Source organism: Boleophthalmus pectinirostris, unplaced genomic scaffold (genome assembly GCF_026225935.1).
Source record: "Boleophthalmus pectinirostris isolate CB_2022bp ecotype Guang Dong unplaced genomic scaffold, ASM2622593v1 HiC_scaffold_17, whole genome shotgun sequence".
In the NCBI taxonomy this organism is placed as follows: Eukaryota; Metazoa; Chordata; class Actinopteri; order Gobiiformes; family Gobiidae; genus Boleophthalmus; species Boleophthalmus pectinirostris.
Genome location: NW_026571115.1, coordinates 21,551,932 through 21,840,289, shown reverse-complemented (window position 1 = coordinate 21,840,289; position 288,358 = coordinate 21,551,932). Strand labels below are relative to the sequence as shown.

The 288,358-nt window shown below is 39.6% G+C and overlaps 8 protein-coding genes across 21 annotated transcripts in view; 3 read left to right on the top strand and 5 right to left on the bottom strand.

Moving 5' to 3' along the window:
- nfixb (nuclear factor I/Xb) overlaps positions 1-103,866 on the top strand; it is a 126,609-nt gene extending 22,743 nt beyond the window's left edge. For 3 of the 9 annotated variants that reach the window (XM_055152583.1, XM_055152585.1, XM_055152580.1), the window contains 11 exons: positions 14,462-14,993; positions 78,240-78,305; positions 80,202-80,282; positions 80,406-80,526; positions 80,873-80,908; positions 81,624-81,754; positions 83,594-83,668; positions 89,458-89,586; positions 92,363-92,538; positions 95,522-95,613; positions 98,146-103,866. In XM_055152583.1, coding sequence (XP_055008558.1) covers positions 14,462-14,993; positions 78,240-78,305; positions 80,202-80,282; positions 80,406-80,526; positions 80,873-80,908; positions 81,624-81,754; positions 83,594-83,668; positions 89,458-89,586; positions 92,363-92,538; positions 95,522-95,593 — 1,419 coding nt within the window. In that variant the 3' untranslated portion in view covers positions 95,594-95,613; positions 98,146-103,866. Of the gene's footprint in view, positions 1-13,764; positions 13,944-14,461; positions 14,994-78,239; positions 78,306-80,201; positions 80,283-80,405; positions 80,527-80,872; positions 80,909-81,623; positions 81,755-83,593; positions 83,669-89,457; positions 89,587-92,362; positions 92,539-93,533; positions 93,682-95,521; positions 95,614-98,145 lie in introns of those variants that run through there. The other 6 variants (XM_055152588.1, XM_055152582.1, XM_055152581.1 and 3 more) reach the window with 6 other exon arrangements.
- A 1,034-nt stretch (positions 103,867-104,900) lies between these two features.
- Positions 104,901-111,154, bottom strand: rad23aa (RAD23 homolog A, nucleotide excision repair protein a). The gene is made up of 9 exons (XM_055152892.1): positions 110,902-111,154; positions 109,916-110,077; positions 109,635-109,846; positions 109,345-109,388; positions 108,469-108,596; positions 108,181-108,250; positions 107,802-107,932; positions 107,022-107,183; positions 104,901-106,420 (listed from the first exon to the last, which is right to left on the bottom strand). The coding sequence occupies exons 1-9, from the start codon at positions 110,965-110,967 to the stop codon at positions 106,307-106,309; spliced, it is 1,089 nt and encodes a 362-aa protein (XP_055008867.1). The 5' UTR covers positions 110,968-111,154; the 3' UTR covers positions 104,901-106,306.
- A 17,106-nt stretch (positions 111,155-128,260) lies between these two features.
- Positions 128,261-146,628, bottom strand: gng13b (guanine nucleotide binding protein (G protein), gamma 13b). 2 transcript variants are annotated; one of them, XM_055152602.1, is made up of 4 exons: positions 146,094-146,628; positions 144,767-144,891; positions 130,621-130,747; positions 128,261-129,348 (listed from the first exon to the last, which is right to left on the bottom strand). In XM_055152602.1, exons 3-4 carry the CDS (start codon positions 130,716-130,718, stop codon positions 129,243-129,245), a joined length of 204 nt encoding a protein of 67 aa, XP_055008577.1. In that variant the 5' UTR covers positions 130,719-130,747; positions 144,767-144,891; positions 146,094-146,628; the 3' UTR covers positions 128,261-129,242. The 2 variants fall into 2 exon arrangements, with proteins under 2 accessions (XP_055008577.1, XP_020794497.1); XM_020938838.2 differs by lacking the exons at positions 144,767-144,891; positions 146,094-146,628 and adding an exon at positions 140,449-140,922.
- A 276-nt stretch (positions 146,629-146,904) lies between these two features.
- traf7 (TNF receptor-associated factor 7) lies at positions 146,905-162,296 on the top strand. 2 transcript variants are annotated; one of them, XM_020937641.2, is made up of 22 exons: positions 146,905-147,040; positions 149,697-149,816; positions 149,933-149,990; positions 150,339-150,430; positions 150,510-150,626; positions 150,866-150,958; positions 151,277-151,310; positions 151,392-151,596; positions 152,171-152,305; positions 152,396-152,491; positions 152,595-152,716; positions 153,539-153,612; positions 153,684-153,732; positions 153,813-153,940; positions 154,679-154,761; positions 154,846-154,885; positions 154,994-155,110; positions 156,635-156,757; positions 158,830-158,949; positions 159,073-159,204; positions 160,279-160,398; positions 160,862-162,296. In XM_020937641.2, the coding sequence occupies exons 3-22, from the start codon at positions 149,939-149,941 to the stop codon at positions 160,874-160,876; spliced, it is 1,947 nt and encodes a 648-aa protein (XP_020793300.1). In that variant the 5' UTR covers positions 146,905-147,040; positions 149,697-149,816; positions 149,933-149,938; the 3' UTR covers positions 160,877-162,296. The 2 variants fall into 2 exon arrangements, with proteins under 2 accessions (XP_020793300.1, XP_020793293.1); XM_020937634.2 differs by lacking the exon at positions 146,905-147,040 and adding an exon at positions 147,450-147,624.
- A 3,057-nt stretch (positions 162,297-165,353) lies between these two features.
- On the bottom strand, positions 165,354-246,046 carry caskin1 (CASK interacting protein 1). Its single transcript, XM_055152649.1, has 24 exons — positions 245,953-246,046; positions 196,236-196,287; positions 188,329-188,426; positions 187,866-188,011; positions 187,192-187,287; positions 186,637-186,767; positions 185,867-185,975; positions 185,298-185,406; positions 185,043-185,137; positions 184,730-184,847; positions 183,636-183,881; positions 180,529-180,633; positions 179,859-179,977; positions 178,449-178,523; positions 176,488-176,604; positions 174,504-174,614; positions 173,133-173,234; positions 172,919-173,057; positions 172,253-172,396; positions 170,722-171,773; positions 170,185-170,598; positions 167,477-168,041; positions 166,840-167,365; positions 165,354-166,181 (listed from the first exon to the last, which is right to left on the bottom strand). The coding sequence occupies exons 1-24, from the start codon at positions 246,044-246,046 to the stop codon at positions 166,085-166,087; spliced, it is 4,860 nt and encodes a 1,619-aa protein (XP_055008624.1). The 3' UTR covers positions 165,354-166,084.
- Positions 246,047-248,023: 1,977 nt separating this feature from the next.
- prpsap2 (phosphoribosyl pyrophosphate synthetase-associated protein 2) lies at positions 248,024-254,891 on the top strand. 2 transcript variants are annotated; one of them, XM_020938020.2, is made up of 11 exons: positions 248,024-248,165; positions 249,120-249,283; positions 250,240-250,292; positions 250,651-250,717; positions 251,040-251,212; positions 251,683-251,798; positions 251,913-251,968; positions 252,620-252,768; positions 253,133-253,203; positions 253,296-253,442; positions 253,591-254,891. In XM_020938020.2, the coding sequence occupies exons 2-11, from the start codon at positions 249,201-249,203 to the stop codon at positions 253,747-253,749; spliced, it is 1,074 nt and encodes a 357-aa protein (XP_020793679.1). In that variant the 5' UTR covers positions 248,024-248,165; positions 249,120-249,200; the 3' UTR covers positions 253,750-254,891. The 2 variants fall into 2 exon arrangements, with proteins under 2 accessions (XP_020793679.1, XP_055009121.1); XM_055153146.1 differs by lacking the exons at positions 248,024-248,165; positions 250,240-250,292 and having other exon boundaries at positions 249,130-249,283.
- A 39-nt stretch (positions 254,892-254,930) lies between these two features.
- Positions 254,931-281,070, bottom strand: LOC110171305 (neurabin-2-like). Of its 3 annotated transcripts, none has more exons than XM_020937006.2 (15): positions 280,646-281,070; positions 275,117-275,518; positions 274,604-274,794; positions 273,667-273,999; positions 272,547-273,188; positions 265,891-266,023; positions 264,794-264,914; positions 264,113-264,217; positions 263,037-263,172; positions 260,097-260,240; positions 259,572-259,625; positions 259,337-259,468; positions 258,617-258,714; positions 258,444-258,540; positions 254,931-257,896 (listed from the first exon to the last, which is right to left on the bottom strand). In XM_020937006.2, the coding sequence occupies exons 2-15, from the start codon at positions 275,427-275,429 to the stop codon at positions 257,846-257,848; spliced, it is 2,550 nt and encodes an 849-aa protein (XP_020792665.2). In that variant the 5' UTR covers positions 275,430-275,518; positions 280,646-281,070; the 3' UTR covers positions 254,931-257,845. The 3 variants fall into 3 exon arrangements, with proteins under 3 accessions (XP_020792665.2, XP_055009120.1, XP_055009119.1); XM_055153145.1 differs by lacking the exon at positions 280,646-281,070 and adding an exon at positions 280,198-280,352; XM_055153144.1 differs by lacking the exon at positions 280,646-281,070 and adding an exon at positions 279,443-279,624.
- A 558-nt stretch (positions 281,071-281,628) lies between these two features.
- Positions 281,629-284,926, bottom strand: carhsp1 (calcium regulated heat stable protein 1). The gene is made up of 4 exons (XM_055152941.1): positions 284,771-284,926; positions 284,250-284,355; positions 283,827-283,949; positions 281,629-282,176 (listed from the first exon to the last, which is right to left on the bottom strand). Exons 1-4 carry the CDS (start codon positions 284,862-284,864, stop codon positions 282,014-282,016), a joined length of 486 nt encoding a protein of 161 aa, XP_055008916.1. The 5' UTR covers positions 284,865-284,926; the 3' UTR covers positions 281,629-282,013.
- Positions 284,927-288,358: the final 3,432 nt, after the last annotated feature.

Here is a 288,358-nt window from a genome sequence, read left to right as displayed (position 1 = left end):
TGCTTGTCTCCATGGAGATATCATTGTTTTGCCTTGATTATTCCACGGAAATAAACTTGGTAATCGCAATGAAGATAGGTTAATGGCCACTCTACTGAGAGGCAAACCTGCACATGGTAAGAATTAATATTTTGTAAGGTATTTTCGAGTTATAAAACAGCTGTAATTGAACAAGTACAAGGGGAAAATGTTTAATGCCATACTGTGGAACATTCTAGGCCAAGAAGTAACATCTCGGTGGAGACAAGCAAATAGGAGAAGTTACAAAGGGCAGTTTAAACCAGAGGGTCAGACTTCTGAATAGCAGGAGTTTGCATTAATGAGGATATACAGGCCGAACTAATGTATACAATATTAAATGTGTCAATTTTTGCAGTACTTATTTATAAAGTCAGTTTTATTGTATTCAACCATCTTCACTTGCTGAACACTGTTAATTAATACAAAAATTCTACTTGTCTCATTGGGTTATAGTGTACATTTGCACATATGTCCTCACAAAAGTCTGGGAACACTGCTGTAATCTTGTCTTTGCAGTTCTGTGACCCTAAAGGTAGCAGCCAGCGCTCAATATGCTCCTAAAGATGTTCTAATGAAAGGCAAAGCAGTGACAAACTGCACACAGCCCCCTTTTGTTCTTTTGTGCTCTTCTCTTATTAGTCTTTAATTGTGTCTATTGCACTGGTATTGCCAGGAGATGTCCTTCTTTATCAGGGCTGGTACAGACACATACTACCACACCTCTGTCAAATATTCGCCTCTGGCCGCTACTTTTCAGCCCCTAACAGTCTGCTGACTTCCATACGTCCCATGGTAGAGGAGGGAAGAATTGCATGAAATGTAATGTGCTATAGCTTAAAGCTTTTTATTTAATTAAAATGTACACTGCAAATGAATTTGTTGGTTTAAGTATACAGTTCTTTTGGCCTGCTCTGAGCCTAGTTTTAAACCAGTTACCTGGAGAGCTGCCAACGCCCAAACATATAGAGTCTGAACTTTATAAAGTTGTATTGTTTAACATGTAACATATTGTGTAAAAATGTATTGTTATATGTTTATATGTATATGTGTATATATATATATATGTATTCTATGCCCTTTTCTATATTTGGTGGGGGATAGATACCCACTTGCCCGCTCCCCTTTCAAACTCAGATACACCCTCAAAGACAATGCACACAATACACAATACAGTTATTTAACCTGCCTCAAATGAAGAGTAAACCTTATTTAATGATGCACCCCTGTGGACCCAAACCTGCAAACAGATCTCAGTTATCGGGATAAAAGGGTTTCTTTGCTGCAACGCAAAAGAATATTAAGATACAAGACAATTCATGAACATTTAAACATCTAAAGGCTGTTATCAAAGAATGTGTAATATTACAGTTCCAAATGAATCCATAAAACTCAAGCATCAAACACCCTTTCTGCACACATACAAACACCTTCTATCTCTGAATGTACATAGCTAAATAGCAGAAGAAACAGACACTACGCAGAGAAAAAATCAAATTATTCCCACGGCGTAAAATCACATATAGAATTCTATGTAATCCAAAAACGGAGAGTGTCCCTTTAAGCTCCGTATCTCAATCGATCACAAAGAATGTATACAAGAGGCCGTGAGGGGGGCAGACGGAGCGCGAGGGGAGGTGGGGGTTGTGAGTTAGCGGCGTCGACGGGGCATTTGCATAAAGGGCAAGGCAGCGTGCCCACTGGTGGAAAAGGTTGGCATGGGGCCTGGCAGACTGGCACAGGGAAGAGTAGGGAGAGACAGGGAGGGGCAGAGGCAATAGTGCATCCCTTGTTCCGAAAGAGGAGGTCCCGGGCTGTTGGCAGTGGAGCGGGCTAAATCTCTAGTTTGATTGTGTGCTAGATTGCCCCCTTTATTTGTCTGATTGCAAAGCGTTCAACACAGCATTAGTAGCGGGCTTTACTTTTCCCCAAGCCCACATTCACCAGGCACTTTTTCCTCTCTCTTGGCCGGCTCTGTGATTGTGGCCATGCATACGGTTGGAGTTTGGAGTCGGTAATCAGATCATGGGGCTGTTTCGGCGACGCTTCGGGATGATCTCTTATTTTTGTTAAAGTTTTACGTGAGGTGGGGTTCAGATATGTGCTTAAAATGTTGCGAACTGAGAACGTGGACTGTCTGCAAGCGATTTTGGTGTAGAAAAAGTGAGTTAGGATGAGTCCATGAACAGTGGTTGGTTGTGAGATGTTTTAAAGATATAGTTTTTTTTTATTATGACACTGTTTTTAGATTTAGTATCTAATTTAGAATGGTATCTTTTAGCGAAATTAGGTCCAGAAACACAATACACACAATTCAATTCAACAAAAATTAAACCTGATTTAACATGTTTTCCCTCTTAATTAATTACACTAATTAAATACTCTAATTATTACAGCAATCATTTATTACAGCAGTTTGTAGTAGGAGCTGTGACTTGTGCATGCTTATTTTGGGATGACCTGAACTGCCCTAAAACAACAAAGGAACTGTACTGATCAAATTTTGATTAAGGATTTGGCAATGCAATAACTACGTAGCTCAAAGGACACCTGAAAACATCCAAAAAGGACTGCTCAAACGTTGTTATTTGCTCATTAAACGCAATTTTGAATCATCTATTTTGAAAGGTCAATCAAAAAAAAAAAAAAAAAACTCCACAAAGCTTTCACCTACTCCCTCAGAAGTACGGATCACATTCATAAAAATCTAATCTAATCTCACAAACCACTTAGTATTTGTTTTTACATGTACTTCATTCAAGAGTAGACATTTAATGACACATTTCATGCATAAATGAAGCTTGTGTGTCTCAATGAACGTGATTAAAACAAGGACGAAGCCAAAGCATGCAGACATCTGTCAATCAAAATTACAGACACAGTCACACTTCAATACATTAACGAAATGTCTCAAAGCATGCCTCTGCAGCACTCCCAACCTTTTTGTGACCCCGCCTTCTACCAGCGGATACTATAACACCCAAATCTTTATATTATTATTTTCAGTGACATATATTTTTTACATTTATACCATTATGAAGCTAAGATTAATCTGATTAAGACCATTATACTATGTTGTATCGTCACTTTTTTAATCAAATTTGCTCTTTATATGACCCGGAGCATGGAACAACAATTTTGATTCGCCCGTTTGGTCCAGCTGAGTATTTCTTTTGTTTATTATCATTCGTGGTGAAATCTTTAGGTTAGGATTAATGTGAGAGCAAAATCAATGCAGTACGAGTACAGTATACGACCAGCGGGTTGTAATGCTACTACTGCTCTGTGTATTGAGCCGTGTCCACTGCCCTGGCCTCCCATGGACAGTGTGACCGCCAACAGTGTAGAGCTGGCAAACTCGCTACTACTTAGCCACAAAAACAGGCCAAATTGTCACTGAAAAATAATAATACTGTATATATGTTATGCTTAATTGTTATATGTGTTTCAGTTTTCCATAGAAACATAATGCACACATATTCTTAATTAAATTCAGAGTGGTTTAACAATTCTCGTTTGAGTTTTCCTTTTTTTTATTTATATATTGTAAAAAATTTTTTTTTAGTAAGTAGTTGTCTGATGCTGATATTTGGGGTTTTCAGCGCAACGGCTACCGGCCTTAAATCTCCAGCACAATCAACATCACAAGTCTCTTAAAGGTTTGTGGTAAAAAATTGGTTGTGAGGGAGTTTTTAGTCAATTTTAATTACATAATTTGGGGAAAGTAATCTAAACCGACTCTATGGCTTCTAAACAGTGTCGATCATGAAAAAAAACATGTCTTTAGTCTGAAACAATCGCAAGTGCCTAATGCTTTACTCTAGCTTCTGACAGAGAACGCAAATCAACGCAACCCACCAAAAACTACAGTTGCATTACTTCAATTTGTTCCTTTTTTGCATAAACTGTCCTTATTTGTTCCCAGCGCCCTCGGATCGCTCTCCTCAGTGTTAACATGTGCACCTGGAGTTGCTCATTAACCACACAAAAGCCGAACAGGAGCGAGTTTACATTCTCCCGACACTTCAGAGGGGAGGGATTCTCTTAAATGTCACTTTGGTTCAAGAGCCTTGTTTACCAACGCGCCCGCTTTCAAACAGCCCTGCGCTCTGCCGGCTCCTCTCTTCTCTGCACTTTCTTCCTGTGCCGTTTGAACCACTGTGGCGTTTTGTCTCTTTGAAAAGTATGACTATGAGCCCTAAAGCTTTGTTAAGCGGCAAGTTAACACACGAACCTGGAGAGCCCTTTCGTTTGAGGCAGTGTTGAAATTCTAAATCCGAATTCGCAACAATGATTTCACTGCATATGTCGCAACATTGCACCGCTGCTGTTAGCTCATTGCTAAATCACTGAGCTTAGAATACTGTGTGCTGTGTTAAGCTCACATCAAACTGTCACGATAACAAATAACTAACATAACAAATAACTAAGATAAACAATAATATTGAAACCAAACTGTAAAGCAAAATTATTTCCCAAAAACAGTTCTAAATGTTCTTTTTTTTTTACCTTTTAAACAGTTTCTACCACAAAAACATTTGAGTACAAACAATAACAAAAAGCAAAAGTACAAAGCGAATATGCATTTCACATCATGTCACATCTGAATCATCATCACAGTTACAGTACAGTCCCAGTGCCTTTGTCCTAATTCCCCTGGAGTTTCAAGGTGCAGGTCATACGCTCCATGAGTTTATTGCTTAAATGTACAATATTATAAAAAATAAAAAATAAATGAACTGCAATAAATAAAGAACAGAATGAAACACTTAAGTAATTAGATTGTATAGTTTTAGATCAGATTTCAGCTGTTTACAGCTAAAATCAAATCATATTACAGATAAAATAACCACAAACTCTCACTCATACAAAGAAAAGTACTTAAGATAAATACTGACCTCCAAAAATGATTGTTCCATCTGTCATGTACTGAATAATAAGTCAATATAGTAATTAACAGACTACTACAACATCAAACTACTACTAGATGGCTGCTTAGAGTTGTTAAAATGACATGATATCCAGTGTACTTAAGTAAAAAAAAAAAAGTTTGGTGTCTGTACTGAAGTTGATTTTAAATGGATACGTTTTATGTTTACTTCACTATATCCGAGAGCAGGTCTGTACTTTCTGCTCCACTACATTTTTGCACAGGACTGAAAAGTAAAAGTAGTTTGTTATTGTCTGAGATTGAGTAAAAAGCCTAAGGTGTATGACATTACCACATGAGTAGTTTGAACAAACAAAAATATACAAATAGAAACAGATAGAAAAAAAAAAGATTGTTTCTGATGAACAAATTGCAAATACAAATCTTTAACAGCATCTCTACATTTGCAGTTTTAGTAGATCTCAGAATCTACTTGGAATACTTTTACTTTTTATACTCACTTTAATGCTTTTAAGTACATTTTTTCATTTGATACTGTTACTTTTAGTATTTTTTTGCATCCTTGATCTGTGTTTTTACTTAAGTGACAAAATTCTGTACTTCTTCTACTGCAACTTGTGCGGCATTCAAATTCAGCTGACACTTACTTACATTAAAATCACATCATTGCGTTGAATCAAAATGGCCGCCCGGGATGAAACGGATGAATTTGTCACAGGCCGTGCGTTCTGTGTTTACCGATTACAGAGCTGCTTTTTAGCCGGGTAGAAAATGAACACCCGCAGTGGGCCAAATGCTCTGAAAAGCTGGCTGTGGTTTGTAAGTTTGCCTTCTCTAGCAGCCACTTTAGCGGCACACTGCTTATTATTTGGAGCTGTTCACAGGAAAGTGACGGATGGTGAGACTGTGCGAAGGAGATGTGTATTTTTTCTTGGCTGCTTTTCTATCAATAGATGGAATGAAGAGAAATCTGAAAAGTATTGTTACTTCAAAAGGAAAAAAACTGTGTACATATGTTTTCTTTTTATGCAGACATCAGAATAGAACAGATCGTCTTAGTACTGAAAATGTTCTGCACTGAAAATTGACCTTGACCATGACCTAGTACAGCTATGATGTTTATTAGTACTTCTGTTACTTAATAGAACTAGACATAGGCCTGTCACGGTAATTACTATATTAGCTTCAATGTGTAATAGTTGAAACAATCATTTTTGGAGGTCAGTGTTTATCGTGAGTAGTTTTTCTATGTACTAGACACGGAGTTTTTGTCAATTTTATGTACTACAATATGATTTGAAGTATAGAGTTGAATAAATAACTTCTGTGTCAATGCAAATAACTACTATTTCCTCATTTTAAGTCATGCTTTTTAACAGTATTGTACATTTAGAATAGCTTTTGTCGTAGAAATCTGCTTCAGTGCCATAAATTTGTTACAGTATTATCATTTATTGTCTTTATATTTTCTTCATCAATATATCATATTTAAAAATGTGTTATTGTGACAGGCCTATTAGACATTTTTTTTCTTTTTTCAAGCAAAATGATCAACTACGTGACAATTATACTGAAAAACTCAAAGGTTACACTATATTATATAGTATATGTATTCCCTAATGAAGTTATATTTTTCAGTAATTCCCAAAACCTAATGAAACCCAGGACCGCTTTGGTGTAAGTTGAGTATTAAGCACTTCCTTAGATCAAATCAGATGTGATATTTGTATAAATTATCTATGTGAAAATTCTACTTAAAACCCCAGAAGATTATAGTGTATTATAGTATACGTATTCCCTAATGAAAGTATGTCCTGCAGTAATTCATATCCTCCAATTTTGATGTGTCCAGCGACTTCTACTACACAGCAACAAAACCAAAATGAACCGCAGGACCTCCTTGGTGTGAGTTGGGTCTTAAGCACTTCATCATTAGATCAATTCAGATGTAATATTTGCTAAATGTCAGAGTAGTTGTTGTCGTCCTTTCGGTGGTAGTCTGGGAGCGTGGCAGCCGTGTGAGCAGCTCCACTCAGTTGGCTGGCTCAGTGAGAAAACACTCGGTCATGGCGTCCGTGCTGCTGAGTGGGCCTGCCCTGGCACGGCCGGCGTCTCACGTGCACGCTCCTTGTATCACGTGCACACTCCTCCTATCAGCAACATACAGGCCATGTCCTTCCTCCAACAGTCACTGCTCCCATACGCGGTCCATCTTCACAGCCCGCAGATTTGTGGATAAAAACGGAATATTTTGACGTATTCTTAGAGATGAGGATACTTAGGTAGCATCCACAAACTGTAGCTATTGGAAGATAATGAAGTATTATGTAAGCTTCAAGGTGATATTAAGGACAGCATGGAGAGATTAGATTCAAACCATGGTAATATTTTAAAATCTCAACCAAGGAGGTTAGTTTGACGTGATGTGTTTACAATTTCAGTTTGGCGGTGAGATATTCATAGAGTAGTAGTCGTGTGGTGAGTTAAGTGTTTACCCGTCAATCAGAAGTTCAGAGGTTCCAATGTCATTCCAGTTGCATTATTGTATTTCTGCTTCATCAACAGTGTTACAACATTATGAGGTAGTGAATATTTTATTTGTGGTCTATGCTATACAAGTGCTACTTACATATGCATTTTAAAATGACTAGCTATCTTATTTTGTCTCATGTTGGCTTAGTACTTTTGTTTGTTGGCGCACAATACGCCGCATAAAGCAGTTGCCAAAGTAAAAAGCGTGCATAGGCACCATGTTACTGTATAAAGAATGTATCGCTAGATGGATATGTGTGAAATGTTTCTGCATATGGCTTTAGTGATTCACTTTTACAGTATTGTAATGTGATAATTTTTGCACAACACAGATTGAATGTGGCACACGTTTTATTAGTGCTATGAAACACTTGGTGGTATTTCCAAGTATGTGTGTGAGTGTACTTGTGTGGCTGTTCACAGGTGAGTTTTGCATCCACCATTGGAATCACAACCATGTGAGTTATCTGCTCCATCGGGACTCGTGAGCTGGTGAACTTGAGGCATATAAACGTCACTGTGCCCCTCCCCCTCTCCTCCCAGCCCCAGTCGAGAACATCTGCATGTCTTGACAAGCTCAGCCTCCCCACTCACAAGCACATATTGTTTTATCCAATCTTTTAAGACGATCAGAGCAGAATAGCCCAGAGGAATAAATTAACCATTCTGAAATGAATCATGTTACAAATATGTTTGGGATTTTCGTGTCAACATCAATTGATGTATATCAATAGTTTGTAACATAAAGTATTGGATAGTTTCATGTATTCAGTGGACATAATAATACAGGCTCAAAGGATGCAAGAATAGGGGTTAAATTCAACATTTTGCTACACTTTGGTATTTGTCTCCTTATAACATTTCATGTTCCATATTTAGTAATAATCATCCCAACAAGACCGTGGACAAACAGTAGTCCATTGGAAAACAGTTAAATTGTCCTAATTGAATTCAAGTTAAAGTTAAACTATGTAATGAAATAAAAATTTCAGTGGACCAAAACTAACTTCTACTCAAGAACATTTATCTTGCAATATTTGTGTTGTCGTCTTGCAGGGGGCAAGCTAACCCATGAGCGGAGCCCTTTTGTGGGCTTGGAATGCCAGTGCGTGCCTCATCCTCCTCTGGTCTCCCCCATAGCCCACTCTGGGCACGTTAGCACGTAGCCACAAATTGCTAACAGATTTTTCACACATAGTAATGTGCTGGTTTGTAAACTGGGATAAGTGCAACCAACAAGTTGGAGCATCGGAAATCTGCAGCCACTGCTTTACTACATGTGTGCCCTTTGCTCTTTTCCTTAAAATGCAGACCTGTGCTTCTGAAATACTCAACTGGGGGTGTGTTTGATAGTAATGAGGAGGTGTGTAATGGACACAGGGCTCTTATCGTGTAAAGTCAATAATGTATGATGGAAATCATACATATATTCATATTTTCATTTCTGATTGATAATTATTTTATCAAATAGCATGCACACTATAGTGCTGTTATTTTACATGAAAGTAATTCTGATATCATAACAGTCACAGCAAACAGTGGACTGGAATTCACATGTCATAATGTGTGATTGGTGTGTACTGTGTATGTTTATGACTGGATCTGCTTAAAAGATAAATTGTTGTTTTCTCTCTTAAATGAATGATTAAAGTTGGTCTGGTGTGAGTGCACCTTGCCTGGTTGGTCAGGGCTGTTTCTCCTCTGCTCTGGCTCATGGTCGGAGGTGGATGGTGCCACACTCCCGGGTCAGGGACACTGTGGCCGGGCAGGAGAGGACAGAGTCGGGGCCACAGAGGAGCAGAGCACAGCACTAATGAAGGGCCAGGCGGCTACACTGAACCACACTTTTAATTGGTCTAATGAGATGCACAGTGACCCCAGCGAGGTCACACACCCCGGGACAGAGCAGGACAAAGGAGGACGCACAACTGTGTCACTATCACACATTTTGTAAGAAGCTATACATTGCCTGTTCTATACAATTTGACTAGTTGACTATATTTGACTAGAAACAGACACGTATAGCACTTATGCACAAACCACAATCAGATGCAATTGAATTCTCTATAGCCTAGTTAAAAAGTATTCTGAAATATTTTAGTGGTCTTTTGTAACTTATTTGTTCCTTTTCATAAGCAAACAAAGGCTAAACACATTTTTTAATTGAAAATTGATACATTAGTTACTGGGATGATCTTTTTGAGCATGGCCTGGCATCAGCGTGATCATAGTCACTCAAACCAAGCTCCTTGTGGGTAAACCCAACAACAGAAAGGTGCAGGTGTGTTTTTGAGAAATGAAAAGATGTGACATTTAAGTGATTTGATTGTTGAGTTTGTTTTTGAGGTAAAACGTTCATTTGTGCCAAACAAGGTTGCTCCCTAAAAACACTCATTGATAAAACTTTAATTAACACATCTTTTATTTGATGCATTTAGTTTGGATGTAGTGCTTTGACCTCCTTCAGATATGTTTTCATCCTTTTAACATATTTAAACAACCCAATCGCAAAAAACAAACAGCCTAAATTATGTAGTCTAATAAATACATGTTAGCTGGTTTACAGGAACAAATAAATCCTCTTTTTAGGAAGAGATGGGGAAATGATAATTTTTCAATTATTATATAAAGCACAAAGCCTACAAATATAAATGTAGTAATATAAATGTAATTTGTTTTATTTTTACGTGTACAGTATTCATTAGTCATGTCATTGAATAATATCAGGCGTTTGGATGGCGTAGAGCGCGCGTGTTGAAACGGAGATGCAAACGCCTGTGATTTTCAGGGTCTTTTCTCCCCGACTGAAAGAGTTAAGCTGAAGTTGGCAGCCAACTCCACAGTCTCGGTCAGACGTGCAGAGAATGGAAATATAAAGGACTTGAAAATCATTTCTTTTGTCTCGTTATAGACGGCTTATAATTAGCTTAACAGCAGTGCGGCGGATATAATGAACGTAAACGAATTTGAAAAATGAGATCACGCTACGGGCGGGCGTTCATTTCAGGAATATTAAGAATTATTTGGGCCCACAGTTGAATTTATGCCACACATAAATACACAGTTTAAGTATGCCAACAAAAAGGGGAAGTAGGCTATTATTTATTTTCATTTTATTTACATTTTATTTGTCTGCGTCATTCCTGTGTCTAATGTCGCGTTATTAATTGGTAGCGAGTGTTTAACTTTCTCCTGCAAAGCCAGCTCCCTTTCTTTCTTTTTCCACTCTTTTTTTTTTACGTGTTTTATCGTATTCACTTACTTTTGGCAGCCCTTTACGTATTTTTGTTCTCTTTTCAACTATTCATTTGAAGCGCCTTGTGGAAGAAGAGGTCCTGGTGCGTTTTAATTGTTTTACTTGAGTTTTTCGTCATAATAACGGATTTGAATGAATGACTGAGGAAAAGAGCCGTTTGTGGGAAATAATATTTGATGATATTTTCGGCCTAAAAGCGTGACGCCTTGAGGGAACACGGGTTTCACTTTTGAAGGCCTTGTACGCAGAAAGTGCGCCTTTGCACATGGCGCTCACGCAGCTTGTGCAAAGGCGCATTTCCTTGGACCTTTAGCTTCACGTGTGAGGAAAAAACTGTAAAAACAAACTGCATTTGTTAGTGAACCCAATTAAAAGGCACAGGTAAGCAGCTGAAGTTTAAGATATGTTTGATTATGACCTTGTATCGCTTTGATAATAGAAAATACTGCTTTAACTAGCAAACAGATAATACAGACATGCTAATGTTGTGTTCCCGCGCAGGGGATTTAAACGCTGCATTTGTTTCATATTTGGCAAGAAATTATGTGCATAGCAGTTATTGCAACAAAATATCATATGGTTTTCTCCCTGATGCGACCATAGCTAAGGAGAATGACTTAAACCCCCTTGTAGTCAAATTCGGGCGACATGTGAATAGTGGCGCATTTGCATTTTGGCATGGCGACCTCAGTGACGCTTGATTTTTATTGAAAAGCAGCGCAGTGAATCACATTGAAGTGCCAGTTATCGCCTCCTAAGATTTCTGTACTGCAGGTGGTGATTGAAGCCGAAATATTTGACTCAGAGGCTACCTTTCAGTCTCTTACGCATCACAATGAACACTGCCTCCTCTTTTAGTTTATTGGCTACCTCCATTATCTAATCATATATCAGAGTTTGGCAGCGCTCAATGACTCTCACAGTGACTGGGGCTGAATGTAGAGGTGTGCTCTCCTCAGTGCAGTGGAACACATGATGGGGCACAGTCAGTGTTTCATTAGGCTGCGCTGCCTCCATGGCTCCAGGATGAAGTGAAGTGGATTGATGATTTGAACTTGAGCATGAACGAGCACTATGGAGAGAGAGAGAGACACACACACAGAGAGAGAGAGAGAGTGATGTCTTTCTGTTTAAGTGCCTTATGCTTGAGTCTGCAGAATTATGTCCCAAATTAATAATTAACTGATACATTTTGGGCATTTGCATTTTGAGAAATATTTCTTATAGGCGTAGTTGTGGGTTTGATCTAATTTTGTCTTCTGTTTGTTGACAGAGTTCTCTCTAAGAATGTTTTTTCCCATGCGTTGTAATTTTTTGGCATTGTTTTTCATTATTGTCTGTTGCAGTTTGATCATTGTGAGTGAATGTGCGGTGCAGGGCTTTCAGACTAGCCATGGAGACTGTCTGCAGAGCAGGTGCATCCATGAATGACAGACTTCTTCGATGAAGCAACATGGCAGCCAGTGACAGAGCTAACGCCAAATCCCGACGGGAGTTGTGGAGTAAATGTAGGTTGGTTTGGAGAGGGAGACTGCATTGCTGTGTAGAGTAGAGCTGAGGCGACTGGGTGACCATTCTGCCTTGAGCAGTCCCTATCATGTGGCTCTAATGGTCTCATCACTGGTGTGTGCGGGCACAGTGTGGCTGGTTTGTTTCTGCCTCTTTGTTTGCTGTGGTAAACCCATGAGCAGCTGCCGCTGGTGGGGTCTGGAGGGATTCTGAAGCTGTGTGTCCTCTCTTTGCCATCCTCTGCCAAGGTGGCATTATGCAAGTAGAGCGAGGGGTAGAGAGAGAGAGAGCGCAGAGCGGGCGGGGGACAGTGGGGGTTAGAAATGAGGCAACGGCGGCCATAGTAAAGATGGAGGAAGGCTGAGGCTGCTGGGATTGGTGCAGGAGAAGACTTGCTCCCCTGAACTTTGCCTTGGTGTCAGAGTGGAACTTGTCGATTTGGCAAATAGTGCGGTGTCGGACAAGACCGTGCCTCTCCTCCACTCCCACCTGCTCCCTCCTTCTCTCTCTCTCTCTCCTCATGCTGCTCTCACTCTCTCCCTCTCTCTGCCACTAGCACCCCCCTCGTCACCCACCCTCTTTCTCTTTTCCCTCCCTTTCAGCTCTTGAAGCTAACGCATTGGCTGGGCTACAGGCATCTTGTTGCCAAATAGGTGGGCCCTACGCGTGTTGGCAAAGACTCAAGCAATGGTTAGGGAAAGAACGCGGAGAGGACGAGAGACGTCGAGCGAGAAACAGAAAGAGGAAGAGAGAGAGTTGGAGAGAAAAGGGGAAAAAAGAAGCGGCACTCGGCTTTGCCAGCGGTCGTATGCGCTCGTCCAACATTGATTCGGCTCTGTATTTTTTTCCCCTGTTCTGTGCTCTGCTCTCCCTGGCCCCCCCATCTGTGTGTGTGTGCTGCTGTGTGAGTGTGTGTGAGCCTTGTGCCGGCCCAGGGATCAGAACAGACACCACAAATTACGCTTTGCCAAGGATTTTTTTTTTACTTTTAATTTTTTTTATTTTTTATTTTTGGAAAGCGCAAAGGACTGTTTACTTTATCTCTTCCCGTTGTTGAAGTTTTTTGCCTCTTCACAATATTGTCAACATTTGGAATTTTTTGGGAATTTTATTTTGCTTTTTTTTCCTCTCCTCTTTTTGTTATTTTGTGCTTTTGTCTAATGAGTTTTTGGCCGGGTTCCTGCTGCAGCAAAACGTGAATTTGCCCATTCCGGGAAATCTTTTTTTCTCTCTCTTTACTTTGGCCCACTCTTTCTAGTGAGCAGCATATTCAGCTAATTATTTTTTTTTTTACAATCCCCAACTTTTTTTTCATCTGGTATTTCTTCACACTCTGCCAAACCAACACTTGCTTTACATTGGGGAGCGCGGGAGGAAACGAAAAAAAAAAAAACTGGTGCAGGAGATTTTTTTTTTTCACTTTAAACGCTGTGCCAAATTTATGATGAGAGTGCAAAATGGTAACTACCAGGCCGTCTGTCTTCCTCTTGCTGTGTGGTTTTCTGTGGTGATTTGTGTCTACATTCAGTTTGTTGCGGATATGTGAGTCGGGTTGGAGCTCCCCTTGCATGGTAGCGCAGATAGGGAAATGGTATGGCTGATCTTTTAGCAGCACATTTCAACAGTGGTCTTGTGGCGGCAAAGCTTGGCGGTGGTGAGCGACCGGTGTGTGGCAACCCTGGCACAGGAACGCTGTGGCGAGATCTGGGCTTTGTTGCCCAGAGATATGTAGTGAAGGTATTATAGCGCTGATGAATAACTTGCTTTTTGGACAGAAAAGTGGGAGCGCACCTCGGCTCAGCACTTTCTTTTTGCATGTACATTTTCTGTGTGTTGTGTGTGTTTTATGAAGTTTATTTCAGTTTGGATTAAACAAATTGTTTTTTTTTATTTTTTAACAACTTTTAAGAAACACTGTCTGTATATAATATAATGTTAACTATATACTATTTTACTCTACGCTTAAAGGCTGTAATGCTATACTGGAATTTTATACAATGTTGTCATTTTGAATGAATGAATGAATGAGACAAGAGCTCCAAACTTTTAATTGTGCATTCTGTTTTTGATATTTTATTGGTTCTGCATGAAAAATAATCTAACTTTACAGTTATTAGAATATATGTTTAGAAATATGTTTTTACTGTTTTATTATTTTATTTATTTATTATTATTTATTCTAAATTTATAATTAGAATTTGATTTCAAAAGACCTAACTGAATGTTACACTAATGTTATTGTCATCTTTCTCCAGGATGAATTTCATCCCTTCATTGAGGCCCTCCTCCCACATGTCCGTGCCTTCTCCTACACCTGGTTCAACCTACAGGCTCGCAAGCGCAAATACTTCAAGAAGCACGAGAAGAGGATGACCAAGGACGAAGAGCGCGCAGTGAAGGACGAGCTGTTAGGGGAGAAGCCAGAGATCAAGCAGAAGTGGGCCTCGCGCCTCTTGGCCAAGCTGCGCAAGGACATCCGGCCAGAGTTCCGCGAGGACTTTGTGCTCACCATCACGGGGAAGAAGCCCCCCTGCTGCGTGCTGTCCAACCCCGACCAGAAGGGCAAGATCCGCCGCATCGACTGCCTACGCCAGGCCGACAAGGTGTGGCGGCTGGACCTGGTGATGGTGATTCTGTTCAAGGGCAGCCCTCTGGAGAGCACGGACGGAGAGCGCCTGGTCAAGTCGCCCCAGTGCTCCAACCACGGCCTGTGTGTCCAGCCACACCACATCGGAGTCACGGTCAAAGAGCTGGACCTCTACCTGGCCTACTTCGTCCACACACCAGGTACGCACTAGCTAGTCTGCATTAGGCTTCTATATTATGCTATTTATTCACAGTTTTCATAGGTGTTGTGAATAGAGAGAAAATAAAGGCAGGTGAGGTGAGGGAGGAAGAGTGTGAGGGGAAAGATGTCATAAATGCTTTTCACAAGCCACATTCCTTTATGGCTTTTTGCATGGTACATATATTCTACAAATTATTGCGAAACAATTGAATCAAAATAGTCAGTAGTGGCTAAAAAACTTTTAAATGTTATGTTATAATGTTTTTTTTTATGTAAATAATGGTTTAGTTGTGACTTGTTTTGTCTCTAATGTCTAACATCTCTACTTTTTTCTGATTCACATATTGTGTACTTTAGAAATAGTCAAAATACAACTGTACAAATTCTTCCACAGATATGGCACTTTTCACGATACCCTTTTTGCATCTTTTATCTGCTAATATCATGCAGCCATAGTTTATTTACTTTCCATACACTTCCGCGATCCCCGTGCCAAGCCTGGCCTTGATAAAGCTCAAAGCAGATCTTGTGCCAAACGGCGATAAACACAACAAACAGTGCTCAGGGCTCCGATAAGCGCTGCATCTTTGCGTTTAACACCACGCTGTCATCTCGAGCCTTCGTCGCCATTTCTATCTGCTCAAAAAAGATCCAGCAGACTTTGACAGCACGTCTCGCAAACCTGTGTTTACTTAGAGATATGTTTGCCTCGCCACATTTGTTAAAGCATTTGTGTGCAAATTTGTCTAAATCCGAGCTCCGATGTTCCCCTGTGCCATGTGTCAACAAAAGCATCTGCAAACCTGTTTGTTTGTATGTGGAAAAAGCACATCTCCATTAGCAGTGTAATGATTGGGACGTCAGTGAGCAGTGGAGCTTCTTTTGAGGTACCCTGAGAGTCAGCCCAAAGCTGGCCCTGTCCCAGGGAGTGTGAAGGCGCCCATGGCTCTGTGTGTGGAGCTCTGCCTCTGCCTCCACATCGAGCCGCTCGGAAAAACTCTCCAGAACGAACACACACTACAGCAGCGAAAAGGCAGGCGCGCTGAATATATGAAAGTAAAGCCAGTAAATGTATTTGCCTAAAACGCAAAACACACCATAAACTGCTCAGTACAGTTTACTTTTTTTACATTTTTAATGCTTAATAGTCAAAATTGTTCCACTTTAACACTATATTGTATTGATGTTTTAGAATTTTAAATAATTAACAATTGTTTTCAAAGCTTTTAAATTTGTGTTAGCATTTTTATTAAAATGATGCATTATTATCCACTGTAACTTGCAAATTTCCATCTCTCACAGTACAATATTATAGGCCTTTTTATATACATTTTACCATCAAATATGTGTACAACGTATGCATAAATGTGCACGGGGTTTTGCCATATTGTTTTTCAGCAGGAGCTGTGTTTTGTGGCTCTGTGGTTCGTAGCAGGTGTAAGCACTGTTCCCCTCACACAAACGCTCACAGACAGTTAGCGAGCGCGGCTATTATCCTGCTCCTCTTACCACTGGCATACAGTTACAGCCCTTAATGCTGCTCCTTGGCAGAGAGGTGCAGGGCTCCTCTGCGACAGAGCGCCCCATGCCAGGCTCCTTTCAGCCCTGTGTGTAACTCGGTGAGCGCCTCTTCCTGTCCCACAATGCTCTGGGGCCAAACCGCCGCTCAGATTAGCTCCCAGCGCAGCCTGGTGCCCCTCCGAGTAAAGCCCTTTTTGCTCTTTGCCAGGATTTCAGCTCCACTCACGACCGCAGCTAGTCCTTCTGCAGTGAATCTTGAAATTCTGTTGTAGTTACGTTGACTACTTTTTGGATTTCAGTTGAGACATTTGTTAAATCTTTTACTTCAATACAGCGGCAAGTCCAGTGTTTGAGAAATGGTTTAAAAACTTGAGGCGACTGAGCTTTGTTTGTGCATTTAAATTAATATTTTTATTACTGTGTCTTTTTGCCACGCATGACTCAGGCTATTTAACTTTTAAACACATTTTTTATTTATCTGCACAGTTTCTAAACCTTTTAAATCTATTCAATATTCAATCAGACCTTATCCTTATCATAGCTTATTTTATGATAGAGTGTAACATATTTCTTTAGCCATAAGGTAAATCATGTAAACAGTGGCTACCTTTACACTATTTTCAGAGAGTTAACCAGGGTGAGGCAGAGTTTACAGTGGACAGACACGTAGCGGCTCTGCTCTGACCCTTGCAGTGGCAGCGTTACAGTTTTATTCTTAGCTCATCATCGTGCGGTGTCTCGCGGAAGCTATCAGTTGTCAGGTTGCACGCGATTGGACCTCAGCCTCCTCACTCACCCCTCCAGTCCCATCCCACCTCCTCTGTGCCCCCCGTCCCACTGATGTCACCACGGGCCTAACCCAGCTGCAGAGGCCTGGGGTGAGCCAAGCTTTCATGTGATGTGTGATTGACAGGGCAGGACATCCAACCCGCTTCTTCTCTGTTTCCCTGCAGTACAGTGTGTGTGTGTGTGTGTGTGTGTGTGTGTGTGTGGCTCTACATTTGTCCAATTATAGCCTGGACTCACAGGCAGGGCAGCTAGAGCAGGGACACATCAAAGCGGTTTGAGGCTGGACTGAGCTGGACTTGCTCCCTGTGTTTCTGCTTCTGCTCCACGGCGGCGGAAAATAAAAACAAAACATTGCAGTGTTTTTCCTTTTGACAAATACCTTGCAGCAGATGTATTTATTTCATGCCTCCACACGCACCTATCACTTTACCCCAGTCAGTCAAACCCATTTGTAGCATGGCTCTAAAACTTTCCCAGTTCACTCCCGCCAAACTGTAACTGATGTCACAAATTCAGGTTTTAATTTTCACTTTTGTATCTTGATGTTAGCATCATAACCTGAAAAAAAAATGTCTTCTTAACATAATTGCGCTTGGTCTAACCCTTTGGTATAGACATTTAATATTATATTTATTTAGATGAAAGTAGGGCTGGGTCATATGGTAATAAAAATCTAATTGTGATCTCATCATTATTGTAACGGTCTGATATCGTCATAATGTGATTCAGTGTTTCTCTATTTAATGCAGCTCTATGCTCAAACACACACACTTCCTCACCCTCTTCTCCTATTGGTCACCTCTATAATGCTTTCTGTAAGGAGTGTGTGACAGCTGGACTTAACCTATTACAGTGAAGTTCGAAGGCAATAGAAAAAAACTAAATGTAGCTTATAGGAATCGAGATAAAATCAAAATCGTGTTATAGTTCCAAGAAAATCATCCTATTATTTTTTGCCATATCACTCACGCCTCGCATCATGTATGAAATTAGACTGAATATGAAATTAAGCGCTGTAAAAACAACTACTCTACTTAACTAGGCTGTGGCTGTTGATAATAATAGTTGGGTTGTGGTCCAAAGTGATGTCTGGCTCGTCATTGTGCATTGACCACATTGACTTGTGTGGTCTCTGCAATAGTCATATTTCGAGATTTCTTTTACTACTTACTCATTACAATTTCCCGTAGCTCTTGTTTTCTTATTAGTTGTCTTTAAGTCACAGCGAACAGGCTCCAACTCTGGGCTTGTGAGACATTCATTTACCCATCAGCATGTCGTAGCCATCGCTCTTAACGTTACAAATAGTCTGCAGAGTGTGTTTTAATAGAGCCGAACAAAGCAGGGAATCAACAGGGAGCCAGGCAAGACGGACAGCCAGGGACTTAACGCCTCCTCACGTCAAAATAATCCCTCAAACACATCTTATCTGCTTTGTCCAATATCCTGAGCTGCACAAGGGATGCAAACTTATCAGATGTGGTTATGTAATGAACAAAGACAGGTAGAGCTATAGTCAAACCCTGATCTGTTCTCTATACTGTAAACATTGTGCTGTTACATGTATAGAGTTACAGACCTTACCTGTTCATCTATTGACCCAGAGACCCAGTTCACACAATACTCTTGATTCACCCTGTATTTCTTCAAATCACATACATTTTTCATTTGGTTTGTAAAGGGCTAAATTACTACATGGACAAATATTTTCCTAAAAAGACACATGATTTAGGTTGTGATTTTAAGGCACAACCCCATTCAGCATTGCACAAATTAAACTAAATAACAAACAAAAGCAATTATCTGACCCTTCCTGTGACCATAGCTCATCTCACAAAATGAATAGTGTTGACCATTCTTTCAGATTATAAGATTAGATGATGCTCTTATAAAAACGAATAAATAAATCTACAGGGGCTTGGAGATTTGAAAGGAAACAGACCAGGCCTATTGCATTTAGGGAAGACGCCCTAAGTGAAAAAGCAGTACAGTCCGAATGCTTACAACGGAAACTCGTCTATTGAAATAGCCCTGCCAATAAAGCTTTCGTGGGACAGTGTAGGATGCTGTTGTTTTGAAAATATATTGCAGCGCTGGGGCCTCGTACAACCCGAACTGGCCGATTTTCAGATGCTGCAGCTTTCCTTTTTTTTGCAGTGGCGGAGGGAGAGAAAGAAAAGATGGAAAAGAAAGAGGTCTGGGAAAAACATCTGAATACGGCTTTTGCTTTTCGCTGGTTCAGATTTGGCCCAAAGCTTTGACCTCCGCAACCGCCTCTCTCACAACTTTGCCCCACGGTTTTAGGTCTGACAGCTGAACGGCTCTAGGGACTGGGGCTGGGCCAACGCTGCCTCTTATTCTCTGTAATTATCCAGTTTAGTGAGTAACATTGAAAAGACATAACACAAAAGAGTGAGTATATGATTGAATTAGGTTTCATTTAGGAAACGGAGGTCAGGTCCTAACTCCGCAAATAGAAAAATTCTCTCTAGCAGAAAGTGGCAACATGGATTAGCATTATTTCCTAATTTCACTGTACACTGGTTTTTAATTATTTGTGTAATTAAGGTTAATAAATAAATGTTGTGGTGTTTGTTTTATCAGCCTAGCTTTTGTTTTTTCTGGTGCGGTTTTGTTTAATAGTACAAGATATCTGACATTTAAAATTATGGGTGTTTAAAAAAATTGATTGCTCAAATTTTTTTTTAATAATTCATATTAATGTTGCCTAAACTTATTAGTAAGCGTGCAAAACTGAAGGAAATTTTCTGGATATCTATACAAAGGAAGAAAATGTGTTTGGAATTGTAGTTTATTTACAGTATTTTATCATGTTATTTTAATAATATTCTAATTTTTGAAATATCATACATTTAAAACTACATTCAGATTCACATTAGTTGATCTTTTTGCATTTATTTTAATAGCAACAAAAAACCCAAACCCATACATAGGGCTGTCTCATTTGAGCGTGTGAATTTGCATGACCAGTCCCCTCGTTTTTCTTTTTTTTTTTTTTTTTTTTTGGTCTCTCTCTCTCCCTCTCTCCCCCTCTCTCTGTCCCGTCGCCAGGCCTGAAATCTGCCCGTTCCCTTAAAAAGCATACGTGCAGCACACAGGAGGGGCTAGCAGCTTGGCCGGACCCTCTGCTCTGGCCGGGGGCAGAGGAGAGAGGTGAGGAAGGAGACTTAAAGCAGGAGCCCGAGCTGTGAGATACCAAAGGAAACGTCTTGTTTTCCGGGCTCGCTCCCAGACGCTACATTCCGGACAGTCTGTGGCGTTCCTTGTTCCCTCGGACCAGTGGAGCAGAGCGCGCGGAGACCTGCCCTGTAATCGGGACAGGCTCTTACTATCCATGGGGTTCAGATGATGAGAAATTAGGAACGTTGCCATAGTGATTAACAATTTAAACCAAAATTTTACATATTTTGAAGGCGAAAAAAGTCCTCAAAATGTAACTGGAAGCTGAATTGCGCACTTCCCTGTCAAATTTATACTCCCTTTCACCTTTAGGCGTTTATTATTCAAATTTAAAATAAATTACTGCTAAAAAATTTTAATTCTTCACTGGTAATAAATGCCATTCACCATTGTTGCGATGATATTGATATAAAGTAATAAGAAAAGCATAGAATAAAGATGATGCAAAATGCCATGCTGAAACAAAGAGAAAGGGAGGGCACACATTCAGGCTAGTGGGGCTGGTTGGCAGCGCTTGGCAGGCAGCGCTGCAGCTCTGTTTAGAAGGTGCCAGCTTTTCAAACCGACACACAGCCTCTGCCAACTCCTCTCCTTCTGATCCTTTCTTTCTCCCCTCATTTTAACATTTTTCCCCCCATATCCTTGTTTTCGCTTAACACTTCTTCCCCTGTGCGTCCCCTTGCACCCCTAAAAGCTCTCCTATAGGCGCTCTGTCACAGCGGGGTGCCGGCATACCCAGCGATTTTAAACTTATTTTGCGTCTCTGTCTGGAATAAAAGAGCTATCGTGTTACCAGACGTTTTTTTCTTCTTCTTCTCGCTCTAAAATATGTTCCGCCGGCTTTTGCAGGGCGAATATTCAGTGTGATGGTGCTGCTGCTGTGAATTCAGGTCCAAAACAAAATGGCGGATTAAGCCAAGCTGGTCGCCACCGAGACAGTAGGACTAGCAATGCGTGCGTGAATCCGTGTGGCAAATGTGATTTCTATTCTAGTAAACATTTATGATATTCACAAATGCTGACGCCATAGAAATGAAGTATCAATGTATACGAGATTTAAAGGAATGAGAAGGGAGGACATTTTCCACTGCTCTCCCTCCCCGCTGCTCTGGCTCTTTTGGCAGATGACACACTTTCTGGATGAAACAAAAAATAAACGGCGGACAAAAACACACAATTTTACCATGGTAACGGCACTGTTTACAAACAACGTAACACCATTATTATTTTTGTTACAGAATGCAATTTTTAGAGCTGAGAAAACTTCAACTGTACCATCAAAACAATTAAAAAAATGAAACTTCTCTGGTGGATACTCTGCTTATCTCTGTTGCTTTTCCTGCAATCTTCCATACATTTATTCAAATATATGTTTTTATTGTAAAGAAAATACTTACTAAAGAAAAACCTAATACTTGTAAAGAAAAACCTACTGTGAATGGACTCGCCTCTCCATAGACTTGACCTGTTGCTTGGCCAGGTGGTGTCACTTCCTTTTCTCTATGGATTTACAACTTAAATTCCATAATAATCGACTAGAAAAGTTTCATAGTGTACCTTTAAAACAATCTGATGAAAAAGAAAAATGACAGTATTGACAACTGACTAATGTCCACTACTAATAACATTTTTCAAACAGTCTTATGAGCTTAACTGTGTGTCATAATGTGCTTTCCTGGGATCTTCCATTACACAGCTAAATGCTCACATACCGTAACAACATCAGACTGTCTTCCTATAGCACACCCCAAACCACAACTGGGCCATCCTTCAGATTCCATGCGAACATTGGGCCTTTCAGCAGCCGCCGCGCTCTGAGTGACGGGGCGAGCGTTAAACGGTGGGTGTGGGGGTGGATGGAATTACTCAATAATGATCAGAAAATTAGAGCCATTATTGAGGGAGAGTAAACAGGCCTCTCTAAGTGTGAAAGAGCCTATTCAGATGGGACCAGGAGCAGGAGTCCTTTCTTCCATTCAGAGATGCACCCATGGCCTTGAGAGCCCCCCTTTTGTTGGCTGGAATAACAGAGTGAATGTATGGGGTCGCCGGGGCAGGGGTCCTGTTCATGCGAGTATAAGCTCAGTATGGAAGACCTATTGACCAGAGACGCTTCCCATAAATCAATACTTCCAACTTCTTTTATTGTCCAGTTAAGCCTGTGGTGTCCAGACAGCTTTCTCCCACTAGCTCAAACGATTATGTGCAGGATGGCCTTGCAATAGAGAAGCACATTTTGCGATGGAAACTTAAAGGGGCACTGTGTAACTTTTCTGGTGGAAGGTTTGGAGAATTTATTGCCTTGCCTGAAATGCTCCACAGTATGGCATTGCACTTAACCCATCTTCACGGTGACAAGCAGATGATGCTGCAGTTCAGATCCGTGGAGAGACGACCCCAATCAGAGTATGAATTTATGTGTGTCAAGGCATTTTTGAACAATAAAACAGCTGTAAATTAATAAAGGTAGATAAAGTGTAGTGGAAAACATTGGTTAGTGGAAAAAACAATAACATCTCAAAGTTACATAGTGCACCTTTAGAAATAAACTTGTCTAAATTACTCATACTTTGGGATAATAAGAAAATAATATTAATTTGTGTTTTTATTAATATTGTAACGATTTCTCGGTACGATATTATCACGATATACATCTCACGATATGATATTTATTGAGATATTTTGGAGAGGCTGATATAATTGTAGATAGGATGCTTTTTTGCTTTTAAAATACCTTGACAAGATTTTGGTGTGAATTATTACTGTCATAATCCCAAGAATTCAATTCAAAAACATATTTCTTCATGTTGTGTGCGCTGAAATGAATCATGGGATATGTAGTTCCCGATGTGTATTAGATATTGTTACTATAAAACAATGCATTTAAGTAAAGGATTTTGTAATTTGATATATTGTGATGCCCCACGATATTATTGTGAGACTTTTAACGATATGATATGACAATATTTCAGTTACTGTTACATCCCTTGTCACTACTCTGCTTTTTTAGAGATATTTCATTGTTGTCATATGTCTATTTTATATACTATGTTGTCACTGTACTAAAAGGTGAGGAAAGGGTTCGATACTTGATACCACAATGGTAATGAAAATGCACACCTTTTTATACACATTATATATAATAAAAAAAAAACAACAACAACATAATATTAACATAAATTAGTATTTAGCTTTGATACTAGTTTCAGTATTGATCAGTATCTTGTATGGATTTTTTGACCCTCATACTGTCTACCATACAAATAACCAAAACTATCATATAAAATAAGTCTTTTTCTTGCATCTCTTTACTTTATCTCAACGCCAAGCATTCCACTCGCATACTTTCTACTTTTTATTTTGTGCAAATTAGCCAAACTTTGCTAATTAACTCGTCTGCCAGAAGCACTAAGTTCAGAAATCTTGGCAGGCATGCGTGTTAGTGTTTCTAAGTGTCTACAAGTGCACCTGGGTGTGTTTTTTTTCTTCCTCTTTCCCTCTGCTCTCTCTTCGCTCAAACACCACACACTTGTTTTCGGTCTGCAGCATCCGGGGAGGCGACAGTCAGGGGAAGATGGGTGTAAAGTGGGCGCTAATGCAAAGACTTCCGCGTTAGAAAGTGAAATATTGTAATTAATGTAAAACTAAGTAAATGAACTCGGCGCGTCCCTTTGCTGCCACTTCAGAATACAGAGAGGAGAATTTGCGGCATTAGGTGGGGTTGCCAGATCTGTAATTATAAGCGATGCAGACATTCACTTATAGTTTATTAGCGCAATTATTGGTGTGCGTGCAGGGTTTTATGGGTTTAGAATCTTTTAAAAATGGAAGAAATTTGCAGATGAAATTTGAGAGACATAATCGATACAGGAAGTAAGTTTGGAAGGTTGGGTTTCGGAATTTATTGAAAAATTAAGATATAGAAAGCAATTTAAAACAAATAATGTGTCATTTGAATGGTGGAAAATGGCTCAAAAATTCATAACATAAAGCTGAACTCTGTGAATTGATGTGTACTACTTGAGTAAATGTAATTATTTTATTGAAAATCTAATCCATACAAATTCAACTTTACTATTTTCATAATTAATAAAAATCATTTCTTTTAAAGGGCTGCATATTTTAATAACTATAACTTTTGAACTTTACATTGATGTGCATTTAATCAGTAAATAAAAGGTAATTCTGAGGACAAAGCTGACTGAACTCTGATGCTTCAAGTGTAAGTGACCCGCTTGGATCCGTATTAGAACGACCATTGAATAGCGTTGCCATGGTCACGTTTTTTTTTTTTTTCTCTCTCTCGCTGCCTACCTTTCCTGGGCCATTTCCAGGCGGTGTGGGTGACTGGCCTGGTTGGCACGCTGAACTGTCATGGCTTGTGGGGCGGTTCGTGCGGCAGCCTGGTCCTCGCCGTGGCAACCAGAGTGTAAAGCCCTGCCAGTGGAATCCAGTCAGATCACTTTCACTGTATAGAGGGCATCCCCCGCTCGCCCTCTGCACATACATTTACACTCGGACGTTCCCGCATATAAAAAAACTGGCAGATTTTGGAATTGGCTTAGTATTTGCTTGGTCACAGTAGCTTTACCTTCTGAAATTACGATTTTTGAGTTTGATATATCAGTATCATAGTCTGTTAGGCCATGAAAAAGACTGAATTCATAATGTATAAATAGTTTATTATGAATGATTCAGGCTTTGAAACTACTTAATTAATACACTAATACTAATAGCTAATCCTGACTTGTTGCGAAACTTGAAGCACTCTTGTTTTTATTTTTTAATTTAGTTTATTTATTTAATGAGACAGGGACAGTGCCCAATCTACATTAATCTTAACAGGAGAGTTGCATTGTACCAGGTTGTAGCACCAGGCCCTAGGCAGATTAATTGATTGATTGTATTTAATCAACCTTAGCTATCAGGCATCAGCTATTCATCCTGGAGATCTACGTAGCATGTTTTGGGTTTGGGTCCTAATAAACAAGTTCTTTGTATGACTTAAAACTACCATCTGTAATTATACACACCACCATCTACCATCTACTGGTGAAAAAAAAATCAAATAGAGTAACAGATGGTCGCTTTAAGTCTTTGTTCATACTTTATTAAAGCTAATTAAAGTTAAAAGTTATCTTAAAGCTATACGTTTCTAGTCGTAAGGTGTAATTTTTTTTATCTCTCTAAAGTAGCTCATTTGAATAGTGCTTTACTTCCAGGAAATCACCTTTTTTCCTTTATATTTCGTTTCATAATCCGTGAGCTGGATGTTTCTTGGCATTGCTGTCTGCTGTTTTTTCAATATTTGAAACTCTTGCCAAATCCGACATATGAAACTGTCGGACTGTAGGGTTAAAGCAGATTTTTGCGTTCACACATTTTGTTTAGTCTAAGGAGCTTAAAGGGACATCTCTTCTATGAGTACATTTTGTAACCAGATAGAAACTGTGATTGAAAACAAGTGAACCTGTCATGGATCTCCTCTGCAGGGAGACAGTTTAAACCACGTGTACATTTTTCATGTAAACTAAAATGATCTATTTGGAACATTAAGTCAGAATGAGGCTGTATTTTATATATTTCTGGATACAACTGTGCTCAGTGTAGTGAATCCATTATACTATTACATAAACATTTCTTTGTCCTTACCATAGCGTCTTAGAGCTGTTCAGAGGCATTGGGTGAAAATAGGATTGCACAAATTCTACATCTGTTTTTGATCTCCTCGGTTTCGGTCGGGACAAACTGGCTCATAGATTAGCCTGTCCCCAGTGGCTGTGTCATTTAGAAGTGTTCAAAGCGCTGTTGAGGTCAGATATGATTTGTTTTGCGGCACACATGAGCGATCACTGTGGACCCTCCCTCTGTCCTCTCGCCTTGTTCAACCCCACACCTGAACCCATCCACACCTGATGCCTGTGGGCCCTATTCAAATGAAGGAAAACTCCCACATTCATGAATCATAATTCACACTCAACTTAGGTTTGGGTAACATAAATTAACATGAAGTCACACTGCCGCCGGAAAGAAGCCATTATTAATCAAACGTACATTTTCTAGTCTCTGTTTCCTTGGAGATGTTATTGTTTTGCCCTTAATGTTCCACGGTAAAACTTAACCTTATCTATCTTGCATTCTTTTCAATTACTGGTGTTTTATTGCTTAAACATGCCTTTCAACACGTTCCTACCATTAATGGTCTCACCTTTCCTCAAATCTGAGCTGTAAATTGGCCTGGTGGCGCCACTTGTTTCTCTCCCTGAATATAGATGAGTTTAACGTGCGTTCGATTATCGTTCTGAATCGGTTTTCCGAGGAAGTTGCTTAGTGACACGTCCCTTTTCCTGAGATGGCGCAACTCGGACCTCGGTGGAGGAAAAAGTAGACCGAGCAAGGATTCCGAGTCAGCGCCCACTGTGACGTGTAAATATGAACTGTTTTCATTGTATTTGGACACTTAAATGACTATTTCAGTTCCTCGTATTACTGCAATACCTTACCGCGTCCGTATCACTGCCTGTGGGTTTGGTTGTTGGTGTTGTGGTGAGGCCAATATTAAACAAATACTTCATATATAGGGCGTTAACATCCCTAAGGTTGTAACAGAAGAGAAATCATAACATAAAATTAAGCGCAAATTTCAAAAATTTAATTAAAGTGGCAGCGTTTTCATCAAATGAGGGAATAGTCATAATCATAATCCACGTAGTCTGAAACATAATAATAGGCTTCAAGATCGGACGTAACGCCAAATCCGAGGTCCAAGTGGGAGTCGGAAGATAATCGAACGCAGGGTAATACCATACTGTGGAACATTCCAGGCAACATGTGGAACATTTCCACGGAGACGATGCTATAGTTATGAAACCAGGTAGTTGCCTCCCATATATGTTTTATTGGCTTTACTAAACAATATTAGCTAAACTAAATTGTTTGAAGATTATACTGAATGTTGAGTTATTTGTATTTTTTCTACTGTCTTTGAGAACATGGCAGTTGTCATAAGTTTATTGAGCAGACGTGTGGCTTTGATATTGCGTACAAAAGTGCTGTAGTCGTATTTGGAACACTTAAGCACAATCTGTTTTCTCTAATCTTCCATTGTTGTGAAATCAGGGGTTCGTAAAGAACCAATAGCACACCCTTTTGTTGGTTTCCCTTTAGCCGTAACGTTGGAGCAGATATACTGTCATTTGGCCTTTTGTGCGGTAACATCTGATCAGTGTATTATTAGCCACGGACCACCCTGCTTCTGAGCCCCACTTGAGTTTCCATTCTTGTAGCCTCAAAGCGTGTCTCTCCTCCAGCCACCCAAACACGTAGGCGAGCGAGGAGAGCGAATTAATGCCATGACAGATAGGAACGGAACAGCCAGAGAGCCCCTGCAGTGGTGATAGAGAAGGTAATCGGACCCCTAGTGTTTATTTTAAGAGCTGATGATCTAGAGGTGTCCATTAAAAGCAGAGGGCAAACAATTTAGGGGCTGTAAATCTGGACAGGGCTCCTGCTGCGGGTGTGGGCGTACCAGCCAACCAACTCTCGTTTTCTACCCCACCATAGGAAAGAAAAAAAAAAAAAAAAGAAGCACGAGATGACAGTGAATTAAAGCAATCTGGCCTTGATTTTGTGGTTAGATTTCTATCTGTGGTTTTGGCCGGGAGAGCGTCACAGATCCCGCTTTGTGCGCCCCACTCTGCGCTGGCTCTTTTTTATTGTCGTTCTGGTCTTTTCATCTGAGGTTACTTTTCCTTCTGGCCTGGCTGTAAAACACACCCTAACAAGATACTAGTTGCACTCAAAGGCTAGAAGGGTACTGTTTTTTCATGTTACCTCAAGCGACCCAACTCACAGATTAAACATAAAAACTTCAATCTACCTTTGATAAATAAATGATTATTATAATTTATACAGGAAGATTCAGCTATCTCGGGACCACATGAGAGGGCAAACTGGTAATTTCTTATAATGAAGGTGGAATTATACAATAGCCAGTGATAAATATGATGAAGAAATATGATCAATACATTTTTCAGTACCCAATTTTGAATCATGAGTGAAGAACATTTTTCAGAATTAAATTAAACCCCAGACTGATTCTTTGCGATAGTAACTGGATATTGTTTCCACATGATTCTCAACTCACAACGTCTCTGATTGGATCAAATTCTCTGCCGTTGTTTGTTTACTCCTTTACTCATTTACCAAAATATATTAAAAAATGTATAATATAATAATATCATTCAGTCTTTTTCGCAAATAGGTGGTATTACAAGTCAAACTAGAAGAAATAAAAGTCAGGTACTGGCCCTTTAAATTATGACATTTTTTTTACGTTATGATTGAGAGCAGAATAATTTTAAAATCTGTTGAGATTCCTCAGTAAATGTAGACTCAGTATTCACAGTAAGAAATGGAAAATAATTGATGCATACAAGACTGTGAATCATTATCGCGTTGCCAAATATGTGCTTTGGATGTTGATGGCTGCTGAGTGAAGCCTTTATTTTTGGTACAAAGCTAACTTTAGGCACACATTTGTTCCCAGCGCAATACCGAAAAACACCAGACACTTCACATGTAAAATCGCAAAAAAAATAAGTTGTGGTTTCCCTCCACTTCTCCATTCTCACTCATCTCCTTTCACTTAGGCTTTAAATGTGCGATGAAGTAATCCTGACATATTTTATACAGTAATGCAAAACAAACACTGGCCAATTACGCACATTCATCCCCCCAGTACCAATTCGTGGAAGTTGTTAGCCAAATAAAGCTCTTTTTTTCTAAGTTTCCATTTTACTCACTCTCTCTACGGATCTGTCCTGGCTAGACCTCTTAGCTGGAATCGTTTGGAGCACAGAGCCTCTTTTGTGGTGAGGCTACAAGGTGTTGGTGAGAAAGAACAGGATTTTCTCTCCTGGACTCAGGTCCCTTCCATCAATCCACTCCTCCTCCTCCTCCTGCTGCTGCTCGCTGTTTCATTTGACTTTCTTCAGGTCAGCACCGGTAAACAGACATTTACAGCACACACTGTTTATCACCCACACACCAGGGAAACTTTGCTGATTTAGTTTTGGAAAAGTCCCATGTTTTACTTGGAGAAGCTGTCAGCAATTTTGTGGTTTTCTAAAACATTGCATTTGTTGTTGGTTTTGTCTTTACGGCATGTAGGCATGATGCTAGCTTGCAACACATGTGTATGATGAGTGAGGTGAAATTTGTACCATACAAATTTTGTACCACAGCTGGTGTCTCTGAGTTTGTTGAGGGTTAGACTGGCAGTGTATTGAATATCTATTGTCTTCTTTCACTTGTTTATACTTTATTGGTCATCAGATAATCTACTTTATTTTGGTATTTGGCATAAAAATACTGGGTACATTAAAATGTTTGCATTAGCTCAAAATTGTGTACAGTATTTTAGCAGAGGTTGTTTGCATTAGATTTCTAGCCCCCTCTGCTGGCAATTGGGGGAAACAAATGATGTTTAAACAGCTTATTAGCAGCACACCTATTAAAGCTATTAGAGCTAAAAACAACTTGAAAATAGCCTTTTCTGCAATCGATTATGTAATTTTATACCAAATTTTATACCAAAAAATTTTAACCAGGGCATTAACCAAAGTATTAACCTTAGCCAAAATGAGATGGCTACTGTACTAGACCCTAAAAAGAATTTACGCGTTTACGTCCGAGTAGCAGTAGTATAGAGTTGACATTTCAGACGCCTGGATATTCCCCGGTGTGGAGTCTAGTTTTATTTCTCTGTAAAACACTACACCATACCTTCTATTAAGGTGGTCATAAACGCGATGAAATATAGATATACGTTGTTGCCAGACTGAGTGGAGAGCCTATAGTCCAAATTAGTAGCTTCATGTGTTATCTAAGTGTTGCTTTGTGGTGTGGATAATATACGGGGCAGGCCTCCATGCTGAGAATAATGTTACTCGGTTAACTAAGCTGTATTTTAGCCTTGACAGAACGGTTGCACGCGCCTCATTCACTCACACATACAGCACACAAAGTACACTTAATCAGGCCGACATGTGTTCACTGCAGCCTGTCATTACGCGTGCCTTGATGTGGTCACCGGGTGCTGCTTGGGCCTCTTATTATTGCAGTTTTATGACAACTCTCACTCGGAGCGCTCCATCCCTCAGTCCCTCCTCTTTCCCTCCTCTCGCTCCCATTATCCAAAGCCACATCCATTTGTCTCTCTGTGTTGCAATAAGACGCCTGTTTGTTTTGAGTGCGTAAACCATCTTGACACGTCTCCCAGGGGCACCGGGTGGATGTATAAGTTTACATGACGAGAGAGATGCGAACTTAAACTGCTATTATTCTGTTTTTGGGAAGTAGTTGGTGATGAGGTGATCAGTAAATTTGTATATTAAGACGTCACATTCGAGAGCTTAATATAGCTTGACTGATCTCATAGTTTTGCTTATGTGGGATGAATTGGTTACTCTAGAGTTTTAATGTATTGACTGTTGATTTTTTTGGACTAAAACTTTCAGCACCTGCATTATGATGTCATGTCCCACTGGTGACAAAGCTTTGTGTATGTTTATGTGTTTCGGTCTGTTTTATGGAGTTTTAAATGGCTGGTATACCTCCGGGCAGCTCTGGCATTTGTGCAAAAAAATTCCCCTGGTTTACCCTCTTCTTTACCTGTCAGCTCTTTATTTTGGTATATAGATTTATGACCCCATGCACTATTTACTGTAAGCTCTCATTTATTACTGCACTGACACAAGTTTAATAAACACTTTGAATAAGCATCTTCGAATCTCAGGCAAAACTTCTATAAAGAGCTTATTTAAAGCTGCACTGTCAGCTACCCAAACTGAAGTAGGTGCATTTGCGCACATGAGGACTGGTGTATGTTACGTGCACACAGTCGCACATTCGTAGCACTTTTCTGGCCTGCTCCTTAATTAACGAGGTCTTTGGGAGTTTAAGCCCGGCGGCAGAGGTTAAATGAGTGAAGCGAGTCACCTCAGGACAACAACAGGTAAATCCTGTTTAGATCAGCCCCGAGGCTCTACTTGTTCCTTAATTTGGTTTACGAACTGGCTCGTCTCTCGCCCTAATCACCCCCACACGTCTTTTTGCTAATCTGCCTCATGCACCTTTTCCAAATTTCTCTTCCTGTGCATCAGATGCAGCCCAGTGTCTGAGCTGCCGGCTAGTTCAGTCAAGGTGATGGACATTTAGCAGCGGGGCGAGGTGACACTAACACTCATATGTCAACACAGGAGGTTAAGCTCTCCTTGTATAGTCAATAGAGTGTGCTCTGACGCTCCACAATGTGTGACAGTGTTTGCTCTGAAGTGCTCTCAAATAACAGCAATAGGTCCTTTCCCTTTCCTCATTTCAGCAGTTAGTGTGAGGCTGTAATTAGCACCTCTAACTTAGTTAGCTCCAAATTTCATTTTGCTTGGAAACCCCATGACTTGCTTTGCTAACAATGCACTTGAGCAAATCACAAAAGACCGCATGGCTCAGTGCAAACTCAATGACACACAGTAGCCTCTGTCTCTGGGGCACTCTGTCACTTTGAATGCCGGTGCGCAGCCTCAGTACCAGCCTGCACCAGCCAGGTTTGCTGTCTCCCTGCACATAGTCACACATGTGCATACGCACACATTATTTATGTCACTAAATGGCCTTTGTCCAAAATGTATCTTCACATACACATGCAAATGTGTGTTTTTTTCCCTGTGAATTGTTATATTGTTTTGTAAAACTGCACGACATGCCATGTCCAGTTATTACCACTTCTGTGAGACTTGCTTGAATAGAAACCGATCATAATAAAAAGCTAAAGAGAAACACTATACTTTCTTTGCATGGGACAGCTGCTCCTGCAAACAGACTGGAGCTGATATTGATTTGCTGAGAAAGCGGTAATGTCGGCAGTATTTTTCTTTATACGAGCATTTGGAACAGTCTGGACCAATAGGATGTGAGCGCTTCGTCCTGTTCCATCTGCGCTCCTGGTGTGAGTATAACTTACAGTAGCGTGGAGGGTCTCTTGAGGTCAGAGAGCTGAAAATCACAAAGACATGTGGAATGCCGAGAGGTGGCCAATACAAACAGCAGAACCGGGCTCTCCATGCACACACCAGCTACTCTGTGGTCTGGACCCAGGGACTGCCGAGCCGTGCTGGGCCCAGTCTGGTCACTAGGCAGCAGGAAGTGTAGGAAACAAACATGGAAGAAAACACTGGGAGAGAGATGAGAGCAAGATATTATTTAGGAAGCCTTACATAAATGCAGCCAAGAATAGGTTTCAGAAGTAGTATGGGTACAGTTCATTTACTGTTGTTACGGACTTGTTTGATGTTTGCATAGTAACATTCAAATAAGGCTGGGTGATATGATCCAAATATCAAAATAAGTCATCTGTGTACTATCAGCATGTAATTATAAAGCATTTTATTGTGCGATAACTAGTGCACTGTTATCATGCTAGTTGTTATTAGCAATAACCTGATGGCAAATCTTCGTTCTGGCCTCTGAATGCTTATATAATGAGTCATAAGTGAGAAGCAACTTTGGGCCACTGCAAACAATTTAAAATTAACTAGTTCTCTTTTTCACTTTTGTAACAGAGCACAAAGCAAAAAATAGTCAAATTTCTTCCTCCGAACCCCTGCCTGTTACCACATGATTTCACTTACAAAAAATGCTGACCCCTCACTTTAAAACATCTCTAATCATTCAAACAAAGTAACATATCTGACCAATTCCAGTCTGGCCCTCTGTGATCTGTCAGTCCCCACATGTACAGCAACAGCAGGCGTTTGGTCCAGCCGCACTGAGTTGGCTGCATCAAAATGAAGAGAGCAGTTAGGGTTTCACTTTCACTCAGAAAGAGAGAGGGGCAGAAAGAGGGGGAGCAGAGGAGAGAGAGAGAGGCTGCTAAAAGAAAAAAACAAACACACCAGACCTGCTGAATTATGGGTAAAGACAGCTGAGGCTAACCAGGTTCGGTTTCCACGGCGCAGCAGGGGGCTTATTGGAAAACAAAAACTCTCAGGCGTGCTCTGAAGGAGACCGTCGCAGTTTTTCACCGAAATCTGAACAAAAACACTTAAACGTAAAGTCAAATACCTCCGAAAACAATAAGCCCTGCGGTTCAATATGGTTTAAAAAATGTTCCACGTATCCTCACGGCTAATGCCAAAAAAGAGGAGGAGGGATGAGAGCAGGAGAGGAGGAATCTGTCCTCACATTTGCTATCAATTTAGAGTACTGAAAATAAGCACCAGGTTCAGTGGAGCCGAGTAGAACACCAGGAATGTTTTTCTATATAAAACTAAGCGAGCGGGGAGGGAGGGGGCTGCCATGAGCAGACTGAGAGTCAGTGGAGAGGTAAAACAAAAGGTTTGGGATGAGAGCTAGAAGCACCTTGGCTCCAGATGTGACCGTGGCGCTGTCATGGCAACGACACATGACCCTGAGGTGAGGGAGGGAGAGGCTTCTGCAATCAGAGCTGTAAACAAAAGAACTGAAGCAGAGTTTGGACGAAAGCCGCAGACATTTCAGTTTTACAGATTTAAAACTTGTGTCTTGGAACTAGTGAGAAAATCCACCTGAGAATAAAACCTCCCTGAGAGGTCTGAGCAAACACGTCATTTGGCAGCACACCTTTTATTACACTGACTGTTTCTTTAGGCATTATTGGGTAACAATGTCTGAATTCTCAGGTCTGCTAAAGTTCAAGAGTCGGTCATGGTCTGATTCAAACTCTAGATAAGGTCATACATTTAGTGTTTATTATTTTATTTTACTCCAAATTATGTTCCTTGATTATGTACAATCAGGAACATTTCAGATTGCATACTAGATTTTGATGCATCAGGTGAAAGTTAAAAATAAAAATGTCCAACTCCATTTTCAAAAAGTTAAAATTTCAAAGTCAATTTCAATACTAAAAAAATTGACTCTGTACAGATTTTGTTACCCAGATGGTGAAAAAATTGTCTATTTTTTTTTTGGATAATATTGTAATTTTCAACACAATATAATTGTATTTCTGTTATTATACCATTTAGTCTTACACTAGTTCGAAACTCAAGATGAAACTGTTCAGGAACGGTCCAGATTTGTCCAGCCATGTGATTTAGTTTTTCTAGTTTATCTAGTTTAATATCTGATTTGTGATACTTTTGACAACCCCAGTTTAGACTACAACTAACCTCTGTAACTGTATTTGTTTATCCTAAATTGAATCTCTTGCATGTTTAGCTGACCACATTTTTTAAATACCTACAAGAGGTTTATCCAGTCCTGTAGTGGCTCCGTTCGGGACACATTAAAAGCTTTGAGATGGCAGCTTAATACACAGCGGCTTAGCTAGTTTGTACACATGAGGTTGTGGCGTACAGTGGTGGTCTTTCAGTACCGGCAAGCCCCAGTCTTCTATCGAGTGTCTGACCCTTGAACAAAACCCCTTCACCCAGCTCTTCCCACCAACAAAGTGCTGTTCTCAGGCCGATAGAAACAGTTGAAAAAGACTAAGAGGGAGTTAAATCGAAAGAAAGCGCGAGGAGGAAGAGGGGGGCTAAGAGACAGACCAGATGTGTCTTTTGTTTAGATTTGAACAGAGCGGAAAGGAAGGGTGTAGGAGTTAGGAGGCGAGGAAGAGAAAGACAGAGCGAGAGCAAGCAAAGGGGGAGTGAGTGTTTCTTCTTTAAGGAGAGGACTGTAATGAAACCAAAGCATTCACAGCCCCAGCGCCTGTACACTGGGTGGAGGGAATGCCGCCCCATACAGTATGTGATTACCTACCAGCAAAACCACATTCATTATACTAATTGCTACAATGGTCCCGGCGGTTTGGGGGGCTGAAAAGGGGACGATTGGCGAGAGGGCCTGCATTGTTAACATTTGTTAGGCTCATTGACTCCAGAATTCATGGTGTCTGCTATTATAATCCTCAGGGCTCTTCGATGTTCAAAAAGAAATTCTGAACAGTAAAATAGGCCAGTACTTCAAAGACACTGAAACCACCTGGATTTGTCTTCTCAGATAAGTAGTATCACACATCTGTACCTGTGCCATCCTAAAACAGCACCTAAATCATGTTTTTTAAAATACATATTATTACTGTGCCAAGCTCACTTTGTAATGCAGTAGGTTAGTGGTCCTTCGTCTCATCAAACATTATCATGCATTGTGTTGGGCAGCCTGGAAATAGCATACAGGCTTAATACATTCATAACAGCACACTCCACTGCCATCCAGGGAAAATTACCATGGGCGCACACGTTTAGCATGTGTTATGGATTCAGGCCTTGAATGGTAGCAAGACATTTACCCAAAACAGAAGCACAGAGGGCCAGGATTTGGATGACTGCAATGCGAGGCCTCTCCCTGCGTTTAGCTGCACAAAATAGTTCTGCCTTCAACAGCTTGTGTCAATATTTCCCTGTGTGTGGATGTGTGCGCGCCCAGTGTATGCAGAGAGCTTGCAGCAGACGAATGCTCTGACAGTTCGAACATGAAACTCACACAGCCCAATCTGCTGCCTGTGAGTGTGGAGCCCGTACCAGCCCATCACACCAACGCTGCCAGTGGTTATCACCAATATGGCCAACAGTTGTTTATGAAACGTTTACAGCACTGGGCAGAATTCTTCAGTGGCTTCATGGAAAATAACAGACTGACTGAAATCTTTTCTTCTGACAAAAGTTCATCCTCACTTGAAAATTTACCAGAAACTACAAGAGCGGAGTGTGTTGAATAGATTGGAGGCTTGATGAACCATGTTCATATTTTTGTTCTGTTTAGCTTTAGCTGTGCTATTAGCTCTAGGCCAGGACCGACCCAGGAAGTGTGCCTCTGGCCAACTGGGGTAGCTGCTGCCATGGCCAAAATCAGCGCTCCTCACACAGTCTGTTATGGAGCTCAGGATAGATGGGAACTCCCTGGAGCCTGCTGGACTGAGACTGCACACATTTGCTGTGTGCTGATGTATGTCTTTCCACTGGCTGGAGCAAGACGCTAGCTGACAGATACCTTACAACTGTCAAATGGATTTCACATGGGGCAAATATAGAACTGGAAGCATCAAATGGCACAATTTTACAATTTTATATTATAAATATTGTGCAAAAACATTATTTGTGTGGAAAACATTTTCATTACCTTCATTTATATAAACTAGAATAGAACAGAAATTTTTTAATATATGTGAACATGATGAATATGATTCTACACTAATTCACTAATTTATACTTAAGTGAAGTCAAGTTATAACGCATTTACAAACTGCCCCAAAGTGCCTTGAACCTGGGCACGAGCCTCATAAATGATTGAATAAAGTCTTAGATATGATTATTTTTAATGATTCCGTCCTATATAACTACAAAGTATTATGATGATTAGAGCTGACAGGCCATGAGAAGTACTGCATTCCCTCCTCTGGCACCTCTTATTGGCTGCACACTCCCACCCATGCGCCCCGGCCTGCGCTGCATCCTCCGCGGGTCAGGGCTGAACCACAGGGCCCTGACTAATCAGACCACACAGGCACAAAGGGCTGGAGGTGGGAGGGCATCTGATGTCTACAGCGCTGTGGGAGACGGCACAGCGGACAGGAGAAAAACTCAACAGGTTTTCTCTTGTACTGTTTCAAATGTGGCCTTCTCCTCCTCACAGCGCTCACAGTGGGGAGTGTCCAAACCAAAAGTCAGCTGCTCAGGAGTGTGCTAATGAAAAGCAGGCGGAAAACATGGATTAGCAGAGTGGCAAGTGCGCTTTTTAAGATACAAAAACTTAAACATAAAGGTGCAGTGTGCAACTTTTCTAATGGAGATATGATTTCATTGTTTGTAATGTTCCACAATATGATATTTAACTTGTCTGTCTTAAGTTTTTTGTTTTGTATGTGTTTTTCATGCTCGAACATGCCTTGAAAAACCTGCATTTTTCTTACTATGAACAGGGTCGCCTCCTCACAGCTCTCACCTCACCCTCACTTGGCCAGCGGGTATCACTGTTTAATGCCATACTGTACAACATTTTAGACAAAGCAGTAACATCTCCATGGACACAAGCTGGTGGTAGGCCCTTCACTGGAAAAGTTACATAGTGCATCTTTAAATGCACAATAAATAGTCTACTTATTTTTTTTATTTTTAAAAGTATAGTCTTACCACTTCAGCTTCTTAAACAAAAGCTTTATTCGTTCAGTGACATATTCAGTAATAGTAATAATTTTAATAAAGATAATATCATAATGACATTTATTTGTTGTTTAACCTGTCAAAAGTACAATTTTACTCTAATGATGAGGTTGTGTAGATGTTGGTGGAAGTCCTGTCACTTTGGGGTCAGTGAAAACAAGTGGAGAAGTTGTCAGTGGGTTTGTAGTGAACACTTGACTCTGTGACAGCGATGACAGCTGAATCATGCTCTCTCCTCCCACCCTCCTCTCTCCCTGTGGCACGGGGGGCTCCCTTGCTGGGTGCTTTTGAAGTGGCTTCTGGGAGGCCCCGGAGCGTGCCGAAAGGTCAGAGGTTACAACAACTGGGCCTCCCTGGACCTCCCTTACCCGCTCACCCCCTTAAATCCCACTAACCCTTAGACACACATAACTAAGTCAGCCTGACCCGCTGTACACAAGTCACAGGCCAGAGAGCATTTAAAGATCCACGGGCATGTTAGGCTGCTGGTGCACTTTGCACAGCTAGTGACAGCTTAAAGCCTCACAGTGTAACTATTTGACAAAAACAATGTGTAAAATCAAAGCACGTTCTTTTCATGTTGGATGTTTTCATTTCACTGAACAATGAAGATAAAGATCCATCCTTATCATGAGTGGGCTTGCATCTCCAGAAACCTGACTCTTACTTGACCTGGAGGAGGGCTGCCACCTGCTCCTCTCCATGGAAATGTGCTTTAGGCTATAATATTCCACAGTATGGCATGCAACATATCTATCCCAGAGGAGGAAATCCAGAAGTAGGGTTTTGACTTTAGATTTCCATAGAATCTTACAGACGACGTGACACCTCCAGAAAGTTACAAGGTGTTGCTTTACCAAGTGAGTGCACCTGCTACATCCCCATCTGTGTTCAAATGGCTTTATAAAGCAATTTAGATTTGATATAGTGTTGTACTGTTGATAAAATACACGTGAGCCAACACAGCAACAGCAAAAACAAACACATGAAGACTGATAGAAGCTATTGTAGGTTATTGCATTTAGTCATTTAATCTATTTATTTACACCTTTTGAAAGTCATGTGTGTCCATCAAAGACTCATCTGACTGTTAGCCTCTTTAATTAAGTGAATTATGGCGTTACTACAAATGTGCTTAAATTTGAACATTTTCCTACAGAGCCACCATTGTATTTGCAGCGCTCCGTGTAGATCCGTGTGTGGCTAATAAAAAGGATGTTTTGTTCTGCATTGCGCTAACACCGAAGAAGTCTGTCGTCCGCTCGGCGAGGTGTGAAATTGCTCTGTCATCTGCTTCACCTGTCAGAGATAGACAGAGCATTCTCACAGCCATCCTCCTCTTCTTCTCTTCATACAAATATGACTAGTTCTTTTTCCCAGCCCGTATCACCTACCACCTACCTCCTCTGCCTCCTCCTCCCCCTCCTCCCCTCCTGGTTTAACATCTGTTTCTAGTGAGGGCTGGAGAGGGGAATGTTGCGCTCTTAAAATTAATTAGCGAGTTACCAAATACGCAGAAGAGAGGCCTTCCTGCTGCCGCATTCTGAACTGCTCTCACCCTTCTCGCCGCGTCTCCTTGTACCCCCATCTACACCCTCTGCTTGCCCCGGGGGGAACCTTTATCACCACGGACCAATTATAGAAGGAAGTGGGGTCAGTGACCTGGTGTCAGGCCTGATCAGCTCCTGTGTCACCTGACAGGGGCCATGCCACAGCCGCCTGAACAGGGAAAGTGCAGAGGGCTTTTCATGATGTGGTTGTATGCAGTTTGCAGTGAGGAAAAATGAGCTGTGAGGACAGAGTGTTGACACTTTGGACTCAATTTGAACCAGTCTCAAAACCTAGAAGTTTTGATATTGAAATTTTCCACATGCATTAAATAGGACAAAGCTGTAGCTTTAGTTTTATAATGGTTTTAAAGGGCTTATATTACGCAATTTTCTGATCTATGTTGTAACGTTGTTTGCTCATGAAAAACATTCCTGGAGTTGTGTTTTGTTTTATTCACACATGTTTAACATGCACAGCCTGCATACATAGGCTGAGTTCTCAAACAGAAAACACTCTGTTCCAACTTGTGCTCCACTGTGTTTTTAAACTCAAATGTTGTCACATTAGTTTGTCATTTATCATATAAATATCAGTGTGGTAGCAAAATGATTGAAAAGTACTGAGTTGAGTGAAATGTTACTATTGTGACAATGCACAGTTTTGAATGCAATATTGAACATACTCTATTTGAAGTTCACTTGAGTTTGTACTTCTCACAGCACGGGTGTCCTTATTTAACCCCATTGTCACACACTAGAATATCATTTCACCCCATGGTTCTGAAAGTGCTAATTAAAATTGTTTCTTTCTTCTTTTCATGCCTTTCCTGCTGTCCTGCCAACACTACACCTACAGGTAAGAAACATAGCTTTACTTATATTTTTTAGGGCACCAGTGGGTGGATGGGTCGATTAAAAAATACTACTTTAGATTGTCCGATGAGGTTCAATTATTTATTCTAATACATCCTTTTTTCAGCCCAAAGTTTTGTTTGTTTGATTTCATACCTGTGTTCACAATACTAGAATTATGTTGTTCCACATGGGTAGTGATAAACTGAACTTTTGTCTGAAAAAAGAATCTGTTAGAATGAATTGTCAGATTGTTGATTATGTATTGGTTATTAATCTTTAATATTTACAGTAGTGCTTGAACATCATTGGTCATAAAATGTACTTTTGTCAATACATTTGTTTTCAAGAAAAGGTGAGTGCATACTTTTGTGCATGTGTAATTTATAATGTGTACCGGGTTTTGTTCACTGAGCTTATTTGCGTAAAGGTGGACACAAAGTAGAAATTAATTTAGAATTTGCACGATTGTATTCCAGACAACTTTTACACATCTTACAATACTTAGTCTGAATCTGAATAGCCCGACCCTGTTTTCCTGCATTACTTTTCTTACACTGTCCAAACTTAGAGTGCGCTCAATTTTAGAACAATTACCATCAGTGTGTCTAACTTCACATTGCTTTTGGACGGTCGCCCTGGTATTGTTCTGCATTGGGTTTAATATCTCCAAGTGTTCGAGGCTCCCACTCCTCCTCTCCTTCTGTCTCGTCTCCACTGCAACACCTTCGTTTCTTCCCAGTTTTTGTCATCCTCTCCTCCCCCCTCCTGCTGACTATCCGTCTCTCCGCCTCCCACTCCTCCACCTTTCCCCCTGGTCCTATCCCTCTTTCTCTGTCCCATTACTACGACTCCTCCTTCTCCTTCTCTCTCCTGGTTTTTCTTCTTCTGGTGCTGCTCCCCCTCTCTCCCGCCTCGCTCCTGTTTACCTCCACGGCTCCACCAGATGGTTCATGTTATAACTGTACGTTTGACAGCTCACAACCCCACCCCCCTTTAGTTCTTGATATTATTTTAACATCAGGGAATAGCTCAGACCTAGAAGAAGGACGAGCAGGGGTTAGACGGAAATTAAATCTGAAAAACTCTAATGCATTAAGAGCAATTACTTCGTCAGGCGAAGGGCAGCAGTCATCACAGGACAACTTTCCCCATGTGACTTTGTACTTTTTATATGCATACACTATATTGTAATATTGATTTCAATCACATCTGTTAGGGTGATTTCATCCACCCCCACTCCCTCTGCTCTCTGTCTTTTGGAAAGGAAAAGAGGCCCAGGCTGCCAGAAATCATTGCTTGTTTGTGGGTCTTTTCTTAAAATCTGTCAGGGAAAATGAGTAAGAGAAGTCCGCAGTCCCCATACAGCGTGGTCATTATCGGTTTGTAGTACTCTGTCTGTTGGATCCAAACATTGTGGGAATGTTTGAAGATGTTCTGACCGTAGCTTACATTTACTTGTGGCCGCAAAATAGTTCGCAATCAATTTGAAATTCAAAAATCTCATTAAGGTGCATTGTGTAACTTTTTGGTTGGTGGTCACCTGATCACCAGGTCATACAGACATTAATCAGCTCTACCTTACTTTTAATAAATTACAGGTGGTTTTACAATTCAAAAATACCTAGAAAAACAGGCATTCAGACTGTGAGCAGGGTTGTCCACAGATCTGACCTGTAGCTTGGCCTGGTTTATTCTCCATGAAGATAGAAAGGTTTAATGCCATACTGTGAAACAGTCTAGACAAAACAATAACATAACCGTGGAAAAAAGCATTTGATGGACACCAGAAAAGTTACACAAGAAGTAAGAAAAATCTCTCCACCAAGAACAAAATATGTCTAATCGTGTCAAAACCTGCTAACCCTGTAGTTTAGACCTCTACAAACATGTTCTGAAATACATGAGATTCTACTATTTGTTTAGCAGTTCAGATTCCTGTTTTCTCTCAAATGTTAATGCTCCTGGATGGGGTTTAAAATGTGCACTTTGAATTGTAGTATAAAGCCATAAATCACAAATCAGTTTCAGTTCTTTTCAGAAAATTGCAATGAAGTACTTTTCTAAAATCGTTCAGCCGTATTAGCCGTTGAAATGTAAATAAATTCAGGTGTGTAGGATTGTCACAATAGTTACAACTAGGGCTGGGTATCAGTTAAGAAGTTGCTGATACGATACAGATACCTCGATACATAGGCCACGGTACGATACATATCTCGATACAGTGAGCTTTTGATTTGATATAATATATTTCAAATAGATTCGATGCAGTTCAATAAAAAACAATGGCTAAATCATGGCTGTGATACTAAAAGTCTTTGTTAAACCACTTTTTGTGCAAAGTTCATATGAAACACAAAAACTGAAAATTTCACAACAGTGAAAATGTCAAATGTGTCACATAAACAAGTTTCCTTCCTCTGAACAAGCAACAAAACTGTAGCTCTGTAAAATATACCAAAAAATACTCACTATATCACTATATTGATACAGCAATCTACGATATCAATACTGTATTATCACATTAACCGATATATCAATATTTTGATATTTTTGCACAGCCTTCTTGTGACACGATTGGGTCTGAAAGTAGAAATTAACCATGTGAACATAGAAGTGTGAAATTATAATTACTAACTCACTTTCACATTGTTTAAGGACAAATTTTGGACATTTGGATCACGCCTAAAAATACTTAAAGGGCCCATATTACACATACACCATTATAATGTTGTTTCCTCATCACAAACGTACCTCTCTCAAACTAAAAACACTCTGTTCCACCTTGTGATAACGTGCTGATACAGTGCTCCATTGTGTTTTTAAACTCTGTACTCCTTCACTAGAATCATTTGGATGATTTCTCTTGTGAACTAAAGGTAAAAGGTAATTTGATAACTATCACTTCATGATCTCACAAGGTAGATGTAGACCGAGACAGACATCTGTGAATGAAACAAAACACAACTCCAGGTATGTTTTTGATGAGGTAACAAGATTCCAGCATGACTAAAAGACTAAAAGAGTCAGTTCTGTGTAATATACCTTCAAATGAACCGACCGTTGTGTTTTCCAAAGAGAAGGTAATGTGGTTTGGATATAAGTTACTTTCCTTATTTAACAGTAATTCTAGTGTAATTGCATTAAGTCATTTTGCAAGAGATAACCCTGTCTACGGACTCACTACGCATTTCTTCTTCTCCTCTTCTCTCCCCCCACCCCCAAATCAACTCTAAACAATGCATCCTCTGTTCCGCCTCCCCTCCTCTCTCGCTTCCTCCCTCTCTCCCTCCCTCCTCCCTCCCTCCCTCGTCCTGTCTCCTACCCACTTGTTGCTCTTCCCTCTTACAACATTAGGTTTGTTTGGGTTCCAGCCTGTTACTCATCTCCCTTGGGTGCTCCCGGGTCTTGTTTTGTGGCTTTGGACCATTCGATGCGGCTATGACACAACACTGCTTACACTCCTCCACTTCAAGCCAATGACGGCCACGATTAGCGTCTCGTAAAAAAAAAAAAGTTTAGGCTCGCCCGTTAGCTGGCTACAGTCGGCGTTTGCGTTTGCGTTTTCACTCTCGGTAGCCACAGTAGTAGTAGTAGTGGAGGCGTCGGGACAGCAAACAGATGTTGTCCTAATCTTACCCTAATGAGATTGCTCCCTCATTCCTGCGTCTTTATGGGAGAAGCTAGCTGGCAGGCAGGCGGCTCCACACTCGTAGCCCTTTATGTGAGAACAGCAACTAAGATGAAGTGTCGCTGGCAGCCCCACAGTGAGACAAGTGCAAAAATTGTATTACAGCAATAAGCAAGGCTGTGAATTAGCACGTAGGCAAAAAGCATCGTGAATAACCTTAAATTAACTGTTCTGAAGGTATTTTAAGACTTTCAGGTTAGAAATTACACACTTTAGAGCAGGAAAAGGCAGTTATGACCTCTTGTCTATAGCTGAGAGATACTTTTTTTTTTTTACTTCTATGTATACATTTATATAATCATGTCATTGACCAGTCTCTTGTTATTTTTGCTACTTATTTTATTACCATTCATATATTTTTTTACTTTTTGTTATTATAAAATATTCCAAATGCAGATCAATAAATACATTTGTCTAAGTAAGGGTGACCAGACGTCCCTATTTACCCGGGATAGTCCCAGTTTTGAGCTCTGTGTCCCCTGTCCCAGCAGATTTGTCCCAATTTTTATACAAGAAATGTCCCAAGTGTCCTATTTTGGACCAATTTGATCCCTGCCAACAATAATGCGAGGCATAAATTGTCACGTGTTTAAGGAAAATACAGAAAAGATGCTTAAAAATGACCAAAACACAAAGAAAATGTGACTATGCAGAACAATTTTCCTTAATTACTCACTCGTTTCACAATTTTATTATTACCAATCACCCCAAACTGGTGTGTCCCAGTTTTTTTATTTGAAATTCTGTTTGTCCAAGTCTAAGTCTAAGGTAGGACTTCAGACAAGGACTAATGTAAAAAGGATGTAGAAAGTACACAGGGTGGCTTATCAGATAGCCTTGGCTGCTCAGTTAGATTAAAGAGCAGTACAGTCTACTCCCCAGATTAGCATATTGTACTTTGATGGTTTCTCAGACTACACTGTTTTGTTTTCTATTTACTTCATTTTTGCATGGTATGAAACCAGTTATAATCAAAAATCATAATCAATTACCGTCAATTACAAGTACTGTTGCCAAATTTGTACTATAGTAAAAGTATAAAGTATGCATGAGAAATACGCTACTACTCAAACTATAGTTAATAGTAACTTTTATGCCATTTTTGTAGTAGTACAGTAACTCATTTTAAAAGCTACTTTCAATTACATCTCTTGAATGATCAAAAAGAACAGCTGTTACCCAAATTATCGACTCAGTTCAGAATTTCCACCCCTGTGCTTATAGTTTTTATGTGTGTGTGTGTGTTTTTGTGTGACACAATCCGCATTTACCAGACTGAGAACACTGGACATGGTTGCCTTGTTTAAATCTAGATGTTAGAAGGCACAAAACTGTAGAGATTCTAAAACGGGTGTTGTTTCAAAGAACTTTCAAAATAACATTTCACTCAGCTGGCAACAAGATCACTGATGACCCCAGAAGTTGGGTTTCAGTTTCCAACAAAAAACTTCTGATTTGTTCATTTTGCTATTGCTGGTTGAATGATAAGTGTGTGATTACACTGGAGATGAGAATCAGCTAAACTATTTTATTTTGCTTTGGCTGGTTGATCTCTGTGAGCCTTATAGTTACGCTGTCATATACATGAGCTGCTTCTAATAATGCACTTGATTTCTCATATCACATGTATTGTGTAACTTTTTTCCATTTTTCTCCTGCCAGACAGTTGTAATTATGATCCACGACCTCCCCCAATAAGACGAAACCAAAACATGGACTCAGACAACCTCTGGTATCACTGCTCGTCTTGTCTGGCCCTTTGTTTTCACATCTCTCATTACATTCGCTCCTCTAACATTTAAAGAAGAATGTTTCCCATTTTTAGATTTGATAGTGCTATTCCTCCAGGAGTTTTGGTCTGACTTTATTTACCCAAGCTACCATGTATAGCTCTTTTTTCTTCACATGCATCTTAACTTTCTCTGTCACAGGAACAGTTGGCTTACACTGAGAAGTCATAATAGCAGGTTTGAAGCGCTGGGGCCAACCGCTGGACAATATTTGCACAGAACGCTTGCATATGTCAGACGTGGCCTATTGAACTCTCACACACAACCCAAAAGCACACTTCCATTAATACATTCAAGGCCATATACAGTATATTTTTTTACGTGTTTGCCGACATACCGGTTCTGACAGGGGTTACCGAGTACATTCTCCAAAAGGCATTACCTCACTGGAGCTTTTAGCAGGCTCGGGGGCAGAATGGAAAGCAGACCAGCGTGTGGTGGGCGGAGCTTGAGAGAAAAGAGTCAAAATGTCATGAGAAGTTTCACGTGGTGCGTTTTCACTTTCAGGTCGCTGATAGGCTACGTGCTCGTTTTTCACCTAGCGTGGGTTTCCTGACACGATGGCGTTTGGTTGGACTCACTTGGCTTTAAATCACAGGAGATCTTGGACGTGCGCCGGATACCATATGGATTTGTGTAATGTGTACGTCAAGATGATCTGTGAAAGTAATGATACGTACTGAATTATGGCTGTTGATGTGTGGGCATTTTCTGGTGCGAGACTAAACTATCGTGTGTAGAAAAATGCAAAAAGGATGTGTCTAGTAGGTTAATGATTTTTGTTAAACTGTGTAGAGTTGACTAATTGAGTTTTGCCAGAAGTGAGCATAACACGTAATATGTAACAGTCTGCCAAAAACTGATAACAAAAGTTGGTAATGTGGTAAACTCATATTCTACATTTAGTTCATTAAAAATAATTAATATGTCTATTTCATTTGTTTAATTAATTATTTTATTTTATTTATTTATTCATTTTCATTCTATACAGTTTTAAAGGTGCACTATGTAACTTTTCGGGGGACTGTCACCTACTTTTTTTCTATGGAGATTTCATTGCTCTGCCTGGAATGTTCCACAGTGTGATATTAAACGGCTCTACTTTACATTTATTCAGTTACAGGTGATTTTATAGCTCAAAAATACCAAGAAACACAGGCATTCTGACTGTGAGCAGGGTCACCTCTCCACAGATCTGACCTGTAACTTGGTCTGGTTTGGTCTCCATGAAGATAGAAATATAATAACATTTCCATGGAGAAAAGCATGTGCCAGACCCTCCAGCAACAAACAAAAAAGTTACACAATGCATCTTTAAGAGGTGACAGTGGAGCAGTCTATACGGAATGGACTGAAAATTGTCTGTAGACGTCTTGGTTTCACACAAGAAGTGAAAAGACGATAAAAACAACCATAAAAATGCAAATATGTCACTTCATAGTCAATTTTAACATTTTGAATCATCTTATTTTTAATATCTACAAAATGATGATAATTGTTAGTATATTTCCACCTCTACTAACATGTAATCCAATCCAATATATGTCAAATTTGGTGGCTCCTTCATGGTATCTCCAGCTGAACCTCTTCACAGACACCTCACCCTGTGGTGTTTGAAGTGCCCGCATACACTACTTAAGAGATACTTAAGACCCCACTGTGGGTGAAATTAGCCCAAGATAATCATCTCCTTCTGGGCTATTGCCACTTCCAGCACCAGCCCTGTTTTACACTCCATTTACCAGGAAGACAGGGAATGACCTGCCTCAGTGACCCCTTTGCTCTGATCCCTTTAGCTGTTGGGATGGCAGTAACAAAATGCCCCTCACAGCTTTTGATGTTAGAGCTAACCTTTACTGACCCGAGTAATAATAATACAAAGTCTACTTTATTCATTTCTTAACCATTTTTGAATCAACAACCAAATCGGATTTCTCCAAATATCTAGCTTACTACTTTCTTTGCCTTCTCTCCAGCAGGTCTTTCACGCCCACCTCCTATCCAACCATTGTGTGCCGGAAATCTCTCTCTTTCCGCACGATTTTGTCTCAAAGGTGGTCGAATAGAATCTTGCTGAGGTTGAATCTATTAAGTCATGTTTTGATCGAGCTGTACGTTTTGGTTCAGTTGGTGTGGCTCAGGGTAAGCCTTCTCTTAAATTTAGTTTTAATATACAATAAACTACGATGTGACTATGCGCAGTTACCAAATCACAGACATTGCAATGTTTTTGGTAATATATGTACACTACAAACAACAAAATGTCCTGAACTATACAGGTTTTTAAGAATTATGAAATGTATGGGATTGAAGAAATGCGTGCAAATATTCACAAATCGGGGACTTGTTACTTAAGACTGGATGTCAGAAAGAAATTTCAGGTCACGTGGTTGTTGGAAGAATGTAAAAGTGACCATGATTAAAATCATGATGCAATATATGTGTAGCTTAAAAAAAGAAGAAAGATGACTATGCATTAAAAGAACGGTCTGAGGGAGGAGAGATAACAAGTAAGAAGATGAACGGTTTAAGGTCTGTTCAGCGCATATGTTAGAATAAGACTGAATGAGCCATGGTTTACTCCCTCTGAGCATGGACTGAAATACATCCTCTTTTTTGGAGAGGCCAGATATGTATTTGAGAATGGTATGTGTGCATGCATTTTTCTCATGGAAGCTAGGGACCCTATGATAACATGCATTCAGTCTATGTCAAACACAGAAGCAGTGAACACGCATATACAGATGTCCACTTCTATTAGAACTGCTAAAATGTGCACAACTTTGTTCTGAAATCATAGAGAATATACTTAAGATAAATATAAAAATTATCACTTCTTTATTCTTTGTCTTAATTTATTTATTTAAAATGAACAAAAACAGCTTTCATTGTTCATTTCCTGAATATAAACAAGATAGACTTTAGAGCTGCCATATAAAACAAAAAAAAAAGTAAAAATTTCTTCCTCCAAAGTTTGAACTCTGCTCCAAACCACATTTGTTTACTGACAGGCGGTTGGCCATAGTGGACCTGTTGATTAAAAAGACCCAAGCACATCATTGACAATTAGCAATGACTGAATCTCAATCTTGATAAAAAATGATTAATTGCACAGCCAACTTAAAATAAATAGCTTTTTTCAGAATTGTAAAGAGCACGATATTCCCCATTATGTTAAAAGGCCCATTTATGCTTTTTTCTGATCTCTGTTATAATGTTGTTTCCTCTTACAAACATACCTGGAGTTGTGTTTTGTTTCATTCACACATGTTTAACAAACAATCCCTGCACATTTTGGCTGAGAAGACACTCTGTACCAACTTGATGTCATGTGGTAATACAGGCAGCACTCCACTTTGTTTTTAAAGTCCATACACCTTCACAACCTACCTGCACACCTTCACTACCTGGTATTGCACATTTCCCCTGAACTAGTGGTAAAAGACATCAACTTGAAAACTGCTACTACATGACATCACAAGGTGAAGCAGAGCATTTTGAGCTCTAGAGATGCAGACAGTAGGGCTGGGTATCATTAAGAAGTTGCCGATACGATACATATCTCGATACAATGCACTTTCAGTTCGGTATGATATATTTTAAATCTATTTAATATGGTTCAATAAAAAATAAAGGCTAAATCATGACTGTGATACTAAAAGTCTTTGTTAAACCACTTCTTGTGTAAAGTTAATATGAAACACACACATTTTAATCATCAAAACTGTGAAATGTGTTGCATAAATGAATTTCCTTCCTCTGAACAAATAAAAAAACCAAAATTATTAAATAAAATACACAACAAAATACTATATCGATACAGCAGCCCACAATATCGGTACTGTATCATCACATTAAACGGTTTGATATATTGATATTTTGATACTTTTGCACATCCCTAGCAGACAGACTAATAATAAAGAATTACTCAAACGTGTGAATGAAACAAAACAACTCCACAACTCTAGGTATGTTTTTGAGGAGGCAACAGCATTATAACATGGCTTAAAGCTCATAAGAGTACATTTTGTGTAATTTAAGACCTTTATGCTAAGTTATATTGTTGGGAAAGGCTGGGCTACGTGCATGTTTCTCACAGATGTTCAAGCCTGGCCGTGATAACATGCATTCAGACTGCGTGTCCACCACAGAGCAGTGAGCGTGCATATAGCATGGATGTACACATGCAAAGGCAAAGAGTACAGTGGGCGCGCTGTGGTGTCCGGAGTGAGTCTGTGTGGCCCAGCGCGGGGATGTGGAGCGAGGCAGGAAATGTGCGAGCCATGAAGCCATGTGTTTATGCTGGCTGCAACCGCCCATCACCAGCCAGAGGGAAAACAGACACCATGGCCGCTCAGCTTGCTCCCACTCTGCTCTGCTCCTGCTCCTCTGAACCTCCTCAACTTTATCTGCTCCTCACCTCCGGACTCTTCGGGATGTTTTGCAGTGTGCAGTCACTAAATTAGATAAGGCCCAGGACAGTGATTGTACTTAAATACGTCAAACGGCTCACGTGGATTTTAGATTCTTTCCAAAACACCAACTGACCAAATAAACCAAATTAACATTCAGGGCTTTAGTCTATAAGTTTGTGTTCCTCTTGTTTACAATTTTTTCTAATTAAAGCTTAATATAATAAAAAGCACAACTAGAAGTGTTTTTATCACTACAAATACATTGAAAAATCTGCATTGTCATTGTGAGTAGGTTTGCTTCTCAGCTACAGACCTGACCTTCAATTTCACTTCTTTGTTTCCATGCAGATACATAAGTTCAAAGCTATACTGTTGAACATTCAAGGCAAAGCAATAACATCCACTAGAAAAGTTGCTTAGCCCTCTAAAAAAATGTTTTAACTTATTTCATGTTTTTAAGTTGTAATGAGATTGAATGTGATCTGAAAAAGCTGCAATAATTCAATTATTCTAAAAACAACCCCCAGAGAATGACTGAATGTCTGAAGTTGCTATGAGCATCAAAAACAAACACAGTGAAGAAAAAAGTATTGGTTGACAACTCCCGTGACTGTCTGGACAAATATCTCTACGGCAGTGAGTTATTCCACTGGGGACTCCCTGTTAAGCCCCACAGATAAAGTACAGAGATAAGCACAGTTATAAATAAGTGTCCTGATACACATTTAAGACAAATAGAGAAATAGTGTTAATAAAATATAATGACCTTACTATAATACAAAAATAAATAAATCCAGACTTGAATTTGGCTGCCCCACTCCCTGCCGCTGGCCTCAGCCCTGAATCAACAGTTAGCTCTCATCTGGGCAGTTTCCCTTCAAGGTTTACATAATAAACGTTTTGGACAATAAAAACGTCCCGTCACACACTGGAATGGCCTTGGGTCTCTCTGTTTGTTTGACAGCTACATTAGCATAATCACTGCCTTATGTTACACTCAAGTCTGAGAGGATGTGCTCTGACTTTGTGCACTGACCCTTCATGTGGAAATCTGACCAAATCAGATCTGCATTTTAATTTAAAAGATGATCACATTTACAACATAAATTGCCTTTTCCTGTCCTCCGCCCACTTTAGTGTATTAAATGAATCAGTTATTATCCTTTATTGACTATCCAAACTATTTAAATGATAACTCACAACCAATAAGTTAATTTCAGGGTGGGCAATATGCAAAAAATGTATATAAAATGTGCATTCACTCCACCTGTCACTCACTATCACTTAATGAAGTTTGACCAAAAGGAGAATAGGAGAAGTGGGTGACAAAAATTGCTCATGTTTGAGAATAGAGTTGCCTTGAAAAAGCACTGAATTCTAGCTTGTCACAGGAATCAGATCACAATGCAGTATTTATCATCATATCTCCCAGCCCAAAGTGAAATAGTTTCCAAAGTTTGACTGTGGTTTCGTGTACGGTAAAGTACAAATCTGTAGATCTGTATCCTTAGTTCATATCATTATCCGTGGAAATCCGCAAATACTTAAGTTATTGGATCATACGTGGATCGACCTGGGAGCGCATAGTTATCCCCGGTCAATGTCAGTATAGGATCTGCTGGGCTAAGTCCCTCTGAGCATGTGGATCTCGGTGATTGAGTGATTGAGCGCTTAGCATTTTAGGCTGCGGACAGCCCAAACAAGTTAATCCCCTCCCCCATCATTACAAACACCAATGCGCCCTATGTCCCCAGCCCTAACTCCAGCACAGAGGCAGGGTTTTAGCCCATACGGTCGGAAAAAAAATCGCCTTAATGATTTAATCAGTGGAGATATATTCATTTGCGGTAATGCGAGGGTGCTTGCTCAGATTTGCGTCACTATGTACAGTCAGTACAGAGCTCCTAAGGCAACGGAATTTGTGATTATGGGCCGGGATTAAATTGGGTTATACTTTTTGATTGAGGACAGAATCTGAACCAGAGGTCAGGAAATCTTAAACCGGATTGGATGTAGAAAAATCGGGCCGATATTTGTACTTTTTTGCTTATCGGGTATCAACCTTAGAACTCCAGCAGAGGCCGATGTTTTGTTTGGGATAAATTATATATATATAATAGGAGATATATGATGCTTTTTAAAGTGCTTTGTTTAAAGTGCAGTATTAACTCAACACATAAGAAGAGAGCACTGCACAAAATGTAACTACTGCTCTGGTACAGGTTTGGAGTGAGTCAGGGCTGTGGATGTTTAAAATCTTCACTGTTGAATTTTCTTTTTATTATACTACTATTATGCAGGAATAGTAGGAAATTATCAAAATTGACCCTATTTATCGGTAGAGCTTGTAAGCCTTTGGCTGATCTAGATTCAAAAACATCGGTATCTACATCGGGACAATCCTTTATGGAAACAAACCGGTCAATGTAATTTTTTAGTTTGTGTACTAAAACAATGGTAATGTTGTTTCACTGTCTGTTCATTTTATTTTCACCTTGGATTTAGAAAATGAATCACTTTTTGATTTTACATGATTTATATCTACATTTCTACTCATATGACACAATATATGTGGGAAAATTGAACATAGTTTTGTTGGAATTCCCTTAATATAATAACAGTGTGCAGAAATATGTCTTGCCAATAAAAAAAGCATACTGGCCCTTGTTTTTAGAGAACTGTCAGTTTTGCGCAACAATAGAACAGAATGAGAAACAAGTAAAATCTACTTTGAGACAAATTGCAGACTGGAGATGAAATCCAAGCTCCAAAAATATTGTATGTTCTGTTCTAAATGCATTGTTGTTGTTTTTTACACTAACGGCCTTTGTTGTTTATATAATTGCACAGTTTTGCGGTGTTCTCGATGCTATGCTAATGTTGACGTTGATGCGTTTACAAACCGACCAACACATTCCACTGCTCCACAAGCTAGAATAAATTTTGTGGCGTTTAGCTGTTACAAAATGTGAAGTTCACTACTTCACAGAATTAAAGTTATTTGGAACTACAGCTAGAGAATCCTTTTCACTGCGAGTTTAGTAGTTTTTGCTTATCGTGCTATTTCTCATAAACATATCAGGGTTTCTGTTTTGTTTCATTCACACATGTTTGAGTAATCCTGTTTTCTGAGTCTGTCTACATCTCCAAAGTTCAAAAATGTTCTGTTCCACCTTGTGACATCATGTAGTAGCAGTTTTCATGTTAACCGCTACTTTTTACATTTAGTTTAATAGAGGTGGGCAATTCTAGGGCTGTCACCATTCACATGATTCTAGTGAAGGTATGTGGAGATAAAAACACAGTGGAGATGGCATCACAAGGTGGAACAGAGTGTTTTCTGCTTAAGAGAAGAAGTCAGCCTAATTAAGCTGCATTTGTGTTTCAAATATGTGTTAATGAAACAAAACACAACTCCAGATATAGAGTAATATGGGCCCATGTTACTTGTGGCAGCATGCGATGGCAGATGACAGCATTCCTCTTCCAGTCCAGAGTTTAAAATAAATAAGTTATGATGGTAGAAATGTGATATTCCTCCTTTGCAGTTCAGCGCAACTTCCATGCTTCATTTTGGAATTGTGTTGACTAAACAAAACTTGAGCCCCAGTTGGTTTGTCGCATGGTTACTGTGGTTCTTCTGTGACTTTTAGCTAATTTGAGGAGACAGAGAATTTGGGCTTGAACACAAAACATTGTCAACATGCTTCCTGTTGGGGTGAAAGCTTCTTTCCTGAGGTGAAAGAAGAGAACACAGAGATATGGAGGAGAAGCACTGTGATCACATACAGCTTCTCTGCTTTCTACATGTACATGAGCTCAAGTTCACGTCTGCAGGAAGCCTTGGCGTAGGGCGCAGTCCTCTATTTCTTCTTCTCGTCTACATTTGGATTTAGATCAAGGTCATTCTACAACTAAAGCTCAAAAATTTTACCCCAGTATCCATACTTGTTTCAATATCGAATATCTAATTTAGATTCAACAACCATGTTCTTTATATTATTCATATGTGGTGCGGCTTCATTCACTTTTTGCGGTAAGTGCGCTGACTGATAGTAGTGATCTCATTTGAATGGTTTAAAGTTGCACCAAATATTTGGCTTTTTCTGCTTTAAAAATATATATGATGTAAATAAGCTGGAGTTCAGATGTGATGTCCGTCACAGATGTGGGATCAGCTCTCCACAGCTCATAAACGCTCCAGTTAGAACCAGAGCGTGGCCAGTTCTTCAGTCTTTTGTTTTGAAGACATCTGCAGATTTTCTCATGGCCTTCTGCCAGCGATGTGTGACGCCTCAAGACCAAGTTACAGTAAGAATGTATATAATGTATAGAATGTATGTGTTTCAAGGTATACAGCAAGGGCGTCAACAAAATAGCCAATTTTGTCATTATGTATTTATTTATGTTTTCATGACATTTCATGAGTCGCATCTGTGTTTCTCTGTGATGCTTTGCACTACTTTGGAGCATCTCTGTTGCTGTTTACAGTAGGAGAGAGACCCGGTTCATGTGAATCAACACTACTATCTTATTGTCCTGTTTTGGGTGTCATGCATCTAATCACACAAGAGGAAATTTTGGGTCAGTTGTCTGGCTCAACAACCTCTAAACACCAAAATCTTATTTTTGAACTGTGGAATTTGAAAGTAAAGCAAAACCATGCCTTCATCAAGATTTTGAAAATTAACATAAAGAGATTGAGAGATTACCATTTGTTTCTCACCACTGTAATTTTGCATGTTGGTGGAAACATTCGGAAAGACTGAGATGGAGAGAAGGCACCATCCAATAGAAGCAACAGACACATTACATAGACTACTGCTGCTGCTGATGATAATCATAATTATGAATGGAGTTGGTAAGGTCAGATATCAGTTACATTACAGACCTCCAGTCAAAGTTTATAAACATTTATTGTTAATTGGTGTAAAAAGTAGTTGTATAACTAACTAACTGGCAAATCTGTGTGTCTTTAACAGCCCAATTGAATCAGTTATAGTCATAGCCAGTGTAGATTGCACACCTTTTCTATTTAACTGCAGAGTGCCTGTTGAATGGGTCTTGATAGGGTTAAACATACAGTTGGTGATGGTCCAGCTGTGAGCCTCAGACTTACATTGATCTCTGAGTGGAGCAGAGCGGTTCGCCTTACCTGGCCTCAGCCCCAACAGTGCAGTGCACATTACAGGGATAGCCTTTGTTGACTGCATGCCTTTTCTTGGACAGCAGCCAGTGACACATATGACTGATGTATGTGATCCACATTTAGCCTGCCCTCCTCCAACCTCTCTCACGTCTGCCTCTCTCACTCCTGCCTCTCTCACTCCTGCCTCTCTCCCTCCAGCCTCTCTCACTGTCTGCCTCTCTCATGTCTGCCTCTCTCACTCCTGCCTCTCTTACTCCTGCCTTTCTCACTATCTGCCTCTCTCACTGTCTGTCTGCTTCTCTCACTCCTGCCTCTCTCACTCCTGCCTCTCTCATGTCTGCCTCCCTCATTCCTGCCTTTCTCCCTCCTGCCTCTCTCACTCCTACCTCTCTCACTCCTGCCTCTCTCTTTCTACCTCCTGCCTCTCTCACTCCTGCCTCTCTTCCTCCTGCCTCTCTCACAGTCTGCTTCTCTCTCACTCCTGCCTCTCTCACTCCTGCCTCTCTTACTGTCTGCCTCTCTCACTCCTGCCTCTCTCACTGTCTGCTTCTCTCATGTCTGCCTCGCTCACTGTCTGCTTCTCTCACTCCTGCCTCTCTCACTGTCTGCTTCTCTCACTCCTGCCTCTCTCATGTCTGCCTCCCTCATTCCTGCCTTTCTCCCTCCTGCCTCTCTCACTGTCTGCTTCTCTCACTCCTGCCTCTCTCACTGTCTGCTTCTCTCACTCCTGCCTCTCTCACTCCTGCCTCTCTCTCCTCCTGCCTCTCTCATGTCTGCCTCCCTCATTCCTGCCTTTCTCCCCTCCTGCCTCTCTCACTCCTGCCTCTCTCTTTCTCCCTCCTGCCTCTCTCACTCCTGCCTCTCTTACTCCTGCCTCTCTCACAGTCTGCTTCTCTCATGTCTGCCTCTCTCACTCCTGCCTCTCTTACTGTCTGCCTCTCTCACTCCTGCCTCTCTCACTGTCTGCCTCTCTCACTCCTGCCTCTCTCACTGTCTGCCTCTCTCACTCCTGCCTCTCTTACTGTCTGCCTCTCTCACTCCTGCCTCTCTCAGTGTCTGCCTCTCTCACTCCTGCCTCTCTTACTGTCTGCCTCTCTCACTCCTGCCTCTCTTACTGTCTGCCTCTCTCACTCCTGCCTCTCTCACTGTCTGCCTCTCTCACTCCTGCCTCTCTTACTGTCTGCCTCTCTCACTCCTGCCTCTCTCAGTGTCTGCCTTTCTCCCTCCTGCCTCTCTCACTCCTGCTTCTCTCACTCCTGCCTCTCTCACTCCTGCCTCTCTCAGTGTCTGCCTCTCTCACTCCTGCCTCTCTCACTGTCTGCTTCTCTCACTCCTGCCTCTCTCACTCCTGCTTCTCTCACTCCTGCCTCTCTCACTGTCTGCTTCTCTCACTCCTGCCTCTCTCAGTGTCTGCCTCTCTCACTCCTGCCTCTCTCAGTGTCTGCCTCTCTCTCCTGCTCTCACTCTGCCTCTCTCACTCCTGCCTCTCTCACTCCTGCTTCTCTCACTCCTGCCTCTCTCACTGTCTGCTTCTCTCAAGTCTGCCTCTCACTCCAACCTCTCTCACTTCTCCTGGGCTCTATCCTTCCTTTAGGCTGCTCTGATCCTCACTGAGGTCTAATCCAGTCTCTGGTGCCTATGATTCTTAATGGTCTTAGCGACAGACTGGGTTATAAGTGGAGAACGTGTGAGTACTGAGAACTCCCACAGACATTTATAAATATCAGATAGTTTGGTTCAGTTTTTAAAGTTTTGGTTTACTTAAACTAAATCTATCCAATAAAATATATTTTTATTATATACCTTGTTTTTGATTTATAAAAGTCCTTAAAAGTGTATATGGAGCCCCACAGATCACCCAAGGACAATGAAAATATCAAAGCAGAAAAGCACTGATCATTTAGTTCAGTTAAATTTCCATTCCATCAGCATAATGGCTGCTTTTTAAAGGTGATTGTTAACCAATAAACGCCTTTGTAATATATCCTCATTTATGAAACAAATAGTATTTGTATTAGACAGGCAAATCAAGAGGGTCCCTGAGGACTCCCATTAAACACGATTAATTTTAATCAGCCATTTACTTCTTTCCTATCGCACTCTAAAGGTTAATTATATCAGCTCTTAATATCTTTCCACAGATAAAATGAATGGTGATAGCCCACAGAATGTTTTAGACATGAGCAGCCTGAAAACAGCTCCACTTGGAGAGTATTTACAAGTGTAAAAGGATGTTTGACCTTGCCTTTCAAGCTTGAATTTTTTGCACTTAATTATGCCTGTCATTTTTCATGTGTGCAGCTGTTGTGCAAATGACTTTAGTAGAAAAAAGTGGAATTTTTGGAAGGGTTCTCAAGGCTGTCTGTCTTCTTTCACTGTTGCTAACAAAATAAATTAAGCTTTTATTGTATAAACATAAAATAATAAAATGTATACATTAGTGCTGTCATGCGATTAAAAAAATTGAGAGATTAATTAATTATGATCTGTAATTAATTAATCTAATTAATCTCATTTTAATCTCACCTAAAAATTGCTGAGAAAAGCCTTCAATTTGAGGTATTTTCATTTAAATTCATTATTACATTATTGTGGCAGATCAAAAGACTAATATAGATTTAAAAAAGTGACTTTATAAAAAGTCATTTATTGTTTAACAAATCTGTCCAAATTGGCTGTTGAGCCCAAGTCTCCATGAATAAGAAACTGTTTGTTGTAAAGTAGCAAAGACGAGGAAATCTGAACATAATAACTTTTGTCTACTTAAAGACAATAAAAAGTCCAGTCTTTCCTTAACCATATTAAAAAATATTATTGATAGAGAAATGCTTTATATATGAGATCACTGGTTTTAGTCCTGGTTTAGACCTGGTTTAGACCTGCTTTAGTCCTAGTTTAGTCCTGGAATGGATTAATCCTGGTTTTAGTCCTGGTGTTAGTTCTGGTTTAGTCCTGGTTTAGACCTGGTTTAGTCCTGGTGTTAGTCCTGGTTTAGTCCTGGTTTAGACCTGGTTTAGACCTGGTTTTTTTTAGTTCTGGTTTAAGTCCTGGTTTAGTCCTGGTTTAGACCTGGTTTAGTCCTGGTTTTAGTCTTGGTGTTAGTTCTGGTTTAGAGGCGCACAGGAGGAAGCACGGTTTACGCCGCGTACGCGAGAAAACACGATCCACACGCGGCTCACGGGAGGACAGCGATGTCCGCGCAGTGTCTACGGAAGGAAACGTGGTCCGCGCGTTCTCAGGGTAATGACGATGATGAAGGTGTGTGTTTGTTTGTGTGTGTGTTTGTGTGTGTTTGTGTGTGTTTGTGTGTGTCCCAACAACACATAAAAACAGGTTTTTATAATAGAAACTCAACATAACAGAAACACTAAAATTAGAGATTAAAAATGAGATTAACGCGATTAAAAAACATAACGCGCTAAATATGACTGTAATTAATTAATCGCAATTAACGCGATAATTTGACACCCCTAGTATACATACAGTCTTTCATAAATTCACATTAAGATAGCCTTTAATGTTTTAAATATGTACTTTATTTGATGTATATTTGTTTTAAACCGGTCTTTAGATTTTGACACTGACATATTGTCATAGTGTCTGTTTGCATCTACAGCGGGTACATTGCATCATATGCCGTGCTCATATTAACTTCCATATCCACCCTCTTAAATGACACATGCATGCAAGAACTATGTTTAAAGATGGGAAATATTGGCCTCAAAGTGGCATGGTGCGTTTAGTGACTGTTAAAGTCATTTTAGACTGCTCTCTTCACATGCAGGCTCATTCTCTTGGGGATGACAGGCGCAGTGAGGTGCACAGATGATAAACGCAGCCTGTGTTTTATGGGATTTCCTTTGACTTCTCCATTTTGGCTCCAAAAGTTCCAGTTTCACAAACGCAGTCTGAGTATTCCAGCGGGTTTGTTCTGTCAGAGAGGTGCTCCACATCACTCCTGCATCCATCCCTTTACACCTCCTTCATTTCCTGTACTTCCATTTTCTCTGGTCCAAGCCCCTAAAAGCCCCACTCTCTCTGCTTTTCTTCACCCCCACCCTGCCCTGGACTTCTTTTTTTTTTTCTACTCGCAATTACAGTAATATGTAACATCAGGCGATGTGAGATTTAGGGCTTTACCTTACATAACCCCAGGATTTAGCTGCAGGCTTTAAGGCTGCTCTGAGCCGCTGAGCTGGGGGCAATCGGGCCTCTTTAAAATATTTTCAAATGGATGAAATCCCCTAAGGGCCAATGAGCGTGCAGGGATAGGAAAGCTTTGAGGTTCTTGATATAAAACAAACTTCATTATTTTGTTCTGCCATGGAGCCAGATAGATTTCACTTGGAGCCCTGTGTTCTGTTCAGTAACTAGTGTTAATGGATGGGTCACTGCTCACACACACTACACACGGTCTCTGACATATTCATGTGCGTACATTATGTTTTAGTTCATAGGTTTACAGCCTGACTGAGCCTTACGTGCCCAGATGCTTGTATGCTTTTCTTCCAGATTGATGGACTCTGTTTAGTTTTAGCCAAAAACAGTCAGAGCATCATGTGTTTTCTACTAGAATTACCTTTAACCATCTGGGTAATGTCTGTAGGTGGACTTCATGTACATATGACAGATTGCAAAGTCAGTGCAAGATTTATTTTTCTCTACTTAACCTGTGTATTCATTATTGGCATTGTGTGTTTAGCAATCTGTAATATGTCAAGACTTAATTCTTGTCCAGCAGGTCCACGGGATTTGCTTCTTGGGTATAGTCTTGTATTTCAATCATCAAAACACCTTGTTGACTTTGATGAAGTGTCAGACAATGAGGGCATAGTATACACATAAGTGCCAATGGTCCAAATACCCCTAAAGAGGCCATAGGGCACAGTGAGTTGTCTGTTCTCATGTTTAATTTGTAACATGTAATAGTCCTTTAGAGCCTATTCACACTGTGCTGCATCTAGCGCTTAACGTCAAACTACTGGCACGCACTGCATCTTTTTATATTCCTTAAATTTAATTTGATATGACTTTATATTAAACTGTAAAGGGGTATGAGGGAGGGCTTGGGGTTTGGCACCAGATCACCACGGCATCCAAATCCTGATTTTATTCCTCCTTGAGGCGCTCCAAATGGACTGACCGTAAATTTGAAATAATGAACTGCCGGCTTTAGCTTGGTGGTTCGTGCATGAAGTGAATTGTGGAGACGGACTGGGCCTGACCTGACAGAGAAGAGGCCCTAATCAGAGAAAGTACTGCGCTTTTAGCGAAGAGCGGAAAACCAGACAAAGGTAGTCCGTCAGGGGGTGTGATTTAAGGACAGGGCTTTGCTGAGATTTAACCGATAGATCCGATGGCGACTCCACACTTAACCTTATCAGTTGTGTTCTTTTTGCCTTTTGCAGCCTCTGAGGGCAAACTTTTAATTTCTGTGTGAATCCAGCCTGAGACAGTTTAAAGTTGTAATGCTGGAGGGATTAGGTGTGTCTGACAGAACAGCGCAGACAAGGAGTGGATGAGCCCCCGCTGGGACACACTGTTAGAAGGTCAGCACTGGGTTTTGCACTGGCTCCAAAATGTCTAAAGTTCTTAGCACACACGCAATGGATGGATAAGGAGATGACGAGGAGACGAGAGGAGATTAGAGTCGGCAATGACCCTGGACTAGCTGCAGATTTTCAAGACGGTAGGAATATCTGATAAATGCATTTTAGTCTTCAAAAATCAAGATTTTTCTATTAAATTTTAAAATTACTTTCAATTTCTATTTATGAACATAAACAAGAAACTCAATTTTACACGGCTTCTGTGGAAGTCTCTTTAAAAGTGTGCATTATCAGCACTTAAAACACATTCTTAGTCATTTTCCTGTCGCTGTTGTTTGACAGAATTTAACTTCCTCTTCTAACTGTATCAACATTTTAATAAAGCACGGTGGTGACCTATAAAGACCTCTTGTGAAACCTCAGGGATCAGATTTCACTCATGAGCTGCGCATATGTGTAACACTTAACAACAATAGTCATCACTTTGGATTTATTTTCTACTTCTCTTCATACGTTTTTTATTCTCTGGTTCAGGCCAAGACCTCCCTCCTGCTATTTTTCAATCCATTTTACTGGTCGCCCTGTATTTTAACAGGCTTTTATAACCAGGCTGCAGCTGCAGAAGAGAGTCAGTGAGTTTGGTGGAAAAAGGGGTAGTTGGGGCAGGCGGGGGAAAGGGAGGGAGCAGGAATTGAATCATGAAATGAGGACCATATTTCCATTCTGTGCTAAAATGTGGACTTTCCATTCTTGTAACTATAGCTTCTTATGCCTTTGTGTCCAGTCTACAGGTGCCCCCTGTACTTAGATTGGCCTTTTTTTCCTTTTTTGTCCTTATATTCTTATCTACCCGCTTTGCTCCCTTTATTCACCATTAATTTTAGACTTCACACACATGAGCTCTTCCTTCATCTCACTCACTCCTAAATTTTGCACCCTTCTCGTCTTCTTTTGTTTGTTTAGGCCACGCTTCTTTGTGCAAACTTCGCCGCCAGTGATTGTTGAGCTTTCTGCCAAGAGCATCTTGAACTGATATGGCTTCCCTCTGTGTTATGACCATTGCAAAACAAGCACTTCTCCTAGCGTGCTAAAGCCACAAGAACAGACCCAAAGCTGTGTGTGCATCAGAGCGACAGCTGCACAGCCAACAGTTGGTCATTTTGTGACAGAAATGTCCAACAGAGCTAACCTTTAGCACAGCCTGTCTCCCTGTTGTTCAGCCCAGCCTCAGTCACTGCTGCAGAGAAGAGGCCACAAGCATCTGTTTACAGGCTCCTTCTGCAGGGCCAGATAATGATGGCCAGATACAGCCCACAGTCAAATAAACACACCACCACCTCCCGCACACAGTCTCTGTGAGGAGGCCCAGCTCCTATTACTTACACATACATCCGTTTGATTGTTTTATTGGATGAAGGCGGCCTGTTAAACATCAGATGCAAATCTGTAGAATCAGATTTCATAGAAAAATGTGCAATTAGCTTTTAGTTTCAAGTATTTAAAAACCTTTGCATTCTTGGGTTGTTTCTTCTTAAGTATAACTTTATGCTGCTCATTGAATATACTGGTGTGATCCAGTCTTGTTTTACTTCAGATAATTAACTTAGTGGAGAGTTAAACTAAAAGTGTTTAGTTTATAACAACTTAAATACAACGCCACTGGAGGGTATCCTGATCATCCCAGTGCCGGACTTTATTATATGTTTTCCTACATCTGTGATCCTGTTGCATTTCAGCTATTTCAGCAAACTGTAGTCGTGGTGACACAGACCAAACCAGAGGCGGGGCTTCAGGGAGGGCGTTGTGGAGGACTGGGTTTGACTGAAGCCAGAGCGGCCTGTCACAAGTTAATCCAAAGAATACACACACAGGCTCGCTCTACATAAAAAGCGCTGTTGACATGCTACATTGTCCACACAACATGTAATCGCATCCACAGACACGAGGTTGCACCTGCTCACTACCTGAATGCACAGGCACACATCAGGGGCCCACTGGCTCCTCTGGGGCCTTGGGTGAACCCAGCTCTCTCACACAGCAGGCGGAATGGAAAACATCACATCATCATACTCCAAACTGGTTCACTTTCTCATTTGAGCTTTTCTAGTCCATCTTTCTCTCTGTCTCCTCATGTCAGTGAGCCCATTGCTCTGCTCCATCACACTCACCCGCTCTGTCCCTGCGCTCTTCCCTCTTCTTCCTGGTTGGCTCTGTTTTTCATAAACTTCTGGCTCAGTGAGGCCAGCGGTCCCGGAGGCACACTGTGTAACGCTAGACATTTGTGAGCTGGTGCCAAACAGATGCGGGCGGCGCGGCGGCGGCCCTCCACTTGGATTGTGCGTCCTCTGCCTTTAGCACCACAGGGCCACGAGCTGCAGCCAGCTAATTGCACTGACAGTTCATCTCCTCACTGAGCCACAACAACTGACACCACTTCCCCTTTAAATAAATATCCTTAATGGACATTTCCCCTTTTGGCAGGGCACAAAATAAGGTGTAGAAATCCTTTACCCAAATGGAACATTTGACTCTTTGGAGCTGTTGGAAAAATATAAAGGAAACCAGAGGCAGCACCTCCACCAGTGAATGGGGCAAGGATACAGCATTGTTTTGCTTGTATGTAGGTTTTGCAAATAACTTGCAATTTGAATTTGAATCCACTAACTAACTACAGTAGTCATTAGATTTGATTTTGTTTGACATATTATGTAATAATATTTATACTGGAGCAGAATCATATTGAGCACCTTGTTATTGTCTCTACTTCCCCAATTTGTTGTAGTTGTGATGTGAAGTTGTTGTGATAATATAGAAATGTTGTGATAAATATGATTTATAATATTATTATTTGAAGAGATGACACAGCAGCATTAACCTTGCTTATTGATGTTGCTGAGCATTAGGCAGAAGTTGCTAAGTGGATTGGCAGAGGCCTAATCTCTTGCTCTGATGAGAGAGGTTTTACAGCTTTTATCTGGGTTAATAAGTTAATAGATGGATTGATAGATGTGAGAATAAATCTCCAATTATCAGCTTGCCGGAGGCTGAGTGGAGCCGTAAGCTGACCGATCGAGGCTAATCCTAGTATGCATTGGACATGTACAGACATGCAGCTTTTTGATTCATCTAAATGTGTCTCACATATCCAGCTGTGAACATGACAAATGGAGATGGAGAAAGAGCCATTTCAGCCATACATTTTTATGTAGAGTAATTGTTCATCTGTGACAAAGCAGGAAAACTAAGTAGTTACAGGTGGCTGCCTGTTAAAGATGAGAAAAGTATTGTAGAGTATTTTACTTGCTTTACTTGTAAGATGTGCATAGAAATATTTTGTCCAACTATCTGACCTCTGTCAGCTGACCAAACTATATATATGGGCAAAGTTGTGTTAGCAAGAACCCAAAATTACAATTGCATTGTTTACTCATAACCTCTCAGTGTTTGAGACATGAGGTGAGGGCCTTATCAATCTCTGAGATACAGCTCTGATACACACACTCACACAAACACACACACATTACTCTGACACACACACATTTCATGAGTAGAGTTCGTCCCTGCGCCATGACTGGCCTTTCTGTCACTGACCTCAGGGCCAAGTTCAGCTGAGGACACAGACTGACAAATGTGACTGTGAGACAGCTGCTGGTCAGCGCTCAGCTTTATATCAGTGCCCTCGTTTGGCAGATTGTCTTTTCTCAGGCCTCATCTGCGCTCTCTCTCTCTCTCGCTCTCTCTCTCTCTCTCTCTCTCTCTCTCTCTCTCTCTCTCTCTCTCTCTCTCTCTCTCTCTCTCTCTCTCTCTCTCTCTCTCTCTCTCTCTCTCTCTCTCTCTCTCTCTCTCTCTCTCTCTCTCTCTCTTTCTTTCTTTCTTTCTCTCTCTTTCTCTCACTCTCTGTCTCTCTCTTGATCTAATCAAGCTGATTTGAAGGTACCATGTTGCCACCACAGAAAGTAGTCATTTTGTAACAGTTTGTATTATTGTATAATAAAGTATAATAATATTCGAGGGATGTGGCAGCGTCTACATGCTTCAGTTTTACACGTCATGCATTATTATTGGGAACTCCTGCAATCTGTGAAAACTTAATCTGCTGGGATTTCTCCCACATATGCACTCTTTTATTCAATACCAAGTTAATTAGATTTTAGTGGCTGTGATGGGCTGGGTTTCTGTGTATGTACAGAACAATGTTATTTGCAATATCTCAAAAAATGTATAAACCAGAAGTGAACCCTGAAGCTGTGGCCTCACTCGGGAGGATGTCGGGTTTAACTGAGGCGTTCATCGCTCCCCTAATTCATTAGTCCAAATGAGCATTTATGCCCAGCACACATTATTTTTACAGGCCAGCTTTATGTGTTTGTGTGGAGTTTTATGGCCCTCGTAAAACACGTCCTCCAAGCCCCACATAGATTTGGGAGTCGTTATTTGCATAGTTCACTAACCCAAAATAAATGCCTCTAGCCCAGGCTGGAGCGGGCTAAGGGCTGATGCGGGTAAAAGAGGACCGTGAATACTTTTGTCTTTTAAAGTGACTCATGTTTTGTTGAAAAGATGAAAAAGAATATTTGTCATGTGAGCTGGACCTAGCTGGAACAAAACCCGGAACTAACCAGGACTGGACCATGACTAAACCAGAGCTGGAACAGGACCAAACCAAGTCTGCATTAAGATTAAACCATGATCAAACCTGGAGCTTGGCCTAAGAGACACCAGACCACCGCCAAGGTTTTAGTCCATATGGAAGCAACAAAAGCGTGCAAAACATGCGCTATTTTATAACCTTTCAGAACAGGAAATTTTGATGTCATTAATTTGAATAAACAATTGTAGTTGAGTAAACAATGAGCTAATTTGGAGAACACAAGAGATTAGCCAAGCATTATACTGTGTTAGTCTATTATAAACATTTGTAGGTATATGCTTTTACACGGATTACACTGTAGGCCCAGCATTGTTAAGATGTTTATTAAATTTGTTGTAATGTTCTGAGGTGCTTGATTTGATGAATACATTTAGCAGCTGGCTGTAGCTTGTAAAGAGAAGTGGGTTGCTGGAAAGAATGAACTGAAACCGCAGTGTTGTAAAAGGATTTAAAATGTTGGAAAGTGCTGCAAAGAAATGATCTGTGGATTTAAATGCGGACTAATTAAACGCATTTAACTTTTTTAATAGCACAGTTGCCATAGAGATGAAAATGGCAAAGTTACAAGAAATTACATACTTTCCTCTTTGCTATAATAAAATGCCAGAAACAGAGTTGAGTTTAAATTGTAAAATCATTAAGTTAAAGCTGTTTGTTTTGGGTGTCTTGTCTCCCCTGTAGTGCCCGATTGTGGTTCTACTTCCTGCCTGTGCCCACTGTACTCCACTTTTACCCCCTCCCTCCTCTCTCCTCCTCAGCCTCTGCCAACAAGTCTCTCTTTCTTTCCCCGTTCCTTCCTTTATTCTCTCCGCTCACGTCTTTTTGGCCCGGCAAAACGTTCCCACAGCCCCCCCAGTCCCTCCACCCACCCCCTTTTTCTCCTTTTTTTTTTTTTTTATCCCATCTTCTTCTATCACTCAAACCTACCCACCCCCATCCTCCCTCTCTCTCCCCTTGGCATAGACTGGCATCACATGACCCCCCCCCCCCCCGTATCCCTCCTCCTCAGTATCACAACATGGGAAAGCTGGCTCATGTCTTTCAGTGGACCCGTGGACCCCGCTGCTATACGTTTTAGCCCGAGCTCTGTTTACATGAAACTTAATATACACAAATCATCAGCGGTGTTTAAACAAGCTGCCAGGAAGGCGCTTTTTTCACCGTCCACGTTGTCAGTTCCAAGCAATCATAAACCAGTGATTTACCATTCTGAATATTTCAAGGGGTGAACAAGTCCAACTCCGACACCTAATATGTCCGCTGCAAACGTGAAGATTTTAAAAAGCCACAGAAATGTTGGTTGTAAGATATATTTTTTACTAGTAATTTGCCCTAGCTTTCTCCTTATCCTCCATTTCTTACTCAAGTCATGATAGCCCTATTTGAATGGTTCCCAGTGCTCCGCTTTCCCCACAGCGAGAGACAGATTTCTTTTGCATGTGCTTCTCATTGTGCACGCTGCCACCACGTGACATCTGCTGGTCAAGTGGAGTAATAACACCGCACCGTGCATGTATTACAGGTCCAATGTAAACACATGAATGAATTCTTGCAAAAAGAACAAGAATACTAAGGGGAACTGTAGCGTTGTAGATTTAAGACACAGTGAAAGTTTCTGGGATGCCTTTCAAACAGAATGTATCACAAGACGTTCTGTTCAAATGTAAATTAAATATAGTTATAGTCTATTCAAAAATACCTATCCAAAATTATGGTTGTATAATGCTAGTAAACTATGATAGTAGATAGGTTACTGACGCACAAGTTCCTATTTTTGTTCATTTGAAGTCCTATTTCAAAGCTCTGATACCAAAAGAGTGCTGAAAATATTTGCAGCCATCTAGCAAAAAAAAAATTGAGTGTGCGTGTCCCATTCGGTGTATAAATCACAGCTCATCAGCATAGCCGCGGATAAGAGATAAAAGAAACAGGGCACAGGCGGGGGAGGTGAAGGGGGTACACATGGGCATATCGCCAGCCTGCCCCCCACTCCTTCACCCCCGCCCCTCCACTCGTCCGCTCACTCTTCCACCCCCTGCCCCAGTCCCACTCCCATGGTCGGCCCTGGTTCACCCCCCGGCTCCGCGCTGGCACGGCCCGGGCGCAGGCGGCACACAGACGGCCACGCAGATGGGCACGGGGCTGCACGCGGGGCTGCCTCCCCACACCTGCTCCTCACTGGCACAGGGGCGGACACGTGCACGCTCTCACACGCACACACAAACACAGATGTGCACGCAACACGGAATTATCTCTCTCAATTTATGGGAGCTTTTCACACAGGCAGACGCACCGGCCCGCAGTCCCACGGATGGTAGACAGGCTTCTGCTAAAAGTAATTCATTACTATGGTGGAAATATTACTAAAACTCACTTAACATGCAGAGTTTTATCTTCAGCAGGTGGACAAAATAAACAAGAGCATCTAAATAAACACACAATTTGAGTTTAGTGTTGTAGTCCAAGCAGTCTGTTGAGTCACCAGCCCTTACAATAGACGTCATTAAACCAAAGCTTGTCAAGTCCGGTCATTGGGCCTCATTCATTCATCTTTTCCTTAAAAATATTTGTAATTTCCACTTTAAGAAGATGCTGAGAGAACTCTGCACTAGATTCACAAAGTATTCTTAGGCAGGTGCGCTCTGGTCATGGGGGGTCAGGTGGGTGATGGGGGTGTTGAGTCCAGCGCGGTGACCAGACCCAGGGCTGTGACAGAAGCTCATATAGAGAGCACTGGGGTTGGGACAGAGTCAAAGTCTGTTTTTTTTTTTGTTTTTTTTTTAAATGTTTATTAAGGACATCACAATCACATTAGACAAGCCAGATGCATTGCTTTTAGTAGCACCTCTTGTGTTAGCTCTGTGTGTACATTTTATGGTCCTGGCAAATTCTGAATACAGCGGTGTATTGCAGTTAAGACACTTCAAAAATAATTTAAGATTATTAAAATTGGTAAAATTTTCAGTTAAAAAGTTTATGTTTCTTTAAAATTTCACAGTGGTGCCAGTGTTTGGGCTTTTTGTCAGGAACTATAAGGGTCAGTTTGTAGTTTGTAGTCAGTTTGTATAGTAAAATGTTTATAGAAAATAATTTAAGAAAATATATAACTTACAATCATGGTGGAATTAAAAAATTTTTGTTGCATTATCAGAGTAATAATATTTTAATACAGCAGAATTGTTGTTCTTACGAGTGCTCCTGACTGTTTGGTAGGATTTGTTTTTCCAGAAGAACATTTTCAGTGAAGAAAAAGTTTTGTGAATATGAATGAGGCCCATTATCATTCACAATGATCACCAAGCACATCTCCATTTTGAATTTAGTTCATTTAAAAATCCCAAATTGATCCAAACAGTTTAACAATCAAAATTGGGAACATTAAATTCCTGTTAAAAACTCCAGAACTGAGAAGCCCAGCCTCTCCATAGTGGTATTTCACTACAACAAGTAAACTTTTATAAACTTTTTTGTGCACTCAAGTCTCAAATCCAGGACAAAACAGGATTACTCAAACATGTCCGAGTCAATCAAAATGATAACTATGAGTAAACTAATGATAAGGGAATATCATTATAACATTTGCACACATTATATACACAATTTTACATAATATTGCCCCTTTTAAATTCTAAATAAATTAAAAATTATCTTGTGTATTTAGTAAACCATTGACAACAAGAGTTAAACAGTTAAAATGACATCTAAAGCACTGATTACTGCCTTTAAAAGATTTGTGATTTTGCATTGATCAGTTTAGGATTCTGGCGGGTACTATACTTACACATTTCTCACATTTTAGTGTCAGGGGTTCAAAATGTAACATGCCATATTATTTGTTATACCCTATTAAAAAAAGAGCAATTTAAAAGATGAAATAAAAATACCAACAAGTGCTAGCCCTGATATGCAACACTCTTCAAACACGTCTTAATTAAAAAAAAAAACGGTCACCCTCCCACACGCCTGTACTCATCTGTCACTCACAGATGTTTACGCGCTTATCTCCGAGCAGGCCATAACATGTGCTAAGGAGACAATTTTACACATACACACTATCATAAACATATAGAAGACACAATCTCACACTCAAAGCCAGCAAATGATGTATTTATAGTCCACACACCCCCACACACTCACACTTAGACACCAGCACAGCAACGCATTTCACAATTCATCACATGGCCCCGTGCTGTGCTGTCAAGACAACCATTCAATCAACAGCATACATATTCACTATTGTCATGAGTATTTTCATTTTATTTATTGATGTATTTGCTGTTATTTTGAGGGAGGGTGTTGAAATGAAAAGTCTTCAACAGGTGTGAAGTGGAGAGACAAGTGTAGGGTTTTTGAAGTGATGGTTTGATGGGTTCTGTGTGCTTGTGGTTACCAGAAAAGTCCCCACGTACCAGGAAAGACAAATGGGAATAATGCAGTAACGTGTTCTGGACGTGTGTACAGACTAATAATGCAGCATTGCTCAAATGTGTGATTAATCCTCCAACTCTAGGAATGTTTTTGATGAGGCAACAGCATTCTCACATGACTTAAAGCTCACAAGAGTCCATTTTGATTAATATATGACCTTTAAACACTTCTGTCCACGGAGACAAGCAGTCAGTGCAATCAGGCCAAGTTATAGGTCAGATCTGTGGAGAGGTGACAGAAGATTGCTGTTTTTAGCTATAAAAGCCACTGTAGTTGAAATAAAGCAAGATAATTTAGTGTGCTGTGGACCATTTCAGGCAAACAACAAAACTAACAACAAAAAACATTGCCGTAATAGCTGGCCCCTGACTGAAAAGTTATTGCACCTTTAAAAAAAAAAAATCATATACAGATGAGGTTGTTCCTAATCAAAAATATGCACTTTTTAAATTAATATGCAGTTGACTGTGACTGGACAATGGTTATAGTTCCAACTACCTCTATCCTACTTCCTAGTTCCCACTATGCCTTTCTAAACTTTAGGAGCTGCTATAAATCAAAGATATTATTTATCTATGAAAAAACTTAAGATTTTTTAAAACTTTTTATTGTGTTGTGCTGAAATAAAAGTTTTAAGGAGCTCCCCCAAAATTCCCCCTTTTAAAGAGGAAATGTCTTGTACCCTAAATAAAAAACACACACAAAACATACTCAGTCCAGATGTTTATAATGCATCAGTCTTGTTCATTTGTCTATCCCATTTACCACTGCAACCACTTTAGTGTAGTCCTATAAAACAAGATAACGTACTAAAACAACATGCCATAAAAGCAAATGAGTAAATGACAGGGAAAGTGGATGACTAAGCCGTGTAGCCGAGCTGAACACAATCCCAGTGGCTCAGCAGGAGCACTGTGTAAATATAGCAATGGGCCCCACTTCTTTTATTATCCTGGTGCATTCAGCTGCTGTCGGGCTAATAACATCTCCTCATCTGCTCCAGGACACCTCTGACAGACAAGATCAGGTTCACAGGCAGGACAGATATTTGCCATGGAAGCACGGGCTTAAGAGCTCCGAGTCAGACTGGGTGAAGAGGGGAATTGGACAAAAAAAAAAAAAAAACGGAAACAAGTCAACAGTCCTAATGTGAGTGGCTGAAGACGTGGAGAGATGAGAGTGAAAAAGAGATTGAAATGAAGTCCAATAAAAGAGCCGGGTGAACATCTGTGTGGGATAGCCGTGGGGATTAGGAGGGTTTGGAACATTTTAAGCGCATTAAAGATTAAAAAAAAGGTCAGAATGTTTAGCAACACACCGATAAACCTCTTAAGCGAAACCCAATTGGGGGCTGTCTTTATCCAGAGGCGGCTGGATGGGTAGGTGGGGGTGGGAAGACGGAGACGGAGGTTGAACTGTGCAGCAAGATACAGTTAAATATACTGTTTGCTAACTTGTGATGTGTTTAAGATATTTCAGAAAGTAGTAGGATGTCCAAATCTTAAAATCTACCCATTTTAAGTCTTTGTCCTATTGCAACAGACGTATTGTTATAGATAATCCTTTCACAGTATTCATACAGGATTAGACCATTTTCTCACCGCTATTTATCAGGGTGTGATGTAACAGAGGACAACATAATCTCAGATGTAACTCAATATAGTACAATATAGTTATGATACCGAGAATACTTTTACAAATACTTTAGATTTGCAACTTCTTGGAAGAATGGTTGTCCTTCACTCTGGTTCACAGAATATCTATATTCAAAAATAATTCATTCTGACTCCAAAAGCTGGGTGGAACATGTTTGTGTTTGTTTGTTTGCTGGCGATTGCCAGGGAAACCTCCAGAGCATCACATCATGTGAAGTCTTGGTCATGACCTTTTGTTTTCAAAAGTTTTCAAAACACAATTCTACCCACTGATCAGTTTGGATGGGTTGATGCTGTATGTATTTTGCATTCACTGAAGTAAATATTGTATTGTTTTAGGGATATGTCATTGCTGTGAATTGATTCAATTGTTTTTTTTTACTTTCTTAGAAAGTAAAAAAAAAAAATTAAGTATTTTTCCAGTAATCAAAAGATCAAAGATTCTATCAAAAGTTCAGAGACCTTATACGTTTACCACAAGGACTTAGTGCACAAATGAGCCTTTGAGCCAAGGCTGTGCCTGTCTTCTACAGGCGCTACAGGCCCATTATGGCTGCCCATGTCACATGTGGGAGAAGTATAGTTACAAGTGCACAGCTGCATTCCCACAGCAGCCCAGTGTCAGCGGCCACACTCTCCACAGAGAATGACAGGGTTCTACCACTGGGACAGATACAAGCAAGCCGGGTGGAGGAGGAGTGTGGAGGAGGGCATAGGCTATAGAGGAAGAGGCCAGCACACACATTGGTTGTGTGACTTTTAGACTTTCAGGTCTATTACTTGTCTGTAAGTGAACCAATCCTGAAGAGCTGTCCTTAAATGACTTGGGGGAGGGAGGCCCTGACCATTATAAACACACACACTTTGGCTGCTGGAGCTAATATGATGTAAGGATTCTGTATTCCATCATATACTGTATTTGTGCCTTCTGCAGTTAGATGATGCGTTCAAGTGTAATCCAAAATTGAGAAAAACAACCCTAGAATTGCAACCAGTCCCTTCTCAAGTGTCGTCTGCCGATGCAGAATCACACACATTTGTGCCATGTCTCAGCAGCTGTTGTTTGTCTTCACCAATCTCACTGAGAGAGATTCTTTGATGGAGCATTTGTTTCCATAAAGGTAACACTATTGTGGGAATAATCATCAACACTTGTCAAGTTTAACATACCGAGCTGCTACATTTTTCCTCCACTGATGTAGCGTTAGCGTCTGCCGTCAGTCTGAAATCTTCTCTTACTTAGATTAGATTACATTGAGCTTTGTTTGCTCATGTGTGCTTTCAGAGACACAAACAAACATTTTGAAGCTGTTTGTTAAATTAGCGCTCCCTGCCGCCTTGCAAAAAGCAAACTCTTAGGCCTATATGAATATGTGCACGCTAAATGAGTCCATTAGCTCGGATGACGGCTGCCAGTTCTCCCAGCGAGCCAGCATGTGTATGTCATTTACATTCAAGTGTCTCCTAACGATTTGCCAATGAACGCACATGTTGTTTTTATGTCATAATAAATAGAGTGGCTGAGTAAGCACCAGTCTGCCTTTTGTGTACATTAGCCTAGGTGAGAGTTATTAGCCCCAGTCTGTATTAGCAGTGTGATAAATGTACAGCTAGTGCTAACTTTTGTATACAAGCCAGGAGGATATGAGGACCAGCGGACTGCTACCATCCGCCGCCTAACCTGAGCACTATTAGCATGATAGCATAGCGTATTCTCTTGTTCTGGAGTGTGCAGGAGGCTTTGGAGAGCTGTGAGCAGAAGATAAGCATGATTCATCTTAAGCTTTATGGAGGAACATCTTTGCGCTACGGAGGCAGCCATGTTGAGTGCAAGCTTTCACCACTTTAGTAAATATGCTTTAGCAAATGCTCTGAGTGTTCTATAGATGCCAGCTATAGTGTGAGTGGACATGTTTTATAGTGTCATGTGGGCGTGCACGTGTACAGGCTGGTGAACACGACTTGAAAGCATTTTGTCATGTTTCCTTCTGGTGCCGCCTTCATAACAAACAAAATTTAAAGAGCCCATATTGCACTATTTTCTAATCTCTGTTATAATGTTGCTTCTCATCTTAATCATACCCTTACAAATACTGGACATTAGTTCTTTGTGATGTCATGTGGTAATACAGGAAGTTCTCCACTATGTTTTTAAATTCCATACACTTTCATTAGAATCATTTGGATAATTTCAGATCTGGAAATGCCGATCTCTTTGTCAATTTCAGGGGTGTAGTGGGCATAGTACATGGGGGTAAAAAAATAACAAATATAGAGTAGCCTATATATTATCAATGTCAAACCGGAGCTACTTGCAGTGGTGAAAGCAACCTGCACAGGCTCATGATATCTCCAGTACTGTCCTATTGTGACCCCCTCCCCATGAGGGGACTAGGACTGATCCCCAGACTGGACCAGGAGGACTAAACCAGGACTGAAACAGGACTGAACCAGAACTGATTGTTGGATCGGGCCCAGAGGTGCACCCACATAGACCATCAGGTGACCGCAGGCGAAAGGACCAGAGTAGAGTTCCGCCCCCACAGGGCAAATACCCTTCTCAGGATTCTCGCTCTCAAGTCTAAGATTAGTCCTGGTTTAGACCTGGTTTAGAACTGGTTTAGTCCTGGTTTAGTCCTGGCTTAGACCTGGTTTAATCCTGGTATAGTCCTGGTGTGGTCCTGGCTTAGTCCTGGCTTAGACCTGGTTTAGTCCTGGTTTAGACCTGGTTTAGTCCTGGTTTGGACCTGGTTTAGTCCTGTTTTAGTCCTCAGGGTTCAGTCCTGGCCACATGTGTTGTAGCCTATGATTTATGTTCTGTAGGTGATTATGAATGACATTAATGTTAATAATGTTAATAGGTGGGCAGTATTAAAAAAAAGTCCCCACTTCACAACTGTAGCTGTTAACTTGAAAACTACGGCTTCTTGACATCATGAGGTGGAATAGAGCATTTTGAGCTTTCTAGATGTAGACAGACTAATATTAAATTGTTACTCAAACAAATGTGAATGAAACAAAACACAACTCCAGGTCTGTTTGTGTTAACACCGTTCTATCAAGGCTTATAGGTCACAAGAAATATTTTGTGAATATAGGACCTGAAGTAGTACACAAATAATAATAAAGTAGGTTATAGTAGTGTTGTAGTCAAGACCACACTAATCGAGACCAAGACCTGTCCAAGACCACAGGGTCCCAAGACCAAGACAAGACCAAGACAAGACCAAGACCTCTGAGGGTCAAGACTGAGACAAGATCAAGACTTTAAAGGTCAAGACCGAGACAAGACCGTGATCATGGGCCATCGAGACCAAATCAAGACCTTCAATCATTTTCTACATTTATTTGCATTTTACTGTTATTTTGGCATATATATATCAATGTTTTTATAGATTTATGTCCATTTTATCTGGTAAATGTTAATTTAACCTTAAAATAAGCCCAGCAAACTTTACTGCACTGAAACACTCTGTGTCCCTTTTTTGGACCCACACCCACAGATTGAAAACCCCTTCTTTAAGCCAATTTCCACTGGCACTTTACAGAGAACTGCTTCAAAGTGAATGAAGTGAGTAGGATTTTGGGTAGTTTGAGCGCACAGGCTGCAGTAAGAAGTCCTGCGTGCTGCCGCACACAGTTACAAGTTTATTGTCGACAACAGCAGCCGTAATGAAATATAATTGCACTCAGTGCATGTCAGACCTCGAGTCTGAGAGAAGACCAAGTCCAAGCAACTTCAAGACTGAGAAAGGACTGAGTCCATATGCGCTCGAGTCCGAGACGAGACCAAGACGGTAAGAAAAACAGTCTCAAGTACTACAATGCTAGGTTGTAGTCCACCACAAAGCGCAGCAAGTATTAGGCCTACAGCACCTAAACACTTTTTAATGAATATAAGATGCAATGATGTTCTAGTCCTGTGCAGTGAACTCATGTAGGCTGATCATACATCATCATGTCATACGTCTGAAAAAGATTAAGACCCTTTATATTAATGCCATTCCTGCTCAAATGTGTAGCCTATAGCCGTGGGCCCTGGCCTGTTTTGATTCAAGTACCCTCTTATTGATGTCTCACACTCTTAAGTACCATCTATATCATCTTAAATGTCCATTTAGAACTACTATACTTTCTTGCTCCAATGATATGATGTCCACAATTATACAGAAACAAAATAAAGGATGTACCAAGAACTTTTTTTTTTGTATTATTTTCTGAGATTTACCATTTTAATTAAACCATCAGAAAAGTACCCTTATCAGAACTAGATAAATAAATATAAGTAATTCAACATCTGTAGGGAGTCTCATATTTGACTTTGGATATTAAAATACTTCACAAGAGTAAACGTCTAGCCCTGATTCTGGTAAGAAGCAGCATTAACACGTTAGCAATGTTGAATGTGTACCTCCACCATGCCAATAGATGGCCTCACTCAGACACCACGACAGATGGGGCATTCTTGCATTGATTGCAGAGATTAAAACTCATGATGGCACTTCTCTTGTACGAGAGCTGTATCGTGGCCCTCCAATTATAGTTCTTCATCCCTTCATTCTCAAACCAAGCTCAAAGCAAGCCAAAAGTTACACCTCTTGGGTTTCAGCTTCCCTTTTGCACATACAAGTGGATTTAACACCTAGTAATACGGACAGACTGATAGAGTTTAAAAAAATAGCCTTGTTACAGAGTAGCGCGGAGGCTGCCAAACCACTCACTGCCAACAAATACTTAAACAAAACAACTTATTGAGCTCATGCCAGTAGGCTATATTATTATCTTCATTCCAACTAATTGCCAGGCCAAACTGCGACACATATGCACCTCCTGCTCCAACTGTGGTTTGTGGTCCCCGTTACCATGACAACTGGCCAATTTCATTTTTGGCTGTAAAGCTGTCACGCAGATAATGAAACCTAATGCAGACGTACAGATGTATACAGGTGTGAGGCGGCTTGAAATCTATTAACCCTTCCAACAGGATGTGAAATAGCCCAAAGACAAAACATATCTTATCAGCAAAGCCATGGCGAAGGTTGAGTTGTCAATTGAGAAGAAAAATGATGTGAGCCGCTGCCAGTTCTTATGAAACTTCACACATTTTAGATGTTTTTAACAGAATTCCATTTTCCACAGCCCAAAGCCCAAAGGTTTGATTTGTTGTAGGGTTGGGGAAAAAATTTAAATACATCATGTTCTATAGTGAAGTTTGCAAGTACAGTCCTGTTCTAGTTTGTGCTAACGCTTTCCCAAAGGCTAAAAAGGACTCAGAAATGGTTCAACCCATATTTAATAGCATATTACAATGACAGTTTCATGGTGCTGATGTAATATGTCTGTTCCATTTCTCAGCAGTGCACAGATTGACCTGTTGACAACCACCAATTTCTTAATGAGGCAAAGAAAGAACCTTATTGATATTGACTGTTCTGTTTAAAACATATTTATCACTCAAAACAGTAAAAATGAATGAATCATCAGTACCTCTCTACCCCAATTTTACCACAGACTAGTACTGCACAGTTTTCAACACAGGTAGTAGCTTTTTATAGGATGTCAGTAAGTCTCACATGTAATCTTGATTTTATTAGATACTCTGATCCTGAATTGCTCTTCCTATCTTAAATCTCAAATCAGGAATTGCCGGATTTGTTTGTATCCTTGTGTGTGAGCCTGAGTGCCGTCAGCTAGCAGGAATGCACGGGTACCGCCAAAGCTAAGATGGCTGCCAAGCGCTAAGATGGCTGCCAGAATTCCACAGAGCGACAGCACCAGGAGAGAGGAGCGGAGTGTAAGGAGAAACGCTGGGAGAAAGACTCAGAAAGTGGACTTTGTAAAGCTTAAAAAACATGTGAGACAGAAGTAACTCTATCCCTGCGCGCTCCTCCTCTTCAGTCTGATGAGGTGGTTTGTTTCTCGTTTTGTCTCCACCATTTTGGCACACGAATGGCTGGCACATAATGCACTAATGCCACCCAAGATCTGGACGCTGATTTGGGTTTAGGAGATGATAAGATTGTGGGGGCTGCTCTCTCAACGGACCAAGAGGGAGACGTGGCCTGGGGCAGCCTGAGAGCTCTGGCGCTGTAGGCTAATTGGCTTGAATGGTATATACAATACAACTATAAAACTCCATGAGGGCGCATTACATATGGAGAAAAGAATGGCAGTCTCTGGGCCAAACTAAACTAGCTTAGGAAGGCAATTTGGTGCCTACACGTTTGCATAAACACGCTGGAGTAGTGTAGTGAGAAGGAATGGAATTTTAAATCAACAACCCAAACTTGTGAACTTTGAACTTTGCATGTAAATTGTTTTTATGACTGGGAACAGTGTGTTTCAAGTAACTAGTGCCACCAGGCCTTGGTCTGCATCACATACCTGAGGTCTACCAGGCCTCATTTGACTTTATTTACGTTGTTGGTTGTCAAAAGTTTACATTTGATGCAAACAGAGATTACTGCAAACCATAGCAAATAGCAGGACAATTCATATATTCCAGCTATTGTAGTGTGCTAATCTAACACTAGTACTCTCGTTTCAACATATCAATATTTTTTTTATTTTTAATTAGTTAAAAACTTGCTCTACTGAAAATACTAATGATGTTCTTTTGAGTTTCTATAGCTCAAGATCCCTTTTCCCTTTCCAGCTGTTGCCACATGCTTAACATTAATGCCAGATGCTCTATGACAACCCTGTCAATGTATTAGTGCTTGGGTGATTAAACTACCACAAATGTAAAATGTAAAGTATTCTATTAGTAATATGATTTTTGTCTGTTCTTTTGTGTGTTTCAGAACAATCAGGACAATCAGACAACTCAAACCAGCAAGGAGACAATGACGTCAAGCCCCCACCAAATGGTAAGGATGTCATCGATTAAGTGTGTCTTCTTCACATATGGCTCCAGGAGGAAAGCATATAGCTGCATCATGTACCGTGCACATCCCGTACTGGCCATACTCTCCCTGCATACAGGCAGGCTCTGTGTGCTAGTGTCCCGGCTGAGTTGGGTCTAAAGTTTATTATGGTAAGGAGAGCTGAGGGTCCTGAAGCGCGGGGGCTGTGTGCGGCGCGCTCATAAATCACACTGACGTTATTGGAAGATGGGAACCACATGGCCGCTGCCGAGCCGAGCGCTGACCTCATACGCTGTCCCCGCTGTGGTTAACCCCAGGCAGAGATGGAGGGAGAGAGCTGAAGGGGGTGAAGGAGAGGACTTATGGAGGGAGAGAGAGGGTGTGGATATAAATGTGCACTATAATGTCCATAATGTACCTTGTATCATATGGGATGGGTACCATATTGGTACAGAAAAAAGTTAAAGTAGAACTGGTACCCAAAAGTAATTGATGCATTTTATTTCATGCCTGGTTGGTACTGGGAGATTACTGTTGAAAGGCCATTCATCGTGCTCCATCCATCGTGTTCTATCCATCATCCCAACCAGCAGTCTGAGCAGGGATGCCCAGATTTCCCTTTCCACATACACTTCCTCCAGCTCTTCCAGAAATCCCGAGCAGTTCCCAGGTGAGCCGGGAGACATAGTCCCTGGTGCGTGTCCTAAATCTTCCCTGTGGCCCAGAACCCCTCTCCAGGGAGATGTCCAGGAGGCATCCAGAGCAAATGACAGAGCCACTTCAGATGGTTTCTCTCTCCTCCTCCCTCTTGTGGTGGAGCAGCAGCTCTACTACGAGTTCTCCCTGTGTGACTCCCCACCCTATTTTTTAAGGAGCGCCCCGGCACCTGATGGAGGAAACGCATTTTGACCTCTTGTATCTGCGATCTTGTCCTTTCAGTCATTACTCAAAGCTCATGATCATAGGTCAGATTACGGACATCTCACAATCTCAATGTCAATCTCACACTCCTCACTTATGAACCCTAAGATACTTGAACTCATTCATTTCAGACAAGGATTCAAGCTAATGTGTGATTCTACAAAATGAATGAACATTTTAATGATGGTTATCCTAGATATTAATTAAGAAGAGGTTTGTGAAAAAGTACCATTAAGGTAGTGATAATGAAAACCAGGTACTGTTGTTCTATTAATGGTATCTGAACTGCTACTACGAGCCCTTGTAAAGTACTAATGGGCTACAAAGTCATTTTGAGGCAATTGAATATTTTAAATGGCTTAATTTGAGTTTCTAAAGAGCATGGCACTGCTCAGTAGATATGTTGCACTGTTTGCCTTCAAGTCAAATCTACATAACAGCCATCATGTTTGTTTTGTTACAGAACGGACCGTGCATTTCTATTACTGGCTAAAGTAAGGGGGATGTTAGCTGCTCTACATATGATTTCATTTAAGTCATTCCTGTTGCCGATTTGTGATCAGCATTCCCTTTTAAATTAAAAACAAGTCTCCAGACTTTGGGCAACTGTAGCCTGTCCTAGCGGTTATGGGGCATACACAGAGGAAAGAGGACTGATAGTTCCAGTTTCCAGTTCTAAAAATATTGGTTGAAGATTACAAACATGCAAACATGCCTCTTATAGACTTACATAGTCTCTGTGCCGAGTATGTACTATGGTGTATAATGAACTGTCATTAAATATGAATATGACCAAGGGCGTCTTGTCTGTGTTGTATTGAAAACACATGTCTAGTGGATGACAGCACGTCCCCTCATACATGTGGTACAGCTAACATTAGCATTTGTGAGATGACTGCATCATCATGTCTTCCTCACATTTGGTTTGTGTGTTTGACCCAACTCACATGTTGTGTCTCTCATGTCTTTTCTCCACAGGCCATTTGAATCTGAGTTTCCAGGACTGCTTTGTGACTTCAGGAGTGTGGAACGTCGCCGAGCTTGTCCGCGTGTCACAGAGTGAGTCATGGCTTGAATTCATCACAAACAAGCTGTATCTTCTCTCATTTCAAATAATTGTTTAAATATTGACGCTCTTACCATTCAGCATGTTTTCATCTTTATCTTATTTGAATTCTTCAGCCCCAGTTGCTACAGCGACTGGTCCCAACTTCTCCTTAGCCGACCTGGACAGCCCTGGCTACTACAACATCAACCAGGTGACCCTGGGACGGCGGTCCATCACCTCCACCCCCTCCACGAGGTAGGATACAGTTTTGAGGTTTCTTTTAAAAATAATGTAGACTTTATGATTAGTATGGTTTGCCATTTTTCAGTACAGTTAGTATAATTTAGTTCATGTTGCATGTATAGTTAGACAGTAGTTACTTTAAGTCAACAATCATAATCTAAATGGATACATTGAAAATAATGCAGGTACATGAAACTTATCCATACTAACTTTTCTAACCCCTTGAATAAGTCCTTCTCTCCTTTTTGACTTTTGTCCCTTTCCTGTGTTTCCCTCCACCACTAACCCTCTCATTGGACCCACTCTGTCTGTGTCTGTGCTTGATCCTCTCTCTGCCTCCGCTCATCTTACGCTGCAGGACTGAAATGGAGCTTTATGCAAGTCTCCCACGGAGGTAGTTACACTCATTACAGAATCTGTCCCTTGGTTATGATGCGGCCGTGCAAACACCTCACTGTCACACACAGATCTCACATCGTGCTGTACATTTTATTGGGCACAGATGTGCGACTCTGTAAAATCTGCTTACACACAACAAAGTGGTCCAACCATGGCCACACGCACAATACATTCTGCCCCTCTCTCTCGCTGTCTCCCCCTGTGGCTACAACATAATATAAAAGCCAAACACTGAAGGAGACCTTGACATTTGAAAGTTGCTAACTCTTGATTCCAGCAAACACAGGCCTAGCTCCAGACAGGGCAATTACATTTCATGCAGAATGACACTTTCACAATGAAGTTGTTTGAGAGACATAGACCAGGCATTCATTTTACATATTCATATTTATTAGGGGTGGGTGAAAGTCACCAAAGTATTGCCAAAAGAAATGTAAAATTCACCAGGACCACTTGAAAGGAGAGATATACTGACTCAATGAGACCAAAAGCTGCTACAGCAAGGGACTGAAATATGAAAAAGGGAATTAGATTAGAATTAGAAATGTACAAATATGCATAAATACATTATAGTATTGGTTGCACATACGGTCCAGATGTTGTCAAATACCTTTTATTATAGAAAATAATCATCAATGTGTGTCTGTGTGTGAAAATTAATACTCAGTGTATAATGTGATCTCAAACTCACTGTGTGTATGTGGTCTCAGCTCCAACAAGCGTAAGTCCATTGACGACAGCGAGATGGAGAGTCCTGTGGATGATGTGTTCTACTCGGGCCGGTCCCCCGCAGCAGGCAGCAGCTCTCAGTCCAGCGGCTGGCCCAATGATGTGGATGCAGGTATGGCCCATAGACCACCACACACAGTATACCACCTCTGGAGGTGGACTAATCGTTAAGCAAGACAGCAATCATTTTAAACCATTCAAATGTTCTTCATCTAAATGGTTGTTCAAGTGACATTATCTAACCAAGCTAAATGTATTTATTTTTGGTGGGAAATATGCCAATCTCATCCATAATTAAAAATAACTAAAACTAAGATCTCTAGTAATAGTGAAATAAATAAAATATTGATCATAAATATTCCTTCAATTTCCACTGTGGTATCAGTGAAATTAATTCAAAGCTGTACAAAAAATGCTGAGTTTGTTTAAAGCTGCACTATGTAAATTTTTTGATGGAGGGTCAACGAAGTCATTTAATCTGGAATTTTTTAATGCCATACTGTGGAACATATGTTTCTGTTTTTCTTTAACAATAAAGGCACTTACAATTATACTACTGTGAGACATTTTAGGCAAAGAATTAGCATCTTCATGAGGTGAGGTACCCTCCACTAGAAAAGTGACATAGTGCATCTTTAATATGTAGCTGAAACCTCAGTACACCTCCTCACATAATAATTTCATAATAAGAATCATCTTCCTGCGCAGTGTAGAACGTTCTTTTATACTGGCTCGTACTTTTTGCCTCCTGTATATGGGCAGGCCACATATCCTGCTGACTTTTCTGTTTCATGGAGTTTTTCTGTTGCATCTCTACACTATCCACAGAATTTGATTACTGAAAGATGAGCTCCATTCCGCCATGTTCACGGCACCTCTTTAACAGGGTGGAGGTAGACAACGCACTGATGGATGTCTAAACTCCTCAGAACGTAAAAGCCCAAAATACCGCCACACTCAGTCAGAAAGTATTTCCCTTGAGGGTGAACCTTCCTTTAAATCAGACCACAATAGCTCCAGTGTTTATGTGTAGAAATGTAATATTCAGAATGTCAGATATATGACGTTAGACTATTGTGCGTGTTTTGGTGAGGAGCTGTTGCCAGGCGCTGTTCAAAGCCATGCTCCAATACAGTGTAATCCTAGACCTAGCGTTATTTTGATGGTCTGTCTAATTTATTTAATTGTAATTTTGTGCTCTCCAAAAGGGGCAACAGAAATGAAAGTGCTAGTATAGTTCGGATTTCAGTGCAATATTGAAATAGTTTGGTGCAAATATGTTATGTTTTAATGTTTTGTTAAAATCTAAAAGACGGGACTCTATAAATTTAAACTGGACAAGCGTTTCAGTAGTTCATGAGAAATAGACAGGCCTAGTCCATATAAAAATACTGTGTGTAATAAAAGGTTTTGAATAATGTTCAATTATGTCTATTAAACATCTGAAGTGAGCGATTTGTTTTACTAATAAGGGCAATAAAAATATACTTGCAAACAATGAACAAAACTTTATATTATATAGTATCCAATTTAAATGTTTATGTCAGTATTTTAACAGAACATTTCAGCAGCCCAATTGGCCCTAAATCCTAACCATTTAACTTCAACTTCCACCATTTCCACCTTAAAGTGTCTTGACAGCCATCTTGAAAAAAATCCTCACAAATGCATAACGCACATCTCTTGGGTGTAGTATTAAGCTTGTTTTACTGTATATATAATGTATGTACCCCTCCTAATGGCCGTCTCTCCTTCTCATAGACTGACTGTAGGCGCCGCCAGTAATGATGTAACTTTTATAGACACTTGCTGCACTCTATAACATGAAAGTCCCATGTCGCCTGTTTTTAACCAACCCCCTATGTCTTTCTCTCTCTTTCTTTCCATCATCTCTCTCTGTCTTTTTCTCCTTCGTTGTTAACTCTCCTTTCTCCCCTGTTTGGCCTTTCAGTGCAGCACCATTTGGCCAGTGTGCAGGAGAGGAAGATTAAGCATGAGAGCGATGGAGTGCAGTTTCCTTACCATGGTTAGTTAGAACATTAAACATTATATTGTGTCCATTCATGTATGCTTCGGCTTGCCAGCTCCCCTCTCTCTGTCTCTCTGTCTTTCCTTGTCCTCTGGGTCTGTCTTCCGCCTGTCCTGTCCTGTCCCTTGTCCATCCCGCCCTGTGTCTTGTTTCCTGGCTGTGCTGCCGCTGGGTGGGGTTGTGTTTCTCTTCCAGATGTTTGCTGTTGTTTATTGTGGGGTTTGCCAAAGCCGCTTGGTTGCCCTTTAGCGCCATAACAATCATCAAATATGTAAACATGGGTGAAAAGTTTTTGAAGAAAGCATTTGCTGTGTACAGTTTGAGTGACTGTAATTGTAAGTGTGCAATGGCAAAATTCATTCACTATTCTAAACCACTAGCTTAACTTTTTGCCACAGTGTGCTGCCATTTTAATTGTTTTAAAATGTGTTTCAGCAGTACACCTGTGGTAAATACAGTAAATATAATATTTACATTTGAAACAGTAGTGAGACGTTTGACTTCTGTCAAAATACACACACTACTAGTTTAGTTCACTGGTGACATTAGTCCTAAATGTGTGGAGAAATTATAAACTAGTGCTTCAAAAAGAAGCTGTAGATTCAGTTTCCTGCCGGGCTCTTGCATGTTGTTCTCTGAACTGAACCATAACGGTTAGATTTTTCCCATTGCCAGTGTTGACTTTTCTGCTGATGTGCTAAAAAGTAAGTGATGAAAATTATTCCACACTTGATCTAATGTTTAACCCAAAGCTGATGTGTGATAAGTGAGTACTTCCTCCTTAGTAACATACTGTACAACCTGCTTTTATATCTAGTGTGTGGCGTTCTGCTGCTGCATTTGTATTGTGCTCACAATCAAGATTTTTGCTATCATATAGCTCAGCCGCCTTGGGTAAATCAAACCCTTTTACAATTACTGTTTCCAAAAACCTCATTGTCTCCAGCCGCCACATGAATACAAACAAGAGTTTGTGATGCCAGTGTGAATTTGTGTTCCATAAGTGCGCTGCTGGGTTGTAGTAATTTTGTCGTCAAGCCCTGAGAGGCAATGCCAGTGATGAAAGACACCAGAATGGTGGGGGCTGTTGTGAACAGGGGATTGTGGCGTAGTTTTGTTTAGAGAGAGATGTCGAGTGGCGTCCCACCTGCCTAAAGCGTCTCCCCCAAAAACACACACATCACAAACAAACATGACTGCAGGCACTCAGGTGTGTCATGGATGCACAAAGCACCGTCTGCCTCGCAAAAAAAAAAAAAAAAAATACAACTAGATTTAAGCACATGTATACACTGCTTTCTCTGATTTACATTCACATACGCACACACTCCCAATCTGGAGAGGAGCAGCGTTCCGGTCCAGATGGCGCCTCCATGTGTTCACAGCGAAGGGAGCTACTGGGTTACAGCGGACATCTGTTCTCATGGTGCTGCGCTGGAGTCTGGGTGCTGAGGAGGAGGAGGGGCGGGGGGTGCCTCTGTCGGCTCTGGAGGTGAATCTCTTACCTGAGAAGCAAAAAGCTCCCAGGCATAGCAGGTGATCATGTAATTCATCATTAGCTCTGCAGTTTTTTTCACTCGACCTCTGACTTGAGAAATCCGCTTAGTAACTTTTGAGCCTGGAGCCGAGGTGTTGGACTGACACAGGTTATTAGCTCAATGGAGTGCTTGAAATGTAAGAACATAAGGTTTCAACTTGGGCTACACTATATATTTCTGTATAGTTTGCATCTCATTCTAATGTCACTGTGCAACTATTTTGAACCATCATCTCAGTCCATAATGAAGAGTTAAATGGGCAAAGCTCAGATCAGTGTAGCAATTTGCATACAGTGCTTGTCTGCATTGTACTGTATTTTCCTTATGACACAAATAAAAACTGATTTTTCATTTGCTGGGCTGAGGCCTTCCAACAGACACACATAAGCTTATGGCTGCAGTATTGATTGGGTAAAATAAATGCCTACACTTAAGCTTAGAAAATTCTGTTAATTTTTTATCGTCATATGCAGCCTTATTCAAAAATAATAAAATTGCAATGCCCAAAACACTGCATAGAAATGATGTTGGTTTGGACAAGCCCCAATGTGTGTAATGTAGCTTCTTTATTGACAAATGTGCTAGCTTTTACTATTGCACTTTTAAAGCACAGTGCATGTGGACTCCTGTGTGGTGTTAATGCTAAGGTTTGTGTGGTGGCCAGCTTGTTAGCGTGGCAACACTGGAGGGTCATGGGAGCAATTGGCCGCCAGTCTGCTCTAGCCGTTTGCCAGGACACCGAAATAATGCCGAACAAACAACACCATTTGTGTGGCCGTGCACACTCACTCACGTGCACACGCCCACACACACGCGCAGATTAACACGGAGATCAGAGTAACTTCTGTTAGCTTATCAGACAAAGCTTTCATTGGGCATCTGGGCCTCATTTGCCGCTTCTCACAGCAAAGTCACATAGAACCAGATATTTCAGTCAGATAGTGGCTAATTAGGGAGTATCACTGAGACTAAAAAACAATATGTATAATTTAAGACTGTTTATGCATAATGGGTCTGTTATAATTAAACTTGTCATGCGGCAGGCAGTCATCCCTATATGTGCCACAGAGGAGAAAACACTTTTTATTGCCAAAATATATTAAGCATACAACATGTTGACATTCACATTGTAAGTGTGTTCGGGGACTTGAAATGCTTGTTGAAATTATACATTTTCCCTTGACTCTTCATTAGCACAAACAACTGTTATAGCAAAATTCCTGATTAGAATGACCTGTTGCCACAACGCAGTGGCAGGAATATCTAATTTGGATAGTTCCACTAGTTCCTTGAATGCTACAGTTGCTATCAGATGTTGCTTTTAATATATAGTTTTAAAAAAAGTTAAAAAAAAAATCATAGAGCAGGGCATTCAATATATGATATATAAAGTTTCTGTTTTACAGAAGAAAAAGAAAAAGTTCCACATTTAAGTAAGGAAAAAGTAGGCACTATAAATATTATGAAAACCAAAATAAAAAAATGTGAATTGTTAATTTATTGAGTGATAGTAGTTACTGTATCATAGTACCAAACTTATGCAATCACAAAATTCAAATTTAAAGACTGCAGAGCCACTACAGACTAGCCTGAATCATCAGCTGGTTTCACTTCGTAGAAACCGTCTGACCTCGCAGTGTTAGAATTCATTCGCTCAACGGTAGGCGGGTACTTTTTTTCTTTTGACCAGTCACTGCTATTTGGTCGCGGTGTATGTAATGCGCCGCTACTGGGGCTAACTGGTATATTAAGCTTTTCCCAAATCCCGTAGGAAGAACGCAATAACATCTTTCCCCTCGATAAAATGTTCCAGCTTGAAATCCTCGATCTCAGGAATTGTTGCCAGCATAAAATGTATGGCTCTTCGCTGATTGGCTGATTGGCCGAACTCGCACTTCCGGGGATTTTGCGAACCGTCTAGTGTATTCTGATCGCTGGAGAGAAATAAAATTGAGCGGAGGCACTAGGTGGCACCAGCCTGGCTAATTACCGACACCATTTTGGACTGAAATTAAAATGTGGAACAAATGTGTTCTAAACATTAAAAGAAAGTCCAGGATATTTAGATAACTATTTAAGACCCATTTACAAAGTTAATCTTTAAAGCTGTTTAATGGATTTTTACAATGATTTTTAAAAGACCAGATTTATTTGATGAATTGCAATTAAAAAAACTGAAACTTTATCAACTAAAACATGCATACAAAATACAAAACCAGTCAAACAAGATTTCGGTTTGACCTCAGTGTGACCCCTGCACTGACCATTTTTGCTGCCTGTACTTTCCCCATCATCGCACTAGTATAACATATCTCTTTTGTTTGAGCATTCCTCCCACCTCCATGTAGAAGTATGTAGCGTCGTGCTTAACATAAGTGCAGACGCCCACCTTATTCTAAACTTGTCGGTGCCCACACAAGCACAGCTGCGCTCGTGCTTTCCAATGAGCACTGTGGGCAAATAGTGCTAAAAGATTTCCCAGTGTAGCTTTAAAAAGGGGCTTTCAGAAATCGCCTGTGTTACGTTTTATATGCGTCGCTCGTAAAGTCTATTTCGACATCTCAGGGCCGTGTCGAAATTACCCACATCTTTACTCGTTTGTTTTATATGTGCGAATATTGAGCCGTTTAACGTTTTACGGGCTTTTTACGCTCCGAGGTTGTTTATCACAGGATTTTACAATTACGAAGCAAACAAAACGAAATAATATCGTTCTGTACGTTCATTATTTTTCTGTTTTATCGTGCCAATCTTCTCAGCATATATTCAGTTTTGTGGTTCCCAACAGAGGTTAGATTCTGTTTGGCAAACCCGGAAAATCTAAATAGTGCTGTTGGAATACCATACATCAAAATAAGCTTCCCCAGCACTCACCACACATGGCTTTTCATCAGTGGCACTCACACTTTGGGCCGTGTTTCTGGTTGCCTGGTGGAGCTGGCCTGTATTTACCCTGTCCAAGTTTACCAAACCAGAGATATTTCATGTAGCTTTTAGCCTATTTGGACATTTATAGACAGGGGGGGACACTTGAATTTGTTTGTCTATGTGGCGCGGCCTTACCATCTCCACTCCTCCGCTGCTTAACTTCTTCCGTCTTCCTGGCCCGCTCCTTCTCTGGCTGAAATTGGCAGCGTGCCCGGGGCCTGCCAGCTTGTGTGAATGTGTGTGAGTGTTGTGAGTAGAAGCACTCTTTTATGAAATACGGTTATGGCATTAACATAAAATACCTGACAGACAGATATGCAGAAGGGCACTACATCAGAGGATCTATTGATGTGTGCTTTGGCCGGGTCTACAGCAGTTATATGTGGTTATTCATGACGGCTTTGCTTGGAAAACACAGTCTGCCGCCAGTAAAGGCCAGCCAATGTCCCATTCATTCTGAAGAGGTGTCTTGACAAATGTAGTGAGTGAGTATGCTGCTTGGTGTGCTTTGTAGACTACATGATATCCTCAAAAGCAAGCGTGATTGTGCATTAATAGAAAATAGTAATGTTTTGGACCAGTTATATCATTCTGTGAGCCAACAGTGGGAGTTTTATGTTCTGTTCAATTCTTGTAGACAACCGAAGTACTAACAATGCCCTATAGCATGTGGGAATTGGGCACGGGAATTTACTTAAAGCTTTACTTTCACATCACACTGGAGATGTTTCACAGTGACTGTATTTCATTTGTTCTTTATAAGAGTGGTCTGGTGTGTATTCTACAGCTGATTCCTGTCATTTTTTTCCTTTAAAGCATTACAATCTGTAATGCAGCTACCACTAGCACAGCACTGTGATGCGTTAAAGGACTATGATTCAGATTGGGTGCTGTGCTCGTTACAGTAGGTGAAAGTCCAGTGCATCTCCAGCTCTCCTCTCCTGCCACTGTGTCCACCCTCTGGCCCCGCCCCCTCCGCCTCTGCCCCTCCCTCTGACCTTCTGCTGCTTCAAACATGGCCTCTCCCAGTCCCAGCCTCCACTTCCTCCTGCCCTCAGCCTGTGGTGCAGCCTGCTGACTGTACATAAACAAACAGTCTGTTTATCAGTAGACCCATCTCAGTGTAAATCCAGTCAACAAATCAATGAATGAAATAATCTATCCATTGATTTCTATCATAATCATTTAATGTAATCAAAACTCTTAAAGCTTTAAGATTCTTAATGATCATTTCTTGATAGAGTTGCAGTAAGCAACGGATCCATGTTGAATTAAACCCTGGTCTCTGTTCTGCCATTTTGTTGATCCCCTTTTTACCAGGACTCTCGTCGCCTGGTTCTCTTAAGAAGCCGGGGAAATTCGATTTCAGCGCCCTGTCCTCCCAGACGAGGTCCCCCCGCATGGCGTTCACCCACCACCCACTGCCAATGTTGGCGGGAGTGAGACCAGGTGAGAGCAGACCCCAGCTCCCCACCCCAAAACCCCTCACCATCCCCGTACCCACAACCTCAGCCCCTCCCCGGCACAGAGGCAGGACATGGGCTGCTGGCATGGGGCTCTGTAAAAGTCCGGCCTGGTGATGGAGCTGTAGAGTGCTGTGTCTTTTCTGGGTGTCTCTTGGTGGATGGGTGATTCCCCTTTGATCTTGTGTGATTTTCCTGAAATGATACTATGATAAAACTAGCTTCTAAGGCAGTAGTACATGCAAGATGGAAGCAAGTTTAAATTCATCACCATATCTGAGAATTGCAGAACTCACAAATTATTGCAATGTGTCATTTGCTTATTTGCGTACATATGCATTCACATGTTCATACACTAAGCTCTTCATATACAGTATATACAACAAGACTTCAAATCCCAGACCCAGACAAAAGTTTAATTTAATTCTACTACTCTGACTTTAGTTTGGCTTGGCTCAGATCTTTATACACTTCAACAAGTTTATAGAAGTCTGTCGCAAATGTAGTCAGCCATCCTACAGACAGCAGGATCTTATGATAACAAATATCAAATATCATAATAAGCTAAATGCTTTCAACAATAATCTCCACAATATTGTTTTTTATCCATGGTGGTATCTGATCTTCTTTTCTGAAATCTTAGGTCTGCGGTATGGGCCATAGGAGCTCACAGGACATAATTACCCATGTGCTTTGCTCCTGTAGTGTGGCTACATCAAAGCGTCTTTAAGGCGGCGAGCAGATGTGAAGAAATGAGGTTCACCGCTGTGACATTAGACCTCCTCCTCCTCTGCACTTGTTGACAGACCATGAGTCTTTGGACATGTAGCTACAGTGGAGCTGGTCCCCACACATCAGCACATGCACACCATATCAGGTCCTATTTGTGGCCACCAGACATGATTCACACCCTGGGTTTTTTGTTTGTGTTATATGCAGTTGAACCACTTCATCTGTGGTGGTGTAATTCTGTACGGAACTGAGACTTGCTGAAGGTACCCATTCACCAGCTGCGTGGATGTGTGACTCAAAATCTGCAATAGCATTTTGAGTCATAGGCTTTTGTGCAGTAGTAATTATAAATGGTGTGTATTTTTATCAGCTATTGGAACCTGCGCACCTCTAAGAAATGTAGCTCTTAAGTCATAGTGTAGTAAATGATTTAAAGATTGAACTAATACCTCCATGATTCTCTGCAGTGACAGTTGAAGAATGACTTTACAACACACCAACCACAGAGTAGGTGTTGGGGATTCCCTCTGATCCCAGACCCCCTCATCAGCAGCACCCACTCCATCCACCCCCCACCCCGCTCCCCCATCCCCTCAGAGAGTTTGGCCTGCACCCAGTCTGTAATGGGATTATAGGAGCTATAGGAGCTGCAGTGGAGAGCAGCAGCCTGGCATGGGAGCAAGGTGCTGTGGGCTCAAAGGCAGAGGGCCCTGTCTGGGGGGTATTCCCATGAAGTGCACTCACACATACAATCTGAGCGAGACAAGCTCTAAAAAGGCTTGGCAGCATCAGTATAGGCAGCTGGGGGCCTGGACGCGATGGATGGTGCAGTGGGTGTCAGATTGGCACCGCTAAGAGGAGAACAGGCCGTTAATACAAATCAAGGAGATTTAGTAATGGATATAGGTCGGACAGAGACGCCTTTGTGTGTGATGGCAGGGCTTGTCCAAATGTTCCAGCTCACAAAAAATCAACTCTATTGGGTCTGCTATACATGTTCCTGTTTTGTGAAGCCAGAAAAGTGCAGGTGTGCAATACAAATTTTAAAATACTACTGGCGAATATAGCCATGTTTTATACACTGAAGGTAAACATGCCAAGCTGTGCAAACTTAAGTGTGTAAATAAAGTGTTGTGCTTTAGACCGAGAAACTTTACATACATAACCTCACTGTATAGTCCAGTAGGTCAAGACAGCTGCCCCAGTTCAATAAGTACAATACATAATTATTGCAAGACCTAAGATAAGATAAACCTGCAAACTATAGTCCTAATTGACAACATATCCACACTACTAACTGTACTGTACAAGACAATGCTATCTTACTTAAGTAATAAAATAAAACATAACACTCTTAATCTATAAAAGATGATAGATTTGTTAACATATAGGCTACTAAATTATATATATGTAACATGCACACATTGAATTCAACTGTTTGAAGTCAGCTTGTGTGTACAGTGAGATTAAAACTATATGCCACATTCACATATGTGCTGTGTGTTACCTGTAACAGAGTTCTTCTCAAATTTACCTCTCTCTCTCTGTTTAGGGACAATAGCTTTTTTTGGTACATGCTCAGCAGAAGAAGGGAGTATTTAGTATAATCATTTTCTAAATAAACATAGATGCAGTTACTACTACTGTCAAAAACAAAAATGTGTAAAAGGCTTCTGGAGTCTTCCTGATGCCAATTTGTGTCCAAGCCAGAAAATCACCCCCTCAGACAGCACACTGGCTGTATTAAGATGTGCTCATTTTAGACACTACTCAATGATCCCTTTGTGTTTCTCTTAAACTCCACTTAGATTTGATGTGGAAATGATGTGTTTGAAACTTTTGGATTTTGTATACTCAGCATTGTTGGAATCTTCTAAACCCAGTGAGTTTCCTTCAATTTGATTATTTATGAAACCTCATTTATATTACATCTCTACAGTCGTGACATGTAATGCTTTATGTCTGCCCCCAGCTCTGTCCTCTTGTGGATATACAGTACTTAGCTCTAACAAAAACATGTTTCGTTGCAGGGAGTCCCCGGGCTTCAGCCTCCACTCTGCACTTCCCCTCTCCCTCCATCATCCAGCAATCTAGCCCATATTTCACCCACCCGACCATCCGCTACCACCACCACCCAGGACAGGACCCCCTGAAGGAATTTGTGCAGTTTGTCTGTGCTGACGGCTCAGGGCCGGCCGGGGGACAGGTAAGTCTGCTGGGCACCTTAACCTTAATATTACTGACACAACAGGTATGATACAGGTAACATGCAGTAAGTGTTAATTAAGACACCATTATACAAGTACACATACTATTATTATTATTAATATTTTACTTACTTTAGTGAAAGTATTTATATTAGTTCATAGTATATTGTAAAAATGACTATGAATGAAATAAAATCCAAAGACGCTGAGAACAGTGATTAGTATCCTGCCAAACTCTTGTCAGTGCAGGCAAGCATTTTTCAACAAGTAGGTTCTCCAGTTTTACCACAAGATGTCTCTAAACTACACACTTAATAGTACAAATTGCAGTGTAGTTGTTTTTTGTGCCATAATGGCAAAAACACATTTATCATTTATTGATAAAAAATCTCGAAGCTGTGCATCACACACTAGAAGACAGATCATATGAGCGCTGCTATGGTTCTCTGTTTTGTCTTGTCATTTTGCTGTTTGCTGTTCCTGCCCGAATGTGTCTTCCCTCTTTTGTTTGTTTGCTCCACCCAACCCTTCAGACAGTTCCACCATCAGTGCCCCAGCTCTTCAGTCAAACATAATTGTCTGTGGCGTCATTGTGCTGTGTTTCATCCACTAGTTGATTTTAGTTGAAATTTGGTTGTCTGGTGCTAGTATCAGTGGTGTTGTGATTGTGCAGAAGAGTATATTCTCCCATGGTTTTGATTTCTTGCCATTTTCTGGATGCCCTCAACCAGTGGTTTTGCTCCACCCACAGAGGACCACCCCTCAGCGCTCCAGCCACCCAGTTCTTTCAACCAAACCCTGTGGTGATTATTATTTTTCCATAAAGAATGCCGTCCGCATACATCATATTTTTTCGTTCCTGTTTCCCACCTACCCCTCCTCTCCCTTATCCACCGTCATGGATATTTTTTGAGACCGAACTGCGTCCTTCTCATTCCGTGTTGCCGGATTGTCGCATGTCGCCCCCTGCTGACCCTGTTTGTGTTGTCTGCAGCCAAACGGGAGTGGCCAGAGCAAAATGCCAGGCTCCTTCTTGCTGCCTCCACCTCCCCCCGTGGCCCGCCCAGTGCCCCTCCCCATGCCCGATTCTAAACCCAACAGCACGCCCCCTGACGGCGGACTCTCCTCGCCCGCATCTCCGTGTAAGTGACCCCGCCGGGTAGGCCTGTCACAATAATCACTATATCCTCTTTGTCGTTCAATAAACTCAGAGAATAACATGATCATATGGCTCTTTACAGCTGCTAATAAAAAATACTGGAGTCAGACCTTCTATGAAGTTAAAACAGAAGGTCTTTAGATTCTGCACTAACTAATATTTATTTCTTTGAATTGACTGTCCATCGTATGTATAGATGTGTCCTGTGTTATTTATGGTAGGGTCCAAACTTTAGCATAGTTTGGGTTTTTTTCAGTGGCCTACAATAATATTCATTGTCATCATTTTTTATCGTGACAGGCCTACAACCAAGACCATTACTTTTAACCAACATCAAAACACACAAACGCAACAAAAAAAAAACATTCCGCCCTTTATTTGGAACCCCTTGCCATTGTTGTGAATCCAGTTGTATGCCGTCAAGATTTGGTGGTATCTATTTTTCATAGTGGACTTGTGTGGTGTTCCTCAGGGTTTCGTACTGGGGCCGTTGTTCTTTATTTTGATTTTCCCTTTGAACCTGCTTTGTTTGGAGGTGGCATCACTGTCCTTATTCTTCTGCTTTGAAATGCTCCTTTTGTTCCCTGGTGGACTCGTCAACAGACTAGTCAAAGTATTAAATACCTCAGGAGGCTTTTAGATTATAGTTGGTTTTAAAGGAACAAATTTAGGGCAGACAAATCACATGGACTCCGATAATCCACTCAATTAACGATCCACTTGTACGTGTTTTTAGACCAGTGTAATGGTGAATACAAGGTTATGTTAAAGATCGGCGGCAATAGGTTGGCCTTCAAATTTAGCAGGTGGCATATATACCTATACCATACAGTAGCTGTGTGTAGATTTTGGGAGTAAGTCATTCATTTGTTAGGAGGGGCACTGGATGGAGCATTTTTGTCTTAAGCTTCCCTTTAAATCTAGTGTTGTTTTCCCCAGCGTTTCCAAGTCTTTTGTGTCTTCTGTATGTTACTGTAGGTCTTAGAAATACATGGATGTATCCTGTTTATGTCCATGTCATTAATTTATATGTTCCCAATCTTTTCTGTCCCTCTTTGCCGTCTCTCTTTCAAACCCACAAACAAATGTACACAAGTCCACACACTTCCTGATGGGTCCGTAGTGAGCCTTAACTTGTGGAGTCCTCGGGGTAACTCAAACTGCCCTAAATTTGTCAAAAACATTTGACACCACTGGGTTTTAGAGAGTCCCGACTGATCTCTCATGTTGGGAAACTGATGCGCTCAAAAACTTCCAGCTGAGTTTACTAACTAAGTAGTTTAATCCTCAATCAGGGACATCTAACTTTACTCTCTAGATTTGGCAATCGTATGCTTAGAGCTTCTTATGACCTAAATTATAATGAGTGTTACTTTCTGGAGACTCTGGAGGCCTACTTTATGATGAAGGGCCATTCCAATATTTTTTAAGTGTAACAGTTATTTCATGATTGTGTTTTAAGAATAGCTCCTAGTAACACAGAAAAAGACTGCATTTTACCTCCAAGAAAATAAATGCTTTTTGGTTAGTTTTTGGTGAACCTGAGATTTTCTGAAGAGTTACATATCACTCTTTTTTGGAGATGCTAATATATTTTGAGCCCCTGTCAAATTTTTTGCAAGAAAATTTTTTTTAAATTTGAAATTAAATGATTCAAATTTAGGATGTATTAGCTACTATGCCTTGTGACTGGTTAACTACTATATTAAAGATACAATAATGTTATCATCATTAACTACTAGCCACTAAAATAACAGTTTGATAAAGTTCTTAACTTTTATTGCACTTCTGATTCCTGTCTTCTTGTCTGTTTTGTTCTCCAGCATACTCCACGCCAGGCGCCACAGCTCCCAACAGGTTTGTCGGCATCGGATCACGGGACAACAACTTTCTGAACATCCCGCAGCAGACGCAGGTAAATGTATTTTCTTTAAAAAAGGTGACTATGAGTAAGGATAAAAATGTGTCTGTCTGGTTTGTGATTACTGGTTTAAAATTCAGGAAATGGATTAACTGTTTGTGTGGACATGGGCCAAGACAGTTCCCCTGGCCTGGACTCCCCTCAAACCTGCTGTTGAGCTTCTCTCGTCTCTCAGCGTCCCACCGCGCGCTCTCAGTCTGTGCTTTTGTACATCTGTATTTGACTGTACGCTTAGGCATATGTGCGCGGCTGTTTATTTGGCACATATGGAGAGAGCCCGAGGCTACAGGCCTGGTTCTCGCTGCTCCACTATTCTTGCTACTACTTCTCATGCCCCGTCTTTACATTCTGTGCTTTTCTCTTTTAGGTTTTGGCCCGCTCCTCCCTTCGTCTCATTAATTTTCTCTGCATTTTCACTTTCTCCCACTTTCACCTTGTGCGCTGGCTCTGTGTAGTGGGTTCATATGCCTCCTCCATTACCAGCAGTACTTTTCTCATTAGTGTCCAACCACACCCGCCTGGAGCCAGCTCAGCTCCTCCACACATGGAAACCATCTGAAGGAGCGGGTCCCTCCCCTGCTCCTCGACCCTATGTTCTCTTCTCGCACTCTCCCTCCGCTCCCCGCTCTGCTCATTACACTCTTTTCTTGGGAGGGATTTTCCACATGTGGCCTCTACTTTTTATCCTGCATGCATCTTAATGTTTCAGTTGGGTATTAACATAAGTTTTATCAAGTAAGAAAGAAATGTTTTCAGCATGTTGTCATTGTTTTGAAATGTCCAAAATGACTTACATTTAAAGCAGCCATAATAACTGACCTATTGTGAAAAAAAAAACTTACAAAGATATTTCCATCACATTTCATAATTAACTTGGCACATTAACATTAATCTACACCCGTGTGGCTCCTTTGTTAAGCTGCAGCTCATACACAGTCCTCCTCATCTCCCTCGGTTCTGTTTCGGTCCAATCAAATAATCCCAGCTCAACTAAAATATATATTAAGACAAACAACAGATGACATTAAATGAATGACCTCATGGAGCATAAGATTGTGTTATTTATACATTTATTTCATGATTCATATTGATTACATGTTTATTTAGACGTGTGTGCTCTTTGTTGTGATTCAGTGGTTACTTTTTCTCCACAAACTTGTCAGTGAGGATTTGGAGTCTCAGATGTGACTTTAATTTTTAAACAAACACCACTAATAGTTTTCATGTGCCTCTCAAAATGACACTGACAGATTAATTCTAGATCACAGTAAAAAGGAGCTCAGGGGGACAACAGTGGGCTTGGGATGCCCTCTCCTGGCTGAAGCGTGGCACTGCAGCTAGAGGAGCGCAGAAACCGAATCCAGTGGGGCAGAGGAAGAGACTGAGTTTGGGCCCTATAGAAGTCACGTCTGGCCTGTCTGGTTGCCCATGGTAACCAGACATGATGTCATAGCCGGTTGATGTTGAATTTGAGAAAGGCCCACTCAAGGGGGGCGCAGCTTGGGTCAGGGTGGTCAGTGTGCGCTGCCAAGGCCAGAGTCAGAGTGTGTTTGTAGATAGATGGGCTGTGTAAGTAAGAGCAGAAGGAGCAGAGAAAGTTAGACGGGGCACGTTATAATGGCCCAGGCCGCCTGGGACGCTGCCCGAGGGAGAGGGGTAACTGAGAAAGGCAGCAGGCAGAAGGGGGGCATTCATGCGACCTGCTCTGGTCACAAACCAAAACAAAAGGCCTCCTTCCCCGAGCCTCGCAGGAGTTTCCAAGGCTCGACTTGTAGAATGTTGGCGCATCGGACTCACACAGATCCTCCAGGCCAAGAGGGGCAGCCAGCACCCGCGACTGTGACCCACTTGTGCTCTCGGATCACGCTGAGCCACACAAACCCAGCACTCAGACAGGGAGCACACAGACAGGGAGCACCAGACGGATTCCCCCTGCCGCCATCCAGCCTTCAGGAGTCACTCAGAGCCAGGCCAAAGTCCACATGTCCTGGAGAGCTGAGGAGGACAGGGCGAGGGCAGGAGCTGGGCCAGTATCACTGTAGTTAAGGAGCAGAGTGGCCCTGAGTCAACTGTGAGTGAGCAGTGAGGGAGAGGCACACAACATGGCTCTAGCTTCCTCTCTGGTGGATATCCATGTCTGAGTACACAGCACACAGAGAACTATAGGTGTGAGATGAGATAGAAAGTCCACAAGTTAAAGTATGATACTGCCTTCATAAGAACCAGAAATTATTATAGAATTTATAACAAAAGTGATTACAAATTGTTTTTAAATTATATTTATTGAACAGTTTTGTATCATAACATATGTATTAATAATTATTTAAAAATTATAGGTTGCTTTCAAAATTATTATTATGATTATGGCCAAGTTTAGTAGTCTAATGTAATGTAATTTATGTTGTTTTCAGATGGACTGCAATTAAATATTAGTGGAAATTCTGGCATGATTTTTTTCTTTTTTCTATTGGTGCCAGTTGATTTATTTGCTTTATTCTAATACACTGTCTGTGTTTTATCTTCCAGTCTTGGTTCCTCTGACAAGACCTGTGTCCCAACCAGCAACTAGAATTCTATGTTTTCAATCGGAAATAGAGAAACGGTATTCACAGAATGATGTACTGCCCTCCACCTGACCCTCCCAACCTGCAGCGGGTCCTCACAGTACGTCTCACCCCAACCAAGATCTCACCAATCAATCCAGGAAATTCTTAGAGGAACTCTGGACTCTGGACCCCTTTTCACAGTGTAAAGATGAATGGATGGACTAGGGGATGCCAGGATGGAGAAGGGCGTGGGGACAATGCAGCAGCAGAAGCAGCAGCGGTAGTGGGCATCTATCCCGAAAAACCAGCAAACCAGCACAACACAGAAGCGACGCGATGGAAATGCGGCCAAAAAGCAAAAGACTATCCGATGAATCAGGTTTTCTACAATAATAAACGTTCAAAGCTGCAGTCCATGCTACTGTGATCGCACCCGAATCCAAAATTGACCAATGTTTTTTTTGTTTTTTAGTTTACCCTTATAACTACAAACTAACTAGCGAGACCATGCCAAAACATATCTCCAATAAGGGTTGCACTACGAGTCCGTTAACACTAATCTAATGATGTGCACTATTTTAAAGCAAGGCATGGAACCCAAACCAGACTTGCCTGTTTGAATTGGAAGGTAAAGTTGGCCTTCACTCGTCCTCCCCTATCATCGGCTCACGTCACATCCCTTTATTCAGTCATATTCGCTTTTTTACTCGGCCATCTTGCCATTTGAGCTAGTGTTTTCCGGTGACGGTATTGTATTATATTTGCTTACACATACAATGAGTATTTAGACATTGAACATAGTATCCCAGGTATTACGAATAGAAGCAGCAGCTATTGGTTCCCCATATGCCCTCTTGTAATGTAATGATTTTTTTCTTGATGTGTTTTTTTGAATTTTATTCCTTTTAGATTTGTACTATTTTGTAATTTTTTGTATTTGAATGACAGCACCTTATAGAGGATTGTGGTAAGGAAGTGGGCATCGAAGACAGGGTTGGATCTAGATTACACAAAAGAGTTTGCAAATGTAACAAAAACACAAAACACTGTCGGCCTCTGAGCGGTAGGGGGCGTAAGGAGGCTTGACTCAGGGTTTTGACAATCACAGGCTCATCCGAAGTGGGTGAGTACCAGACGCACGAGGAGGGAAAGTTGCTAAAGATGGGACCTAGAGGAAGCTTTGTGTTTACCCTGTTGTTTACACTCCCAGACGGCTGCACGCTCCAAGAGCTCTGCGCCACGCTGAGGAGCAAAATCAATATGTGACATATCTGGATACGAGCGCAGAGGGACAAGGGCCTCTAGGCTGTCAGCGGGACGACCACCCAACGTGCCCCTTTTAGTTGGTTCTCTTTTTAAGGCACAGGCCACTGCAGACTGTGGGCAGAGGAGCTCCAAAACATGTCCAAAATTGTATTCCCACTACTTTATCAAACTGAAACTAAAATTGTTTCTACTGAAAACTGCACTATTCAGTTCTACTCTAAAAATCAAAATTCAAAATAAGGACTACTGAGAATTCTGGGCAAAATTGTATACGATGTACTAGGGATGTAACAATAACCAAAATATCGTGATATTTTATCATCAAAAGTCTCACAATAATATCGTGGGCTGTCACAACATATCGAATTACACGTTCCTTTGCTTAAATGAAGGGTTTTATAGTAACAACAGCTCATGAACATTGGAAACTACATATCCCATGATTCATTTCAGTGCAGACAACATGAAATTGTTTGTTTGTGATGTTTTTTTCTTGAATTTTTGGGATTATAATTATTCACATCAAAATCTTGTCAAGGAATTTTAAAAGCAAAAAGTCTCCTATCTACAGTTATATCAGCCTCTCCATACCCTGAGATGCTTATCGTGATAATATCATACTGAGAGATTTGGATATAGTTACATCCCCGTGGTGCACCATTTATTATTGGCTTATGGGTGCTAGTATGAGACTTGTAAAATCAGACTCGTAAAAACAGATTATGTGGCGATTTTTTTACATTTTATCCTGTCAAAAAAAATCTGTTCTACATCCAAGCAAAAACAACTAGCAAGTTTAAATATCGAGCCCTTTCCTAATCCACGGTCTGCAGTCCTTTACTTGCACGGCCAGGTTCAAAGTATCAGTTGCTATAGTAACTCCCTCCTTTTACACACCAGCACTCCCCCAATAGACGTATCTAATCCATGTGAATCGATGAGCCCTTAACGATACAAAAATGCACTAAAACAATCATGGCAGCCAAGTTTTTTACTTTTGCCATTTTTTTTACACTGACCACATTTAGCCATAAATTTCAAAAAAAAAAAATCAGAATACCGGGATGGACACACATTGACACACAGAGCACAGACTGACATCGCCTGACTCAAAGGGAAGTCTTAAATTTATTTGAAATTTAGACAATCTGAGGAGGCCTTTATGCTTTTAATATATTTATCAGCATTTTGCCAATTTTATATTTTGTTATTTCAAAATCAAATTCACCCACCTCACAAAATAACTGGACTGCCTGGCCATGCTCACTGCAGGGAATTGCACCACAGTTAGAAAGACGCAGAGAGGATGCTAGCGATGGCGAAAGGGGTTTTGTTTTCTATTCTATGGAAGTGCCTCTGTATTCCCATTATGCAATTTGTCAAACATGAATTCAGGTTGTTTTTTCTCACATATAAGCTATAGTGAATGGTGAAAAAACATGTCAGGAGAGGACAAACAGTGACAGCTAACTAGATAACCGCACGCATCTTATATATACATATATATTTATAGATATATACGTTTTTTTATTTTACATGATAAGCTCTGTGGCAGTCTAGTTATTTTTTGAAGCATGGCTTAAACCGCACAGTCATAGGATGCATCTCAAACTTTTGTGCTGAAATAAAACCCACATTAGCAAATAGGCTAATAGGCTATGAAATCCATGGCAACATTATCAGTAGCTTTTAAAACTAGTGGCATTGTATGGTTCAGGTTTGAATGGCGCATTTCGAACTGTGGCACCTGTCCTCCGTGGTCATCGCAATCACGTAATTCAAATTAAAATATTATGTCTTTTGAATGGGGAAGTCCTCACAAAAATCCTTCATATCGAGTAATTCAAGTAAATGTTTAAAACTGATGAATAAATGTGGTGTGGTTTTAGACTAGACTAGATTTATCACACCCAGAAAATAATTGTACCTGTGTATTTATGATGTAATCTGCCAGTAAAAAGCCCTTATAAGCAACATATAAAAACTGAGAATTACTTGTCGTGTGGTAGGTCCATATTGTAAATGAGCCGTTACTGTTGTCAGTTTTGTGGTCAGATATTATCTTGAGGTGCCTTGGGTGACCCTTCATTCAAACATGTTGCTTCACACTTGTGTAGAGCTTTGCCATCTCAAACTGAACCATATAGTACCACCCAATGAAAACAAGGCTATAGTCAACATTGATCAACAGAACAGGTAGTTTCTGTGTTTTCTTTCTCGATATGGTGGGAAGTGTTGTTCTTGAACTAAATGATGTTGATTGAGCCACGTGCAATGCCTTGGTAGAGGACTTTGTTTGTTAGTGATTGTTGAGGGTGTCATGAGAAAAGAGGGGAAACCCTTTGTCTTTTTTCTTTGTTTAAGTCCGCTTGCCCCAGGACTCTAAATACGAGGGGGAAGATTCAAAATCCCAATCTTTGTAAGTACGTACTTTGGGGAAAGTTGTTATTGATTTCCATGTTTTTTCTTTTATTGCTTTTTTTAAGAAAACCTTCATTTGAATTTTTAAAAATATGGGAAGGCTGAAGGAACAATTTTGCAACTCATAAATGTATATGAAAACTGGTGCTTTCAAAAGTGTAAAGTACATTCAATCTCTATTATACATAAATAATACAAAATATCATAAGAGGCAAATTTTTAGGAACATGCATTATTACTATTTCTCTTTTTGTATTTACCGAGGGGGGAGGGGTTCATGTACGCAAAGGTTGTTGTGACAAAAGGCATTTTTCTCATCCAACCTTTACAAAGAGGTTAAAAAAGGAAGTAAACATTTATAGCTCTTCCATAGTTGACGCCGTTTCAACTAACTAAATGTAACTTGTACATTTTGTATTCGACAGGCCCAGAGTTTGGTCTGTCAGGCCTTTCCACCTTCAACTGAACCCCACCTCCTTCTCCCCGTAGCCCCACCCCTCTGTCTGTAACCCCACCCTCCCGCTGTAAATGATTATAAATATTTGTTTGGTGATGTAGTGTAATAGACTCAGAGCATCTTAAAGGTTGTCCCTAAAAAGTGCCTTTTGTTCACTGGTTCCATCTTGTAATCCTGAGTGCCCATCTCCAAAAGAAAAAGGTCCCCTCCTTCATACTTCTATATCTTTCTCTTCTTCTTCTTGAGGCTTTTTAAAGCAGTATACATAGTACTAAAAGAAATTGGTGTGATTTAGTTCATCTTTTTATTGTTGAATAATTACAAAAAGCTGAAAAATGTTAAAAAATATATGTCTTGCTTCTCTTCCTCTGTATCTGATCTTCTGTCTCTCTTGGACACTGGAGTAGTCTGTAGCCGCATAAGCTCCTTCCTTCTTATTTCTCCTTTCTCTGAACGGCGGGGTTTAAAAACTACAAAAAAATGTTGAAAAAAAAAATGAATACGCAAAGATTTTTTGTCTGAGCAGAATGCAGTTAGCTCACATGTTATTCTTGTCTGTACGCTTCACATTGTATTACCATACCCATTTTCTTCAGCTTCTCCATTCGAACAGCTAATGTAAGTGAACAAGTTACACCAGTGGGCTCTGGGCAGCACTGGGGCTCAGGGGCAGCCTGCCGGGCCAGACACAGACCCCAAACTCACCCCTGTACTGTCCAGGGAGGAATGGACAACTAGTATTAACGACAGCTGAGAGGAATGCGAGGCTGTCTATGCTAAGAAACTTGTTTTATCCTTGTTTTATCCAGTTATTTTTACAGAATCGCCTTTTTTATTTGTGTGTTTGAGTGAGTAAAAACAAAAACTGACAAGCTAATTACAAGTACAATCATGGAAAATGGATATGACTGCTTCCACTGGAGTCATCTGGTGAAGGTCAAATATGCCATCAGATATTTTTTGTCTAATAGAGATCATTTTAATATTAGTCAATTAGTCGACTTTAAAACATTTGGATTTATTCTTACACATTAATGGGAGCCCAGGCTTATGCGACCAAATTGACCAAAATGTTTACACCAATTACCAGAAATGAGAAATGTCTCCACTTAACTTAATGAATTGAAGTTAATTATACTGATCGTTGTGTATGTAAAAGCCAGCAGCAGTTTTCTGAGCCGGCAGCACCACTTTGGAAAAGCCATAGTAGAAGGTTGCACAGTGTGGTGTGATTGCTCTGCTCTGGTGGATGGTCAGGAATTATACTTCAGTGCAAATAAATGTCAAAGTTAATGTCCGAGCAAATGTTTATCTTTAGTGAAACAGTAAAATGTGACCTCCCAACATCAGTGTTTTGTGATGGAGGTTTAGAGCAGGACAGCCCCTCCTCTCCTGAGTCGACTCTGGCCCGTACCCCCTCCACGTCGTCAGCCAGCCCCCAGAGCCCCTGGTGGAATGCATGTGTTAATACAGTTTCTTTTCCATAATAATAATAAAAAGCAGTTTAAAAAGAGCAACACCTTTACCTGATTGAATAAAAGGATGTTCTTGACTGTACACTGGCTCCAGACTCTTTTTGCATGACACACCTGTATTTTCTATACTATTTCATATTGAAAATTGTTGTCCTTTATTCTGTAACAACAACCATTGAAACAAATCTGTTATTGCAATGAAAAGATGAATATTCCAGACCTTTAACTGACAAAGAGTACATCTTATATGGCCTGCACTCTGCTGTGTTCAAAAGGTACTACAATCACATCTGAAACTGGGTTATTGCCAGTCCCTTAATCCAGAGGATACAAGTTTTTTTCATATTCTCAGTGTATAAACTGGCCATGGCTGATATGAAAGCTCAGAACCTCCAGAGTCACTGAGCTGCAGAAGCTGCACTTGCACTCACTCATGATGCAGATGCAGGTACTGGGCTTAGGTAGTAAAGATTTAGATCAGAGCTCTTTTAGGTTTAAACAAACTGGGTTTATGGCATAAATGTTTTGTGATTAAGAATAATAATCAGCTTTGCATCTGTTATCAGTAAACACTACATTTGATCTGAACATGTCTGCTTCATTGCTTCATATCTGGTTTCACAGATAAAAATCTTAGCTAAGATTCCCTGAAGCAGTGTAAAGCAGTTTTGTTTTGTTTTTTAAGAGATCAGTCTATATTTATGTATGAAACTGAAACAGTAGTGTCTAATAGTGAAGTGCAAAGTGGTAACATCTGTTATATGTTCTCCATAAGGAGCTCACTACTGCCCCCTGAAAAAACTGAGATTACACAGACAAACTGTCTACAAAGTCTTAACTCCACTGAGAGACTAATAACCAAAAGGAATTATGTTGACAGAAAAGTACAGGACATGTGTTCAAATGTTAACAGTGGCCTTATCAGATTTAATGACTTTTTTTGTGTGTGTGCTCAGTTCTATAATGATTATTACTATAGTAAACATTTAGCCCAAGAGAATAAGAGTTAAATGTGTTAATGTGTATTAAGACAACAAATGCCTCATAACATTTCACTTGTTGAACCTTGAGTCTAAGTAAATCAAATGAAATATGAATAACTGTCGGAGTCAGGAGCCTGAAAGACTGATATTTAATGTAGCACAGCTCATCTAAGCTCATGTTGATGCTGTAGAACAGTGGCAGCTCACACACATGGGTTTGTTTACATTGTGCTTTTGTGACCCCCACAAAAGCTGAAAAGAAAGCACACTTGTCATGCCATACCTCCCCATCTCACACAGTTACAGTGAAATATGCCCCAAGCAAAGTACCACTCTCACATGCACATACAATACAGTTTATTTTACACACCTCTGAACACAGTTAGCGATTTGGTGTTAGCATTTCCACACCATCAGCATACTTCAATGGACCGGTTGTACTGAAGTGGAAAATGCTTGGTGACCCACATATTTAGAGGTTTCATTCGTAACACAAAATATGAAATTATGAAACGTGAACATATCCCAGGATCATTAGTATGTTGTGAGTTCAGAACATGCAAAAATACTCAGTTGGTTGATCAATAATTAGAAAGTGATCAATACAATGTGCTTCTCCCAAGGCCGATCAGAACAATTCCAATCTCAGAAGTGGCAAGATTTCAATGAATTTTCAGTCACTCTTTGGGTCACATTCAGCAGTACATTTCTTTATTTTTCATTGTTTCAGGAGATGTTTGTGTGTTTAAAGTATAGAAGGGATAATTTTGTCATTTTAAACAGAAAATAATCAAACCGAACACTTATTGTCAGTATTTAAAGACCCAACTGGTTAGAACAGATGTTTACACAAATTAGAATAAAAAAAAGTTAGTCTATCCAAAAAGGCAGAAATAAAGAGCGAAGGTAGAAACGAACAATGTGTGAGAACAGTAATAAGAATCCACAAGTGCCAAGATTTGGAAACATAAAAGGTCTGAAGATGGCTGACATGATACTTTGAACTTTAATTATTCGAACACCATTAAGTGCAAGAAGTACTTTCATTACCATAGTTTTGTCCCGGTAAGTGAATTCTTTTCATTGATAATGCCTATGAGGCAGAAGATGATTTGGTGTAACAGAGGTAACAGGAGAGAGTTTGTCCTGTGGTGGTGTGTGGACAGACACCGGCAGCAGAGTCCTTCATGAGGAGTGGTGATGAGTGCTTCTGTCGTGTGGCTACAGCATGAACAGTCTTAGATACCGCTCAATGATTACGCTTTCAGCTTTAACTGCATTGCATCCATCAGCACAGGCACACAGACACTTGCTCTCGCTCGTCGCACCCTTTCCCTAACAATCACAAAGCGCGTCTAAAATCAAAGTAGAGATCTCCCAAAACAAACCCCACATATTCCATTGGAATTCAAGAGGATTTGACGTTCCCTCCATGATCTAGCCTTCTCACACACAAGGCGTCCCCCTCTCCCCCTCCCCCCACAGGCAGGTGTGTGTGGGGGGCTGCAGTCTCTGAGTGGAGGAGGGAGGGGCCAGGGCTCAGTCTTCATCCAGCTCCTGGTTCAGGAGGAAGTTGGCCGCCAGGTTCTCGTTCTTCTCACAGGCAAAGTAGGCCTGGATTACCATCGGCTCAGGGAAACCCAGCGCTTTTAACTGTGTGACAAAACAGATCACAGCCAATCAGAACAAGCCACAAGAGCATGCATCCACATCTGGATCTAGAGCATTTACAACAATAATTCAATTGGTTTGATTCAACTAATCATCTTACAGTGATGAGAGCATTTATATTATCAGCGCTGTGCAAAAATTAGAAAGGTTGAGCTCTAACTTAGGCCAATCTAACAAGCGCATTTTCATCGAGAGGTCTACAGCCAATCCAGTGGCAGTAAGAGCGCATGGTACTAAAGAGGAGTCACTGCTCTCTTGTCTAGGTGAAAGCACGAAGTCAGGGTCAGAGAGCATCTCCTTATGTGCCTTTCTGTTTCACAAGTTTTTACTTAAATCTGCACAGTTTGACTGAAAGTGCATAGTGAAACTTAAAACCTCATTAAGTGCAGTGACACAGCATGTGCTACTGCCAACATTTGTATACGGGGAGAATTGGTGTTTCCTTTCCCCCCCCATATCGCCCAGCCCTAACGTATACCAACTGTGTAGGTATAGAGATATGGAGACACGGTTCCACATGTGCTCTGTGTAAGCTGTGAGGAGTGATGTTCGTGGCTCTGCAGACACATGCGTGTGCACTGACCCTCTCGATGGCCTCCTTCTCTTGAGCAGTGACTGGGATGTAGCTCACAGGAGCTCCCTCTTCTCCAGCTGCTCCAATGTCTCCCAGCTCTGGGGCGTCTCCGCCTCCCCCCATCGGCTCATTCAGCATCTGGATAAACCGCTCTTGGTGCTGGCTGATTTGCTGATACAAATAAACAGAGGTAATCAATGACATAGGATAGTAATTTAACATGTAGAGAGAATAATATGCCAAGAGGCATATTACCTTTCAGCATTGGCACTAAAACTTTGTAGCTATGATTACTAATAAAACTGCCATATATAACCACCCTTCTGCAAATATATAAACAACTCATTTACTTGTTCATTTGAATTGTTAGGAAATGAATTGCTCACAAGTCTCCTCTCTGCAATATATTTCAATTTTAAATCTCAGCTCCAGTAGTTTTTACTTTGATATTAATATAGCAGACAGACCAAAACAATGAGTAATCACAAACCAGTCTGCACTGGAAGGATCAAAATTTCAGTCATTGCTGATCTAAAATGAGTCATCACATGGCTCTTTTTTGCCCTTTGCAGTTTAATGCCTCTCCCAGCGTGATCAGAATACTCCAGGCGTGTTCCTTCTCTTTAGGGGATTAGAATAATAAAATTAAGCTTTCCTGGTGTACATGTAACTTTGTGAGTGTGTCAATATGTAGTGTGCCAAGTTATTTTATTTGATTTACCAGCTTCCTCACAGTCCTGTTCATTAGCTGAAATGCCTTAGGCATATGGTCACATTATGGGTTGTTACCTGTAGGAGCTGGGGGTTCTCCCGGCCCAGCTGCTGCAGCAGAGAGGGCAGCATGGAGCGGTCCTGCTGGATGGCCCGTCTCATGTTGAGGAACTGAGGCTGAACCCGTAGGAACGCCAGCGGGTTTTCTCCTGAATACATACAAACCAGTTTACAACAGATTCAGGCCAAGAGAAAGACACTCCATCTGGCTTATTTGTGCCCATAAACAAATAAAGAGGGTTCAGTTGTTTCTGTACGTCCTTAGGACCACAACAGTGTCAACCATTAATTGTGATTATAGATGCTGCATCTAATTATAGGAATTTGGGGTTGTTCAAGGTATGAATAAAACATAATGAATTATATAAAACCATGTATAATGAGTGCACCTATTTACCTTCCGATGGGGCTTCTGTGGGTCCGGAGGGGGGAGGGTTGCTTTCCTGGACCGGGCTGTTGGGGATGCCCTACGGACACAAATCAACCATAAATGAACTGCACCACACCGAGAACTTGTGTGAAACTTTTTGGTTTTCCCTGCTGCTGCTGATATTTTCCAGGTTTTGACACAAAGGTTAAATTACAAAAAACAATGTGGGATAAACATATTTGCCACTTACAAAATGAGAAACACTATTAATCTGAGCTAAAGGTGCTAGTGTGTGCATAGTGTACTGGTGCGTACAGTGAGCAAGTACTCCACGGCTCTGTGCGGGTTGTTGAAGCTGGCCCTAAGAGCAGCCACCACTCGTTCCCGCTCATACCCCATTGCCATGATTGCCGTCAGCATGTTCTCGTACTCCGCCCCCGTCACTGCACACGCAGAAAAAAATCACGTTACTCAGAACAATTAAGACACAACAATATCTAATGAACAGAAACTACATTTGCAGTACGCAGAGTACACAGACAGACAATGGATGTTGTTTGAAGTCAGGATGTTTTGCTACCAGCTTAAGACTACAAAAAGAAAATTACTTCAACATCCAAAAACTACAACAGAAATGGGTTTTATTGCCATTCTTAAGTTTGGATATGTTCTTGTATCATCCCCTTTGTCCTGCTTATAATCCAAACTCGATCTGCATTTTCCACATTGATCTTAATTGTAGATGTGTGTATAGTGTGTATAGCATTTTTAAACATCCGAACTGTTGAAATCAAAAGTTGCAAGTGAATCATTTGTCTCAGTAATTAAGTCTGAACTCTAGAAAGCATTTTTAACCAGAATGTTTACTTTAAAGTATGTAGGAATAAGTATTATATTGTTATTTTCTTCATTCACGGCCAATTCCAAAGATACTCCCCACAGAACAGGAGCTTTGCCTTCACCAATGGGAGCCCCTCTGCTCCCTGAGTAATGGATGACCCCTTTTGTCACAGTCTAAATATAGGAGTGATATGCATTATACAGCGCGCTGTGTAGCTCAACACTGTGAGGACATTTTTGGCACAAGTGCAGTCCAGGCCTACTTCATTAATAGCCAAGTCCATCAGGTTAATGCAGTGTCATCTTCAAAGTGTGCAGCTGACTTGGCGCCATTCACACATTTGTACGTACCAAGAGCTGACGAGGGGTCCATGCTCTGACTGCTGCCACTGGAGCTGCAATGAAAAACCAGAAAAGCCTCATCATTACCACAGAATTATCTTAAGAATTATTAATGCCATTTGACTTTTGCATATCCTGTAGTATTTTATTTCCTAAAATCAAGAAGCAGTCTATCTGATAGTATTTGTTGGTCTAGAGATTTTGTGGTGTGGTTGGATGTTCAGAGTGAGATAATGCGATCATCTACAGTGTCCTCCCCCTAACATCAGCATATTATGCAGACCGAAAATGACGACTACCTGGCAGGTTGCTGCGGTTCTCCAGCTGCAGCACTGGGCTCCTCTTTGGGCTCCTCTCTGGCCTCTTCCATGGGCTCATCGGGGGGAGTGGGCACTGCTGAGGGGGTGGGGGCAGGAGCAGAGGCAGGAGCTGGGGCAGGGGCAGTGGACTCTTGTGAGGGAGGTTTGGGCGCTTCTGAGACAGGAGGAGAGGCAGCAGCAGCGGGCTTAGCCTAGTCACAGTGCACATGAGGTTAGGGCATTTCGTATACACTCCAACAATGTTACAAAAAGCCCCTTACCTTTGAAACCATCACAACAACAAAGTTCTTCTCATCTATTTTGTATTCCTTAATGGGCGTGTCATCTTGAAGAATTTTACCAGCATATATTAATTTCTGTCCAGACACAGGAAAATTGTCTTTTCCTCGTTCTGCTTCGATCTTCTCTTTCAAAGCCTTCACCTAAAGAAAAAATCATTTGAGTTGATTTGAATAGGCTTTATGCATTTATTAAAATGTTTATTTTTTTTTTACCACATTACCACACATATATTTTACATTGATCAATTTAATTAGTTCTAATCTACAATCCCTGTTTTACAAATCATTATCATATTCATAGTAGCAATGAACCTGCTACTATGTTCATCTACCCGCAATATGACATGTATATTTGTACATAATTATTGTAACAAAACACTAAATATGCGAAATTTAAGAAACTGCATGTCTGTAAAAAGAGTAATTTTAATGTTGAATATATACACTTTACACTTTTCTCACTATCGTCTCCAAGTTTACGCAAACCGCATTGTTTACATGCCAGCGCTGCCGACTTTAGGGTCCGCTACAAATAAGGCTAATCATAATTAGCACAGTCATGCTATGAGCATTAGCAATTAGCAACACCACCCACTTTAGTTCCTCCGATAGGGTCAGATATTGGACATTGTGTTCACTTAGACACCCAGACAGCTGGATCAGATCATGTCAGTTTTAGCTCTTGTCCACATGCATGCATTTCAAAGCGCGGGGCACTTACTTTCTGCTACTCTGCACGCTAACATGCTAAAGCTTGGAAGTTCATGCTAAATGGTCTCTCGCGTTTTTAGCATGACAATTTCTCAACCCTTGCAGGTTTTACACGTATAGGTACTAATAGCAGCTCAGAAAAAACATTGTCAGTGTACCAAGCGTGGAGATGCGGTCTGTGCAAGAAGTTTAAGCCCATGTTTCATGCTTAGTTGGGAGAGCTAAAGTTAGCCGTTTAGCTCTTAGCCACTCACCGTTTGTTCGGGATCTATCTCAATCTGAATTGTCTGCTGTTGCAGTGTTTTCAGTGTGATCTGCATGGTAGCGGCAATTGGCGTTTCTTTTTTCAGTGAATCGAGGAGAAAACGCCCTCTGTGCAGCTATTTTCTTGTCAAAGTTGTCAGTTCAGGTAAAATAACAAGTAGCCTACAAATGTGTACATCCATGAGCACTCAGCAATTCGCCATCTTTGGTGACAAGTTTTGCGGCGAGAAGAGCTCCCTGCACATGCGAGATCTCGTGCGAGACGTATGTGGCACGCAGCGTCCTGAGTTTTATCTTTTATATTTTATGTTCACTGTGATTTTCACTCATGCGTTATTAATGTTTTGGAGCCTAAACGGATGTCCAGTACAGCTTCACAAACGTCAGTCTCAGAGATATGGACATTTAACTAAAACCACACTATCAGTCATCGTGTTATTAAAATAGGCTATATTTGGGGGTTTATTAAAAGTGAAACATTTGCATTGTATTTGCACTTGTACTCCATTTTTTAAGCACAACGTTTGTGCAAATGTTTTTCATTATAATCAGCAGATAAACGATGCCACCAGCAGAGGGCAGGGCTTGATCACTAATTTTATTTTCACTTTGGTACGACTCTTTGCGCATTCAGGCGTGACTCACTTGGACCTTGACCCCACAATAACTCAATTTATCCAAACCCCCCCTGACTCCTTACAAGTTGACGGAAAAAAACATCTATAAACCAGACTTCTTCTGTTTCAATTGTTTTTAATTCATCAAAGACCATCCTTTGGCTCATTTTGGCAGATGGTTTATTATGTTCACTATCCCCAGTCAATTAAAATAGCTACAGAAGATATTATATATGAATGTATTTTTAAACTGTTTATTTTACCATCACATCGTCTTCATCAGATAATAGTGGCCTAACTTTTCATGATGATTGTTTTAAATGGTATTTTCAGCCCAAGATCAGAGTAGAAATTGAAAAGTTAAAAGCTACCTTTTGAGTGTTACTGGCCTAAATGTGTTTTCATCTGGCTTAATTCTCCTGGACAGAACTATTAAAGATTAACAGCAGAACAGCATATTTTATGGAGAAGCACTGCATATGTATCTTTGCATATGGGTCTACAAAGGCCTCTTGTGTAAATAACTATATAACCAAAATAACAAAGACCAAATTAAATCAGTTCTATACTGTCACAACAACTGAGAGTGAGAGTCCAGTGTACAATACAATACAATATAGGACTTATGATTAAAAACAGACAGTTAGTTTGTCATTCTTTCCCCATACCTAATGCATCTAGTCTATAATTTAATTATTAAACTGTTTATTATTAAATATATTGACTTTGACTAAATACATTTTAGGTTAATCTATTTCACACATTCACACACATACAATCACATTTTCTAAAACAGCTGATCAACGTTCAAAGTATTTTGTTTGATTTAACAAGAAAATATGCATTGGCCCACTCTGGACTTTAGAAGGCACAGGCCTTTTATTTCAGCATTTATTTGATGCAGTTCATTAGATAAGAAGAAAAAAACTGCAGCTAGATGAATGCCTGTGGGTGCTGTGTCTATTTTTACTTGAGCAGCCTCCAATTGTTTAAAAATAACAGCTCAACTTTCTTCCAAGAAACACATCATAACTATTGTGCTTCTAAAACATGCCATGGACAAGGTTAAAATTAACTAGCATTTTTGGGGGGTCCAAAAAGTATGTTTTATAACCTTTTGATATACACTAATGCAAAAGCCCACAACAAAGACCCCAGCAATACATAAACAACTTAAAGCACATTTTATTTATCAGGACAGGATTTTATTTTCTGAAAAGTCTTAAAAGTATCAGGAATGTGATAATGCAATGTTGTTTACAGTACACTGTACACTGTAGTCATTATTTATTCATGCCTCACTCTGTGTGGCCTCCACCGCTGCCCTGGAGTAGACTGACAGAAGCAAAGCTGCTAATCTTCATCGCTGACCCTCCGACCACCACTAATCACTCACACATACCACATTCATACAAGGAAATGTAGGGGAAGTGCCTTGCCTCCACAACAGCATGCATCGTCCTTTTGGTTGTTTGACCACTGGGCCACAGTCCCCCTGGCTTAGGGGAGGTTCATAGGTGGAACCCTGGACAGAGAGCACTTCGTCTTCTCCATCATTTGCAAAACTAGGACCCTTTAAACTACATAAATGTGATTTACATCTCATGAAGTGTCTTTCTCAGGTGACAGATAATGAGTGCATGGCATCGTCAGCGGTCCGCAGCGGAAGGTGACAGGGCAGTGCTGCGTCTAACAGTCGCCATGGTGACGTGGGCCTGTACGACTCTGGCTGTGACAGCTCCGAGATCCTGCTGGGTAAACATGAAGTCTCCAAAGAGCAGCTGGAGCAGTAATGACACCTCAAAGGAGAGGCACGCTCCATCCAGCCACGAATGAACAAAATCTCAGCACACCAGGCTGGTTGAGTTAGTGACTCCTCCCACTTCAAAATTTGAAAGTAATCTTCATTTTGATACAAACCAGTCTCTGATAGGTTAATATGCATGTTAATCACACCCATCTGAACTTGTGGAGAAAAACGGTTCCCAGACCAAGCATCTTTGTAAAGCATGTAGTCTTGGTTGGCCTGACAACAAAGGATGAAAACCATTGATTTGCAATGAACATATCTGCAATTTAATTGATCTAGGTCTAGGTCTTTCTTCTGTACACTGAAACTGAAGAAACTGTACGTCTGCTGGTATAATTTGTCATTGAGTCCAGTGACCTGGTTTAGTGGCTCCATTTGTTACTTCTATATATATTTTGACCCCTGACCCCTGCCTCTGTACAACATCTACAGTATTGTGCCTGATTCAGCCAAAAGTGGGCCACACAGTTCAACCTTGTCCCTGTTACTCCCTCACGTCTCTACTGTACACAGAGCTGGCTCACATGGACATGGGCTGTGTTCACCTTCAGATTCAAACTCCAGAGCAGAAGAAAGGGGCACAGAGTGGACCGTGCCTTCCACTATTGGCTTATTTTAACAGAGAAAAGATGTTTGTGGAGATAAAATTGTCCTTTTAAAATGTTGAGCCTTAATAAGGCTAATGTATACAAATATTTCACTTACGCTGAATTTACATCTGTGTTGTTTTAATGCAGTGACTGGATAAACAAATACACAATAAATATAAACATTTAAATATAAAATAGTACAAAAGCAGTAGTGATGCTGTAGAGCTATCTTATGACGTATGGAACTAGACAGGTGTTGAATGTAAAATAAAATGTTTTAAAATGCTCTGCTCTGTGTTTTTTTGTTGTTTTTTTTTTATTTAATGTAGAAAACCTCCTGCACTCTATGTCACTTGCACAGTAAAATGTCCACTTAGTATTAAATAAACAACATCAAAGACCCAGTGAAGCATTGCATTCACCATGACTGAGCTATGACATCATAGGCTGAAGAAGTAGATCCCAAACTTCTGGTGAACCAATCTAAGATCTGAATTTGAACTTACCTTATTTGGATGATGTTCATGCTTTTTTGACTCACATGTTTTTCAGCACATATCTGCTCACATTCAAAACCAAATCCACAAAAAGAGACGTCCACATCAACAACAACACTTTTGAACATAGACTCCATCAGACCTCTCTTTTAGTCAGGACTGCAACTAATGATTATTTGCTTACTGGTTCTGTTGCAGCCCTAAGTGTATAGATGTTGTGATATGAAGCAGAGGTGAGGACCGGAGGGCGTGGGAGTCTACTCCAGAGTCTCAGCAGAATGTAACCACGGACCACTCCTCAGGTTCTCGAGTGTTGGCCACTACTGTGGGTTCTTCTCCAGACAGGTCTTCAGTAAGTCTCTGCAATCCACACGCAGACAAACATGTACAAACCATGCTTACATACAGTAGTGTTGTCATGATACTAAAACTTAAATTTCAAACTCCATACTAAGAAATAGACCAGCTACTCAAAACCGATTCTGATACCACAATGGCAATACAAACACTCTTTATTTAGATAACAGAATGCCATTTTTTACATTAAATAATAGTACTTTCTTTTACATTACAATGTGTTTTTATATCTGTGTAATCCCTCAGTCATCCAGGTAAGTTCCATTGTGGTCCAGGGCCATAGGTGTATACTCTAGTTTATGTGGTCTTATACTAGTTCTGATACAGCTCAACTTCATTCTAAAGTTGTTCAGGAAAGGTTCATTTTTGTCCAGTTGATGTGACTTTTCTGCTCAAATAAGTATCTTGTTTCGATACTTGTTTTAGTATCAGTCAGATTGATTTTCTTTTGCAAACTGTATGTTTACATCCCTAACATACAGTTCTTGATACATAATAAAGATGCCTGTCAACAAAGATCACTTCTTCACATCAACAGATTTTTTCTTTCAACCAAGCTTTTCAAACTACTTTAGCATTTCTACATAAAACAATGTAATTTTGATCATCTATTTCTCACTTGATGGAATGGAGCAGGGAATAGGAACACTGTGCATTGATGGAATAGTTTCCTCGTTGATCAAGGGCATTCTGTTGAACAGCATGATGTAAAGCAGAAGGCCAAGCTGCCACACTGTGGTGGGGCCTGTAGTGTACTCACTCTGTCAGAACCACTCTGGAGACGAGTACTGTGAAGTACCTGAAATATAAGCAGCCAGCAAACATTAGACATGGTCTATCTGTCATCCACGCTGATTTTATTATTCATTTACAGTCATTGTTTGAACCAATGGTACATACACAGTTTGTTTAGATATTATTTTGTTCATATTTTATATAGACCAATGAATATTTTACGTAGCAATGTTTTACCTTGGGGTTCATTAAACAGCTTCTCAGCTGTAAAGGTCCCACAGGCAAAGTTGATGAAGCGCACCCTGAGTACCTCTGCACCTGTCTTGATCAGGACATTATCAGGCTTAATGTCCCGGTGGAAAACTCCTCTGGCTTCCATTTCAATGGCTGCATCCACCAACTGACGGGAAATTACCTACAACAAGTAAGTAAATGTTTATATAGAAATTAGAAGCTCACGTCATCACACAAAAGATTGTACAGGTATGTTTATATATTTTTTTTCCATTTAGTTAAAAAATATTCAAAATCAAAGGATATGTTATGTAATAAAAATAAAGACACTCACCTTGGCCTCGGTGCAATCTAATCCTCTGGGGTTTTGGGATCTGATATAGTCCACTGGGTCGATACAGAGCTCTGGCCTCTCAAAGACCAGGACCACCTCATCATCCAGTCCAGGAGCAGAGAGGTGACAGTGCAGCCAGCGGAGTCAGGGCCTGCCCCAAGCTCAATGAGCAGGAAAACCTCCAGAGGGACTGAGCTCATAGAACTATCCACCTGCCATAACAGACAAGAGTTAATCATGTCTAAAATGGTTCACAGTGGAACATGTAATAACAATGATAATTAATATTGTGATCCTGTGATATCCAAGTTATATAATATGCAAGTTAATCACACCATTTGAGTGTACAAGACCTTGTACTTTGGTCTTTGTTCTTCTCACTATTTGTACTTTGTTGTACTTTGCTGGAGCTCATGACAGTAGAGGAGCTTGTAAGGGAATGTCACAGTTCACGGCTGTAGCTGCTTCTTCTTCTGGGGTCCTCTGAAGAGAAGCCTCTCTCTCCCCAGGAGCTGAACGAGAGTCCATGGAACCTTCTGTAAAACACACAACAATAAGTCACTTATTCTCCTCACTAATTCAATTTCAGTGATATGACATTGTAGTTCTGGTTATTTTTAAACATAATGAAAACATAATGAAAGCTTTGGGTTCTATTCTCTGCCAAAACAATATTAAAAATAAATGTCTCTGAAGACAGGATTCAATCTGTGCCAAAAGAAAGTTAGTGCAAATATCTGCAAAGGAATTATATGGGGAAATGGCTTGAAAAACTATCCAGTTTGCAGAAAAATAAAAATTGATGGGCAGGTTGTGAGTTGAACACCTGTTGGCCTTTCCTGATTGTCTAGAATTTACATTTTCACATGCCTTGAAATATGTGCACAGTGTCCATGGCTGAAATTACAGTTACCTGGATTTAGTCTCTTTGTCTGGCCCTGTGGTGTTCCTCTGACTTTGGTCCCTCCTTGCTGTGGGCTGGTGCCACAGGAACTTGTACTGAGACCACTCTGTTGAGATGAGCACTTTTGCTTGATGCTCACAATGTCTCTGTCTGAGGTCTTTGGGCCCACAGGCCTGTGAGATACACTGCTGGGCCCTGGGACAGCCTCAGGATCATAAGGACCACTTGGATGTCGTTGGGTTGAACTCCTGACTTTAGGGCTTCTCTGCTTCTCTCTTTCCAGGCAATTGACTATGAAGTAGGACTAAAAAAAACTAAACAAAATACTGCCATCGACAACAACAAAACCAGAAATATAAACACTCAACAGAAAAACAACAAAACAGAAGGAAACAAGACACTAGGATGGAAACAGTGATCCATCCCCTCTGCAAAGTCTCAGAAAGACTGACCAGGCACAGATCCAAAATCTGACTGTAATGGTCTAAGTTCCATGACACCCATGTGATCTTTCTCAACTCATATGTAAATAAATTAATACATAGCCGTGGGTGCATCTGCTATTTTGTCACTTTGGTCACTTCATTCTGTTCAACAAAGTAGTTCCAAATAAACATTATGAGCAGTTATGCGGGGAATTAATCAACGTTTTGCATGTAACACTTAAAAGTGTAAATACTGTATAGATGTGTGGACAATGTTTGGACCCTGGTCTTGTGACTGCACAGAGAATACTCGAGGTAGTCTTAAGTATTTGTAGAATGTTAAAATGACTAAAGCTGCACTGTTTTTCATATTGAAGGTGGTTCATAGTTTTTATATTGTATGTATGATTTTGATGTTGATGGTTTATGGTATATCAGTTTTCACGCTCAAACCTGAAGTAGTTAGATTTCAGCTCTGTCCAAATGTATGACCACGTATGAAAACCCAGCATACATGTTTAAGTCTGTGTGTGTGATTAGTGGTGATCAGCGGAACATAGAGGCGCAGATATGCAGATATGAATTTAAGTGTCTCAAATAGCCAACACCATATAGAATAAATGTACATGATTATTTAAAGTAAACTTGGCTGATGCTTTTGTGGACCACAGCTTGCTTAACTGTGAGTGTGGATGCTAATTATGGCTACAAACAGGCTCCAACGTGTGAGGAGGTCTCTGCAGATACTAACTGCTGTTGAAGGATCTCTGTGAGTGGCCTCATTTACGGAAATGAAGCCTGCCCCTAGAGTGACCCGCATCTCCCTGGCCCCTTCCACGGACGGGGGCCCAGGAGAGACATTAATGCTGATGTGTTAATTTATACACGTCAGATAGAGAGAGACAGCGGGATGACTGAAGTGGAACAGACTGAGTTTCCCTTGTAAGGACTGGACAAGGAACGCGGTGAAAAAGCAGAGATTTAGAGATTATGTTTAATGAAGCACATCTCTTGTCCATATACAGACAAAGTGCAGGCTTAGGGCGAATAGAAACATACAGTAATTCATATGTCTGTCTATGGAAAATAAAAAGCTATTCACAGAATGTCCACTCAGTGCAGTTTTATGGTCATAGCTGTCCACATATACATCATTTACATAAGAATGAATGAATAAATAAATACACTATTTCTGATATGCTATAATTGACTGAAAAATCAAATCATTAGATGCGATTGTTGGTGGGTAATGTTGTTAAGTTGGGTTGAAGAAATGGCAAGATTAAGGGTTGATTGGTTGAAAAGGTTGAGAAACTGACAGATGACAAAGGAACAAGGTGAAAATATTGTACAGGATCATGTTATAGCATTTAAAAAGAGAGTTTAAAAGTTGTTAAAGGGCCCGTATTATGCTATTTTCTGATCTATGTTATGTTGTAGATGTTTTGAGCTTGTCCAAGAAAGGGTGGAAGTAAACGCTGGAGACCAAGTGGATGTCTTAAGCATGAGAAGTTTATTTACCATCAATAATACGGGCCCGGGAGGATTTGAAAAGTCAACATAGTATGATCTCAAAAGTGAACATCGTATGATCTTTGAGTGTTCAAGCCCCTTTTACTATGCTTCCAAAAGAGGAGGTTTATAAAGCAAGTGGTGAGACTATGAAGGGCAGTAGACACCGGTTAGACAGCAATATGCCACAGGTTAGATAATAGTATGGTGTGCCAAGGGAAGATCATGGTGTAAATATAGCTTTTGTGAGTCAATGTTCAACTGAGATGTACGTGGAAGATGAATTACTTAAATTCTCTTACACGTTATACAATTTTTTTCCTCGTCAAAAACATACCATAGGGGTTGGGTTTTGTTTCATTCACACATGTTTAATACACAAACTCTGCATATTTAGATTGAGTTCGTTCTCTCAAACAGAAAACACTTTTTAAAATTTTAATACAGGAAGTGCTCCACTGTGTTTTTAAACTTCATACACCTTCAGTAGAATCAATTGGATAATTTCAGCCCTGGAATTGCCAATCTCTACCTACTGAATTAAAGGTAAAAGGAGCTGTTAAATTGAAAACTATCACTTCATGACATCACAAGGTGGAACAGAGCATTTAGAGATAGACAGACTAATAATGCAGGATTACTCAGACTTGTGTGAATAAAACAAAACACAACTCCAGGTGTATTTTTGATTAAGTATCAATATTCTAACATGGTTTAAAGCTCACAAGAGTCCATTTTGTGTACTAAAAGATCTAAAATAAAGAGCTGTCTCTACCCTGACTAAAATGTAACAAGTCTAAGTTTAACGTTTGGCTAACTGTGATTTATCGCTTTTCGGGGTAGGTGATGCTGAGACTTTTAGAGACATATATGATTCCTTATTTATCTTCCAACCATTCCATATTATCATATTATGGTACATTTGGTCCAAAAGTACAGACTAACTGGGCTTGTGATGACCTGTTTTGGTTGATCTCAAAGCCATTGTGACCATCTGCTGTAGCCTACTTATTGCACATTCACTGTCTTGGTGTTTGGGTTGGGTTGAAATGTTGCAATAAACGATGATACAGAAAATTATGTTATGCCACTGACATTTTAACCTTAAGCATAAACTAAAAATGAATGAAATAATCGTAAAAGAACCACAATGTAAAATCTGTAATTTATTTAAAGGGCCTATATTATGCTATTTTCTGATCTATGTCATAATGTTGTTTCCTCATTAAAACATACTTTTTGTGAGTTGTGTTTTGTTTCATTCACACATGTTTAATACACAAACTCTGCATATTTACACTGAGTTCTTCTCCATCCATCCATTTTCTTCCGCTTATCTGGGGCCGGGTCGCAGGGGCAGCAGTCTAAGCAGGGACTCCCAGACATCCTTCACCCCAGACACGTCCTCCAGCTCCTCCAGGGGGACTACGAGGCGTTCCCGGGCCAGCTGAGAGACATAGTCCCTCCATAGTGTCCTGGGTCTTCCCCGGGGCCAACTCCCGGTGGGACATGCCCGGAACAGGAGGCACCCGGCGCCCAGGAGGTATCCGGAACAGATGCCTGAGCCACCTCAACTGGTGCCTCTCAACGTGGAGGAGCAGCGGCTCTACTCCAAGCTCCTCCCGTGTGACTGAGCTCCTCACCCTATCTCTAAGGGAGCACCCAGCCACCCTGCGAAGGAAACTCATTTCGAGCACTTGTGTCCGCAATCTCGTCCTTTCGGTCACTACCCAGAGCTCATGACCATAGGTGAGAGTAGGAACGAAGACTGACAGGTAAATCGAGAGCTGCGCCTTTCAGCTCAGCTCCCTCTTCACCACAACGGTTCGATACAGCGACCGCATCACTGCCAACGCATCCTCCTCTCACTTGTGAACGAGACCCTGAGATACTTGAACTCCTCCACTTGAGGGAAGGACTCTCCACCCACCCGGAGAGGGAGAGATCTTCTCTCAAACAGTAAACACCCTGTTCCACTTTGTGATGTCATGTACAGGAAGTGCTCCACTGTGTTTTCAAACTTCAGACACCTTCACTAGAATAATTTATGAGATTTCAGCCCTGGAATTGCCAATTTCTACTGAACTAAAAGTAAAAATAGCTGTTAACTTGCAAACTACTACACATCACAAGGTGAAACGGACCATTCTGAGTTTTGGAAATGTAGACAAACTAATAAACCAGGATTACTGAAACACGTGTGAATGAAACAAAACACAACTCTGGGAATGTTTTGACATGGCTTAAAGCTCACAAAAATCCATTTCGTGGCAAGCCTACGTGCACCTACCTGCATAATATTTTCATTTGACTGCCAAAAATAAATTAAAATAAAACAAAAAGGAACATAGACTAGTAAAGCTGAATACAATGAACTAGTCAACCAATGCATCATGTACAAGTATACAATCTGCCTCTGCCCTCCCCTCCTCCAATGACCTGACCCCTTTATATGAACACAATGCTTACGGACGTTGTCAGTATTGATCTTGGCTGTGAGCTGGCTAGTCCCGGCTCAGATGATCTGCTGTTGATGGAGTGTACACCACTGCAGATATTGATGGGTTATAGTTACATTCTTGCACATTTGACATTTTCACTGTATTTTTAAATAGGCCTATGACTACAAGTGGTAGTCCTGTAAGAAAATGTTAACGGTATATATTTTAGATTATTAAATTTGAGTTTAACTCTAATCTGAGCTATAATATTGTTGCCTCATCAAAAACATGCCTGGAGTTGTGATTTGTTTCTTTCACACATGTTTAACTCACAAACCATGCATATTTATTTTATCTCAAACAGAAAACACACCTTTCCATTACGCGGGATTGCTCAGTTGTGTTTTATACCAATTATACCAATACTAAAATTGCCAATCTCGGCTAAACAAAAGGTAGCTATTAACTTGAAAACTACCATCTAATGACATCACAAGGCGGAAAAGAGCATTTTGAACTAATAATAAAGGTTAACTCAGACGTGTGAATGAAACAATTACGTGTGAGGTAACAATATTCTAACATGACTAAAAACTCACAAGAGTCAATTTCATGTAATTTAATTGTGTTTGTAAAGGGGTTCTAAGCAATGTTTCTTTGGGGAGGGTCAACCACTAGTTTGTCTCCTGGGAAATGTTATTGTTTTGTCTTAAATGGCATTAAACTTAAAAATCTCCACAGTGTAAGAATGCATGATTTTCAAGTAGTAGCCTTATCAGCAGTGGCCCAGCATCCTATTGGTTTTACTTATCTCCACCCGAGCACTCAAACATTTTAGGCTTGCGAGACGGCTAATGAACAGCCCTTTTTATTGCAAAGTTTGATAGCCGCACTGTACTATATCCAGTGTCATGATGATGGACGACACTGTAATGTAATCTTATTGCTATTTATACCGCAATGTAAACGACTCCATCTTGACTTTAGAAAGAAGATGACCAGAGAACGTTAGCCATGGCCTCTTAGTGAGTCTGGATTAACTTTTGCTTGAGTGATGAGTGTTGAATGGACCTGTGACCCATAATCCACCAGTAAAACCAGCTCAGACCCACTGGCTGCTCTCTCTAAAAAAAAAACAAACAAACAAACAAACAAAAAAATTATATTGTTATGAGGAGATTTTTTTCCCCTTTCTTTACAAATTTGAATAAAACAACGAATAGTGTGTGTATAAAAATGAAATTCATGCACATTTTTTTATTTTAATGACAGATTTCTTACCCTATGCATTCAGTTGTTTCCCCCAAGCCACTATAATTTATTTCCCCATAACCCAAAGGATCCTATAGAGGCTCTACCCTATTGCATAAGTTATTACATAGCTTTAACACACTGCGCATAACATTATGTATATTCGAGCTGTCATGTGGCATATATTCTGTTAAACCTGAAAAGTGCATTCATAAATCTGGATTAGTGGTGAGATTATGGCCATGTGGTGACGGGCGCGGCGCACAGAGCAGTCGCCCTCACACTGGTGGGAGATGCATCCACAGATTACCACCAGCAGAGAAAGCATTAGAGATTAGCCTAGGTTCTTTTAGCGTTCAAACTGTGAGTGCTGCTTGGGTTATTGTCCCTTTGGTAGTCCTAATCCAGGCACATGCTAGGAAATGTCAGATTTTTAAGAGGCGGGAGTTATTATTTGGTTAATTTTGTAGGGTAATAACAGTCAACAATAAAATAACTTAACTTTAGGAATAAAATGGGGCTTTGTAAGTGATAAAGGTGACCAAAATGTCACATGTTTTGTTTTGAAGGTAACATCAGTAAGGAATGTAGACTAGGGTGATTAGACATCCCTGTTTACCCGGGACAGTCCCAGTTTTGAGCCCTGTGTCCCCTGTCCCAGCAGATTTATACAAAACCAATGATTTGTCCCAGTTTTATACAATGTCCCAGGTGCTCCTATTTTTAACCAATCTGATCCCTGCCAGCAATAAAGAGAGGCATAAATTGTCATTTGATTATGTAAAATACAGAAAGCTGCTTAAAAATCACCAAAACACAAAGAAAATATGACTATACTGACTCATGTTGGTCATGAATGGACCAAGTGCGTAACAGTTTTCCTCAATTACGCACTTGTTTCTCAATTTTATTATTATAAACCACACCAAACCGGCGGTGTCCCAGTTTTTGATTTTGAAAATTTGGTCAACCTGCTGTAGCAGAATCTGGTTTCCTGCTCAGACAAAATTAGCCAGCTGGTAGATCAGACTTTTTTTTTCCAAATACAATGGGGAAAATGGCTAAACATCACATTCTAAAATAAAAGCATTGAGACATGACAGGTTCTACAGTTGCTGTGGTTTCAAAAACACATCCAAGTCATTCAAAAGCTTGAAGCTCAGTAAATGCACCACTGCCCTCTACCCCCACACTGTAATTGGACTTTTCCTGAGAAACCTCTTTACCATGGATCTAAACTTCCATGAGTAGTACCAGACTAGAGATAGACAATATATCAGGCCAATATTGGAATTTTTAGCATATCAAATATCGGTCTTAAATCTCCAGCACCAGCCGATATTTTGTTTTGGTCGAGTTGTTGCCTAGAACATACTCACAATGCATTATTTTAACACTTTAATACAAAGAGATAACTGCACTAAACATGACTACACAGCTCTCTTAAAGTTTTCTGGTAAAAAACAAAAATAGCTTTGGGTGAGTTTCCAATAAAAAATTACATAATTCAAGGAAAATAACAAAAATCTGTCCTATATATCAGCTCTAGAATATCAGGAGAGATTATCGGCCATTGATTGCTCTGGATTGTAAACAATCTGTATCAGCATTGGCCATGAAAAAACCTGTATCATTATTTGAGCCAACAGTGAGGTCAAAATGTTTATTTCCTACATTTGAATTTGGTTCAGATTTTATGGATCAACTTTTTCCTCGTTGTGGTCCCATTGTTAATCCTGGCACACTGTAGCAAACCATTAGCCTTTCTACCTTCTAGACATGAATGTTTTGCTGGGTGAAGTGTAATCTGAGCGTGAGGGTGGGGGAAGAGGGCCATTAGGCGTGCATTAGCCCAGCACCAGAGCAGACAGACGGCTGGAGGAGGCCAGTGCACGAGCTGATGGTCTGAAGAGGATTTCAGGGGGAAAGGACAATGGGGCGGAGGATTACAGGAAGAGTGAGAGGGATTGAGTGCTTTAGTAAGAGCATGTGAGGGGGGGCTGACCCACAAACGGGACACGGCCACGCCCTCAGAAAAGTTAGTTTCATGATCTGAATATTGTTGTCAAAATCCATGGCACAGGGAGCTGGAAATTAATATTAAGAGAAACTCCAGACATAGTGTTAGAATAAGCAACGTTTAAATCAATCTAAACGGTTTTGGCATAGACACTGGGTACAAACTACACCTTTTTGCCATGTGTCATTGTTTAAAAATACATTTTAAGTTTAAAAAAGAGCATTTTGTATGTCTACAACTCACTGGGGCCATTGAATATTGTTTTTTATTGGATTGTAATGAAAAGTATAGTAGCTCAAGCTACAGCACAAGCAGAATAGATATATTACTGTGAGGTTATTATTGTTTCCTGAGATTTGGTTACAGAGACCACTTATCATGTCCTTCATGTCATCGTAGGCTATATTACCGCAACTCTCCACTATTCACGTTAAGTATTGACTTGGACCTGACCTGGGCATGTATTATAATGTGTGGTCCGGACCTCCACCTCACGCCTAGATTCAAATATGAGAAAAAAAGGCCATCCCTGTTTTACATCAGTTACATATTTGGTTCATAATTTTCAGTATTTTTGTCTGACAGGTCTCAGAGGTTTATGCAAACATGCAAAAGGTTAGGCTCCATGAGATTAAATTTAGTAGCTGGTAGGAAACTGTCTGTAAGTGTATGTCAGTGCCTGCCTGCAGAGTAAAATGCTGAGAGGGCCATATCTCGCCTGGTCAATTATTTATGAGAGCAGGAGCTGTGGGGATGATGGAGAAGAACACAATCTTCTATTTTTCTTGATTTCGCTTTAACTCTTCTCATTCTATTCTGTCGTTGGGGCATTGTAAAATATCCAGAACCAGCAAGACTTTATCTTTAAGTGCATTTTCATATTCAGTGTGTTTTGTTGTTGTCTTTTACAATAACATGTAAAGCATTCATGCATACTGATCAACCCAAGTAAGAAACACATGAAAGATTAAAGCACACAAGACCAGTGTCCAAAAATCCTCTAGTTTATTTAATAAATGTTTGTTGTAAAACATTCAATAAAAAATGCTTCTACTTTATTGCTCATTTTCTTCATTACACTAAGACTTGCTCTGATGCATAATTTTTCCAAAGCACTCTCACGGGGAATATGCTGCTAGTTAAATGTCATAATAGTTACAACATACATACATACATACAACACAAAATTCAGAAAATATCAAAACAAGTCAATAACGTGAAACAGAAATAAATGGACATGGGCAGGCCTGCCACCTCAAATCGGACATATTGTTTTTTAAAAGTGGAGGAATATTGAAAGGTTTGGGCCCAAGCCACTAAAAAGTCCCGGATCATGCATTTATCATGAAGCTTTCCTGGAATGTCACATACAATCTAATCACAAAGCTGCAGTCAGGCGACCTACTCCAGTGTTAACAAGCTAAACAAATAGCATACCACAGGTAAAAGGGTGAAGTGCATATTTGCAGAAGTAAAATACTATACAACAGTGGGACTTTTCAAATGGCTTGGTCTTGATTCCCAGTATTTTTAGTTGACATTATGATCTTACGTTATGCAAGCATTTGTCTTTGGGGATATGGGTAAAGTAAAATGTACATTATGAAAGTGACCCGAGATGATAGAGGCTTCCCTGTCCCAAGTCGTTCGGAGATTCCCACACCCCCTCCACAGCTCGCCTCATACACATGCTCAGTAGGGACTAGAGTGGACTGCCTCAAATGGTGCCCTAAAGCTGCCTGTGCCATGCAAAGGAAGCCCAGTTTCCACCACCAGTAGTTCAATTCCTTACAGAATGTTCGGGCACTTCCTAAATTATTCAATCATTTACAAAGAAATCTGATATTGTTTGAAGAGCAAATTTAGCCATTTAAAACAACTGACTGTATAAAGAAATGGACTAAGTGTGTGTGATTCACCTACAGTGTTCAGCTCCAGTCAAATGAAGCTCACGATGCTAGCAGTTATACAGCAGGAGTGAATTTGGAGCCAGGAATAGGAATATATTAGGAATATGAATTTATTTACACACTAAATAGCGAAATAGAAACACCAGGATCATGTAGAGTGGGTTAATAAAAACATTCTAAGACCAAAATGATGAGGCTCACTGCAGCAGTTACAGAGAGAGCAGCAACAACTTTCCAGTGCAGTCGATCGAGCGAGAAGCGCCTCCATGAACAATTTCTATTTGGAACACGGTAACTCCATTTACATATACAGTCTGTGTTTAAAACCAGATGATTTATAGCTCTGACGGCATGAAGCTAAAACCTTTTAACAACATGGCAAACTTTGCATATACCAAATGAAACTTTTATCTAGTCAGTTATTACACTGGCCTATTCCAGCTTCACAGAAAAATAAGGATTAAAAGTTTGCAACAATGAAATGCAATAAGGTGATTTACTTGAATTTAACTAAATAGAGTAGCAAAACTGTAAAAAAATAGCTCAGTTTTTGTCAGTACTAATTCTATATATATATATATTGGCTGTCAAATGGTAAAACCTATTTGTATTCACAGAAATATTTTGTGTATAGGTACCCCATCTCATTAATACTTGGTGGTGGAAACTGATGCAAATTTAACACTGAAGTCTACATTATATCCAAATAAAGATATATGCACTCACACACAGAGCAGTAATGAGGTCAGCCGTGATGCTCATGCCACTTACATTCTGTTTAAGGAAACCGTGTACAAGGCAGTAGACGTGATACTGTGTGGAGTAATGCGGGACAAAGAGGAGAAACAAAATGGCTGCACTCACAAACCAAAGATATCCTCAATAAATAAATAAATAGTCAATAAGTTAAAGGGCTCCATCTGTACATGAGAGAGCTGTAGCGTGTGTACATTTGTTGCGTTGGTTTAGCTTGTGTCGAGCATCCTCTGGGACCGTAGCTAAGGGAGGGACAGGAACAGTAAAGGGACGCCGGGGGGCACCCATGGGACCTCATTCCGACTCACAACACAAACATTGAGCTGCTAGGACACTCTCCCAGAACTACGTAGTGACCCACAAGCCAAACAACGCTTCTCATAGTCACCATGTAAAAGCCGCTATAGGCCATGCTAATAGTGGTGTGATGTATGATAACATAATGGGCCAGCTAGGACAACGCAATTAGCAATGCAGTTAGGAAATGATTTGTTGTGATTCTTTTTTAATAAACTAACCGAATGAGTCAAATTGTAAATTAATGGTTCTACTATTAGGGATGCACTGTTCCCGCTTTTTCTGTTTTGATACCATTGTCGATACTTTGGCTTTATGTATCTGCCGACGCCCCGACATCAGCCGATATTAGGGCAAACTGAAAATATAAGTTATTTCCAAACAGCATATGGTAAAAAAAATATCTGAATGTGTTTTTTAACTGTTATTTATCATTTAAAGTAATTTTAGAACAGCTTTGAAAAGTATTTGTCCAGAAAATTATTACCAATTTATAGACAAAATGGGATATCGACTGAACCAATATCCGATCCGAATTTTCAATATCGGCACTGATATCGAATACCAGTATCGTATTGGTGCATCCCTATCTACTATAACGCTTTATGACAAGTACCAAAAATGAATACCCCGTGATTATAAGCAAAACATAACTGTAATCATGACACATAAGGCATACAATGTATCTTGAGGCAGTTACAATGCACTGATTCAGCGGCGCGCTTTTGCATTTTGAGGATCCAAATTGTTACCGGTACGTCATATATCCTTTTAGATTTGTACGAAAGTTAAGGAAGCATTTTTTTCCGACTTCAAGAAACTATTGATGCTCGTATTGTGTAAAGGAGAGTTTTGCTAACCACTTTGGAATGTTAAAAGCTGATAAAGTTCTCTGAGTTGTTGTGTCAGACCCGCTGCTAGTTTTATATATATTTTCTCTTTAGCTTTTATTTTGCTACTGCACCGCCTAACCAAAGAATTCATTGGTTGCACTTTATAATAACAGCCTTAATAAACCATGAAGAAAGATTAAATTCATAATTAACACATAAACAGGCCTAGTTTATTAATAATGCTTCAGACTTAATTTCTGATTTATAAGAGTTAAAGGTTAAAGTTAAAAGATATACTAGTAGTTGCCACATTAATAAAGTAGTTAACAAGCCTGAATCATTCTTAATAAGCAATAAGTCTTTCTTCAGGCTTTATTAGGTATACTTATTATAAAGTGTTACTGATTAATTTTTAAACTAGGACACTCAAATCTATGTAAATGCACTAATGGTCATAAAACCTTAATAGTACCAGGTCTGTTGACCAAATTGACCCTAACAAGCTTCAAGTATCAAAACAAAGTAATGTATTTGTAATTAAACAGAATTAAACTTGTCCAGAGTGTGCATAAATATCTCCATACATGGTAAAAGGGTAAGGGTGTGTGCCGTGGCAGCAGAGTAGTGCATGTTTACATATCATGGAGTGTACAAGTGTTTCAAGGGAAAGGACTATCAGCTGTTGTACATTCAAGGTGAGACGTTATGTAGGTAATGTCCTGCAGGGTCAAGGGTCATCTGCAGGTGTGTGAGGGCAGCGAGGTTAGAGTTGAAAGGTCACCGTGGGTGGTGGGGGGTGGGGATGTTCCTAGAGGATGATGCATTTCCCCTTCTCCACCCAGGGGTTGTTCTTCATGAGCTCCTGGTTGAGGAATGGATCATCGGGGACGCCCTCCTCAATCCACTTCACCAGGCTATTTTTGGACATACAGAGACAAGAATGTAAGACTTATGAAATTCCGGCCAACAGTTCAACATCACTCTTTTCGTTTCCATACTAGGGAAGGAGTGAGAGGAAGATGGAATAGGTTACTTAAAGGTTTAAAGGTCTACCTCTAAAAAAAGAAAGATGCTATCAACTTAGAAATGTTAGATCAGAAAATGGATCTATGTGGACTAAAAGATTGTACAACTCGAGCCAGTCTCGATATCTGAGAGCATAGCTGTATGACAGATTGTATTGGATGGCCTGAAGCGGACCAGTGATCCAGATACATAACCATCTCAGATCCAAGCTTCAGGACATGCTCGCTACAGTTGTAATGAAACCTCAATTGAAATTGTGGTTTGAACTGCAGCAATTAGCATATTTTAAGACTGAAGATTATTTTGATAATTTGAAAAAACACTCCATCTCTGTTGATCTTACATGGTAAATTAGATCTGACAATGTTGTTGTATTTGTAGTTTTTCAGTTTTCTAAGACTAAATCTTGAATTTAAAACCTAAATTAAAAAAAGACACAAAAATCACAGTATTTTTTTTTCCTTCTGAGCCCTGATGTGTACAATACTACAATAATACTGACATATTGTATTCTACGCCACTCTAAAACAATATAAACAATCTCAAATCTGGTTTCTAATGGACATGAATACCAACATAAATGCATCTATCGGATTACAACAATCAGCTTGTTAATAATTCTATAGGAAAAAGCTCCCATGGAGACTCAAGTAGCTCCCACGTCAGCATAAACAGTTGTGTGACTGGTAATAATTAGACTGTGAGCTGTGAACGCCATGTTGAAAATCAATGTGGGGTTCATTTGACTACAGTTAGATCAATAATAGAATCAATGACATTTTCATCATTGTCAATGCATTTTCATGACACAAAAAAATCTGATCAGTATCTTATTTTTCCGAGTTGTCTTTGTTTTAAAGAATCGGAATGCACAGGAAATAGAAAAACCTTGTGCAGTTCAAATGTACAGATAGACTTAAATTTAAGTAAAGTAGTGAAAACTAAAAGATCAAGGTCTGCACAGTAACCTACGAACATTTTGTTTTAGTCTATAAACAACAAAGCTAATTTAGTTTCAGTGATATTAACTTCTGTTTCTGTTTTTCCATTTACCTCGTCAGTAACTTGTAACATTTAGTGTACTGTTGGCATACTAATTCAGATTCCCATCGCAACTGTCTGACATTTTTATTATTCTTGTGTGAGCCAGTACAACTCACTCAGTGACTGTTTTGGATGATTTCTCCCTCTTGAAGGCCAGTTGGTACTTGAGGCTCTCCACCTCCTTCTTCATCTGGGGCAGGTCCATCTCATCCATGTCTGCAGCTGTATGTAGGTTTCTTCCACCTGGACACAAGGGTAAAGCAAATCATTATCGAAGTGCAAAGACCAAAATAATTAATCCAGATTTGCAGCTCCATACTGCAGCTCCTGGAATGGACAATACTATCATAATGTGTTGAGGGTTTATGTCTCTGAGTCCCAAACTAATTTTTTTCAGTGTTATAACTCTTGCCTTATGCTTCTCTTCAGCTCTCAGGCTACTTCAGTTTATAATACAACAATAGGGAAATTTTGTGTGTGCGTTTGAACCCTTTTTTCAATGCCACTGGGGCAAACTGTCAGACGCAGTGTGTAACCGCAATGCAGCGATCTAGATCTAAGTTGCTGAGCATTGGGCTGCATATTTCATTTTGAGGAAAATCAGCCCATTTAGTGGAACTGTGTCTGAATGGACAAACTCAACCAATAGAAGCTACGAGGTGTGGGAATCAAACCCAGGACCTTCTGGCTGTCAGGTTTAACTGCGAACTCTGTTGTTACTTAATGCAAAAATACAAAAATATCATGATCTACGGCATAGGTTTCCCTTCATTTACACCTTTCCTCAATTAAGATCTAAAGAGTTATTATGTCATTACAGGCCATTATAGGCACTGACATGTGTGTGTCCTTAGTGCTCGATTCATCACAGTAGCTCATATGAAGGTAATTGCTTTGATTTAAGTGCCTGACATAAAAGCTCTGACCAAGGACATAACCCCCCTCAACATCAGGTGAGTTGTATTTTTCATTCATCCTGGAGAATTATTGAAGGTTAAGTAAAATGCACTCCAGGTGTACATACATTTTAGCACTTTTAGAATACTTGACCACTTCAAATGATACATACAAAATGATGTTTTAAAGAACAAGTAAATGAGTGCACTGAAGTGTGATTAGTATTCCCCTCGAGCATGCAGCAGAGACAAATGTGTGGGTAATATGCACTTCAACTGACCGTATCCATTTCATCCACACTGCAGGTACTGAGGAAATGCAATTAGCCACAGACTTAACCCACTATACAAAGACAGACGGCCCCATTTCTGAGATGGCAGAAGATACTGGCCTAAGTTTCCATAAAGGTGGTGATGGATAACGAAGTATAATATCACACTGTATCATATGACAGATGATGTGATTGTTTGAACTTTATAACTGACTTTTTAAAGTGAAATGTTTTGCATTGCTGTATGAAGCACTTTGGAAACTGTCTTGATTATAAAATGTGATATACAAATAAAGTTGGATTGGTTTGGAGTTGGAAAACAAAATATATTGTATGGGTGACTAAAAACTTTTGCAACAGTTCACAAGTTTAAAATGTACATGACAGAAAGATGAATTCTCGCAGTATTTGTGAGTTCACAAACTCACAAGAATCCTTCTGGTCAGGCTTCTGCTGTTAGTAATTGAGCCTAATTTACCAGTGGTTTGGAAACCGAACCAATTTCAGAAAGTCATTCCAGATTGATACATTTTAAGTTAGCAGTGAAATAAGGTTGTAGAAAAGTTTGTTGGCATTTCGGTCAATCAATATTAGACATCAGAAGTACACTGCTATTAGTAGAGCCCGACCGATATGGATTTTGCTGTGGCCGATATAAAACCGATATAATGGGAGTTGGAGCTGCCAATAGCCGATATAATCGCCGATATATTTAGTGATGTAAAAATTCACTGTAAATGTTGAATTGTTTAAAAAACTTAGGTTTGGCTTTGGTGGATTTTAAATTGGGTTTATTTAGGCAACATTTATTGTTATTCTGCCTATTTACATCATATTTACAGACAGTAGGTTGGCTTAATGGCATTTTTGCATCACATTCTAGACACTAGTGATGGGTATTCCAGTTCTTTTTAGAGAACCGGCTCTTTTGACTCGGCTCACTAAAAGCTGCGGGTTCTTTTGGCTCCCAAGCGACTCTTCAGATTGTAGCACGTCTAAAGCAGGACTGAATCAGGACTGAATCAGGACTGAACCAGGTCTAAACCAGGACTGAAAAAGGACTAAACCGGGACTTTTTTTTTTTTTTTTTTTAATTTATCCTATGTACACGCAAATTTCTCAAAGTTTCGTTTTCAGCCGCTGCCGCTGTCAAACTACGAGTCTGCACGCGGCGTGAAGAGAAAAACAGTGAGAGAAAGAGAAAACACGGCTCCTAATCAGGATCAGGCTCCCGTCGTTCGCTTCGAAGAGCCGGATCTAAGAGTCATTTCGTTCACGACCGACCCATAACTAGTAAAGAAACTAGCGCTATTAGCCTTTAGCTGTAAATACGTGTGCGCCGCGGTAATTAATTATATTCGCAAATGTCATAATTCACACCTCTATTCACAGCTCATTTACATATCAGTGCAGGTCCAGTAACAAATATACGGCCAATATAGTCACTTTAATAGACCAATAGAAAACAGCCTGTTTATGTGCGGGAGCTACAGCAGCTAACCCATAACAAATGACCAAAACTAGCTTCAAAGTCGATGTATTTCCAACACTCAGCGCTCACACAGGCTCCTCAGTGTTGTGCACCGCTGCGGGTGTAAACAAACACACGTGAGTGACGCGACTGTGGTGTGTTCAGGGACAGTACGGACACACACAGACAAATGACTCCACAGATAAATACTGATGCGGAGTCACATATTTGGACATTTATCTGTCTGTAAATTGGATTAAATGAACAGAATGTAGAGAGTTTATTTCCCCCATAAATCATTTCACCCCATCCTTGTTGATTAAAACGTTGTGTTCCTCTTATCTCGATTGTTGTGTTTCCTCTTCAACTTAAAACATGCCCATTACGTTATCCCTCCATCAGAACATGAATTGCTTTGCTGGGACGATATGATATCTATTGGAGGAATAGCAACATTAATCTTGTTACAAATGTCAGTGATGTCCTGCTAATGTAATGGAGCTTATATTAGCCACAAAGCTTTCAGTTAGGTTTCACCCACGCTGTGTATCCACTCCACTGTGTAGTCTGTACCCTCTCTCTCCTCTGCTGTTTTAGTGTGAATGAGTCCGACCCTGTCTGGTCTACTCTCAATATCCATATCTCACAGAAACAACACTATCAAAAGACATTATGCAATAGCGGGAGTAAGGGCAGACAACAACTACTCAGACTGCTCAAATCTTCAGAATATGCCACTAAAAAACTAAAAATAAATAGCCAAGATGAAGTCACGTTTCAAGGGCTCAGATTACACAATTTTCCGATCTATGTATGTAAACAGACCTGGAGTTGTGTTTTGTTTCATTCACACATGTTTAACACATAAATCCTGCATATTTAGTCTGAGTTCTTCTCTCAAACAGAAAACACAAACATCATGTGGTAAAACAGGAAGTGCTCCACTGTGTTTTTAAACTCCATGCACCTTCAGTAGAATCATTTGGATCATTTCAGCCCTGGAATTGGACATCTCTAGGAAGAACAGAGCATTTTGAGCTGTGGAAATGCAGAAAGACTAATAATAAAGGGTTACTCAAGCATGTGTGAATGAAACAAAACACAACTCCAGATATGTTTTGATAAGGTAACAACATTTTTAACATGATTTAAAGCTCACAAGAGTCAATTTTGTGTAATAAAGGTTCATACACCTATCCTTCAATACCACTGGTGCATGTATTGAAGGATAGGTGATCAAGAGTATCTAGCTGGAGTACACTACCACCTTTCGCCCACAGTTCATGACAGCTGAAGACACAATAGCTACCCTTTGTTAAACATCTTTCTTTGTGCGTATGTAAATTAGAGTTAGGATGTTGGTTTCCTCATTAAGCCCCAGTGTGTTCATACACTGCTGGTTTACATGAGGGCGGGTCTTTTGTGTGGACAGGAGGAAGACCAGGTGCATTATTACATGACAATACTGTACTGTACTGTGAGTGTGTTTGATATGAGACAGAGATCAGGTTTCACACGAGTCCACAGGCACTTCCTCTCCCCGTCTTTCTCTCTCTCATCGGGTTGTGTCCTGTCCTGAATTTTGTACTTGAGAATGACATTGAAATGTTAAGAAATAAAACCATTGTTGGGTTGTTGTTTGGCTATCCAATCTTTCAAAAAGTTATTGAGTTGGAGGGCCCACAATGACAAGCCTATGTGTAATGTATATTATTTTTTCTGATATCAGATTCTGTATTACAATGCAGTATACATGATGTGTCAAAGGTGTTTTTAGTAGTTTTTTGTCATTTTTAATTAGGTGTGTGTCTGGCTTTGCAGGGGACCAATGAATTAACCATTTATACTATGTTTTAATCATATATTTTTTATAAGATAAGTTTGTAGTTTTCTTAAAGGTGCATTGTGTAACTTTTCTGGAGGGTGGTGGAGGGTCTGTCAAATGTTATTGCTTTGTCTGGAGTGTTTCACAGTATGAAATTAAACCTTTCTATCTTCATGGAGACCAAACCAAACCAAGTTACAGGTCTGTGGAGAGGCAGCCCCGGTCACAGTAAGAGTGCTTCTGATTCTAGGTATTTTTGAGCTATAAAACCACCTGCAATTGAATAAATGTGAAGTAGAAATGGTTAATACCATACTGTGGAACATTCCAGATAGAGCAATGGCACATCCTCAGAAACAAACAGGTGACTACCCACAACCAAAAGTTATATTCGTTGCTTTCTTGCAAAAGGTTAGTGAGATTTTTACTAAATTTGATCCTAATGAAGTTAAAGTGATCCAGTTCAAGGACACTCCAAGTATATTTAGAGGCAAATTTGTTTTTACATCAACAAGACTAAATCTAAATGTTTCCTGTGTTATTTTTAAGACAGTCCTACTGAGTCATAAAACCTGGTCTCTTAGCACATGGCATATTTTAGAGTCTGTGTATAGTCCAGAAACTAAGTATTCAATTACTAAATTAGTTGACAATTTTCTCAAAAACTGATTAGTTGTGATTAACTGATTAAAATGTTTGAGCCCTCCCTCTTTTTTACTTCTCTCATTTGTTCTGTCTTTTCAGGTGTGACAGAATACAAAGCCCTGCAGCTGATCGCCTCCTCAAAAGCCCCAAAACGGACTTCAGTTATCACTTGGTTTGCCATGATGATTATTTAAATAACAACAGAAGACCTACGTTCATATTTAAACTGTATAGAGGTTGTGTTCGATGCTATTGAAAATCATTTAAACTAGATGAGGATGTCTTGGCCACGTGACAACAGAAAATCAGTAGTGCAATGCTTTCCAAAGAGCTATCCACAGTCATGATGAATGAGAAACACAAATAGAATACTGTACATCCATTTTACTATAAAACATTTAGTGGTGAATTTTTTAAAAAGTCACTGCAGAAAGCATCTTGGCACAGTGAAAATTAAGTTTAGCATAGCCTTGGCCACAAGACCAGACTGGAAACATTGATGCTGACAGGGCAATATTAAAAAAGGACCTGGTTTGGTCAGGGCTAAATCTGTAATGCCAAGTTATCACTTCAGTAGCATTTATAATGATCAACAGAAACCAGTGTGTGGCTGTGTTCTGAGTATTCAAGGCACCGTACCTGAATATAAACCATGAAAAATAAAAGTAGTTCATGTTAAACAGTTTGCAGTGGGACAAAGTTATTTCTCACTTACCTTATGCATTCTGAGTATCCTAATTATTCACCATGAGTTTAAAAAGGGCTTTTCACAACTTTCAGAGACAGACAGAGCATGCTCGCTTACCAACTAGAGGTGTGCAAAAATACTGAAACACTGATATATCATATTGTTTAATGTGATGATACAGTATCGATATTGTGGGCTGCTGTATCGATATATCGGCAATAGTCATTTTTGGTATATTTTACAAAATTATTTTGTTGTTGTGGCTTGTTTAGAAGAGGGACACTTTATGCAGCATGCTTGATATTTGCACTTTTCTGTTTATTAAAATGTTTGTGTTTCATATGAGTGGTTTAACAACGAGTTTTAGTATCATAACCAGGATTTAGCCTTTGTTTTTTATTGAACTCTAACGAACCGATGTGAAATATATGCTATGGAACTGAAAGTGTACTGTATCGAGATTTGTATCGTATCATGGCCTATGTGCCAATGTATGTGTTTCGATAACTTCTTAATGATACCAAGCTCTATTTCTAATGCGCACTTCCTGATAACTGAACATTAAAATGCTTTATAAATAGATGAAAACAGTATGCAGCAGACTTATTTTGACATCTGAAGCTACTTATACAATATATCTGTATGGGTTGAAGAACAATTTTACTCAAATACATGGAAAGAAATCAGGTAATTGAAAAGACAATACTGTCACAGTGTCATTAAGGTTGATGTCTCAGGTCTCATACTGTTTTTAAGGGTCCTACATTACACTAAATGGATTCTTGTGAGCTTTTGGCCATGTTATGATGTTGTGACCTGTTTCAGTGACACATGTTTGAATAAGTTCTGTTTGAGAGAAGAACTCAGCGTAAATATGCAGGGTTGTATGTTAAACATGTGTGACTGAAACAAAACACAACTACAAAAATGTTTGTGATGAGGAAATATAAGGAAATATGAGGAAGAATTATGACAATGAGGCAACAATATAATGTAGATTAGAAAATAGCTTAAAAAAAAAACATTTAAATAAACTCCACCACTTCTTTCAACTCTTCGGGCTGCTTCAATTTATTCTACAACAATGGGTAATCTTTACAGCATGTGACAAAGCATCATTTTAGTTTTTATCCAACCAAACAAAATTGCAGATTAACAATACACATGTTGTCTGCCTCAATTAAACATTTAAGGTCTACAGGATGTTGTGGTAATGTATAACCTCGACTACTTTGCCAAATTCAATTTAATATCCTTTTGTATACTTGTAATCATCAGAAGTCTGCCTTTCCTTTGTCCTCTTCTGTCACGCTGTCAAGCCCATGCACACATGTCTGTTTGTCTTCTCCATCGCAGACAACAGTTAATTAAAAGCTGAGCAAACCCAACTCTACAGTGTCTCCACTAAATTAAATCCACCAAGAAGATGGGTTTAAAGTGCATTTGACAGGTTTTCATGTTTTGTTTTGTTTTATTACATGGTTCGCTGGGACAGTAGTGGTGGTAAATATTTATTAAAGTTATCCGTTTATGGGGAAAAAAAAGTTACAAATAAAAGTACAGAACTACAGGAAGTGGTGAAAAGAGAAACAGGCTAAAAAAAGACTATTCCATCCAAAATGCTGGGACAATTTATGGGCAAAGAACACAGTTTTTTCTGGCAGTTTAAACCTTAAATATGCAGCAAGTAAAGATGTTGCCATTTATTTTAACTGGTCTAATCATTGCTATTGTGTGATTTTGTTTAGTTTTAGCCTTTGTTAACATTAAGTTTGCGGCCCCTGTCCAACCAGGAAGTAAAATTACAAGTTCAGTGAAATTAAAAGTCACATTTTAACTATAACTAATGCAGGCAACATTCATTTATTTATAAATTGAACACACGTACCTCTAAATACTATAAAACGACTATGTTTTTATCGCTATAGACTCCATAGCTAAATTTATGTTGTAATAAATGTCACAATCGGACAAATTGTTTACATCCAGTTTCAATTATAAGTTCGACAGCTTAAAGACCTCCCCACAGACCAAAGGGAAAACATGTTGCTAATATTTTTTTCCACTGGCATTTTACCAACTACCATTAGGAGATGTGCATCTGGCTCACAGGATGTGGGAAGGGTTTATATTGGCTGGATTCAAACTTTCATATTCAAGCAGTCTGTTTAACAAATATTATAATAAAACTGTAAAACTGCAACAATTTCAGAGTCATTTTGTTTTATTTGTGTATTCATGGTGTATTCTGCCTCATTTCAATGACTTTTTGGACCATTCATAGGGATATTTGTTTTTAACTGTCAATCGCTATGGCAACAGTTGTAATTTTGATTTCTGGGGCTTTAAGGGGAGGGGTATATGTAGGTCACATGCTGATTCAGGTCAAAAGCTGCACCAGATTAACCTTTAACCCCTATAGTCATACACACATGATATTAGCATAGTATGAAGTAGTGTCTATGAGAGGGGCAGGTGGCTCTACACTAATACTGCTGTACACTAATGATGGAAAGGGAGGATGCAAGAAGAGAGGAAGTAGAAGTTGTTGTTTTTTGTTTTTTTTTTTACATTATCCTGTATAAAATTGCACATACATTAACTTTCTTGGTACTTGCCTGTTGTTCTGTGTGAAAGATATTTTGCCATTTCATATCTGGTGTCTTTTACTGTTTGATTTTATTCCAGCAGCTGCAAGAAGGAGCAGCAGTTTTTGAGTGATGTCAGTTCCTAAGCAGTTCTTATTTGGCATTAAGCGCACTGACACATGAGGTGGCAATGGCAGTTAGTGTCTTTTATATTAGTCTGAATGACTGTGGGCACAGAGAGTCAGCTGCAGCAGCCAAACTGAAGCAGAGGAGTGAGAAATGCACCAGATTGAGGAGGAGATGAATGAATGAATGAAAAGAAATATTTATGAAACATGATTATTCTTGACCATAATTACTCATTTGTAGCAATTAGGCCAACTTATTTTTAGTTTTTCCTAGCTTCACAGCAAACATCTGGCAGAACTGTGACGAAAACTGTCAAAACAAAGCAAACCAACTGCTATTTTTAGACCAAAAAGCTCCACCACTTATAATCTTCTGCCACACTGCAATAGCACAATTCACATTATCTGATTGTCTTTGTCCCATTGTCAGAGATGTATGCTGGACTGTGAACAGTAGAAGACTGATCCAGGTGAGGAGCAGACTCCCCTGTCTCTACAGCTACTGCATTGTAAATAGAGACTAAAAATAGCCCGCTCCTCTGACCGGCTGAAAAAAGACAGGGAAGAAGACGGTACTTGGTGCGGCTAATCTGAGGAGGATGGTAAACAGCAGCCTTAACATACTGTCTCTGAGCTTTTACAGATCTACAATGTGCCTCTCACAGCACTAAAGTCAAGAGACAAGTGCACCTGAGGGGGGGTGGGGGGTCAGCACAGGGTCATTGGGTTAATACATGGGGAGCACCAAGTATGGCATAAATGGACTGCCAAGGTTGCAGTTAACTTATCAAGATAAAAGTAGCCTTACTTTACTTATACTAATGCACTGCTGTATTTCATAAATAACATCAGCTATATCCAAGAGATTACATTATTGAAATCATAAAACTGGCATTCATAATTTATTGCCTTAATTACTATTATGGTTTTGTCTCTGAAGTACACTACCATCCAGAATTTCTATTTACCATGCAGTTTTATAACAGTATTTGTACACTCATCAAGGCCATAACTGTCAGTGAATATGAATATAAGTTATTAACAGCCTATATTCAAATGCACCAAACAACTGTTCAGTCCTGCAAAAGAACTGAACTAAATCAGCCAAAACATAAAGTATTTTTTTTCCTTCTTTTTAATTGCAGGAGGTGTCTGGGATGAGGGAAGACGGGAAGATGATCCTAACTGGATGGATTCACAGTTATAACTGTGTATTCATACTAGCGTCAGTAAAAATATATACCTTAGCCTGGATATTATGTAAAATAGCATGCATTCCACTGGAAGATCTATGAGAAAGTTTTATGTAACACTGGATGTAAACGTGTAATTCATTTTTAGACGTAAAATTGTTACATATTCTGTGATGTAACCATACTTGATTATCACAAATAATGGCTTCTGGCGGTAAAATTCTCAATCGTACAATACCTCACTGATGCAGAACGCTGTTGCTTCTCTTCGCGTTATTTTGTATTTCCAAAGGCGAAGGATCTTCGGTGGTAGTTATCTTCAACACCGTACAAACCGGAGGCTCAAAAGCTGCAGTCTCCGGAGAAAAGGCGACGTAACGAGCCGGTGTGACGCTGTCCGGAGCGCCCGTCTATGTTCCAGTGCGCGGTGCGTGGACAGGTGACCGTGCGCTCTGGAGCTCCGCTGCCGCTGACTGCCGCTGCCTCTGTGTCCGCGTCCGGACTGGAGACTCATATAGCTGCGAGCGCGTGCGTGCGTGTCCGTGCGCGTGCGTGAGGGGGGGATTAGTGAAAGGAAAGACGGAGTGGTTCCCTGAGGATGCGTTGAGTGCAGGAAACGCAGCTCAAGGGGTGGGCTGATCCGAAGAGGGATAGAGATGGGACTGAAGAGACTATCCGAGCGTGTTTGCCCCATGCGCAAGAGTTGTGGCCAAATATGGGCACTTAAATGTCTTAAAGCGGAGTGAAAAGTGGAAAGTTGACTATCAAAAATGCACACAAGAATAGTGTCCAGATTAGGTCTGAAATTATTAATCCAAAAATGAATAATAAATCAAAAATGAAAAATGTATAATGGCGTCTGGCTAGGCCTATCTAAAATAATAGTTGACGAAAATATTTTAAGAGCCAATAATCACATTTTAGAAGAAAAGCAGGGACATTATTAACCAAAAATAGAAACATTTTATGATTTTAATAAAATAACCTTGAAGCCTACAGTCAGCATATTTTACCTAGTTAAAATGTTATTGTAAATCTCAGTATGGACCTTGAATTTATTATTTGCTTTGAGTAGCTTAATATAAACAAGAACTTTACTAAAACAGCAGTTATCTTACTTGCAGGCCTAGTTTAAACTATAGACCTATTCAATAAACTAGCCTATGTTAATACGTTTACAAAAGGCTTTGAAAAGTACTGCCAACAAGAAATTTATGATAAAGGCCAGGGAGAAATCCTCATGCACGCAGAAAAGGTCTGTTATGGATTTAACCTATAAATAATAAATAGGCTACCACTTCTCCAAGTTGTGATGAGGACACACTAACAACAGTTAACTGATTTCGGCAAAGCATGGAGGTTTTATTAGTTGACCTTTTTTAGACAAAATCTGATGTGGTATAGCCCATTTTCTTGAGTGTGCATGCTGGGAGATGAAGCAGGCCTCACATGCAGGAGGTGTGAAATGGTGGGGAAATTGGCTGTTCTCACCATCCGAAAAAGCCCTGAAACACTTAAGTCCCTGGAGACTGTATTGATCATGACGAACAGAAGGTCAAATGGCTCACCTTTACTGTAGGCTACCATTCATATAGGCTACACTGAGGCTTTACGGACCTCTGAAATAATGGTGACGACTCTTAAGGTATGTTGGACACTTGCGCTGCATCAAAATTGTGACTAAAGTAAACCTGGAACTAAAATTGGACGGAATCAGAAGTAAACCAGGACTTGAGCAGGACCAAAACCAAGTCTACATCAGGCTACAAGTGGGCTCAAACCAGGACCAGACAGGACTAGTGTAAACCTTTACACTCATTTGAGGACCAGCAGATGGTAGAGATGCTGCTTCATTGCAAATCCTATGTATATTTGTACTATAAAAGTCTCTAGAAACCCCTCCTGACTCCTGGCAATCACATATAATTTCTAATCCAGGAAGTCCACGCTCTCACCGTCCATATTAATCAGATGTCATTTACAGAGCTTCATATTTGATGAGGAGGCTCTGGATTATACAGCTGACTGTGTTAATGTACGACAGTGTTCCAGCAGATTAGTGATGTTCTTTTAATAAAGCACTGAACACTCTCAGCGGTTTAACAACCAGCGTTAACAATTTTATGGTGTCAAAAATTGTCTACATTTGTTCTTCCATCTAGAGAACAGAAATCAATACGAGTGGGTGATAGATGTGTGCTGACATTTGTGAGATCTGTGCTTAAATAAAAATAGTAACGAGTAAAAATGGATAATCTGAAGAAATTCTGACAAGTCACAAGTATTATCTTTTGTGATTTGACTCAAAATAGTCCAGAATCATCGTAAGTTTTTGCTTGTGACATTTTTTTTGAGACGTCACATTGTCAAAAGTATCCGAAAAATCAAATTGCAATCACTGGTATTGAAACTAGATACTCATTTGAACCGACTGATACTAAAAAAGTCACACTCACAGGACAAATGAACCTTTCCTGAACAGTTTTAGAATTATCTTGAGCTGTATCAGAACCATATACTGATAATTCTTATACATACATGCACATGGATCACTATGGAACCCACCACCACAATTGAGGGATTACACACGTATAAGGCCACATGGTAATATAAAAGAAAGTACTACAATTTAATGCTGAAAATCACATTCTTTTGCCTGAATAAAGAGTGTTTTTTTCATTATCATTATCATGGTATTGGAATCTGTATTAAGTAGACTCTATTCCTTTGTATCAAAATCGAGTTTGAAACTATGCAATGACATGTAAAACTTTAGTTATTTTAGGTTATGATCATTTTAATATCAATTTAATTACTATTGTGTAAAATAAAATACTATTGGGAGAAAACAAATAATTCCACATCTGGAGGAGGTGCATGGAGTGAGCTCGCGTGTGAGTGCGTGGACAGAGTCAGTTTGATGTGGATATACCGGCAGCACTTAGAGACAGGCCCTTACTCAGCAATCATCATTAATGCATAAATCACATTTCAGATGAGAGACGCAGGCTGTGGACAGAGGTCTGGACCACACAGTAACACAAGAGAGGGAACGCGAAGGGAACTTTGCACTTCTTCAGATCTGCACTCCAACACAACTGAAGTTAAAATTCCTATATTATACAAAATTGATTTGTGAGCTTTGTTGTTACCTCCTCAAAACCATACCTGGAGTTGTGTTTTGTTTCATTCACACATGTTCATAAGTCGACATCTCCAAAGCTCCATATGTCATGAAGTGGTAGTTTTGAAGTTAACAGCTACCTTTTACAAAAAATTATTCTAGTGAAGGTATATGGAGTTATAAAATACAGTGATGTGTTTTCAGACTGAGAAAAGAACTAAACAAACAAAATTAAAAGCCTAAATATGCAGGGTTTGTGTGTTAAACATGTGTGACTGATACAAAACACAACTCCAGGTATGTTTGTGATGAGAAAACAACACTATAACATATAGGTCAGGAAAGGCAAAGGACAAATTGTATTTCTCCTATGCCATGGATTCTACTGACGACTGACGGATTTTTCACACATAAATCAGGAAACAGCGTAGTATGGGCACTTTAAAGTACATTTTTCAGAAGATGCAGTCTAAATGAGATCTTGATGAGTAAAGGAGAAGATAAAAATGTATATATGAATATGAAATATATACTATATGGACAATGTTAAAAATATTCCGGACTAGAATCATTTAAAGTCCTGATTTAGACCGATATGATTGTCAACATGCCCCCCTGCCCTGCCCTCCCTCTGTGTGTGTGCTGCATGCCCCCTGTGTGTGATCCAGGCCACTGTCCCTACAGTATGTGGCTCTAATGGAACAGTGAATGGGAGAAGTCCAGGCTGTTGTGTGGATCCAGGTCAAGTGTGCGCACAAGAGCAGAAGTGAGTGGGGGCTTAAGATTAACACTGCAAAAATACTGCTTTGTTTACTGTCATGACTGTTTGATACATTTATAGCTGACCTAAATTTAAACTGCAACAAAGGTATTATTACGCTCCGCCGAAATACCTCTGTCACTCAAGCAGACTTTGTAGTATCAGCTGTGATTATTCATGTGAATTGCTAAAGTTTTGTTTTATAACCACGCATTTGTATTTCTGTTTTGGACTGCTGGTTTTACTTTACATTTAGAAAATTTAACCTTTCAAATGAAGAAGGAGTTGAGCTTGGAGTAGAGACGCTGCTCCTTTCTACTCCCTGAAGAGCTATTTGGGATGTTTTACATACCTCCTTTAAACTTCGGAATGGCCTACTTTTTTCGATTTCTTTATTTGCTCTTGTGGACAATAACTGATATTTGCAGATACCAATAAATCTATAGCAACCACAAAGAAAAGCTGTAGCAATGTTAAAAGTTGCTGTCCTTTATATGGTTTATACATCTCTTTTATTTCATTGCTCTTCAAATATTATGATTATCATTTACCTTATAGAAAGATTCCTCAGAAACTGTGCCTTTGTCCAATACAGATATATGAAAAAATCTCCAGATATCACTAATATCACTATTACCATTGATATAATGTCCATACCTTCTTGACACCTACCTGAACTTCAGACAGAACCCACTTGGATTTGCAGAGCAAGGACAAGAATCGTGTTCATAAAACCAATTCTCAGTTGGTGGAAGTAGGTGCATCTTTGCTTAGTCATCTGCCTCCACAGCCCAGCACTGGATCAAACACACACAATAAATAAATAAGTAAATAAATAAATAAATATATTGATTAAAAAAACACAAAACAGATTTCCACTTGTAGACTATGAGTGGACAGAGTTTTGTGCCCACTGTCATCTGCCACCTCCTCTAAACAGGAACAAGAATTTGAGAAACATTGGCACATTTGTTAGAGATCCTACATACACAGTGAGCTTTCATATCTTCAAACTCTTGAAAGTCATGCTAAAGCCATCTGCCTGATAAGTGTGTGGCTGGAGGGATAAAAGTCGCTTCAACACAAAGGAGATAGAAAGACTAATGGCCTGACCATGCTCTAATGGAATCAGCTGTATGTGTGTGTGTGCGTGTGTGTCTCTGTGTGTCTGTGTGTGCGTGTGTGTGTATGGAGCATGTCTTATTCAAAGGTGCAGGGTGCAGGTCTTTTTTCTATTTGCAGCTCTGTGCGCTAACATGTGGATGTCCACTCACGTGGGAAAACTGTAGATCCTGGCTATGCTTTTTGTCAGGGACTACCCATGCAAACGACTCCCTAATTATTTGGTTGATTTATGATACAATAGTATACAAGATCTAAAGAAGTTAGCACCTGGTTCTAGGGCAAATTGAGAGTGGGTGTAGTTTCCTCTGGTTTCCTCTACCACTAAACACATCTAAGCCCACAGTAACTGGGGCCAGGACAACCTTGTATGAAGAAATTCATTCTAAATCCCAATAAGACTTGAAATGAATATAAATAACGCCCTCTTTCTTCCATCATCCTTCTAGTCCTGTTGTAAAGTCCATTGTGGTCTACTCTACCGTATACTATATGCATTATCAAATGAGATTTCTGTACGTGAGCCAGTGAGTAATGGAGTCTCTAATAGAAAAACAGCACCCTCTTCCGGTCAAAATGTAGTATGACAACTAAAGCATTCTTGTCTGCCATCCTCTACAATTCAGAAGAAAAAGACTGTTTACACTTTGCATAGATTGCACTACAAGAAAAAAAGTCAAAAGACATTTATTTTTTAGGGGAAATCAAAGGAATGTAATGAAAAAGACCCCCCCAAAACAGAGTTAAGACAATGTTATCTGCATTATCTTCACATGATGACACCCATATTAAATATACAAAAATCTTTGCTATCTTCGCTTGTTCAATAACCAGTAAACCGATCAATTTACCAGTCAGTGTATGTTCCTGCCCTCACCTATGGCCATGAGCTTTGGGTAATGACCAAAAGAACAAGATCGCAGATACAAGCAATTGAAATGAGTTTCCTCCGCAGAGTGGCTGGGCGCTTCGAGATAGGGTGAGGAGTTCAGTCACACGAGAGGAGCTCAGAGTAGAGCCGCTGCTCCTCCATGTCGAGAGGAGTTAGCTGAGATGACTTGGGCATTTGTTCCAGATGACTCCTGGGCGCCTCCCTTGGGAGGTGTTCCACTGGAAGGAGGCCCAGAGGAAGACCCAGGACACGCTGGAGGGACTATGTCTCTCGGCTGGCCTGGGAAAGCCTTGGGGTTCCCCTGGAGGAGCTGGAGGAAGTGTCCGGGGTGAAGGAACTCTGGAATTCCCAGCTTAAACTGCTGCCCCGGAGACCCAGCCCCGGATAAGCGGAAGAAAATGGATGGATGATCTTCGCTTGTTTTGAATAATGTGTCAACAGCAATTGTTCGAAATTCTCTCGAGTTTCAGGCAGCGCAGGTGAGAGGTCGTGTACATTAACCACAACAAACTCTATTAGACACAGAACATCTGTTTTCCCGTACATACGGATGTCTGCTCCTATTTACTGTTTGCAGATGTGCTCCACAGTGCTCCCACTCACTGCATGAAAGATGTTCTTCAGGACTGAAGGGGATTCTCCATCACACCACTGCACACGTGCCTCGCTCTACGTGACGCTGCGTGTCGCAAGATAGCTCGACCAGGCGAAGACCCAATGGTGAAGGAAAAGCGGGAGGACTGATGGTGCCTTCACGTCATGGTAATTATCGTAAATACCAAAATCCAACATCAAAATTTCACATGAATACCGTCTCACATCATAAGTAACACTGGGATGCTGGAAGAGTTTTATGATACACGAGGAGCTGCCGAGATGAGATAAACTTTGACCTTTCAACATGGTGCAGAACAGCGAAAGAGTCGTGAATGGTAAGCATTACATTCTGTTAAACGTTCTCTGCTGCTGTTACGTGGTCAGTTTGTAGCCTACATAATGCTATGGCATAGATAATATTAATAACATCACTATTTACACTTTTTATTAAAATAATAATAACAATATTTAAAATAAATAAGAGCAATATTTTAAAATAAATATTACAAAATAAAATAAAATATTAAAACTGTTTTATCCAACTTAAAGGTCAGGGTCGGCCATTCTTCACTTCAGTGCGATAACAAAAGCACTTGAATACAATCTTTCCCATACCACGTGAAGGCAGCATAAGCCTGAGGATATATTTGGGAATAATTTGTCTAGAGTCGATTTGCGAAATGTACTGACAGCGCCTCGGCCAATCAGAACTCGCTGGTAAACGTGTGGGTGATGTAGTTTGATCAAAACGGCGTTTCTGTTGAGTTGCGTGAAATAGTTTCACGTTGTACTACAAGCCCCACAATGCAATGCGTAATTTTCGCTGTGTCTGTATGTGAAGCCGTGCAAGAGAGGGGGGCAGAGAAAAGATTTTGGAATCCGTCTGCTGAGTTGAAGCTGTGCTGCTGACAAAATAATGGTAAGACAACGTTTGAAATCGTTTTTATTCAAACATCACCTTGACGTACGATATAAAACAATAATGACTTATTTCGGGCTACGCGACCAGCTTAGTACAGTTGTGATTGTTGTTATAATGCAACATTGGCTAACTTCAGCTAGCAAACAAGCCACTCCAACGAGCTAATTATGGTGCTTGATGTTTACTACTCGGTAATAGTGATCACTGTAGTTTTTACCATGTAATACCTGCTTTGTAACGCAAATATAACTTACACGCTATTGAAGATCACGTTTTGTTCTCTATTCAACTTTGCTGTGTGTTTATGCGTGGGGGCGTGCTTTACGGGAACCTCCGGAGTACGTGAGAAAAGCCAGACAGACGGTGGTTTTGTGCTGGTATGTTTCACCAGAGGAAAGCCCGTGCTTTTGTGTTGACATCAGGGGTACTGGACGGGCCAATGCTGTGGCCTCCACTTCTGTCACTAATTATTGTTTAATGCCCCCAGACTTTAGAGATTCGTGATTAATTGTGATAAGGAAGATCTCAAAAGCTTTCGGGCTATTTCCAGTCTTGCTCAACCCCTTCGTACATTGCTGTTGTAATAACCAATGTAATAGGGTGTGTTTTATTTCATTTTCCTCTAAGCCACATACTTCTGCAACTAAACACTTCTCATATTTGCAGAAAAGCAACAATAGGTTAACTAATAGTGAAGTTGTCTCTGTTAATCTGATCTCAATTTGTACTCAAAGTTAAGATGTCAACTCTTTGTGTATTTTGTGTTTAAGATATTCTTCTGTTGTTCTGTCCATTGCCCAAACAAAATATGCTAAATTATTTCCAATATCCCTTTAATCTGTGATGTTGATATAGTAGTTTCAATATGGATGGGACCGGTTTTCCCTTCCAGGTTGGTATAAACATGAGCATGGTATGTTATAGTCATGTATGTGTTCTGAACTTTGACTTCTGTTCTGGGTAAAATGTTGTCTCACCAAACAACATGTGGATTGCAGCATGTTAAAGTAAAATGCAAACATTAGATAGACATGAAATTTAAGGTATAATGCAATAGCCTTGAACTTTTAACATATTAATGACTCAACTTTAGATGCATATCCAACTTAAGCTGTTTTTAGCCAACAGCATTACTTCAATATTGTAGCAGGAATGTTGCTGTTTCTCCTCACCTCACAACAACAGTAGCACATTGAGCCAAGTACTGTGTGGATAATAGCCATCACTGAACATGTGCTTTTGACTAACACTGACTTGTGTCTTGGTCAGACTGGTGTAGAATGCTTTTAAACTAACATTGTTAATTAATAATATCTGAAAAATTGTGAAGAAATCCTGCCCACGTATTCTTTCTTTCATCAAAAAATATGTTTCATAATTGGCTGTACAGCCTGTACAGCCTGTACAGCCTGTGGCTGATGGATGTACAGCTTAATCTAACTTTTGGAAAGGCCAGTGCTAATCGACTAAAGAGAAGTTAGTCATTTTACAATTAGTGTTTTCTTTATTTGTCTTCCAAGAGGGAATTTTGTAGTCCTGTCACAATAGTTGGGGAGATCTTTGTTATTTCTGTGTAGCAATATATTGTGATTCTGAAATGTATGAAACAGGCTGGTTTCTAAAATGTTGGTTTTACAATTGGTGCTCCATTACTCCAGCATGTCCAATTTAACCAAGCAGAACAACAAACTTACATTTTATTAGCCTTGGAACTGAAGGGTTATTGTGCAACCAAAATGTTTACAACCCCTCTTCTTGTATGTATCCCTCATCACTTCCTTCATTGACTGTTGTAAACAATAGGTCAGATTTGTGGAGGTTAAAGAAAATGATTGCATTGGTTGTGTGGTTATTTGGACCCAACGATGTGCCCCATACCTACAGTACATGTATATGTGCTCTTCAGGGGCTCTCTGCTGTATCAGAGACTCTGGCAGGCGCTGGCTTTTCTCTGGCCAAGTGTGGGCGGATTCTTCTCGGCTCCAACATCCACTGCTTATCTTTATGGATTCATCCCCAGGCACTGTTACAACTTTTTCCAATTGTGTATTTTTTTTTGTTTCTTCCAGGCCTAGCTCTTTGACATGTCCCTGGACTGGACTGTGCTCAAAGACGTCACACGGTAGAGTCACGCCCGCCCCCGCACCTGACCTGCCTTGTCCACACCCCCTGCTGACTCCTGCAGCTCGGTCAGATACTTCTTGATATTTGCTATTCTTTTGTCTCTGCTCACATGTACCAAGAGTGTGAATGGCAGTGATAGCTGCTTTTAACTGAGACTGTCCCTGTTGTTTCCTCTCTACAGAGCAGGATGGAGCCCTCCTTTGGGCCGACCTTCTCATCTGTGGCCACTGGAGCTAAAGGTAAACACATTTGTCTATGTTTTAAGCAGTGAGAGCTCTATATAGTTGGAAATTGTATTTACTTTGCAATTCAAGGGACCCCACTTGGCAAATCCTAACATTATTTAAGTTAATGCTATGCAAACAAAATATTCTGTCTTTGTATGTTTATACCTGCTGTTAGTGGGTAATTTTCTCTAAAATGTTAAGGTAAAAATGTGTAATTATGAGTAATTAAAACAAATACAATTAAAAAATGTATCAAACATTTTGTCGACATGGCCCTACATTTTCTCTTTGTTAACCTCTATCAATACTTGTATATAAAATCAATCTTTGTTTATTAAAATGATTGTTGTCTGATTTTAGCTGAAGCAAATACCAGCTTTAAGCAACACAGAAGAACCCCCTCCTCCTCCAGCACTCTCACCTATTCCCCACGCGATGATGACGATGGAATGGTACACACATCATCTGTTGTAGTTTTGCTATTTTATAATACATGTAAATATGAAATGTAATCTTGATGACCCTCACCAGCCCCCGATCGGCACTCCTCGAAGATCTGACTCGGCCATCTCAGTGCGGTCGCTCCACTCTGAGTCCAACATGTCTCTGCGCTCCACCTTCTCTCTGCATGAGGAGGAAGAGGACACAGTAAGATAATAATTCACAAACATACAGCCAACAGTTTAGAGCTAGCAACCCTGCTCTAATAATAAAAAATAAACATACAGAGGTTTTTAGTTGAATTCACAATTTTTATAGATATTACTTTGTGCTTTACTGCCCCTAATAAACATGAGAAACACTAATAATTTCCAAAATTTATTTTTAAGTATATGAGAACAACTTTTTAGTGCTAATGTACTTTATGAATGTGCTATTTCCTGCAGGAACCACAAGTGTTTGCTGAGCCGCCTTCAGTCAAACTATGTTGCCAGTTGTGTTGCAATGTCTTCAAGGACCCAGTCATCACAACCTGTGGGGTATGGCATTTCTCTTATGACTAGTGCAATGATGACACAAATGCTTAGTAAACATTGGCAGTTCAATTTTTTTGTTTGAATACTACTTGAGAAATCAAAGGGGAACATGTTCTATGATTAGATGATATCTATCTATATCTATAAATATAGATATAAATATAGATATTAGCATTTTTATCATAGTTGGCTGAAAACTAATGACAGAACAGACAAGTGAATATAGCTTGATAAGAACACTTATATTTAATAAGTCATTTTTAGTACTTTTTACCATTCAAAAGATAAAACTTTTTGTCTTTTTGTCCTATTCTTTTCCAGCATACCTTCTGTAGACGATGTGCCTTGACTTCAGGTGAGGCTAATATATTAAACGTTTTTTCTTTTTTTAAGATCTTACCTTGTAATCTTGTAACAAAACCCTACTCTGTTACAGACAAGTGCCCAGTGGACGCCGCTAAGCTAACCGTGGTGGTGAACAACATTGCAGTGGCAGAGCAGATCGGGGAGCTGTTCATTCACTGTAAATACGGCTGCAGAGCAACAGGCAGCGCAGCTGGAGCTGTTGCCGGGAAACTCAACGGAGCCTTCGAGGTGGACCCCCTGGGCTGCCCGTTCACCATCAAACTGACAACACGCAAGTAAGCACACACACATCCAAGACTGAGACAAGGCTGAGGTGACTCACAGTTCTGCTGCTGCAGTGGGGGAGGAGGAGCAAAACTGTGTGTAGCTCAAATGGCAAAATGAGGGAGATAACACAGAGTACATTTTTGAATAGAATGAGACTGGAATTGGTTTAGAGAGTCACAGGAAGTGGTCTGTTATTGGTTAGCAACACACAGGAAAGTAGGAGGTAAAAATAAGAACATTTGAACTTATCAAGATGAACATAATATTTTTAAAATCATTCCCATTGTTTTTTTCTCTGGAGTACTTGTTGTGATAATCTATAATCATATCATTCCCTGTAAATATCATAATTGTTATCTTGATTTTGGTAGCTTTTAATACCATCTTGTGTTTACTATATATCAAGAGCTGTGTCCGAATAATTTCCCTTGTGGATCAATAAAGTTTGTCTAATCTCTAAGTCTGTTCTGACAACATGTGTATTTGTAGTCTTGGTATTTTACAAGCTAAAATTACTACCACCACACCATTAGTTTGAATGTTCTTGCTAACTTTATCTTTTCCGATTTGTGTTTTCTTCAGAGAACACGAGTCCAGTTGTGACTACAGGCCAGTGCGCTGCCCCAACAACCCATCGTGCCCCCCTCTGCTCACCATGAACCTGGAGGCTCACCTCAAAGAATGTGAGCACATCAAATGCCCCCACTCCAAATATGGGTGAGTGTTATACAGTGATTTATATAGAATGCCCACGAGTACTGAAATAATTAAAGTTATAGCTGACCTGTCTGCTCTGCTTTCTTCCAGCTGCACGTTCATCGGGAACCAGGACACCTATGAAACCCATCTGGAGGTGTGCAAGTTTGAGGGACTAAAGGAGTTCCTGCAGCAGACAGATGACAGGTCAGTCTGACTTTAACTTCTATGGATCTAAATGGCTTTAATCTAATCTCATGTTAAGTATGTTTTTATAATTTTATTGTCTCTGTTTTGTTTGTCTTGTTAGGTTCCATGAGATGCAGTTAACCCTGGCTCAGAAGGATCAGGACATTGCCTTCCTGCGCTCCATGTTGGGCAAGCTGTCCGAGAAACTGGACCAGCTAGAGAAAAATCTGGAGCTCAAATTTGGTGAGAAAAAGATTAAATATTTAGCTTGTACTTTTTATAGAAGAGTAGAGGATTTGTGTGCTGACCTTCTGTCTTTCACTTTAATTCTGTCTGGGCACCGAAATGTACCTTGTTATATGCTGTTATTATACAAGAATTTACATTTTGTGTTTTCAGATAAATTTATGTTGCACAATTTAAAATCATGCTTTTAAAATATATATATTAAAGTAGGTCTTGATATATCTTACTGCCTTGTGCTTTTGCCTCCTGGTCACAATAGTTTGTTGAATGTTTCTATCCTCACTCCCCGTATCGTGCTACAGCTGTTCTGTTCAATAAGTTTTTGGGCTAGAAAAAAAAAAATTCAAGTTGGTCCCATGACGTCACATGCACTTATGAGTGAACCATTTGGCCTCATTTCGGAAAACCTGGTAATGGTAACAGGACTATTGTTAGCACTGGGGCAAGCGTTGAACAGATGTGTCACCTGTAGCTCTCTCAAACAATGACGCAGAAAGGTGTGGTTATAGAACAGAATAATGCATGATACAAGTAAATGTGACGAAAGATATTGACAGTAAATCATGATCTGCCAAACTTTTGCATCACATGTTGGTCTTAAAATCGGATCTGGTCCTTCAAAATACTCAAGAGACATTACCTCAATGGCCAAACACAGCTCTGATAACCCAAAGAATATAATCTGTTCTAGGCTTTCCCTTAAAATGACTCAAGCAGTTCTTTGTGTGTATTATAAAAAGATCCAGTTTATAAAGGGTGAGGGTGTGACCACAAACTCCTGCCAGGGATGACTTGAGTAAATGCTGTATTATTTTTCAGACGTGTTGGACGAGAACCAGAGCAAACTAAGTGAGGACCTCATGGAGTTCCGCAGGGACGCTTCCATGCTCAATGTGGGTTTTCATTCATTGTCCACACTACAAAATGATTCAAACATCTACAATCAAATCTCTTTCTTTTATAGGATGAGCTCTCCCACATCAATGCCAGACTCAATATGGGAATACTGGGCTGTATGTATCTTGTTTCCATAGATTAAACTGAAATATTAATCTCTTAAAACATAACTCACTGTATTGTGTTTTCCATGCAGCATATGACCCTCAGCAGATCTTCAAATGTAAGGGCACGTTTGTGGGGCACCAGGGTCCAGTCTGGTGTCTGTGCGTCTACTCCACTGGAGACCTGCTCTTCTCAGGCTCCTCTGATAAGACCATCAAGGTACTGCACACAACACAGACACTTGGACTGTGATACATCTCCTAAGGCACACATAAAGGAGACAATTTTTATTTTATCTTCACAAAACAATTAAAGAAGTTTATATTTATATTCGGAATCATGAAAAATTGGGATCAGTACCATATTCATTAACAATTTAAAACTAAATTCTTTTGAATTGGGAAAAAAAAATCGTCATGTTGCATATAAAAGGAAGATGAAATCCATGAGTAGGTGTGTGGTGTAGTTTGACAGAAACCCAAAAGGGCTTATCCCTAAAACCACACCTAAAATCAATTAATGAACAACTCAGTCTTCATTTGGTCAGATGATTCATATATGAAAATAAAGAAAGAAAGAAGAAATAATGCAATAGGGTAATTGCTTAACAAATCAGAAGTTACTGAGATGTATCATTGGCATTCTGTCCATTGTGATTGTACATTACAATTCTATTATTTCATAATAATCAATAATGTATATTTAGAGAACAATAGTTTTCACATACTTTTATCTGGACTTTTGTATCCTTTATAACAAGCTTTTAATTTTTTGGCAGGGCTTTAGTGGCTTTATTCTTTGCTAATTAGTATTTCCAGAATTGAATATTTACATTTAAGAACATTTCATCAGTATCCTTATACAAATAACGCTGAATCCACATTGATCATATTGAATAGATCATTGATCATATTTCCAGTTGCTAATGTGGTCTCTAATACACTGTGTGCTGTTCAGGTCTGGGACACGTGCACGACTTACAAGTGTCAGAAGACACTGGAGGGGCATGATGGCATTGTCCTGGCTCTGTGCATCCAGGGGTAAGAAAACAGAATTACTCTACGACTGATTTTATCTCCCAAACATCTTCTGTTTCTGAAACTGTGACTCCTCTGTCTCCATAGAAACCGGCTGTACAGTGGCTCCGCTGACTGCACCATCATAGTATGTGCCTTTTCAGTGCTGCTTTATTCAGCATGCACACTTTTGCAGTGTACAGATTGTTAATATGTGGCAGATCTTTCTAATCCATTGTGTGTCTGTGGTGTGCAGGTGTGGGACATCCAGACTCTGCAGAAAGTGAACACGATCCGCGCCCATGACAACCCTGTGTGCACACTGGTCTCCTCCCACAACATGCTGTTCAGCGGCTCCCTCAAGGCCATCAAGGTGAGGACTAACATTTCCTGATGCAACAGTCACAAGAGAACAAGATGTTTTCAACATATCATTTTAATATTATGGTACTGTATTTCATAAATTATTTGATTTTAAACTGTATTATTTTAGTTATATTCCCACTATTGAAGGGCCCTTATTACGCTATGTTATAATGTTATTTCCTCATCAAAAACAACAAACCCTGATGATGTCATGCGGTAATACAAGAAGTGCTCCACTATGTTTTTAAACTCTATACACCTTCACTAGAATCATTTGGATAATTTCAACCCTGGAATTGCCCATCTCTACTGATCTAAAGGTAAAAGGAGCTGTTAACTTGAAAACTACAACAACATGACATCACAATGTGAAACAGAGCATTTTGAGGAGGTAACAACATAACATGCCTTACAGCTCACAAGAGACAACGTTGAGTAATATAGGACCATTAAACTATTAATATACTGGCATATTCAAATGTTAGTAACATACCATAATAACTAACATAAAACTATCTGCTAATAAGCATATTCATCAGTGGATAGTTGTTAATTAGTATCTCTTCAGCCTTATTTATGTCTTATTTTATCTACACTTTACTATTAATGAACTCCCTATTACTGCTTATTAGTATAATGTTAAGGAATTTTGGTAAATAACTTCAAATCTGATGCAACATGTTATGACTGAAATGATTACCGGTACCTCTTACAAATTCATTTGTCAGTGTGAGTGGTGAGTTTGTTGTGTTAGTTATTTTGGGGGTGCTGGCCTGAAAGGATTGGGAACCCCATTGTGGTAGGAGACAAAGAGTGGACATCGGTGATCTCTGAGGAATTCCAACACAATGAAATCAGTGATGGTGTGAAATAATTGGTCATCTCCTGGTCTCAGCAAAAACTTGTAAAACTTAAGAGGATGTTATTGAAAGTTACAAAAGCTGCATATTTGTAACAGGAAAATGTCTTAAGGAAATTTAGTCAGACTTTCACAACATTAAAATTACCATTGAGGATAACTGTAAAATGTGTAGGAAATGCATAATTTGCTTACCATATAAAAGCCAAAGAGAAGCTTTTGTGATTGTGGGCATTTGTGCGTTGAATGACGCTGGAACATTGGAGTGTTGTTGTGTGTGATGTCATTAGTTCTTGCACAGGGACTTTCCTCTCTTTACTCAGCCTGCTCCCCTCCCCTCAGCCCTGTGTCTCTGTCTTCAAACTATGCAGTACTTAGTGTGAAATAGAAAAAAAAAATGATTAATGCATTGTAACTACACTAGATAAGGAAGAATGATAAATGCAACAAATTGTAGCTGACACCACAAACTGTGATTTTGGACAAATTCCCAAGTAGTGGAATTTTTTCTGGGTATCTGGGTTCAGTTCCGCTTCAATCCATATTTGGAAGTGGTGTTTGCTCTGTGCGAGCATAAATTCAGTTTAGGGAATTTCGTGCTAGCCAAAGATATACAAATATCACCATATTATTTTTAATTTTAACTAGTGTAATGTATTGTTTTCTCCTCAGGTGTGGGACATTGTGGGCACTGAGCTGAAACTAAAGAAAGAGCTGACTGGTTTGAATCACTGGGTCCGAGCTCTAGTGGCCTCACAGAACCACCTCTACAGCGGCTCCTACCAGACCATTAAGGTACAGAACTCACTACTGTGGGGCCATCTGTTTGTGTGGGGGCATCTGTTTGTCTCCACAGAGATGTTACTGCTTTGCCCGGAATGCTCCCCAGTATTGGATTAAATTTATATTTGTGACATAGTTTAAATCAGTGTTTCTCAAACTTTTTATCTGGGGACCCATATTTTAAAAGTCACAAATCTTTGCAGCCCAAGTCAAAAGACTTTATTCATAAATCACAAAATAAATTTGTGACCATTATTGCACATTAATGAGGATATTTTAATGTTGACTGAGTGATCATGTCTTTCTGAATAATTATTATTATCGTATTTTTTGGACTATAAGGCTCATTAAGCGAAAGAAATGGACAACACTTGAGACTTGAAATGTTTTTATTTCCTACGAGGAGAAGTCAAAAATAGATTGAGTAATAATGTGTTTAATATAGCTTTGTGCTAATTTGTTTACATTTTACAGAAATGAAAATTAAAACCACATGGCTAATTTGCATAAACTATAAGCAATAAAAAAACAGCTTGCTCCTTGTGCGCTGATGCAGTCAGCTTCTGTCGGACTAAAGAACATGACTCAGTGGAATATATGTGAAAATCAGTTCGAGGTCAGTAAGCATAACCCGAATTAAAACATAAGGTGCACCGGATTATAAGGCGCATTGTCGATTTTTCAGAAAATTTAAGGATTTTAAGTGTGCCTTATAGTCCGAAAAATATGGTACTCAAGTTTTAAACAAGGAAAAAGAGTAATCAGTGTTTCCCACAGATAATTGTTTAGGCAAGATGGTGAAAAAGTGAGGAGCGGGGTTGCGCGGAGATTCTGTACACAAGTGAGGAGTGGGGGATGTATGTATATGTATATTGCAGACCTCCATGCAGATCGTGACAAGGATACCCCCAAAAAAATCTCTTGCGACCCAGTCTTTGGGAAACAATAGTTTAAATAACAGATGCTGTGATGATGAAAAAAGCAGGTGGTGCTCAGTAGAAAGGTTACATAGTGAACCTTCAGATGTATTGCTGGGTGTATTTTCCCATATTTTAAAGTAAAATCTCAAGTTTATCATAACATATTCACAAGATTCCCCTGCCCAACACACATCACTCAGGCTCAACAGTATGTATCATGTAGTGCAGTTATTCCATGTGAGTGTGCACTGTGCCTGCTGTCACTCCTAAACTCTGGTAATTAGCTACAGCTCGGCGTATTGCTCCCAGGCAGATAAAGGAACAAGTGTACTCAGTAATTGGCTTTGTGTTGCCTTTGTAAAACACCCTGAAATATGTGTGCGTTGGCAGGTGTGTGCTCTGTGTGTGTGTGTGTGTGTGTGTGTGTGTGTGTGTGTGTGTGTGTGGGAGAGAAAGAAAGTCAGGCACTAATGAATACCTCTGGGACAGGCTATTGAAGAAATGTCTGATGAACGCTAAAGCCTCCCTTACAGTCGATGTAGCTCCAGTGAAGAGTTTAATGAAATATTTTCAAAGCAGAAGAGACTGGAAAAATCTTGCCAAGATTCACTAAATGATCCCCTTGAACATTAAAGGGCCTATATTACACTCTATGTTATAATGTTGTTTCCTTATCAAAAACATACCTGGAGCTTTCTTTTGCTGGCTGTTTACATACTTGCAGAACATGATGTCACAAGGTGGAACAGAGCATTTTGAACTTTGGAGATGTAGACAGACTAATAAACTCAAACATGCGTGAATGAAACACAACTCCAGGTATTTTTTGGATGATTTAACAACATTATAACATGGCTCAAAGCTCACAATAATACATTTTGTGTAATACAGGACCTTTAAAGGAGTTGGCAAAGTATTTTATTATTACATTATTTACTTAAAATTAAAGTAGACATGATTAGCTGTTGCAATGAATTTACACACGTTTTAATCGAATAAGGAAAAGACATGCACTACACTACAGGTCATATATTTTATTGATATATAAGTTGTAGTTTTTATACTTAATGCTGAAACTACAAAGCCCACAGTAGTTTCAACACAAAAATTTACATAATTACACACTTACATAAATATCTCAAACATAATTATATTCTTCCTCAGATCTGGGACATCCGCTCCCTGGAGTGTGTGCACGTCCTCCAGACCAGTGGGGGCAGCGTCTACTCCATTGCCGTCACCAACCACCACATCGTCTGTGGCACCTACGAGAACCTCATTCATGTAAGCTACACCTGCGACTGAATATGAATGTGTGTGTGATGTGTGAATGTTTTTGACCCTAGAGGATGTCAGAGTTTATGTTTCCTAAAAGCGTGGAGACCCAACATGAGCGTGTGTGTGCAGGTGTGGGACATTGAGTCGAAGGAGCAGGTGCGCACTCTGACGGGACACGTGGGGACAGTGTACGCTCTGGCTGTCATCTCTACTCCAGACCAGACCAAAGTGTTCAGCGCCTCCTATGACCGTTCTCTCAGGGTATGGCCTCCTCAGTTTATTTATCTTACTCATTATCCTGCAAGATTATTGTGCAATATCATAATATAATGTCATGTAACACCTTCTTTGAACACTGTGTGCATAGTTATTAGGCAAGTTGTATTTTATGAGGATACATTTTATGGTGAAGGAGAACAGTGCACCTCTCTGAAAAGTGTCTGGGAGGCTGTAGTTGCTGCAGCACAAAAAGTTGATCATCAACAAAACAAGAAGAAACAGACTTCATGAATGGAAGTCTTATGCCCATTATTGAGGAGACGGGTGGCTATATTGGTCACATATTTATTTATTTTTTTTTATGTTTATTTGTAAATTTTGACTTTAGTTGCCCAATAATTGTGCACAGATTTAGATTTAGCCAAAACGTCACTTACTTTTTAAATATTCAGGTTTGAGGTTCATTAACATTTTGGACTGATGGAGAATACTGCAATAATAAATTTAATCCTCATAAATACAACTTGCCTAATAATTATGCATACAGAGTAAATGCTAATTGTCCTTTGTGAAAAGTCAGTTTACTTTTTAGATATGTATCAGTGCCCCATGACTGTTATAATCTGATGACACAATCCCATTCTCTATTGGATCAATTTATACCCTTTCATATTTGTCAAAAACCATAGATGCTAAAAAGGTGCACTATAAGAGAAACCTCAAGAAACATTCTCACTGTTAAATTTAATGCAATACTGTGGAATATTTCAGCCACACCAAAAACATCTCTGTGGAGACATGCAGGTAGTGGATGCTTGACCAGAAAAGATACACAAGTGCGCCTTTAATGAATTCAAATGAAAACTGGGAACATTACCACTTACACTGTCATGGGCTAAAAGCAGAACATGTAAATAGTTATATTTTAAAACTTCCTGAAGTGTTTTGAGGACATATATGTCATGCATCACATCAACCCAAGAAATTTGAAAAAAATAAAAATAAAAAAATTCATGCAATGTACTATAGTACCATATATAGTATACAGTATTATTGAAGCACACTTAGATGAGTGTGAACTGGGTCTGTTAAATCTCATGTGCTGTTGTGTTGTAGGTGTGGAGCATGGACAACATGATCTGTACCCAGACTCTGCTCAGACACCAGGGCAGTGTCACAGCACTGGCCGTCTCTAGGGGGCGCCTCTTCTCCGGAGCCGTGGACAGCACCGTGAAGGTACCCACCAAACTTAAACCGTTGCCTTTTCTTCACAAATTGTCAACCCAATTTAGACTTTACTGAAATATTAAAATTCAAAACACGCACCACGGTTTCCAACATATTCCTGATTTTCTTAATACATTCTGAGCATCTAAATCTTCACTTTCAGTGGCCAGAGTCGAGTTTTGGTGTCGCGCCACTGCTAATTATAATTAGCATGCTACAAGCATTGCTTCCTGGTTTGCGGCCATACTTTTTTTTTTTTTTTTTATAATTATATTGTAGACAGCACACAGCAATCAAATTTATATCTGTACTGGAGAAAAACAGTTTTTACTTTATTACATGAAACATGAGTACAGCCTCTTTAATGTAGTAGTTTAGCATAGACATACATTTTAGCTACATCAGTAACTTCTTGGAAGTGTTTGTGCTTTTATTGTTTGATTGTAAATAATGGTGTTTCTCTGTGCCTCAGGTGTGGACATGTTAAGAAGTCTTTATTCACAAAGGACCTTTTTATCAACGCTATCAGACTCTACTGGATCTAGTGTCCTTCTTTGGCATTTTTCCTGCAACACGCTCACTATTTAGAGACTTACTGAGTGAGCCCTCACCAGTGCATTACAGAAACAGATAAACAGATGAACTGCCTTATCTACAGTATCCTACATACTCAGCCTGAAGAGGACACTTGTGAAGAGAAAGACTGTTTTAATTAATAACAATGTCTGAAGTTTCAATACTGTATGTGTAAAGACTGCTTTTACAATTATTGGAGAGGACACTGCTCATTTTAAAGAAAATTTTAACAAAATCTGAACATTTAAAAGGTGTTGAAGTCATATCTACCTATTATCAAAAACAATTGGTTATTTTAACTCCATATCTTTTCAAATATACATTGTTAGGTTTAGGTTTTGATTGTGGAAATTGTTTAAACCATTGACCACAACATTGAAACATTTCATTTTAAAATCCAAAACTTTTTGCCGATAGGGTCCCATGATGAACGTGGTGACCACCTCAGTTGTTTGTAGGACAGACTCGGGAAATTTTTGCTTGCAATTTTTTTTGTTTTTATAAATCATAACTCCAGCAACAATGGAATAGCAATAAGTGCCAACATATTTACAACCCTGAATGCCTGTCCTCTCAAAAATTCTGTGAGGAAAAAAAATCATGTATGTAATCTCACTTTATATAATGCATGCAGCGTCAATTAAAAAGTGGGACAAGAGCAACTAGGGACAGGTACAGGACAACCAAAAAAGTGACAGGTGGTCACCCAAAGGACAAGGTCTGGACTGGAGGGAGGACTGATGTGTAACTTTTATTTATGTGTCCAAATGATTGTTGTCAAAGCAGTCTCTTTAAATTTGTGATGAAGATTTTATGCAGACATCTTATATTTTGTACCAGTGCCACTATAAAAATGTATAATATGTGTCTATAACAAGAGACAGTGCCGAGTTTGGACAGTTGCCATGACGACTCACTCCTATATCTATATCTATATATATATAAATATATATCTCCGAGCGGGACAGTGGACAGGCTCAGGCCCCTCAGCCTAAGAGTGCCATATGTGTGAATGAGCGTGGCCCACCTGTCCCCTCTTCTGCTCGCCCGATCTGATGACTGTACACTCCTGCTACATTTAACCTGTATGACTTTAACCAATCAGAGATAAGCAGGAAGTGCCCATATTGGGTTGGACACGAGTGGATCACAGAGTATTTGTAAATGTAAACATAGCTTTCTACTGATGTTGATGATGTGGTATTGAGTTTTGGTGCACTTTGAGTCGATGCATAGCCTTGCAGAGATCACAGTAAAGTTCTTGTATACTGTATCATGTTAGCCTGAGTTACACTCCAGTCAATAAAACTTTTACAGTTGTTATGCTTCAATCTAACTTTTCATATTATTATGTTAAATAATCTGCATCTTTTACAGCAAGAGGAGCTTAAAAGCACTTAAAACAAGGCCTTGAATCTTTTCCAAATCCACATTGTTTTGGTTCAAGAATTGTAAATGACACAGGATGTCCACAGTGCTGACTCAGCATGTTTTTCCTGTTCTTGCAATAGCTGCTACTAAGTGATGTTTTGTGTTTCCCAAAATGCGTAAGAATGTACTTTTTTGTTTAGAGTACGTTTATTCTTAATATTCCTAAATTGTTCTAAATGAACATGTTTAAATTATTATCTAACATGATTTTGATTTCTTTTCAAAGGTCTACACAAAACAGACTCTGAGCTTTAAGACATGTTAGAAGGCTGCTACCTCCTCTAAAACAAATTTGAAATTGTGTTTGGTTTCATTCACACATGTCTGAATAATGCTTTATTATTAGTCTGTCTATATCTCCAAAGCTCAAAATGCTCTGTTCAACCTTGTGATGTCATGAAGCTGTAGTTTTCTTTAGTTCAGTAGAGATTGGCAATTCTACAAAGGTGTACATGTGTAAGAACACAGTGGAGCACTTCCTGTATTACCACATGACATCACATGGACTGTTTTCAATTTGAGAGAAGGACTCAGTCTAAATGTGCAAGGTTTGTGTGTTAATGAAACAAAACACAACTCCAGCCAGGTATGTTTTTGATGAGGAATCATTATAACACACATCAGAAAATATATGGACCCTCAGTAAAAACATCTGTCCGCTGCAGGATGACCCCAGAACTACACGGAGTAGGTGAGTTTGTAGAGAACATTTATTTATTCAGAGCAGATGGGCAGAAGATGCAGTCGCCACAAGCACACGCCACGTCTCAGCCACACGCCTCACGCACGCACAGACCCACAGTCACCGCAGAAGCACAGGCGCAGTCCAAACAAAACGGCAGCTCGTCTCAGGATCAAAAATAAAAATCATAATAAAAAAATAATAACACAACAAGACTTCATCTGCGTTTTACACCATTTTTTCAACATGAGCACCCAACCCCGCACCCGTCCCAGTGAGAAGGAGTAAAACGCTAGAGTGAACCCTAAAGCCATTTTTGAACAAAGATTTTGTAGCATTAAAGTCGCATATATCAGTAAAGTAAACATTAAGTGGATAAATAAGATGAGGTTTAGGTTCACATTAAAAAAAATAAAAATCTTCAAATAGGTCAATACATGGATTTTTTTTAATGAACTGGTGCCATAAAATATAAAATAAAAATCCCAAATTAAACTGATGTGGGTAAGGACAATGATAACAGAGACATTAAATGTAAACCAGATAAAAATAGTGTGGCGTTTAAGCAGAACCTGCAGAACATGGCTGCCGGGCTGGTTTTCAGTTTGTGGATCTAGGCGCAGGTTTGTCCACTCTAGAGATCTACTCTTTCTCACCAGAGATGACCTTTCAGCTGCTACAAATGAATTATTACTTTTCGGTTTTAAGTAGATTAATTCAGAAATAAATTATGGTGCAGAAATGAAAAACACTTAAAAAATGAACTGTATGCATAACAGAATTGCGTTTCCACTGCAAAGGCCAGAGAGGTCATTTTAACACCAGTAGGCTATGTCAGTGTTTGGTAAACACACAATTATATAAATATTTGTAATATATTTAGAAAATGTACATTTAATAACAAAAAGTCTAATGTTCAGTAAAGAATCTTTATATTTTCACTTTCTTTTTGATCATAGTTGTCTCTATTTTTGTTTCGTAGCCTTTATACAAATGACTATCTGCATAACACTTTTACATCAATCAATTAGGCTATGTTTTGTTTCTTATAGTATCATTTTTTTCTTTTATAATAAAATAAATCTACCCAAGCAGTCATTCATTTTCTAACACAGATTTGCATGTTTCCCTTTTGCAAAGGCCAGTTTATTGCATGGTTAACACTGACAATTAGCTGTTAAAGTGAATTATTTTTGCATCTTCATGAAATATATTGAATATTTTAAATAAGTTTGCTGTTTCAAAAACAGTTTAATTTTGACATGCAAATCAGTGCACCTTTAACAGCACCATTATAACAAAGTCAAAATAATTATAAAAATGAAGAAAAAAAAAAAAAAATTAAAAAAAAAAGTCCAAATAAACTCCATGGCTGTTTCTGGGCCAGTGGTCCTAAAAATTGGAGGAAAAAAAACATGCAGTTTGGTCATTTCTAGAGTGGTGTTTTGGGCCAGACAAACAGTACTTTACAAAGCCATCTATTGAGTTAGAGTCGGACCGAAAATCACAAAGCAAGGCACATGTTTGGAAAAAAAAGAAAAATAAACTTTTGAAAATAATACAAAAGTAACAAAAGCGAGTGTATTTTACACTGGACACATGTACAAATGTAGGCAGAAACAGACTCCTGGAGGTTCACCAGCTTAGAGCACTAAAGCATGGAGAAGCAGAACACTATCTGTAAAACAGTCTCTGAAACACATCATAAATACACCTCTTATTCATATATAGAATCTCTATGTCATTTCATTTGAATAACACAAGGATCTCTGGAGAGGGATGACATCTCCAGTGGAGAAGTGAGGGATGCTCCTTCTCGCTTTGTCTTCACACATTTTATTTAACATCCCAGAAAGTGGCTGTCATGGCAACACACAGTCTCGTAACCATGGTGATGGCGACGATGAGGATGGTGGGGATGGTGATGTAGATTGTCATGGCAACACGAGGTGAGTGGTTGGTGGAGTAACAGGAGGAGGAGCAGTAGGAGGAATAAACTATTGACAGATGCAGCAACAAGACTGGGCACCAGGTTGGATCCTTTACTGAATCATGTAGAACAAATGTTCCATAAAATAAAACTAAAAACCATACAGTACTTTTTACTTGGTAGAGCATTGGGCTACCTAACATTTAGTAACTGCACAGCACAGCAAAATTACTTTTATGACTCTCAAGAAGTTAAAGGAAACCTGTAATTGTCAGTGATAATCAGGTAATAGTTGAAACAGTGTAAACTTATTTAAACACTTGCTTGTGTTGGATGGCCGCTCTCTCCTCCAGCTGCCTCCTGCTCCTCTCTCCCTCTCCCCCTCTCTCCCTTGTGTTGTGTATGTTCTGTGCCAGTCAGTGCCTTGTGCTTCTCCTGTTTTCCTTGAAGAATGTGCCGGAAGCAACGTGACAAATGAAAATCCTGTAAAGTTACCACCCACTCACCCAAACGCGCCTCGGGAGCTCCACGGTCTCCATTTGGTCACAAATAATATTCTGTTTTTGTTTTTTTGTTTTTTTCTTTTTTGTTTTCCACCGATTCATTTACATCGTCACAACACCAGAGGTCACCATTCCACACATGAACCAAGACATCGAACCAAAGAGCTAGATTCATATTGTATATTATATCTATATTTATATATATATTACTGTGCTAATGCAGAACTTTGTCAAGTAGATATAAACTCTCCATGCTTTAAATGTACACATACCATGTTATGGATCATTACATTAAGCTTTGTTGATAGTTCATCCATAATTCAGTTCTTAAAAGACATGTGATTGTGGTCCCATTTTTGCATTCCTTCCTTCATTTTTTTGTTTCATGATTTACCTCTCTCATCATCCTTTTTTCTTCCACTCCGTCCTGCCAAAGTCTGTATTTCAGGCAGAGGGAGCAGGAGAGACTGAGAATGGACTTGTGTCCAAAGTCTTGTGGCATCTCTGTTTGTGTCGTTGAAATCCCACTTGTACTGCAGCGTTGCCATGGAGACACGGAAGCAGAATCCACAGTTACTCCAACATGGCGTCCAGCTGGTCGGCGAGGTCATCGAACATGCTGCCGATGTCGTCCAGGATGCTCACTGTGGACTTCTGCTCTGCAATGGAGCTGCACACAAGAACAAGAGCGATCAGCTACACATCAGCACCGTACAAGCTGCCCACCCTTTACAATATGCCCTTCTGTCAAGTGCTAGGGTTTTACTAGAAAGAAATAACAGTATTCTAACAATGTGTTCATCCCAAATCAAGCATTTACTCACAGCAAATATCCAACCAGTCAGGCCAAGTGACTTGCTGTTGTTTATGCTCAGAAATAGAGGGGCTTTATGTTATAATTCTGTTTGTTTGATACAGAGGAAGCATTGTGACTTCTTACATAAAAATGACTTTGCTACTTTATTAAAATAAAAACATGGAACATAGTTAGGCTTCAAATAAGATTGTGATTGAGATGGAAAGTTTACTGGTTTTCAACCCATAGGACAGTGGGCACAGGGCATAGCATTCTAACAAAGTGCTACGTGAACTGAGAATCACTTCTCAATTTTGCAGCTCAGAGATGTGTGTCTCTTCTACATTCTTTGTTTGCATGATAAACCTGTATGGTACATATAAAGTAAGTACTAGGTAGAGTGTGTGATTTTAATTGGTCCCAAGGTTGTGTCATGATTATCTGAACCCCCTCTCTGCATGTTGGTCTGTGTACAGATGTGTGTAGATGTGTGCAGATGTCAGTAGGTGTCTGTAACAGTGTGTGCGCTCACTCGTCATGACGCAGGATCTTGTCCTCCACGGCCTGCAGTGCTGCAGCCAGAGAGGCGCTGGTCTCCTCCAGCTTCTGCTGCACCAGGGCGTCCACGCTGAGGTCTGTGTTGGCATTAGCAGGAGACTGGGACAGCCCTGTGCTGCCCTGTGTGCCCATGCCACTGTCCACAGACACGCCCCCAATGGAGGAGCGTGGCGGTTTGACGGGTGGCGGCGTGGGGCTAGGCGTGGCCGGTGTAGGCGGAGTCTGTGGTGTGGGTGGAGTTTGCGGTGTAGGCGGAGTCTGTGGTGTGGGTGGGGTGTGTGCGTTGGGTATAGGGCTGGGAGACTTGGTGTTGGGCGGGCTGGGGGTGTTGGTCTGGTTCAGCAGTGGAGGGGACACCACAGAGTGTGCTCTGACAGGAGCGGGGGCGGGACTAGACATGGATGGGCTGGTCGTGGAGTGCAGCAGTTTGGCAGGTTTGGGCGCTGTGGGAGGTGGCGCAGGTTTAGGGGAGACAGGTGGAGGGATCTTCTTGCCTTCAGCTAGAAACATAGTAGAGAAAGGGTAGGGTCAATATCATGATTACATTGTATTGCTTGAATGTTTTATAATGTAGTTATTTTATTTGCACTGATATCAGTTGTGGTGATTACCTGGGCTGTTATCAGTCCCCGGTCCAGGCAGTGGGACCCTCCGGTTGGACCCTGGTTGTCCCTGTGGCTGGTTCATGGGTGCTCCCTGCCTCCTGATCTGAGCCACCACAGGTTTGGGCGACACTGGGGGCTTGGGTTTCCTCAGTGGAGCCCCCTCACCCTCCAGCTGTGTGCTCTGGTCCAGACTGTCTCTCCTGGGGGGTGGTCCCATCTCCCTCTGGGGCTGCTCCGTAACTCCCTCCACCACAGACCTCCGTTTCACCATACCTGTGCCACCTGTGCCGTTCTGATAAGGGATTGGCTGGGTGGTGTTGGGGGCCTGGGTCACTTCTCCGTTGGTGGTGTTGAGTTCGGGGTAGCCCTCTGGTTCCTTGTCGCGGCTCTTGGGGCGCCGCTTGACGGTGGAGGACTCCTGCAGGGTGAAGTCTGTGCCGTTGGGCTGGCTTTTCCGAGGTCGGCGCTTCAGGGTGGGCGTGGTCTCTACGCTGGGCACTTCTTCCTGGGGGTACCCCGCCTCTGTGTGGGTGGGCTCCCGGTCCCCCTGCAGACACACACAAAATACACACTAACGGGAAAATTCATACATTCAAGACAAGGGGTGATTTTTGCACATACATTCAAAAACATCAACATCTGCTACAGTCATAGATTAGACATTTAAAGCGTACAGACACAAGCTATGAAATGTACTGTACACATTAAGATCATTGTGCTAACGTTAGGCCCAGCAGTATTTGGACATTTATTAGAACACAAAAGCTGGAGCGTTAATTAAACCCACATGGTAATGATGTTATAGTTTAGTTAGTGAAGGCTATAGGATATACACTATATTTAGCAAATATAATATTTCTCTGTCAAGATGTATTCATGGTTGATGGTTGAATCCTGCTCTTGTGACGCATACTGTCTGAACACACTGTGAGAGACTGAGTTGAACAATACTAAAACAAAATGTGTATTTTTCACTTTTATCACGTCCAAATACTTCTGAGACAAACTATGAAAATTGCTATAGTTACAAATTATTAATAGTTAATATTATATTTAGCAAAGAGTCAAGGCTATAGAAAAGTAGCAATAATAGGCTAGCATAGAAGAGAGAAGAAAGAAGGTAGATGAGGAGGACATGGGACAGAAACAACACAGAATGTTCTACCATCCCATTTCATGAAAAGCAGTAGCATTTTCTGAAATGCAATTAAAACTCAAACGCTTTAATTGGCCTTATTTCCCCACACAAACAAACACACATTAGAGTTCACTGCTGTGACCATCTTAGCTGCAGCTTTCAAAACACAGCACTGCTTTGTCAGTGTAAAACAGATACTAATGCATGTACTTTTTCATCCAAATGCCGTAGTTATGATGGTCAGTGATATAAACCCAGCCAACAACACAGATGCTACTTATTATAAAATAGTTGCTCATTAGGGTTTTCAAAACTTTTCAAAAACACCTTACACCCAAACAGAACATAAATATGACATTCATAAACATCAAGTGAAAAAGATACACAGTATAATGCTACTTATACCATGGTTTGGCTTGGACTTTTTTAAAGTTGTTATAGAGGTGTGTTTTTCTAATCACAATATTCAGAAGCACATATATACTGTGTTAATAAATTAGGAACTGTGAGCTAAATAATACAGCTACATTAATATAGTAATTGACCATGATATAAGCAGTTTATGCAAATGAGAGAAGCCTTAGCATTCGCAGTAATTGCTCAAGAGGCCTTAAGCCCCACGCCGTGGCTGTACTCAATTAAAACAGTTTTATCATTTTATATAATACACAGAGTATAACACATGCATGTGTGATCAGTACTAAATGAATGTGTTGTTATTTTTATCTAAAGTATTTTTTACATAAAAGACTTTAGACATAAAACATACAAATGCATGCATATGTTTAGGTAAGAGGAAAATGGTGCTACACATAAATGCAGTTTAGCAACATATGAAATGTGAAGGGAAGCGTAACATGAAGAAGATATACCATGCAATTAGCAATGAAAACAATCATCATTCATATTGCAATAATATTACTTGGGCATCAGCTGTATTATGTTTGAGGTCAAATCTGTATCTAGTAAAGTGACATTCACTACTGTGTACTTGGATTTTGTAAACTATGTTATCTGTATTTTCAGTCCTTATGGCTGTTTTCAATAACTTTAAAGACTGCTATATTTACCCAGCTGAAAACAACAGTATATCTGTCACAGGAGTAAGTGCACTGTGCATCAGGCTGTAGTGATAGCTCTGCACATTTTAAAAGTACCTCTTTGCCTCAGGCTGAGTGGACTGCTCAGGTCAATGTTTATACCTCACCTGAACTTTACCAGAATCACAGACACCAGCTTTAAACCAGACAAAGTTTTTGTTCCTGCTCTGCACCAGACTCAAACAGCATTATACCAATACAGATGATGATTATCACCATCACCATCATTATTTTTTTATTAGAATTACTATATTAGTATTATTATTATCATTATTGCAACTATGATGCAACATTTAACATGCAGCCCTACAGAGAAGAACAAGACATCAAGAGCGATGCTCAGAGCCATCATGGGGTTAACATGCACAACAGACTCAATTTATTGTGGCATGCTGCACAAATATATGGACAGAGAGAGTAGTCAGGTAGATGGAAGTAAGAGAAAGAGAGAAGTAGTAACATTTAGCAATAGTTACCTGTCCTTCGCCTTCACCACGCCCCTGCCGCCGGATGGTCAGGCTGCCCTCTTCAGCAAACGGAAGGTTTTCTGATGAGCTCCCACTGCCACTGCCAGCAGAGCCCGGGTGAGGCGAGGAGGGGGGGATAGGTGAGGAAGGGGGGATAGGTGAGGAGGGGGGGTAAGGAGAGGAAGGAGGCTGAGGGGAGGACAGGGGTTGAGGGGAGGAGAGAGGCTGAGGGGAGGAGAGGGGCTGAGGAGAGGCCAGCTGGTTCGGGGAGACTGCTGATGGGACAGCATTGGGGGTGAAAGCAGTCAAAGGCTGCTCTCTCATGGCTGCAGCCACCAGCTCTGCAGTGACGGGGCCGCTGATGGTCCTGCGTCTGTTCACCACCTCACCATCCAGACCCACAGTCTCACGACCTTTACCCACCTGAGGAGCACAGAGTACAGCAAGATTTGTGATGTCTGCATAGTAAACCAACAGGAACCACTGCCGTACTTTTAAACTTCATCTAAATTTTCTTAGAGACAAATTTTGAAATGTGAACAATACCTGCATGAAATTCTTCTGCAGTGCCATTCCTTTAGGTCCTCCCCCAATGGAAGACATCTCCAACATGGCGGCTATGCTCCTCACGCTGCCCATACTGGTAGTCTCGACCACTCCGCCGCTCTCCACAGACATGCCCAGATCACTGGCCCTCCTCTGCTGGTGGTAAGGCACGTCCAGCATGCCTCCCGTGGTGCTGTGGGTGGGCTGCTGCGTGGTGGCCTCACACAGGTTCGAGCTGGAGCTGGAAATGGCTGAGCTGGAACGTTTGGGTGGAGGAGGAGGAGGGCCCTTCTTTTTCTGTCGGAGGGCAATGGATTGAGTTTTGGTGTGATTTAAGGTCTTCTCCTGGTTGCGAGCTGAATGGCTCCGGCTGACACGGTGAGTGACGGTGGCATATTTAACTCCTTCTGGTCGGACTGCAGTTGAGTTCTGGACGATCGTTTGGTCGCACTCCCCATCGGACACAGCATGGCGGTTCAAAGTGCGTGCGCGTCTCATTTGGAGTGCCTCCTCACTTTCCTCCTCGGTCACATCCTGCTCTGGGGGTAAACACAGGACTGGGACTTGTGCATTCTCCTGGACTTGTGCTGTCTGTTGGTTACAGGGCGCTCGATGTGTGGGGGACTGTGGAGGTTGGGTTCTTGGAGACTGAGGTCTTTCCCCCTGACTGAGCTGAGGAGAAGTTCTGGGTTTGGCCTGCGGGGGCGCTGTACTCTGAACTGAAGAAGTGGAGGAGGAAGAGGAGTTTCTGGTCTTGGTGGGCGTGTGGGGTGGAGTGTAAGGGGGGGCAGGCTGGGAGTGAGAGTGTCGGTGTTTGCCCTGTGAGGACACACTGCCCCTGTGGGAGGAGGAGGTACTGCTCTGACTGCTCTGTTGCCTCATGGTGCGTGCCTCTTTTTTGGGTGGTCCGTGGTTGACTGCGTCGTCATGGTCCCGGCTGAGAGTGCGTGTGCGCGGGGCTTTCACCTCTGGTCCTGGATGGCTCATGGCGTTCTGGAGCTCCGTGCTCAGCTCACTGTCCTGGAAAGTGCTCATCTTAGGAGACATCAGCTCTGCAGAAAACAGAAAATATGTTTTGAATTTCTTCTCTAAATGTATTGTTATTTTTTGCTATTATTAGTTTTTACTAATCACCAACTCATGTAAAATTTAAGCCCTATTTCTAAGCTAAAAACTTTAATTTGGTCATTATTACATATTGCAAAAATTAAAGAAATATGCAATATAGTCAAATGTAGTCAAAAGATACAACCAAATCAGTGTAGCACCACTATAATTATTATAAGTTGACTTCCTTGTCACATCTATATCACATGTGTACCCGACAATGTAAGGACCTTTCAATTCTGATAATAAATTTTAACAAGAGACTTTTTGGATTAAGGAGCTGTAAACATGTAGTTTACTAAAGCAGAACAGAAAGAAAAGCAGAGCCTCCAAACCCCCATCCCCTGCACCATATCCAGCAGACCTCAGTCCAGATAACTTTCTTATGAAGAGTCCACACAACAGTGAAGCTGCACTGACTCACCGTCTGGAGGCGGGCTGTCCATAGAAGTCACGTCCTGCTGTGTTGTGATTGGTGGAGGCTTCTTTCTCATGGAGCCACGTCCATCTGTCCCTCTCTGTATTTCAGCTAAGCGCTTCACTGCCAGCATCAGCTTCTTCTGGTGCCCTAAAACAAGCAAATTAAGAGACATTCTTTAGGAAGAAATATTTCAAGTTTTGGCTAATTTAATTAATATCTTGTGTTATGTAGTTATAAATGCATATTGCCTTTGTGTCTTTGGGCAGTACACATACCTTTGTGTGAATGTGGTGTTTTTGAGTGATGGTGAATGTCTGAGGGCCCAAGGTGCAGCTTGGCAGCCACGGTTCAGTCACTTACCACCACAGAGTATGGAGAGTGAATAAATAATGCATGCTGTTTTAAAATGAGTGCCCACAAAAGCTTTATATAGTGTTAGTTCAATGCATGATGTAATAATCAGTTATTATAGGCACATCACTGACAAAGGGGAGTACATCTATTCAAAAGCAGAGCCAGGTGAACCCACCCCACGCTTAATATGTTTACACCACTGTTTTGAACAGAGACACACATAATCACAGCGGCTATGATCTTCTAGATTATCTTCTTTCACACCATGAATCCAAGATTATTATTTTTGTTTATGTTCAAATCTTTTCTTCTTACCTAGTTTTGTGATTCCAATCTCCTGTAGGTCCTCCCACGTGATGTCTGTGATAAAGTCAATGTTCTCGTAGCCATTTTGCACCAGAACTTGATGGTATTGACTCAAACCAATAGCATTCAGCCATTCACCTAGATTATCCTATAGAAGGAAAAAGTGTCTCATTAGGCAACTCAGACACCATAACATTTCATGTTATGAGCATTTTCAACTCACTGGTTTCTGTTCTGGCAACCACTCTGTGACGCTGATCTTGTTAATCTCCGAGCTGATTTTCTTTCTGTGGCCGGGTTTTGTGATTCCGATGGCTGTCAGGTCCTACACATAGACATTCAGCTCAGTACATACAATTATACAAAACTCTGTCAGCTTTCGAATGGCATTCATTCTTTCAAACACACACACAGCAGAGAAACAAAGAAACAGCAAGGCATTTGAAGAGTGGAAAATGTGCCAAACTTATAATTAATGCAAAAGCAAATGTCTAGAGTGGAAAAGAAGCGTCTCTTTTTAATTCTATAGCTTCAATCTAGATTATATTTTGACATTTCTTCAAAACATGGTATAATTAATTAAAGCGCACTTGACCGGTTCTGGATTTTTAATCAAACCAAACATTATGTGAGCACTTTGAACATGCACAGCTGTGACCATAGTGTAGAGATTTGTACAAATAATTTATAGATGCCATAAATTATTTGTATTCAGGTGAATGTGGTACTGAGCTACTTATCTATAGGCAGCAGGAGTGTTGAGAGGAGAAGCACATTGTGGAAATGTTTGGTAAAGTAAATCTGGATTATGAATTACATTTTATTTTTAAAGTTTTCAATTCAGTTATTACTGTGTATAGCCTAATATTGTTTTAAATCAATCTACATATAGATCTTATGAACACCATGGTAATAACTTTGGTTTATATTAAATTTTTATGGCAATAAACTAATAAAGATGCATTATGCAACTTTTCAGGTGCAGTGTCTCCATGGAGATGTTATTGTTTTGCCTGGAATGTTCCACAATACAGCTTTAAACTTAACTTGTGCCAAGTTACAGGTCAAATCTGTGGAGAGGTGAGCTCCAGAGTGCATCTTTTTCAAGGTATTTTTCAGCAATAAAACACCTGGTATAGAATAAAAGCTAGCGACACACATTTAATGTCGTATACAGTGGAACATTCCAGGCAAAGCAGTAACAGCTCAATGGAGGAGTTGACGGACTCAGAAAGGTTACATAGTTAAACTTTAAAGTATGTCCTATTTGTCTCATTTAGTCATATTTAAGTTAATATTTTAAGGACAATATATTAATAAATTACAACTGTGCACAAATGGAAACTGTAAACCATAAATTATATATTACATTATTTAAGGAAACAAGGAAGTAGAGGGGAAATATATTGAATAATATAGATATAATGTGTTGTGATCTGGGTTTGGGTTATTTTATTCTGAAAATCTAAAGGCCGTTTCATGCATGCATCAAGGACAGCACAAATCAAGGCCTGGCTGCAGTCCCGTTGTGGTCCTTGGCGGTGGCTGGTGGCTCCGTGGGCTGAGGGTATAGAGCAGGGTGCTGGGGCCTTACCTCAGGGGTCACTCGGCTAATGGTGGCCAGGTCATAGCCCGCACTCAGGAAGTTTGGAGCGTAGACCTGCAGCTGACAGTCGCTCAGCCACTGGACCACAGCCTCTGAGCTCTACGAAGAGAAGAGACGGGCATGCAGTCACTGGCTCCAAGTCTGAGGGCCAATCTTGCTCCAGAGGGTCAAACGGTGCCGCTGCTCCCCATTTAAAGCACACCCCACGCACTGAGGCCTTGGCTTTAGTTTGTATTGTGTTAGCACATGTCTGTCAGGGGGAGAGACTCTGAACACGGAACTTGAACCATCATGATTAAAATGATTTATGTTAGCAGGTTTAGTGTTTCAGCTAATTTTAGTATTTCTATTTTGTTATTTCAAAATTAGAAAGTCAAGGCTGTAGATTAGTTAAAACAATAATGGAGCAATTAGAAGAGCAAATATAGCAAAGAGCCCCATGTCTGAATGGACTTAACTGTGACTGAGAGACACAAGACAGTGATACACAGACTGTAGACAGAAATACACCCCAGAGGACATAAACCTGTCTAAGGGTAAGTTTAAGATGTGCTTTACTATTCACTGCAGCTATCTCAAGATCTTGATAATGTCAGCTTTAGAAAGTATTCATTTAGGACAATTTATACAAACTGTAAAATTAGTACAACCAAGACAGATTTTGCAGTAAAGCAAGGTGTAAGCTATTTATTACCCACAGTAAGGCTCAGTATTTTATAGTGAAGCCTGACAGCCCAAAATCTGGGAGTTTATTACTTTCTTCCATATAATCTTTGGCAGCTCACTTCCTCTACACAGCATTTTAAAATAAAGTACGGGTTTAGTAAAAACTAAAACTAAATTTACACAGAATTTTGGTGTTCTTAAGCAAAGAAGGAAACAATAAAACTATATTTCAAACACATGAGACTTTTTGTGATAACGTGTTCACAAATATATTTGGCACACTGGAAACTTACCACAAAGCTTGTCTCTTGAAATCTTTTATGCTACTTATTTAGAATTTATTATTACCCTTTATACTTTTTGCTCTTTGTTATTATATTATATTGTTATGAGTGAGCTACTATGTCCAAATAATTTCCCTTGTGCGTCAATAAAGTTTGTCTAAGTCTAAGTTTAAGTTTGAATATATCATGTCAATGCTATTTTACAAAAAAGTTGGAATTTTGAAAATTGGGCAACATTAAAAAGGTAAACGTGATATTTTCTTTTTGGAATTCAGCCTGGAAAATGACCTTGGGATCTTGGGATGAGAAAGTCCCCAAAACTTTCCACAGATTTAACAAACGGGGTGCCAGTGTCAGTGGAGTTTCCTCTTAGCGACGGTTTGTTCAGATGCTGTGTTAAGGAATGGGGGCTACCAGATGGTCCTGTGAATATGGCCTCCATGACAGCACACTCCACAACACACAAGACTGACTGCATACACCGCCACCTGCTGCTCAAATATGCTTCACGCTTTTCAACATGACGTGAACATACATGAACTGCATGCTTTACTGTACATGATGTAAGCCAGCCTTCACACTCCCGCTAGTCCACCCACTCCAACCACACTGCTGGCCACCTTTACCCATTCCCTTGCCAATATCTGCTCCGTTCTGCTCGCCTGAGGTGACTCTACCTGCTAATTATATCCTTGCAAAAGAAAAATACCGTGATGAGCGAGAGAAGCTGCAACTCAAAAGATTAAAATTCAGATGGAGAAGCAAGAGAAAGAAGAGAGGATTTGCATTTGTTCAAGTTGGAGAATGCCCATTCACACACACTCACCGGATCATGGCTGCATCCAAAAACTCGTAGGACAGACGCGGCGAGTTGTGAGAGGAAGCGCTGGGACATGTTGCTATATGGATGTTCAAATATGTGTAGTGACTAAAGTGGATGAGACGCTACATTTTCCTAGTGCAGTTGCTAATAGTGAGCGTGTACTGTATGTAAAATCTGTGTTGGCGTGGGACCGTCCTACCTTCCCCTCCCCGGCTCCCTCTGCCTTCCGAGTGGGCACGGCGTCATAGGGCGGCGCTTCGTGGAGTGGGCAGCCTGATTGGCTCGATGTCCGCGAGGATGGGGCCGATCCTGAGGGAAGACGCATGATTGGATAGTGGTTAGTAGTCAAGCTTTCTTGGTAAACACAGACAGGCAAATGGGACGTCTTATTTAGATGTCATGTCAGTCTACACACAAAAACCAATCAGATTCTTGTGGACACTTTTGGCAGACCCTCGTGCTTGTCTTGGCCATCTGTCGGTTAGACCGGTCCAGATTGGTCAGTGCGTGGCCGTGTGTGAACTCAAGTCACCTGCCATTTGAAGATCACGACTGCTCATTTGTATTAAATAGCCTTAGTCATTCCAAGCATACAGCTTCTTTATAAATGTAATCTACAGACAAATCTTTGCACTGGTATACATACAAGAAACAGAATAAAACATGTATTATGTGTCATTATTGTGAGTAAAAATACAATGTTTTTAGAGCTCACATGACCAACAAACTCACATACTATGACGCTCTAACAAGTATGCCATTATTTGCTATTCTGCACACCTGTCTTGTCCATAGACTGTATAAAAAAGTAAACTAGGCTGCCACACACTACAGGATTTTTCAGTCTTAAATGATTTTTAAACGTGTGACAAAAAGTGCACACCATAGACATGAGGAGAATTATGAGACTTCACATCTACAATCGCAAAAACTGCAGCTGGATATGACTGCGGACCACAGGCTATGAAGTTGTGAGCGTGAGCGTGTCAGATGTTTCCTGTCTACAGTAAAACCCCTCGCTTTGAGACTCAAAAGATCAGATCACTGCACTTCTACTTTAGACACAAGTCAAAACTGTTATTATTATTGAATATATGAATATAGTGAAATGTGGTGCAATACTTCAGATACATGATTTTTAAAGCATAAGATTGACAATAAAGTACACAGGAAGTAGAGTCATTATCGCTAATCTGCAGCTTCACCCCGAAACAAACAGACGCACGAGGACAATTTCTATGAATAATGTGGATGAGAAGCTGCACTTTAAATTTACCACTTCACAAGAGGTGAGTAATAAAGTCCTCTCATTATTTTCGCTATATCCCCTTTAGGGAGTGTGACGTCACCGATAGTGTTCTGCCCCAGTCAAATGAAGCTTGCGATGCTAGCGGTTATAGGGGTGAATTTGAAGTCAAGGTCCATATTAGGATAGGATAGGTTCGTATTATTTACGGACAAAATGGCAAAATAAAAACACCGGGATCTTATAGAGCGGGCTAATATGAACATTTTAAAACTAAAATGACAAGGCTCGCAGCAGCAATTACAGAGAAAGTGGTGACAATTTTTCAGTGTAAAGTCAATTTTACATGCTTTACATATTCAGTCTATGGTTTTGTTACTGATTTTGAAAATAATCAGTAATCCTATACTCTCATATAGTCCAAAGAAGTAAAGCGGCAAAATGTTTTCATTCTAAAACTTTTGTCCAGTTGACAGAACAGAATTTTTCTTTTGCTATGGATCATACCTGGATGACTGAAGGATTACACAGAACTACCTGCTATGAGCAAATGAATAACAATAAACCAATCAGGTACCTTCATTCCCAGAGGTTGGCTCTCGATAGCGTTAGCAACAAGAGTGATTGACAACTATCACCCGCCCAATGCTAAACCAAAGGGAAGGGGCGAGTATCTGATGGCTCTTTAGTTGCAATGAACTATGCACTTGGAATGTCAAACATGGAATTTGGCTCCTCGACTGGCTGGAGCTGAACAATATGGTGTCCCTCAATCCACTTCTAAGCCTATATATACAGTCTATGATCAAGTCAATGGCCAATTGACTTTTACCAGAAGAACCACGCTAGGCTCCATAATTTGCATGGATTGTTACATAAAAAGATCATACTTGTGGGTAGAGTCTTATACCTGTCTGGTCCACAGATTTCGACTGTTCCATTAAGTGCTCCTTGGCTTTGGTCGACTGTGACAGCACTGTGGCCAAGAGCTGCAAAAAGACAGAGTGCATATTTAAAACAAAAGCCCTGCCAATCATAAAACACTGCATTGAACAAATAGAGAAAGTGTGATAAAAATATATACGTGTGTCATCCAGAAATTGTGTAACTCCTCATATTTTGCATATATTAAATTCTAAAAAAGATTTACATTATTGTCAAGTTTTTCAGTACTCCAAAAAAGTTCACGCAAAATGGCCTTTTAATCTGTGTCATAACTTTATTTTGTCATTCTGAAAATGTAATTCCATAAAGCATTTCACATTTTAAAGATGCACTATGTACCTTTTCTGATGCAGGACAGACTGCTTGGTTGTCTCTGTGAAGATGTTATAGCATTGCCTTGTCTGTTCCACTGTACAGCGTTAAAAGTGTGCATTTATTCAATTACAGATGTCTTTAATGTTGAATTAAAAATATTTAATTGTTGGCACTAAGTTAAATGCCATACTGAGGAACATTTCAGGTGAAGCATCTACATATTTAGGGAGACAAGCAGATCATTGACCCTCTATAAAAAATGCATGTTTAAACGTCCCATATGACACAAAACTGACTCTTTTGAGCTTTAAGACATGTTCTATATCTCCAAAGCTCAAAATGCTCTATTCCACCTTGTGATGTCATGTAGTGGTAGTTTTCAAGTTAACAGTTACTTTTACCTTTACTTCAGCAGGTATTGGTAATTCCAGGTCTGAAATCATCCAAACACAGATGATGAGGAAACTACATTATAACAGAGGTCAGAGAATTGTGTAATATGGGTCTTTTAACATATTGTTTCCCAAAGACTGGGTCGCGACCCTCAGGTGGGTCGCAAGACATTTTTTTTGGGTTGCCTGATATGAGTGTTGAGCTCTCCTCCTGCACCTCAGACTGGAACACACTACAAAAACGCAGACAGGCCCACCTACCTCATTAGAAATGTTGAAATGTTAAGATATGTTTTGTATTATTTCAAATATTTTTGTAATTATTTTACTGACTATTTTGTTCCAATATTGCTGGTCCAATTGAATGTTGAAAAGAAAAAGAAATGGACTACATTTAATGTCCAAATAGGCGACTTATAGATCCTTTTATTGCTGGTTCAATTACTGTTATTCATTGTTAAAACCTTGAGTAATACTAATTGTTCGGAGAGACACGATCATTCAGTCAACAATAAAATATCCTCATTAATGTTCAATAATCATCAAATCCGCCTTTATTTAGTGATTTATGAATAATGTCTATTGATTTGAGTTTTCTGACTCCAAACAGTTTGCTCCTGATACAAGTATATTTAAATTTTGTGTGCTCCTATACAGTTGTGGGTGGTGTACCTTGACCCCTTCGGCCTGAGCGTGGAGGATGTGTGGAGCACTGCCCGCACTCTGTCCGCTGCCCGACGACCTGACACTGGCCACGCTGCCCGAGCTGCCCAGACTGCTGCGGTCTCCACCTGCAACGCCAGCCAGCCCATTCACAAAAACAGGACACAACACACATGGACATGCGTTCAGTTCTGCAGCACACACCGGTATAAACAGTAGTGTGTGACTCTCCATTGAAATGCACTGGGCAGCGTGTGGACATAAATGGACATAAATGGACATATGGGACGAGGCCAGACAGGAGCGACAGTGATGGTTTGCATGGTGACAAGTGTATTCCACAAAGACACACTTTTGGCACACATCTCAATCTCTCCTATTTGGGTTTTGTATCGTCTTTCAGTTGTTTTGATTTTGCTCATACATAACATTTTCAATCATCCATTTGGAGAGACAAGACTAAAGACCGATGCGGATGGCTGCTGGAGTCCTACACATAAGGGCACTGGTTTTCTCTGTCTTTTGAATGGAGAATAGATATGGCAGACTACCAGAAGCACCAGGGTCAAAAAGTATCTGAAAAGCCTTCCAGCGACTTGGGTTGTGGGGTGAGTCTGAGAAAAACAAGAGCTTTGGCAGACACTGTTTGAGGCTGGCAGGGCGTCCCGGGCTCGGTTACCTGCCACGGGCTTGCGCAGGACCCAGATCTCCTCGTTGGAGCCTCCATGGGGCCCGCTGGATGGGGTGGGAGAGCTGTGAGGACTGGCCTCTGAGCCGCGACAACCTTCAACACAGAACACCACGGTTAGCTGCGGATGGGCCCTGGGCTATAGCTGCTTTGGGAGGGCTCACACAGCCACTCTGCTCAGAAGAATGATAATCCAACTACCTTCTGGTTAGTATTTGGGTGGGAAAGCTACCAATCAGTTATAATGAGAAAAGGCGATGCAAGAGCTGGTTTGGAAAGTGTTAAAAGAATCAATTGTAGTTATTCCGATATTTGAGAGCATTTTTTATACTAGTAGCTTATGTACACATTAAAGTAGACATATTGTGTATACTTTTTGTTAATTGTAAACTTCAATATTGATTGAAAACAGGTTAAAAATAGAAAAAGGTGCCCTTTCAAAACTGTAGAAAACTGAGAATCCCCACAGTTTCATAGTGGAATTTCACCATAACAGGTAGTATATTTTCGATTACCTGCTTGTATTGGAAAAGTTGGAAAAATGTTTGTATGACTTGAATTGTTTGGACTTGCAAGTAAGTAGTAGTAGTAGAGCTGTGTGGGTAAATAGGGGGTAAGTAAAAATAGAAGATTTTTGAGCACTCAAGTTGCAAATACAGGACAATATAGGAATCAATCGAAACTCTGGGTCAGTCGAAACTTTAGGAATGATGAGGGAACACTGTTATAACATGGTCAAAGCTCCTAAAAGTCCATTTTACATAATAAGTCACCATTTAAAGTTTGGCTTATTTAGGAGTAGTAGTAATTTCTCTTTATTTTTTGCTTGAATATCTCTAATATTTCATATGGAGACGCCTTATCTTAATAACATGGTTCCTGTAGGACATTTACTATGCAGAGTAGAGTATTGAAAAAAGGGGGCGGGATGTTGTCTGTAGGTTTTTGTTAGGTAAAAAAGGGGGCGGATCGATTTTGGCATTAGTACGGGGACCAATCAGGGAGGTTTTAGGTTCAAATCCGCTTTCATTTCACACAGCAGCACACATACATACACAGATAAAAACAGCATATAGATATACAAATATATCCATATAAAACATTCATATAGTAATAAACCAATCCATAACATGATTATTTGTGCGTATCCACTTGAATGCCACAATGTAGATACAGGTACATATATAATGCATCCAGAGTGTGTGCTTATATATGTGGGCCTTTCAGAATGGTGCTGCTGTAGTGCATTTGGAGAGAGTCATAAACCATTATAAGCATTTATCAATGGTTTATCTGTGTGATCAACAACAGGGCTTTAAAAACAGACTTGTCATCAAGACCTCCAGCTGCCATTTCACAAACAAAAGTATACATCCCCTCCACAGATAGGTTTTCAACAGTATGCACTTTGATATGGATTTTGTAACACAAGACTCAGTATCTGGACTGAATGTTTTTGGTACATGGTCCAATCAGAGTACTGTATTCTGAATACTCACTGTAAATGGTATTTTATTAAGTGGTAACATATAATATCGTTATAGTCCCATTTATTACTGTTTACTGCAACATTTTGTATCACTAATGCCATGTAGTCTGAAACCTAAATTACATGATCAAGTTCTACAATGTACTTCTTTGATTTGAAATATATTTAACTGTATTCTGTACTAGAATATTGTTCCTCAAAATGAGCATTCAGAATACTACACTTATTTTGGTACATGCATATAGTTACTTTCCAGCACTGTATGCATGCTTGTCAGATATTTAAGTGCCAATGAGAAATATATAAATCAAAATTGCCTGTTCACAATCATGTGAAAGTTAAATGCATACAATTTGAATGAAAATGGCAGTAAGGTTAAAATATAAAACTGTACTTGCAACACATTTAACCATACACTTAAAGTTATTCTTATAAACTCGCAAACAGTATAATAATGTAACCACCGTAGCTCTAGATTACCACAGTAATAGACAGAAGTGTGACAGCTCAGTTTAAGGCATTCACAGTTGTCTTTGGAGCTAGCCGTCACTCGGTATCATGCAACACAGTGCGGGCCGGTGCAAGTGAGGAGGAGGCAAGGTGTATGGGGAGAACGGGTAGGACGGACAACACAATAGCCAGTGTGCTGTGAAGGTGGGTGTGTTGGACTGGTAAAGTGCAGCTTAGTCCAGGTGGGACAGAGGTGACCACACACAGGAGAGGGAGGAAAACGAAAGAAAAAAAACAAAAGCAAACCCCCCCACAAAACTCATAACAAAAGCCATAATTGAACAAATGTTAAATGATAAAAAGAGCTCTAAAGAGACTACTATTACTATTGCTATTACTATTACTTATCCATTTTTACCTAGTAAATATACAGTAGATGTACTAGTGTCGTTTACATAACCAGAAGTTTCTTGGGGTTCAATTAAATGTCTGCCTTATCTAAATAAATATCTAATAAATGTAAGAAATTGATATATCCAGCTTTCTTTTCCCTCCAGAATTGAACTGTAATAGCAGAACTCTGTGACAAAAATCTGACCACAACATGCCCTCTTCATTTAATTAGAAAACATTACAAACTTTAAGAAAGAGCCAAGTGAGTCACTTATATGACCCTTTGGGGTGAGAGCTGAGTGGCTGTGAGAGGATAGTCCTTCCTGCTTCACATTTCTCAGCAAAAGCTGTTCTAAAGCTGTGCTGGTGGCCAAAAAGACATGCATGTGGATGCTATCGCTGTGCCAGAGGGTTTGTGAGAGGTAAAGATAGATTTACTGCAACTTTAACTTGTCATAATACTTAAGTTGTTCTCATTAAAACTCCAGTGCTGACTCTATCACTCACTCTCTCTGATTATTGCAAATATGAACTCTCAAACTCTAAACCATAAAAAATATTATTATAAATAATATAAATTAAGAACACATACAAGTACAAAAATATAAAGATGCATGGGAACTTTAATGGATGCCTTCTTCCAACACAAATCTAAAATCTTACATGACCAATTGAGTACTACAGTAGCAAGCACAGGAAAGCATCCCTTGAAGCTTTAATAATAGCATAATAATAAATATAATAATAATGAAAAGGGGGGGTGTACCTGGGGCAGTGGGTGTGTCTCCCTGTGGGGTTGTCACGGGCGACCTGCTATAGCCAAAGGAAGTGAAAAGTGGAAGCAGTGGCTGATGGGAATGTGGTGGAGGAGGAGGCGGTGGAGGCAGGATATGGATCTGATGGAACGTGGTGTCGTTGCCGTTGACTACCGCGTTGGCAGGGGCAACCGTTGCCGGGGGAACCAGTGGTATCTTTTGAAACTGTTGAGTGCAAATGACTGTGCTGGCCAAACCTAGATACACCCACCGTGACAACACACACCAACACACACACACACCAGTCAACGGTGACACACACAGACCACACAACAGAGAGTTACACACAAGAAAAAAGGGGAAAGAAATTTAAAATAAAGGCTGAAATCACAAACAGAAACAAATAGGATGGACGCAATGTGATTAAGTAAAAAACAGGAAAATAAGTAAAACAAAAACAAAATTATATAAACTGTGTGTATAAGTAAGGTTGACTGTATCCTAAAAGAAGAAGTGGAATATGATTGTCTCAGAGCTGGAGAGGTATTTACAGCTGGATAATGTGAGTGAAAGTTTAATTTTGTGATATATGTATACTACTAAAAAAAACTACAAAAATGAAGCAACTTTGTCACTAGACTAAATGACAAAAAATGTAAAGAAATATTCACAGCAGCACATTCTCTTTAAAAGACATATTACTGGAAAAGGGATAGCTGCCAAGCACCTATCAGCGGTTACTGCCTGTATTTATGTTAAAGCAGTGAATGGTTTAGTTTGTGCTATATGGCTGATGGCAAAGAAAAGTGTGGTTGTGGTTAAGTAAAAAAGATAACACAAAATAAATAAAAGAGTAGACTGACACATGATAGTACAAAAAACAGAAGAACATGACGCTAAGACATTAGAAACATCTGAATCTGTAGAGAAGAGAGGCCCTCGCAGAGCTGCAGAAGCCTTACCAGAGCACACACACATGTTGGTGGACTACAAATCTACTGGGCGCTTTGGCACAGAGCTGGACGCCGCTTCGCTCCTCTTTCCAAGCTGTTCTTCTGTGTGCCATTCAAAGCGGTTCTACACTTACACACACTCACAAACACACCTGTGCGCTTGCTGATGACCTCGACCATGGTGGACGGGAAGTAGCCCACTCTGTCATTTCCTGTCCGGTTGTCATGGATACAGCCTTTCCAGCGGCCGTCTGGGTGTTGCTCTAAAACCTGTACAAACAATACAGAAAGAAATGAATGTATTATTATATGTGTTCGTGAATTCTTTAAGCTATATGTTTGTATGCTACTGGAAACTTGAATTTATCCAGAGAGATCGCCCAAAAACAGACATTTTCTCTACATGAGTTAGTCATGTCCCAAATACACAGTTTTGATATTCCAGTGCAGATGTGGTTGTGTTACCGTGATGACATCTCCTGCTTTGATGTTGAGGCTGGTCAGGTCGTAGTTGTTGCAGTAATCCTTCAGAGCTCGGACCTGGAGAGCAGCTGACGCATCTGACCAACACATACAATGTCATCATATAGTTTTCTTCAGACATAAGTCAAAGCTGATATACTCATAGTAGTAATGCCAATTACACGAAAAGAATAAAGTCTCAAAAATTCTTAACAGTGTGTGTGTCTTTTGATCTAGGAAACAGTGGGTGCAGCATACCTCTGAGCAGCTGCTTGATCTCTCGACTGGCTTGTGTCGCAGTGAACTGATAAACAATGTCCAGCGCAGTCTGGCTGTAGGTGTTTCTCACTGTAGCATTGATTCCACACTAGACACACACACACACACACACACACTTAGCACTTCAGTAACACATAAATATACAACTATATATGGATATTTTATGAATGTGTTCTGGGCTCTAGGCATAGAGACATGATTATGCACCAGCACAGCTCAGGCAAAAACAGCTCCAGGTCTTAATTACAATATAAGCAAGGATAGCTACAAGCAAAGTTAAAATATCACATTGAAACAGATGAATCATATGATCAGATCTCCCCGCAGGACACAGACTCATAGCCTTTTCAGCCAGTGATCTAAAAGGCACGGCCACTTTCTCATACTTCTCCTTTCTTTAAACCAGATTGTGTGTGCTGTTGTCAAGGCCTTTTCTTTTGACTGAGAATATCACCAGTAAAAATTTGCATCGTGGCTCCCTTTAACATTCATGGAGAGGATTCATTCATGAGGTAAATGCCAAGTGTCTCATGTGCAGTTTAGCATACCTCCAGCAGGAGTCTCACTGCGTCAGTCTTCCCACATAGAGCGGCTTCATGCAGGGCAGTGCCTGCTTTGGTCTGCCTGTTGATGTCTATACCCGCCTGGATCAGGAGTCTGTCAGAGGAATGTACCAGGAGACATAAAAGTGAGGGCATTATAAACAAAAACACTTACATACCAAGGACTGTCACTAATTTACCGTGTTTGTTTAAAGGTTTGGCTGTACCATAAAAAGACACATTAAAATTAATACATGGACCCTGATATGTCTACATGTATCAGCATTGCATCACAATGTTACATACTGTATGAAATAATTATTTTAGAAATGACTTTGTTTTCCTTTTTTTCTCTTTGCATCCCCTTGGTCTATTGGCCTTCATTTATTTGATAGGAAGAGTGCATACTAATGAACATCTTTAACAGTTATAGAGTAAATAATATGTTGTCTCAGTGCAGGTAACAGAGACATACTGTAATAATTGTTTCCAGCTGAACCTCTTGAGAATTAAAGCATTGCATTAAATGTAGCTGCACACAATGCCTGTATTTTCCAACCAGTTATGATGTCATACTTTTCCCCTGTTGTACTAGAGGCCCCGTTTACACCTTTTGGAAATAATACTTTTTTACTTATTCACCAACAAATTCTATTATACTCGCTGTTTTATACTCTCTCATCTTAAGCATACAACTTTTAAAAAAAAAATTATTTGTGAATTAAATGTATTTAGAAGACTAAGCTAATATATACTGTATGTGTGGGTTTTCATACCTGATGATGTCTATGTGTCCATTCTTTGCAGCCAGATGAAGAGGAGACGTCCCATTAGGATCTGTGGTGTCTCCTTTTTTAGGCTCCAACAACGCAGCACACATGTTACTGGATAACAACAACTGCACCACCTGCGCATACAGACATATATATTTAAATACAAATATGTATGGAGGACTTAACCAATTATAATGTGCATGTGCACAAGATGAAATAGAAGATCTCCTCAGAGTCTCTGAGTATTTCTTCAGAGCTGACTCTATCAACATCCTTCTACCTCTCACTCACTTCTCAGCCAATCAGCAGCCTTCATTTGCCTTTTCAGACATGTGTCACACCCCTCCTCCTCCTCCCCACCTCAGTAACAGAAATCTGACATCTCTCTTCCATCCCCAGGTCACAAACACAAACCCATGAAACAGCTCAGTATCATCTCTTCACCAAATCTAATAAACTTATTTAAAATGACCATTCCTTCAGGCATTATTCTTCTCACTATAATCATGTCCCAATCTGACACCATGAGCACTGTCCTGGTAAAAGAGCATGACTCACCCCCACACGTCCGAACTCGCAGGCCAGGTCCAGGGGCGTCTTTCCTGCATTATCCACTATACACGGATTAGACTGGTGCTGCAGGAGCATCTCAGACTGGACACAAACACAGCAGATCAATATCACTTCAAAACATTGGAAAGCACAGAAGGATTAACTGTTTTATATATTTCTAAGAAACAACAGCCTGCACCATTTGCACCATTTGTCTGTGAACACACAGTTTGGTTAGCTGTGCACATAGTGCAATGTTTAATCAATGCTTTCAAGTACTCTAGCAGCCTTCAGCCTGGGTGCTTGGGTACACGGTACAATGGTGTGAAGCTAGTTACTTGGAAAATGTCAAACCAACTGTGCTGATGAAAAGATCCAATAGTTTAAATGCAATTTTATGGTCAGTTCTAGAACACAAGTAATAGACAGTGTCACCTACTGCACAAAATATGATTTCTTACAATCTATACTGTAGCTATACAGTTTATATTCAAAGCTCTTTTAACAAATTGCCCTGACTCCTTAAATTTCAAATAAATTATCCTCATGAAAACTAGTCCAAGTTTAAAAACATAAAAATGCTTGTTTGTGTTACATAATATTCAGAGAGATGTAACTTTTGGACACACAGTGCTAATTGTGCAGGCTAGAGCTGAAACAGTGAGCAGTGGGCGACTCACCACGTCGTAGTGTCCGTGCTGCGCTGCCAGGTGCAAAGGGATCTGTCCCTCATCTGATTGGCCGTTCACAGAGGAGCCCGCTTTAAGCAGCATCTTCATTGGCTCAGCTCTGCCCTGCCACGCGGCATAGTGCAGCGGGCGCATACCTGTCAACACATATCACCAACAGTGAAGGAAACTGTACGAGTTTATGTAGACTCAATATGCTCAATGATCCAGCCTAAAATAGATTGTGATGTGCTGAAAATAAGCACATAACAATCCATTTTATTTTATTGTAGTGTAGCAAACATGAATAACATTTAAAATATCATTTATCAATAACATTTATCAAACATAATTTTTCTAGAAAATGGTCCATTTCTACTATTTTGTTTAGACAATGTTTAAACCTCAAGCAGATGCTGCATTTGTTTTACTGAATATGAACATGGTCAGTTAAATAAATGCAGAATCCTCTGACCTTTCTGGTCTCTGATGTCCACTGCAGCCTGAGACTCCAGCAGCAGTGAGATGACCTCCGCGTTCCCATTGAGAGCAGCATGATGCAGAGGAGAAAACCTGCACACACACAATGGTAAATGTAACCTTAAGCTTTTCTATTCTTTATTTGTACAAATGTCTAATAAACCACACACTCAGAGGCAGTAATAATGACTGTGGATGACAATGGCTGGGTACAGCAGCCAGCATCAGATGGAATCTACACAGGGCCTAAAATAGCAGAGAGCAAATGCACACAAAGCAAAAGCACTGAGTTATGTAACACCATCTGAGGCGGGAGCGGGGCAGATAATGATATGGTGGATTTAATAAAGTACTAGGAGTTTAATTAAACATGTAATACTGAAAATGTTGAGATCAAATATAAACCTAGTGATATGTGTGGCACTGTGCATTCTACACATTTATCCATCTGAAAAAGATTTGGCTGAAAGTGATCAGGAAAATGCATAATGTAATGATGAATATTTGAAACTGACTGGTGTCACAAAAAAACCTGTATTTTTACTCATATTGGCAGAAGTACATCATGTTTGTTTTGGTTCACTTGGGTACTTTGCCTTTGGTCCCTTGTTCAAAAAAGAAAGGCAGCCCATATTTTAAACATTGGTTCTAATAAATAGGCCTATACTCCACTGGAGGCATTTCCATCTCCACACGGGTAAAGTAGCAGGTGCATTTAAATGAATCAGTGTAATACAACTTTACGAAACAGGTTGACAAATGAACCAAGCTGAAAAGGCACTCTAACTCTCGTTTACAGTCCACCATACACCTTCATCTGAAAGCCACCAATCCATCAGCTGAAAACAGTGAGGTGCATATTTTAAGCAGGGAGGAGGGGCGGTTTGAAATACTTTTGTTGAAATAGAAAATACGTCTCTGAACTTAAATGTACAATTTTTTACTTAAATCATGGCAGAGCTCAAGTGAGTGAAAAAGGCAGGCACTGAGCACCGCTAAATGGGAATCAAAAAGCTATTACCGTCACATAGCGATACTCACCACATTGTACAGTGCTTGCTAAATGCGGTGTAACTGTAAGCCATGCGTCCTAATCAACCTGCATTTGTTCATTTCCGTGGCAACCGGCTCTTCTTGCTTCTCCTGCCCAGGGTTAAACCAGGATACTGTTACAGCACGCTGCCCTGGCACACGGCTCAGGGGGTGTACAGTACGAGGGGGGCAGGGGAGGGAAGCCCCAGCAGCTTCATCTACGTTGTAAAAGCTGCTATGCAATATTCATAGGTCCTTCTCTGCTCCTCACGCACACATCTCTGTCCACCTCTACTATGACAAAATTACATCACATTTCTCTTTATTATTGTAGGGTTGATGTTGATGCATTTTTACATTTTAGTTCCAAATCTCGCAAAAGTAATTGTGCTGTAGTTGTACGCAGCAAAACATGAAATACCACCAGTGTGTGCAAATATAAATATATATGTGACTGAAGTGATTATTTCAGAAATACACTACAATTCTGACTTTCACTAACTCAGATCTTCCCAATTCACCAAAGACAAATAGGTTTGGGCATTTAGTTCTATATGACTTGTGAAGAAATGAACACAACCCCCAAAATATTCACGTTATGGTTTAAACCAAAGCAAATTACTTCGACCTGTCATTGGGATTAACTGTAATTTTTCTGTAATACTGCATGTGGAACACAGAAATCAGATAAATATCTTTTGTCAATACCGTTGGCTGGAGCAAAGAAAGCCATTACTAGGAAATGTTGTGTAAAGATGCACCTGTACTTATTGACTGGATCAAAGTAGTTAACAAAATTTATGACATGGAGAGACTGACATTTCCATTGAGACTTTCTACTGCTAAATGTGACAGATATTTGAGGAAATGGGCCGATTACACCAAAACACTAAGTACTTGATAGTGCATTTATACCTTGGCTTCGATATGCTAATACTGTGAAGATAGATAATTATTATTTTACTCAGGAGCTGCTTACACCAGATGCTCTGAATATTATTTAGTTTTATTGTGGTCTACATTTTTGATTTGTTTTGTTCTATAAATGTATCAAAATGTTCAAACACATACAAGAATAAAGTTTGAAAGAAAAAAAACAAAACAAATTACTAACACCACTCATGTATTCATATGGCAAGTACATGCAGCGGCTAGTGCCACCAACCTTTTATAGTACATGTAATATATTTTGTTTGAGGAGTACTTTGCTAATTGCTAATGAAGTGTAAAACCACAACTAACTCTTACTACTTCTACTACAGTCATTCCTTTTACATTTACTACACTAACTCATTTAGGACCATCTTTTTCACATGCAGAAGAAACCACATCTAAATTAACCACTGACGTATGAACTTAGACTTTCATGTTCATTGTCATTAGATTGCAGGAATGGTGCCTGTGTGGGTGACAGTAAAGCTTGTCTTATTATCTGCATATATTACCGCACTGTGTGTGTGTCTCTGAAGGCCTCCCTGTCAGCTTCATAAAGAGGACTTCCTAACTGCTTTCTTCTCCTTAAAGCGCCTATGACAGGTTGGACAGCACATTTCACCAAAACACAGTGAAGATCATTATATTTAAGATTCTACTAAAGATTTTACTTTTCTTTTCCCAATATGGCAATTTTTTCAGATTAAAAATTTTACTTCCTGGTTGGAAATAGTTAGCCTGATTCATCAGCCGGTTTCACTTCGTAAAAAACGCCTGACCTTGCAGCGTTGGAATTTGTTCACTCGAAAGTAGGCGGGTACTTCTTTTTATTTAACCAATCGCTGCTATTTGGTCATGATGTATGTAATGCGCCGCTAACAGAACTAACTTTTATATTAAGCTTTTTCCAAATCCCATAAGAAGAAGAGCAATAATGTCTTTCCCCATGAAAAAATTCACCAAACATTCTCTTTTTCTGGTTTTAAATCCTCGATCTCAGGAATCATTGCTAACACAGAATGTATGACTCTTTGTTGCTTGGCTGGTGCCCGAACCTGCACTTCCGGGGTTTTTGCGAACCGTCTATTGCAGGGGTGTCAAACTCATTTTGGTCCGGGGGCCGTGTCCAACCTACTTTGATCCCAAAGGGGCCGGATCAGAAAACTCATGTCATATAAACCCCAAAAATAATAAGTTCAAATATTTGTGCAGAGAAATGCAAATCTATTACAGACATCTTTTTAAATTGATGAACTCTTTCTTATTATAATATTATAATATTATGAACAATCTGAAACTTTAAGAAAAATTCAATTTCAACACAATGTTTTAACATGAACTTGTATGCAAATAGGAATGTCAATTTTTGTTGTAAAATCCTGCACTCGGCTCCACTTTTCTCATTTTGGACATTTTGTTGATGAGGGTGTCACGGTCAACAGTCAAAACGATCGTCCTTTAAGAGCGTTTGGAAAAAGACAACTCTTCATTTGTGCTGCTCTGGTGGGAGGGGCCACGTACAGAGACACTGGAGATGCTGCTATGCTAAGCACCGCAGAAAATTACCAATATTTTAATAGAAAATATAATTAAAATATTTTAGTAGAAAATCACCCAAGGGCCACATTAAAGGTCTTGGAGGGCCGCATCTGGCCCCCGGGCCTTATGTTTGACACCTGTGGTCTATTGTATTCTGATTCCTGACCTAGTCGCTGGAGGGAAATGAAACTGAGCGGAGGTACTAGGTGGTGCCAGCCTGGCTAGAATATCATGGCATCACACTGGGCAATTCCAAAACTATCAATACATTCAATCAATCTAATACAATCCATTACCAACTATAATGTACACCGGGCCAAAACTGCTCTAAAGTACACAGAAATTATAATTTGATTAACAAAAACACAAGAAAACACTTTCTAGGGAAAATCTCCAAATCTCAAGGTACATATTATATGTATATATTATATTATTATTATTATATTATATATATATTTTGTTGTGATATTTTGTGGAGTCTAACAAAATTGTGAATATGCTACTTTTTCCTCTTAAAATCCCTAGACAAGACTTAACCCAAAGAACTAAGATATAAAAGTGCTTAGAACTGCTATTTCTTGATGTAGTTTGCACCAAAACAGAGCAAAGGATCATAGTTTATGTAGTTCCCTCTGTTTTTTAGCTATTGCAGCACCATAACTCTTAATTTAAGCAAAGAAACTTGTGATTTGATATATTGTGATGATGACCCACGATATTACTGAGAGGCTTTTGACTATACGATATCACAATATTTTGATTATTGTTACACCCCTATTATTTTTGTTGAAATAATGTTCAAAGTAACAGAAAAAAGTTGTTCTTGCATGTAAATTGGAACAAAACTTTGGACAGAATTTTCCCTAACGTGACATTCTTCTTTTCACTTTCAACATATTTTTTGACTTTTCTTGGCAAACTGCCTCTTGATTTGTGTAAAACTAGAATTTATATTTACAACAGGTTTATCCCACCAAATTAAGGTGAAATTAGAAAATCTGAAAAACCTGTCATACATACTGTAGGTCTGTTGCAGAATAGCCTATAAATATAAGTATGTGTTTCAAGAAGACCATTGTCAATGAACAATTTTAAACTGAAGTATTAGACCGTTAGAGTGGGTGAGATTCCTCAAAACTCCTTCAAAACAACATGCCAAGTGTAAAAGTCAGGCAGCAGGTTTTGACCCAAGTTTCCAAGTGATTTTTCCGACTTGGGGTAGCATTTATGTGCATTTTTTACTTGGAATTTTTTCCAGTCAAATTCCACAAATGCCCATATGCCTCTCAGACTACTACTCCAACTTTTACTCCTGCCTACTCCCTGACAGACACAAATAAATAATAAAAAATAAAACTATGCAAAATCAAAAAGGAGAGCTATGGTTTAAAGGTGCACTGTGCAACTTTTCTGGTGGAGGGTTCGCGATTTGTTGTCTCCATGGAGATGTTCTTGCTTTGTGTAGAACTTAGACTTAGACAAACTTTACTGATCCACAAGGGAACCTATTTGGACACAGAAGCTCCCACATCCCAATAAATATAATAACAAAAATAAAAAATAAAATAAATTAAAAATAAATTAAATGGTAAAAAATAAATTCTAGTATTTAGTAGCAAAAAGGAACAGCAAGAGACATGTGTCAAATAAGACATAATTATTAAATGTAAAATGTAATGTAAAAAGAAATTTATCTATCGCAAGGGAGACAACAGTAGCTCATTACAGGTCAGATTTGTGGAGAGGCAACCCTACTCAGAGAGAGAATTATTGTGTTTTTGAGCACCCATAATTATTATTCTTTATTTCAGACACAAATATTATTCGGTGCATAGTTTAAAAGAAAAATAGGATACAAAAAAACAAATAAACAAACAAACAAACATACAAAGTGCCCAAATTAATCCATAAAGTTCATTAAAAAGTGTGGAGTTTCTGTGCCCAGAGCAGAGGTGTAACGGCATGAGCTCATTTCCGGATTGGTCATAAAAGTCAAAGTCATAAAGCAGTCATAATGAATAAATGCTAGATAGATGTGTTTAAAGTCATACCGTGGAATAGTAACATCTCCATGGAGACAAGCAGGTGACGGATCCTCCAGCAGAAAAGTTGCACAAAACACTACTGACATGTCATTTACACAATATATGCTCAAAGTGTGCTGTTGAAAGATTGAAATTGTGGGCACATTTATGGTGAGTGCCAAGTGGAGTAACTGAATGCTAAACGGATACACTTGTGGAGTCTCATTAGCTCGCGCGCTCATTATAGCATCCGTTCTTATAATCGTCTATTTATGCATTCTGGGGCAGGGCCAGGCAGAGGCAGAGGCAGAGATCCTAGCATCTGCCGGAGTAGCGTTTAGTACATGCAGTAACAGTAAACAACTCATTAGATTACACGGTTTAGTCTCACTTAATGGATTAGTCTGAATAAGTGTTTCATTCAGCCCAATCTCGAGTGTTTGAGTGGAGTTGAGTTCACGCACGCAAGTTTGCTCATTATTTGTGGATATTTGTTTTCAAAAGGGAGATGAGGACTACATGAAGTACAATCAGTGATCACCTCATTATATTTATTTTTAAAAATGTATTTATTTATTTGAGCATCAGTTAAAAAGCACGCAATGACACATGCGGTTCACTAAGGCTGTGCAATTAATTGAATTTTGATCGTGATTTCAACTTGTGTGTCAAACGACCTCCAGACTCTTATAATTGTGATACTTTCATGTTTTTCTATGCCTTATTTCATGTTCAAAGTATGCTTTATTAATTTTATGTTTTATACATCGCAAAACTGCTCTAAGATACATATTTGTAGCCTATATTTATTTTCAATTTGAAAGTTTTGCATAAATGATCAATAACTAAGTGTTTTTTTAGAGACAAATGCTAAATAAATGCATAGTGTAACTATAAAATTATCGTTTGAGTAATCGTGATTTCAATATTGACCAAAATAATCGTGATAATGATTTTTTCCATAATCGAGCAGCCCTACAATTCACAGTAGTTACATAAAAAAGATCAATTGTGAACAATAATATATTAAGGAGTCCATGATGCTCAAAAGGAGTAGGAGGAAGCTGCTGATGTAAATGGGCCATACCTGGGGCTGTACAATTACTCACATTTTACAGAGGCAGGAATTCTGTCATTTCTGATAATCAATGATCAGCTTGAGTGTTTTAATCAAGAGGCCCACAGCCAATTCTCTGTTAGTAAAATCATGTGGCCTTGAGTAGACTTTGGAGAAAGAAATTTGAAATGTAAACAAAAATTATTAAGGGTAAAGAAATCGTAAGTAAAATGTGTTTTGCCCCAGCACAGATGTATTGTTCAAGCAGCTCTTAGGGTCAAACTGAGATCGCTATGTGCTGTTTACATCTATAAAGCCTTTTTACTCGCTGCAAACCATGAAGTGTGCTGTTAACAGTGGTACTCAATGTTCATACTTAAGTAAAAGTACAGATACCATAGCAAAAAATACTCAAGTAAAAGTATCACATGAAAAAAACAACTTAAGTAAAAGTATTAAAGTATCAGTTTAGGTAAGGAAAGTAAAAGTAAGTAAAGTATTTTGCACAGAGTTTGAGTTCTAACAAAGTTTCAGATGTACTCATTTTGGTTTTAGATTGTAATCAAAGTCTGTGCTGAACATAACCTTTTTTTATTTGTTTGTTGCCATAATTCAAATAGCAAATGGGTTAAAAATAAACCCCCAGCCTTTTTGTTGCAGGTCTCAAACTAAAATAATAATAATTTAAAAAAAACATTTACTTTTCAGTCCTGTTCAAAGATGTAATGGAGGAGAAAGTACAGACACATGCTCTCCAATGTCGTGAAGTAAAAGCAAAAAGTATCCAGTTCAAGATCACAAATACCTAATATTTGTAGTTAAGTAGAGCATTTAACTGCTTTTACTTTATCACGTTCTGTTGGCATACAAGTAGTTTTTGGGGTAAGCCCTATGTTCCTTGGGATGAATATCTGAATGATCATGAAGCTTGTCTACATGAAAATACTCAGACATTTTTTATAATATTCTACATGTAGTTTGTGACATACAATGCACTCAAATGGTGTATCCTGTATCCTTTGCTGTTTAACTATTATACAATGCAAATCACTATATCTGCTTTAGACTGACTTGGAAGTTAAGTTGCTCATATATATATAAAGAATGTTTAAAAGGAATATATAATACTTGATTCTTTCATCAGCAGTTCAATAGTATAATGGTATAATACTACCTTAACATTAACGCTCGTACACAATGGAGATTTAAGTGTGTTTCAGTGTAGATGGAAGGTGGAATGACGTGAGGAGCGATAGCAGCTAAAAGTGAGAAAAGCATGGTACAAAAATAACTTCTGTGAAAAGGAAAGACACTCACCCGTCTGTGTCCTGAAAGTTCACATTGACTTTCTTCGTCGAACCCAAGAGCTCTGGAAAACAAAAGAAAGACAGCCGTCATTGATTTGCAGCTAGTAAACAAGTGATATGTAAACTACTGTTGCGTTTTATCCAACCCGCCGATATTGGCGTTGTGAATAGAGACTTGTCTTTTTGTGTCAGATGTAAATGGAGTTCTTCCTGCTGACTCATATCATCATATTTCTGTTCCTGCTGTTTTCACCAATTGCTATGTGTTTGATTTGAGCTTCCTGTGGTGATAATACTTGAACTGTCTCTGTTCTCAATGGCCTGGGATGAATGACTAGAATTTGAACATTTTTCCATCTAAAAAATGACATCTCAACAAATACACAAATCATTTCTATGGTGGATTCATTCATCTGTTTATTCTCAGTATTGATTGATAGCGGAAGCAATGCGGTCGTGCCACGGACTGTGTTTGCCCCAGTAATGAAGGAGCAGCAGGATGACAGCGCCCTCTTCTGTCCAACCACCAAAGACCATGAGATCATGCTCCAACAAGTTCGCCATTTACAAGAGGGAGACCTACCTAATAGATTGGGACAAGGCTAAGGTCATAGGTAAAGAGAACAACAAATAATATGGATCAGGGAGGCCAGGTTGATCTGGAAACGTGCCCTTAGACCGTAACCTGGGACGAGGTAACATAATAACGCTCTCATACCTGGGATACAGTTCTGAGGAAGCTAAACAGCACATAGAGCTGTTGTCCTACTGCTGCAAGTAGGAAGACAGTGCCAAAGTCTCTTTAAATCAGCTGACCAATCACTGACCAATTCTGAGTAAGGCAGCCAAGTTCAGCTAAAACATATTAAGATATAACACGAAAATGCAGCTCTGATTATAGAGTTCATGAAAGAACATCAAAAACCAGCCATTACTCTAAATGTGCCGTGTTTCTGACAGCAGTGCAAAACTCTCATAAGCCTCAGTCACACATGCAAAAGTAATGGGTAAAGATTATCAGTATGAACCAAGCAAAATAGTCTCAGAATAGAGTTAGACTGATATAGGGCTGATACTTGGTGGACTTTTTAGTAGGGCTGGGTATCATTAAGAAGTTGCCAATACGATACATATCTCGATACATAAGCCATGATACGATACATATCTCGACACAATGCACTTTTGAGTCAATGCGATACATTTCAAATCAATTTGATATGGTTCAATAAAAAACAATGACTAAATCATGGCTGTGATACTAAGTCTTTGTTAAACCATTTCTTGTGTAAAGTGAATATGAAACACACCCATTTTAATCTTCAAAACAGTGAAAATATCAAATGTGTTGCATAAACAAGTTTCCTACCTCTAAACAAACAACAAAACTGTAGCGCTGTAACAAAATAATTTAGTAAAACATACCAAAATATACTCTTGGTGATATATCGATACAGCAGTCCCTGATTTCAATACTGTATCATCACATTGAACGATACAATATATCGATATTTCGGGCCTTAAATCTCCAGCAAATGCAGATATTTAGTTTTGGTCAATCTGCTTCCTAAAAAATACAAAGCTTTACCTGCACAAAACATGACTAAACAGCTCTCTTATAAGTTTGTGGTTAAAAAAAAGGCTCTGCGGGGAGTTTGTAGTAAATTTAAATTACATAATGGGAAGAATAATCAAAATTGGCAGAGCTTATTGGCCATCAGTTGCTCTATATTTGAAACAATCAGCATCGGCCATGAAAAAACCCACATTGGTCGATCTCTATCCCAGAAAGAACATTGCTGAGTCTGCACTATTCACATATAACCAACAAAAACACAGGTCTGACTATAAGAATCTTTATTATTAATTATTAACCGAAGCCCACCAGCTTTATATAGACCTACTCTTGCTGAAAAGTACAATAATAATAATTTCAGATTTCTTCGTGTGATTCATCCCTGTTCCATCCATTTGAGCTTGTTTTTCAGGCACTGTGAGCGGAAGTGAGGAAGAGCAGAGAGGAGCAGAGACACACAGAGACTCCAGGAAGCAGGACAGTGGCCCTATTGTAGCTCAGACAGCTCCCAGCGCGACGGGCACAAAGACATCGATTTCCTCACATCTCGGTCCTGCCAGCTAAATACAGACGTCCACTGACACAAGGCAGACGCTGCACATAACACAGAGACATTAGACAACACAAAACGAATGCACAGAAACAGGCTTGTACTGTGGTATTTTTGCACACTGATGAAAAGCTAATGTTTAAAGCAGGCACAGGGCTTTGATTATTGTGACCAAGGCAAGCTGTAATCGTGAAAGTATTGCAAGTATTAGTTGTAGTAGCTGTAGTCAGAGTTAGGACCAAGTTGTTGTTTTGCAAGTCTCAAGTAAGTCTCAAGTCTTTGACCTCAAGTCCCAAGTCAAATACAGGCAAGTCCAAGTCGAGTCTCAAGTCACTGGTCCATAAGTCAAAGTCAAGTCCAAGTTGTTTGCTTTGAGCTTCAAGTCATTTCAAGTCTTTAAACCAAAATACCAAATATAGCTTCGATTTTTGCAATTTATCTGACTTTTAAGATAATACGTACTTTAAAAAAATCATAGTATATTTATATTTGATAATTTCTACAACTCTTATATAAATAAATGTAGTTAATTTTTCCTTTTTTTGACAAGATCTTAGAGTGAATCAGTATGATGAGAATAGGAAGAATTCAGATTTAAAAGTGCTTCTCAAGTCTTCTCAAGTCACAGGCCTCAAGTCCAAGTCAAGTCCCAAGTCTTACTCCATTTTATCAAGTCAAGTCTCAAGTCCTAAAAATAGTCTCTCAAGTCTGACTCGAGTCCAAGTCATGACTTGCAAGTCCCCACCTCTGGTACTTATAGTAGTCAGTGTTGTGGCTGTAGTAGTCACAGTTGGATAGTTGTATTGGAAGTAATAGACTTAAACTTACACAAACATTTTAGGGAAATAATTTGGGCACAGTAGCTCACACAACACAATAAATATAATAACAAAGAGCAAAAATATAAATGGTAATAATAAATTCTTAATAAGTAGCAAAAACGATAAAAAGAGACAGGTGTCAAATAAGACATAATTATATAACTGTAAATGCACAGTATAAATAAAATAGAAAGATAAGTAATAAAATATAAATGAGTCTAGTCAAGTAGTAATATTTGAAGTAGTAGTAGTGAGTAAGTGTTATGTATACAGACTCATGTACATCTGAACTATTAAACTACTGATGTTTTGGATTTGGAGTTATAGCAGAAAGTCAACACATGTGTCACAGGACATCCCCATCCCGTTAAGCCGTGTAACTATGACCTTTTGACCCTGCATCGCTATGACGACTGATGATCAGGCATGACCCCTGCTGCTGTGAAGTTCCTTTATGAGGCTGGAAAAGTGCACCCACCCAGTGGAACATGACCAGAAATCCCCTCTTTAATCTGATGGGACGGGTTTGTGTGGGAAAACTCTGGCTGTATGAATGTGACAGAGGCCAGGTGTGCAGCTTCTGGTATGACGTTTAAATACTGAGTCAAATCATATTAGCAGAAATTACAACTGCAAGATCTTAAAGGGCCTGTATTATGTCCTTTTTTTTTTTTGGAGTATTTATAGGCACCATGTTAATAGTGTTTAATGGTGCACTTGGGAACTTTTTCCAGTGGAGGGTCTGACTGCTTATCTCCATGGAGAATAGGGCTGGGTATCATTAAGAAGTTGTCGATACGATACATACCTCGATACATAGGCCACGATACGATACATACCTCGATACATAGGCCATGATACAGTGCACTTTGATTCAATATGATATATTTTAAATAGATTTGATACAGTTCAATAAAAAATAATGGGTAATTCATGGCTGCTATTTTAAAAGTCTTTGTTAAACCACTTCCTTTTCAAAGTTAATATGAAGCACATCTATTTTAACCATCAAAACAGTGAAAATGTCAAATGTGTTGCATAAACGAGTTTCCTTCCTCTAAACCAGGGGTCTCCAACCTGTAGCTCCACCCCCTTCCAAGTAGCTCGCCAAGGGATTTCTGAATCACACATATTGTGCTGAATAAGTAAAATTTTATTAATTAAATGCCTATTACCATTGTACAAGTATTATTTTGATGCCTAATTTTGTACACTAATAAATTAATAATGGTTTATGTTTTATAGGCGTCAAACTGTACTTCATCTAAGACTTGTCAAGGCTCTTATACATACGCAATTTCTTGTGACCGCTAAAACTAGTAGCTCTCTGGCATTTTCGTTTTGTAAAAGTAGCTCACTCGAGAAAAAGTTTGGAGACCCCTGCTCTAAACAAACAACAAAACTGTAGCACTGAAACAATATAACTGAGTAAAATATACCAAAAAATACTTGATATATCAATACAGCAGTCCCAGATATCAATACTGTATCATCACATTAAAGGAGACGATATATCAATATTTCGATATTTCTGCACAGATCTACTGGAGATATTACTGTTTTGCCTGGAATGTTACACAGTATGACATTAAACATACAGCATGTATATCATCCAATGATACCACCAGGCCAAGTTAAGTCACATCTGTGGCTTCAGTATAAAGAAAGGAGGGAAAAACAGGTGACTGAAACTGGATTTAGCAGAATCACAGTGAAGACAGAAACACTGTTAATCCGAGGTGAGAGAAGTTTGGTTTTATTCTAAATTACAGAGGACCAAAGAACTCCTCCATGTCTCATAAACAAACACAGACACGTATGAGTCTGGCCGGAGACGGAGCGGATGGTGAACAAACTGTGGGATCGTCTGTACAGCCTGTAGTGCAAGAACCTTTTTCAGTGTCTCTCAGCAATGAGTTACTGTGGAACATTTGAAGCAAAGCAACAACAAGCTCTTCAAAAAATGACATTGTTCACATTCAATAAAAAAAAGTAGGTTATATAATGCTTAGGGAATATTTTGGAGAGCTTGTCCTGTCACTGCGCAGGGAATATTTGGATAACAAAACTGTAATGAGTGTCAAACAGCTGGTGTATAATAACCAGTCATATTTTTGCTCTTTGTTATTATAATATATTGTGATGTGTGAGCTACTGTGTCCAAATAATTTCCCTTGTGAATCAGTAAAGTCTAAGTCTAACCATGTTAAAGGTATTACATGTGCTGCTGCAGGCTTGAGAGAACACAGAAGGATCTATGTGAATAATGGATGTTTGGACTTTCAAAAAACTGATTACTGTCCGATCAGTTTGTAATCTGTAGATGGAAACGCTCATAAGACACAGGACACTGGACAGCAACCATCCCAGTCACAACAAACAGTGAAACCATGGACCACACCCTCCCTGCAGACAGTAATATGATTTCCCACACATGCATTTTATCACTCTTATACAACTCTTATACAACGCTGATCCAAAAACTCCATAGGGGAATATCTAAACACTATACCAATCACTGGAGAATATAAACACTTCATTTTTGCAGCTGACAAAATCTGTGGCTATCTGCATCCAAATGTTAGCTCTTAGCAATTAACTACAGTATTTAGGCTAATATTCTTAAAGCCAATGTAATAAGCAGGTCTACACTGACTACATGAAACAGTATTGAAAAAAACATGCAGAACTTTTGTGCCTTTGTTAACATTATTATTGGTTTGTACATCCATAAATGAAAACAAAACAAAAAAATCCTTACATTCTTTCATTCTCATTGTGGTTTATGTTGTACGACCATAAATGATAAACTTTTGTGCCTTTGATGACATTATTATTAGATTGTACAACCATAAACAAAACAAAAAAAAAAAAATCAACAAAGCATTATGTTTTGAAAGATATAGAGCTCTGGAATGACTGAATTATGCATTAAATTTAGTTTGTTTTAATTAATATTTTGTCTCTTATAAGTACAGTGAGTCGTAAATGAAGTTGTAAATGCAAATTTGTTCATGCTCTGCTTTCTTTTTTGGAATTATGTTATTTTTTAATAGGGTTTGGTACTTTTGCTTCAGCTTGGACCCTTTCTGTCTTGATCCATGTAGTTGTGGTCTGTTTTGTTCTAGTTTTGTAGTGCTGCCAAATGATAGCCAGGCAATTTCATTTCTCTCCAGCGACTAGGTCAGAAATCGGAATACAATAGACAGTTTGCAAGAACCCCGGAATTGTGAATTCAGGCACCAGCCAATCAGCGAAGAGCCATACATTCTGTGTTGGCAACGACTCCTTAGATCGAGAATTTAAAGACGGAACAAAGAGCATGTTTGGTGAATTTTATCAAGGGGAAAGACGTTACTGCCCTTCTTCCTATGAGATTTGAGAAAAGCTTAATATACCAGTTAGCCCTGTTAGCGACGCATTACAAACATCACGACCAAACAGCAGCGATTGGTTAAATGAAAAAAAGGTGCCCGCCTACCGTCGAGCGAACAAATTCTAACACTGCGAGGTCAGACCGGTGAAACCGGCTAATGAATCAGGCTTGCAAAATGACCCAATTAAAAAAAACAACAACAGACAAACAAACAAAAAAACATGCAAAATATATTGTTATTTTTTCATTGCTTTGTGAAAATGTGAGTCATTTTAAGTACATTTTTGTGAGGTTATTTGTGTGTATAACATCTTTGCCCTTTGATAATAAGTGCAGAATATAAAAAGCAGAAAAAGGTCATATTCTAGGGCGACATTTTAGGCGATTTGCATTTTTACTTAACCTACTGATGTACGCCTTGATCTTCTCTTTTTGTATTGATCGCTGTCTGTTAAAGGTGAAGGGTTAGCTGAAAGGCACGGTTGTGATGTAATTGGCGTGTCTAGGAAAAGGTTAGCTATATCCAGACTGCGAATAAATCAACATTGCTCCACTGAGGTAAGAGAAAGGCTTTTGCAGAACAGTTACTCGGGTTCTGTTTTCACGCCAATGGCAAAAAAATGGGCTGTCTGTATCCTCCTGGGAACAGAATAAAGAGAAGACTGTCGAGACTTCTCTTATTATGAGGCGCTTATATAACGTCTATCCTGAAGAGTACGCAGAGGCAGTTGACAGATAAAGACGACATAGGAAATAGAATTGCTCACTTTCACTAAAATGTCACTCTTCCGTTCGTCCTTCCAGATGTCTTTCCCGTGCGCGTATCTGGCGCTGGGGAGTGGAAAATGGACTTGAGTAGACCTGCTGTCTTGGCCCCGATCGATCTGTCCCCATTTTGCCCCGACTAGCCGCTTCCTGCTCCTCTCCACACACTAACAACATGCTTTACTTTCTCTCCATGTCATAGTCCATGCTAGAGGCTTGTAGATTTATAGCCAAAGATACATAAGCTATTCCATATTCATTAGCAATGTAACGATATCCAAATCTCTCGGTACGAAATTATCACAATATGAATCTCACGGTACGATATTTATTACAATAATTTGGAGAGGCGATATAATTGTAGATAGGACACTTTTTTGCTTTTAAAATACCTTGACAAGATTTTGGTGTGAATTATTTCCATCATGATCCCAAGAATTCAAGTAAAAAACATATTTTTTCATGTTGTCTGCGCTGAAATGAATCATGGGATATGTAGTTCCCAATGTTTATAAGCTGTTGCTACTATAAAACCATGCATTTAAGCAAAGGAACTTGTGACTTGATATGTTGTGACAGTCCACGATGATATTATTGTGAGACTTTTGACGATACGATATCACGATATTTCGGTTATTGTTATATATTCATATACCATCCTTTAAAATTCTTCATCTGATTTCTGTCAAGTAACACACCTCAGCCTCATATCACCAACAACTGTCATTTAAACTGAGTAAATGTGCTGTGTCTATAATTGAATATATTTATAATATACTTATAATTTAAAGTGAAGTACAAATTAAATTAAATTAAAACAAATTCATTGCAAACTTCCATAAACTAACCGTATTCATCCAAGGTAATTACCGTCCAAAAAATACAAAATGTTCTCTGAGCCAAAGGCAAGGTATCCTCTGGACCGTCACATTATGTAATTTATTTGACTTCATATTTCAGTAACTGCACAGTCACCACAACCTTGAAAAATTTCAAACAAGAAAAAAATTATTTCACTTTTGCTGATTGCTTTGAATTTTTACCCAATCTATCTAGCCTTGCAAGCAAGATAGATTCTCACGATTTTTGTGAGTTCACAAACTCCTGAAAATTCATCTTGTTCATGTTCAGCTGAAGCGTTTGGATGTGATAGGTCTGACTAGTCAGCACAGGACTGTGGTTTGGGCTCAAGCCAGTGTCAGACAACGCCAACAGATATGGAACTTCAGCCTATTTTAATGGAAAACAGACTATTAAAAAAGTGCAGAAGGTAAACATTTTGTGCATTTGTGGACGAGTACGATGCCTAAGTTTTTCTCCTAGCTTGATTTAACCAAAGTAAGATTTTTTGGCTTGTTCTGCTGTTGTGATAAGCATGATTTATCAGCCGGTTTCACTTTGTAGAAACTATCTGACCTCGCAATGTTCGAATTTGCTCGCTCGACCATAGGCGGGTACTTTTTTTCATTTAACCAACTACTGCTATTTAGTCGTGACCACTGACGGGGCTAACTGGTATATTAAGCTTTTCTCAAATCCCATACGAAGAAGAGCAATAACGTCTTTCCCCTTGATAAATTTCACCAAACATTCTCTTTGTTCCGGCTTTAAATCCTCGATCTCAGGAATCGTTGCCAACACAGAATGTATGGCTCTTCGCTGATTGGCTGGTGCCCGAACTCACACTTCTGGGGTTTTTGCGAACAGTCTAGTGTATTCCGATTCCTGACTCAGTTGCTGGAGAGAAATGAAATTGAGCGGAGACACTAGGTGGCGCCAGCCTGGCTACTGTTGTGATGCTTCGAATAGTGAACTCGAAGCAATAAATGATGCCATCTCAGATTGATGCATAGAACTCAGTTGAGACAGCTACACATATATGTCTGGCTACAGCAGGTCACAATCTATCACAATGGTGTCGATTTCTTGATCATTTCCTTTTTCCATGTCAGAAATATACAGAAATATTTGTCAAACATTAGAAGATTACCATGTGAGCAGGCAAAAACATCACCTGAAGTCATGGGAGAGCTATTTTAGAAAGGAGCTTAAAATATTGACTATTTATTTTATTATGGTCTTACATCATTTTAATGTGCTGTTGTTGAACTTTCAGTGTCCAGCCATTGTCGTGATTGATAGTGTGTTTACATGTGGATAGAGCAGGAGGATGTTGGCAGAGCTCCCTCTCTCCCACGTTATCCTTATATGCCTTCTCTCACTGAGATCTTGGCCTTATTTGATGACCGGGTACCACCATGTTCTTTTCTGATCCCAGTGTACAACGGGGGCGGTCACATGGTGCAGAAGGGCCAAGTCAAACAACAACTGGGTAACATAGGTGACCTTTACAGGATGAAGGATTATAGAGATCTTATAAAAAGTTGAGTATGATATAAATTTAGATGCCAAGACATGCCCTTTTCCCATGGACCCTATCAGTAAAATGAATGGAGCTGAATCAAGAAACAACCAAACATGAATGACAAGTAGCAATCCCTTGATACTTGAAAACCACACGCACAAAAAGTACTTAGCATATTGGCTGTAAAAAATATAGCACTGATATTTTGAGATTTTGCCAACAATAATAGTTTTCAACATGTATTAGTGTACTGCTACAGAAAAATATAATGCTAAACAATAATACTGAAACTACTTTATGCCACTGACAAAATAAAGTAGGATAATCCTAGTAAAGATGTTTTAGTATAAGATATCATTAAAGGGTATTCTGCAAGGATGTAACAATAACCAAAATATCGTGATATTGTATCGTCAAAGTTCTCACAATAATATCGTGGACCATCACAATATATCGAATTACAAGTCTCTTTGCTTAAATTAAGAGTTATGGTGTAGTAATAGCTAAAAAAAAGACAGAGGGAACTACATAGACCATGATCCTTTGCTCCATTTCAGTGCAGACTACAAGAAGAAATAACAGTTCTAAGCACTTTTAAGTCTTGGAGTTGGATTAAGTCTTGTCAAGACATTTTAAGAGGAAAAAATAGCAAATTAAAAGTTTTGTCAGTCTCCACAAAATAAATATCACAATAAATATCGTACCGTGAGATGTATATTGTGAAAATATTACCGAGAGATTTGGATATTGTTACATCTCTAATCGTGAGCCTTTCCACCACCACGATATCACAATAAATAACATATCGTGAGGTTCATACCGTGACAATATCGTATTGTGAGACTTGGATATCGTTACACCCCTAGTATTCTGAGCTGCAAAAATATATATAACAAAATGAACCATAATTATCATAGAAATTACTTGATCAATCCTTTACAGCACAAATCTTACCTTTCTTACCTCTTACCCATAAAAAACCTCCCCACAATGGCAAAGAAAATGTACACATGACATTTATTGAGCCCAATAGATACTGTATATTGTTCCAGCTATAATTTATTGAACAATAAGTTGATATAGTAATTAGAGAGAAAGAGAGCGATAGAGTAAGAGCAATATACTTTATTGATCCTAGATGAATAGAGTGAAGGAAAACATTATCTTGACTTTATATTAATCCAAAACACAGAAGAAGGTGGTTTCCTCACAGTATTTTGTCTTTTCAGCTGTATCACTGGGCAGATGATTGGTGCATTCCTATTGCATGTGTGATGAAGTTTGGAAAAACAGTGCGATGGAAACATAAATTGTGCACCTGCTCGAGTCAGAACAACAACTTGACATTACGTATGTCACTGCGTACAAGTTAGAGGACTCCCATGTTACACTTAACAATGCCAAAACCACACAGATGGTTAGCAGTTTGTATTAGCCAGGTCTTTACAGCAGCTATTTGACCCTCATTGATCTCTCAGTCTGCCACCCGCAGTCTAAGGTCTCATATCCCAAAAGCAGGTAGCAAATCATATCTTCAAGTCAACACAAAAAACAACTGTAATAAGATTTTTTTTTTTCAAAACAGTGACAAAACAATGATAGTATAAAAAGTAGGTTGACAGATTGGACGAGCAGCGAATGATGAAAACTGGGTGTTCTGCCAATGCACTGGCTGCTCCAGGAATAGGCTAGAAGAGAGCTGGGAATTTGGGCTAATTTCATCATTTTGGGGTTAGTTGCACATCTGTTGCTCTTTCTGCATCCAAGTAGCTTTAGGAAACAGGTCGTATGCGTCACAGAGAAATGACAGTAATATCCTTGGAAACACAGACAGATTTTAAATGAAGAGAGTTACAAAAAGGAAATTAACAACACAGACTATATTATACCTCACAGTAACGAAGTGACACACATGACCAAAGCTGAACGCATTCAGCTCATGTTAAAAAATACTGGCATTACATTTCTTAAAATGTCATATTTTAATTTTTTAAAGGGCACATGTTGCACTTTATTTGATTTGCTCGAGGTTTTTTACATGTTCTTCTTAGCACTTTCACTGGCAGAAAAAAGTCTAACCATTTGAAAAAAACTACTGCTAACTAATAAACAACATGACATGATGTGGCGGCAGAAAGCTCAGAAAAAGACTGGCAGTGATTTATGGACAGTACAAACTTTATACCTTTGCCAACAATGCTGGAAAATTCAGTTGAAAACACTTTATTCAGTGTTTTGTCTCAGAGAGAGATTACTGAAACAACTCCAGGTATGTTTTTATGAGTTATGTTATGATTTAACATGATTAAATCTCAAAAGAATCCATTTTAGATAATATGAGTTAAATAATGTGGAAAAAATTATTTACTCCTTCATTCATATATACAACTTAAGAGCACCAGTATAGGTTTATGAGGCACTGTATGAATAACGTACACTACACACACTACTCTATACTACCAGCCCAATTACCTGTGTGCCCTGGCTTGCTCCCCTGCACTCTAAAGGAAAACACTGGCTTGATAATGTTGCTGCAAACCTGTGCCTGCAGCTCCTGGCTTCACAGAGACAGTTGCTAGGTAACACACATCCTCCTCCTCCTCCTCTTCCTCCTCCTCCTCCTCCGCACGGGGAGAATCTGCTGCACACGGCAATTCCAGAGCGTGCACGTGAGCATAGTGACAGCGTGCATGTGTGACGTGTTTCCACATGAGTTAGCGCTAAGTGCCTCGGCTTCCTCCTCAAATCAGTGGCCTCGCTGGTTTTCACTCACTGGAGCAGTAACAACAAAAGGCCACAGCGGACCAGCATGCAACAGTCACAGTATCAAAGTATGTCGCTCTGAACTTTAGTTGCCCGGAACGCCAGGACCACAAACTTTTACATTACTTTAGGTCTCTCTCTCAAATTTCAGAGGAGCATGACTGACAGTCGGATCAACCAATCAGAGAAGTCAAAACACAAAACACAAAACATAGAACAATCAGGGTGACTTACGAGTAAAAGGTCTAAGAAAGAGCCTGGATGTCTGAAGAATCAACAACTAAAACACCCATATATTTAAATGTGTTGTTCTGAATGATGCACAATTATTCAAAAGGAGATGTCTTTCGCATTTGAGAGATACGTGCTACAAATTAGAGACTGTGATTTGCACGGCCCAAATAAGCATGGTTGTTTGTTTGGTTAGTAGGAGGAACTGAGGGACTTCAAGCAGTGGTGCAGGCTTAATTATACATTAATGGAAGATGTAAGAGCTATCCTACATATATCTTTAGGGCTTGAGACCAGCACATTACCTGGCTTGTTTATGTATGGCCAAAAATAGGATTTATCAGAGTTTTTTGTTTATTTTTCTATTTTTATCTACCTGGTTGTATTACTCAAAAAATACCAATTTATCTATATGGAACATTCTTACTTCAGTAATTGTAAGGAAGCTCACCAAAGTGAAATAACAGAGCTGTGCATGAATGATAGTAAAACAACAACAAGAACGCCAAGCTATTAAGGAAAGAGGCGCAATTATGATCAAATTCAAACCATAACAGTGATTAGCATATCCCAGAGCAGCTATCAGATAAGCAGCAGCATTCACGCTCCAAACGCCTGGCTCTGGTTCAGCCTGTGTTGTGGATAATTCCAGACAGACACAGCGGAAAACTCCATCCCATAATTGCACAGAATGATTTGTGAGGTGTGGAAACTGGGCCCTCTGTAGATGCATAAACTAATGAGATAATCGGAGCAGCCGCATTTGTTTATTAAGAAATGTAAGTTCAGCGACGTATCCATCAAGAGAAGTGCAGAGTCCACAGTCTGCATGGGGCTCAAGCTGGACCAGGACCAGGGAGCCGAACACAAGTCTGTCCTATAAAAATAAAATAACAGTGGAATACAAACCTAACTGCAGTAATAGGCTTGTCAAAAAATCAATATGTAGTTATTAATCAATATTAAAACAAGTACTAAACTCATTTGAACAAGTATTGAGACTTCGTAAATAGGACAAAGTTGGACATTTCCTACATAGAATGATCTTGATGTTTATCATTACTAGTATACTATCACTAGAAACTACCAGGGATGTAACAATAACCAAAATATCGTGATATCATATCATCAAAATTCTCACAATAATATCATGGACCACCACAATATATGAAATTGCAAGTCTCTTTGCTTAAATTAAGAGTTATGGTGCAGCAATAGCTACAAAAAGACAGAGGGAACTACATAGACCATGATCCTTTGCTTCATTTCAGTGCAGAAAAGAAAAAAGAAATCACAGTTCTAAGCACTTTTAAGTCTGAGTTCTGTGGATTAAGTCTTGTCAAGGCATTTTAAGGGGAAAAAGTAGCATATTAACAGTTTTGTTAGCCTCCACAAAGTATCACAACAAATATTGTACCGTGAGATGTATATTGTGAAAATATTGCATAAATACTGTAAGAGATTTGAATATTGTTACATCCCTAATTGTGAGCCTCCCCACTATATCGTGAGCTTTCCCTCAATATCACAATAAGTATCGTACCGTGAGGTTCATACCGTGACAATATCGTATCGTGAGACTTTGATATCGTTACACTCCAACTACTTTGTGTATGAAAATTACATGGTATTGTACAGAAAAAAAGGTTTAATTATTGTTGTGGTGCTAAAATTGGTTCTGAATATCAAACCCTTACTTTAGTTTAAATATCAGGCTTGAAACTATGATTGCCCATTATTCAAAAATAATGATAAATACTACTACTGCCACAGCTGCCCTGGATTTAGGAGGGGTGATAAAGTGTACCCCTTGTTCCTCTGCTTTGACTTGCATTAGAGATATTCCTCATGACATTAGGCCAAATAGGCTGTATAAATTATTAGTAAAATACAGCTCTGGTCCTATGGGATTTCCTGGGAACTGCCATAATTTGTTTGTGTACTTGAAGGTGAACCATTATTTCCACAGTGATTTTATTAGAATAGATTACTCTAGACATAACATGAAAGGGCTCTCCCATCAGAGGACGTGCTCATTGATTGACGGCAGAAGTACATGAAGAGGATAATTGAACTCAACAGACTGGAGGTAATTACATGACAATGACATATGTGTACCTTTGTGTACTCTGAATCCTGGAGAGAGAAATTGCCATGCTCTGCCAGCCTATACCTATGTCCTATTCCATCAGAGGTATAATACTCCCTACAACAGAAGCATAGGCAGACTTGAATGGACAATACCATCTCTGCCTCAATGTCTCGAGGGCTCATGTCTCCAGGTTCTGTACGGATGGTAAATAAACATCGCCTGCGTTAGAACTCCAGTCCCACACCTCTTCCGGTTACTTCCATTTACTCTCCAACAATCACTTTAATGCACAAATACTACACAGATGTGGGCATTGTTCAAAGAGAGAGGAAACCGGCAGCTGAATTCATTTGCTATAAATACTCCCTCACATCCTTAGAAGTTCACACAGCAGTGGTGCTAGGAGCCAGAGACAGCACTGCTACTGCTACTTCAGAGGGATAAACACAGCACAGACTGAGAAGGGTCCAACACGATGTGAGATTTACCATTAATAGACGAGGAGATAATGTTTGATTGGGAATATAGTACATTTCTGTGTGACGATTTCAACCAGACTAGTAACCTAAATTGACTAAAGGAATGCTGCATGTTCAAGGATCAAAAACATGGGCATAAAAGTCATTAAACTGATTAGAAAACACAATCCATTTCGCATTCTATTGCACATTTCCACAATCTTAAATCTTGCTTGAATGGTATTTTGATCAGACCAACCAACCCATACACTTATCCCTCCTCCGTAAGTGTCTCATTTATCTCGACATGTTGCTGAGATGTCAGTAAACACGAAAGCTAACTACATTACTAGTGCTGTAAATGACTAAAGCATTTTTGGTTAATTGAATTGTCCTCATTAAGCAGCACACAGAGGCATTTAGACCCATCTAATATACTGTAGGTGGGATGTTGCACGTGGACCAAACTAAAAGTCACAGCGCCACATAGAGGCACGAGGACTATAAACCAAATGGGATTGTACATTGGTCATTTCCTGTGCATTGATTAATGAAGTAAATAGGATGTGGGCACAAAAAAACAGGTGGTATCATCATAAAGTTGAAAAGAGTATGACAGCACATTGCATCAAGATGCCGACATTTTCTTTTTTGGTTGTTAAACATCTGTTCTGTTCAAATTAAGAAGTAATTAATGAATACATTTTAAAACACAAAAGTCCCATCCCAGTCTAAAATTTGCTTCTTCACCAAAGCCGTGTTAATACATTAAATCAAACACATTCCTTTGCATCTGTCTGATTTTGGTAAAGCTGAAATAAGACTCATGTCATATCTATAAATAATGTCAAAAATCCATCCAATCCTTCACTAGTCCTATTTTGGACAGATTTAGACCCTATAAAGTCACATAATCTGTTCTCTAATATGCCTCGTAGCATCTCGCACATGTGATACAACACACAGCGCAAACATGAATTATTCAGAGTCCTCCATCGATCAGTTGGGAGCTGGATGTTTCAGTGGCAGTGCCAGCAGACACAGCAGGGCTACAGAGGCGTATTTTTAGACATGACATGAGGCACAGCTCAGCGTGCTTAGATCAATAATACAGTATACAGAACATACAGACTGCTTCACAGGCTAGCCTTTTGACCTCCATATTTGCTCTTTGTAAATGAACGGACGTTGCTGTCAACAAGTAGAATATTAGAAGAACCGTATAACATGAACATAAAGTAGATACACACAGTAGTACTTTCTTGTAGTAAACTTAAAACAGATGATTGGCTTAAATACACTATGCAACTTTTCTGGTGGAGGTTTTAATGCCATACAGTGGAACATTCCAGGCAAATCAGTTTTTTCCATTATTCACTTAAACACAAATCGAAAACTGAAAAAATAAATCGTTGTCCGTTTTTTCAGTTTGGTTTTGGAGACAAATAATGAAGAAAATAGTTGTTTTTTCGTTTTCTTATTTTTGGTTTTATTTTGAAAAACGAATTAACAAAAGATCCATGGATTCAGGCAAAGCAATCATTTCCACATGGAGTCAAGCACCAGAAATGTTACAAACTGCACTTTTAAGTAATATATAACATACTTTTTTTCTTGATTTTTGCCTGAGCCACTTATTGAGGGCTCACAGATTTAATGGTCCTATATTACGCTAAACTGAGATGCTCTCTCCAGGGTTTTGTTCCATTCACACATGTTCAAGTAATCCTTTATTATTAGTCTGTCTACATCTCCAAAGCTCAAAATCCTCTGTTCCACCTTGTGATGTCAGAGATACGATGCAGAGATTGGCAATTCCAGAGCTGAAGTGATTCTCGTGGAGAAAAACGCAGTGGAGGACTTCCTCTGCCTAAATTTGCAGCGTTTGTGTGTCAAACATGTGTGAATGAAACAAAACACTCCAGATATATTTTTGGTGAGGAAATAACATTATAACCTCGATCAGAAAATGGCGTAACATGGGCCCTTTATTTTCAGGCTGACTTATGTAAACAAAAGAAGCCTTCATAACACATTAATTTAAGTTTGTTTTCATCAGCCAGTTGTTTTAGCTGGCACGCTAAATCTAAATCACAGATGGTTTATGGGTAACGGTTAGGTGCACAAGTGGATGGTACAGTGAAATGGGACAGACACTGCTTTAGTTGTGCACACAAACAGCGAGCGGAGAAGCAGGTAAACAGGAAGCAGAGTAATTGAATTGTAAAGAAGAGTCTTTCCAAATGGATCGGGGCAAAGGCACAGATGGATTCAGCGAGGGGCGGGGGGCGGGACAGGAAGTGCTCAGACAGGAAGTGGTTATGAGAGAAGAGGAAAATCGATATTGAGGAGCGTAGTTTATTAGATCATGATGTTGTTAAACAGTGTTGTAAAATGGGCCAATATGAGCCTAATGCACATGGACAGTTACGGGCATGGGCCATTTCTGATGCATTCAGAAGTACTTAAGGACTGTGTAGTAACTAAATCCAGTACTGCAATATTAATGTGGTAAATGTAATTGTGTACTAAAATATATCTTGTTTTAAAAATGTACTATTTACAACAACAATGTCAATGTAGGGCTAATAATTAAATAAGGTAAATGATAGTATTTAAAGTGCTTTATAACACTGACACAGTAACCTTAAGGGTGCACTGTGTAAGTTTTTGGATGGAGGTCCGCCACCTGCTTGTTGATATGTCATTGCTCTGTCTGGAATGTTCCACAGTATGACATTAAACAGCTCTACTTTACATTTATTAAATTACAGGTGGTTTTATAGTTTAAGAATACCTAGAAAAACAGGCATTCTGACCTGCAACTCAGTCTGGTTTGGTCTCCATGAGGGTAGAAAAGTCAAAAGTTAAGCCATATTGTGAAACATTCCAGACATATGTTTATTCTCCATCAAGAAAAGCATATGATGGACCCACTGCCAGAAAAGTTAAACAATGCACCATTAAAGCAATATAATCCAAGTAAACCTTTTTCGACATAAACAATATTGTAAAAAAGTGACCGGCAATAACTCAAAAGCATAAACACTTCAGTAGTTATTTCTAGTATCTATAAGAAGGGCTTGGTATCATTAAGAAGTTGCCGATATGATACATACCTCGATACAGTGCACTTTTAATTCAATTCGATATATTTCTAAATGATTCAATAAAAAATAAAAGGCTAAATGATGTCTGTAATACTAAAAGTCTTTGTTAAACCACTTCTTGTGCAAATTTTATATGAAACACACACATTTTAATCATTAAAACTGTGAAAATGTGTTGCATAAACGAGTTTCCTTCTACTAAACAAGCTACAAATCTGTTGCACTGTAACAAAATAATTTAGTAAAATACACCAAAAAATACTATTGGCAGTATATCAATACAGCGACCCACAATATCGATACTGTATCATCACATTACACGATATAAGATATTGAGATATTTTTGCGCACCACACCTATAAGTGTCATAATTATAATCAACTACAGCTCAAACATTATCAAATTGGTCTAATATTACAAAAGAAAAAAGAAAAAATACCTAGTGTAAAGAAAAGGTATACGAAATATTTATTGAGCTTGAAAAAGTATTCTGGATGTAGGAATTATTGTGACAGGTTTGTGTGTACTAGTATATGCATTAAAAAGGATCAAAACCCTATTACAGATTATTCCAAGTGATTTGTGTTGTGATGATTGTGGTGTTGCGTTTCACCCCCACCAGCTGCTGCTATTTATACAGTGAAAAGTACCCCACTCATATCGTCACCATGGTTACACTAGTGCTCCCAATAAAGCCTGCGGAAACTCTCCATCGTCGACAGTCTCTCCTCTGTGTAACGTCTGCAGCAGCAGCACTGACAAAGGTCTGCTGTGGGCCATTAATATAAACTAGACTATAATGCTGAGAGGTCACGTCAGGCCAATCTTTGACCTTCAACATCTGAGCAGCTCTGGGACGCACTGGGGGCTGCTGGGAGATTGAGTTTCTCCCTGCTTTGGCATGCCCTCCAGTAGGAGAAGAGCAAAAACATCCAGAATTGTAGCTGTATTGAAATAAATGGTCACAAAACATAATAGAAAGCTGGTAATAAAGGAAAGCTGCTGAACACAATTTTCAAAGCGCGAAATGAGGACAAGTAATTCCTAACTCCCACAAACCATTTGGCATATCATTAATGTTGACAGGCATGAATTTTAGAACAACTTTTTCTTACAAAGTGAAGTCAGTCCTAGTACTGCTTATGGCTCTTACTTCTGGGTTTGCAGTAGATCAGCGGTTTTCAATAGGTGAGGCCCTGGCCTAAAGAGCCACTGGGGAGATGCGGCACATGCGGACTAAACCAGAACTGATCACAGGACTGAACCAGGAGGACTAAACCAGGACTGAAACAGGACTAAACCAGGACTAAACCAGAACTCAACCACAGCCGTCTCCCAATTGCACTTTGCGGACACCCTGCTCCGTGGGCTTTAGGTTCTCCCTCTCTCTCTCTCAAGTCCAGGATAAATCCTGGTCTAGTCCTGGTTTAATCCTGGTTTAGTCCTGGTTTAGTCCTGGTTTAATCCTGGTTTCGTCCTGGATTCGTCCTGGTTTAATCCTGGTTTCGTCCTGGTTTAGTCCTGGTTTAGTCCTGGTTTAATCCTGGTTTCGTCCTGGTTTCATCCTGGTTTAGTCCTGGTTTAGACCTGGTTTAGTCCTGGTGTCCTACTGATGTTCAGTGATGTTAAAAGTCACCTCAATTAGGCCTGCATGAAGTTAGAAATTATTGCTATTGCAAAAATCATTTATGAATGCACTTTAAAAAATGAAAATACAATATTAAAAAATATATTATCAGTTTTTATTGAAACTCATCACTGCCAGGAACACAAAAAAATGCATTTACTTTAAAGGCCTGTGTGGGGGAGGGCAGGCAGATGGGAGTTTGGGGAAGGGCCGCTGTCTTTACCTACTCTAAGGGGAGGTTCACATTCACTCAGTTTGAAAACCCTTGCAGTAGATAAATTACTTTAATAATTAATTACTTTATTGTTAGAATAGATTAGACTAGATTAGCAGTTACCACCTTTTTGATTTTGGAAAAAAATGGTGAACTGGTGAATCCCATGTGAGGGGAATTACTGTGATTCTTCAACTAAACCAAAAAAATCTACAGCAGAACAGAGTTTTGCCACTACAGTAATTCTAAAAACATTAGCATGCTAACACCACACTTCCTGATTTGTAGAGGATGAAGTGCTTTATAATACAACACTCAGCAGCATCATTTCTAAAAACTGGTTTTCCAGTATATCGGTACTGAGGCAAAAAGTTGCTCAACTGTATAGAAATAATGGGTTATGCCTACAGCCACTTTAAACACTATTACCCAGGCTGTAAGTGGGACGCAAAACCATGTATTTACTGTTTCATCTTTATGCCCCCAGCCCATAGACAGACTGTCATGTCCCATCTGTGGCCTGTGCCCTCTGAGAACTCTAAACTCCCACATTCTGAGCGCACACAAACATCACTTCATATCCGCGTGCAGTTAACCCAGGCAGACAGACAGACGGCACAGGCCCGGCACAGACACGCCCCCGGCAGAGGCAGACGGCGGCGGCCGTGACACGTGGAGGGACAGTTGGTCACATGATCTAATTATCAATACGCCGCATGTGTCTGTGGGCTGTGCTGAGACTGTCATGTGGTCCTGGACACTGGTGTACATCAGGGTTTGTGAGAGACTTTCATGTTTGTTGCCCTTTGCTGTGGATATGTGCAACGTAATTAGGTTCTCAACAGAGCAGCAGTAATAAAGTTAACATGAGCCGCAGCAAGACAGACACTGTATGATGAGAAAGAGACAGCAGATTCCATAAAATGAATTTAAATGCTTCACTATTGGTGAATCAGAATAATAGATAATAACTTTATATGGACAAGTTTGCCTAGTGTAGTCCATTTGACCAGGGTGAGTCTTCTTTTCAGTTCTGTGACCTTTAACTTTATGTTCAGATTATGACTTTCTAATTTTCTATTTTGAATATTGGGTGAATGTGTATTATTATAGGTGGTGCATAAGGAATGTGATGAGTGAACTATAGCATATTCATTTACCTGACCAGCCAGAAACACATGCTGTGACAAAACTTTCAGACGAGTGGGCCTGGAACCGCATCCTGTCTCCCTGATTTCACAAGGTTTGATTGACAGGCGGAGTAACCAATCAAAGAAATGCATGGTCCATTTGTGTCAAAACAACAACACAGAGAACTGAGAAACCGAAGAAATTTCATCAGAATCAACAATGAAAACACCATGTGAAAGAAGTTATTTTGTTCTGATATGAGAATTTTAGAGACGAGATGTGTTCCGCTTTGGAGAGACATGTGATACAAATTAGTGGCTGTGGTTGGACTGTCCTAAATTAGGACAAAGGAACAGGATTCTACAGAGCACGCTGGATTACTAAATGATATTACTTAGTCCATATTTGTTTTGGTCAACTCTATCTATGCTTATAACCTCTTTATCCTGATATATAGGGTAAAATTATTATAAGTATCTATCTTAACAGTCAGTATCCCCCATTGCCACGAGAAAGGCCACCCCGGCCGCAGTAAAGCCATGTTATCCCTGTGCCCTTCTGTTCAGTCTGCAGTGTTCAGTCTCACCCCCCTGGGCTCTGACCCCCCACCACATGATCTTTAAAGAGTCAAACGATGCTACTGGCCTTTCCCTCGAACAACATCATCAAACTGCTGTATAGCTGGTACACATTGTCACAAACACATGGGCTGGGCTGTCCACAATCCAGGGGGGATATACTGTAATATGCAGACTTCATATACAGTACTTTCCACAGTAAAGAGTGGTACATGTAGCCAAAACACAGAGTAAAACGTAGTGGTGTTTACAGAACAGCTAAGTTGTTTTGTATTGACTGGAGTGGATCTCATTAAAGTCAGATTAAGAGGCTCAGGGCCCCAGTCAGAAGAGGGAAAGCTCTCAAATCCAATGGAAACATTAACTCAGACAGAAAATACCAAATGAAGGGAAACAGGAAATAAGGAAGCAAGTTTGAACATTTTACAGATTCACTATGCAACTTTTCTGGTGGGGAGTCTGCCATCTTCATGTCTTGATGTTACTGCTTTGCCTGGAATATTGGCATTAAACATATTTGACTCCACAGAATCAGGCAGGTGAGACAAAGTGAAGTTACAGCCCAGATCTGCAGAGAGGCGACTCCCCTCACATTAAGAACATGTTTATCAAGGTATTTTTAGCAATTAGAACACCTGTAATTGAACAAATTTGGGATAAATAAGCATAAACATTCGAGGTAAAGCAATGACATCTCCATGGAGACAAGAAGTTGATAGACTCCTGGACAGAAAAGTTATATAGTTCACCTTTACATACTCACTGTGTTTTTGAGGACACTGAAAGGATAAGTGTCATGTCTTATGTGGAAATGCCTCAGGACCTATTTTAAAAACAGAGCGTCTGTCCAAGCAGATGGAAGGCCTGGGGATACGACCTCTGACCTCTGCCCATGTGGTCTACAAAGAATGATGATGTGTGTTTGGGTACAGGTCACATCAGTGTTGAACACAGAGATAAAAGTATTTAAATGCCAAAATAGTGATAGTGAACTATGTGACATAACATGGTACAGCACAGTGCACAGTTCTAGCACAGTTAATCCCTTATTGGTAATAACTCAGTGTTTCCTGCAGCACTTTATAGTTGGGGCAGCTGCCTTGACAACAAGTGGCCCCCGCCTTGATTACGACCCTCCGAACCACGTGAATCCTCGCAAAATTACGAATTTCTGCACACACCCCCTCCTAATTTTTTCGGCAGCACCGCCTTGCCTAACCAATTTTCTTTGGGAAACACTGAATTTACTTCACATGCAAGTTCTCTAAGAGCACTGCAGAACTTCTTACTTACCATGTAGCAAAAAATATCATACATTTAATGCCATGCTGTGAAACATTCTAGGAAAAGCAATAACATCTCGATGGAGTCAAGCACGTGGGGTACTCTAAACCAGAAAAGATATATAAAACGCATATAAAACTAGAAAAAAGAAGCAATTTCAGCTATCTCTATGTCTTAAGCAAGGCAAAATTATCACAGACATTTGGCAATTACTACTGTATGTTAGAATAAAAAGTAAAAAAAAAAAAAAAAAAAAAAAGAAATCTATATGAATATGTTCTACAAATGACTGCACACAATCCTTACTGTTGACTACATATTACATAACCATTAATTAGCTGAGTAATGGACGGCATGCCTAAGTGACCTCTCGCAGTACACAGGCCGCTATGACCTCATCACATTGTCCATCCGAGCCCAGGCGAGCGTGAAACACAGGTCACTCTCAAGAACCATCTAATGACTGTTTGCTTTGAGGAAAGCTCCACAGAAGTAGACTTTTTATGTGCAGGGTTTCCTCAGCTCCAGGACATCCGAGTCACACGCTGTCATTAACCAGCAGTAGTCACATTTGTCATTGAGCAGAAATGGACCAAAGTATACGCCAGAGGACAGGAAGTAGAGAGGTGCTGTGTTAAAACATTACAAAAGCACGAGTTTGTGGGAAATTACCTACAAAGAGACGGATTCAAGCCCTAAGACGCCAGTGGGTAAATTTTGTACAAATCTATATTGTATCTTCTAAGTGGTACGTTTTCTTTTTTTCTAGTATTTGTCATTGTCTTAGCTATTTGTCTTAGCTGAAATGTAGGTATCAGTAGGCCTAGAACAACAAATTTTGAAGTGCGATATATTGATGAAATAAATATAGACAACAGCTTTCATATACTGGAAGATAAGTTGATAATTATCATGCTTAGGTATAGAGAGTGAAATAGCCACATACGTGTGCATAAGTTTTATTTATTTTTAGTCAACCCTTTTTTCTAATAAAAAATGATATACCAATACATCAATATGCTGTTATCAATACTTTATTATACTGCCCATTGCTAATTTGTCAATATTGTGAAAAACTGCAAATTAAATTCATGCCTCTTGCTCTATATTTGAGATTCTAAAATGACTACAACAAGTAAACAACAGCCCCACCTCCTCCAGAGTACCCCTCCCTGCTGTCCCCAGCCACCTCCTGTCATCACTACATTCCTGTCTCTCTGCACTCCACTACTATTAAACCGTGCACCATCACCAATCTGCTATCGCATTTAAGTGTAGCCGGCAGAATTTGCTGCAAAAAGGCTGCGGCTATAGGGATAGAGCTAGGAGCAACTGATCTCAGAGAGGTGAAACAGTCAAATCCTCTAACAGTGTGCACGTAAACTACAATCATTTGGCCTGAGCCCATCTCTAAACACTGTAGTCCTACTTTGATGTCTGAAACTATAGAACACATGGCAAAGATAGAAAAGGTCACTAAAACAATAATTCTATAAAGTGAGAAATATGTTTATTAAGTATTAAGAACATGTGAAAATCACTCTTGTTAATGTGTATATCCTTGATAAAATATTCCCAAAATGACAAACTAGCAAGTCAATGCTAACAGTAGGTCAGTTGGTCCAGTGTTGGTCCTTTTTTCTCAAGGCTGGCAGTTCAAAACTCACTCTTGACGAAAACATTGGTACAGTGTTCAGATCCACTTACTCTCAGGTTGACAGTGAGATTCCAGCTCACACAGATGAACACTGCCATGTTCTTGATCACTTAACCCCAGGCCCCCGTGTCTATGCATACTGGTGTCAGAGTGAAGAGGTGAGTGGTTCCTTGATATAAAGCATTCTAAGTGCCATGAAGGTAGAACATTACAAATGACAAATGTGACCATATGCCAAAATTATATAGGCGAGGTGGGTGAAATATAGTCAGGCTGGCGTCACCTAGTGCCTCCGCTCAATTTCATTTCTCTTCAGCGACCAGGTCAGAAATACACTAGACGGTTTGCAAGAACCCCGGAAGTTGTAGACCGAGCACCGGCCAATCAGTGAAGAGCTGTGAAGCCATGACATCAAACTCAAGCGCCTGTCTGTGTCCCTTTTGTGGTACAGCACAACAGTAAACAAAGCGGTCAAGATGGATGTAGACGAAGCCAGACATTCTGTGTTGGCAATGATTCCCGAGATCGAGGATTTAAAGCTGGAACAAAGAGAATGTTTGGTGAATTTTATCAAGGAGAAAGACGTGATTGCTCTTCTTCGTACAAGTTTTGGTGCATTACATATGTCATGACCAAATAGTAGTGGCTGGTTAAATAAAAAAGTACCCGCCTACTGTCGAGCGAACAAATCCTAATGCTGGGAGGTCAGATGGTTTCCACAAAGTGAAATCGGCTGATGAATTAGGCTGGGTGAATTATCTTGCTCAGGGGCACAACAACAGCATTAGACCACAGACATCTTCAACTGACCTTCTAAAAGGATCTATAGGCTATGTATCGTCAATAAGTTTTCAATCACTAGCCAAATGAAATACAGAAATAATGTCTGGGTCCACTTTGACCTCCACGTGCTTGCCCCATTCTGAGCTCTGGACCAGGGACAGGCAGACCACAGTCCCCCAGTGCCATGCACCGTCACTGGGCATGACTCACACAATTCAGCCCTCCTCACACCTCCAGTCCTCCACTCAGCAGTGCTCCTGTCATCTCTTTCATCCTGTTTGTGCTTATGCAACTCCTGAATCACAACAAAGAGGTCACCGGGTTCAGTCCCCGCCAGTGCTCTGTAATGGGCCGTTATGGCAGATTATTGACACTTCGTATAGTCATATTTATTTATAGAGACTAGAATGGAGAAAGGCATTTTCTTAAAGGACACATATTATACATCTTTGTGGCTTTAATTCCCATTTAAACATGCTTTTGGTAACTATGAGATAAGATAAGATTCATTTTATAACTAACTAACTAATAATGTCAACATGTGGAAAACAGACTTTTTTAAACTACACCTTTACCTAAACAAATCAAGCTAAAAACGTGACTGCTACGCTGATATTATGCTATACACTTTGACCACAGAACAAGTCCAGGGATGGCTTATGGGTTTAAAACACTGTAGGAGAAGTCCAGAGTTTTGCATGTGAAGGAACAATTTGGGCAAATGAAATTAACATTTTTGAGAAATCAGAGAATACAATTTGGATTAATGGATTATGGATTAATAAAACATGAATGTAGCAAACAACTCCAGGAGGGAACAACAATATAAGATGTTAAGAGTTGAGTAATTTTACTCCGACAAGACTACATGATACATTAAAGTTGCTGGACTTAATTTTACTGTCTTAAATATGGGAAAAGCATAGTTCAATTTAAACAGTTTGCAGCAGTACAAAGTTATCCCTTATGCATTACAAACATTGTTCACTGTGATGAGTTTAGACGTGCATTTCACAACTTTCAGAGGCCAGAGTGAAAATTTGCCATCGTGGTACTGCTGACAACAAATAGCATGCTAACAGTACAATTTCTGATTAATAAATCAATAAAGCACGTTATAATTGTAGACAGCACACAGCTGTCTCATTATAAAAACTGCTTTTAAAATATTTACAGGACAAGAGATATTTTGCTTAACTATATGTAAAAAATCAGGTACAGGTGCAGAAATAAAATGTCATTTAAAAAAACAAAAAAAAACTATAGATTCATATGTGACAGCTAAGTGATGGCAGCAACGTAGTTTATTAACGTCATCTCCAAACAGTGCAACTGTGACCTTGGGCAAGACACTTGACAATATATGTGTATGTGGTTTGTGAGTGATGAAGGGTAAACACATAGGGGCCGTGTGTTCAACTGAATGCATGTTACTGTGAACTTTCAAAGGCCTTATGTCAGACTATTTAAGTGTAAAATATGGTGTGTGCATATGTTACGTCTTTGTGTAGTTAGGTCATTTCTTCACATCAGTTTGCAGCGTGGCACCAAGTATAGCTTGGTTGTACTAAGACAGGGCTCCTTTGACTGCTATCAGTGCTGCCCCACAGCCCTGCTCTGTTCCATTATCCTCTTATGGGATCCTTCCTCCTCTCTGTTACACACTGACTCCCTTCCTGAGCAACGCACTGTTATCTCCAGCCTTCAGCTTGAAATGCAGCGCACAGGGTTAGTCCCTCTCACGCTCGCAAACAAAGTCAAACACAACAAAGCAATCACTAGAGCTATAGCTAGTGCCTCTTTATGTTGGCCAACACATGAGCAATTAGAAGCACGTAAGCAAGCACACATGCATGGACACGTGAAGATGACATCATTATTATGGGCCAGTGGTGCCGTGAGGGATCCATCTCAATATAGATCCAAAAGCAGGCTGCGCTCATTCACCAGGGACAGTATGAAAAGCATATAGCTGACTATGAATGGGCCAGCCTATTCATGTTTCATGGTTGCATTAAGTGCTAAATTACTTAAAGGTGCACTAAAAGCGCCCGCCACCTGCTTGACTCCATGATGTGTTGCTTAGCATTGAATGTTTCCCAGTATGGAAGTAATTTACCATGATATAAATACATATGTTTTTATTGTCAAAGCAACACTGTCTTAGCCTGATTCATCAGTCGGTTTCACTTTGTGGAAACTGTCTGACCTCACAACATTAGCATTTGTTCACTCAACGGTATGCGGGTGCTTTTTTTTTTTTAACCAGTCACTGCTATTTGGTCATGATGTAATGCGCCAAATCTCGTAGGAAGAAGGGCAATAACATCTTTTCCCTTGATAAAATTCACCAAACATTCTCTTTGTTCCGGCTTTAAATCCTCGATCTTGGGAATCGTTGTCAACACAGAATGTATGGCTTCGTAACTGTAACTGTAACTTGGCCTAGTTTAGAAAGGTTTAATATCATACCGTGAAACATTCCAGACAAAGCAATAACATCTCCATGGCAAAAAGAATTTGACAGACCCTCCACCAGAAAAGTTACACAGTGCACCTTTAACATACAGCCACAATGTTGACAGAATACAAAATGATGAGCATCAAAATCCCTTTAGTTAAACACGTAGCTCAAACTATAAGACATCATCACTTTTATCTGACATACTTCTCCAAATCACCTTGTGGCCTGCATAGTAAAAAAGATTGCTTAAAATAACAAACAAACCAAACATTAGAGGGTAATAAGCGTTGAATGTGTCAGGTTTCTAACTGAAGTGAGTGCTCTGGGGTCGTGTGGTGGATGTCTTACAGTTAATAACTCCACTCTGCTCCACACACGGGGCTATTTCTGTCTGAGTGCTGGGAAAAGCAGAGCACAGCTGGAGAGATGGAGGGAGAGAAAGAGGGATGACAGAGGGAGAGGATGGAGCCTATCTGTATCCTGAAAGGTGTAACTGGTTAAAATGACATGAAAAATAACTGTTTATATTAAGGCTGCGCAAATACACGCAATCAAGTTTGAGTTCAGGCCTGAAGCCTTTCAGACCTGTCCTTTTTATAGACAAATCTGGTTCTACATGTAGTTCAGATTTAGACCAGTGGTTCCCAACCTTTCAGGCCTAATGCTCCTGGATTAATTTACAATGTGCATGCTTACTTTTATGTACAAATCTAGTATCTAAGTAGCCAGGCTGGCATCACCTAGTGCCTCCGCTCAATTTAATTTCTCTCCAGCAACTAGGTCAGGAATCGGAATACACTAGACGGTTTGCAAGGAAGTTGTAGACTGCGCACCGGCCAATCAGTGAAGAGCTGTGAAGCCATGACGTCAAACTCAAGTGCCTGTCTGGGTCCCTTTTGTGGTACAGAACAACAGTAAACAAAGCGGTCGAGATGGATGTAAATGAAGACATACATTCCCGAGATTGAGGATTTAAAGTCGGAACAAAGAGAATGTTTGGTGAATTTTACCAAGGGGAAAAACATTATTGCCCTTCTTCCTACAGGATTTGGCACATTACATACATCACGACCAAACAGCAACGATTGGTTAAATAAAAAAAACTACCCACCTACCACTTCAAGTGAATGAATCCTAATGCTGCGAGGTCTGACAGTGTCCACAAAGTGAATCCAGCTGATGAATCAGGCTAGTGTTTATGGGCCATATTTATAATTTTATTGTTTTAATAACTTTGCAGTGACATCACTCTGGGGGTGTTCTACATACAGTATATCTCTATGGTGCAATGTTCAACAGATACCATGGTTACACAATGTACACATTAGCAAACACTGTCAAAAAAGTTTTATGATTGTCTAAAAGAAGAATCAATTTTGCGAACATTCATGGTCCTATACATGTGTTTAATTTTCAACAAAAAGGTGAGAGTGACTAACTGAAAATGGTTAGATAATACTAGCAACCTTGTGACTGTAATTTAATGCATGAGAGACTTGCATAAATCATCGCACCTTTGTAGTTTTTGGCTAACCCAGTTCTTTATGGTGTTGATGACATCCTCTGCAAAGTATCAATACTAATTTTTTTAGTACCTTCTTAGAACAAAAGACCGAGCTACATGCCTCACGAATCAATGATGCAACCCAACACTTACAAATCACACTTCTAACCTGCTCTGCCCTTGTTTATTTCCCAGGAATAATAAGCTGATAAAGAAGAGGAAGCTGTGATGTGACATTACCGAAACAGGAAATCATGTCTCTGTATTTGTATTTGATCACTCAATGACATTAGGAGGATCACAGAGCTCCAGTCAGCAGGACGTCCAATCAGAAGACAGGGATGAGCTGAGTGAAAACAGCCAGGTCAGATGGATGTCTCACACGCACACACACACACACACACACACACACACACACACACACACACACACACACACACACACACACACACACACGCACACATACAGGACGCCCAGAGAGGAGATAGGGTTACAATCACAGGAAGCCTATCCCACGGACGCAAACCCACTGAGCCTCAGAGGTCTGAACGTGGTCCAGCTCACAGTGGGACAGACTGCGTTAGACGACTGCTGCGGCCAACATCAGATTATCTCGGCTCCTGCACTGCCTCTGGAGCCATTTCTGTCATTTGGAGTCCATGGTCATTGTTTATCAAATCTTTCATAGTTGTCTAGTATGAATGTGGTGTGTGAGAGTGCTGGCGCAGATTGGCAGCCTCACTTACATCAGTCTGTACCAGGGCAACTGTGGCTACAATACTATCTATCCAAAAAGCAATATATAAATCTGATGGCAAAAGGAGAAATTCAATTTGTCAACTGGACAAAAGTTTATTTGGTCAAATATGTTTTGCAGCTCATCCAAGCTGCTTCTTCAGTTCTGGTCAAAATGTTGGTGGACACTTCCTTATATCTGCCTGAAGGGAGGAGCTAACTACTATTACTGAAACTACTCTGAAACTAACACCATACTTGTTTACAGTTTCTGCTAGCTAGGCCTATTGAACTTGCACAGAGTGTGGGGTCATATTAGGGCCATAATAGGAGCGTTCACACCTCTGGGCCTGACCTGGCAACACCTATTGTTTTCTTTGTTTGTTTTGATTTAAGTTTGATGATGGAGTTGTAAATAGGAGATAGATCATGTCTGAGCCCCCCCATTTCTGTTCAAAGATGGATTCTCTTTCCTAACTAAAACAGCCTCTTTAACTCCCCTTCTCTGGCTAAGATCTGTACCTCACTGTTCTCAAAAGAGTGACCCCTGGCTTTTAGGTGGAGATGTACGGCAGACTGAGGTCCACTGCTGCTCTCTCGTCTGTGTTGGTACATCCTCTTGTGTAGTGGCTCTTTCGTTTCTCTAATGTAATGCTCACTGCAGTCTTCATTACACTAAATGCCGCAGTAGACCATTCATAAATCTGATCCATTTCAATAAGCTTCACTTTCTAGCAGAGACAACAAGTCAAACTGAAGCACTGATCCAACTTCTTCCTATTATATATAGTCGAGCTCTCACAAACACATTGCTGGTATTCTCATGCAGTGAAACAGGCAGACCACCAAAGCGTGTTGCACAAAACGTTTTTCTTCCGGGTTTGCGATTGGTGAAATATTTTTTTTGTCATAAAGTATGGCTCCTACTTTTAAAATGAGAATGCTAGTAAGAAACGTAAGCTGACTGGATGATCATGATAAAAGCACTCTAACAACATCTGTTTTTCTGAGTGAACATTTCACCATGTTACAGTCACATGAGCTTGCTACAGTGGTGTGTCTGTATTTACACCCAGCACATAAAGGTGGCTCTCCTGTAGGTGCATTGACAGTGCCACAGTCCAGCGGTGCGTGTAATGAAGTGTTATCATGCAGCGTCAGCACACCCTCTTCATTTACGCCTATAGATTAAAGCTCTCCTCAGCCAAAGTGACGGACCTGTGCACAAGAGCAACAAACGCTAATGTTTCTCTTTCATATGCTACTTCAAAAGTGTTGGCCTATTAGCTGTAGCAAATGCTTCACTTCACTGTCATTTAAGGTTAAAAGTGGTCCTGCACAGTCAAAACTAGCCCTAACTTTACATCATTTTGAACTATAGTCAGAAATATTTACCAGAATAAGAAGTAGAATGGAAAAGGTTAGATAACGAAGTACCAAGTGATGGGTTTAGCTTTTGTAATTATTTTTGCCACCTCCTGCCATATTGGTTCTAGTTATCGATGTAAACAAATGTAAACTCCAAAGAAAACATGCATTAACTCCTCAAATACCAGCATTAAACTAGTTTTTAGGAAAATTTTATCTTTCTGTTGTTAAATTACTAAACCTCACTTCCACTTTAAGTCCCTGAAAAGCCATATAAAAACAATTTGATAGACCAATACGGCGCCAAATGCCAAAGCAAAAATCGATAAGCTTATTTGCAGTATTTTATTTTTATAACTTTTTTGTTGTCTTGAATATAAAAATATAAAAAAGTGTTTTATGCATTCAAGTTATGCATTCACAGTTTTATGTATGTAATTTCAAGATAACTGTACTCCCGATGTCTTTTCAATGAGCCTGTCTCTGTTGACTGAAATCTGAATCCAGGCTGCCTCTTCTCATTAAGTGTGCCTTTGTGGGTCATTCTGATTTGGGGGAGGCCATGATGGAGCTGGCCCACTTTCTCCAGAGCTCAGTCCCAGTGAGGGTTAGACTGGTTTAGAAACCTGATGCAGAGTTTGCATGTGAGCTCGACTCAGCTCCGACAATGGTGCGATTGTACCTGCATCTGAGGCTCATCCACACAAAGCTTCAGCTGAATTTGATCTGAACACAACTAATTGTTCAATAAGCTTGGTCACACATGTCTGTCCTGACTGTCCTCACCCTCTCCAAAAGTTCCGCTCCACCTTGTGATGTCCTGAAGTGGTAGTTATCAAGTTAACAGCTCCTTTTACCTTTAGTTCAGTAGGGTTTGGCAATTCCAGGGCTGAAATTATTGAAATGATTCTATTGAAGGTATGGACACAGTGGGGCACTTCCTGTATTACCAACAGAGTGTTTTCTGTTTGAGAGAAGAACCTAAATCAGCCTAAATATGCAGGATTTGTGTATTTAGCATGTTTGAATTAAACAACTACAACTCAAGGTACCCAACATTATGACATAGATGAGAAAATAGCTCAATATGTGCTCTTTAAATCGCCTCCTTTCTATAGAGTAGTTGTGGAAAGATACATGGTTATGCTTTTAGCCTCGACCTCCAAGTTACTTCCTTTTGGATCCTGGAAGTTGGAAAACCCCTTTGATATTCCAAACAAAATAAGAGAATTATAAGTCTTAAATAATAAATGACTTTCTTCTGACTTAGTGGTGGCTAGGATTCATTAGTATGCAGCACAGAGGTCCGGCAGTTGCACACCATGCTTTTTTCCCACTATTTAAAGAAGCAGCTGAATGGGGAGAAGTTGAAGCAGTAATCTAGAGCAGTGAGACGAATTCAAACACAAGTTTAGCTGTAGCTGTACCCTCCCCCAGGCTGGCACTGTGCCCTGACGCCAGAGCAGCCCACAGAGCAGACTGGGGTCCACTCATCACGGGGTGCACATAAAAACACAACAAAAACACTGCCAGTTCATGCCAGGATCTGCACTCTCTCATGGAAATACCGTAAGCTATATAAACCATGCACGGTAAACAAAATGCTCTTTCAAATATCAATGTATTTTTGAGTAATATAAAACTGTAATAAAATAAATGCAAGATTGGTTTAAAGAGGGGACTTTTTGGAGATTTCTTCCATGTTATATCGTTTTTACCCCATCAAAAGCATGCCTTAAGTGGTTTTATATGTGATCCATGAATGTTTGAGTAATCATTTGATCTCTCCCGGGCCCTATCCTTGTGGTTAGCAGTATGAGCCCACGCCTGTTAATGTTCGAATATGTTGTTTTCTGCGAATTTACCATTTTCAAATCAATAAAAAGTAACATGGCAATCTAAATCTGTTATGTAATACCCCATAGAACTGTAATACACACACTTTAATGCTGTACTGTGGGACATTTCAGGCTGAGCAGATGCAAATTTCATGAGACAAGAAGCAGGTGGTAGACATTCCACCACAACAGGTACATAGTGCATCTTTAAAGGTGCAGAGGTAACTTATCGTCTGCTTGTCTCCATGGAGATCATGTTGCTTTATCTGGAATGTCCCGGTATGGTATTAAATGGATTTATCTTGCATTTACTCAATAAATTTGTTTTTTATTGACTTAAAAACTAGCATTCTTAGTGTGAGTGGTCTCTCCTCTCCACAGATCTGGCCCTATGGTGTCACCTGCTGTCTCTATAGAAATAAATAAGTGTAATGCCGTACTGTGGGACATTCCAGGCAACATTTCCATGGAGAGAAGCTGGTGACGGACCCTCCACCAGAAAAGTTGCACAGTGCATCTTTAAATATGCAGTTTTGCTGTTGCTTTTTGACCCATGTTTGTTACTATTAAACGCAATATATATAATTCAGCAATCCTTTGGCAAGCTACTTGGAAGGAGGTGGAGAGCTACAAGAGACCCTTGCTCGAAACTTTTCTTGAAAATTTAAATAAAATAATAATAATATTGAGATTGTAAAGGATCTGATCATCATTTGTCTACTTCTAAAAGAATAAAAAAATGTTATCAAGTAAAAAAAACAAAACTGCAGTTAATGCCATCATGGATTATTGTCAGAGAGTTAGGGCAGACTTTTTATGTTATTGTTCTATTCTCCTGTGGAATTGTACTAATCCCTATAGCCAGATTAAATATAATAATCCTATGATAAAACACACTGCTCTCACATGCACATACTGCACGGCTGCTGAATGGAAATCTATGCTGAAGCTCCAGAAATGTCCCGACTGCTGGTGTGTTCTTGTTTCCATGGTGATATTTCCAGAATGAAAGATAAGATAATAGCACGAGGAGGAGGGATGGAAAACAGCGAGGGGCCATAGCTTTTGGCTTTGGCACCGTTCACTTCATACGGGGCCAAACCACATGTTCCGCATGTGTAGCACTAGCATACGAGGAGCATATCAACCCCCCCAACAAAAACAGCACAGCTCATTGGTTTCGGAGGACCGCTGGTGAGCTGCGATTGGACGACCGGGTGCAAAACAAGGCTCTGATTGGCTGAGGGCGACACACACCTACTCTAGCGCAGGGATCAAAGGCGGGAGGTAAGTGCAGACGGAGAACATAAACACGCACATGTGCTGCTGGGGCCCGGTGCTAGGACTGAGGAATATTGCTTCTGAACAGTTGATTAGTAGAAGTAGTTAGGCTTTTGAGTGTGATAGTAAAGCACGTTAAAAGCGCACACATGGACCTGCTTTGAAAACTATTACAGTTTCACTTTTTATCTATGTCCCTGTTCTCATGAAAGCCAACACCAAGTGCAGACGTCTATATTTTGAAACAGGGTAAGATATGTAAAAGCTCTTTAAACATCTGAAAGGTTATATGGTTTTTATTTTTCTGGATGACTGAGGTATTACACAGCCATTTTACAGGTCCTTTGTTATTGCAGCGACATCACAGCTTTCATTTTCATCACAATATACAAAGCCAGTGTTACATGTTTGTGAATAAGTATCACAGGGTTAAATATATATATATATATATATATATATATATATATATATATATATATATATATATATATATATATATATATATATATAGCATTATTATTGCCATTTAAACTAGGGTTGTCAAACGTGTGTAAAGTCAGTTACTAATTGATACAAGTTTTAGTATCTAAATTAGACACTCGTTTACTAAAAAAGGAACAGGAAACAGGACATCAACAGGAAAGAAATTAACCTTTTCCGAATAGATTAAGAATGATCTTGCGCTGTATCATAACAAGTATAAGACCACTTTTCAGGTTGGTTGGTTGGTTTTCAGGTTCTAAAATGTGATATGTCAAACTCACAGATGATGGGCAAGAGCCAGTTTTTTCCTATTGATTACACTGTACTTTGCCATGAAATATTGCAGAGGTAAATTCCCAAATACGGAACCTGATCATTTCTTTTACTGACTTGACCCAAGTCCATGCTGTAATTTACAACAAAATCTGCATTTGAACAATCTTCATTTTAGCTGCCCCCGTCTGTATTAAATAATATTGGCCTATAGAATGCTGTGGTGTCATCTGAAACCAGCAACGACTGAGGGATTACGCAGACATAAGACCTAATCGTCATATAAATGAAAGTATTAATTAATGTTGAAAATTACATTCTACTGTCTAAATTAAACCTTTATCATTGTGTTGGCAAAACAGGTATTGAGTATCAAGTCTATTCCTCAGAATCAAAATCGAGTATTAATAATATAAAGAGCCCATACTATGCTATTTTCTGATCTATGCTATAATGTTGTTTCCTCATCAAAAACATATCTGTATCATTGTGTTTTGTTTTAAGTAAGAAAGAGAAGTGAGTGTGAGTGTTAGTGGTGGTCAGAGGGGCCGAAGGCATAGATTGGCAGGCTCTCTTAGATCAGTCTGCTCCAGGGCAGCTGTGGCCACATCAGTAACTTACCACCACTGTGTGAAGTGAGTGAGCAATGATCTGTAAAGCACTTTGGGTCTTGAAAGGTACTATATAAATGCTTGATTAATTCAACAATTTAATTGTTTCATTCACACATTAACACATTTAACACACAAACCCTGCATGTTTAGGCTGAGTTCTTCTCTCAAACAGAAAACACCCTATTCCACTTTGTGATGACATGTGGTAATACAGGAAATGCTCCACTGTGTTTTTTAAACGTCGTACACTTTCTTTACTGATTCACTAGAATCATGTAGATCATTTCAGACCTGCAATTGCCAATCTCTACTGAACTAAAGGTAAAAGGAGCTTTTAACATGAAAACTACCACTACATAAACATCACAAAGTGGAACGGAGCATTTTGAGCTTTGGAGATGTAGACAGACTAATAATAAAATGATTATACAAATGTGTGAATGAAACAAAGCACAACTCCAGGTATGTTTTGATGATTTATCAACATTATAACATGGCTTAAAGCTTGTAAGAGTCACAAGAATGTTAAAAGTGATGCAATTTTTTTCCTAAAGTCCAAAAAATCTAGATCAGAGGATGCCAGAATTCCTTGGACCTAAGCTCAATCCAACATTCAAAAAGAAATGATTTTCTTTGGATCAACATAAAATAATTTCACTTATAGCTGCAAGAGACCGAGTTGAGGCGTGGTGAGGACCAGAAAGCCTCAGTACAGCGCTCAAAGCGGCAAATCAGCACACACATAAAGCAGCTGGCAGCCCGTGCTTTTCTCTGCACATTTCGGACCGAGCCTAGCGTTGGCATTATTTAACATTCGGCTACATTCATCACAGTCAGACAATAATGCAAGAGTAGTTTAGCAAAATGAGATTTCACAAAGGTCAAGACTGGGAAGCAGACAGTCGTGTTCATCGAGAAAGTTTCGGGTCTGGAGGAAGAGGCCAAATAAACAAACGATGAAGGCTGGAAAAATGAAATGAGTGCAGTGGAAGAAATCAATCGTACTTCCTGATGAGATTGGAAGCAATTAATCACTTTGAATCAGTTTTGGGCTCACTCAGCGACATTTCCTCTGGTGAGTGAGTAATGTGCTCTGCAGGGGTATAAAGCATCCACGTTGTTTATTTGATGTTGTGTATACACTAGAAGCCAAAGGGTTTAATTACTAATATTACTTGTCTCTGAAATATTAATATGTACTTGTATCAGATGACAGTTCTGACTTGTCTTAACTTAAATGAATCAATCAAGGTGGGCATGCAAAAAGTATTTTATATTAACTTTGAAAAACATTATATTTTGAGTAGTAACTTTAGAATAGCAGCAAAGGCAGATTATTTTACGAAGTTGGAGAAATGTTTTGAGTGAACACATTTATTAAAAGGCCCATATTACACTATTTTCTGGTATATATTATTATGTTGTACCTGGAGTTGTGTTTGTTTCATTCACACCTGTTTAACACACAAACCTGCATATTTAGGCTCAGACAGAAAACACTTTTTGATGCTAATTTTGCTCCACTGTGTTTTTAAACTCACAACACAACTTCACAAGGATAATTTGGATGATTTCAGCCCTGGAATTGCCAAACTCTACTGAACTAAAGGTAAAATGCAGCTGAAAACTACAAAGAAAAGTCAGTGTGACGTCACCCACAGGATTTGGTGCCGCTCAAATGAAGTTCACGATGCGAACAGTTACAGGAGCAAATTTGGAGCCAGGCTCTATATTATGAGTAGGATTTTTTTCGACAGACAAAATAGCAAAAAACAACACTAAGATCATGTAGAGCAGGTTAATATGAACCTTTTAAGACCAAAATGATGAAGCTCACAGCAGCAGATACACAGAGAGGGGCCACAATAATGTAAGTAAATGGGAGCCAGGGTCAGAAGTAGTCGGAAGAGCCGCATACGAACTTCCTATTTGGAACACGGCGTCTAAAAAGTAATTTTGGAGCACTTTGGAGATGTAGACAGCCTAATAAACCTGGTCTACTCAAACATGTGTGAATGAAACAAACTTGTTTGTTTTTGATAAGGTCACAAGATTATAACATCTCTTAAAACTCACAAGAGTCAATTTCGGGTAATTTAAACTAGTTGTAATTGTAGTTTTACTAGGCTATAGAGTGCTAACAACAACTGAAGCTCCTCTGTGTTAATAAAAACTACCCTCAAAGAAAGTGTGAGGCAATCTAAAGCGTTTATTGTTGGGTTAAGTTAGTTGACAAAGACCACAGCTGGCAGGTCTGCTGCTTTATAGCACTGAAATTTAGGTGATTGTTTAGCTTGGTTAGATTGTTTAGTGTTAATAGACAGATGGAAGTCTGGGTTGTTTGTTTTGGGCTATTTTTCAAAGGCTTAGTTGCTTGTGACTCTCTGAAAAAATGGCAACCCTGTCAAATCCTTAGCCCCATACCACCATCCTCTAGAACTGTCATGTAAGCTTGGTTACTCAGCAGTTAATGCATATTCATGCAGGTCAGGTAGTGGGTCTGACCCCTGGTGTAAATGCACATCTGTGTGGCACCGGTCCAACACTAGCATCTGCTGAGCGGCTGTATGTACATGCACACACACATGCACACACACACATGCACACAGATACAGCCATGTGTGTCCACATGGCCTCTCCTCCAGGAAGCTCTCATGCTCTCTGGGATTCACTTTACACATGGGCATGACATTACATTCACTGGCATTACTACATGTGTGTTGGACAACAACATTTGAACCATTTTGAACATCTAACTATACTACAGGTGACTGGGTAATAATAGGTAAGAGTATTATACTCCTGTGGGGTATGCCAACACATTACACATTCAGAGTACTTTTGTTGTTTTAAAAGTGCTATATTCACTAAAACCAACGTATTAAAATATTTTTTTGATTCTCCGATTTGCTCCTCCCTTTGCTCTCCTCACTAAGTCATTCCCCCTTCAGAGCACTATCACATTACAACTGGTATACAATCCGCTAATGAAAATAGTGCACATCACATCAGGTTTGTCAAGTAGTAGAGTATTGTTTTGTATCATGATTCAGAGCCTGTGAGAAATCGTTAAATTACTCAAACATGCATGGATGACATAAAACCTCTCCAGACGTTTTTGATTTAGGAACAACATTATAACATGGTAGTCAATTTTACATAATCCCTCTTCTTTAAATAAACAACACCCATGTTGCTTAAAGTTATTGATAATGTACATATTTGTTCATGTTACAGTGAAACAAGCTCTTGTTTTAACTGAGCAGATACTGTAGGTTCAACTCACATGCCAAGAATCTATCACATACCAGTGATAGTAAAACAGTCTTGATATATAAGCCCAGATAGTGCAGTTCAGAGATAGATGCTTAGTTTGGGAAAATCTAAAACAAATAATTTATTTACTGACCCCTTATGGCTGGTAACCATTCACTTTTACAGTTCTAAGATTAAAATGTTTCCTTGGCACATTACAAATTGTGAAACTTTCTTATTTCTTCGTACAAGTTTCTTCGTACATATTACACAAACTATCTTGTTATAACGTTACTACCTCCTCAGAAACATACCTGGAGATGTGTTTTGTTTCATTCACTCATATTTATTTTAGTAATCCTTTATTATTAGTTCGTCTACATCTCCAAAGCTCAAAATGCTCTGTTCCACCTTGTAATTTCATGTAGTGTTAGTTTTAATGTTACCAGCTACCTTTTACATTTTATTCAGTAGAGAAGTTATCCAAATGATTGTAGTGAAGGTGTTTGGAGTTTTCTGTATGTGAGAAAAACCTAAATATGCAGGGTTTGCGTGTTAAACATGTATGAATGAAACACAAGACAACTCCGGGTATGTTTTTCAAGAGGAAATAACATGATGACAGAGATCAGAAAATAGTGTAATATCAGCCTTTTTGTCAAATTGTTTATCCCACATATAACCAGCAGCACAAAGTACAATATCTCATTCAGACTGATATGAAGAGAGGGTTTGAGGGTGTGTCCGTATATACTGTAAAAGACTCCACAGCCTCTGACCGGGCTGTCTTTACCTCACTGCCACAACCACTGTTCATTCACAAAGCCAAGCTCTATACTGACGTGCAAAGTGGAACATTTCTACAGGCTTACAGTACAGCCTTGTTGGGTCTGTGTTGCCAAAAAACGCACAATTTCCTGCCTTTATTAACTCCTCAAACATAAAGTACACACTGGAAAAGAAGGTCTATGTTTCTGAATTTTGAGTGGAAAAATCCTGCGGCAGCTTGAAGAGAACACGCACTCCCACGCACGCACATTCTCCATCAACGCCTGTTTTATCTAATGCGCTGTGATTCAGATGCCCTGTATATGAGGCAGCCTTGTGTGCCATGCTGTACCAGTCCACGCATGGAGGTGTGGGTGTCACCTCTTTAGTGGGTGGTCGTTTCACCCAGATTTAAATAGGCCTGCTCTTTGTCCTGGTTGTTAATCTGCACATTAAAGAACAAAGATGATTATGTAATATGAAATAAAGGTATAGTAACAGTTTTGTTTGTGTGATTTATGGGTAAATTGTGACTGTAAATCTTGGTAGCCAGCCCCATTAACAACAGCAGCTAAGCAAACATTTCAGACTTTCTGAACCAATAGGCCTTCTTCTTATTTAGTTTTCTATCTGCAGATAACGTGGCAAAAGCAAAAGATAACTGATTCACAGATAATGCCACCAGACTCCTGACAAGAATCTCAAATGACATGAAAGTCAACAAAGACTTAAAGCAGAGCTATTATGCAAAATCTGCCTCTGAGAGCTTTAAATCATTTTATACTTGTTTCCTCTCTCCATTTACTCACCCGAAGTTGAATTTGGAGTGATTCGTGCATGTCTTTAATCGCTTATTTTCAAGGTGCCATTTTGCAGATCGCCACCAGCATACACCCACTGCTCTGTATTTTCTTTGTTATCCAATTTTATTTTCTTAATCTATGATACATGTAGGATTCTGCAGCATTGCATAGTCATTTTGGTACAACTGAAAAAAAAATCAGCTAATTGCACGAGTGATTAGCGGCTATGCATAGGAGGAACAAAACAACTTCACAGCTCCTTGTTGTGATGATGCGTACAGCACCATCAGCTCCCATTGGGCATCACAGTTTTCTAACGGAAGTCAGCAGATTTGTTTCTTTTATTAAGTTATTTTAGATGTCATTTTAGATATTGTGTAAAATGTCCAAATTCTAACATAATGATATAGCCGATACAAGCACAATAGGTCATCTTTAAAGCTGGGTGAGCCAACCTGTATTTGTATCTATCAAACTGTCCCCAAGTTTAAAGGTCCTATATTACACAAAATTGACTTTTTTGTCTTTAAGTCATATTATAACGTTGTTATCTCATCAAAAACATACCTGGAGTTGTGTTTTGTTTCATTCACACATGTTTGATTAACCCTTTATTATAGTCTGTCTTTGACGATTTGATACTATTCAGTAAAAAATAATGACTAAATGATGGCTGTGATTCTAAAAGTCGTTGTCAAACCACATCTTGTGCAAAGTTCATATGAAACACACTCATTTTAATTATGAAAGCAGTGAATATGTGTTGCATAAATGAGTTTCCTTCCACTGAACAAGCAACAAAACTGTAGCACTGTAACAAAATAACTTAGAAAAATCTATCAAAAAATACTCTTGGCAATATATCGATACAGGAGTCCCCGATATCGATACTGAATCATCACATTGAACGATACGATATATTGATATTTCAATATTTTTGCACACCCCAGTCACGATGTAGAGAGTTTGCGTCGACCAACATGCACCTCCAAAATTTCTTGAACAGACGCAGACAGCAAGGGGAAGTGACACAGACAATAGGGGCTCTTATTGGTCCTCTCTACCTCCGCTCTACATACATTTCCGATACTCCGCTTTCCTGCTTCATTTCGTATACACAAGCGCCATTTTAAAATCCTAGCCTCCTAGTGTCGTGGTGGTGAATTACTTTGTGGCGCATAGACCTCAACGTAGATCCATAAATAAATAACGACAGCGGCAAGGCGACGGCGGCAGTGTGCGTTGAGTCGATGCAGAACTATAAATCAGACTTTACATGTCATGAAGCGGTAGTTTTCAGGTCAGCAGCTACCTTTTTCAGTAGAGATTGGCAATACTAGGCCAATACCAGATTCATAACTTAATGTATGCTAATGACTGTAGTGAAGGTGTTTGGAATTTCCAAACTCAGTCGACCTGAGTGTTTTCTGGTTCTAAATATGCAAATTGTGTGAGTTTAACATGTGTGAATGAAACAAAAAACAACTCTAGGTATGTTTTTGATGAGCATGCAAGAGTATAGCATAGATTAAGTACTGTATTTTCGTAATACAGGCCCTTTAAAAACAGCTTTTTCCAGACAAATAAAGTAGGGTGGACCAGCCGTGACTGCAGGTTTGTGTCCATTTACAAGAACCTAGAAGGGTAACACAGCTTTCAGAGACTGGCAGTTGCTGTAGAGTTTGGAATCTGAAAACCTGTCACATCTGGTATCCTGGTGTATTCCATATTTGTGTGTGCTGTTCTTCTCATTATCACCTCTACAACTCCTCTGCTCTCATCAACTTCCTGTTAGCATCCACCCTCCACACCTTTCACTCTTTTTTCAATTTTTTTCAACAAGTTACATTTTGCATCGCCTATAGACTTACAAATAGGTACTGTGTTAACGCTGTTTCTTATGAATAATTGATTTCACTATCACTCATTTTAATAGAGCTTTAAGATTTAAACATGGTGAAATCCTTGCGTTCTCTCTTCCACCATGTCCGCCTCTCCATTCTTGGTAAATGGTGAATGGTCACGTTTTTATACAGAGCTTTTCCACCTTCAAGGCACTCATAGCACTTAACATACTCATCCATTCACACAAATTCATACACCATTGTACACAAACACTGGGGACAGGGTGAGTTAAGTGTCTTGCCCGAGGACAAAACGACTGTAGGGGCCGTGATTGCACCGCCAACCAATGACGTTTAGGTCGAGAGCGGGATTCAAACCGGAAACCTTCGGATCGGCAGACAAACTAGCTGAACTCCACACTGTTCTTCCAAGTCGTTTCTTTCTGTAACTTCTTCTCGCTCCGAACACAAATCCCCATTCGTCTGCGCGATGTAATTCAATCACGGAACAGTTCGAGCCACTGACTGATGGTGTTTTGGAGAAAATGCAGCGGAGCCTCTTTCAATATTATCATTTCTAATACGACCCGGGCTTTTCAAGATGGAGAGCGCAATCAATAATACTTCAGTGTATTTGCTTCAACTGCAGAACTCAATGGCATCAATATTAACCACTTTAAACAAATTTGATTACTGGGGATTCACAAACGCGCTTTTCAAATATGACAATTCCTACTGCACAATATTTCTAAATAACAGTCGAAATCCAAGTGAAAACTGCTGAGTCATTTGCACATGGCTCATGCAGCTCTTATAATTCGCAAATCAACAAAGTGGCTATTCATTAATTTATAGTTTAAATTAGGAACCAAGTTGTCAAGTGAGAATTGATGTCAGACAGATTCATCTTAGGTTTCATTCAACAAGTTTACAATTATTTTGCCAATTGATTTCAAAATTCAGAGGCAAAAAGGTGGTTCATTGTTCTTTCATGTTTACATATGCACAAGTAATCTTATAGAGGCTGCACAATATATAACAACTGAATTAAAATTTAAATTATGTTGGCAGAATTATCAAATCACAAATCATGTTTTCTGCTTCTCTCAAATGTTAAAGGTTCTATAACACAATCTTGACTCTCAGACCTGGAGTTGTGTTTCATGTCATTCACACATGTTTGAGTGACCATTTATTATTAGTCTATCTACATTTCCAAAGATCAAAATGCGCTGCTCCACTTTGTGATGTCATGAAGTGGTAGTTTTCAAGTTAATAGGCACCTTTTCAGTAGAGATTGGCAATTCCAGGGCTGAAATTATCCAAATGATTCTAGTGAAGGTGCGTGGGTTTTAAAAACACAGTGGAGCACTTCCTGTATTACTACATTACATCACAAGGTGTTTTCAGTTTGAGAGCACGGCCAAAATACGTAAGACATGCGTGTTAAACATGTGTAAATGAAACAAAACACAACACATTTGTTTTTGATGAGGAAACATTTTAACATCAAATCAAAAAATACCGTAATACAGACTTTTTAATACTCCTGAAACTGTGATCATTCTGAACATAATCTTAAAACATATATTGCAAATTGCCAGTCTAACACTTGTCAGATTGTCAGACGGAATTTGATTTCTCCCCAAATTCTGCAGCCCTGTTATTAACTTATGATTATGTAATATGTCGAGAAAGACTATATAAATACACTTGCTGAAGCAGTTATATTGTAACTTCCAGTACAATAGAAATAATTGAGGTCCCAGCCACTGTAATCCAAACCAGACAGCAGTTTCTGAAGTAGTAATTTAAAGAGACAAGATTTATAGTTTTCAGAATATTCTTAGAGTCTTGTTAGTCAATGCTAAGTGTGTGTGCATCCTCTGCTTGCCTGCTCCTTTGTCCATGTGCAGTGGTGTGGATGCAATCATGTGCCGCGCGGTGGAGATGGAGAGAGGGAGACAGTTGGACGGACAGCCAAATGTATCTCGCGCGCTGTATCTGGCAGGCAAAGCACTCAAAGCTGAAAAGGGACGACAGCTCAGCGCCACAGGCTCAGCGTTTTACTGACGCAACACAAACAGCCGCGCTCACAATCTCATAGTGACGATGTAAACGGAGCAAAGAAGACCAGAGTCCAGAGAGGGAGGTCGCACGTGGGCCAGATGGCACAAGAACATACCATCATAACATTTTAGGAAATCCATAATTTAAATGTGGTATTGAAGGTTACAGACAGTGGACAGCCTATCTTAGACTTAGACAAACTTTACTGATCCAAAGCGGACATGCTTGGACACCGTAGCTCACACATTATAATATAATATAAGAACAAGACGTAAACAAATAGTAATACTCACTGTGCTGCGTTTGAACCAGTATGAAATAAGCTCAAATAGGACGATGCAATTTTCCTATAACTTTTAAATATATTTCAGTATTTTAACTTAAAGATGCCATTTGTAGGCATTAATTAGCATGCTAGAGACCTACTATTGCCAGCTGGTATCACACAAGCCAAGTGTAATTGGTTTCCCTATTTGTCTCTTTGTCTGTGGATGGAATAGACATACTTCAATAAAGACTCCTGGATCAGGGGAAATGTCACAGTCAAGTATCTTTAGTATCTATAGTATCTTTATAATGACTTTTGTTGCATATTTCGGCTCTTCAGATGCTTTACATAACATAAGCCTAGTTATTTAAACCACACAGTCCATGGTAAGCCCTAACTGCCTGTGATCGACAGAGGTTGCCAATCTGTGCCACCAGCCACTCCAACACAATTTAATCCTGCTCACACCTCATTCATATCAACAATGTGGGTGAAATGTCTTGTCCAAGGACATGAAAGGACCAACACTCTGGACTGGTATGAAGAGCGCTGCGGTGAAATTGCTGATCACTGTGTTAGTGGGTAAACAGTGCCGCCCCTTTACAGACCACTTGACACAAATCAGGATCAAATACTGGCTCACCAGGCTAACAAATAGCATGGGGTCACATAAAACATGAAAAGAGCCACAGTGAGCTAACAGCAAACAGCCAAGGCCAGTCCAGATGTGGCAGATGTTGGCCTTTAGTGTAAAGTGCAAAGTGAAGTGGTTCAGGTCTTTCACATGCCTGTTGGGCTGATGCAGGTTTAACACACGCAGGTTTAAAGGCGAGTTGTGCTTAATGCTACAAGACAAACACAAACGCTCTACAGTACAGAGCTGCTGTTTGTCAGGGACTCCTGGGACTACTCTCCCTGCCATGTTCACTTCTGAAGTTTTATGGAGATGTTTTGGAAAAAGAAATTGATTAAATACATGGAATTATTTAATGAGAATTTAATTTCCATAACATTTGTCAGTTTGTAATTTTCTGTCATTTCAGGATTTCAGGTAACTGGAGTCATCATAGGAGTCCAAGTCATATGGTCTTAAACGTAAATAAATACAAGTTAGTCCAAGTCCCAAATTCTAGTCTGATACATCAGACTTTTCAGACATTTCACTTCGTAGGAGCCGTCTGATCTCGTAGCATTGGAATTAGTTTGCTCGACAGTAGGCGGGTACTTAACCAATCACTGCTATTTGGTCGTAATGTATGTAATGCAACACTAACAGGGACATATTAAGCTTTTCACAAATCCCATAGGAAGTAGAGCAAAAACGTCTTTCCTCTTGATAAAATTCACCAAACATTCTCTTTGTTCTAGCTTTAAATCCTCTCATTGCCAACACAGAATTTATGGCTGATTGGCTGATACCTGAACTCGCACTTCCGGGGTTTTGGCAAACCGTCTAGTGTATTCTGATTCCTGACCTAGTCGTTGGAGAGAAATGCAATTGAGCGGAGATGCTAGGTGGCACCAGTCTGGCTACCCAAGTTCAGCCAACTGTCAAAAAAGAAAAACACTAAATATTTAAATTGAGCCCATTTGATTGTGAATTACCCTAAATTATTCTTAACCTTAAAATCACAATTGGAAATAGTGATTTGCTATGTGAAAATGTAGCTACATGTTTATTTATTCCAGTGTTTCCATACACATACACTGGGCCAGGCTGTAAAACTCTCTGAGAACTAGTTCTCGACACATAAGTTCAAGCCTGAACTGCAAGTTACGAGTGAATGCTCCTCACAAACTCTGAGTAGAGTTCCAAAGGCCAAAACTGGCCTTGACTCCAGTACTCATAAAATCTGACTTTGTAATGATAGAACAAAACTTACATACTGATTACTGGACTCATTGCATGCATTTGTAATCTGACCATTTAACATTTAGACCTAATTATCTAACCCAAATGACCACTGTTGATCACCCTTACTTCCTATCTCCTCCTTTAATCTGTATATCTTCTCCCCAAACTCTTAATTTGAGGCAGAACTCTTCTCAGCTCCTCTCTCTGTGTGTTTGAAATTTCACACGGCATGCTAAACAGTTGTACTTGGTGGGCCTCAACAGGGCTAGGGCGAGCTGTCAATTATGAACATGATAAAATGCCCGGAGAGACAGAGCGGCGAACGGGACAAAAACTGCAGTACGGGGTCGTGGCCAGCATTTGGACACTCAGACTTGGCCGGATGTGTGTTTGAATGAGGCAGCAGTCAAGTTACAGCACAGCCATAAAATGTTCCAGCAGATGAGCAGTGATTAAGTGTTCATCGAGGAGTGATGATGGTCCACATTAGACTCTTAAAATGATGGATTAAATCACAGCCTATGTCTTACTAATAGGAGTACACTCTTGTAAATGTGCAATAAGAGGATCAGTGCATTGAGATTCTAAGATATAGCTACTGTAAAAGGCCTTCAGGTCTGATGTCTGGGACTGCCTCCTCTCCTTAGAATATGCATAACTTCAGATATGGGGTATTTTTTAACACTATTTAAGTTATAACGTTTCAGGTCAAGGATACACCACCTGCTTGTCTCCATAGAGATGTTATTGCTTTGCCTAGAAGGTTCAGTTTAATAATTAATAATATTCCATTTAATAATCTATCTTGCATTTATTCGATTATCTGTCATTTGTATTGCTCAAAAATACATTGAGAAACATGCATTCTTAATGTGAGCAGACTCTCCATAGATCAGGTCTGGATATGTTTAATGTCATATTCTGTACATTCCAGGCAAAACTGTAACATCTCAATGGAGTCAAGCATGTGTCAGACCCTCTACCAGAAAAACTACATACTGCACCTTCAAAACATCTCAAATCTATAGTAGTTTTCATTATGATCCAGAGGCTGGAATGATGCCAACTGAGGTCTAATTATAATGTAGCATTTTCAAATTTAGATGCAAAAGAGGATGATTTTGCATATATGCACATTAGTTTCCTGTACATTTTCAGCGTTAATTGCATAGTAATCAAAATTTAAGATGAAACATTTCCTATTAGTTATTATATATGTGCACAAATCTTTACATCTTAACATTCTGGTGCACGTGACTTCCGCATGTAGCCTAATTAAATGGTAACATTATAGCTTAGGGACACATAGAAGTTGATGTGAGGACACTAGCATCAGTACCATCAATATTCTGTGCATTGTACCAATGGCCCAGACTGTCATTTACTGAAAATGGCCACTATCTACTGAGCAAATTGTCTTGCAGTTGCAGGTTTTTCAGAAGATTTACACAGAGCAGGCTGTGGGCTAACCCTCTGCATCACGAGCTATGGGCTGTTACTGCTCTACATAATGTCCCCCAGAGTATTGTAGAAGATACATTTTGACCCCACCTGGCTGAATGCGTTTTTATGACGGTAGTATTTTCAAGCAGACAGAAGGAGACTAGTTTTAATCCAAGGAGTTTCCTGTACGGCCTCTGCAAACTGAAACTTAATGGATAAAAACATTGTTAACCCACTGCAAACTCCAAACCCTAGACCATGAAAATCCTACAAAACAGTAAGACAAAATCTTTGTTGCTACCATTTAAGTCGTGATAGTTAGCCTAGTTAATAACTGTGCAACTAATTGCTAATTGCAGACTTGCTAATTGTTGCAAAAGTTAATAGAAGGCTGTTTTGCATTTTCTTATATGCAAATGGTTATTTTTTTCATGAGCTCCTGACCGCCTTGTTTAACATCTGGAATGGTTGCTAGTGTTCCTGACAGGCTGCAACAGGGTCTTTAAAGGGTGGGAAAAATGCAAAGGATAAAGTGAACAAATATGGCTCATAAATTTGTGAATGGGTTTGTATGGTATGGCAGAATTTTTCTCCAGAATGAAGCCCATTCAACTGAGCTATACACAAATGTTTGTACAAATAGCTTACATTTGAAGTCTGAAGAATAGCCCAAGCATGGCATAATTGAGTTATAGACTGAAGTAAAATTCATGACAGGAATGCACTCTGAGGGCATATTTGAAAAACACTAATTTTACCAAATAATGAACATGTTCATATCATCTGTGATACGCCACGGCAGCTGTCAATCACACATACAGCCCTAAGATTTTAGCAGCAGGTGACTGGCTCCTGGGGTAAATGGTCTTTAAGGGATTTGATCGAAAGGAAGTAGGCTATAGTAGACCCGCCCACATATTCTCAGCACGGACTGAAAACACCTGTGAAGGAATGCACCCATACACTGTGCAAGTCTTATGACCAGAATAGACACTTTTGCGCACAATTTAACTCTCCGTGAGGACACCAGCAGACACAACGTGCTCATCCGACCAAATATTCAAATAGACTGGAGAATGCAGAAAGGAAGGGAATTCCTGCAGTCAGCCCGACATCTATCAGGAGAAAACTAGACAGGCTGCCGCACAGTGCTCTCCCTGCGCCCGCTGCCCACACACTGGAGTGGGCTGTGGAAATAAACCGCGCCATGAACCACCCAAACCCACACATCTGTGTAACCCAATAGAGGGAGACGAACCTGCCTCTGCTGCAGTGGACAGGGCTGGGGTCTACATGGTCTGTCAATCTCCAATCACCTCAATCTGTGCTACACCCGCCCTCCCGTCCTCCTCCTCCATCACGTCTCCATCACATCTCCATCACACATGAACCAGGCCTGATCCGAGACTGGCAGCGGGGTAGGACCTGAGCTCAGCCCCTAAGCGATGAGATGCGCCGGTATGCACTAAAGGAGATGCCTTACTTGCTTTCCCGGGTCGAGGCCTCTGCAGCAGCTTCTGCACCGTGAGCAGGTCCTCGGTCTTCACCGCCTGCAGCAGTTCCTGGTCCTTCCCCATGGTCCGCTCAGAGCCTCTCTACTCCCGCAGCATCCTCCGCCACCGCCGCGCACAGCCCGGCCTCTGAAGGGTGCGCCCGCCCCGGCCGATTCTCCGAGCCGCCTCCCCTGTGCCCAGTCCTGTGGTGCTAGTCCACTAGAGGGGTGCAGGCACGAGACCGTGCAGGGACGGATGGAGAGGATGCTCTCCGGTCTCGCTCAGGGACTAGACGCTCCTTTACGCGACAGAAGACGCTCGCAGCCCGCTGCAGCAGCGGTTCACCACAGCTAAACCCGCGCCAAGCAACGTATTACAGTGGTGTAGTCCTGATTTGGTCTTGATCAAGACCCAGTGTAGACCTCCTATAGTCCAGGTCCAAAGGCGGCTTCAAACAGCGGTCACGCAGGGACTGAAGCTCTCGTGCTCTGCGTCGTAAACACATCCAGCTGCAGCCATCTCCGCGTGCGCTGCTCCTCACAGGCGCTCGGGCGCTGGATGTGGTAATCAGTGTCCGCGTGGGGGCGGGGGCGAGCACAGAGTGATGGTGCACGTGCACAGGCGCGCGCCCTCCAGCTGCCTCGGGCGCGCGGTGCTACTGCTCGTACTGCAGCTCGGGGGCGTGCCCTGAGCTACCCCCGCCCCTCTTCTCTCCCGCGGTTTCCATGGAGCTGCGCGGCTCTTGCTCCAAGGTGTAAAAGGAGCAATGCTCTGCTCCAACTCACATTCATAACATAATATTACTGTCATCCACTCTAAAGGGATAAGTCAGACTAATATCAACAGTATCAATGAAAAACTATGGAAATGCCAATCAAGCGAAATGTGAAATCCGACAATGTTATGCACTTGACATGCAATAGCTTATTAAATATGCTAGACCTTTATTCGTCAGATGACTTGTCCTCTTTCAATGAAGGTTATAAAATTTAGGTTGCATGCAGTTTCCTGTTTAGTTTCAACAAAGAAATTGGAAAATTTTAACTCTAGGGAAGTGAGTTTTGTGAAGGGGAGTTGCTACGTGTTGGCGTAAATTTAAAATAATATTTGTAATTCCTGGTCATATACTTATAATGTACTTATACATCCATCATTTACAATGAGTTGAATTAAGTAAGCTCCTCACGTCTCCAGTGTATCCAAACTGTACCCTTTTATAACGCATTTGAGAAGTTTACAGTTTTATCCTGACTTTTTAACCACTGGTCAGATATCACGTGTGCGCTCGAAACAGAGTGGTGGACCTTGACTTTTCGCTGCAGTCTCACTCCATGTGTGGGCAGTGGAGTGCTGGATGCGGCCCGTCCTCCTCCACACATCAGTTATATAAGAACACTAAAGAGTAGCCCATATGCCACTGAGATACTGGAGGTATTTTTAAATGCCTCTTTGTTAGACGTGCATTCACGCAGCTCTGGCTCTGAGCTATAGAAGCATGATAAAAAAAAAAAAAAAAAGTATGAATGTAACATCAAGAAGTTGTCGACCAGCTCCACACGAGATCAAATCGATTATCAGCGGTGAAGTAGATTAATTTTAGGCGTAGGACTAGGCTACCTTGTAGGCCAAATACATTTGCCAATTACTTTAAACCAATAATCTAAAGTAAAGGTAATTGGGCCTGTTGAAAAAGTATGAATTAGTAGCCGGTATTATCTATTGTAGGCTTTGACCACAATTGTAATTCACGTTACGAGTGTGACAATGGATCCGCAAGGTACTCTTTACAACACTGACCTCTTGTGGCCAGATATTGCACGTTACACTTCAACAAGGCTGCAAACCTCCAGGAAGAATATTAGCCTAAACATGGAAGGTAGGTTATTTTTATCCTGCAAACATAAACTGAGATAGTCTACCATGTAATATTAATTTTGTACAGTGGTAGCGTAATGCTGTTTTATTTTATTCAGATTTATTCTGCAACTTATTACTGGTTGTTTGTTTTCTTTTCATCTTTTTTTCATCCCGCTGTTAAATTCTCAAGCCCGCCCATGCCCCTCTGTTCTGGATGATGATTGGTCAAACTGCGCGTCAATCAAACGTGGCCCCGCCCACAGCCTCAGCTAGGGAACAGGTTGAAAAGAGCTGGAGGCACAAATTACAACAGAGTGTAGGTTAAAACGAGACCTGACACAAACTGGTAAGTGTGTTTGTTTCCTAATGAAACCTGTAGCTTTAGACATTTACATTTTCTCTGTTTTGCATATTTGATCGTTTTATTTTGGCCGCGACGAGGCTCGGGAGATTGGAGAGCTTTTGTCTGGGCTTATTCCATGCGCCTCTCTGCGTTAGTCCCGTTAGCCACAGCTACCCCGTGTTGGTAAAGTCAACATGGCTCCACTCTAGACACAGGAGTTATTTTGTCTAACGTAGCTCTACTTGCCTGCATATCTACACTTGTCAGACAAACATCCAGGCTCCCACCCTCGTCTGCTGCCCTGCCTTTGGAAACGAAAGTGTAACTCATGTGCTGAACCATGACTGCTAGCTTAGCAATACAGCAAGCTAATGTCGTGACTTATGTATGAAATTTACATGCACGATTAACACTTTTAAAGGTTTAAATACTTTCAGAGACTAAATCTATACAGCTAATAACATTAATAAATGTTTTAGTATATTGTAAATCTTGAAAGTTATCGTATTCCAATGCTTTGTTTAGTTTAAACGAGTTGTGTTCTGTGAGTAGCATAGTTATTTGATAGAGCCCATATCAGTCATTGCTTTTACTAAAATAACATGACTGGTCTTTTATAGACGCTACCCTACCAGATTATTGCTGGTAACAGAATAATATAAACATGTTTTTGAGAATATTATGGAAATGTATAATATGGATGGAAGTTTATTTAATGTGTAATAATGATTAATGATTTTTGGTTTTGTTTTTGTTTACATTACTTGTGAGTTTTTAAATTAATTAAAATTTGATTTTAGAAAACTTTTGAGGAAACCATAACTAGTTAAGTGTACTTGCAGTACAGTCGTCAAAGTGCATCTAAAGTGTTAACATTATTTCCTCTTTCCCCTGAGTGTTCAGTGTAAGCTGTCACGTCTCTCCTTCTCTGTCCTTCTCCCTCTTTTGGGGCTGCAGGAAGGGCTCAGCGCAGCGTGGGTGCCCAGGGATCCACTGCCTGAGTGTGGGGAGAGCAGCAGCGGCCGACACCCCGCAGACATGAACCACACCAAGGGAGGCCTGGTCATCTTCACCGCCAACTCACACCCATCAAGTCGCGAGCTGGGCAAGAGGATATCCGAGTGAGTAGCTCTCATCTTTCTCACACAAAGACTTACTTAGGTGCTGGAATGACTGGTTGTTTCACTGTACACATGAAATTGTAAAATGGCAGCCTCAGTGTAAGAAGAATGTGTCTGAAATAACACGGCCCATTTGTTTACACTACTGCATTATCAAAGCATTCATATCAGAGCAACTGCGACTTTGTAAAACAGTGTTTTGTTTTTTTTATTATAGTGATTCTGTTTCATGTTAAAAAGCTCATAGCCCGAAGTCTCATGTTTGGGATTGTACAGACTTGCTCTATTTTTCTCTGTTAATGTTTATGGTACAACAGTGTGACTACAGAGATTATACATTGATTTGCACATGTTACCTGGAAAACAAAACAAGTAGGGAAACTCCCGCTCAACAGAGTGGGATGATAATAATTTACTGACAAATCACCTTGCATGACAAATCACCTTAAAGCATGTGTGAAAATGGCTAAAGTGAGCAACAAATTTACAAAACAACAAGCTTATCAAAACTTTTTGTCAAAATATTTAACTTGTCAATATGAATGATGGATTGAATGTTGTAAGGGTTGGGAGAGACCTTTGACATAGAGGCTGTATGATGAAAACAAACTGGACCAAAGTCTACTTAAAATTTTTAAGCATTTAAACATTGCAATATTAATACAAATCCAATTAAAATCCATAGACACTTTTAGCCTAAATCATTACTATAACCAAATTAATTTCTGACGTTGCCTTAGTTGAATCTATAAAAAGAGGCTAAACAATTTGCTCAATATCTTGTTACCTTCAAGTAAAGCCCAATTTTAATTAATTTTTTTTCAAATTATCTTAGCTGCACTGTCAATAAAACATACTTGCCATCTTAAACGTTGTACATTTAAGTGTGCAAATGTCAAAATTGTAAAGGTGTGAGTGGTGTTGTGATTGGAGCTAACAGTATGTCCTCTCCTCAGGCGGTTAGGGGTGGAACTGGGCAAGGTGCAGGTCTACCAGGAGGCCAACAGAGGTGAGGTGCTCTGAAACCGATGTTTCACTAGAACACCCCTGAGTTTGTCATAAATTTCCTTTAGAGTGCTACTAAACTAACTCGTTACTGACTTTAGTGTATAATATTAGGCCATATGTTTGGTATTGCGACAACTGTGATAACAGTTGACTCGACCTCAAGGCATTTATATTTTTTTCTAGTTCGTGGGAGGCTTTGTTTTGGAATGCTGGCTTCTCCACTTTGTCTCATTCCAGACTTCTGAGACAGACAGAACAGTTGCTCTAATGACCGCACAGCCTTTTGTTCTTCTACAGTGAACTACAGCAGCGTCCGTGCACTTGCTCCTCCACTCACTTCTGTTTGTTTGTTTCCATAGAGACCCGGGTCCAGATCCAGGAGTCTGTGCGAGGCAAAGACGTGTTTGTGATCCAAACTGTGTCCAAGTAAGTGCTCACAGTTTAAACAGTTCTATGTTGTGTTCAACCTTTTCCTTGATGTAAAGGAAAATAAAAGTTGGTTCCAAGTTTTGTTTTTTTGTTAATTTTTTGGAAAGGTGCTCTTTATGCATACATGCCAGTATAAATGGGTTAGGTTAAATGATGAACAGGTCCAGTGCTTGGTGAGATGTGTCCTTCTATTTGTGAAAAGAGGGCTGGGGACAGTTCATTTGCTGGCCCTTGGTGTAGTTTGTTCTTGCAGGGTGTGGGTTATGTATATTTTGAGTCATTGTCAGATAGAGTAACTTTTTAAATAACTGTTTGTCAGGGATGTGAACACCACCATAATGGAGATGTTGATCATGGTGTACGCGTGCCGGACGTCCTGTGCCCGCAGCATCACCGGAGTGCTGCCCTACTTCCCCTACAGCAAACAGTGCAAGATGAGGAAGAGGGGCTCCATCGTGTCCAAGCTCATCGCCTCCATGATGTGTAAAGCAGGTGACTGACTAACTAACCACCCCATAAGGCATAACATTAATAGAATGAACATGGAAACATTTACACAGTTGAAAAATAATAAACACAACCTGTACCATTGTTCTATGACTGTTTTAACTTGATCTTTTTTGTACAGCTTTTTATTTCTGGTAAATGTAAGGTAATGTTTTGTGGGGTTTTTTTGTTTTTTTTGCAGAGAAATTTAATCTCACTGAATAGAGTAAATGATTTAATTCAACCACTGGAATGTCTGTGTACTGTACAGGCTAGAAAATTAGATGCACAAAATAAATGAATGCTGTAGGTCTGTAACAACAGAAGAGACATTACCTTAGATACCATATTTGACTACTTTGTCAACTCTTCACTTCAAGTTTACACATCCCACTAATTATTTGTTCACATTAGTAATGCTTTGTTGATATGTTTCCAAGTCTTTGTGGTGTAATATTTGATGTATGTTTTTGAAGGCCTGACACACCTGATCACCATGGACCTCCATCAGAAAGAAATCCAGGGCTTTTTCAACATTCCAGTGGACAATCTGAGAGCATCACCCTTCCTGCTGCAGTACATCCAGGAGGAGGTAATAGACGTACAATACAGACTTGCAACGTACAATACACATACTATGTACACACAATGCACACACGTGATTTACACTGATGTGCCTCACAGTTGGTGCTTTTGTCCTCTGCAGATTCCTGACTATAGAAATGCGGTGATAGTGGCCAAATCCCCAGCTTCTGCCAAAAGGTTTGCGCATTAGCAGCCTCTATAGACCCTTTCTACACTGACATTCCACTTTATTAGTGCTAATGAAATCACTGCTGGCATTATCATAGTACTGCAGAAATCAGTCACATCTGTAAAAGTGCACATTTGAATTGATGTATTTTACTTTGTTATTTTAATAATTAAACAAAGCGCAACTAAGGAGATGGGTTCTATGTAATTCTGGTGCTATAATGAAAAGAACAGTCATTTTTCCAGACATGTTGTTGGTTTGCTTCCAGTAACCACTGGGTGGTGCCAAAGAGGCTTTTACATTTTGCAAGACAATTTTAGATTTGTCAAATTTATGCCAGAAATTCTGTCACAGAAGACTTGTAATTTTACCTGGGTCATGTGAAAATGTTTTAGTGTAGGACCTCATTGCGTGAAATATGATCCAGGAAGAACAGAGTCAAACGGGCTAGACTACACACATGCTTAAACAGCAGGTTGCTGTCCCTGGTTTCCTGTTTCAGTTCTCTACAGTTCTTCTGGTTGGTTATAGTGTTCTGATGCTAAAAAGAACGGTCAGACATCCTGACTAAAAATGAATATTTTTGCATTCTTGTTGTATAACATATTGTATTGATTTTTATTGATATGAACTTGTATGTTTTTGTTCTTGTAATCCAGAGCTCAGTCTTTTGCTGAGCGCCTGCGTTTGGGCATCGCCGTGATCCATGGTGAGGCGCAGGATGCGGAGTCAGACCAGGTGGATGGGCGACACTCTCCTCCCACTGTCAAAACCACTGGAGCCATCCACCCCAGCATGGAGATCCCATGTAAGAATCCATCATTTAACCACAACAGTTTTACATGCACAGTACAGTCGCTCTGTCTACACTGTCGCTCACTGATGGGACTGAGGAACGCTGGGATTTACATTTACATGTAGCTTAATTACCTTGCACAGGAAGATGATTTCCCACAATAATTTGGATTTCAAAACAAAGAAATGCTTTGTGCATTTATGGATGTGAAAGATATCTGATTTACTCTAAACTGGATTTAACAAAAGTTTATCTTTCAGAGAGAGTGATCCCAGGCTGATAATATGTAGAACTGGAATCAAGTGTTCTGAACAGTACTGATGTCGAGCTGACTTTTGCTCCAGTTTAAAATAATTACATTTGCTTTGTCTGTCAGTGCTGATCCCCAAAGAGAAACCTCCCATTACTGTGGTAGGGGATGTAGGAGGACGCATCGCCATCATAGTGGTAAGAATGGGGGGGTGAATAGGGTCATATTCTGTAGGTGTGAAATAACTGACCCTAGCAATGCCTAATCTGTACATTTGTTTGTGTTTTAGGATGATATCATTGACGACGTGGACAGTTTTGTGGCTGCAGCAGAGACTTTAAAGGAGCGGGGAGCCTACAAAATCTACGTCATGGCCACTCACGGTCTGCTGTCCTCAGAGGCACCACGCTTCATCGAGGAGTCTGCCATAGATGAGGTCAGCTTCCACTATTACCACTCTTATAAACCTATGTTTATTCTGCCAAATGAACCAGTGCAAATTGTCCTATTTTAAATTTACTGTAATATAAATGCAGCTAATTTGCAGTCTGTCATATAGTGATACATTTCCTTTTGTCATGTAGGTGGTGGTGACCAACACAATCCCCCATGAGCTGCAGAAACTCCAGTGCCCAAAGATTAAGACGGTGGACATCAGTATGATCCTGTCTGAGGCCATTCGCCGCATTCACAATGGGGAGTCCATGTCCTACCTGTTCCGCAACATCGGTGTGGACGACTAAAACACACACACAAAACCTCCCGTGATGTCCTCACACCGGCACTGCTCATGTTGTACTAGCACCACCACATGCTAACGGTAACCCCAGACTGAAATGTGCATTTAGACTGAACAGGTTTAGTCCTAGTTTTCAAAATGAGAGCCAATGACTGCCCTCTTTCTACTCCGTTACCTCTGTTACCACAACTAACACGTTTGTAACTCATCTCTTAATGTGGAATGTCTTTGTTGTTAAATATTGTTACTATTGTACTGCAGTGTGTCAGTGCCTTGGACAAAAATATTCATAACACGCCTTCAGTTTGTTACAGCTTGGTCACATTAAACATAACTGTGTTACATTTTAATTTTGAAGCAATGGTTTAGTGTTCTGTTATAAAGGTTTCCCAACAGATTTTTCTGTTGAGAAACTTAATTGAATTCATACTTTAAGTTTAAGTAAATTCATAATTTAAGTATATTTTTGAGTCATGATCAGAAGCAAGAAAGCAATTTAACCCGCGTTGTTGTAAAGAAAGCTGAAATTTCATAATACTTATGTAAATAAAGTTAACAATGTTTTACATAACCTAGGAATTTTGAATTATCAACCAATGAAATGAAATTAAATGTATCTTATGTGACTCTAATTTACCTCTTTACGCTGACCCCTTTTTTCAAAGAGATTACAATCCAAATACACTGCACTACTCCAAACCTGACACAATACTAAACCGTTTGATTCACTTCTCATTTGTGTTAATTGCTTTTAGATCACATTATGAGTTGGCCATATGTGTGTTAGCCATAGTGCTTAGCTGCTCAAATATTCAAGTATCCTGTGCTAAAGCTTAACTGGAATTTAGATTTTCCATTCTGTCAAAATTATTTCATGACATTTTGTGCCATCATTAATCATTTTTCATGGCTGTTAATTGAGTGGCCATTCTCTCTGGATATCATTATGAATTAACTACCTTGGAAGCGCTTGGAGCTATTTGAATAATTCTTGGTAACTAATTTAATTCTGATTAGAATTTTTTTTTTTGACAGACAATATTTGACTGAAGCAGGTCTTTGTCGCTGTATCAGGTGTCCCAAATGTTTTGTATTTATTTTAAGCACTGAAGATAAATAATAAAGACCGATAGTGCTTAACCTGAACTATTGTCTGTTGTTGTTGAACTGAAACATGAACCACACTGTATTTCATTCATTTCTTTATTAATTCTGACACATTTGTTGAGACAAACATGGTGGCATCAGCAGGAGGACGTGGAGTTTTGAAAAAGATTGTCCTACTCTTGGTCTATAACATATAGGGTACATCACCTCATTCGTTCTGTTCATACACGAACCGGCCACTTTATTAGATACACCGTATTAAATGCAATTCAAGTCAAACATCCCATTCACAATAAGTGCATTAGAACACAGACCTAATTAATGTGGCCAGCATGTGTGATTTAAGATATGGTTCAACACATACGAAAACTAAATTCTCACTTGATTTTTATTACTATTACCAAGACAAGGCACTAGACCCATTCACCTGCCCAAAGAGTGTCAATACCAACAATTCATTCAAATAACTGCACGTTTTAGAGTAAGGACTATGTAAAGCATAAGGAAGTGACAAAAACTAATATTGATCACCTTTCTACAATACAATGGCTTATTGGGGGGCTTTGAAGGCATAATCCATCTACAGTCAGTGCTACAATCCCTCAAGAGTGGTTAGACAAGTAGAGCGAGTAGACACAAGGCATTACATAAGAAAGTGTGCCAAATGACAACTATACAGCCTCTTATATGTGAATGTAAATGTGTGCAGTATGGCTCATTGTTGTCCCCTATAAAACTCAGTCATACCAGAAGCATTGTAAGGCCTGTCACGATAATTACTACATCGACTTATCGTTAAATATATGAAATCAATATATTTTTTCATTGTGTGTACATTTTCTTTGTAAAAGTGGGGAGATTTGGGTATTTTTGTTGTAATAAAAAGGTTAAATAAGTGATTTCTCTGGCTTAATTACTGGTTCGTTATTTAAAAATGTTTTATATCAGTGGCATAAAGTAGTTTCAATATTATAATTTATCGCAGTATATCTGTAGCAATATATCGTGATTCAAAATTTGTTATCATGACAGGCCCAAGCATCGCCATTCTAGACCTTTTGAGTAATCTTTTCTATTTGCACAAACATTTTCCCAATACTATATGCTAATACTAATGGTCAGTGTCAATATTAAATAAATATAATTACATATGACTCTGGTTAAGCTATTCTTTCAAATTGGTTACATTCTTTGACCAATACAAATCAATAAAAATCCTACAAACTTTTTATTTTTTACTTTTGATATATTATTAAATTTTAAGCGATAGTCAGAGATGAATGGAGATAGTCGATGTAAAGGCTTTTTAGGCAAAACACATTTTTAACTTGAGCTCAATGCATACAATTCAAAATCAAATACTGTTTATCAAACTCGTATGGCCACATATTTAGTCATTAAGAAAGACTTATATACAAGGTTTGGGGAAATTACAAGAGAGATGTTGTGAGTATCAGAGCTCACTGACTCAGGTACGATGTGTAAATGGTTAGATTGGTAATTATTTATACTAATTTATTATTTTTATGTTGTTCAGCTATTCTGTTCAAAATGACAAATTGAAATCAGTAGTTCTGTTGGGTAATTGCAATCTGTAAAGCCTTCACTAGATCACAAAGCTACACAGCACCTTTAATCCTGTTTTCTGTTAAAATGATTGGACATGTTTTCAGTTACAAAAATCGAATCAGAGCTTGGCCAGCAAGCCGTTTCCAGAAAAAACAAAAATACTTTCAGATGATAATCTTGTGGAGATACATACACATGTTCTAGTTCTACGATTCAGTGCACTGCTCTACTCAGCACCACATGCAAATAATGAGATTTGAATCAAACTGCCCTGTCCTTTCTAAAATCATACTGCAGTATTTCCCAGGTGGAAGAAATACGTGAAAACTCAGTCAGAATCCAAGGATAACATCTGATTAGTTACCCACATTTGTTCTTGATATCAAGCACTAACTTTATATTTATATTCATAACACTGCCACTGGGACCGTCTACTAATCTGCTAATTGGAATTGTGTGTTTACATTACATGCAAAAAATGGATTAACTGGAATAAAGAGACAATAAATTACTTTTTCAATAATATGTATGCAATGTTGTTAGTTTTCTTGTGTTGTTCAGTATATATTACATTAACATACTATTTGTAATGGATGATTCTGCTCAGTGGCTGAAGTAGGACTAAAGTTACTAATTAATTGTTAAAAAGATCCAAGTAAAATGCTTTATCTTTTAAAATCTGAATCCGTTTGTGGGCTCGGTTGTGGTATTATTCTATCCTGTTTAAGCATAGTGTGTGACTGTCTTTAGTATTAGTGAAATGTCATTTTTGCATATGTAAAAACACAATTCATTTTCGTAAACACATATTGTATATACACCATAGAAGTCACACCCTGTTTGCCATATATGTCAAGAGATGAATTCCTGTTGTGTCCTACTTTCCTACCCACCTAAATGCTTTAAATACACAGAATATGTACAAACAACATACCACCATGTTTTCAATACACATCCCATTGCTTTAGTTTAGGCTGGATACAGACCTAAGTAAGTTAAGTCCCTGGATTTGGTCGGCCACCCAATTTGTCCGTAAAAACATGGTAGCCATTTTGTATTACAGTTCACAAAAATGTATGGCAACAGCAATCCAATGACCAGTCGTCTTCTTTAGCCTGTCCCTCCGTAAAGCACTTTGTGACTAGCCATAGTCATAGTAGGATCCCTGCTTAAACATGCTGTGAAAAAGTCTGACAATAAAATACTCCAAAACTCCATGTTGATTGCCAAGCACTTTGCCAGGAAGACACACAAGTATGATTTTGGATCTGTGAGAGGAGATATGCATTGTGGGAAATTGAGTGTAGGGGGCTGTAAGCTGTGTTGTAGAGTTGTAATCCATTTCCCAGCTCGATATTGGATTGGTTGCAGCAGACAAACTAAAATAAAGGCAGCATTCTTCCTCAGTTTTGGACAGCAAGATTCTAGGAGTCTGGGGTCTTCAGGGCATCCACTTTGGTCTCCAAGTCACATATCTGAGGAAACAAAGACAGGAAATGATTAGTATTTTTAGGGACAAATGTATAAATAGATGAGGAATTCAAATTCTCGAGCCAGGGAAATGTTTATGAGCTGACAGTGGAATCTGAAGAATCTCAAATCAATGAAACAGACAAGAATGAGAAATAATAAGAGGACATTTTGTGTCCAGACAGTACGCAGTCAGTGGAGTCAATGAATGAAGCTCTTAGCAGTTTGTGTCTCTGTAACCAAGGAGCACACTGGCACAGACAAGGCTTCATGTAAATACAGTGTGTAAAATGAAAGTAGTCGTTCTAATATGGGTGATTATGTTTTGTTTTTAAAGCTGCACTATATAACTTTTCTTTTTCTTTTCTTTGCTTAAAATCTATCTTGTTTTTATTTGATTACAGATGTTTTTCTTGCACGTAAGACATAATTTATTGTATACCAGTGTATGTTATTGCCCTACAATACATTTAGCGAACTGTAAAGTAATACGGTAAACATTTCTTCTTCTTTTACACTTAACAACAGTGTGTAACATGAAAATGGGCAAACCTTTTCCTGGAGGTTGACTGTCTCCTCTTGGTGCGTGGCCTGGCTCTGCTCCTGCTCTTGCTGCTGCTCGGCCTCTTTCTTCAGATACTCAGCCTCCCTGAAACACAAACATACACAGACTATTGCACATCATCATTCCCTATCACAGTTATATTGTGTTGTATAAATCTTACTTGAGCTGGTACTCTTTGATCAGTCTTTTGGCTTTGCTGTATTTCCGCTCCAAGGTTTGATACTGAGATTGGGTTTCCTTTAGGTGTTCATCTACAGCCTGTCAGACAAAAAACAATATATATTAGTAGGCGATTTAGTTATTCAGATTTGACAAAACAAAATCCCTCCTGCTATGTTTTGGATTAGGATCGATACATCATATTTTTAACATTATACCTTTTAAAAGGACAGAAATGTTTAGATCTATTTATGCAACTGCCTTCTCTAGCAGACACATCATGTTGCTAATTCAGTGTGGAGCTTTTTTGCTATTTTGATAACACAACTACAGTTTAATTAGTCCTTTAATTAATCCTCATAATGCTTCAATAAATAATATTGAATCATAATAAACATGTAGTTTATTTAGAATGATTCAGGCTTAGTAGCTACTTAATTTATATTGTATATTATTATATATTTATATCCTAATATGGGAGATTAAAAGTTTTTTTTAAATTATAATTCTTTTAAATTATTATTTTTAAGTATTTTTTTTCAACATGTCACTATTTAAATATTCAGCACAAATATTTTCAAGCCCTCAAATTCAACAATCAAAATGAAGTCTTTGTTCATGCTTTATGAGGGCTAATTGAGATGTGGTTATTATAAAGTGTTGCCATAATTTCAAACAGATGTGAGTACACCTGTACACATTATTATCTTGTTTGTATTACCTTGCACAGAGACTGAGCCTCCATCCAGTAGCCCTCCAGCTTCTCCATGCGCTCTTTACTGTCCCTGATGCTTTGTTCCAACTGAGCGCGCTCCATCCGCCAACGCAGCCGGTCCTGCTCAGCGTGAGCCAGCTGTGAGGGGGTCATATCAGAACACGGTTATTGCACTCGTCTGTGTGGGCAGCATCACTGGACTCAGCCAGTGCATTTGTGTGGATGAGAAATCAGCACTCACCTTCCTCTTAAGCAACTGGACCTCGGCCTGGGTTACAGCATGTTTGATCTGGAGCTACAGGCACAAGGAAATACTTTTATTCATGTATTTAAGTCTTTATTCATGTGGTTCGTGAGACAACTAGTATGAACTAGTATCAAACATGTAACACTCTAGGGCATTTACAGCCAAGGTTAATTTGCAATGTTCATGATTATAGAGAGGCACATTTTTGTCTTAAGTTCATGTTTACAACCACCTCATAAACAATGAAAGACTTTCAAAATTATCAATGCCCATTTGCTTTTTCAAATTAAATGGTTCAAAGTTTGATTTTTTTTCTTGCAATTTTTCATTTGCATAAACCATAAAATAGCACCTCTAGTACTACATTTCCACTATAGCATTCAAATGAGTCTTGCTCAAGAATAACACAACAGTACGCACTACACATGAATATATAAACAGAACTATCTTTGCAATCATTTGTGACACACACATCCCATATCCCATCCCATATGCAACATAAGGTTATTCTGGTGAAACCTCTTTGAATTTGTGTGCCAATTTTTCTGGGTCCAGCTCCACAGGGGACAGCGTGGCCTCGTGCTCTGCCAAGTCAAAAACTTCAATGGAGTTTGGAAACATCGGGCTCATCTCCTCCTCCTCATCTGTGGCATACTCCCCTGTCTGTGCACAAAAACACAGCACTTTAGATTACAGTGCTATCATAATACCAAATGTTCTAACTTTATTTCAATGTAAGAGAAAAGGCTTACTCATTTGACTGTAAAATCTAATTTTCACCACAAACTTCTAGTAGTCCTTTAATATTACACTGTGGTATTACTCATTCTGGTAAAGATTAAAACTATTTTCAAACTATTCAGAAGTCCATTTTTGTTTTTTTGAGGTGCTGCTTTCAGTAAAATACTAGTTTTAGTAATATTTTTCACAGCCCTAGATTAAGTGTCTTAAAAGGAGTGAAAGAAACCCAGCTAGACTTTATTTCTCTTTATTTCTCCAATGGATAGTAGTAAATTAGAATTCATAACAAACAGCTTTGTATTGGTGGTTTTCAGATTCTAGGATGTGATAAGTTCGTTCTCTCAGATAAAGGGCGTATTGTTTACATATTCTTTTCATCACAAATATCTAAAAGGTAAATTCAAAACATCGAACCAGACCATTCCTGTTATTCACTACCCTTGAACTCACTTTATTACAACACAGATTCCATTTTTTAACAGTATTCACTCTAGCTGTTTTTTAATTAAATATGAATGGCCTATTAAATGGGGTGATGTCATTTGAAACAAGCAATATATGTATAGATTGTAAAACCGGAGCCACAGTCACTTGCTCTAAAGATGCAGTGTAATTTAATTGAAGTGTCATATTAAAGGGAACAAATGGCAGCGAGCCCAAAGGAAGCCCACAGTCTCAGTACGGCATTACAGATGAAGTGATGGAGACGAGCTATCACAGTTAGCCTTTCTAAATGTCCTCTGCTAAAAGCTTCTGCTCAATCAATAGCTGGCTGCCAACCTCTCTCCTCCAGGTTCTCCTCTGCAACACTAAACAAATTAACTCCACATTAGGCCTTGTCCATGTTGACAGAAACATACCACTGCTGACAGAAGATTAAACATAAAAGTGTATTGCTCTGCGGTATCTATGCTGGACTTCAGCTCCAGCCTGAAAAGATAAGAACAGGTCTTGGCCGCTTGTATTATTGGGTATTGGGTATATTGGGAGCGCGGACTTTAATATCCTTTATACGCTGATTTTAATAACAAGATGGAGTCTGCTGTATGGAGGACTTTAGGGATGAGACAAATCAATAGACACCTGCTTCATAATGAAAAATATAAGGGTTGTTTTCAGATTATAGAAAAGGATGATGTCACACCTGCAGTTTCTTGTTTTATGGGGTAATTTGCATTGCATTTTACAATAAATACCAAAAGGAAAAGGTACAAACAGATATATATTAGTCATGAAATCCATGGTCTCAAATATAACACAAAAGTCTGCATATTTAGTTTACCTGCCTCCATCTGATTTAACATTATAGAACTATACAATTGTGATGTTGTCTGAAACCTGTCGATATACCTTATAAAATAGTTTGATTACATATTACATGCTTACCTATTCATTTCACACATAACTTTCTATTTATTCATTTATAGCGTTCTGTATTTATACTGTTCATATATATCTTTGCTCATTTATATATGTCATACATATTTACATTTTCTATAGCCGTAGTACATTTGTTCATAGTATTTTTTTTTTTTTTTACAATACATCTGCCCATATCTCCCCCATGTTTATTATATCTAATTGCCTCCTGTGCATACTGCCATATTTATTTGTATATACTCACTACAATCTACACCAGGGGTCTCCAACCTTTATCCTCCTGTAAGCTACTTTTTGTAAAACGAAAATGCCAGAGAGCTAGTCATTTTAGTGGTCACCAGAAATTTTGTAAATTAAAGAGCCATGGTAAGCTGAAGATGAGGTACAATTAGATGTCTCTAAAATATAACCCACTATCCACTTATCAGTGCACACATATAGGCATCAAAATTATACATTTACCAAGGAAGTAGGCATTTAATCAATCAAATGTGAGTTATTCAGTGCAATATGTATAATTCAGTAATCCTTTGGTGAGTTACTTGTAAGGGGTTGGAGAGCTACAGATAGGTCCCAAGCTACAGGTTGGAAACCCTTGATCTACACTGTAATATACTGTATATCAGACATGTCAAACTCAGGCCCAGGGGCCAAATTTGGCCCGTGATATAATTATATTTGGCCCACAAGATTATATCAAACATGTATTAAAGCTGGCCTGCCGGCTACAGATAGGCTATTATTTTATTTTTTGCTTGTTCTGGATTCAAACTATTATTAAACATTTATTTGAATAAGAAAAGGTTTAATATTTCATACCTCGAAAGAAGAGAAAACATGCAGATGTTGTTGAAATTTTTCAATAAATACTTAGTTTGGCCCACGACACCCCTGCTGTATATTGTCTATATTGTATATACCCCACATTCTGTATATATTGCACTTACTGCTCCTTGCACTTCTGATTAGATGCTAAACCACATTTCGTTACCTAGTATTTATACATGTGTAATGACAATAAATTTGAATCTAATCTAATATTATCGTACATAGATTTTTGCCAGTTTTTAAATTCCTCTTTCAAATTTGTGGGGTTGGCAAAGCAAATCAGACATTACCTGTTTTGGTGAGTCACAAAAAGACTCACTGCATCAAACTGAGATTTGGATAGACAAGGAGTACACTGATGATCTTCTTTTTTTCTTTTTTTTAAAAAGTAGCATAGAAGACTATCCATTTGCAAGTATGTCTCTTGCTGTATTAACACTGTCCACAAGGGGGTGAAAATGGCCTGTATTTCACATAACAAACTAGACTTCCTTTGGGCTATTTCTGTACCTCATCATCTTCGTCCATGTACTGTTTGTATCTCTGCTCCATCATCTCCCTCTGCCACCTCTCCTGCTCCAGAGTCTGCTGGATCAGCTGTGCCACTTCACTCTGCTCTCCCGGTTTCTCCCGACCAATCACAAACCTGCAAAATATTCAACAACCACCATCACTGTTACAACACAGAGACTCTGGCGGTACAAGTCCAAACACACAGAGGCGACCCACCCACAATGAAAGAACTAAGCTGCTCTACTGGATGGAAAAACAAACAACAAACACTATCAACATAACGGCTATTAAAAATTGTAGGAGTAGTTACTTCAAAACACGCAGGGTCCCTCACGATTTGCTCGATACATGGCTCACAATACGATATCGTCACGATACGTTATCATGGTATGGTGATACATGTAATAATCGATATATTGCACAAGATATTCCACAATATATCATTATTTTTAAGAACCAAATACATTTTAACAAGAGTATAAAATAAACCAATTGTAACCATTAAAACAATGAATATGTCAAGTGTGTTGCATGAACAAGTTTCCTTTTCTCTGAACAAACATCAATTATAGCAATATATTGATACAGCAGCTCAGATAATCATACTGTATCAACAAATATTAAGTAACTAAGTAAGTAAGTTTTTTATTTAAAATGCGATTTTCACAGACATTTGTCGCAAAGACGCTTTACAGAGTATTATTCAGTCACTGAATGGTGGTAAGCTACTATTTTAGGGCAGACTGACTGAAGCAAGGCTGCCAATTGGTGCCATTGGCCCCTCTTACCACCACCATCGCTCACACACACACATCACTTTTCATACTAGGCAATGTGGGTAAAGTGCCTTGCCTAAGGACACAATGACAGTGTTTGTGACTACCACCTCACTGGGGCACCTGATTTTCCCAGTAGTCTCCCATCCAAGAATTAACTAGGCCCACCTTTGCTTAGCTTGTGAGATCTGACAGGATCAGGCTTTGACCATCCGGTATGGCCACAATATATTGATGATTCATTATTTTAGCACAACCCTACAAACCATCATGTGTATATGTGTAAAAATGACCTACTTGACGATGCCAGATGTATTACGAAGAACAGAGGCAGCGAAGGCCTGGGTCACACCAACCAGGCTGGTCCCATCCACTTCCACTATCAAGTCATTCACTTGTATCCTACACACAAACATTACAAATGACCAAATCATTATACATGCACAAATAGGGAAAAACAGCAACATTAATGGTAGAAATACATATACAATTTGAAAACTTTATTGTTTTTAGCTCAGATTGCACCCTACTTGGAAAAAGGTGTTTACATAAAAAGTTATATTCCGTATTTTTGTTATTCAATTTGACTATTTTGACATTTTGCCGATAAGAAAATATAGCAGCTAGAATTACTGTATCTTACATTGACGGTCAAAACAGTTCACACCTTCCCACAACCGAGCCCACAAAGCCTCAGCTCATTTCAGCACAGTGAAGAGGCTCTTACTTCAAGTTTACTTTAATTGCAGTTTTGTATTTATTTGCATTTATAGTCTATACATGTTTTAAAAAAGGGCTTTAGTGTAGCTGCATTCAAAACCACATCCATGAATATCTATAAGCCACAAATACGCTATAGCCAGCATGCAGAGCTATATTTAAACAGTAACTTATAATTATGACCAGTGTCTAAGTGCAGTGCAGATGTAACAGACTTTCAGTGTATACTTTATGTACAGAGGGGGTCATATACTGTACCTGCCGTCCCTCTGCGCTGCTCCTCCCTCTGTCACTGTCTTCACAAAGATCCCAAGTTTCTCTAGGCCCATATCTGCTCCTGCTCCCATCCCAATAATACTAATGCCCAGGCCGTCGCTATCTGTAACAACACACACACGTCCAAAATGTCTTAAAGGTTCTATACTACACAAAATGGATTCTTGTGAGCTTTGAGTTATGTTATAATGCTGTTACCATGTCAAAAAAAGAGACATGTTGTATTTAATTCATTTCATGTTTGAGTAATCCTGGTTTATTAGCTTGTCTCTCTGTTCCACCATGTGATGTCATGTAGTTGTAGCTTTTAACATTATAACAATCAGAAAAAATATCACAAAATAGAGTAATATCGGCCTTTTAAGTATATCATGTGCAGCATCCATTATTTTATTAACTATGTATCAATAATTAAAGGAACTTTTTTTTTTTTTTTTACACTTTTTCTGTGTTATTAGTTAGCTCCATGTAAAGGTTTTTATTAAAGTCATGTGAGTAATCCTGTTTTCTTTTGCCTCAGAACCAGAGGTGTTAAGATGAATGCACAATTAAATAATATGGTTATTCAAGTCACAATATAATCTAAAGAACTCATAATAATGAAGCAAAATTAAGTCATTTCTATTCAATGTACATCTCAAAAAAGTAAGAATTTTAAGTGTTTTGCAATGTGCGTGATGACCAATCAACAAGCCCTATGTATGCTGATGTTTTGACTGTTTTCTACTCACAAACAGAACACACGAGGGTGAAGAGGTGACTCTACAGCACCCCTAGTGACTGAGTCCAAGAATGGCAGTTTTTCTGTTTGTGAACCTGACTAAAAATTGCTTTGTGTGGCTGAATAAATAAATAAGAATAAAGACATTTTTAAAAATTTTCAGCAGTGAGAGCAGTCATCACATTTCATCACTAATTCAAAGCTACTATGCTTAGAATTACTAGCAGCTAATGGGGCTAATCAGCGCTAAGTTTAATCCTGAGAGGATAATGGTGTTATGAGCAGACAGACAGTGGGTGGTAGCCCTGTCAGTACAATGTGCACGTGTGTGAGTTACATAAGAGGCTCAGAGCTTCACCTTTCTCCAGCTCCACAGGGAACAGGTCCAGCTTCTCTACCCTCTTCTCCAGCTCGTACTCCGCTGATGCTGCCATCGGGTCCACGTCATCGTTACGCCTGTCGTAATCCTCATTTGAGTATGTTGTGAACACCTGTACACAGGGCAGAGGGCAAAGGTCACAGGTCAGATATCAGATTTGTGGTGACAGGGTTCAGAATTTCAGGCACTGAATCAACTGAATGTTTTTCAGGTGGAGGCCTGCCACCTTCTTACTGCTTATCTCAATGAAGAATAATAAGATGGTCAGTCAGGTGACAGATGTCTTTATTGCCACAGATATATACATGTTTAATATTCTAGTATGGAGCATTCCAAGCAAAAAAATAACATCTCTGAGGAGATAAGCAGGTAGTTTATATCCCACCAGAAAAGTTGCTAAGTACATCTATTTATTTATGTATTTTTTTATTCAAAAGAGACAGAACAAAGGGCATTGTTACATTTACAATACCAGCCAATGCCCTGTCCATTATAGCCAAGGGCTAATATGCAAACCTGGTCCCTCATTACAACATTATGCAAAGTACAACATATTTAGAATAACACACATTAAAATGTCTTTGGTGTTCACAGTTTTTCACAGGTTTTAGTTTCAGTCACTGCTTCACGTGCGGTTCAGATCTGTGAGACTCTTCAGTTTGACAGGTATGGTGTTTCACATGTGTGGACCTTTCACACTGAACATGCTCTGACCAAAAGTACCACCTAACCACATAGGCAAACTGTATGTTCTTAGGTCAAAATGTTTTCTATTTTCTGTTTATTAAAAAGTCACAGTTGCAAATTAAAGACAGTTAATTTACGAGGCCTTTAATCAATCTGAGGTCACAACAGTTCAACAGGTGAACAGGTATAACAACACATAATAATACACGATGATATAAAATTACTACACAAAAGGCAGCCTCCCTCTAAATCACTGCTAACCTCACTGCAGTGCCATATCTGAAGATCCTCCTTAAAACTAACTAAAGAGAGGATCAAATAAGTTAGCACGTAAAGCAATAAGGCTCACTATAATTGAGAATCACAATTAAAAAGATGATTATTTCTGTCTTATAACCTGCTTGCATCCTAATCTGTCTTATAACCTGCTTGCATCCTAATTATCTGTACCACTAATTATATATGCAGATCTTATATTCCCAAGAATAACTACAATGGAGGGTTCGCATGTGCATCAGCTATTACAGTGATAATTTTGAATGCGAAACAACCATATAATCTTCTCTTTTTAACTGCCCTGCTAACAATGGCCGTATTGTCCTCACTTCCCATTTTAAGCTGCTGTAGTTAATGGTTACCGTCCTAAATACTCGCCCCTCTAGTTGTCCACACTGAGCCTCTGCTGGGAATACACCCGCACGTTAAATAACATGCCTTGTCCATCTAAAAATACACTGCGATGATGTGTTTTCATGTTGAAAGCTTTAATAAACCATAGCACCTTGTGATTCATGTCCCACCTTTCTCAACCTCTCCTTCACACCCCTCCCCCCTCCTGAAGAAAAGGGTCGTCCGCATCGGTCCCCAGTGACCAGACCGGTGCTCACATGATTGAGTTTCCATGGTAACAGCGGGGCTTGCCCACTGCGAGTTTGGCACTAGCGTCTACTTTCGTTTTTAGGCTGTCTCTCAAGTCCGGTGGGCAATAAGTGCGAAATGTATAGGGTTAGATAGCGTGAGAATTTGGTGTTAATTTATTACATATATAGGTCTAGGTGAGAGAAGTGACAGCCTTATTTTGACAGTTCTCCACGTAGATGGTGACTTTTATTCACACAAATGGGGTCAGAGGGCGTGATTGTCAAACTACTTCCTGTTGTCACACTTCCTTCCTGTTGAGTAACTTTAAAGCTGTCCAAGTTCGTGCATATAAGGCCTTGAGCATTACAACCAGCAGCAAAATTATCAATACAAGATCTTACAGAATACTGCCAAGTCTGCATTTCTCAATAGACAGACCTATCTGAAGTTTCAATACCAAAATACATTCATTTAGGACAGCCATTTCCTCTTCTTCACTGCCAGGGTCAATTTTCCATTGTAAATCACTCTTTCCATTCAACAAATGTAATCCACCTGATGAGGTTTGTACAGATTATTGCATTATAGCTTTTTATTTTTGTTTTATTTTACTGGCAAAATGGACCAAATATTTTCCCCTGAATTTACACAGTTCTGTTTTTACTTTGGTATTATGAAAAGCTAATATTACGCTATTTTCTGATCTATGTTATAGTGTTGTATCATCAAAACATAGAACAATTTCAGCCCTGCCAATTTCTACTGAACAAAAGGTTAAAGGTAGCTGTTAACTTGAAAACTACTGCTTCATGACATTGCTAAGTAGAACAGGGCATTCTGAGCTTTGGAGATGTAGACAGACTAATTATAAAGGCTTACTGGTACTCAAATGTGTGAATGAAACAAAACACAACTCCAGGTATGTCCTTGACAAGGTAACAACATTCTAACATGTCTTAAAGCACAAGAATCAGTTTTGCAGTACAGAAACTTAAAAAAATATTTCCTGAATGACATATCTAGGTAGGTACTGACTGTTTATTTTTCTAGTAAATAGGTAATGTATAAAAATCAGACCATTTTGCTCGACTTCACTGAGTAACTACCCATTATTGCGCAAATAATTGACATTTTGAACACACAGGGGAGACACTGTGCTAGTGTTAATGCTGAAGGCTGTTAATTTATAACACACTCATTCCAATGCAGTTTTTTCAGCAAACAGCAGTAATGTGGGAATGGGATCCCAGGTGGCCACACAGCACCTTTATGAATGTGTTTGCCTATACATACAAAAGCTATAGTATCTGAAGAGGGTTTTGGCCAGTAAGGGTGAGAAGAATGCTTAAATTATATGAAATCAGGGCTGCTCGATAATAGAAAAAAATCATTATCACGATTATTTTGGTCAATATTGTAATCACGATTATTCACACGATAATTTTTTAGTTACACAATGCATTTTTTCAGCATTTCTCTCTCAAAAAACCCAGTTTGTTGTTGATAATTTACGAAAAACATTCAAACTGAAAATAAATATAGGCTACAAATATGTACCTTAGAGCAGTTTTGCGATGTATAAAACATAAAATGAATAAAATATGCTTGGAACATGAAATAAAGCATAGAAAAGCATAAATGTATCCAAAATAATCTATATAAAAAATAAATAAATAAAATAAAATAAATTTAGTTAAGCTTTAAATCATTTCAACTCGATTGAGAGTTTGGAGATCGTTTGACACACAAATTGAAATCGTGATCAAAATTTGATTAATTGCACAGCATTATGTGAAATAATAATGAAAACAAGTTGGAGACTATGTTATGGTAATATATCCTCTTAATAAACATACCTGGGGTTCTGCTTTGTGTCCTCGGGTCATGTTTCAGTGAAAACACTAGCTGGAGTATCTGCACATAATAATTCATGAAGCTCCGCCAAACACTTTTTTAACATGATACAAATGGCTTTACTTCTTAGCTCAGTAATACTCTGAAAAAATCAACATATAACCACCATATATTCATGTTCTATAAGGTGTGACAAAGTTCAAGTGTATTGAATCTGTAATCTCAGATGTTAAAAAGCATAGCAGGCATCATTTTTGGGCCCAGTGGGTGATTCTTATCAATCACCTTCCTCTGTACGGATCATGTTTATGTGTGGAGGTGTGTGCCGAGGAGGAAAACAAACACACCCATCCACATTCCACCTCTTACACAAACTCACAGAGGTAGCCTTGTTTACAACCTGCAGAACGCTGCGTGTGTGTGTGCCGAAGCAAGTCGGGGCAAGATGGTTGAACATGCAGGAAACACCTTGAAACTATCAAAATGCTTCAAAGCACTACCATTATCTATGAAGAGATTATGCTTTTATCTGTGCAATTTGAGGATAGAATACAAAATATGAACTTATGTGTTACAATTACAATATGTATACATTCATTTTCATTCCTGCTACTGAGGTTTAACAGTTTTTCCACTACATCAAGACATGCAACAAATAATTCAGGAGTAAATGCTGTTGCTATATTCACAATTTCACATCTCACACATCTATCTTCATTAATGGTACAGGATATAAGATATAACATTTACCGGGAACTCTATCACCTAATGTACATCTCTGTGTACAACAATCCTGGTCAACAGTGATATTCTGCCTCTCATCACAAATCACAGCTTTTCTCTGGAGCTTAATGTCATAGGTACTACATAATGGCTGATGGTTCTTTTTTTCCCTTCATTTTTTGCTGTACATGAAACAATAAGGAACATTGCGTTACAACAGCTGACATGTCTGGACCAGCAAAGCTCTTTGTCACGGCCACACAACTCTCTGTGATGTGGAGACATGCATCTGATCTAAATCCTCGCTGAGCACTGTCTCTGCTCACGGCTTTATTCACACACATGCTGTCACTGCAAATTAATATTGATGGACAGCATTAGCATCCTACCTCCTACTGCTACTTTATAAGCATCAATGTGTGTTTGTGCTATATTTCGGTAAACTAATCTAAAATCGATCAGTGCATTCTTCTTAACTGCATCAGAAGGATATTTTCTTCTCAAATTTTGTTATGAGCAGATACGATTGTTACTTTTCTTTTTTTATGCAAGTCCTTCCATAGTAATTTTATGATTATATATCTGTATTTTTATCTTTACTTACACATATACATTTAGATAATGATGCCTTATTTGACACCAGTCTCTTGCTTTTTTTTTTGCTACTTCTTTAGAATATATTATTAATGTTTATATATTTTTTTATGTCTAAGTCTAAGTTCATGTTTTGTTTCTGCCTCTACAGCCTATAGCTCATAGGATTGAATGGAAGTTGCTGAAGTTATTTGGTACAAATTGTTTTAGTGTGAGATGAGATCAGGTGGCTGCATACTTGCACTACAGAATCTGCTGCTGCTGACTGTATTTCAAAACCTTAAATAAACTAACAATGCTTTCTCAGCACATGTACACAGAGCTCTGATACAAAGTAAAACTAAATTACTATATTTTGTTTTTTATGACCCTGCTTTAATGTCACAGCATGTAAGGGAATATATTTTTGTAAACTGATATTTCCCTTTTACTAGTATTGTAGCTCAACAGTAATAACACTAAATGTTCAGGAATTATTATTAAGACCCGTCCTTCTCTATCACTAGATAACGGGACACCTTGACTGAAATATCTCACTCAGCACAACCACAAAAAAAAGAAAAGAAATCATGTTCATTTCTATTTTTGACCATCTTAGCCAGTACTGTGTGTAAATTAATCAAACTATTTCTTTTAACAGCTAACACATGTTACAGTGGTGTATTTGTAGGCTATTAAGCTCGAGACAAACAGATCATGAGTCCCGCTCTCGACATAAAAAAAATAAAATAAAAAAATAACATAATTGATTGAGCAGTCAGATCCACTGACCCACAGGTTGGCTGGTATGATTCCAGTTCCCACAGATGAATGCTGCCGTTGTGTCCTTGGGCAAGACACTTAACCCATCTCGCCCCCAGTGTCTGCGTACACTGGTGTATGAATGTGTGTGTGAATGGGTGAGTGGTTCCTTGTTGTAAAGAGCATTGTAAAGGTTTAAAAGTGCTACAGAAAAATGTGACAATTTTTTTAACCATAGATGTCCACATGACTACCGTCACAATATGCTTAAAATTACTTAAAACTTAAATTTACTGTATAAAAAGACCTGTTCACTTCAAACTCTACTAAGTCCTCCAAATGCACAGATCACTGCAGTGACAGCTCCACAGCCTGTCAGGACATGCTACTGCTCGGTTGCCCCAGTTGAGTGCCACACTGGGCTGGGAGGCAATGAAGGTAAAGGGTAGAGAAACACCCACCTTAAATTCAAATAAGCCTAAAAAGTTCAGGGTTCAAAGATAGTTTGTGCAGTATATGTGAGAGTAATCCAAAAATCTCCTTGAAGTATGAGGCTATGGAGGGGAAATTCAGTTTAAACAAGTCTGTGTGTTACAATTTATGGGCCCCTGTAATCCTTCCTGATTTGTATTTGGCTGTCCTCTGTTGTTATTGCAGTAACGCAGTTCAAAACAAAATAGTACATCGTTTGAATGGGGAAAGGTCTCCACAAAATCCTTTAAATCAGGAATCATCTGTCTGCAATCCATAAATATAGAATATGACAGCACTGCAATACACTATATTTATATTGCAGTTCTAAGACATATTATAAGGCTTTCTGGAAGTAAAAGTGGAGGTTTGTCAAGGCTTGGTAATTTCAGCCTCCAGACATACACAGAAACCACACAGGAAGTGCTTTGGCAGGGTAATCTCTCGCTACGCTTTACTTTTTATCACACAAATGAATACAAGGAGGCGAATCTACTTCAATATTTATAATTTCACCAAATAAAATTTAAAAATAAAAAACTAAAAACAGCTAAACGTAAAGGTAAAAGTACAGTTGCTCTAAGTATTTTCCATACAAATTTCCCTTAACCACAGCAAGTTAATAACCTGTATGTCCTTTCTGACCAATACAAGCACAACTGTTACAGCTAAGAATACCTTTATTAAAATAACAAATGACCCACCTTGATTGGCTGTGTGCTGAACCTGATCTTCCGATTGGCCGGCGGTGGCTCCTCCTCCTCAGGAAGTCCCTGGATCTCATGGCTGCTGCTCTCAGGTTGATACGGCTCTTCTTCCTCCTCCTCGTCATCATCATCTAACTGGCTGCCCCCCGAGTCGTCCTCCCCTATGCCACTGTACGCACTGATGTCCACCAGATCGCCCTCGGAGTAGTCCTCCCTCCCCTCCTCCTCTTCCTCAGTCCTGTCTGGGTCCCTGTGCTCCAGTGACGCTGGGATCTCGGTCTGTCCATTTTCTAAGGCGGCGTGGACTTGTGCCTGCACCAGAGTGGCCCCTTCGGACTCCGCGTTGCCGTTGGTTTCACAGTGCTCCACTATGATGATGGGCTCTGTGCTGGAGCCCTTGTCCCTGGACTCGGGGAGTTCCTCAGAGAAGCTGGCTGACGTCACAGTAACAGAGGGAGGCACGGGGGACGGGGTGCAGTGGTTCACAATGATTTCAGGAGCTCCAGTGCTGCCGTCTTTCTCCTCGCTCTGCACATCTCCGTCCAAGTCCGGCTGAGAACTGGATAATGTTTCTTGCACTTCCTGGTTCGTCACTGCTGTAGGTTTCTCTGTCGCACCCTCTTTATCAGGCGCCAGCACCTTTGTCAAAAATAAAAATAATAATATAAGCCATATTTTTCCTGGAATAATTAATAAAACCATAATCAATAATGTTTAAAGTTGCATTCTGTAACTCTGGGCTCACTATTGTTATTGCTTGGCATGGAATGTTCGAACGCTTTAATTTTTGTGTATTTTTTAATAACTTGAGTCAAAAAAGCAAGTTAATCATACTACAGAAATTGTAATGGTTGCAAATTTGCAAATCGCAGAGACTGCAAACAACTAAACATTCTGTCTTACTATTTACAAAAACTGCTATCTCTGTAGATTAGACTTCTACAAACATGTACCTATTATTATTTTAGCAGGTCATATTTCAGTCTTCACTCAAATGTTAAGGCACACTGATCATTGAACAGAATCCGCAAATCTGACTCTAATCACAATTGCCAGAGATAATTTTCCAAAGCTGATGACTGACTTCTGACTTCAACAAAAACCCAGACCTTCTTACCTTCTTCAGAGCTTCGTTCTTGGGGGGAGGTTTTGGTTTTGGCCCTAATGCAGGACCCGATCGGCGCTGGGGGAGGTAGTTGTTCTGCAGCTGTCCTTTGCTCTTCTCAAACACGGCGCTGAGCTGGCTAACAGTGGGGCTAACAGCATCTCCGGGGCCTGTCACATTCTCAGGGGCTGGGATGGAGGCGGGCACAGGAGCGGGCGGGTCATCAAGTCGGTCCAGTGCCTCTGTGGAGCCATTGAATCTAGCCACCACGTCCAAGCGGCTGTCCTGAAACCCAGATGCCCGTTCTTTCTTCAGCAAGATTCGGTTGGTGGCTGCTTGCTTCTCCTGAGAAACAACCATAGATTCAGGTTCAGGCATTATGAAAATTAAAGGTTCTTTATTACACAAAACTGACTCTTTTGAGCTTTAAGCCATGTTTGAACGTTGTTACCTCATCAAATCATACCCAGAGTTGTGTTTTATTTCATTCACACATGTTCGAGTAACCCTTTATTATTAGTCTGTCTACATCGCCGAAGCTCAAAATGCTTCTTGTGATGATGAAGCGGTAGTTTACAAGTTACCTTTTGTTCAGTAGAGGTTTGAAATAATCTAAATGAATTACTAGAGAGGCTGTATGGAGTTAAAACAGTGGAGCACTTCCTTTATTAAGTGTTTTCTGTTTGTGAGAAGAACTCAGCCTAAATATACAGGGTTTGTGTGTTAAATATGTATAAATGAAACAAAACACAATTTCAGGTCTGTTTGTGATGAGGAAACAACATTATAACACAAACCAGTACATAACAGAATATGGGCTCCTTAATATATAATCTAGTCAACCAAATCATGTTATGCTCTATTTAGATCCATACAATAACATTACACTTTATTGCTATACCTATTTAAAGTGGCTGATCATTTAAAACAAAAACTTAAAAGTCCAGACCTGTAACACTCGTTGTTCGAAGATCCGTCTCGTCTCTTGTAGTTTAGAGGTGCCCATTCCCTCAGTTTTGCCGTCAAAGCGAGTGACTCTTTCAGACACTGTGCTGCCCATTTTGAGAAGCGCGCTGTGATCAACATGCTCGCTGAGACCAGACGTCCGGGTTAAAGTTAATTTCACATCCTGATCTTTACCTGAAACACACATACAATATTACAATGCATATTACATAATATTGTATGGCCACAACCTGGACCTCGATTTTGAATAATAATAAATAATTTGAATGATTAAAAAATTTAAATGAGGTAATCGAAATTACTTAAAAGCTAAAGAGAGTTATTGTTGACATATTGCTCACTTCAGTGTCCAAACATTGTCCTTAGAAAATACAGGTTTTGCCTTCTTATTTTCCCTATTACTGATTACCGATACAATATGAAGGAATCCTAAAACAGGACCCTCATTCTGGATAAACATGGGCTAGATTCACATCCAACAAAACCCTTGTCTTACCAATGGCTTTCCCATCTTCCTCATCTCCCGGTGACTGCATCTGCATGAACATGTTCTTGATGCGGTGGACGTTTGATCCATATTTGCGGCCCCTCTCGCTCGGACGGGGCAGGAGGGCAGGTTTGGCTCCGCGGTCAATGCCTCCTTTAGTGGCGGTGCTGTTGAGGTGGTCGGTGGCCTTCTTGAGCGCAGCTAGCCCAGCCTCATACGCATTCCGGTGTGGAGAGGCACTGCGCAGGGTAATGTTCCCACTGTTTCCCCCGCTGTTCCCGGAGGAGGTCCCGGTGCCTCCTGATGGTTCGGTTTTCATCATGTTTTTGGGTGAGTTAGATGCCCCCTGGAGAAGAGCCGTAGAGCACAGAGGAGGAGGGCAGCATCTTTGGGCTGTCGGACACTCTGCACCTGCAGCAGACAAGCATGTGGGGTCAAAAGACTTATACTTGCATAGGTTTAAAGTTGAGACTGTGTGCCATAGAATCGTGCCATTCATATATATTTTTAATTAAGCTGGAGGGCCACATTTACAAACAAAACCAAAAACGAGTGAGACAATCGCCTGTCAACACATTTATTTGAAATTATGAAAAGTGAACAAATGATTACATCTGTTGTATATATGAGCCATTCATATGTACAACCACACTGTCAACACTCTGTCCTTGTTAACCACAAAAACAGCTGCTGCTGCTGTCTCCACAAATCTCTGTTTGCACTTTGTCATAAACATTCATTGCACCTTAGAAGCAACAATGTTAGGGCGGGATGATATGGAAAAACCTTTAATTGTATCTGACACCTCTGATAATATGCTATTTTTGTCATATTGTGATTCAATTCTTCTCCATTTAATGCAGCTCCACACACAGACACATTTCCACGCCCACTCCTCCTTATGATCAGGTCTGCGTCATGGCCTGTGTGATGGGATTGGATAGAGTTTACATTAATCATGATGCTGTATTTAACCTCTACCTATATATTCCCATTCCACTCTGCAATCTAGTAATAACTTTATCCTTATGTTTGACCTCAAAATATTAACTTTCATTTAAAACTGTGCTAGCATGTTCCACCTGTGTCTTACCTTCAGGCACTCAATTTCACCCCACCAACCCAAAAATACATGCACAAAAAAGTCTTCCAGCTAAGGTAGTCCTGACCAAGCCTATCTTAAGCTCTGGAGATGGGTCTCTGGGCACTCTGCTGCAGTTGCACACTGCTCCTGACAAGCTTACCCAGCAGCATAGAGGAATGGGACAAATGCAAAGAATGAATTTTCTCAATAGCAATAAAGTAAACCTAAAGATTACCCTCATAATACAGTTTGTGCGTTTCTAATAATCCTAAAAACCTTTTGTTTTTGCCTTTTGTTATATATTCCCTCAGTGCCCAGCACTGGGAGAAGAGCTGGCCTCCCTGCGTGTATTTGTTTACAGTGGACCACATGCTGTCTGAGGAGCTGTCAGCATAATCCCATTAAATGATGACGCGCTGTGACCTCACACGCTGCCTCTGTGTTTGCTTGCTGTCAGCGCTGGACTCTGAATCACAGAAAACACCAGGGTTACCCCAATAATATCTCTTGATCGCAATGTCATTTAGCTATCACGCAAGTTTACAGCAATTATAATGGCATTTGCACACAAGATACCATGCCATGAAACAACAAACATGTCTCGACCAGTGCAAAGGCAAAGTTATGGGCTTGGCATATTTTGCGTAATATTATAATGAAGTGAGTTGTTGCTAACTTTAGGGAGAAAGAACCTCTACCCAGAAGACAGAGACATGAATTCAGTGAAGTTGTGGTCAGAAAATTCCCTGAAATTATGACATGCAACTATTAAAGAGAAATAAAACAGTACTAGTGGATATTTGGGGTGAAGTGGGATTGGTTTTGTAACAGTTCACTAATCCAGCACGGACACTGACTCTCATTTCCAACTCTCTCCGACTGTGGGATCTGTGTGAAAATTAATTCACAGGCGAGGTGTGAACACTGAGACGGTAGAGTGGAGAGATGGTCACATTGTACTTCCTCTGGTCCTTCATCCTACACATATACCAACACAAGACTTCACACATGCTATATATGCAACAGGGACAGGCTCAGGTACAGGAAGAACAAGGCCCGCTGATGTGAACTGCTGCGCACAATGAAGACCAGTGTTATCTGTGATCTCAGTGTTCAAACTGTATCGGAGCACAACATGTACTTAAAATAGCTTTTCATACAGACTGTATTGTGCTTGCAGATTCACCCCATCAACAGATAGACCCTTTTTGCTGGAGAAAATCATGTTAAATGGAATACTGTTTCACACAATTTCTAAAATATTAATAAGATGACTTGTTGTATGGCTTCATAGAGTCACTTTCAATGAAAAAACAAAACAAAATGGGGGCATACTTTTGCTCATTGTTGGATCATTTAATTTGAATTCTTATGAAGTATGTTTATTATAGCTAAATTATTGGTGCAAATAATCAAACTACTGTATTAAAATAGTGTAATTGCAAACACAATTAATCACCTTGTATTCAGAATGATATGTACACTTTTCCTGCAACTCAAAATCAGAGCTACTTTCCAGATCTATATAAGCTTATAAACAAAAGTGTCACAAGACCTTTCTAACAAACAAAATATATTAAGTTTATACTTTATCTACAGGTTATTTTGACAGAATTTAAGTAATCAGTTTAAATAATTATGATTTCAATTATGAGCTAGATAAGCATGATTAAGATTTTTTGCTAATACTGATCAGAGAAATGCATTATTTTTACAAAAAAAATACTGTACATACCATACAATAACATGTTTTTGTCTCTTTTTTCCACACAAAATGACTACAGAAATATTTGCGCGTGGAAAATACACAATACATTTGCTGAAGTGATAAATCAATATGAAGAAAATGGACTGTTCGTGTGATCAATAGACACAATAGGGCTGTTTTGATGGGTGTGTGTAGCTGATGTGTTGTGTAGATGACTCAGCTGGAGGTGTATTGATCAACATGTGAGCCCTGCCTATGATCATGAATTCCCTCCCAACTGTGGTCCATCTTGTGACACTGCCGCTCTGAAGACTGCATACTCACACTAAGATCATGTGAACATTAGTATGAGCCAATCCGTAATGCAGTTCTATAGAAAGATACAGCTACAACATGTGCTCTGCTCTGGGACTTTTTCCTGTGATTGTTTGGACAGCACTGGAGGCTACTGAGAAACACGAGGATATTGTGCCTAAAACAGACTAAATTGTTATCTTGAAATGACGGGGGACTGAATATGTTGGCTCGTATTGATAAACAGGAATAAGGTGGGTTGGTTAAACACAGGTAATGCACTGGCTTTTGTGGGAACTCACACTGACCATTATTGAGTTGACATTGGGTTGACATTTGGGTAATTTGCACAATGGTATAGGTTGTAACTCAATTTCCTATTTCTAAAGAAACAGTTACCAAAAATATACAAGATGTGACATTGAAGTAAATATAGATGATAAATGATAATACTGAAGCTAATTTATGCCATGGACACAAAAACACAAACACAAGAGCAGATTTTAACCACAAAAACTACAGGCTTGTTTGGCACACACAGTTCACGGAGTTTAAGTTTATAATTACAACACATTCAGTGAAAACAAAACAACAACTGCTATATACTAGAAAACATTTAGGCCTAATTTTGTTGTAAACAATGCTGATATAAAGATCACATGGTAGGAGGTTCATTAAAATAGCACCTACATCTTCAGGGCTAATTCTGTCAAGTTAATTAAGGCTTAATGATTAATTAGTGCCATCACTGTATCCATGAATATTCAGTTTTAGAGCAAACGTAGTAGGTCCCTACAAATGTCAAAATATTCACTTCAAAAAAATCTTGCTCAAGCCAGGTATAATATATCCCTGAACTCCATTCATTTCATACTTTCAACTTTCACCAGTGACAAAAATACTGTGAAAATATAGAAAACTATTTGATTTTTACAACTTCAAATTAGAGACTCACGCTTACAGTGTAAAGAAAAATTTAAAGTAAATTGGAGTTTTCCAATAAATCCATAACTGCTGTAGTTCCAAATGTCTTCTGTCCATTTCTTGTTTTACAGCTCTATTATATTGTGCTATTACGCTTCTATTAATTAAACATCTCTCCCAAAATAAACATCCTAGCTGTAAAAAGTAACACAATGCTGAATTATAGCAATCCATCTGCCCCAAGGACAGGTCAACATTCCCAAAAATCACTGACAGTATCTAATCACTATATTTACACCAATTCTAGCCTATGTAATTTGCATACCTTTCTAAAAGAGATCCTCGCTTTGTTTTCACTCTGGCCACTAGCAGATCTTGGCATATGAAAATAAATGGGAACTGACTGACATCCTATTGACGGGAGGTCCCTTCAGTGTTCCTCGCTTCAGTAAACAACCAGGCCTGTGTTTCCTCCAAATGTCACGGGCAATTGTGTCAGTCTGTGTCGCCTATGGGGCAAATCTAGTGTTAATTTTAACCATTTGACTGCTTGTATGACTTTCAAATGGATATTTAAAATGTATTAATTCAAGATATGGAGTAAATAGGTGTTCCTCCGCTGGTGTATGCCGCCAGTACAGATGCGTTACGTCCTTGCTCGCACAGCATCCTTGTATCTCTGCATGTCTGGGTGCGTCACGCATTATAAACGTCCAACAGAAGACACATTCTAGCAGCTACAATGCCCCTGCCTATTCAACGCGACAATCCCGCATCTGTTGGAAGGGAAACTCGCAGGCCTTGTCCCAACGCTACGGTTCAATTTGGTCCAAAAGAAAAAAAATAAGCAGCACGCTGCATTCTCTGGCTGTGCTGTGCTGCTGTTGTTGGCTAGAAAGAGGCTTTGTTGGCACATCCGACATATGCTATCCGCTAACCCCAGCCTGTATTTTTACCACGACTTGTTAGACTAACTAAACATTTCTTAATATCTGATGGTGTTGTTTTAATTACTGCGTCCCATTCACCGATACACAGAAATGGCATGTTTGCTGTGTTTTCCAGCGCGGGTTCCTTTACCTCCTCTGGCGGTGCAGTGGACGTAGTGCGCGTAGGTTTAGTTATGACAGAACAAAATAAACAGCGTCTGAATATTCCTCTACAATAGACTTGTCTATCTTTTCAATTAACGTTTAATGTTTATCCGTGTTCAAGCTGGTGGCACTGCGCACGGTTTTGAGGTCTTTGGGGATGAAAAACCGTTGTCTTGCAATTACGCATCACTAAAACGCGTACACTTAGCAAAATCTTGCGGATGTATGCCTTTAGTATGATAAAACGTGTGTCACCGCCTCGTGTTGGACCCACAGAGACACAGGATGGCAGGCCCTGCTGTGGTCCCTCTGTCTGACTGCTGTTGCTGCTTTGCGTCGCTTCCTTCCTGCAGCCGTTTCTTTCAGCCACACTTTATTCCTTTTTGGCTAAAGCTAAATGCTAAGTGAATACAATCAGTGGAGTGTGGCAATACCTGCGAGTCCAGTTTGCTGGAGGCAGCCGGAAAGCCCGTTAGAATCCGCGGTTAGAGACGGTCCATTGTCCCGCTACCGCTGCTGTTGGGTCCTGTCTGAAGAGAGCGCACGGCAGCCTCCTGGCGGTGCTCCTCCCTCCTCTCGCCCGCTGCTTGTCCTCTTCTCACCGGCCTCCCCCTCCCTTCTGCTCCTCATCTGTTTTCCTCAGGCCCGGCTGGTTCCCTTTGACCCCTGCTCCTCCATCACGGTTTGCACTTGCTTTGCATATGTGATTTGAAAACATTTTACTTTTCTTTTGAACAGATTTAAGCTTTAGTTTTCCTCTTTTCAGTGACACTTGGATAAAAGGTGTAGATAAAGGTGCTCATGTAAAGAAATCCAACTCAACCCTCTTCTGCCCTCGGCCAGAATAAACATTTTATGGTGATTGTTAGTCATGAGTTATATTTCTGCTTTAACACAGCGCTTTCTAAGTTCACCTCTGTTCAGTATTGTGAAATCTATGCATTATTGTCATTGTCTTGGATATGCTGAAAGATGACTCCCTCTGGTGGTCACATCACATGCGTACAACACCTCACAGTAATAAATGTTCAGACATTCACATTTTACATACCTTTAAATTGTAAAATATGATCTCTCCTACATGGCTATATTAAGTGAGTACTGCAGCACTACTAAGTTTAGCCTTGGTTAGAAAATAAAATTAAATGTCTACTGCATATGCTTTTGAAAATTAATTGATTATAAATAATTGAGTTCCTTAACAATGAACCATAAGAATTAATCATTTAAATTTGTGCTTAACTCATAGATTGTATAAAGGATGTAACAACTACAGAATGTTGAACTGTAGTAACCAAAACAAAACAGATGATGGCAGCAGCTTACCAGTAAAAGGACTCTAGCGCGTACTCAAGTCAATTAGTATTTCAGAATATTAGATTTGTGAAGGTAAATAAAAACGTATAGGATACCCATGCCTCTTGTAAATGCTTTATTTCACCCACAGACTACTCAAACAAAATCATTTAAGCTACAGAGGGGACATTTGTTTGGAGTAAGCACTGGATACTGTCAGAACGTACACGGACAAAGCCTTTGTAAAATCATCTGTGCTTTAAAACGAGAACGTGTACATCCATGCTTTCCTCACAAGGTTAGTCTCAAATGTTGCTAAACCCATAAATACTCTGTAGCTAAAATTAATTCACACTCTCATTGGGAAATTCACTCATCCAGAACAAGTTATGAGTCCAACTACAGATTTCTTATATGCTTCTTTCAAACAGTTGCATCCCATATTCAATGAAGAACAGACATATTGGATTCATCCTGGTGTTGCTGTCCACGTGATTTGTGCGCGTTCATTCAGTGATGACGTGGCCACTCCAGGTCTCGTGTTTGGTCCCGGGTTTCAGGTGGATGATGGTCACCTCCACAGCCTGGACCTTCTCATTCTTGGGGGGGATGGTGCACATTTTGTAGCTCACCTCGTCACCCTCCACCGGGACGTATTCGCCCTCAATACTGCAAGGCAAGAGTTGACAAAGATGAAATGTTAGAGACACGTATAAAGTAAAATATGATTAAAAAAAAAAAAAAAAACATTCATTAGACAGTGATGGGACACGTCTCAATAAAGGATGCTACAAATTACTATCAGCGGCAAAAAATAAACAAATAAAATAACTAACCTATAGTATTAAATATGCTTTTGGAATATATTTATAATGCGTTGTTCAAACTGTTCAAAATTATTCAAAATGGATAACAACAGAACCTAATCATTAGGGCTGAGTATCATTTAGAAGTTGCCAATATGATACATACCTTGATACATCGGCCATGATACGATATACAGTATACCTCCAAACATAGGTGACGATACAATATATACCTCATTAAATGGGCCACAATATGATATATACCACAATACAGAGACCAGGATACGATACATATCTCAATACTGTGCACTTTTGGTTCGATACGATATATTTCAAATCGTTTCAACACGGTTCAATAAAAAATAAAGGCTAAATCGTGGCTGTGATGCTAAAAGTCTTTATTAAACCACTTCTTGTGCAAAGTTCATATCAAACACACCCATTTAATCATCCAAACAAGCAACAAAAGTGTGGTGCTGTAACTAAATAATTTTGTAAAATATACCAAAAAATACTCTTAGCAATATATCAACACAGCAGTCCCCTATATCGATATTTTATCATCATATTAAACGATACGATATATCGATATTTTTGCACAGCCCTAATAATCATAGCCCTAATGTATTGATCTTGTACTACAACTTATACTAAAACTCTATTTCGATACTAAAGAATACACTCTACTAAACACTGATTCTGATGTAATGATGATAATATAAAACACTCTTCCTTTAACAATAGAATGTGAGTTTCAAATTTAAGTAATAGTACTTTCTTTTGTATTATCATAGGGTCTTCTGTCTGTGTAATCCTTCACTTGTCCAGGTAGGTTCCATAGTGGTCCATGGATGTATACTAGTCTATGTGCTCTTATACTTGATCTGAAGTTCAAGATCATTCTAAAGTTATTCAGAAGGTTCATTTCTGTAATGTGAATGTGACTTTTTTTAGTATCTATACCTGCTCAAATGAGTTTCAATACTACTTTTAGTGTTTAGTTTCTTTTATTTTTGACAACCCTTTTACTTTTAATATCATATTTTATGGTTAAATCAGAATATTATAAGACCTCTAGCATTGTGCCCACACTGAAGCGCAAGTAGTGCTCAAATTAACCAGTAGATAAACATTTTGATTGTGGGGTACTTGACATGACTTAAGTGTGTGGGTACGTGATTGTGCAGTATATGTATTTCAACCTCAGTGGGTGAAAATGCAGACACCTCAATGAAGGTCAGAACATAATTCAGTCCTCCTACTCTCTGCAGACATCTTTGTATCTGAGGGGTCTCCATACTGTGTTTTATCAGGATATCTCATATAGAATGTCTTATACTGTAGAGTTAGGTACATAATATAATGCATCTATTCAAGTTGTGTGCACTTTACTCTGATGTGTTTCTAACCATTTGTGTATTTAAAAACTGTTTTATGCTTTGTAGTTGACCAGACTTCTCTACACATACAACATTCACATAATATCTTCTGTACTAACAAGCAGTCAACTCACTCAGAGATGTGGACAAAGATGTCTTTGCCGCCGTCCGATGGCGTGATAAAGCCATGGCCTTTGGAGCGGGAGAAGCATTTACACACACCAGTAAACATGGGGCCCTCAGCTGCCCGGGCAGTCCTGTGAAAAAGGGAAGAGGTGGGGGCACAGGGTGAGCATAGACAGGTACAACAAGAACAACATCATCAGCCAGTGTTAAACTCATAGCAGGGTGTATAATGAGATGTTCTCTTCAAGGAGGTATTAAGGTAGGAATGTGTAGCAGCATACTTCAAACGAGACAGTTCCACAGTTCCCACGTGTATTATAACTACATATTTTCACTTTTTGCCATAATATTAGGCTAAAACTGTTTGTTTACACAATTGTCATGTGATAGCAACAGTAGATAGTAGATAGTGACAGAGGAGCAAATCTTACGCAGAAAAGGTCCGGTTGCGGCGGGTGGGCAGGGGGCTGGGGATGAGGTAACCTCTCATCGGGGAGGGGGAGCGTTCTCTGTGTCTGCACGCAGGGGGTCTTAGGTCTGACAAGACATGTCACAACATACTTCAATATGTGCGTCTCTCTTTTCACTGTCAAAAATCTATTATTAGTATTAATAAGCTTCATGCAGGATGTTCATAGAAAGAAATATTGCTTAAAATGACAAGGCCCAACAGTAGATAATAGTGAGAGGTGTCACTGGAGTAACTACTTGGACATGAACAGTTGCCAGTGTATTCATGGTTTCAGATTTCTATTAATATAGTATTTTGTTTTAAATTGTTAATCACTATGGCAATGATCCCAATTCTTAATGGATTGTCAGTGTATGCAAAAGTTAGTATTTTTAAACTTTTAATAAAATTAATTCATTTTGAGGAGAAGGTTCAGCCATGCAATAGAAATGAAAAAAAAAAACCTCAATAAATCTGGAAGTTTCATTCGTACTGTCTTACCTGATGGCGAGCGAGGAGAGCATGGCGATCCCGGAGACTTGAGTGGAGGAGTCGTGGGTCGCTTGGCCTCGATGGGCGTGGCCTCAGAGGACATGTCTGCTTAAACTAAATACCTGACAAGAAAAGAACAAGGACACATCATTAGACCCATTCCCAACCTTATCTTCACCGGACATTAGGTGACCACAATGTCCCACAAGCTGCCCTGTTATTACCATGGCAACCAGAAATTGGGGACAGCACGGTACAACACAAAAGCATTTACATCAAAGTGAGACTTGCATCACTGACTGGCACCCGTTACCTTAGACAACCAATAATTATGCACTGACAGATGTCCTTTTATTACAAAAAGTCAACAGCCCTAAAATAATTGTTGTGTCACAGTTAAATCCTGTGACACTCCTCAAATTATGTAATTACAGCAAAAGGTCTTGTGTCTGCAACATCAAAAGACTGACAAAATTCTATGCATGAAATACAAAGTTACTTTGAAACATTCTTCATGTGGAGAATCCAGGCAAGAAAGGATCACTTTTATTGCCTGGGATTCACACGTGCGAGAACACACACTTCTTTAATACTTTATGAAGATGAGTCTGATCACTGGTGGATTAGGTCACTCACATGGTCCATCCGTATCAGAGATTTTTGCAGAATCAACGAGCAAAGAATTTGATTTTATTTGTCATATCATAAGTGACCAATGAGCTCCTTTGTTTCACATGCATTACTAAAACAATCAATCACAAACAATCACATAAGGCCGAGCTTGAGATGCAACAGAGGACGTGGGGACCAGACTGAAAAGAGATCATTATAGATTTGCTATGGAATCAGGTTTATGGAGAGACAAGACCACTCACAGTAAGGATGCATGTTTTTCTAGGTTTTTCAATGAAGTAAATCATCCAAAGTATTGTCTATTTTTTTATGCAAAAAAGGTACAGAGTGGAGCTTTAAATACTGTGATACATTCTAGTGTAATGTTTCAATAAATTTTGATTAGGCATATTCAATTGAAATTGTAATGAAATTCTGTACATTTGTATTAAAACTATTTTTATATTTTCATCAACTGCAAATCTCTTCTCTAAATCTGAAGGTTTTCCAGGAGAGTTTCATCGTAATCTGCTATCCTTTATTCCCCAATAGGACGTGCACTCTTACACTTACACAGCAGCAGAGGGGCCATTGTTACAAGTGCAGAGCGTGGCATCTCCGTGTCGACGGAGCGAGCACAGCCTTAACTCAATAGACGTGAAGATAATGTGATCACGAACAGCTCTGGACATCCTGCTACCCCCACCAGTCACAAGCACGCCACGCCACACTGCAAGTATCATAGGCAACATCAAGCAACCCTTTCACTGACTAAATAAAATATACAAGTGGAAAATGAGAAGGATGTTGTGCTAACCGTGAGGAGTAGGGGAGGAGGTGGTGGTGGTGATGCTTGACTGAGAAGAGTAAATTACCTTCAGATGACAGGTAGGTCAATAATACTGCTGATGAATCATTGTGCCCAATACTAACAAAATACAGACCTACTTGATGCAACAGATAGAGGGTCATGTCAACCTGCTCAGCACTGCAAATAGCAAAAATAAATGTTTAATTCATTATTAACCAACTATTATATTGTTCTTTATGTACATATCACCACTATCACAGACATATGGATGCACCGACACTGATATCGAATATCAGACACTGAAAAATTTGCTGGACAGTGTATCATTCCCATGGTTAAGCTGATATCCTGCCGTTTGAACTAGAGCCCGACTGATATTATCGGCCAATATGGGCACCTGGAGACATATCGGCTATCGGCCGATATGCTTGCTGATATGGGCCGATATTTCACGTGGGCATGTTATACCTCGTTTTAAAGCTTAGACTCTCTACATTATGTTCATTTAATCCAATTTACAGACAGATAAATGTCCTAATATGTGGCTCCGCATCAGTATTTATCTGCGGTGTAATTTGTCTGTGTCCCTACTGTCCCTGAACACACCACCAGAGTCACGTCACTTCACTCGCGTGTGTTTGTTTACACCCGCAGCGGTGCGCAACACTGAGATTATATTACTTTTTATGGACAATCGATTTGGAAGGACTTTTATTAGTGCAGACTTTTGACGTGGCAGGAGCCTGTGTGAGCGGTGAGTGTTGGAAATACATCGACTTTGAAGCTAGTTTAGGTTTTGTTAGCGATTAGCTGCTGTAGCTCTCACACATAAACAGGTTGTTTTCTATTGGTCTATTGTAAAGTGACTATATTGGCCGTATATTTGTTACTGGACCAGCATTGATATGTAAATGAGCTGTGAATAGACGTGTGAATGATCCACATTTATACATATAATTAACTACCGCGGTGCGCAGCATTTACGGCTAAAGGCTAATAGCGGTAGTTTACTAGCTAGGAGTTATGGGTCGATCGCGATCGAAGCGGCTCTTAGAGCGAACAACGGGAGCCTGCTTCTTATTGGGAGCCGTGTTTTCTCTTTTTCCCTCTTTTTTCTCTTCAAGCCGCTTGTAGACCCGTAGTTGACAGCAGCAGGGGCTGAAAACGAAACTTTCAGAAATCTGCGTGTGCATAGGATAAAAAAAAGTGCATATTTGGCTGCAGTTCAGCATAAAATGAATAAACCAGAACTAATCTTTGGCTCGAGTGAAGGAGAGAGATAGAAACCGAGTCCCGATACTCAGTCCTGGTTCAGTTCTGGTTTAGTCCTGTTTTACACATGGCTTAAATCTGTTTTAGTCCTGTTTTAGTCCTTTTTCAGTTCTGGTTTAGTCCTGCTTGCAACAAAACAATCTCAAGAGTCGCTTGGGAGCCGAAAGAGCCAGCTGCTTTAGTGAGCCGAGCCAAAAGAGCCGGTTCTCCAAAAAAAAAAAAAAAAAAAAAAAAACTGGAATACCCATCACTAGTGGCTAGAATGTGATGCAAAAATGCCATTAGGCCAATCTACTGTCTGTAAATATGATGTAAAGAGTCAAAATAACAATAAATGTTGCCTAAATAAACCCAATTTAGAATCCACTAGAGCCAAACCTAAGTTTTTTAATCAATTCAAGATTTACAGTCAATTTTTACATCACTAAATATATCGGCGTTTATATTGGCTATCGGCAGCTCCAACTCCCATTATATCGGTTTCATATCGGCCACAACAAAATCCATATCGGTCGGGCTCTAGTTTGAACTTTTATTCATACTAATCTTTTCAGTAGTGTTTTAAAGGATAAATAACAGATGCCTAACACAACTGGATATGTTAACTGTTTAAACGAAATAAGAGCCATTTTCAGTCTCTACACTGGTTTCAGTGAATATCTGATATTGGCAGATACTTAGAACTTAGAACTGAAAAAGCTGTATCAGTGCATCCTTAGTCAGAAAGTAATCTCAAATTCTTATCAAGATTCAAGAAATAACAATGGACAGAGGTTAAGTGTTTAGAAAGTAGAGTTGTCTATATTGCAAAAGAAATTTTAATTTGATTTTAAGGTTTCTTATGAAAAGCAAATTTATGTAACTCTTAATAGGTAAGTTCATGACCGTGCCAGATACTTTTA

Excerpts from the sequence above, each read along its gene's own strand:
- rad23aa (XM_055152892.1), bottom strand. The coding sequence starts at position 110,967 with ATGCAGATCACACTGAAAACACTGCAACAGCAGACAATTCAGATTGAG. Across the intron at positions 108,597-109,344 it reads GGACCCCTCGTCAGCTCTTG|TGACGGGGGCGGAGTACGAG; the intron begins GTACGTACAAAT and ends CTGCGTGTGCAG. Across the intron at positions 106,421-107,021 it reads AGAAGGAGGCCATCGAGAGG|TTAAAAGCGCTGGGTTTCCC; the intron begins GTCAGTGCACAC and ends TTTGTCACACAG.
- gng13b (XM_055152602.1), bottom strand. The coding sequence starts at position 130,718 with ATGGATGAGATGGACCTGCCCCAGATGAAGAAGGAGGTGGAGAGCCTC. Across the intron at positions 129,349-130,620 it reads TCATCCAAAACAGTCACTGA|CCTGGTGAAGTGGATTGAGG; the intron begins GTGAGTTGTACT and ends GTCCAAAAATAG.
- traf7 (XM_020937641.2), top strand. The coding sequence starts at position 149,939 with ATGGAGCCCTCCTTTGGGCCGACCTTCTCATCTGTGGCCACTGGAGCT. Across the intron at positions 150,431-150,509 it reads GCGATGATGACGATGGAATG|CCCCCGATCGGCACTCCTCG; the intron begins GTACACACATCA and ends GACCCTCACCAG. Across the intron at positions 159,205-160,278 it reads CCTATGACCGTTCTCTCAGG|GTGTGGAGCATGGACAACAT; the intron begins GTATGGCCTCCT and ends GTTGTGTTGTAG.
- caskin1 (XM_055152649.1), bottom strand. The coding sequence starts at position 246,046 with ATGGGGAAGGACCAGGAACTGCTGCAGGCGGTGAAGACCGAGGACCTG. Across the intron at positions 196,288-245,952 it reads GCCTCGACCCGGGAAAGCAA|AGCTCTTGGGTTCGACGAAG; the intron begins GTAAGGCATCTC and ends TTTGTTTTCCAG. Across the intron at positions 178,524-179,858 it reads CTCAGGCCGAAGGGGTCAAG|CTCTTGGCCACAGTGCTGTC; the intron begins GTACACCACCCA and ends GTCTTTTTGCAG.
- prpsap2 (XM_020938020.2), top strand. The coding sequence starts at position 249,201 with ATGAACCACACCAAGGGAGGCCTGGTCATCTTCACCGCCAACTCACAC. Across the intron at positions 249,284-250,239 it reads CTGGGCAAGAGGATATCCGA|GCGGTTAGGGGTGGAACTGG; the intron begins GTGAGTAGCTCT and ends TCCTCTCCTCAG. Across the intron at positions 252,769-253,132 it reads CCCCAGCATGGAGATCCCAT|TGCTGATCCCCAAAGAGAAA; the intron begins GTAAGAATCCAT and ends TTTGTCTGTCAG.
- LOC110171305 (XM_020937006.2), bottom strand. The coding sequence starts at position 275,429 with ATGATGAAAACCGAACCATCAGGAGGCACCGGGACCTCCTCCGGGAAC. Across the intron at positions 263,173-264,112 it reads AATACATCTGGCATCGTCAA|GTTTGTGATTGGTCGGGAGA; the intron begins GTAGGTCATTTT and ends AATATTTTGCAG. Across the intron at positions 258,541-258,616 it reads ATCAAAGAGTACCAGCTCAA|GGAGGCTGAGTATCTGAAGA; the intron begins GTAAGATTTATA and ends TTTGTGTTTCAG.
- carhsp1 (XM_055152941.1), bottom strand. The coding sequence starts at position 284,864 with ATGTCCTCTGAGGCCACGCCCATCGAGGCCAAGCGACCCACGACTCCT. Across the intron at positions 284,356-284,770 it reads CTCTCCTCGCTCGCCATCAG|ACCTAAGACCCCCTGCGTGC; the intron begins GTAAGACAGTAC and ends ATGTCTTGTCAG. Across the intron at positions 283,950-284,249 it reads CGCAACCGGACCTTTTCTGC|GACTGCCCGGGCAGCTGAGG; the intron begins GTAAGATTTGCT and ends CCTTTTTCACAG.